This window comes from Mobula birostris, chromosome 4 (assembly GCF_030028105.1).
Source record: "Mobula birostris isolate sMobBir1 chromosome 4, sMobBir1.hap1, whole genome shotgun sequence".
Lineage (NCBI taxonomy): Eukaryota > Metazoa > Chordata > Chondrichthyes > Myliobatiformes > Myliobatidae > Mobula > Mobula birostris.
In genome coordinates, this window is record NC_092373.1 from 127138998 (window position 1) to 127427355 (window position 288358).

Sequence of the window (288358 nt, forward strand, 5' to 3'; positions counted from 1 at the left end):
TGAAAAGAGCCAGATGTACAGAGCCCTTTTCAAACCTCATGCTGCGTCACCAACAAACGACCTCTAATGCTGATTGAAGCCTGCCAAAAAAAAAAAGCTGAAAGCACTGACTGCAATATTAATGCCAATGACATAGGTAGGATAAGGGAGGAGGTCCTGATGAGAGAAAATAGGGAGTTAGGCTGAAAACTGAAAAACAGGACCTCCAAGGTGGTAAACTCTGGTTTGTTGTTTGTTATGTTACAGAGAAGCTCAACTTGCTACTGCAGAAAGACAAGTTGAAGAGCTAATGATGCAGTCACAGGAAAATGTTCTTATCTCATTTCAAATTGGCCGCCTAAGAAGGAGAAGTTTCGATATTAAGTTGCCACTTGAAGGGGAATAAATGGAATGGCTGATTTTGTTCAGTTGGTTTCAAGATAACCATAGACTTAGGCAATCCCAAGAACTCCCCAGATCTTCCACAAATGATCTCCACCAGCCCTGCAGACACCAAGTCCTCAAAGTTCAACATTCAAGGTATATTTCTTGTCAATGTATGTCTGCATTGTTCAACCTGGAGATTCATCTCTGATCAGGCAGCCATGAAACAAAGAAACTCAAAAAGAAGCCATTAAAAAAAATTGTCAAACACCCAATGTGCAGAGGGAAAAAAAAGTCATGCAAACAATAAATGCAAGCAAAAAATGTTCTGAATTGGTCCTACTTGTTCAAGGATTGTAAATCATTAAGATTTTCTGAATGATAAAAATATTCCTGTTGATCCCTACCAATAAAAGTCGATAGAAAATTACCTATAGAACACAAACCCTTTCGTGGAAAAAGAAACTTGTGGGATCAGTAGTTTTAATTTTCCTGAACTTGTCCACCTAATGTATGGAATTTAAACCTGTCCTACCTTCCACTACTATTCAAGATTCTTCCTTGATGGAGAATGAGCAATATTAAATATCAGTTCAGTCAAAAACACAACACACACAGCCCAAAGCCCAGATGAACATAGGTTTATAAAATTTGTTGAGGGTCATTGAAAAAGACAAGGCATTCAGCTGTGACCCCATGGCACAATGTGCAAGGTATTGTTTAAACAAATTCCTATCAATTAAAAAATCCCTAACCTGGGCTTGGCCGAATGAAATCACTTGTGTGCATGTGTGCAGTCTATACAGAGGGACTTGTCTAAAGCCACATTAAATCTTACGTTACAGCTTTGCAGCATGTGACAGCACACTATCCTGCTCATCAAGATTCTTCGGGAATTATGGTTGTTCTTCCATTTTAAAGAGGTTACATAGAAACATAGAAATATAGAAAATAGGTGCAGGAGTAGGCCATTCGGCCCTTCGAACCTGCACCGCCATTCAGTACGATCATGGCTGATCATCCAACTCAGAACCCTGTACCTGCCTTCTCTTCATACCCACTGATCCCTTTAGCCACAAGGGCCATATCTAACTCCCTCTTAAATATAGCCAAAGTACTGGCCTGAACTGTTTCCTGTGGCAGAGAATTCCACAGATTCACCACTCTCTGAGTGAAGAAGTTTTTCCTCATCTTGGTCCTAAAAGGCTTCCCCTTTATCCTTAAACTGTGACCCCTCATTCTGGACTTCCCCAACATCGGGAACAATCTTCCTGCATCTAGCCTGTCCAATCCCTTTAGGATTTTATATGTTTCAATCAGATCCCCCCTCAATCTTCTAAATTCCAACGAGTACAAGCCCAGTTCATCCAGTCTTTCTTCATATGAAAGTCCTGCCATCCCAGGAATTAATCTGGTGAACCTTCTTTGTACTCCCTCTATACCATTCGCCTTTTTTACCGCCTACTGTACCTGTATGCCCACTTTCAATGACTGGTCTCGTTGCACCTCCCCTTTTCCTAATCGGCCACCATTCAGATAATAATCTGTTTTCCTGTTTTTGCCACCAAAGTGGATAACCTCACATTTGTCCACATTAAATTGCATCTGCCATGAATTTGCCCACTCACCTAACCTATCCAAGTCACCCTGCATCCTCTCAGCATCCTCCTCACAGCTAACACTGCCGCCCAGCTTTGTGTCATCCGCAAACTTGGAGATGCTGCATTTAATTCCCTCGTCTAAGTCATTAATATATATTGTAAACAACTGGGGTCCCAGCACTGAGCCTTGTGGTACCCCACTAGTCACTGCCTGCCATTCTGAAAAGGTTCCGTTTATTCCCACTCTTTGCTTCCTGTCTGCCAACCAATTCTCTATCCACATCAATACCATACCCCCAATACAGTATGCTTTAAGTTTGCAAACTAATCTCCTGTGTGGGACCTTGTCAAAAGCCTTTTGAAAATCCAAATATACCACATCCACTGGTTCTCCCCTATCCATTCTACTAGTTACATCCTCAAAAAATTCTATGAGATTTGTCAGACATGACTTTCCTTTCACAAATCCATGCTGACTTTGTCCAATGATTTCACCGCTTTCCAAATGTGCTGTTATCACATCTTTGATAACTGACTCTAGCATTTTCCCCACCACCGATGTTAGGCTAACTGGTCTATAATTCTCTGGTTTCTCTCTCCCTCCTTTTTTTAAAAAGCGGGGTTACATTAGCCACCCTCCAATCCTCATTGTAAGTTATGTACAACTTGTCACTCTTTGCTTCCTACATATAGAAATTGATTGTCATTTATTTTTTGCTGAATTTGCCATTAAAAATGATCCTCACATTTCTTTTCCACCATCATAAACATACCTTCTCTAAAGTTGTCAACAACACATGCTGAGTGGCATTTTTTACAATAAAAGTATGGACTAGAAACTTGACTATCTAACTATTTTATTGATGGCAGTATGGGCACGTGGCCAAGTGGTTAAGGCATTGGACTAGCGACCTGAAGGTCATGAGTTCGAGCCCCAGCCGAGGAAATGTGTTGTGTCCTTGAGCAAGGCACTTAATCACACATTGCTCTGCGATGACACTGGTGCCAAGCTATATGGGTCCTAATGCCATTATTGGTGTCGTGGAGAGGGCAGACTTGCAGCTTGGGCAACTGCTGGTCTTCCATACAACCTTGCCCAGGCCAGGTTGTATTACTATTGATGGCAATACATTCGATGCCTCTCCTATATTCCTATATGACTTCAACTGAATTTCAGGATTGTGTTTAACACAGAGGTGAGCTAGTAGTCATTTAACACTTTCAATGTTAAAATTACCCACATTAGCAAATCAGAATGGTCCTTTCCCCAGCATCTTCCTCTTACTCCGGTCTTCCCTCCAGCTTGCGAAAGCAAGTCCAGATGCAACTGACTGCTTTTCCCTGATTTATCTTCTGTTTTCTTTCGTTCACTCTTTGTGGTATCTCTTACAATGGTAATTGGCACTTCAACATTTAAAAAATAATGCAATTATCAAGTAAAATTGGTTATAAGATTATGATGGCATTTTATTTATTTAAAGTGAAAAAAATGGATTGTTGCAAAAGCATGAAAAATACTTGAGTTTTATAAACAAAATATTTTTATACTAAGTATAGCAACCAAAAACAACAATAACACTCATTATCTGACATTTCCATTATCATTGTAAATCTATCGTATAATCTAACAGTTAGTCGATTGCTTATCTAAAATACCTTATTCCATATAAATGAATATTTGCTTTGTATAAATGCTGATTTTACCTCTTTAGGGAAAATATCATTGCAAATTTAGCCCATTTTCTCTTCCTGTAGCTGTATAGGTTTCCTCTGGTAGCTTAGCTAGCCCACTGCAAATTATCTCAAGCATGTAGCTGAATGGTATGGTTTGAGGGAAGATGATGGGAATATGAGGAGAACAAAATCGGACTGGTATAAAATATGTGTATATGTGGGGAAAGAAACAGAGCTAAGGTTTCAACCTAATTACTTTTTCTCGGAAATATTCTGTCTGCTTCTCTGTCCACAGATACTGCCTGATTCACTGAGTAACTCCAGTGTTCCTGTTTTTATTTCAGCATAATAGCAATTGCAGCTTTTTTTTCTTGTTTTTTTAAAATTAGAGATCCTTTGATTGGACTGTTAATGCAGATCACATTTAATTGCACCCTTGGGCAAAGTTTGCCAAAGATAGTATAGAAATTCAGAGGTACTGCCAAGTACAACCAACTGAACCAGACTAGGAAGATCGAGGACAATATAAATATACCTGCTTCTAGATTTGGATCTAATTCATGGTAGGTGAGTACCTGAACAGAGCTTAGAGTAAAGAGAACACATGTGAATCCTGATGAATGGTTTTGACCTGAAATATCAACTCTTTATACATTTCCATAGATGCTGCCTGACTTGCTGAGTTCCTCCAGCATTTTGTGTGTGTTGCTCTGGATTTCCAGCATCTGTAGAATCTCGTGTATACATGTGAATCTGTGACAAGTTTAAAACAATGGCAGTGTTGGTTTGGATAAAAGTAATTCATTTGAATATTGATGAAGGGTCTTGATCCGAAACAACAACTGTTTATTTCCCTCCATTGAAGCTGCCTGACATGCTGAGTTCCTTCACTATTTTGTGTGTGTTGCTCAAGATTTTTAGCATCTGAAGGATGTTTTCTGTCATTAAAATACTGCTGTTATTATTGCATATTTATATTGGTGGTCAAATGCACTCATGCACAGAAAGTGGAAAATCTGCTCTCAGCCAGTACCTAGGGATTTTGACAAAAAAAAGCCTCTTGAATATCTTAATTTTCTGCTACATGATGTCTTTCAACATTTCTCAGACATCCTTTACCTTATTATTTTATCCTCCTTTTTAGAATTACGTTATACCCTGAGACAACATAATTAATTATGTGTTGAATCTTCTATCTTAAATGCAATACATGTCCACAGTAAAATAAAACAAGAAACCAGCAGAAGAGTCAAAGATTGATTCTTGTCAGTCTCTGGAAGAGATAGCACAAGAGGAACAAGAGCTCATCAATCTGAATGGAAGTATCCAAATCACTCAGTGGTGACACAGTCCATCAGGTTAATGTCAGTGAACGAAGCGTATTCAGACTTGAAGTTCCAGTCATCTAGGGTGTCGGTACCTTCCTGGGCAGGTGTTTCTGCAAAACAACGAATATGTTAAAACAAAGCGCATGAAGAGAAACACACAGCTTGTCTTCTGTTTCTTTTACTATCAAGTTAACAACATGAGGCAGTTCTGTGACGGAGGCTGGAGGAAAGAAAAGGGTATGTCTGTCCCTTCCAGTTTGGACAGAAAGGAGCAGCCTCACTGCTAGCATCCTGCTGCACCCACTCCACTTGTTTATCCAAGTGGAATGCAAGCCCGAATATACTTTGATAATAAATTTACTTTGAACTTTGAATCATTGACTTGCAGGAGTGCAGTTCATTTCAGCTTGGTCCTTGTTCAGACTCCACCAGAACGTCTCTTGATTTGTTTGATACTTTCTACGTCAAATTTTATTGCCTTAAATATTTGACAACCACGCACCATATACAGAACAAGGAAGAGCACCATATAGAAACAGCCACTTCAGCCTTGATGTCTATGCTGACCATGATATCTATTTAATCTAATCCCGTTTCAGGATATATATTGTATACATTTCTCTGAAAGTAAATTGGACCTTTGAACCTTTGATCTAGCTGCACATGATCCATATCCCTCAATCCCATGCCTGTTTATGCAACTGTCTAATTTCTTCTTAAATGTTGCTGTTGCGTCTGATTACACCACTTCCCTGTCAACACTTTCTAGCCATCTACCACTCTGTGTAAAACTCTCGCCTAGCAAATCTCCTTAAACTTCCCCTCTCTCACCTTAACTCTATGCCCCCTCATATTTGACATTCCCACCCCAGGAAAAAGACCATGACTATCAAATTTGTCTTTACCTCTCACAATGTTACTTATGACTTTCCCAGTGTCCTGAGCTTCCAGCGTTTCAGAGAAAGCACCCCAGGTTTATCAAAAAATCTCTTTATGCTTAATTGTGTTCACTACATCTGGAATTTTGTAACCTTGCTAATGATGATGCCACTCTAAACTTAAACTGAGAACACATAGCTACCTGCAGATATGTACCTGGGCACATTGGCTTCAGAACCAGAAACAACGAATATTAAAGAAAACTGCAGGCTATTTAGATCATATCGTTTTGATCATTGGGCAAGGCCTAGTGTGGACCGCTATCAGGTGTTCCCCATCTGCAGACCACGATTCTCAACGATTTTGATCCATAAGGTTTTGATGTCCTAAGTCAGCTTGAAATCTCTAATTTTCCGTTTCCTGACTCTTGAGACTTCCAGGTGGATCTTTGTTTTTCTTCCAACTTCTGATGTAATTTCTCATTGCCCGGTCAGTCCTTAGGGCAATCCCTATTTCCCCAACACTCGGACTTAATATACATTCCCCTGAAACCTCCAAGTCTCTCACCACCTCTGACTCAAACACACATTATTGTGAACATAGTACGGCAGTATGGATCCCACAAAAAGTCTGCCCTTCCACAGCAACAAAAGCAATGAGAATACAGGCTTTTATGCTTCCTGTCAGCACTCCTCTGCCCCTTCCCTGAATAGAGTACAGCCTCTAGTGCATTCCCTCACCACCTTCCCCACCTCCTCCACCATAACACGGGCACTAATATCTTCCATCACCACCTTCTTCCTCCCCCCACCATAGTACTGGTACTGAATCACTCCCTCACCACCCTTCTCCTGACTCTGATGCTTCTCTTACGGTCACCCACACCATGTAATGAGCTCTTCAGACTTGTGCGGGGAACTGGATAGTGTCGGGCTCTGAGGTTGTTTAGAGCACTTGCCTCGGTTAATTGTTGTTCAACGAGAGTCATTAATCGCTTACAATTCCTCCTGTTTTTTTCGCAAGTGACTTGTTCCTTGTAATGCGGTCTCTAGGCGCTTGTGATTTAAACTTGTTAAATGTACTTTGATAGTCTCGAGGATTCTATGTCACTTGTATAATTTAAGTGGATGCCTGATTAGCAGTAATCGTGGGGTCCTAGTTTTGAAAATGTTACATCTCGGGCTGCTTTTTTCTGATGGAATTCTTACGAATAAACCCTGGTCGCCGTCTCGACATTGGAGTCGATCTTCCCTCCACACTTGGGTTTCAACATTGCCAGCACTCATCATGGCAGAAGGGCCCCGCCAAGTAATGCATCCAGTTGAGGTTGAACAGCGGGGGTTTGACATCGGTCAGCTTTAGTTGAGAATTTCATCTATTCTCAAGTCCACATACTGCGTTTCTCAAATTTACATATTGAATGTGTCTATTCTACGCTCAGACCAGGGATGCGACATGCCTGAAATACCTGTGCATTGCCTCAGACAAAACAATGGAATATCTTTCAGCAAACTAAGAGACTGCAACACTATTTCACTCAGAGTATGAAGATATATGCAGACTTGTAAAGAAGTCCCCAATATCATATTGTTCGCAACAGCATGCGATGCATATCTCTGGCGTACAAAATGACTACTTTTAATTGCTTTCTACATGCACCAATTGTCAGCAAATTTCAAACAAACCTTGTTACCCTGGGGCAAGCGGTGCTTCTCAGGTTTACCTGACCTCATCTGCTTTTGCACTACATAACCATAAACACGATCCCCAGTCCTGGAATCGTAACTCCCATTTGAGATGGAACCAGATTTGGAACGTTGCCTATGTTTAGAAATTGCTCTATTCCAGTCTGCTCACGCATTTAACCAGCACTGTGTTTGCCCAAACCTGTTTTTAAAGTGATAAAATGAATGCGAATTTCATCTGCCTTTTTTGTAAACAGTGCTCTTGGTTCCCTTGAGTAGCGATGTGTAGTTGTAGTTTCGGTGATATTACACGAAGCTCTGTTTAAATGCCTGCAGCTTTCAACACTAGACCATAAGGGATACACACAACATAAGCAGCACTCTTCCATTTGTTTTTGCCCGATTACATCTTTGGGTGAAGCAGTATTTCTGAAATATACCCCACCCACCCCCACCCCCTCCCCACCCCAATTTAGTGAAAAGGAGCAGGAAAGCCTGGTGGTTAATTGCCCACAAAGGAAGTGTTTTATGTAGCTGGTCACACTATTTTATGCAGTATTTTATGTCGCTTGAGGCCAACCTATAGAATGATAACAGCAGCTGGGTGCAAGGAGATGTCTGTTAAAAGCAGAGTATCCCCACAGTGCAGACCAGTGTCACAGGAAGTATCATGACCTCATAAGATTTGTCAAGGTGAGTCCTCAGTACTGACTATTTCATTTTATCCTCACTCTTTACTTTCTCTGAATCACGTACATGGTCCCTGTTTCCTTTGCATCCTCTCTCCCTCACCTTCTATCTTTCACCCTTTCTTCCACTTTACCTCCCGATTCCTTCTCTTTTCTCATACTATTTGGTCCCTTCCCTCTCTGCCGCTCCCCATTTTCTACTTCCCCTTTTCAACACTTATGATTCTGTCCATCTCTGTCCCTTTCCCAATCCCCACTGCTCTCTCTATACCTCCCTCCCTTGTTTCACTGCTTTCCACGTGCTTTTCTCTATCAACCCTCTTCCTCTTTCTCCGTGTGTTTCTCCCCCCTTCTAAAAGTCTTCCCCCTTCTATATTGACTTCACTCTGCGGTATGCTTTCAACAAATGGCTGTAAATATCTTAGGCAAAAGGCAGGTCGCAAAGGAAACAAAACGATACTAGTTTGAAATTAAATGGAAGTCTGTCTGGAAAACCCTGACTTTCATTTAAATTCATAAGATTCAAGGAGTTATTTTAAAACAATAAATTTTTACAATTACATAACAGCTAAAATGTTCATTGACCTGAAATGTTAACTCTGTTGTTACCTGACAGAGTATTTTTCATCACTTTCTGTATCTTATTTATTCAGATTTCTACACTTTTCATGCTGTTTTCGTTTCCAGTTGCATCTCACATTCAATGAATCACTGCATTTCTTTAACCCTGGGAAAGTGGGATTCTCACCCATCTGCTTTTGAGCTTATTAAGTATTAATCATTCACTTTCGGGATAAATTCTTGGCGCTTGCAAGCGACACAATTGCCAGTTGCTTTGTGATCCATCAGAAACTCCTGATTCTCTGATTTTCAGTATGTGGTTGAACAGATGCAATCCCATCTTTTTTGTAGGGTAGATTGAACATTTCACTTGAATGAAAAACAGAACTCTCTGTTAACTCTTAAACAAAACTGATTTTCTTGTGGAGCCAGAGTTTTTAGACTGAAAGGCAAACCTTAGCATTTGTTTAATCAACATGCCTTTAAAACGTTGGCTAAGATGATTGGTGCAAATACAGATGAGTCAGTAACTTCCTCAACTCTCCTTCAATAATATAGTACATTGTGGAAATATGTCGATCTTAATGTTGTGCAGTGTGGCTAAATGATTAATGCACTTTAATCTAATTTCTGGTGCTTATTCCTGTAGTGGTAGTTAATAGTGTTATTCCTGTGCCACCTAATTAGCTGTTCCTACTTGGGAGGAGTTCACATACTGTACAAGCAGGGTTTTTCAATGAAGGTCAGTTGAGCATCCTGCCTGGCATCCTGGTGTGCACTATCCCTCAATAACAAACTCAATTCCTAACTTTTCAATTTATGTTGATAAAACAACTAAGCATGAGGGGAATGATTCTCAAGATACCACTAAAGTAAAGATCCAGCATGTAATCAAAGACACTGACAACTTCTAGAGATGTTTGTGAGAGAGTACAAGAGAGTCTCTCTTCTCTCCTCTCCCATCAGTCAGGTGATACAAAAGCCTGAAAGCTCCTACCACCAGGCTGAAGGACAGATTCTATGCCACTATTATCAGACTCTTCAATGGACCTCTTGTATGATAAGATGAATTCTTGGTGTTACAGTTTATCTTCTTATTATTTTGCTTTTTTTTTTGTTTACTTGCACTGCACTTTTCCAATAGCTTTTACACAATATTCTGCATTATTATTCTTTTTTTACCTTATTCTAGCTCAATGTACTAGCTACTAATGATTTGATCTGCATGAACAGTATGCAAGACAAACTTTTCACTGTACATGTGACAGTAATAAACCAATATCAACATCATGAAGCACTGCAGCACTGAATCTAAAAATCTAAATGCTGTGATGTTTTCTATTGCAAATGGTGATCAAGCAAATCTGTAAAGACTTGGGCAACCCTGAAGCGGGTGTTCAGTGTGGGAAATGAATGGACCTAGCTATTAAAGCTCAGAAGTTAATAGGTGCAGGGCACCTCACGTTACAGGCATGTTCCGAAAGTCAGGTCAGATGTACCTGTCTAGCTGCAGGCTTCAAATCAACTGTCAGGGTCTATCAGAACCCTCAATTACACTCATTCAATCATTTTTGCTTTATAACTGAAAACCCCATGCTAACTTTCTAAACTACGATTAGGGTTAATGAAGCAATCAGCCTTTTCATACCAGATTAATTGCTAAAATACAGTTCAAAAGCAGAAACACGGATTTGTTTAAAGATAAGTGGCTGGTGCCTATGGGGAATTTACACTGGAACCCCTGGCTATAATCGGGCCAAAGTTTAAATCACAAAAGGAATTTCTTTTTAACCCTCCCCTCTTCCAAGATTTTCAAACAACGATACCTGTAGGTGCTTGGACAGAGTAGCTTCAGATTGCCACAAGTACAGACAATTCCCACAGCTCCTAATGTACAAAGGAGTTATTGACCACACTTCATCAAGGGTAATAAACCACTTTAACCTAAACTTCGTTATAGAGGTCAGAAGCCCTGGGCAGCTGCTGCGTGCACTAACTCTGGTAATTCAAAAGAAGGCTACGCTTCAAAGGAATGGACATACATTATATCAGTTCTTTCGAGAAACCGGATTTCATGGACATGTAGTCACATCCAGAGAAAAAAAATTCTAACTGGTTGTCAGTAGAAACCTTTTCAGGTGTTGGCAATTCCCAGTGAATATTAATTACATGGAGGTTGCCCTACAGAATTAGGTTAGCGCCAAAATTTAGGTTCCATGCAAGCCTCCTTCCTTCTTCTTAGGCTGCATTCATCTAAATAAAATAAAATTATTTCACAGTTCTAACCACTAGAATAATATTCATAGAAGATATTTGAACACGACAAGTAACTCTAAAATTACTTTCAGCCGATGCCAAATAACCTGATCTACTATAGACGGCAGAGGGAATGGAGTGGGTAAGGTAAGAATTTGGAGAACTGTTGGAGATTTTGCAGGAGGAAAGCAGAACTGCTGTTTGAGGGTGAGGTCATCTATGGGGGGTGGTCAGTTGTGAGGATCATGAGACGGGTGAGTGGGGGATTTGTGCTTGGAAGTTGTATTCAGAATGGAGTGGAGGGGTGCTGGTCTCAGGAACCAGCAAAGTGCTGATTGTAGTAAAGACATGTAAGTATCAAGGAAAAACAATATGGAATCTGAATCTTAAAGTTATTTTTAAAGTTTTTGGTCAGTTACTTAATTACACTATCCTGTTGTTCCAGGAGCCATGTTCAAATTAAAACTCCTAAGGAATAGATTGAAAACAACGTCAGAAACAAAATATGCTGTAAATCGGCAGAGCTCCCAAAGTAATAAACTCCACAGTGTAATAAAACCTTGTATTTCAGTGACCTTATAAGACAGACATTCAAAAGTGCATATGCCTAGAATTTTAATAATATCTCTCCTTAAATGTTTAAAGAGTTTCAGCATGTAGTTGAAGACCCTGACTAACTTTTACAGCTGTACAGTATACATTCTGACTGGTGTGGAAACTCCAAAACACAGGAATTCAAGAGGCTATTGAGTGTAGTTGGCCACATCATGGTTACAACTCTCTACACCTACAATAGGTAATATCTCAAGTAGGTGACATCCATGTTGACACCAGAATGTATGGCAAGAATTTCAGAATGCCCGCAGCACATCCTTGGGTGTGTTAGTTGTTAACGCAAATGACTCATTTCACTGTATGCTTTGATGTATATATGATAAATAAATCTGAGTCTACATCAGGAATGTCATCTGTACCGGAAGGATCTGACTGTGAGGGTCCCTCTCACTGCCAGCCATGTGCAATCTTGGTGCTTGTTTGCCAGATCTGGCAATGAAGCATTCCACCAGGTGACTTGAACAGTTTTCTCAGCGAACCACACCACAGTATCCATAGCATCTCTGTTCCACAGTATCTGCAGGATCTTCTGTGCTGATCACTGCCTAACTCCAGACTTGATATGGAAGCTATCTCTCTCCCACTCATTAATTTGTACTGCACTATGGATATCTGTGAAGAACTGAAGGATCCAATTTCTGAATTGTTCTGCAAAATCCATTTTGGAGAGTGAATCCATTACCTATGTGAAGGCCTTCTCCTGATCCTAGCTAACTAGATAGGTGTCCAACTCTCTATCCTGCACATAGGTGACTGTATCCCAGAACACACAAGGCTGTCAGAGATATGTACAAACATTGGTTTGGACTGGGTGGATCACCTGTCCCAGAGCAGATGTGACCCAGCTGGCAGTAGCCTTTGACAAAATTTTGTTATCCGCATTCAACAGTGAAAAGGGTCTATAATTCATGATGACCTCTCTCTTCCCCTTCTGCTTGTTGATGAGGTTGATGATGCCTTTCCTCATGGAGTCTGATATGCTGCCAGAAGAACAGCTCTGTACCTTTCTAGCTGGTCTGGGGCCATCCAGTCCCACAGAGCCAAGTACAACTCTGCCCATGTCGTCATTTCCGGGAGTTTCATTCATGTCGAAGGAATGGATGGAGCCAGTCAGCATCTCCCATGTCAATAGCTGATTTAGACTTCCCTGCTTGCTATCGCCTAACACCTCTTTAATGGAGGGCAGGAGGTTCTGGGAGGCTGTGATCTCTGTGGTCTTACTGTCATATAGACTGGAATAGAAGGATTGACAGATCCTAAATATGTCAGTCTGTGAGAGTGTTACTGAGCCGTCCTCCTCTTTAAGGCTATGGATCACGGAGCTCCTACTGTGAAACTTGTGGAAGGAGTGTAAGCGTATCTCGTCCTACTCCAAAAATTAGTTTATGGATCTAAAGATGCTCTTAGAGGATTAAAAGGCAAGGAGCCCAACTTGCAAATCATAAGATATACAAGTAGAATTAGCCCAGTTTGCCCATTGAGTCTGCTCCACCAATTCATCATGGCTGATCCATTTTCCTCTCAGCCCCAGTCTCCTGCCTTCTCCCTGTATCCCTTCATTCCCTGGCTAACAAAGAATCTATCAAACTCTGTCTTAAATATATCCAGTGACATGGCCTCTACAGCCACCCGTGTCAATGAATTTCACAGATTTACCACTTTCTGGCTAAGGAAATTCCTCCTCATCTCTGTTCTAAATGGACTTCCCTCTATTCTGAGACTGTGGTCTCAGACTCTTCCAGCACAGGAAAGATCTTGTCCAAATCTACTCTACTGAGGCCTTTCAACATTTGATAGGTTTCAATGAGATCTCTTCTCATTCTTCTGAATTCCAGTGAGTACAGGCCCAGAACCACCAAATGCTCTTCATATGATAAGCCTTTCAATCCCGGAATCATCTCCGTAAACCTCCTTTGCACCCTCTCCCACGTCAGCCAACATTTCACTTCTTGGAGTTCCTCTCTCATATCCATTGACTACAGAAGAAGTTTCTGCAAGTCTGTCTGGAGTTAACACAATTCCCTTCGGCTCTGTTTTACTTCTGAATACCTTTGGGGAAGAAGAACCTTTTGATATTCCCCTTGATGGCTTCCCGCCAGTGAAGTGGAACGTTAAAGAGGGGCTTCACAATCTTCAAACCTGTGTAATCCCTCTTTAGTTCCTTCTGCTCTGAATTGTCAGACAATCAGAGAATGAACCATTGATATCTTAATGAGGACATTTTAATTTACAAGTGGTTGACATATTGGGATTTCTTTCTTTTCTTGTATTATAAATGCAAATTACAAAGTTCAGAATAAATATAGTATTAAAGTACATATATATTACCATGTACTGCCTTGAGATTCATTTTCTTGCAGTAAAAAAAACAAAATACAATATAATTTACGAAAAAACTATACTTCAACAAAGACAGACAAACAACTAATGTGCAAATAAAAAAATACAGAGACCACACATTCTAAAAGAGTCCTTAAAAGTGAGTCTGTACATTGTAGAATCAATTTGGAGTTGTTATCAGCGAAGTTATCCACACCAGTTCAGGTCTGATAGTTGTAGGGTAATAATCGTTCCTGAACCTGGTGGTGTTGGACCTGAGGCTTCAGAATCTCTTGCCTGAGAAGAGACCATGGCATAGATGGTGGAGGTCTCTGAAGATGGATGCTACTTTCTTGTGGCAGTGTGGCATGTGAATGTGCTCAGTGGTGAGGAGGACTTTGCCCGTGATGGACTGGGATATGCAGATCATTGGTTCTACTTTGTTGGTCCAATTTTTGCCACTAATGAGTGTAATGCACATTTGCTTTGTCATCATCTGTGCAAGTAACACTGTGTGGGGGGGGGTTTAGGGGACACTAAGGTGCATGCTGTTGATTCACTTCCTTGATGGGTGGGTATTCTACCTGAAACAGTGGAATTAAAAGGTGCACAAAACAGGGTTTCTGCTTGTCTCGCACTGCGAAAGTCAAGGATGTCCATAGGTTTGTACATTTGACTGATTTGCATACCATGCTAGCGATATTAAGAATCCCAAATGAAAAATAATGTTGAAGTAAAACTATTAATTGTTACAAATGATTAGCAGGAAGGGCAGCATCTGTGAAAAAAAGCAAAACAACTAATGTTTCAGGTTGAAGATCCTAGGAGTTGATCATGTTGAATTTGTCCAGCTTCTTGTTGGGCTCTAAGTCTGTTTTTATTTGAATAGTGTAGGAGAGAATATACTTGCTGTCCCGTGGTGATTTAAGAACACTGCCCCTTGAACCGTAGTCAGCAAAAGTGCCAGCATTCTCCACCATTAGAGTGGCTCACAGCTCCACTGACAACCTGCACAGCAACACTACGAGTGCCCAGGTATTACAAGCAACATTTTTGCAACTACTGGTTGGTCTCCCTCCTATGCAAAAACTCACTTAACAGATGTGAAAAGCTGGAATGGCTGTGTAGACACACGCAGATACCCACAGAGTGAGGAGCCATCCAACCTTCTACCTTCATTCATACTCTTTAACCAGGTGTTCTACATAACATAGGCCTTCCAAGTGAACTCCATCACAAACACCCACTCTGTCTCTGTCTTCAGCATCAAATGTGGTCCCATGGGCAACAGTGAACCAACACCACAAATATCATTTTTATTACGTTTTCTGATTCCTTTTTGACTTGTTGCCTATAACTGAGTAGTGGATTTGGTATGTCTAGAACTGACTAATCTAACACACCTATACCCTCTGAACCTGAGAGCATCTAATACCCTATTGCTTGTGTCTTACTTGCACCTACCTGTTTGTATCTCATCTCTTGTAGCTATTGACCTGAACTTACTTTCAGCGAAACCAGGCAGCATCGATAGGAAGAAGTACAGTCAACAGTGTCCTGACGAAGGGTCTCGGCCCGAAACGTCGACTGTACTTCTTCCTATAGATGCTGCCTGGCCTGCTGCATTCCACCAGCATTTTGTGTGTGTTGCTTGAATTTCCAGCATCTGTAGATTTCCTCATGTTCAGCGAAACCACCTCAGTTTAAAAATCCTGACCCCTGTTTTACAAGCTGTCAACCTGGTTGTCCATTGGTCTATAATTTTCTCCCTGAATCTTTCAACCCCACTTTCTAATCTAGTTCTTTGACAAATGATCGGTCATCTATGTAATTCAATTTCAAAACATTGATTGACAACACTGCTTCAAAAGAGTTTCTTGTATTCTGAATTGCTGCTTTAAGCATGTGGAATTAATTGGTTACTAAAATATGTCCCAAAGAAGTTAGATTTATGGGTTTTTATACACTTGAAACAGAAAAGAGAAAAGAACAAAGAATATTAATTTTAGTGTTTTGATCACTCAGATAAATCACAAGTGCCATTATTTGTTGTACATGCCATTTGAAAAAAGCAGAAAAAAATAATGGAAATGTGATTTTCCTTTTTTCACATTTGGAAACAAATATATATTTTCTATTATTGGAAAGCTGCTACTGGAATTGGAGAGCAGTAATCAGTGGGGAAACTTTCACAAAGGTAAGTACCGTACAAATTGGGATTGCTGAAGTTTGTGCCTAATTTATTTTTCTCCATAAACTTTGAAGTGTATTGCTTAAACTTCATTTTGCATTGACATCTCAACTGTCATCAGTGTTTAAAGGGAACTGCCAATATGAATTATGTGGTAAATTAAATCTGACTTGAATAATGTACAATTAATTCTAAGTTACCTCTGAAGAAAACAATAGCCAAAGATTGATGGGTTGTTGGTTTGCCTGGGTATGCATGTAAGCACTGTCAGCTATGCAGTAAATGGACAGGCACTCTATACTTCCTCCATCAGACTGATGTTGGACTACTCACATATTCAGACATTCGACACTTATAATTGCATATTTTTGCATGAAAGGAGGCCTTTCCTGTGCTTGCTCAAGGTCGATGTTGCCTGCTCTAATTTCAAGTTTCTTCTCATTCTCTAAAAGTACATTCTTTAATGTATTTTCTTTCCCAGGCACTAAAAATCAGTTAAGGGACAGGTAATACAAATCTAGAGTTGAGCCCTACAGAGATGTGTGCTGCCAGCTTGGGCATAGAGAGGTGGACAAGGCAAATTTGTTCTGTAACACCCTCCTGGGTATGACTTCTCCAGTGATGGATTGCACCTCTATTCCAACAAAGACTTTATGAAAACTGGTGGGTCATGTTAACTATTATCCTACCAGTTGTCTGTGCAAAGTGTAGGAAGAGATATGGATTCTCAGCCAGCAGTACCATATCCAATTCCAGCTTAAATAATGGAATTGGCTTGATCTTGGTCTCATGAGAATTGGGTCTTTGTGGGTTGGGTTGGGCTCCAGAGAGGGTTTTCATCTTCACCTCGCAGGAGACTTGTGTCTGCATTTGATTGCTCCCTTAAAAGCTCTTAGTGGAGGTGAGACAGGAGGAGGTTTAGGTGGGGTGAGTCCTTCTGGACAGCCTACCACCTTGATAAAATTTTCTTTTGATTTGCTGGGTATCAGTTAGAGGAACATAGATCAGCATAGTAGTGCAACAGTAATTCTATTACAGTGTCAGTGACCCAGGTTCGATTCCTGTCACTGTCCATCAGGAGATTGTATGTTCTCCCTGTAACCATGTGGGTTTCCTCCAGATGCTCCAGTTTCCTCCCATATTCCAAAGACATGTGGGTGTAGCCCCTGGTAAGCCTCAGGCTCACCTAGCTCGCTTTCGTCTAGGGGGAGCAGCCTTCCACCCCGCCAAACTGGGTAATCAAGTTTGTGTAGATGCTGTGGGATGTACCCCACCATGCCCAATAACAGACAGTACACCATATGCAATTAAATGATTACACTTTATAGATCTTACTGAAACGATGTAATTAATAGACATAAAATATAAAAAGAAAGGTAAAAGGCGCCAAACTTATCAAAGTTCAACCACTTCGTGCACAATAGTTGGAGCTCAATTAACGGAGTTTTCTTTCCACCATTCGAACCCTCCGACTTCCTTGATGCGCTGGCTGGGACCAACCATTGTGGTCGACCAGATGCTCCACATGAGTCTGTCTTCGTCTCCTCTCCTCGCCGAAGACCCTGGGCCTTGGACTCCCACTCGGGGTCCATTCTGTCAGCCAGCGTACAGCATCGCATCTCCTCTCTCTGTCCCCACCGTGCCTTCTGCCCCAAAGCCCGCAAAAACAATAGCTTACAGACACACAAGAAAGAATAACATCTATCCCAATTGGTTAGCAAATGAATACAATTCTCTTTATCAGTAACATAACCCAAATGAGCTGCGAGAGAGAAGCACTTTCTCAGCAGTTAACATAAAAGAAGCCATTTTTATTTTAACATAACAAAGAAGTCATTTTATTAGCCTTAGCAGTAACATAAAAGAAGAAATCCCCTGCATGGGTTACCAGTTTAATTTCTCATCACCACCATTATGTGCTATATCATATTACGTGGACAATCATGGTCCATGATCATAATTATTCTTGGCAAATTTTTCACAGAAGTGGTTTGCCATTGCCTTCTTCTGGGCAGTGTCTTTATGGATGGGTGATCCCAGCAAAAATCAATAATCTTCAGAGATTGTCCGCCTGGTGTTTGTGGTCACATAACCAGGAACTGTGATATGCACCAGCTGCTCATACGACCATCCGCCACCTGCTCCCATGCCTTCATGTGACCCTGACTGGGGGATGAGGGGCTAAGCAGGTGGAACACCTTGCCCAAGGGTGACCTGCAGGCTAGCAGAGGGAAGGAGCACCTTACAGCTCCTTTGATAGAGTCGTATCTCCTTCCTGCCACCCAAAATTGGTCATATGGGTTTAATTAGGCAATGTGGGCTCGTTGAGCTAGAAGGATTTATTAACCTGCTGTATCTTTAAATAAACATCATTTGGAGGCAGGGTAACAGAAGAATGAGGATCAATCTATTCTCCACTGTGGAATGTCTCTCCTGGTCTGACCACTTCTAGCATGAACTACAGTTTTTCATTTAGGAATCTTAGTTCATTCCTGAGCATTCTGTGTGTGTCAATGAATTTAACTTAATCATTAGAAGTGGCTGAGTGGAGCCACTCTATATTGCTACATGGACCTTGTGCCTTATCAATGTTACAGTAGTAAATCTGTAGACATGTCTGACTGGCAACTTCAATTACAGCTAACTGCAATTGGGGCTAAGATTGCAGTTTATTACTAAACAGGACCTTCTTGAAACATTGCACCCATTTAATGGCTATCTTTAGCCTGTCATCCAAATGTCCCTTCAATTCCTCCCAGGCCGCACTTTCACACTAAAGCTGTTGTCTTAACGCAAAATTGCAGTGTTTTAAGAAGTTCCTGTTTGGAAATAACCGTATTGTAATATTAGCAGGTACATGATGGCATTTGCATTTACCAGCTGAGAAAATAATTTGCAGTTAATACTGTTTGCGTTGCTTGAGATGATAAGCTACTAATGTCAATTTTTTGGCCATCGAATCACAGAGTCATGGAGAAGTACAGTGTAGCAGCAGGCCCTTTGGCCCATCTAGTCCATGCCAAAACCATTTAAACAGCCTACTCCCATTGACCTGCACTCAGACCACAGACCTCCATATCCTTAGGATCCAATGTATCTATCCAAACTTCTCTTAAGTGTTGAAATCAAGCTCACTTGTGCTGGCAGCTCATTCCACACTCTCACAACCCTCTAAGTGAAGAAGTTTCCCCTCATGTTCCTCTTAAACTTTTCACCTTTCACCCTTAATGTTTGACAACCCAACCTCAGTGGAAAAAGCCTACTTGCACTTATGCTATCCATACCCCTCATAATTTTGTATACCTCTATCAAATCTCCTCTCAGTCTTCTACTTTCTAAGGAATACTGTCCTAACCTATTCAATCTTTCCTTATAACTCAGGTCCTCCAGACCCGGCAACGTCCTTGTAAATTTTTTCTGTCCTCTTTTAACCTCTTTTAATCATTCCTGTAGGTAGATGACAAAAACTGCATTCAATAGTCCAAATTAGGCCTCATGAATGTCTTGTACAACTTCAACATAACATCCCATCTCCTGTGCTCAATACATTCATTGCCAAAAGCTTTCTTTATTGTCCTATCTACCTGTGATGCCACTCCTCAGTGCCCTACCATTCACTGTGTAAGACCTACCCTAGTTGGTTGTATCGATGTTTTATTCCTCAAACTTGTCTGCATTAAATTCCATTTGCCATTTTTCACCCCATATTTCCAGCTAATGCAGATCTCTCTGCACCCATGCTAGACTTCCTCACTGTCCTCTACTGCCCCAAAGTTGGTGTAATCTGCAATTTGCTGATCCGGTTAATCACTCATTATCATCCAGATCATTGATTTAGATCACAAACAGCAAAGGACCTAGCACCGATCCCTATGGCACACATGAGTTACAAGCCTCCAGTCAAAGAGGCAACCTTCTACTAACACTCTCTGGCTTTCCCCACAAAGCCAATATCTAATCCGATTTATTATCTCATCCTTAATGTCGAGTGACTGAACCTTCTTGACCAACCTCCCATGCGGGACCTTGTCAAATGCCTAGCTAAATTTCATGTAAGCAACATCCACTGCCTTGCCTTCATCCACTTTCCTGGTAACTTCTTTGAAAATCTCTCTAAGTTTAGATAGCTATGCTGACTATCCCTAATCAGTCAATGTCCATCCAAATACATCTAGTCCCAATGACTTTCCCACAACTGATGTCTGGTGTATGGCACTGAACCAAGTTATTGTAGCAGTTTTATTAATTATTGTAGCAGTTTTCTAACAAACCAATGCTACTGCTGGTGACCCCCATGGATCATTATGCTTGTATGGTGTGCCTTCCAATCATGCTAGCAATGATACTCCAAAAGTCAAAGGATTGCATTCGATCCTTTATTAGCAACTAGCAAAACCTACAACCTTAAAGCGATGTAATTTAGGAAACGAAGACTAGTGATATTAAACATACTGAAGCAGACTTGAACAAATTTAAACTTAAGTTAAGCGTAAGTAGGTGCTCAATAAATGTATGACATCCATCGGTCCCCAACTCCAAACCGTCCAGAACAAAGCAGGAATATGTAATTTACTCCCTTCACTATTACCACGCCCTACTCACGTAACTAGTTACCATAATACACATAATAAACACGCAATGCAGAATACAATGCAGACAGAAACAGATGCATGGCTCCTAGAAGGATGAAGACAATAAAAACCTCTAATGTCAAAGTTGCACATTTATAAACATTATCCATGTTATTCTTGGACTGTTTAACTAAGGATTTTTGTTCTTCTGAGGATAAGTCTAAGAGTAATATGACACTCACATTTACTAACTCATAGCCCTCACATACTGTATGCAGTTTCTTCTTAAGTCCTACAATTACTTCAATCGCTTTGTTTTAAATATGGACCTTCGACCATGACTGAGGGCTGTACTCCTTGTATAAGGGACCTTAGGGGGAGTATCTTTATTACCATTGGTTTGATATATCCTGATGATTTTATAAAGAATAAAACTTGTTGGCATCAACTCACCCATTGAAATATCATCAAAGTTGATAGTGTGTGGGACTTTCCAACCATACTTCCCTTGATACAGGAATGTAATTATTTATCCTCATGATCTGTGATCCAACTACCAGGAATGTAGTACTTGACCTCTGCTGCCATGATATGTGCAAGGTACAGCAAAGCGTAACATTGCCCAAGACAGAAAGTAATATGAGTGATCTATCCAAATTCCACACAAGATATACAGCATATCATCAATAGGTGAGAAGGGTCAGGGTTAAAAAAACTCCTACAGGAAAATAATAAGTCCCATTGTATTTGCATACAACTCAACAAGTTTGTCAGCAGTAATGCCGGTCATTAGTATGTCATTCAGTAATGATGTCAGGCTTGACCACCCGCATCTATTGCCTTTAGGTCTGAGGAATGTTAGAACAGACAGTCGTATTCCTTCCATTTTAATAGTTTAAATACCAGTTGGGAACTTTGATTGTAAGTGATAGAGTTAATATGCAACACAATGGCTTTAGACAAGGAAAAAGTTGATAAAAAGTCGGTCTTTGTTACAAACATACATTACTGTGTCGTGTATTTTGCCCACTCAAGTCGAAGAATGTATTATTGAATAAATCTGTTCCATATGAATTAATTTATTAAAAAGCAAGAAATTTCTAATTTGCTTGTTGGTCTAATTTAGTGCTTTACTTAGTTAAAATGAAAATTGACAAGCTAGATACATGTATGCACCAGTGATATTGAATTGTGTTGATGTTGGGGATTCAGTGAAGAGAATATGATTGAATGAGACCAGATGGTTAGACTCTCCATGTGGAAGTCACAGTTGCCTGGTGGCTGTGTGGAACCCACACTCAGTGGCCACTTTATTAGGTACACCTGTACGCCTGCTCATTAGTACAAATATCTAATCAGCCAATCATTTGGCAGCAACTCAATGCATAATAGCATGTAGACATGGTCAAGAGGTTCAGTTGCTGTACAAACCAAACATCAGAATGGGGAAGAAATGTGATCTAAATGTCTTTGACCATGGAATGATAGTTGGTGCCAGACAGGGTGGTTTGATTATTTCAGAAACTGCCGATCTCCTGGGATTGCCACGCAAATAGTTTCTAGAGTTTACAGCGTATGGTGTGAAAAAACAAAAAAGCAGCCAGAGAGCGGCAGTTCTGTGGGTGAAAACACCTTGCTAATGAGAGAGGTCAGAAGAGAATGGCCACATTAGTTCAAGCTCACAGGAAGGCCACAGTAACTCGAAGAATCGTGCAGTGGTGTGCAGAAGAGCAACTTTGAATGCACAACCGTTGAACCTTCACCTGAATGGGCTACTGCAGCAGAAGACCACAAACATACATCAGAGGCCATTTTATTTAGTACCTTATTCAGTGACTACTGCTTGTGTATACTTGCCACTTAACTGCTGATGACAAAATGTTGATCCTACTGCCTATGGATGTGAACAACTTAATTGTTGAAGGAATTGTGAATAACACTAAATTTTGTGCAATTTTCAGGAAACTTTTGTTCGTATGGAAGATGGACAACACTGACAACACTGGGTCTTGGACATGCTGTTCCGAGATGCCTCTACAGAAGGGATAGGATGACTGATCTCGATCAACAAAAATTAATTTTTATGTAAACTATGACCAGCCGTAGAATAATCTCTCCTCAGTGTCCACTGACCTCAGGGTTTGTTTGCCAATGCCACATTTGATCAAATATTACTCTGGTATCAAGGACAATCACCCTTGCATTTTTAGAATTCGGCTCCCTCAGTAGTTTTGAATCTCTTTGAAGTTACCTTCAAAGCTTGAAATGCAACCTTTTAAAGTGGAGTAGAGGGTAAATTTCTCAACAATACACACAGTTTGCTTTAAGTCCTGGATGTATTAATAAAAGTTTTATAAAGCATGGAAGAATGAATCTTAAACACAAACTGTCTCTACAAACCCTATAGTTTCCAGTTTGTGTACTCTGATTAATACTTATTTTAATTGACGTGGCTAAGAACAAAAAAAACTTTAAGTGTCCCCATTTCTTTTATTAAGGGTAATAGGAAATATGACATCGGAACAGAATCAGGCCATCGGCCCATCATGCCTGCTCTGCTATTTGATAATGGTCGGTTTATTATCCCTGTCAAACCCATTCTTTTGCCTTCTCCCTGTAACTTTTGATGCCCTTATGAATTAAGACCCTATCAATCTCTGATGTAAATACACTCAATGGCTTGGCCTCTTCAGCTGTCTGTGGCAATGAATTCCACGGTTTCACTACGCTTTGGCTAAAGAAATTCCTCTTCATCTCTGTTCTAAATGTACATCCTTTTATTTGGAGGCTGTGCCCTCTGTTCCTAGCTTCCTCCACTAGTGAAACATTCTCTCAACTTCTACTCTATCTAGGCCTTTCAATATTAAATAGATTTCATTACCTGGGTGATGTGCATGGCAAGACTTCACCAGTAGCTAATGTGGTAAATAGCAGAGATGTGGAATGGTTAAAGCACAGATAGAGACATAAAGTTACTTGAAGCAGTAATCTGTATCATCAGATGCACTTCAGACTCTGCAGTGACAAATAACCTCAGATAGTCCTGACAAGACAGATTGCTTGTGGAACATGTGTGATTCATGCAGACAGAGGAAGGCAGTTGTCTCTGCTGAATTCATAATAGCACTTCAGACCTGTGGGGAGCTGGAGGAGATAAGAGCTATCCGCTAAACCTTGGCTTCCCCTACATCAGTGGTCCCCAACCACCGGGCCGCAAAGCATGTGATACCGGGCAGCGAGGAAACAATATGAGTCAGCTGCACCTTTCCTCATTCCCTGTCACGCTCTGTTGAACTTGAACACATGCGAGGTCATTACCCACGCGTCATCCATGTCAGCGCGGGAAGAAGATCAACTCCTCGAGCTTGCAACTGAGGGTGGGCTGAGAAGTATGTTTGACATTACATCTCTGCCAGCATTCTGGATCAAGGTCAAGGCTAAATATCCTGAGATAGCCACGAAAGCACTGAAAACGTTGCTTCCATTTCCAACATCATATCGCTGCGAAGCGGGGTTTTCTGCAATGAATGCAACGAAAACTAGATTGCGGAATAGACGGGACATAAGGAATCCCCTTCGAGTATTGCTGTCTCCCATCACCCCTCGATCGGACCGTCTTGTTGCAGGGAAACAAGCCCAGGGCTCCCACTGATTCAGCGATATTGGTGTGTTGCAATGATTTTATATGTTCATACGGGGAAAATATGTGCTGTGTGTTTAATATCCAAACGTTACTTAAAATGTTATGATGCTATTGACTTATAAGTGACTAATAATTGACATCATTATATTCATGCAAGGAAAATATGCACTGTGTTTAATATTAAATTTGTTAGATAAACCCTTTTAGAAATGAAATTGAGTGTATTAGCCACTTATAAGTGACTTATAGTTGACTTATCACCTATGTTCCGGTCGTGATTAATACCCCTGCCCCAGGGTTGCCAACTGTCCCGTATTAGCTGGGACGTCCTGTATATTGGGCTAAATTGGTTTGTCCCATACTGGATCGCCCTTGTCCCATATTTTCCCCGCTAAGATAGAGTGTTCCTATGACACCTTTCATGTTGAAATGGTATAAAGCGAAGAAGCAATTACCATTAATTTATATGGGAAAAACTTTTGAGCATTCCCAGACCCAAAAAATAACCCACCAAATCACACTGACATATAGTAAAAGCAGGAATGACATGATAAATACACAGCCTATATAAAGTAGAAATAACGTAAGTACAGTGTAGTTTCATTGAGCAGAATCGCCAAAAACGATTTGTAGAAAAAAATCGGCACATACACGCATGTGCACGTAATATATGCGCGCATGCGCACACAGGTGCCCGCGCAAGGCTTCATGGTCATGGTAGTCTTTCTCGGGGTAAACAGAAAGTTGGAAACCCTACCCCCCCCCCCCACTACCCTCCCTGGTCGGCCTGGTCCTCAAGAATATTGTCAATATTAAACTGGTCTGCGGTGCAAAAAAGTTTGGGGACCCCTGCCCTACATGATCTATGCATTGTCTGAGAGTGAAGCAACCATCAAAGCATAAAGGATTCTACCACTCTTTGCTTAAGCAAAGTCTTAGATACCAAACTTAAGGTGAACTCCAAAACACTCCACTGAGGGACTCCAGTTTATGGATTATATGCTACATCCAGCACATTGGTTCAACTGTACCCACACACCCTGCTGCATTCCAAACCCTATCCATTTGCAGTGTAAAAATTCTTTTTGTACAATTTATTTGCCATTAGTGACAACTGTTGATGGAATGACAGTGTTTTCTGGTAATGCCCCTCTCCTTCACCATTCCCTATCCCCTTTTCCCTCTCTCACCTTATCTCCTTGCCTGCCCATTGCCTCCCTCTGGTGCTGCTCCCCCCTTTTCTTTCTTCCATGGCCTTCTGTCCTCTCCTGTTGGACCCCCGCCCCCCCCCCCTTCTTCAGCTCTATGTCTCTTTCACCAATCAAGTTCCCAGCTCTTAACTTCATACCTCCTCCTCCCGGTTTCACTTAGCAGCTTGTGCTTCTCTCTCTATCCCCCACCTTTTAAATCTACTCCTCATATTTTTTTCTCCAGTCCTGCCGAAGGGTCTCGGCTCGAAAAGTCAGCTATACGCTTTTCCATAGATGCTGCCTGGCTGGCTCAGTTCCTCCACCATTTTGTGTGTGTTGTTTCTTGACAACGTTGTGTTTTATGATCATTTACATCAATAAGGAGGCAGATAAGGATTTAAACTGCCTTGCAAATGAAGTTTTAAGTTAGAATTCAAATATTAAGTAATTTGCACTTGATGAGAAAGAGTGAGGAAGAAATTATGTCCATTTTTTGTGTGCTCTCTTTGTGCTGGAGCAACGTACATTAACATCTTTCACAAGATCCAGAACGGCAGTACAAATTGAGTTGGGTAGAAGGAACGGTTCTAAGTTCCACACCAATACATATGGCTTGCCTCGTGTCCTTGATATGTTAAGTATCTCTACATTGCTTCAGACAGTCAGGTTTAAATATTATCAGAGTTGTTCCAGCAGGTCATGATGGTATCTACAACAAAGCACAGGCCCTTCAGCCCAGAATGTTGTGTCAAACTAATTGAACTGATAACTCTTAATTCATCTAATCTCTTTTCCCCACACATTGACCGTATCCCTCTCTTCTGTGCATATTCATCTGTGCATTAACATCTGCCGGACGATGCTGAGGATGTTCTATGAGTCTGTGGTGGCCAGTGCTATCCTGTTTGCTGTTGTTTGCTGGGGCAGCAGGCTGAGGGTAGCAGACACCAACAGAATCAACAAACTTATTCGTAAGGCCAGTGATGTTGTGGGGATGGAACTGGACTCTCTCACGGTGGTGCCTGAAAAGAGGATGCTGTCTAAGTTGCATGCCATCTTGGACAATGTCTCCCATCCACTACATAATGGACTGGTTGGGCACAGGAGTACATTCAGCCAGAGACTCATTCCACCGAGATGCAGCACAGAGCATCATAGGAAGTCATTCCTGCCTGTGGCCACCAAACTTTACAACTCCTCCCTTGGAGGGTCAGACACCCTGAGCCAATAGGCTGATCCTGGACTTATTTTCCTGGTGTAATTTACATATTACTATTTAACTATTTATGGTTTTATTACTATTTATTATATATGGTGCAGCTGTAACAAAAACCAATTTCCCCCGGGATCAATAAAGTATGACTATGACTATGACTATGAGAGTCTCTTGAATGCTTCTGTGCAATCTACCTCTACCACCATCTCTGGCAGTGAATTCCAACCCCACCACTCTCTGTGGGTAAAAAAATACAACACACAATTTGTTTATGCCGTCCCCCTCTCATCCTAAATATTTGCCCTCTGGTACAAGACATTTACATCTGGAGAAAAAGATCCTGACTCTGTACTCTATCTATGCCCCATATAATTTTATAAATTTCTATCTAAGCTCACCTCAGCTCTAGGGAAAACATTGTCAGCTTGTCCAACCTCTTCTCATCCTCCAAACCAGCCGGCATCCTTGTAAACCTCTTCTGCACCCTCGCCAAAGCCTCCACATCTTTCTATCATGAGGTGAGCAGAATAGGACGCAACACTCTAAATGATGCCTAGCTAGAGTTTTAAAAAGGAGTGACATACTTCCTGGCTCTTGACTCAGTGACTCATCTAATGAACACAAGTACACCATATGCCTTCTTTACCTCCCTATCAGCATGTATGCTAATTTCTGTGTCATCTTCAGTTTGAGTATTCCCATTAATCCTTGTATGAAGTAATGTGGCAAAGTACAACATCATTATTTAACAACAGGGAAATGTCTTTATGCAGAGAGGCAGCAGCCAACTTGCATATAGCACAGTCCCCTGAAAGGCAAATAAGATAAATCAGAGATAAGCTACAGCACAAATGGAAACCATTCACCTCATTAAGTTCACAGTATTTTAATGTAACAGCAGTCTAAATCATCCCATTCTCCCGCTCTCTTACCATGCTACTATTAGTTCTTTCTTGGACTCCGTTGTGTACTCATGCATATTTTGACCCTTACTGTTTCCCTGCATGTTACACATTGAATGTAATGTGAGAGGGCATTCTGGGTAAGTGACTTACATGTGAAATAAACGTCTGTGCGTTTAGTCCACACATCTCCGCCTCTCTTGTGTGTTATTCATAGCCACCCTGCTTCCCAGTACCACAAACATACCAAACACCAATCCAGCTCGCTTTGTATGCAGTCAAGGTATACTATCTCTTCATGTTTGCCAAAGATTACATCTGTGTATTGGAGCAGCTCTGTAGAATACATTAATTTTATGACTTATAATAAAACTAGTTTTATTTTAATCATTGCAATGCATGATATGTAAATTATAGTCAATATGACTATAATATTTATTGGATTGTAGTTTCAGGATGATTTGAGGGCCAGAGTTAAGATCAACAAAATCAGAACACTAATGTTCCAACCGTGTCTTAAATAAGAGGATGGAACTGATTCTAAATGCAGTCTGCTATACGCAATGTGTGCTCATTCTGAAAATCCAGCTGATTTCAGAAAAATATCCTGAAGTCTAACTTCTTTTTTTAATTTTATTTCCAAAATTTCTACAGAAAAGGTTAATAAGAAAACACTGAAGCATTTTAACTGTAGTTGAACAAAGGGACTAAAAGATTGGACAGTGACTAGACATTTGTTGTGAGACTGTACCTGGTGCCTGAATGTCATCAGTTTCTTCAGAGTGTTGAAAGAGATAGAAGCACTACTCACCTCTCATCTGAAGTTGTATAAAACCCTTCTTACACAGGTTATAATGTTCACTCAACAGAAGAAACCTCATTACTAAAGGAAAGTGTAACAGCTCAAGCAGAACCCAGAATTTTCCCAAACAGACCCAATCATTATGCTTTTGTATTCTTTTAGACCTCTACAAAGTCCTATCACAGGCATGCAAGGAGCAGACAAGTGAAGTTTTTCTACTCAAGTCAATTGCTATTTCATAAAATCTGTCATTTACAGATGCTCTCAACCCTTCCACACAATTTTCTCATATCTTAATGCCGCACTCTACCAGCCTTGCAAGAGGATCCTGTCATCAATAATAACAGGGCTGGGCCTCTTGCTTTGATCTCTACTTGGATGGCTTTTGAAAGAGTAACTTCACAAAACTCTGTAAGGCAATTGTTTTCTGGACTTTAAGTTGCCATTTGTTTGCACTTGTAAAATCAGGCTGTAAGTGTCAAGGCAGTGACAATTTCATTACTGAATCATGATTTTCCATTCCTATTAGGCCATTTAAAAAAATTGTTCTGTTATTTATATTCTTCAAAGCCAATAGAACATCACTGTGATTCACCGGCAGCATCTTAGTCTCTCTAGCCTTGAGCATTATATCATCTTGCCTAACCTGACAGACCTGAATCCGGGTCTATGATTCACCCAACTTCTTGAAATACCAGCTAACAGCACCAGAGTCTCATACATAAATTCTCAGCATCACATCTTACCCAAAGTGAAGCATCTTTTCCATCTGGTATTTCTATGCTACAGATTGCTCAACATAAGCATAACAATGAATACCATTCCAATCCAAGCAGGGAATTTAGTTACCAAGTGCTAATGAATAACTGGGATTGGCGTCAAAATTAGGAGTACCATCCCACAAATGAATCATGCAAAAGTATGACAAAATATCATCAAAAATCACATCTTACAGATAATGTGCCAGAATTCTCCATCGTAATCTCCGAGTACGTCCTGTTCTACTGGTAGGGTAGATCCACTACAGGAGGTAGCGAGAAGTGGCAAAGATGGATCCCAGCTCAAGCTAAAAAGTTGTGGCCTATCTGAGTCATACCCTCCATTCTACCGTTGTGATTGCGACAGAAGGGGTGTTAAAAGCTGTTGAAGGGGTGACAGAAACAATATCAGGTGCCTGAGGAGACTGAGGTCCTTTGGAGTATACAGGCCTCTCCTTCACATGTTCGACCAGTCTGTGCTGCCAGTACAATCTTCTATGTGGTGGTGTGCTGGGGCAATGGTATCAACATGGGTGATGCCAAACAGGCTCAATAAACTGATCAGAAAGGCTGGTTCTGTTATAGGAGTCAAACTGAACACACTGGAGGCTGTGGTAGAACAAAGGACCCTACGGAAAATCCTGGCAACTCTGGATAGTGTTTCTCACCCTCTACATGCCACCTTGGCTGAACAGAGGAGCACTTTTAGTAATAGACTAAGGCAACTGCACTGCTCCAAAAAGCATTATATGAGGTCATTCTTGCCCTCGGCCATTAGTCATAGTCATAGTCATAGTCATACTTTATTGATCCTGGGGGAAATTGGTTTTTGTTACAGTTGCACCTTAAATAATAAATAGTAATAAAACCATAAATAGTTAAATAGTAATATGTAACTTATTCCAGGAAATAAGTCCACAACCAGCCTATTGGCTCAGGGTGTCTGACCCTCCAGGGGAGGAGTTGTAAAGTTTGATGGCCACAGGCAGGAATGACTTCCTATGACGCTCTGTGTTGCATCTCAGTGGAATGAGTCTCTGGCTGAATGTACTCCTGTGCCCACCCAGTACATTATGTAGTGGATGGGAGACATTGTCCAAGATGGCATGCGACTTGGACAGCATCCTCTTTTCAGACACCACCGTCAGAAAGTCCAGTTCCATCCCCACAACATCACTGGCCTATAGCTGGGGAAGTGATGACCCCCCCCCCACCCCGTTAGACTGTTCAAGGTAACTTATTTTTAATTCTTTTTTACTTCTCTTCTAATATTTGTATATTTGTATATCTGTGTACTTTTGATGCTACTGTGACACTGTAATTTCTTTTGCGATCAATAATTTTGCAATCGATCTATCTAAGTATAACTTGCTAACCGGGTAAAGCAACAATACAGGGCAATGTGCATAATAAACAGATAGGCAGTGGTTGTGGCTGCTTCAACCTCCTTAAGAATATTATTTTGGAAGGCACTTAGAAAACATAACAATGAAGTCCCAGATGGGGAAAAGAAGTGTCTGCAGAGAAGGACAAATATAAGTTATGGTTGTTTGTATATTCCACAGTTGATTGATTCAAATCTGCACATGGCACAATATTAACCTAGTTTTTATGACTGGAGCAGGAAAATTTTCATTTAAAGAATTGTGGAAGAATTGGATCAGCCCATGATTGAAAGACGGAGCAGACTCAATGGGCCGAATGGCCTACTTCTGTTCCTATATCTTATGGTCTTTCTATTCCTCAATTTCTCTTCATGATTATGGAATTGACTTTAGACTGTTAAGAGTCATTGGACTTGCAAACACAACCAACCGGTCTTTTCCAAGCAAATGACAGCGTTGACCAATTTTCAGTCTCTCATACCTGACTTTTCAATAGATGAGAAATTGCAAGGATTTTTTTCATGGTTGCAGGTGCATTTCGAGTGCTGAATAGTTACACACCACCCCCAAAGTAACTCATCGATGACATCGAGAAAACACACTTGCATCTGCAGCAAGAATAATTCTCTTACATGAAGGTTGAGAATTTGTGAAAGGCATTACTGGTATTAGTTTATGAAGATCACATTCATTTAGCTTGTAAGAATAAATTAGGTAGACAGGTGAAGTAAAGGGGATGAGGGAAGAGGAAGTGAGTCAATTTTATGCGAATTCTACGAAGAATGATTGGATTAAAAGCATTCCTTCATGTTGAATTTTCAATTGAAACATGGATTTAGCCAGACTTTGTAATGTACTCAATGTAAAAGAACAGAAACAACCTACAAGGAAAACACATTCCTGCTTTCAACCAAGAAGGCATTGAGAAACTGAGTAGTAGTAATGTGTCTGTAAAAATGCTACTCCTTCCTTGTCAGAAACATTCTGAGACTAAATAAATTACACAAAGTGTAGCCATTCTAGGTCCCATTGTTCAATATTGCTCATATTTGCTGCTTTCTAAGTTAACTTCAGATTTCCCAGTGTTTGTAGGTTTCTTTCTCCAAAATCAATCTGATTCAGACCGGTGTCACTGTGCGACTTCAACTGCCAGTCAGTGTATGTTTATGTAGGAAGATTTCTTTACAAATTACAAATCAAATGATGCTGCTTCCAACTTCTGTCAAACTCTTAAGTAAGATAAATCCATTCCTCCGCAGTCCAAGTACAAGGCTTCCAGGAGGAGCACATCATTCAGCCACAAAATGGATTGCCCCTTTAAACTTGTCCATGTTATTTTACAGCTGTATATAATTGATAACTATCAGTATTGCATACTTCAGGTTAAATCATTTTACATTCTAGTCTCAGCTTATCACATGTATATGTGTATGATCACAGACATATGTGCATGATCACAGACATATGTGTATGATCACAGATATATGTATATGACCAGAGATATACATGTATGACCACAGATATTCATGTATGATCACAGATATACATGCATGGCTGCACTTAAAGTGATTAGCTTTTTATTATATCCAATGCTTATTAAAGAAAACATTAATGTGCAAGTGGAAGATAATGCAACACCTCTTCCCAGAAATGCAGACACAAACTGCAGGCACTTAAGTAGCTGGAAGGGTAGAGGGGCAAGTGTCTAAGCTTGTGATGTCACCAAGTCCCATCAAACTGAAGGCCAAAAGAGGTAATGAGGAAAGTCTGTTCCAGGGCCTTCAGTTACTGGAATAACCCAATGCTGGAAATCCGGTTTAAATATTGGCAGACACTGCTTTCGTAGCTAAAATTATCAGAGTCAGGCAGGTCATAAAGGCATTGCACTTCACCAAGGAATATGCATAGTTATCATTTATGTATTTCATCATCCGCATTGCCATTGCGGGCTGAGTTTTATAATTAGTGATTAAACGCTAATGGAAACTATTTTAAGAAAAGATGTATTACAAGAAATATGTCCTCACTGCCATGAAAAGCAAGGTTAAAAAGCTTCAGGCAACACACATCAAAGTTGCTGGTAAACTCAGCAGGCCGGGCAGCATCTCTAGGAAGAGGTACAATCGACGTTTCGGGCCGAGACCCTTCGTCAGGACTAACTGAAAGAAGAGCTAGTAAGAGATTTGAAAGTGGGAGGGGGAGGGGGAGATCTGAAATGACAGCAGAAGACAGGAGGGGGAGGGATGGAGCCAAGAGCTGGACAGGTGATTGGCGAAGGGGATATGAGAGGATCATGGGACAGGAGGCCCAGGGAGAAGGAAAAGGGGGAGTGGGGGAAAAACCCAGAGATTGGGCAAGGGGTATAGTGAGAGGGACAGAGGGAGAAAAAGGAGGGAGAAGAAAAGAATGTGTGTATGTTCAATGTTCAAGTCAATGTTTAAGTCGATGTCCGTGCCATCAGGTTGGAGGCTACCCAGACGGAATATGAGGTGTTGTTCCTCCAACCTGAGTGTGGCTTCATCTTTACAGTAGAGGAGGCCATGGATAGACATATCAGAATGGGAATGGGATGTGGAATTAAAATGTGTGGCCACTGGGAGATCCTGCTTTCTCTGGCGGACAGAGCGTAGATGTTCAGCAAAGCGGTCTCCCAGTCTGCGTCGGGTCTCACCAATATATAGAAGGCCACAATGGGAGCACCGGACACAGTATATCACCCCAGCTGACTCACAGGTGAAGTGTTGCCTCACCTGGAAGGACTGTCTGGGTCCCTGAATGGTGGTAAGGGAGGAAGTGTAGGGGTATGTATAGCACTTGTTCCACTTACAGGGATAAGTGCCAGGAGGGAGATTGGTGGGGAGGGATGGGGGGGACGAATCGACAAGGGAGTCACTTACAGAGCAATCCCTGCGGAAAGCAGAGGGGAGGAGGGAAAGGTGTGCTTAGTGGTGGGGTCCCGCTGGAGGTGGCGGAAGTTACGGAGAATAATATGTTGGACCCAGAGGCTGGTGGGGTGGTAGGTGAGGACAAGGGAAACCCTATTTCTAGTGGGGTGGCAGGAGGATGGAGTGAGAGCAGATGTACGTGAAATGGGGGAGATGCGTTTAAGAGCAGAGTTGATGGTGGAGGAAGGGAAGCCCCTTTCTTTAAAAAAGGAGAATATCTCCCTCATCCTGGAATGAAAAGCCTCATCCTGAGAGCAGATGCAGCGGAGATGGAGGAATTGCGAGAAGGGGATGGCATTTTTGCAAGAGACAGGGTGAGAAGAGGAATAGTCCACGTAGCTGTGAGAGTCAGTAGGCTTATAGTAGACATCAGTAGATAAGCTGTCTCCAGAGATAGAGACAGAAAGATCTGGAAAGGGGAGGGAGGTGTCGGAAATAGACTAGGTAAACTTGAGGGCAGGCTGAAAGTTGGAGGCAAAGTTAATGAAGTCAACGAGCTCAGCATGCGTGCAGGAAGCAGCGCCAATGTAACAAAGGAAAAGTGGGGGACAGATACCAGAATAGGTTTGGAACATAGATTGTTCCACAAAGCCAACAAAAAGGCAGGCATAGCTAGTACCCATACGGGTGCCCATAGCTACACCTTTAGTTTGGAGGAGGTGGGAGGAGCCAAAGGAGGAATTATTAAGAGTAATGAAAGTGGTGTCATTTACATTTTAAATGTCACCACATGGGTGAAGTCTTGTGGCAGGACAGCTCTGTGGCAAGATGTTTCTTATTCACCGCAGAGTACTATCCAATCCCCTTATCACTTCAATGTATTTTGATCTAGATCCATGTTGATAAGCAACTTTTAAATAAACTAAAATTTCCATGGAGATTCTTCTGATTATCATTAACTTCAGGTGTACTAAATTAATGGAAAAAATGCAGGACGTTTCCAGGAGAGAGTAATTATTACTGTATGCAGAGCTAGTGACAGGTAATACTTCAAACAAAAAAGAATTACAAACAGCACAACAAAAATTCATCACATTCCCGCCGTGTCTCTTGTTTCATGATGCATACCTGGAGATTGGTTTATTTCAGGCTCATGGTTGCTTTGCTTCCCATTAATTTCCTCTGGAGCGTTGAGGGTTGGTGCTGAATCTTTCTTGTGGTTGGTCTTGTCTTCATTCACCTTCTCCACTTTGTTGTTTTCTTTGTCTATAACGATAGATTTGAAAAGAAATTGAGGTAAGGACCTGATGCTTTGGCTCTTGGGCTCTCTAGTTTGCTGTTTCTTGCCAAAGAAGGACTTGTGCAGCAGCAAAGAGCTGATTAGTCAGTGTACTGAAGGAGGTTGCCTGGAAACTTGTGGGACCATTTACTGGTAAAAACACAGTGGGATTGAAAGCCGAGGATGGATTAAACAAATTAGACAATTGCAATTATTTCTTGGTCCTAGAGTGAGACACTACCCGGTGCTTGGACAATCTAAACACTGGCCCAGATAGACTGGAAAGCCCAAGGGTTGGGCTGATTCCACTTGCTCCCCCGTGATGCTCATTCCTCTATGCAGTGATGAGGCAGTGAACTGATCCAGCAGCTGTTGTCTCTGCGAGTCTCGCAGTGTTTCGCCCTGCTAACATGATGAACTGAGATCGAGGCTTGGGCCTACTTCTGGCCACTCCAGGGAGCAGATCCTATGATTCGACCTGATTCAGAACACTTTTGTTTGCTTCTATTGTTTGCATGGTGTGCATGTGTGCGTGCATGTTACCTCTTTCTCTGCAGAGTGTTTATGGCTTTTCTATTTTTTAACTGGGTCATTTGGGTTTCTTGCTTTGTGGTTCCCTGTAAGCAGACAAATATCAAGGTGTATAATTTATACATTCTTTGATAATAAATGTACTTTGAATTGAAATTGAATGATTTTCCCCCCCTTGCAGGAGGAGAGAGCAGAGAATGCTAAGGAGAGGCAAATAATCAGAGGTGGTCTTCCAGCCATCTCTCAACTAACAGTTGCAACGCTGGAGATAGATGCTGAACGCCAACAAAACTCTGCTGTAGTTGATGATCATTTGGAACCCACTGACAGAATCAAACACATGGCATACATAAATCATTCATATTTATCAGATGTCAGGAATATATAAAATATAACCACATGGATACTAGCTACTAACACCTTTATGTTTTGTTAGCTTTATTTCACATCTTAGCCTTCAATGTGGTCTTCAAGTACCCCACAAGAGGTGGGCCAGGACGATGAGTCACCTCCTCAGTGAAGTCACGTATCCTGAGAGAGTGTGTTCACTGATACATGGAAACCCTTTGCTGGTTCAGAAGTTAACACTTCTGACAGACCACTTAGGTGCTTGGCATTAGACAAAATATCAGAGGAGCAGCTGATGAAGACGGAGTCATTTGTGGAAAGTCTATGTTAGACTACATGAAGCTCCAGCTTCACTTAATTGGTTACAGATACTGCAGCTTCAAGACGGTCTAAAACAAGTTACAAGCAGAGAGGCAGCAAAAACAAAAATTAAGGTACTGGTAGGTGTCTCCTCCGGGTCTCACTGAGAAAACAGAAAGCTTTATCACAAGCATAAAGCACATAGTATTGTAGATCTTTGTAATAATGTCCTTGTCCGTGGGAGAAAAAACAAAGGCCACCTGCATGGATCATTAAAAGAGTTTGCATGGCTTAAGTGCCAATTTAAATAGTGTAATACCTTGAAGATGACAGCAAGAGTTATTGTGATCGTATCGTCTGACTTGTTCTAAAGTCAGATTAAGATATAATATGCAAAATGTGTTCACTCTGTGTGCACTCACACATACATTCACGTCTTGTTTTTACTTGATGTTTGCATAATTTGAACAATGCCATTTAATTATCAGTGATGAGGATAAAAGAAGATTATTCAAGGTGGTATTTTTTGCCTGTCCTGAGATTTTGGGGGATTATCTTCTCTGGAGCTGTGGAGCTGTATGATTTACAAAGACTGAGTTGGATTTTGCTGGTGCAGCTTTTGTGCTTGAATTGTACAAGATTACTGCAGATGGTACGTTGGACCCCTCATGAGTCTGATCAAATAGGGAAAAAAAGGAACATTTTTCACTAAAAAATGACATCAGGATCAGAATTGGCTTTAGTATCACCAACACATGTCATGAAGTTTGTTGTTATGCAGCAATGTACATTGCAATACATAATAATAAAAACTATGAATTTCAGTAAATATATATATATATAGGATCAAATGCTTTCCCGGCATATATGGTAAATAAACTCCTCTTGGGCTTCCAGCCGAGTACAGATACTGATTATAACCGACGTCTCGATGACAAACTCTGCCATCTTCATCAGAGATGATGTGCTTGGGCATGTCTAGTTCAGTGGTAGTTACACCCATGTAGCTTATGCCTCCTAATTGGTTAGTCCTCATCCAATCAGGAGGGACGGAGTGCGGGGGTATAAATACCGCCAGACTGGACATGCCTACGTGTCAGACCTGATCAAGATGGTAGTTTGTCATTGAATTGTTGGAAGCCCAAAAAAGAGTGTATAGAAGTTAAATTAATATACGATTGTTAAGTTAAATAAGTAGTGCAAAAAAATCTGTGATGTAGTGTTCATGGGTTCAATATCCATTCAGAATCCTGATGGCAGAGGGGAAGGAGCTGTTCCTGAATCATTAGGTGTGTACCTTCAGGCTCCTGCACCTCATCCCTGATAGTAACAATGAGGAGAGGGCATGTCCTGGGTGATGGGGGTCCTTAACGATGGGTACCGCCTTTTTGAGGCAACACTCCTTGAAGATGTCCTGGATGCTAGTGCCCGTGATGGAGCTGACTGAGTTCATAACTTTCTACAGCTTCTTTTGATTCTGTGCAGTAGCCCCACCCTACCTGACAGTGATACAGTCAGTTAGAATGCTCTCCACGGTACATCTGTAGAAATTTGCAAGTGTCTTTGCTGACGTACCAAATCTCCCCAAACTCCCAATGAAGAGTAGATAAATCCTTATCTGACTTACATGTAGGTGCTAAGACAAATGATGGCAGAAGAATATCACCTTAGTGCAACAGTGCAAGCTTAACAGACAGCACAATCATCAGCGCCCAGCCTATGATTTTTGATTATTCGCTTGGAACAATTCGAGAAGAGAGCACCCTGTCATGTGGTACAGGTACAAATGACTTCAGTTTTAACATATCTCCTGGCCAACCTCACTGGCATCTGCCGATACTCTAATATTGATGTCAGATTCCACTCATGTTCTATCCTTCTGTCCTTGTTGATGAAGGGAAAGAATAATCAGAATGTTGATTAATCTGTGCAGACCCCCTTGCTCTTGAGTACAGTGCTCTTTACAATTCTTTCCAAATGGCTTCACATTCTGCTTGCTTGATTTTGCCGGGGCTTCATTCTGCTTTAATGCCAACTGTTTATGAGTGTCTCTTGTTCTGCAGTAAAGGTAGGCTAGCCTGCCCAGAAATCCAGTGTTCCCTACTTCAACACAAATTGATTCTTCCCTGTATCTTGAAAATGAAAGAGCTGGGCCCTATTTTGATAACTTTCTGGGTCGTTGCTGTGATGGAATGGGGCCTAAATTGCTATTTTTCTCGTAATTTAACTTTTAATGCTTGCTTATATGTTTGTATAATCATCTGCTTGTCCATAAAAGTTCAGTGGATCATCAATCACTTGTAGTATATCTGGTTCTGTACTTCTGTAGATTCTTTGTCTAAGATGTCACGGCAATGAAAATCAAGACAGTCTTTATTGTCTCACAGGCTGTTCTTATGAGAGAAGATTCCCTTACCTGTTCATCTTGAACCAGCTTTCAGTCCAGGAGGCAGGTTAGTAGTTTGTATGAGTTAATTACAGTCAGAGATGGTTACCTGCTGCTCTGTTACTTGCTCAGAATACTTTCCTGTTATTTCTTTATTATGAACATCTAATAAAATGTCTGGAACAAGATTTGTGGCTCATTCTTGACATCTGAAGAACCTTCTGGACAATATCGTTTTCAGGTCCAGCAGCTGGGAAGTGGTGCTTGACTGCTGTCTCCATTGCTTGTTTCTGTGGTGCAATTCTATGACTCCGATAACAAATGCTTGCTGGGAATTCACTGCTTTCTCACTGAGCAGTCTCCTCTTACTACATGATTGTACCAGCAGGCTCCTGATTAAAAGGGGATAACTCCACTCACTTGCCCCATCATTGAGATGTTTCCCACACCCAATGATCTCACTTGAAGGACTCTTTATCTCATTATCTCAAGTTCACATCCTTTAAACACTTATTGTACTTGAAGTCTGCAGCCGTTTTACCTCGGTGCTGATGCTGGCTGTTCAACTTGTACTGCTGCACAGAGGTGGACCACTGCTGTCACTAACATTGTGATGGAACTATGAATATTTAACCAAATTCTAATATCCACTAAAGACCTCTCAGCCATTGAGCACATCTAAATGAAATGCTGTTGTAGGAAAGCCGTACCCATTTTCAGAGATCCCCACCACCCAGGCCATGCTCTCTTCTTGCTGCTGCCATCAGGTAGAAGGTACAAGAGCCTCAGGACTCACACCACCAGGTTCAAGAACACTTACTACCCCCCAACCATCAGACTCTTGAATAAAAGGGGATAACTACACTCACTTGCCCCGTTTGATTGGACAGCGGCGCAGACGCAGTAGAAGCGATCCTGTGCAGGACCGGAGCAGAGCTTGAAAAAGCAGACAGATTTCAGCGGGAGTCTTTCCACAGTGACACAGACTCAGTAGAAACGTTCCCACACAGGTCCGGAGCAGATGTTGGAAGTGCCGCCAGCGTTCAGCGGGAGAGTTTGATTGGACAGTGGTGCAGACACAATAGAAGTGTTCCCACACGGGTCCAGAGTGGAGATTGAAAAAGACAGTCTCCCTAAAAGAGAGGTACCGTCTAGCGGAACAGTCATCATGGGAGTGGGTTGAGTCAGAGAGGTAAGGTTTCAGCGAGAACAGACAGAGGCGACATAAGTAGGCAAGTTTAATTCTTAGTTCTTTTTCTTAGTTAACCCTTGAAAGAATAGGGGGCATGTCAGCAAGGCCAGTGTTCTGTTCTGGGTGTCAGATGTGGAATTTCCAGGAGACTTCCAGCCTCCCCAGTGGCCACATCTGTACCAAGTGCATTGAGATGCAGCTCTTTAGAGACCATGTTAGGGAAGACACTAGTAGTGTGCCAGAGGTCTGTGAGTGTCAGGGAGCAGGAGTGAGTACCACTGCTATCACAAATGAAAAAGTGACATGCAAACTGAAAGGTCTTAAGGTGGATAAGTCACCTGGACCAGATGGACTACATTTCAGAGTCCTGAGAGAGGTTGCTGAAGAGATAGAAGGTGCATAAGCTCTGATCTTTCAAGAATGATTTGATTCTGGTGTGGTTCCGGAGGACAGGAAGATAGCAAATGTCACTTCACTCTTTAAGAAGTGAGGAAGACAAAAGAAAGGAAATTATAGCCCATTCTGATATGTCCATCCATGGCCTCCTCTGTTGTCAAGATGAAGCCACACGCAGGTTAGAGGAACAACACCGTCTGGGTAGCCTCCAACCTGATGGCATGAACATTACCTTCTCTAACTTCCATTAATGCCCCTTCTCCCCTTCTTACCCATCCCTTATTTATTTATTATTTTTTATTTTTTCCCCTCTCTTTATCTCATACTGCAGAAACTATCTGATGTTATTTCTCATACTCTGGAAATAAATCTCTGAAAAGAGACGGCAAATTCATGTTATTACAGAGAATATACCTGCTGTTAGTTCGAAGCCTCCTGGTAGAATTGGGCAACTCAAGGGGATGTTAGCATCTTCAGCAGTTTTTTGGGAGAGATCAAAGGAATACCTCTGAAAAATAGAAAAAAAAACATACAGTCATACCCATGGTGTTATTGTTATCCAGTACACCACCTACCAAAATAAGACAAGGTCACTGAAGTTTCAGAAAAGTTAGGATGTCCAGATAAATGCTCCCATTGGTGGTAATGTCTAACTGGTTTTGTTTTAATAACTACCAGAATACCCCTGTATTACAAATGTAATTTGTTACAGAGTGCTTAACCTTATCTATTATGAACTAAGTAGTGTTAAGCCATATCCATATATCATTCGCAGTTTAGAACCACCTTGGAAGTTCAGGTATTTCAGATTTGTAATTAGACAATGTGTTATGTTTAAGAATGGAGTGTTTATGTTGGTAATATGAAAATTCACTAAACTGGTGCTTAGAGAATCATAAATGATATCACATTTCCCCTTCTATCCAAACCGGTGCTGCTAAAGAGCTATCCAATAATACACTTGCACAGGAAATCTCTTTTTCCAAGTACGTATCCGACTCTCTTCTGAGATTTAATATTGCATGAGCCGTCAAACCAATTTTAAGCAATATGTTCCACAACATCTTTATGTGAGGAATATTTTTTTTAACCTGACATCTCTGGTTAACAACCATTCATCCCTGCAAACAGTTCTTACTTTTTCTAGGAAAATCCTTCATCATTTTGAGCATCTCTGTCAAACCTTCCCTTAATCTTCTCTGCTCCAAGGAAAACATTACTAATTTCTCTAGTTGCCCCAACTAACCTTTAATTTTTTAATTCCCTGCACCAACTTTGTAAATCTTCTCTAAATGAATTCACTGCTTTTGGTACATTAATGCTACATATGATTTTACATTTAAGTCATCTCTCTAAGCTCTTGACAGTTTTCTTAAGGCGTAATGAAAAAAAATCTGTTGGCAGTGTGACACTTGGAAGTCCAATATTCTATTATTGCTAAGAATAGTTCCTTTACATTTTGTACCGTTAGCATTAGCACAACCAAGGTAACATAGCCTTCTTAAATTTCCCTCTCACTATTAAAGACATGCATTTCTGATTCTATCTTCCACTCTCTATCCTTCTGGTTTTGATACTCCTATCAAAATCAACCAATATCTGTTGCTTAAATTTCAGTTGCCATACACTTGTCACATATGATAATATGCTTATGTCTGCATGAAGCCTATTGTTATTCATTCCACCATTTGCCACGATCTGTGTTTTATTTTAGCTGAAAGCTCTGATAATGTATACAATTCAAGAGCAGGGTATTCAACATGGACCTCAGCGGAAGAATACTATAATCTTCGCTCCAATCGGAAAAGCATACTTCCACCATTACTGTCTGTACACTATCCGTCAGAGAACTTTTGTGTATACAATCACTGGCATGTTAACCCATAAATTTACCATTATTTATAGACAGGGCTTTGTCAAACACTTTCTAAATATTCATAGCAGCATCACCAATTTGTTATACTCTCATGAATCATCTCTTTAACTTGCTAAAAAACTCAACTCATTGGTCAAATGCAAATTAGTTTAGCAAAGCCATGCTTCTAAAATCCTCTTTACCTTGTTTTCTCCTTTTTTTCCCCCCTTATCCACTTTAAATGGAACATGAGAAACATGGGTGCAAGTACTTAAAGGCATTGGACACTTTTAAAGCACATTCACCTCTTTTTCTTTGATGAATATACTTAAATATACACATTTAGCATCTGAGCCATGCCTCCAAAAAGAAATCTTTTTATTGGTTCCTACATGGCCACATCCCTGAATGGATTATATTTGTATTTGTTAGTGGTGACTTTGGGGGACAATATACATATTGGTATGTTATGTGTGTGACCATGTGCATATAATAAATGTCAAATTTGACTCACAGGTTGCATTCTAATCTCAAGTACAATATCTTTATGATGTTGTCTTTCAGATGGAGAACTAGACTAATACTCAGTCCAAAGGGCCAGGAGTGTGAATGTTCTTCAAGGAATTCTAATGACAATCAGCCAATACGTTTAAAGGAGAATCACCTAAAATTTTAGTGATAGCAAATGGATGCATTAGATAGGCCCACCAATGGGTCTAAAATATAATCTCTAGTACTGTTCTCTGAGGAGTTTGAGAAAGCAGCAGCCATGCATTACCAATACAATTCTACAAAACCGTGTCTTAGGTTGAAGACAGCAGTTCTGAGGAGTGTTGATGTAACAGTCAGGAATGATAATACATTGAGGTGGTAGGGTGAGGATTGACATTACGGAGTGTGCACAGGAAAAGGGAAAGATTCTGTTGTAGGGAGCTGGATCTCTGGGAAATGCAACTCCCCATGACATAATGGCAGCTTCATGCCAACACAAGAAAATCTGCAGATGCTGGAAATCCAGACCAACACATACAAAATGCTGGAGGAACTTCAGCAGGCCGAGCAGCATTTATGGAAAAGAGTAAACAGTTAACGTTTCAGGCCGAGATCCTTCATCAGGACTCAAAGTCAAAGACTTTCCCCCAATGTCCATAATCTACAGTTTTACCAGGAAATGGCAAATCCTATCTAAATTGGTCAGCAGGTTACTGTTGGATAAGTGCTTCTTGATAGAACTGTCAGAGACACTTCCATTACCTGATGATGACTGAGAGTGGACTGACCACGCAATGATTAGTTGGACTGGATTTGCTCTGCATTTTGTGAACAATCATTTCTGAACAATTTCCCACCTTGTTGGGAAGTTGCTAGGCTTGAGATTGTATTGGAATGGTTTGGATAGGGAAGCAGACCTTCAGAACAATAGTGGGATGTTGTTTGGTTTCATATTCACACTGAGAATAGTTTTCATATTTTCATGCATTGAGAATGATTTACGGATTGATGTTGTGTTGTGGGTAAGTTGGGTTTACATTGAAGAAGCCATGGAATTGGGAACTGGCATTTAGTGATATGCCCAAACTGCAGCTAACTACTGTGACCACAGTGTGTCGCCTGAGAGCTGAAATAAACGAGAAGAAACTCAAGCAGACATTGAACTGTTTCAAAGTTTCTCTCCCGACTTCACCAACAGAGAAATTTCGTAAACTATTTCCTTGGACAACAAGTCTGATTTGCACTTTGTCTGATTTTCCCTGGACCCCGAATTCATTAAAATGATGCTACACAGGGATCCTGTTCTAGAGAAACACACACAACATGCTGTAGCAACTCAGCAAGTCAGGCCATATCTGTGGAGGGGAATAAACAGCTGGCATTTCAGGCCCTGAGTATTGGTGAGCAGGTTACTGGGGATAAGTGCCCTCTCGAGACACTGTTCTGGATGTGGGTGACTCTGCCGTGTTTTATAACCCTGACGACAAATGCTGGATGATAATGCAGCTAGTGAACAGTTCATTTCATTTCACAACATGTTTGATGAGGCCAAAGCACAGTTTATCATGATACAAGGCAGTCTATTCATACCTCTCTATAGTCTAAACCTTAAGAGCATTCGCACAATAGATTATGAAAAAGCTCAAAGATTCACTCTTCACATTCCAGTTTAGATAATTTTGTCTTTTTAACAATACCCGTAATAATTTTCGTCTGGATTTTAATGACGTGCCTTCAATGATCTTATTGATCTCTGAAGCACGGGTTTCTCTTTGACCTATAGCTGTGATAGCATCAAGAAATGTGAGTGGCCAATTATATTCAAGTATTTTCCCGGGCCACAGAGATGGCTATCTTAAAGCTAGAAGATGAAATCTGATTCTGTGCTCTGCACTTTGGGAGGTATATCTTTCTGAGGGGCAGAAAAGACTTATTCAAATAATTCCAAAGTAAGGGAACTTGTTACATGGATAGATATGAGAAACAGTTTCTCTTTTTTTATCTTAGTGTAAAGCAAGTTGAGCCGAAATTTGGTAAGTGTGTTCAGAAACAATAATGTTCTAGACTTCTCTAGGAAAGAAACATTTTGCCTTGAGAGAATCAGCATTAAAATTCAAAGCGGGTGTCTGTGATCTGGAATGCTTTTTGTTAATCTAAGGGTTGACGATAATTTGCTCCCATTCTAGTTCTGCAGGTGCTGAGATGGCTGATGAAGTCAGTGTGGGATCTTTAGATGATGACATGTGTTCCTTAATGATACAGGAAGGTTTGGGAGATGGAATACTTATCCAGAATTTTCACAGAGCTTCTGCGTGCCACAGACAAATGCATTTGAAATTCCCAAAACCTTCCCAAGAGATGTATCTCCACTTTTAGCGGTCATGGACCAGAAGTTCCCAGGAGTCCCTTCAGATGTTGTATATTTTCAGGGACTCTTACGAGAACATCTTTGAAGCATTTTCTCTCCCCTCCTGGAAATCTCAGCCAACAGTGTTCAAGGTAGAATTTCTGCTTCAACAATCTGGCATCAGATGTCCAGACAATCTGGCCCAGATTCAGCGCTGGTTGAGTATGCTCACAGCCTCTATTCTATAGCCATAGCCTTGAAAAAGGACACTGCCACTGATGGCTTTATCCTACCCTTAGATTTAGATGGCTTTGGAGAAATACCACCAACATCGTCTCAGCAATGAGTTGAGGTGCCTACTGTAGTATGTGGCTATCTTTAAAGCATGCAAGAAGACAGGGTCACCTTTTCTTGGTAGCTGATAAGCCAGGTATCAGGTTTACAGGCTTGGTCTCTAAATCTCCTACAACAGTCGGTTGCAGGCTGCACTGGCTATGTCAGGAAACGGTCAGTGTTGTCCTTGATACTGTCTGAAACTACATGCCTATAAGGCTGTTGTCAACAAGTTTCATTGTTCCTGTACCTCACCTCATTTATGCAAATGACTTAACTGATGAATGTCTTTACCATGAGGTGGCTGCCGAGATACGGAAAATGGTCCAGGTTTTTTAGCAAACAATGCCGCAGCGTTTCAATGCTGCACAATGACAGAGGGTATCTGTTTTCAAAATATTTAGTGTGAAACCCAACCTTTCATAACATTGATGGCATGTAGTTCAGCCTTTGATATTCACACACAGTAACTAAATTTTATCTGAGTTCTCTAAACTGCTGACTGAGATTTGAATGATCTTGGGTCAGGAGTGAAGATGAAGAAGATTCCTTCCATGCTGTGGATTAACTCCAATCAGTGGCAAACTCATTGGTGGTTCAGTACAACACCGAAGAAAGGGAGATTATTGGTGTCATGACCTAGCATGATTTGACCTGACTGCGCTGGGAACGGCTTTGCAGTTCACATAGCTAGAATGCTATTATTTGGCAGATGTAATTTGGTTAGCAACTTCAGGGACTACTCAAATTTACATGGATTCTTCATTTTTTTAAATTTGTTGTTGAAAGAGATAACAGTCTTTGAGGTCAATACAGGTGACAGAGTGGTTTGTATTGCTCCTATGTGAGGTGACATGAGTGCACCGCCTGAAAGATTAGCAGATGCAGATTCCACTGTGGGGGAAGTATGTGAAGGAAAATAAAACTGAGGAATGTAAAGAAAGAGCTGGGGACCTGGATTGACTAGATTGCTATTACAAAAGGACAGTGGAACCTCTATGGACTGAAAGAGTCTCATTCTGTTCCATCTTTACACCTGAACTACAAGGGGGCCAATATCCTTTCAGGGAGGTTTGTTAGTGTTATTGGGGAGGGTTTAAACTAGATTTGCAGGGGGATGGGAACCAGAGTGCCAGAGCAGATAGTGGAGCAGGGGTGAAAATAAATGATGTTAAAAGTTCATGCAAAGTCACAAATAGAAGTGTTGTGTGGTGGTAATAAAGTTCTGAGGTGTGTCTTTTTCAATGCAAGGAGTATGGTGGGGAAGGCTGACGAGCTGAGGGCGTGGATTGACACGTGGAATTATGACATTATAGCCATTAGTGAAACTTGGCTGCAAGAGGGGCAGGACTGGCAGCTTAATGTTCCAGGGTTCTGATGTTTCAGACGTGATAGAGGCAGAGGGATGAAGGGTGGGGGGGGGGGGCTGGCATTGCTAATCAGGGAAAATGTTACAGCAGTGCTCAGGCAGGACAGATTAGAGGGCTTGTCTACTGGGGCCATATGGGTGGAACTGAGAAACAGGAAAGATATGACCACATTAATGGGGTTGTATTATAGACCACCCAATAGTCAGCAAAAATTGGAGGAGCAAATCTGCAGAGAGGTAGCAGACAACTGCAGGAAACATAAAGTAGTGATAGTTGGGGATTTTAATTTTCCACATATTGATTGGGATTCCCATACTGTTAAGGGTCTAGATGGTTTAGAGTTTGTAAAATGTGTTCAGGAAAGTTTTCTAAATCAATATATAGAGTACCAACTAGAGAGGATGCAATATTAGATCTCCTATTAGGAAACGAGTTAGGACAGGTGATAAGGACAAGTATGTGTTGGGGAACACTTTGGTTCCAGTGATCATAACACCATTAGTTTCAACTTGATCATGGATAAAGATAGATCTGGTCCTTGGATTGAGGTTCTAAACTGGAAAAAGGCCAAATTTTAAGAAATGAGAAAGGATCTAAAAAGCATGGATTGAGACAGGTTGTTCTCTGGCAAGGATGTGATTGGTAAGTGGGAGGCCTCCAAAGGAGAAATTTTGAGAGTGCAGAGTTTGTATGTTCCTGTCAGGATTAAAAGCAAAGTGAATAAGAATAAGGAACCTTGGTTCTCAAGGGATATTGGAACCCTGATAAAGAAGAAGAGAGAGATGTATGACATGTATAGGAAACAGGGAGCAAATAAGGTGCTTGAGGAGTATAAAAAGTGCAAAAAAAAAACTTAAGAAAGAAATCAGGAGGGCTAAAAGAAGAGATGAGGTTGCCTTGGCAGTCAAGGTGAAGGATAAGTCAAAGAGCTTCTACAGGTATATTAAGAGCAAAAGGACAGTAAGGGATAAAATTGATCCTCTTGAAGATCAGAGTGGTCGGCTATGTATGGAACCAAAAGAAATGGGGGAGATCTTAAATGGGTTTTTTTAGCGTCTGTATTTACTAAGGAAACTGGCATGAAGTCAATGGAAATAAGGCAAACAAGTAGTGAGGTCATGGAACCTGTACAGATTGAGGAGGAGGAGGTGCTTGCTATCTTGAGGTAAATCAGAGTAGATAAATCCCCAGGACCTGACAGGGTATTCCCACGGACCTTGAAGGAGACTAGTGTTGAAATTGCAGGGGCCCTGGCAGATATATTTAAAATGTCGGTATCTAGGGGTGAGGTGCCAGAGGATTGGAGGATAGCTCATGTTGTTCCATTATTTTAAAAAAGCTCTAAAATTAATCCAGGAAATTATAGGTCGGTAAATTTGACGTTGGTAGTAGGTAAATTACTGAAAGGAGTACTGTGAGATAGGATCTACAAGTATTTGGATAGACAGGGACTTATTAGGGAGAGTCAACTTGGCTTTGTGCGTGGTAGGTCATGTTGAACAAATCTATTGGAGTTTTTCGAGGAGGTTACCAGGAAAGTGGATGAAAGGAAGGCAGTGGATATTGTCTACATGGACTCCAGTGAGGCCTTTCACAAGGTCCCGCATGGAAAGTTAGTTAGGAAGATTCGGTTGCTAGGTATACATAGAGAGGTAGTAAATTGGATTAGACATTGGCTGAATGGGAGAAGCCAGAGAGTGGTAGTAGAGAATTGCTTCTCAGAGTGGAGGCCTGTGACTAGTGGTGTGCCACAGGGATCAGTGCTGGGTCCATTGTTATTCGTCATCTATATCAATGACCTGGATGATAATGTGGTAAATTGGATCGGAAAATTTGCTGATGATACAAAGATTGGAGATGTAGTGGACAGTGAGGAAGGTTTTGAAAGCTTGCAGAGGGATTTGGACCAGCTGGAAAAATGGGCTGAAAAATGGCAGATGGAGTTTAATACAGACAAGTGTAAGGTATTGCACTTTGGAAGGACAAACCAAGGTAGAACATACAGGGTTAATGGTAAGGCACTGAGGAGTGCAGTAGAACAGAGGGATCTGGGAATACAGATACAAAATTCCCTAAAAGTGGCGTCACAGGTAGATAGGGTCGTAAAGAGAGCTTTTGGTACATTGGCCTTTATTAATCAAAGTATTGAGTATAAGAGCTGGAATGTTGTGGTGAGGTTGTATAAGGCATTGTTGAGGCCAAATTTGGAGTATTGTGTACAGTTTTGGTCACCAAATTACAGGAAGGATATAAATAAGGTTGAAAGAGTGCAGAGAAGGTTTACAAGGATGTTGCCGGGACTTGAGAAACTGAGTTACAGAGAAAGGTTGAATAGGTTAGGACTTTATTCCCTGGAGCGTAGAAGAATGAGGGGAGATTTGATAGAGGTATATAAAATTATGATGGGTATAGATAGAGTGAATGCAAGCAGGCTTTTTCCACTGAGGCTAGGGGAGAAAAAAACCCAGAGGACATGGGTTTAGGGTGAGGGGGAAAAGTTTAAAGGGAACATTAGTGGAGGCTTCTTCACACAGAGAGTGGTGGGAGTGTGGAATGAGCTGCCAGATGAGGTGGTAAATGTGGGCTCACTTTTAACATTTAAGAAAAACTTGGACAGATACATGGATGAAAGATGAATGGAAGGATATGGTCCAGGTGCAGGTCAGTGGGTCTAGGCAGAAAAATGGTTTGGCACAGCCAAGAAGGGCCAAAAGGCCTGTTTCTGTGATGTAATGTTCTAGGGTATGGTTCTACCTTTCTTTAAATAATTTAAAAATTCCCGATGTTGCGATAGCACCACTGATTTCTGAAGCCATAGTGGGCTGCAGACACCATCCTACTCTGTGAAGGGCATGGAGGGACAGGAAACCCCTGACAGTCGCTTCTGGATTGCTGCACATGACAGCATGAGTTTGCCTTCCAGATGTTGCTGGCTGCTTCGAGGTGTAATGACAACAACCAGTGGCAGATTTCTTTGGCAAAATTCAGGCCATTGTTTTTCACCAGCATGATTGTTTTTATTTGAAAAATGTCTACCTTTTTTGTGAGGAGACCTGTTCTTTATCAAGGTGGTAGCACTGAGTAATGCAAATGCAGAAAACGGATAACTAACTGTGTGAAATTTCCATCACATCCTGCTCTTCTTTGAGTTACAGCTCATCGTTTTGAGTTTTGAAGTTAACGTACTGTAATGACAATAATAAATCTATTCTCACACCCACTGCTGAGAATGGATTAGCCACAGGATGGTTTTAATTTCCTGGTTTGTGTTGATATAGTTAATCTCTCATGAGCAGAGGTATCAATACCTGGGTGGTTGGAATGGGGTTTTTATCGCAGCTTCCAATCTTCCCCATTGACCTTTACTACCTTTGCTGAAAGTATAAGTGGGTGAGGACCCAACTGACCTCAGCTCATCTTACTAGTAGCTAACCAGCCAACAAACATTCACTGTAAAGACATGGGCATGAAACAATGCACAGGAACAAGGTGTTATATATTTACCTGGTTATCCTCCCACTATTCTCAGCTGACTCAAACAAATAACAAATGCAGTACAGTCGATATGACATGCTAACAATGCTTACAAGCATCTTACTGAACGAGGTGTTTGAACACAAAGCCAATTTTCTGGCTCAGAGCTAGTAAGCAGAGGATGGTGCTGAAGGGTGTCTCTCATTATGGGCGAGAGGTGTGTCACAGGCTGTGTCGAAACCCTAGTTATTCATTATTTATATAAAGGATTTGGATGCAAATGCACAATGTTTGATCAGTAAATTGGTGGATAACACAAAATTAGGAGATGTTGGTGGTGGTGAAGAAGGTTATTGTAGATTACAGGGGAAATCTCGATCAGTTAAGAAAGTGGGCTGAGAAATGGCAGATGACTTCAGTACAAGTAAATGTGACGTGTTGCATTTTGGAAAGTCAAACCAGCATAGGACTTATGCTAGCAACGAGAGAGTGTAATGCAACAGGTAGACATAGGAGTACAAGTGCATAGTTCAATGAAAGTGGCGTCGTAGGGTGGTAAAAAGGTATTTAGCATGCTGGCCTTCAGTCAGGACTTTGAACATTGGAGTTAAGATATCATGTTGCTGTTATACCTGTATAAGCCATTGGTTAAAACACACGGAGTACTATGTTTAGTTTTGGTCTTTCATAGCAGACCTTATTATAACAAAGTTGTGGTTAAAGTGGAAAGAGTTCAGAAAAGATTTACAAGGACGTTGACAAGACGAGAGGGCTTGGGTTATAGGGAGAGGTTGGTCAGGTTAAGTCCATATTTCTTGGAATGTAAGAGAATGAAGGGCGACTTTATAGAAATATTTAAAATAATGGGAGGCAGAGATAGGTTGGATGGTAAGTTTTTTCCCCATGATAGAGGAGACTAAAGTTAGGGGCATAGATTTAGGGGTGGGGAAGAAGGTTGAAAAGGAGACTGAGGGGGGCAACATTTTCATGCAGAGGGTGGTGAGTATATGGAATGAGCTGCTGGAGGAAGTGATTGGGGCAGATGCAGGTTGGGCCAAAGAGTCTGTATTCATGCTGTATTGCTCTACGACTCTATAACACAAAAGAATTTGTTATTTAAATCGCAAATTTACTTACTCGTTTCCTTCTGTACAGGAAATAGCTCAGCAGGCAAATTATGGAAATAATCAGGGTAATGAGCACTACTAAAATTAGCATGGTATCCTCTGAAACAAAAGAAAAACAAAGTTATTAATGATATATCAGAAATAATGGACACAAAACCTGAAAGTTGAATTGATCTCAGTTCAGCACAGAGCAACAATCTTAATCACAAATTTTTAAAAAAGGATGGTTGTTGTGGACATTTGGGACCTTGACACAGAGGAGAGTATGAATCAGAGACTGAACATTATGCAGATCGTTGGAGTAAGCCCCAAGAAGCTTGTTTTCATGGTTAGTAGTATCAAGTACAACTCTGGTTAAAGCACAGTAAAGGTGACTGAGATGTTCTCAGGAATCACAAATGCAACAGCATAAATCAAAATAAGTATTTGAAAGTGAGAAGGACAAGTAGAATTTCCTCAGCTTCACACTGGGGAGCTGATTCTGGGATCCTTCACCAAGGCAAAGCTGGTGCCTGATCTGAAACTTAATTTCAATGGAAGTTGCAGATTTGGAAGTGAAATGTAAGATTACTTTCTTTTCGTACAATTATTTCACTTGAGATTTATATTCATTCATTAACGCTATTATTCTGGCCGGTGGTGTAGTGGCATCAGTACCGGACTTCAGGGCGAGTTGTCCCAAGTTCAAATCCATCTGTGCTGGGTGGAACAGCTAAACGCTAAAGAAATGGCAAGGTTGCCTCCCAATGTGCCACAAGGCATGGAGAGGAATCGATGTTATTACATAGTTCAGTTAATTTTAGTTCTTTTAACTTAAAAAAAGATTGTTTTAATTATTAACTTTATTTTAATTGGTATTGAGTATCGCTGGGGAAAAAATAGTTTAAAGTCTATTAAACAGCTATGACAACCTTTGCAGGAGGAAGAACGCCACTCACAGCTTTTCATGCAGTCAAGGCTTTGACCTTGGGGGATGGGACTTCTCACTATCCCACTAGTGACTCTACTCATGTCACTAGGATCTAGGCCAACTTGGACCTGCCAGGTGAGAAGTCAGCATTCAGATCAGGTGACATATTGGAGTGGGGATAAATGCTTGATAACATCTCCAGGCAATAGTGTGGGCCAACCTGTTTTAAAGGTTTCCCTTCTCTACATTTTTTACCTGAGAAAAAGCTTGCCTGTTTAAAACAACTTGAATAAGTCTGTGTTAAAACTGTGGAGAGTGGAATATTGTTCACTTTATTTAATGCTTGATTACTATACACAGTGTAATGGACCAGGAATCTGCAAGTCCAAAGAAGGTAATTCAAAAATTTCAATTACAACTAAGGAGATTTAAAAAAATGGCAATTGACCCAATGTACGATCCTTAAAGCTATTATTTCTTAAGGATGGGTACTATATGTTCACTTCCACTTTAGCATACTTTCATAAAATACATAGGTATAGATCACGCACAATCTAAGGAATTCCTGAAATTATTTCTTCCTCTTTCACTCCCATTTGACTAAGAGTGCCCTCTGGTGGAAGAGTGTAGGGGTTTCTGCATGTTCTTCACAGAAGGATTTGTCTGTCTTTTGCCTAAATTTTATTCTGCTTTTATTACGAGAATTTTTTAAAAATCCACAAAACAAATTCACACTTGGCCTCAGAAGATTCATTTCAATAAAGTTTACAAGCAGTAAGATGGCAGGTTATGAACGATGATTCAACGTTTCCACATGAGCAAGTATTTTCCCTGCTTGTGGTTGATTTCTCATCAGCTTAGCATCATTCCAAACAAAATTCTTCTGTTATATTGGTGGGAACCAGTAATACCAATGAGAAGGAAAGGTTATTATATATCGAAATTGTGTGGGTGGACAATGAGCTGGTGAGAAGGCCCTTCATCCTCTGCCAAAGGAGAGGAAGACTAATCTCCTGACCTCTGCTGTATAAGCAAAATCTGTCTCCTCCTAGAGTCCAGGTCCAAGTGTTAAAACTGTTTAATTTATGCTTGTTTTTGTACTTGGTCCATGGCACGGTCAACATTTATTGGTCTACCTGCCTTTCAGAGGGTGATGATACCCTCTGCTGATGATGGAATCCTCACCAGGCTAATGGGTAGAGAGATCTAGAATTTGTACTGGCCAACAATGAAAGAAAAGCAGTATTGTTTGGAGTCTGGACAGTGAGGAATGTGCAGCTGCTAGCATTAAACTGAATCTTCTGTCTTTAGCCCTCCAGATTGTTGAGTTTACAGGCGTAGGAGATCCTGTCGAAGAAGCCTTTGGCTGGAAAGTGCAGTACATATTCAAAATGCTGGTGAACGCAGCAGGCCAGGCAGCATCTATTGGAAGAGGTACAGTTGACGCTTTGGGCCGAGACCCTCCATCAGGACTAACTGAAAGAAGAGCCAGTAAGAGATTTGAAACTGGATGGGTGAGGGGGAGATCCAAAATGATAGAAGAGGACAGGAGGGGGAGGGATGGAGCTAAGAGCTGGAAAGTAGATTAGCAAGAAGATACAAGGCTGGAGAAGGGAGAGGATCATGGGACGGGAGGTCTTGAGAGAAAGAAAGGGGGAGGGGAGCCCAGAGGAAGATGAAAAGCAGACAAGGGGTTATAGTGGGAGGGACTGAGGGAGAAAAAAGAGAGAGAGAAAAAGGGAATAAAAAATAAATAAAGGAGATCCTGCTTTCTCTGGTAGACAGAGCGTAGGTGTTCAGCGAAACAGTCTCCCAGTCTGTGTCGGGTCTCGCCAATATATAGAAGGCCACATCGGGAGCACCGGATGCAGTATATCACACCAGCCGACTCACAGGTGAAGTGTCACCTCACCTGGAAGAACTGTCTGGGGCCCTGAATGGTGGTGAGGGAGGAAGTGTAAGGGCATGTGTAGCACTTGTTCGGCTTACAAGGATAAGTGCCGGGAGGGAGATCGGTGGGAAGGGATGGGGAATGAATGGACAAGGGAGTCGCATAGGGAGCGAAAGAGAAAGCAGAAAGAGGGGGGAGGGGAAGATATGCTTGGTGGTGGGATCCCGGTGGAGGTGGTGGAAGTTATGGAGAATTATATGTTGGAATCAGAGGCTGGTGGAGTGGTAGGTAAGGACAAAGGGAACCCTATCCCTAGTGGGATGGAGGGAGAATGGACTGAGAGCAAATTCCCTCAAAAAATGACCCTCAATCACTTTTAAACTTTCCCTCCCAACCTTAAAAGCATGTCTTGTAGAGTTCAACATTTCTATACTGTTGTAAAGAATCTGACTTTCTATCCTATGAACACGTGTCATGATTTAAAACCTCTATCAGGTGTCTTCAGTTTCCAATATGCTAGGGAGAGCAACCCATGTTTGTCCAAACATGTTCCTTATTGCTCTTACCCTTGAATCCAGGTAAACCTCCTCTGCACACTCTCAGGTTTCCACATCTTTCCTACAATAGAACAAATAGAATTGCACACAATATTCCAAATCCAGTCTAAATGAAGTTTTATTTAGCTACATCTTGACTTCCTTACTCTTATATTCAACAGCCCTACCAGTGAAGGAAAGAAAATATGCTATCTGCCTTCTTCACTACTTTATCCAGTTGCATATCCACCTTCAGTGAACTGTATATCTGGAGCCCAACATCCCTCTGTATCTCAGGGCTGCTAAGGAGTCTACCATTAACTGCATACTTTTTCCTTTTATTTGATCTCCTCACTCTTGCCCAGATAAAACCTTACCCATCCCTTCTCTGCCCATATCTATAACTGATATAGTACCCCTCTATATTCGTTGATAGTGTTTTATACTGTCCAAAACTCCACCAGTCTTGGAGCATACACAAACTTGTTAATAATCCCATCTACAATTTCATCCAAATCATTGATATATATCACAAATGGCATAGATCTCAGCACCAATCCTTGTAGGACACCACTTTTCACAGACCTTCAGGAAAAATAACATCTTTCCAGTCTTCTATGGGCAAGCCAGTTCTGAAATCAAACTTGCAATTCACCTTCAACCCCATGTATCTTTATCTTCTGAATCAATCTACCTTGAGGGATCTTATCAAATGTTTTACATCAATGTAGATAACATCCCACATGAATCTTTAGGTCCATGAAGATAACATCCCTCATGAAGCTTTATGTCCATGAAGATAACATCCCTCATGAAGCTTCTTTGTCACCTCCTCAAAAATCTCAATGAAGTTTGTCAGGCATGAACTGCCATGCTGATTGTTGCTATGCAGGGAATGCCTTTACAAACGCACACAAATCCTATCTTTCATTATACACTCCAATAGCTTCTCTCCCATTAATATGAGGCTCAACAGGTCTTTAGAAAATGGCTGAGCTTAGGAAGAAGTCTGAAGCAGTTTTCACACCCGAAGCATGAAATGCTAAGCAGGAAAACCTCAAGAAGGAAGTTAAATAAGTACAAATCAGGGGAAGAAAAGTACCTTTTAATAAGACTTTTAAAATTGAAGTGCCTTGCCACTTTCTAATGAAAACATCTTTTAACTTTTTTCTCCATTTTTTAGTTTGATTTGTATGTGGCTTTTTGTTTTACTTTTTAAAAAATTACAATGACGAGCAGTCTCGTGTGAACACGAATGCTGGATTTCCTGTTTCTGATGATTGGTTAAAACAATTAAAACCACAAGCTTGTCTATTCAAGTTATTAAGATTTGTTCATCTCACCTTTGTCCACTACCTAGATGTAAATAACAACTCTATTGCTGAATTTCCAGAGTGCAGCTGTTCACAGGAGTTGATCAAAGGTTTGCATGAGTGGTTTTCTCAGATTCTTCGAAAATATTACTAAAGGGAGAAAAATGGAATTCCTTTTCCCATGACAGACTTGAGGTCAGGACATGAAGGGATATGGGGAGAAGGCAGGAGATTGGGACTGAGAGGGAAATTGGATCAGCCTTGATGGAATGGTGGACCAGGGTTGATGGGATAAATGGCCTAATTATGTTTCTACACCTTATGGTCTATTCATGAGTAATCTTGCTGCATGCAGCTTATAAATCAGAAGAGAAAGTTTAGGGGGGTGGGGAAATGCCATATTTTAAAAGATGCACTAATTTGAGGATCTTCTTTTATATCAGCCGCATCACCCACCATGAACTCAGTAAAGAGAGAATCATTCTCATGATGCTGAGTGCCACTCCCACCATCAGAGTAATGCTACCATGGGTTTCTGCTACCATTAGTCATGAATACCTTGTCCTGAGGCGTGTTAGTGGAAGTCATACAATTGATACCTGGAACAGCAGGCAGTGTGCTTTGGCCACAGTGTTTGCAGAAGTGCTGGCAGCTGAAGATGAGATGAGCAATAAAGAAGATATATAGTAAACCGTGATTGGGGGAAATTAATAGTCAGTGAGGAGCAAATATCAACTGCATGTAGCAAAGAATCAGAGAGTTTATTACACAGAGGGTGGTCATTCAACTCACTGTGTTTCAACAGACCAATAAAAAGAATTCAGAATCAGAATCAGGTTTAATATCACCAGCATAAGTAGTGCAAAAAGAGAGCAAAAGAATAGCGATGTAATATACTTGGGATCATTGTCCATTCAGAAATTTGGTGGAAGAGGGTAAGACGCTGTTCCTTAAATGTTGAGTGTGTGTCTTCAGTCTCCTTTACCTCCCCCCTAATGGTAACAACAAGAAGAGGGCATGTCCTGTGTGATGGGGGTCCTTATTGATGGATGCCGCCTTTTTGAGGCATCTCCTTCTGAAGCTGCCCTCGACGATGGAACCGGCTGAGTTTGCAACTTGCTGCAACTTTTTTCAATCCTGTGCAGTGGTCCCTCTATATCAGATGGTGATGGAACCAGTTAGAAAGCTCTCCGCAGTATACCTCTGGAAATTTGCTCGGGTCTTCTGGTGACATACCAAATCTCCTCAAACTCCTAATGAAATATAGCGGCTTTTATACCTTCTTTGTAATTGTATTAATATTTTGGGCCCAGGATAGATATTTAGAGATATTGACAGCCAGGAACTTGAAACTGCTCACCCTTTCCACTGCTGATGACTAGATGAGGACCAGTGCATGTTCCCTCGTTTTTCCACTCCTGAAGTTGACAATCAATTCCTTGGTCATACTGATGTTGAGTTCGAGGCTGTTGTTGCGACACCACTCAACCAGCTGATCTATCTAGCTTCTGAATACCTTCATGTCACCATCTGAAATTCTGCCAACAAAAGTTGTGTCATCAGAACAATTATAGGAGGCATTTGAGCTCTGCCTAGCCATATAGTCATGGGTGTAGAGAGAGGGTTGAGGTGTGCCAGGGTTGATTATCAGTGAGGAGGGGATGTTATTTCCAATCTGTACTCACTGTGGTCTCCCAATGAGGTAGACAAGTATCCAGTTGCAGAGAGAAGTGCAGAAGCCCAGCTTTTGGAGCTTGTTGATTAGAACTGAGGGTATGAGGGTCATGAATGCCGAGCTATTGACCTTTTGTGGTGATAGACAAACTGCAGCAAGTCCAGGTCCTTGCTTAGGCAGGAGATGATTCTGCTCTGCCCACGACCAGCCTCTCACAGCACCTCATCATAGTAGATGTCAGTAAACTGGGTGATAGTTGTTGAGTTAGCTCACCCTGCTCTTCTTAGGCACTGGAATGATCATCGCCCTTTTGAAGCAAGTTCAGAGGTTCAAGATGTCCTTGAACACCCCTGCCAGTTGATTGACACAGGTTTTCAGTGCCCTGTCGGGTACAACATTAAGGCCTGACGCCTGTGAGGTTTCACCCCCTTGAAAGATGTTCTGACATCGGTGTCTGAGGCACAGATCACTGGGCTGCAAGATGCTGCAGGGATTCGCATAGGTATAGTTTTATTCTCCCTTTCAAAGTGAGGATAAAAGGCATTGAGCTCATCTGGGAGTGAAGCATCACAGACATTCATGATGTCAGGTTTTGCTTTGTAGGAAGTAATGGAGTGCAAACCCTGCCAGAGCTGATGTGCATCCGATTCCTTCCTTAACTTCAACCGCAATTGCTTTTTCTCTCTTAAAATAGCCTTCCGTAGGTCATACCTGGACTTCTTGTATAGTTCTGGATTACTGATCTTGAATGCTATAGATCTAGCACTCAGCAGACTACAAATCTCCTGGTTCATCCATGGCTTTTGTATTGGGCATTTCCAGTATGTTGTCAAAGACACACACTCATCTTCATAGCTCTTAATAAATTCGGTGACAACTGTAGCGTACTCATTCAGATTCAAGGATGAATCTCTGAATATTTTCCAGTCCACTGACTCAAAGCAGTCCTGTAAGTGCCCCTCCACCTCCCTTGACCATTCTTTCCTGGTTCTCTCCACTGCTGCTGAGGTCTTTAGTTTCTGGCTGTTTGCTGGGAGTAGAAGTGCAGCCAAGTGATTGGACTTTTCACAGTGTGGGCATGGGATGGCGTAGTAAGCATTCTAGATGGTGCTGTAAGAGGGGTCAAGTGTGTTGGCTCCTCTGGTTCCACAGGCAATAAATTGGTCAGAGACTTCTTCAAGCCAGCCTGGTTGAAATCCCCCTCAACAATAAGGAAAGTATCAGGGTGGATTGTTTCGTGACTGCTGAGTATGGTGTTCTGCTTCTCCAGTGCCTGCTAGATATTGGCCAGTTGTGGAATGTACACTGCTACTAGGATGATGATGGAAAACTCACGTGGCAGATAAAATGGGCAACATTTGACCGCTATATTTTCCAGGTCAGGTGAGCAGGACTGAGACGGAACTACCATGTCTGTGGACCACCTTGAGTTAATCATGCAGCATATTCCATATCCTCTACCTTTAAAAAACTCAACTGTCCTGCCTCTGCAGTGGATGGTGAAGCCCTCAGGCAGCAGCAGCTATGGTGGGGGTGAGCCATGTTTCCATGAAGCAAAGTACACAGCAGTCCCTGATGTCCCTCTGGTACTGCAATCTTGCTCTGAAGTCTTCATTTTTATTTTCCAGAGACTATATGTTCACCAGCAGGAGAGTCAGGAGTCGTTGTCTCAGGGCTGTATTTCAATTGTATTTACAGACCAGTACGTGTTCCGCATTTCCTTTTCCTCAAAGGGGAAACCGCAGCCATGACCAGAGAGTGCAGTCTGGAATCTACCGATTTTGAGGATCAATAGATATTTTTAATGTTTTAAATGTTGTTGCCTAATGAAATACCCATGGATTTCAGCTGTAATATTCCTAGCTAGGAATATTTGATGACTCCCTTTAGAGCTACACACAAAGAGTCACCATTAATTGGCGCTATCTTATTCCGTGTAGCCTAAACTCATCTTTTAAATTGAAACCTTCCAAGCTACAGCACATTAAGAATGGATGGAAGTGTAATAGGTTTCTGCTTCCTTCACCTCCACCTCCCAACCTCTTATCGTTTCCAATGTTTTATTGTCCTTCCTTAACTCCTCTCTAAACCTTTTAACAATTGTTGTAAATTCATACCCACAGGTTACTGACCTTCCATGAAGAGATTTCCTTATGCTTTACTCTTTTCAGGCCTCTCATAATTTTATACACTTAAATTAAATATTTTCTCAGTCCTGAATAATCAGAAGAAAAAAAAATCCCAGCGGTGGCACGGTAATGTAGTGGTTAGCACAACGCTTTGCAGAACCTGTAAGGAGTTTGTACATTTTCCCTGTGACCATGTGGGTTTCCTCTGGGTGCTCTGGTTTCCTACCGCAGTCCAAAGGTATGCCAGTTGGCAAGCTAATTACTCTTTGTAAACTGTCCCATGATTAGTCTAGGATTAAATCAGGAGATATCCAGAAGGGTGTGGCTCAAAGAGCTGGAAGGGCCTATTCCACACTGTATCTCAATAAAATGAATAAATCACAGGTAAAATTCTCCATTCCCAATGAAGTCAGGGCCACACACTGGCAATTGGAGGTAGCTTAGATGGGAATCTTCATTAGCATGGTCTAATCGGAGTGAAGGACCGTTTCTGTGCTGTGACTCTATGACTCCATGACTTTGAAAGTCCGTAAACTGTCTAGAGAGGCGGCACAGTGGTGTAGTGGCTAGCACAACGCTTTACAGGTGACCCAGGTTCAATTCCTGCTGCGGCCTATAAGGAGTTTGTATACTCTCCCCATGAATACATGCATTTCCTCCAGGTGCTCCAGTTACTAATCACAGTCCTGGTTGGTAGATGAATCAGTCACTGTAAATTGCCCTGTGATTAGGCTCAGATTTAACTGGAAGGTTGCTGGGCAGCATGGCTTGAAGGACCAGAATGTCCTATTCTGCGCTCTATCTCAGTAAACAAATAAATAGTGTTGTCACTGTACTCTGTCTAATAAGTTTCTATAAAGCTCAAGAATATTCTTGCTTCTACATTCAATGTCTTAGATAATTCAGAAACAAAGGTTCTGAACTTAAAGAGGGGTAACTTTGAAGGTATGAGACGTGAATTAGCTAAGATAGACTGGCAAATGACACTTAAAGGATTGACGGTGGATATGCAATGGCAAGCATTTAAAGGTTGCATGGATGAACTACAACAATTGTTCATCCCAGTTTGGCAAAAGCATAAATCAAGGGAGGTAGTGCACCCGTGGCTGACAAAAGAAATTAGGGATAGTATCAATTCCAATGAAGAAACATACAAATTAGCCAGAGAAAGTGGCTCACCTGGGGACTGGGAGAAATTCAGAGCTCAGCAGAGGAGGACAAAGGGCTTAATTAGGAAGGGGAAAAAAGATTATGAGAGAAAACTGGCAGGGAACATAAAAACAGACTGTAAAAGCTTTTATAGATATGTAAAAAGGAAAAGACTGGTAAAGACAAATGTAGGTCCCCTGCAGACAGAAACAGGTGAATTGATTATGGGAGCAAGGACATGGCAGACCAATTGAATAATTACTTTGGTTCTGTCTTCACTAAGGAGGACATAAATAATCTTCCAGAAATAGTAGGGGACAGAGGGTCCAGTGAGATGGAGGAACTGAGTGAAATACATGTTAGTAGGGAAGTGGTATTAGGTAAATTGAAGGGATTGAAGGCAGATAAATCCCCAGGGCCAGATGGTCTGCATCCCAGGGTGCTTAAGGAAGTAGCCCAAGAAATAGTGGATGCATTAGTGATAATTTTTCAAAACTCGTTAGATTCTGGACTAGTTCCTGAGGATTGGAAGGTGGCTAATGTAACTCCACTTTTTAAAAAAGGAGGGAGAGAGAAACCGGGGAATTATAGACCGGTTAGCCTAACGTCGGTGGTGGGGAAACTGCTGGAGTCAGTTATCAAGGATGTGATAACAGCACATTTGGAAAGCGGTGAAATGATCGGACAAAGTCAGCATGGATTTGTGAAAGGAAAATCATGTCTGACGAATCTCATAGAATTTTTTGAGGATGTAACTAGTAGAGTGGATAGGGGAGAACCAGTGGATGTGGTATATTTGGATTTTCAGAAGGCTTTTGACGAGGTCCCACACAGGAGATTAGTGTGCAAACTTAAAGCACACGGTATTGGGGGTAAGGTATTGGTGTGGGTGGAGAGTTGGTTAGCAGACTGGAAGCAAAGAGTGGGAATAAACGGGACCTTTTCAGAATGGCAGGCGGTGACTAGTGGGGTACCGCAAGGCTCAGTGCTGGGACCCCAGTTGTTTACAATATATATTAATGACTTGGATGAGGGAATTAAATGCAGCATCTCCAAGTTTGCAGATGACACGAAGCTGGGTGGCAGTGTTAGCTGTGAGGAGGATGCTAAGAGGATGCAGGGTGACTTGGATAGGTTGGGTGAGTGGGCAAATTCATGGCAGATGCAATTTAATGTGGATAAATGTGAAGTTATCCACTTTGGTGGCAAAAATAGGAAAACAGATTATTATCTGAATGGTGGCCAATTAGGAAAAGGGGAGGTGCAACGAGACCTGGGTGTCATTATACACCAGTCATTGAAAGTGGGCATGCAGGTACAGCAGGCGGTGAAAAAGGCGAATGGTATGCTGGCATTTATAGCGAGAGGATTCGAGTACAGGAGCAGGGAGGTACTACTGCAGTTGTACAAGGCCTTGGTGAGACCACACCTGGAGTATTGTGTGCAGTTTTGGTCCCCTAATCTGAGGAAAGACATCCTTGCCATAGAGGGAGTACAAAGAAGGTTCACCAGATTGATTCCTGGGATGGCAGGACTTTCATATGAAGAAAGACTGGATGAACTGGGCTTGTACTCGTTGGAATTTAGAAGATTGAGGGGGGATCAGATTGAAACGTATAAGATCCTGAAGGGATTGGACAGGCTAGATGCAGGAAGATTGTTCCCGATGTTGGGGAAGTCCAGAACGAGGGGTCACAGTTTGAGGATAGAGGGGAAGCCTTTTAGGACCGAGATTAGGAAAAACTTCTTCACACAGAGAGTGGTGAATCTGTGGAATTCTCTGCCACAGGAAACAGTTGAGGCCAGTTCATTGGCTATATTTAAGAGGGAGTTAGATATGGCCCTTGTGGCTACGGGGGTCAGGGGGTATGGAGGGAAGGCTGGTACAGGGTTCTGAGTTGGATGATCAGCCATGATCATAATAAATGGCGGTGCAGGCTCGAAGGGCCGAATGGCCTACTCCTGCACCTATTTTCTATGTTTTTCTATGTTTTCTATAATAAAGAAAATTATTCCATTTGCCAATTGAATCATTTTACTTACCCTATTGTATTATATTTAGGAATTTGTGGGCATACATTCCAAGGTTCTTCTATATATCTAGAGTTACCAGGATCCTACCTTGCTTTGTTTGACTTCCCCAAATGTATTGCCTTGCATTTCTCCAAATTGAATTCAATCGAGCACTTTTTAGCCTATTAGACCACTTCATTGATACTCTCCTGCTGTGCACAGCTTCCTTCCTCAACGATGTGTTTCAGCCTAGTAGTGCAATAAACACTGCACCCAGTCCTTCTTTCACTGCTCCTTGTTCTGGTCTGTCAGGAGTCTATGCTGACGGACAGTTGTCTGGAGGGTTTCTAGAGATCATGTAGATAGAAAAATGTTTCATGGAAAGTGGGAAATCTGAGAATCATAGAGCTAAGTGTCAGAATTCAGTTGCATTCGCCTGAACAATTTCCTCTTCTACCTCCTATATTCAAGATGCATCTTTCTATTAGGGATGTTAAGGATTGAGCGATGCTAGCCGCTCACTGGAGCAGGAAAGCCCAATGAGGCTTGAACCATTCAGTAGTGTGGTTAATGCTGAATCCAAATTATGATCATTTAAATTTGAAAGTAATACGAAGTTTGTTTGTTGCTTATATTGTAATCAACAAGCACATTATTAAACCTGTCTATAAGCAAAAACATGGCAGTTGATGGAAACCTTAGATAAAAATAGAAAAGCCTGGTAATCCATGACGGGTTAGACAGCATCTAGAACATCAAACATCGAACATAGAATTTGGAACATTGAACACTATAGCACAGGACAGGTCTTCTGGCTCATGAGGTTGCACCAACCATTTAACCTGCTCCAAGATCAATCTAACCCTTCCCTCCTACATAGTCCTCCATTTTTCTATCATCCATATGCCTTTTTAAGAGTGGAGTATTTAAGTGCCCCAATGTATCTGCCTGTACCACCACTCATGACAGCACATTCCATACACTCACCACTAAATGTGTAAAGAAAACTTATCCCTTACATCCTCCTATACTTTCCTCCATTCACCTTAAAATTATGCCCCCTGGTATTAGTCATTTCCGCCCCGGGATAAAGTCCCTGGCTACGCACTTGATCTATGCCGCCGATGTTCTTGTACACCTCTATCAAGTCACCTCTCATCCTCCTTCACTCCAAAAAGCAAAGGCCTAGCACATTCAACCTGTCCTCATAAGACCATCTTTATAGTCCAACCAGCATCTCTGCACACTCTCTAAAGCTTCAACATCCTTCCTATAATGAGGCAACCAGAAATGAACACAGTATTCCAAGTGTGGTCTAACCAGGGTTTTGTGGAGCCGCAATGTTACCTTGAAGCTCTTAAAATCAATCCCCCAACTAATAAGGTCCCACACTCCTTGCGCCTCCTTAACCATCCTTTCAACTGTAAGGTCACTTTGAGGGTTCATCGGATGTGGGCTCCAAGATCCCTCCGTTCCTGCACACTGCTAAGAATCTTGACATTAACTCTACATTCTCCCTTCAAATTTGATCTTCAAGGTGAATCACTACATGCTTCTTTAGGTTCTTGATAGTCTGAAAGGAGAAAGACATGAAAAGACTTCATTGAGAGAGTGGAAGAGATGGATACACTTGCTGCATACATCTGCCACTTCCTTGCCCAACTCTGCATCCTATCAATGTCCTGTTGTAAAATACAGCTACCTTCTACACTCACCACAACTCCATTAACCTTCGCGTCATCTGCAAACTTAATAATCCAGCCTTTTACTTCCTGGTCCAACTCATTTATAAAAAGCACAAAAGCAGAGTTCCAGAACAGATTCCTGCAGAACACCACTGGTCACCAACTTCCAGGCAGAATACACTTCACCTACAACCAGTCGCAAGCCAATTCTCAATCCACACAGACAACTTTGCCTGGATCCCATGCCTCTTGATTTTCTGAATAAGCCAACCATGGGGAAACTTATAAAATACCTTATTAAAATCCATATATACACTATCTATTGCTCTACCTTCATCAATATGCCACATCCTTAAAGAATTTAATCAGGTTCATCATGTATGATCTGCCCATCACAAAGTCACATTGACTATCTCTAATCAGACTATGCTTCTCCAAATGCCCGTATAATATATCATGTCTCTAAGAATCTTCTCCAATAATTCTCCCACTACTGAAGAAAGACTCACCAGTCTATAATTTCCAGTGTTATCCCTATTACCATTCTTAAACAAAGGAATAGAATTTGCCACCCTACAGTCTTCTAGTATTACTCATGTAGCTAGAGAGGATGCAAAGATCATCACCAAAGGTGCAGCAACCCCTGCTTCATTTCCCGTAGTAAGCTGGTATATATTCTGTCTGGCTCCAAGTACTTATCTATCTTCAGATTTTTTCAAAAGTTCTGACACATCATCTTTCTTAATGTCAACATGTTCTAGCATAACAGCCTGTTTTACACTGTGCTCACAAACGTTTAGGTCTCTTCCTCTGGTAAATACTGAAGAAAAATATTCAGTAAGGACCTCCCCTTCCTCCTCTGATTCCAGGCACATGCTTCCTCTTCTGATTGAACCTACTCTCACATTGGTCATCCTCATGGTCTTTATATATGTGCAGAATGTCTTGGAGTTTTCCTTAACCCTACTTGTCGAGGCCTTCTAATGCCCCCTTTGAGCTCTCCTAAATCCATTCTTCAGCTCCTTCTTGCATACTTTGTAATTCTCTAGAGCCTTGTCTGATCCTTACCTCCTATACCTTCTTCCTCTTGACAAGATGTTCTACATCTCCTGTCACCCCTGGTTCCTTCACCCTACCACCCTTTCCCTGCCTCAAAAGGACAAACCTATCCAGAACATGCATGCAAATATTCCCTAAACAGTATTTTATTGGTTCATATTTCCAGTGAGCATTTCCCTAAGTATATTTGTCCCCAATTTATGCTCCCAAATTCTTGCCTAATAGCATCATAATTCCTTATCTCCCCTGCAGCCCACCCCCCCCACCCCAAATTACATACAGAGAGAGAAACAGTTAAGTTTCCACATGGTTGAGTTTAACTCTCATTAAGGACCAGCCAGTGAAAGACTCTGCTTCTCTGACCCGATGATGATTCCTAAAATTCCTGCCTTTTATATCACAAGCCAGCAGTCTTTCTACAGTTTTTTTCTGAGTATTCCTCCTTCTAGTACAGTTTGTTTTCTCTGTTTCTGTTGGTATGAACATTTAGAAATAACTTAGCTAATTTAGCTATTGCTGTAGGAAGTAACAAAAAAAAATGGTAGATCTCAGCCTTCATTCTGGCAAATCAAATCATATAATCACTTGTCCTTCATCACCTCAATCATTCTGGTTGTTCTCTTCAGCTTTTACGAAACAACTGTAGAATCATTTTATACAATGTTCAGAGTTTCAGCCCGAAACATCGCTTGTACTTTTTTTTCATAGATGCTACCTGGCCTGCTGAGTTCCTCCAGCATTTTGTGTGTGTTGATACAATGTTCCGGTTTAATTTTTGATTTTGGCTAAATCTTGACTGTTTAGCTCATCTCATTGACTGATTAATTTTACTCATAACCATCAAGCAGAACTTTGTTTTATTGTGAAATATCAATCAGGATCCTCAGATCTCTTTTCCTTTTGAGGTAACTGGCACTTTCTGGATTCAGTAATAGGAATGAATGAGTGGAGACAAAGTTCTGTCTCCACACCGAGGAGTTCCTCTATCGTGCTGTCTGGAAACATAACTGTGCTAAAGGAGAAATGTCCAGAAATGAAACTGTTGATTGATTCAAAACTGGCAACTGTGATATAAGACCATAAGATGCAGGAGCAGGATTAGGCTATTGAGCATGCTCCACCATCTCATCATGGCTGATCCAATTTTCCCTCTCAGTCCCAATCTCCTGCCTTCTCTCCGTATTCTTTCATGCCCTGACTGATCAAGAAGTTATCAGCCTCTGCCTTAAATATACCTAAAGACATGGCCTCTACGGCTGCCTGTGATAACAAATTCCACAGATTAGCCACTCTCTGGCTAATGAAATTCCACCTCATCTCCATTCTAAGCGGACACCCTTCTATTCTGTGGCTGTGTCCTCTGGTCTTAGACATTCCTACTGCTGGTAACATTCTATCCACACCCACTCTATTGAGGCCTTTCAACATTCAATAGGTTTCAATGTGGTCATCCCTCATTCTTCTGAATTCCATTGAGTACAGACCCAAAGCCATCAAATGCTCCTCACCAGTGCCTTTTAAAGCTTTAGCTTTAAATCCTTGCTTTTATTTTCTAGTCCTCCTGAAATGAATACTAACATTGCATTTGCCTTGCTCACCACGGACTCAACCTGCAAATTAAACTTTAGAAATCTTGCATGAGGACTCCAAGTCCCATTTCACCTCCAATTATTATTATTAATATTATTATTATTATTGTATTTTTATTTTTCCCAGTTTAAGCTGGTAAAGCCTGAGGTACAGGCATAGCTAAGCACACTCATTTGTCAAATACTAGGAACTTTCCGACTATTCTAGTGTTGTTTAGTATTGTGGCTTCCTATAGATTTACAGAGATATTACTGTGAAGCCCAAATTGTTTAATGCTATTGTGTAGAGACACCAGTTGTAGATTTTACTGTCAGGACAATGTATACCTTGTTCATGTTCCATAGTCTTTCAATTTCCTCTTATAATTCAATGTATTTCTGGTGTTTTTCACTTATTGATTTCTGTAAGTTGTATGTGTTTGGAATGGCTATATCTATTAAATAAGTTGTTCTTGCTTGTTTGTCCTGTATTATTATATCCAGATGGTTATTTCGGATTGTCCTATCTGTAATAACTGATCATTCATAATATAATATTAATAATAATTATTATTATTAATTGCCTGCAATAACAGGATTGTATTCTACCACAGTCTACAATCTACTGTCTTATTGGAAATGATGGAAGGAAACTATGATAGGCTAAGTAATGAATTCTGGCTCCAGGAAGCATGGAGAATGTGAACAACGTTAGGGTTACCAAAGGAAGAATCGCCTAACCAGATGTAAAGCTCTTCTGTATTCAGATCTGTCTAACTAAACAGATAAGAAAGGAGACAAGGAGGATCAGATGCTCAGTGACTTTATTTATTTACTCTTCGTCTCCCTCAGTTATTGCCCATAGTTACCATGAAACCAGCTTCCACTAACTCAGCCCTATTCTAGGCAAGCACCTAAGCATTAACCCCTCTTCCTGGCGGTATCAAAGGGATTTTGCCTAACATTGTACATCTCCCCTTTCAAACCTGCTTTCTGTAGTCCTCTCCTCAAAATACACTACCTGCAGATTTGACAACTGCAAAGCTCTATCAGACTGGTACCATCTCTCACCTTCTATAAACCTTAAGCCATTCAAATATTCACCTACCTTAACGTGCTAAGTCCTGATTTCTCATCAATGATTTTAAATACAATGGCTTTTTATTGGTTTAAATCCTCTACTCTGGAGTGTCCTTCACAAACCTCCTCCCTTCACCACCTTTCTCTGCTCCTCGAAGATACTCCTCAAAACCCACTAGTCTGATCATATTTTGGTTCAACTGTACAAGCACCTCTTTATGTGCCTTGGTATCAAATTTAGTTTTTAATGCTCTAATGGAGAGCTTAAAATGCCATCACGTAATCAACGTTTATGTGTGCTATGCAATAGAATTTTATTATAAATCCTATCTGATTTGGCCAGTTGGCCATTTGATTACTAGTTTATTTGGTTCAGCACAACAGTGTGGACTGAAGGGCCAGTTCCTCTGCTGTACTGTTCTATGTTCCATCCTTAAAAGGGAATGAGTACTTCCTGTACAGTCTCAAAATGACAGCCAATAGATTCTAGATCTTTCATGCAAACAGTAGGTGAACGCACAAAGGTGCCCGGATAGGGCCTGTGAAAGGCATGACATGCCCGTTTGAATGGTACATTCGCAAAGCACAGTAGTGCATGTGAGAACAGCAAATGGTGCAGGTCACTCATCCAAATGCAGGTCTCCATAATCAATGTGAGCCTCAGAGGCCGGTGATCATGAAACTTAACATTAATCAATACTACAATCGAAGAGTCCCTTTACAGAGAAAGTTAACTCCCCTCTCTCCACCACCAGTTTCTTAGCCCTAAGAAATCCACCCTAGCGATTCCCAGTCCAATACCCATCCGGATTCCTCCAGAATCAGAGAGAAAAAAAATCTTTCTGCTCAGAAACTGTGCAATGGCTGCCTCTTTATACATGTGCCTTGGGCCCTGTGCACAGCAGAAAATTTGCTAATGTAGCCCTGGTGGAAAATAATCTCAGCCTACTGCTCATCCCCTTTATAGGTGCAGAAGGATCTCTAGACCAAGATGTTTTATTGCATTAAAGCCACAATGTAAACTTTTGTTGCTGTTAATAAAGGATTTCATCACTTGAACCAGAATGGATGCCAAACCCTTTGGCATATCAGGTCTTTATGGTGTCTCTTTAAAAACAAGAGTAACATCTGCCTTTCCCAGTCTCCAGGCATCTCTCCAGCTGCCAGTGCTCCCTGGAAGATTTATGTTAGTGTTTTTGTGCAGTTTCCTTCCTTATTTTTTATAAATCCTTTTATAGATTTTATCCGGCCCTTGAGGTTAATTCACCTTAAGTTTGCACAGCTGTTCAACAACTATGCTGGCCTAAATGTGAATAGTGTCATAACATATCTCTGCAACACCCACTAGTTCCTTTTTAAAATCACATAACTTACCTGTCTTCTCTTTGATTAAAAACCGAGGCAATAAACGTGTGAAGCAATTTCACAGACTGCGAAACATCGGCTATCATGCCTTCTCACAACTTTTCTTTCAATGGCTCCCTTCTAACTCCCTTATCTTATTTTTCACTTGGAAAAATAAAACTTTATTTCTCTTGTATTATTTAACTAAGGGAGCCAGTGGCTTCAGTTGCAAATTCTAAAACTTACTGATAGATTCATAGGTCCAAATCCATTATTTTGCTCTGTCATTAGAGTGAGCATGGATCTAGGAAATGATTCATGGATCCTTTTCAAGGTGACCCTATAGATTACCATGGGATTGGAGGGCAAAGTTAAAGCTACTTATTTTAATTGTGGCTGTTTTAAATTATTCATCTTTTAAATGGTTTAAATGAATTAAGTATTAAGAATTAGGGGTAGGTCATTTAGAACGGAGTTGAGGAAAAACTTTTTCACCCAGAAAGTGGTGGATACATGGAATGCTCTGCCCCAGAAGGCTGTGGAGGCCAAGTCTCTGGATGCTTTCAAGAAAGAGATGGATAGAGCTCTTAAAGATAGCGGAATCAAATGTTATGGGGATAAGGCAGGAACTGGATACTGATAGTGGATGATCAGCCATGATCACAGTGAATGGCGGTGCTGGCTCGAAGGGCCAAATGGCCTACTCCTGCACCTATTGTCTATTAATTACTTTTTAACATTTTTAATCATCACATTTTGGTAACATTTATCAAGATTTATCATTTCTAAATATGAGAGAACTTAAAGCAGATAAAATCATTTAAAACTTCTACAGCTGGCAAAACCTTCCCCCAACAATGCCTGATGTCAAAGGTTATCAAGGGCATATTGTGGGAGGAGCCTTCTCTCTGTGCTTTTAGAAGCACTGTTGCAATAAATTGGGCAACTTACTTCCTGAATTCAGCCAACCAACATGTTTGGCTTGGGAAGGGTAAATGTCACTACCTAGGGAACGGAGGTTGAGATCCAGGTTGTCCGACCAATCCAGTGTAAGCTAGGCCAATATTTTTACTTTACAATTTTAATTCCTCTCCTACAAGATCTTGATTTTGATACAACCTCCATATTAATGTTGCATCGTTTTCCTATAAGATGACAAATACATTTTACACCTTTATATGAGAGGCTTTGAAGCTCTATTCAACCGATAGGAACACCTTTAAATTTGGTATCTTTCCTTCGCGTTGGCCTAAATAGGTCCATTAGATTTAGAGTAATTTCCATAGTTATTCTGTTTCTTCTTTTCAGGTATTCCACAATTTGGCCATTTTGTTTGGTCTGAGTTTCTTTGTATATCAGTAATTAAAAAAGAAATATATTTATACAATCTTTCTTTTCATAAATATTTCTTATAATTCAGAAAAGCAGCCAGTGATGTTGCAGAAAAAGATGTCCAACAAATAGCATTGAATTAAAGGCCAAATAATGCACTTTAGTCATGTGGTAAGTGTTATCTTAGATCCAGCAGTAATCTCCCTGTTCTTTTTCAACACGATACCATGCCATCCTATCTACTCAGATAAAAGGTCATTGGCTTAATATCTCACATGAAGATGGCACTACCATATCGTTCAACATTGCACTATCCTGCACTGAGAAAGACAGCACAGATTTAATATTCTTGGACAAATCCTGTAGGGTATGACTGTAACTGCTGAGCCACAGCCACAACACAAAGAGTGACTGAACAATGATCACTGATGCATAAAGCCTTACCTAACTCTATGTTGGTGATTTAATCATCCCTATTACTCATATTCGAACACTGGGTGTCTTTCTGTCTATTGATTCGGTTACAACCTGAGTCATAAATCAGTTTTCCATTAACGAGAAATCCCTTACTGGCTTGCCAGCAGTGACATTACTCTCCAGCCAGTTTCTGGTAACTTGGAATTTCCAGTACTAAAGTTGATCCTTTACCAGTCATCATCCTCATCCCACCCACAAACAAAAATAAAGTGTTTTACATTGGCTCGCTATTCCTCCAGTAGTAGCTTACACTTACAGGTATGTGGTTCACTTGATACCACTCTCACCTCTGGCTCAAAGCTCTGGGTCCTGCTCTAATGCCCAAGCACAGAAATGTATATTCTGCACCGATGCACAACCTGACAGAAATGTTCTATGATCAGGAGTTTTGTCCCTTGAATAAGATGTTGCTGAGTACTTATGGAATTTTGCATACTCTCTACCTTCTTCAGTAATCCTATACATTGGGTTGACAAGAAGCAGTGAGTTTTACCATGGTATGCTGGCCAATATTTTCGCATCTGCAATATCATAAAGTAGGTTATATAGTAATCATTCAATGCCTGTGCATGGGAGCTTATTGTGCATAAAATAGCAGCTGTGTTCTCAACATTATAATGGTGACAACACTCCAAAAGTATCTTATTGGCAATAAAATGGCTTGGAATGATCTGTAACGGTAAAGTGTATTACATTAAAGCAAACCCATCTTGTTTTCAGTCGCATTTATTAATTGTCTCAGACTGCCTGCATCTCTGCCCTTTTTCTGTAATATCTCCCTCACCTTAAGTTGAATATTAAATGTATATTTACTTGCATATTTGCTCCTGGGTGCTTGCTTTTCATATATGCATTCCATTTATTTGATTCAGTTTACCAAGCATTTGCAATTGTGACGATTTCTAATTGCAAACTTGCCGAGCTTACAAGTCTAACATCTTATTAATAAATTATATTCAATTCAAATCACTCCAGTAGATTTACCTTGTGCTGATTTTGGGATAATTCTGTCCATAAGTTAACTGTTGCGTTTTATTTCATTTGCACTGTAATTACAAACAATAACTAATACAGGATCAAATAAATTTTAGTATGGGCAGAATCATAAAATGTGAATGTTGTGTATTTAATATTTCGGTATTATTTGAGAAATATTGTAAGTATATTGTTTGATGAAACATCCTTTGTTTGTTTAAATACTTCATTATGGGTTTTATGTAAAAATACGTGAATGACATACATCATTAGGGCACCACGTCATATGTGAGTGCCTCACTAAAGTAACACGAAGTAGACACATTTTCTTTCAATTGGTTTCTGAAGTTACAAAACATAACAGTACCAACATGGTAATTTTAAAACAAATCCTGATTGACTATCTACCCGCGCTGCATGTTTTTTCTTTGGAAAGGTGACAGAAGCTTTTGAGTTTTTAAAAAAGTGTAGCATGTCCATCTTCAGAAGGGGACAGAAATGGTCAAGTTAAAAGAAAGGCAGAAAATGGATGAAATTCAAGGATTCATAAACTGTGAATACCGGGCGATAATAATCATAAATTTTAAAAAAGAAGAAATGGCTGGCTACATCAGAAAGATAGATGTTTTGATTGCACTACAGATAACTGAGTGATATATACTGAACCAATTGAACAATGTTTTGAAGCAAATGAAGTAGCCAATGAAAAGCAAGTGCCGATTTGCTGAGTGCTATAAGCGGAAAAGCATACAGTTTGCTTAGAAGTTTAACGGCTCCAACCAAACCACCAGAATGAGCTTTGCTGAATATTTAGAAACAAAAGCATTGTTGATTGCAGAACACTTTAGGTATCATAAGCGGAATCAAAAGGAAGGGGAGTCCATTTTAACTTGCAAAGCCGAAATGAAGAGATTCTACGTGCATTGTCAGTTCAGTAATGGACTTAATGATGCACTGAGAGATCATATAGTTTGTGGAATCTTACAAGAAAGCTTTCAAAAATGGCTCTTAACCAAAGCACACTTTCATTTAAAAGACCAATTGAATTTGTTGTATCAATGGAAACAGCAGCCAGCGTCGCAATTGAGTTGCAGTCAGGAATGACAGTAAACATAAACAAAATTGTAACGTCTAAACAGAAACCAGCATGGCCAAACAAATCGTGTTGCCGTTGTGGCAGAAGTTCAGATACACACTAATGAGAGTTTAAAGGCAAAACTTGCAGAAAATGCAACAAAGTAGGCCGCATACGAAGAACATGTTGGGCAAACAAAAATAAATGGACTGCACAGGGAAGAGAAAAAGATTTTAAAGAAGTCAAGTTGTGGTTTTAAAAAAGCACTGATCTGCATGCTGTTGATAAAAAATCTGATGATAATGAGAACAACACAGGACTCTGGTTCTTAAGATCTACAATGTGAAAACTAACAGGAGACAAGCTATATGGCTTGCACCAGACGTGAATGACAAATTAATTAAAATGGAATTGGACACCGCAGCAGCTGTTTCAGTAATTCTACAAAGTAAGTTTGAATGGCATTTCAAAAATACTAAACAAACCTGCAGATACAGGATCTAACTAAAGGCTTACACTGGAGAAAAGATAACTCCTGGGGAATGACATTTCTAACAGTGAAATACAGCAGCTAACAAGCACACTGGGATTGTATGTGGTAAAAACAGGAGGGCCAGCATTATAGGGCCGTTATTGGATAAGACAACTACAACTTGATTGGAGATCCATCCACCATTTGCATGCCAAATCCTCTGCAATAGAGTCAACTGAAAGTTAACTAAAAAGGTACTATATAATGCCACTGAAGTTCACAAAGGTGGCACTGGAAAACTCAAACATATTAAGGATAATATCATGTTAAATAAAAATGCCACACCCAAGTTTTACAAAGTCCGTCCATTTACTTGTAAACTAACCAGTGAGCTAGATCGTGTGGAGGCTGAAGAAATTCTTTTCAAATTTAAATTGAGCCCATGGGCAACACCAGTGGTCCCAATACCCAAGAAGGATGGGTCTGTCAGGAACTGTGGTGATTTTAATGTCACCATCAGTCCAGTACTGAAAGTAAAGGTACGGTGGTGAAGAAGGTGAATGCAATGTTGGCATTCATTTCTAGAGGAATAGAGTATAGGAGCAGGGATGTGATGTTGAGGCTCTATAAGGTGCTGTTGAGACCTCACTTGGAGTACTGTGGGCAGTTTTGGTCTCCTTATTTAAGAAATGATGTGCTGACATTGGAGACGGTACAGAGAAGATTCACTAGAATGATTCCGGGAATGAGAGGATTAACATATGAGGAACGTTTGTCTGCTCTTGGACTGTATTCCTTGGAGTTTAGAAGAATGAGGGGGGACCTCATGGAAACATTTCGAATGTTGAAAGCCATGGACAGAGTGGATGTGGCAAAGTTGTTTCCCATGATAGCGGAGTCTAGTACGAGAGGGCATGACTTAAGGATTGAAGGGCGCCCTTTCAGAACAGAGATGCGAAGGAATTTTTTTAGTCAGAGGGTGGTGAATCTATGGAATTTGTTGCCACGGGCGGCAGTGGAGACCAAGTCATTAGGTGTATTTAAGGCAGAGATTGTTAGGTATCTGAGTAGCCAGGGCATCAAAGGTTATGGTGAGAAGGCAGCAGAGTGGGACTAAATGGGAGAATGGATCAGCTCATGATAAAATGGCAGAGCAGACTCAATGGGCTGAATGGCCGATTTCTGCTCCTTTGTCTTATGGTCTTATGGTCTAGATTAATATCATCTGCCCAGGATAAAGTATATTTTTGCAAACCTTTCTGGAGGAAAATCTTTCAGCAACGTGGATTTAGCTGAAGCCTACTACAGATGGAGATAGAAGAAGAGTCCAAAGTGTTTCTCACTATAAGCACTGACAAAGGACTTTATTATTATAATAGGGTTATTTTTGGAGTAGCATCTGTACCTGCACTCTGGCAGAAAACTTTGGACCAGGTGCTGCAAGGATGTCCAGGCTCTCAGTGTTACCTGGATGACATCATTGTTCAGTGAGCATGATAAGAAACATCTTCCAAATCTAAAGACAGTGTTAAAAACATCAGAAGAGTGTGGGCTCAGAGCAAAATATGGTAAGTGTGAGTTCTTAAAGCCAAGCATTACTTACTGTGGTCACACCATTGACACACGATTATTACACAAGTGTTCTGAGAAAATTTAAGCAGTGGCAGTTATTTTTAGGTTTCGTCAATTAATATAATAAGTTCCTGCCAAACCTGGCTACCTTGTTCAACCCTTGAATTCATTACAACAAATCGGGAAGAAACAGCAATAGACAAAGCAATGTCAGTTGGCTTTCCAAAAGGCAAAAAAAAAAGATAACTATTCTCACACATTATAATCCACATCATCCAGTGAAGCTTGCTTATGATGCCTCGACTTATGATATAGGTGCAGTCATGTCACATGTTCTGAATAATGCAAGTAGACGCCCATAGCCTTTCCATCATGTTCCCATACCACTGCAGTGAAAAATTATCCATAGATTGACAAACAGGCCTTGTGTCTGCTTTGGGGTGCAAAATGTTTCAACCAGTACTTGCATGGGAGATAGTTTATTCTCAATACTGATCATCAATCACTAGTGTCCATTTTCAATCCACAGAAGGGTGTTCCCTGACAGCAGCAGCACACATTAGAGATGGGCTCTGCTTCTTTGGCGATTACAAGATTGAATTCAAGAGGTCAACTAATCATGGAAATACTGAGGGATTATCCCATTCACCCTTGGAAAAGGAAATACCTGAAGAATCTGCAAAAGAGTGCACTCCTCTTGGTGTATTCTCCGAAATGCAAATCTAAAGTCTCCCTATTACGGCAGTGATTATCCAAATGGAAACCAGAAAAAATCCCTCACTGTCTCGGGTCTACATGGCAATCCAAAATGTCTGGAAGAAGCAGCAGAAATTCCAGTTCCCCTGTAGTATCCAGTACCAGGATGAACTTGCACTTGACAGGGTTTGCCTTATGTGGGGACTGAGAGTTGTTGTACCATCCAACCTGAGAGCTGAAGTGTTGGAGGCATGGTCAAAATAAAAGCATTGGCTTGAAGCGTTGTCTGGGATAGATCAGCAGGTTGAGCAGCTTCCGTGCACAGTTCAGGATGCCAACACATCCAGAAGATGCCAGGAGCAGCACCTCTCCATCTCTGGGAATGGCCTTCATTGCCGTGGCAGAGGATTCATGTGGATTTTGAGAGACCATTCATGGGCACAAATTTCTTGGTAGTAGTGGATGTAACTACAAAGTGGCCAGAAGTGTTCCCAGTGGCCTCCGCTACAGCGTCGCACGCGGTTGATGTGTTGAGAAACCTTTTCTCAAGGACTGGTGTTCCAAAACACTTAGTCACTAACAATGGGCCACAGTTTGTTGCAGAACAGTCTCAGTCATTCCTGAAAATGAATGGAATAATTCATACTATATCTACACTGAACCACCCAGCTACAAATGGCTTGGTGGAAAGGTTTGTCCAGAGTCTAAAAAACACACTGTGGGCAATGTCAGCAGAGCAAATTAAACAGATATTAAATCCGAAGTTTGACAATTTCCTCCTTGCCTATGGCAATGTAGCACACTCCACAACCAACAACACACCAGCCATCCTGTTCTTGGGTTATCCCTTGCACTCATGATTGGATTGCGCTTATGCCTGGATCTGCTCAAACCCAATCTCAGCAAGAGTAGGCAGGACAAACAACTGAGACAAATTGAACGCTCCTGAACAAGGAGGTTCAATGTCTCACTCTTGGATAAGCCGTCCTGGCAAGGGATTACAGAGGTGATCAAAAGTAGGTACTTGGAAAGATTAAGGACAGAAATGGACCACTCTCCTACATAGTGGAGATTGTGTCTGATGTCCTCTGGAGACAACATGCTGATCAGTTGAGAACAACCAACAACTGCTAAAGAAGAAAAGTGCTCAGAACTATCAGAACCACTTCCTGTAGTCCCAGAGTCAACTCCTACAGCCACTAGAGTGGAGGCCCCAGAACCTAAGATTCTTACACAGCAACAAGTCTCATCTGCAAAGCAGGGTGACCTCCCTGGTTGGGAAAGACATTATCCCAGAAGAGTAAGAAATCTTCCACAGCAATTAAATCTTTAGGCTTGAGTGGCGCCATTTAAAATTTGCTGTGCTATGGATGTCTATATAATGGTTGTATTATATAGTAAAAAGACTGGAGAGCAATATGCTGTGATGCATTTTGTATTGAGCTGGACTTTGAGCTAAGCAGGGAGGAGTGTTGTGTATTTAATATATCAGTAATCTTCGAGTAATATTGTAAATATGTTGTTTGATTAAGCATTCTTTGTTGTTTACATAATTCATTACAGGTTGTATGTAAAAGTACGTAAATGGCTTACGACATTATGCCACCATATCATATGTGAGCGCCTCACAAAAGTAATACATAGAGTGTTACAAAACATAACAGTGAATACATTTTTCAAAATTTATATTCAGCTGTAAGAATTTACTGTTGTCCTCATCTTGTCTGCTTTTCAAAACTGTAGAAATATTTAAATGAATATTTCTATCTATTGATGTGAAATATGTTATTATTTTTCAAATACATTGAGGTTCTAACAGTGGTCCAGCAGGCCTCTCAGTCTTTGGCTTCTTACGCTGTTAACTGTCAACTTGAAATATTAACTCTTCTTCACCTTCCCCAAGTGTTGCCTAATGAGTCAAGTATCTCCAGTACTCCTGATTTTATTTCAGATCTTCAACATCTGCAGATCTGTTTCTCCAGTTTGTCCCTTCAGAGTCTAGTACCTTTTCATGAGCCATCACCACCCTCTCTCAGCTGAGACTGCATCACTTATGCCTTATTATCATCCTGTTACAGCCGTTTTCATTCCTCTCTTCCACTGCAACTTGAAACATGATGGTTCTTTTAACATTTCTCGGCATGGATAAAATGGCATCAATGTTAACTGTTGCATTTGAAATCTGGCAGAACCTCCCTAATAAAGAAAGGAAACAACTTCTTCTGTGTCTTTGATTCAGGAAACTTGCTTATAGATTTATGCAAATTGCAGACTTTCCAAAGCCCCAGGAGTGAAAGACTGTCTGGGCATGATGCTCAGGCCTGAATTCTGAGACCTTTGCCAATAGGAAAGGCTATTACTGTCTGAATATGTAGATGGTATGTAACCACAGCCTACACTGTACACCAAACAAGCTGACATGAATCTGTCATGCTTGCTGAATATCAGCTACTGTTTTTCATGGATTGACTGCTCATTGGAGCATTAAGATTTCAGAAGCTGTTGTCTGCATAGCGGCAAAGTAGAGAAGAGGGGCAAGAGGACAAGGAGGATGCACTACCAAGATAGATCTCAGCATCCTGTGGTTAAGGAGGGGGTTCATGCATTAAAGTGGATAAGAAGGTAATACATGCTTAAATACATTAAGGGCTTGCAGCCACTCACTGGCAATTAGGTTATGAATAAATATTGCATGCAAGATTTTCAAATACACATCTCTGCAAGGATTTGTGCACTGAAGCAAAACCAATTACAATAACTTTTCAATGCTGTCAATGCAAATAATTCCAGGAGCCTTCCCCGTCTGGAACTGACTTGTGCCAATAAATATCAAACTTGCACCGCTTAAATGAGAGATAGTCACTGCTGAAGTCTTTGTGCATCCTGGGCTGACTGAGGACTGTGGACTGATGGACATGAATAGTAGTACTCTTCTACAAATCTTACTGTAACATTTTGGTAGAAGGAATGCAAAGCCTTAAAAAAGTCCTTTTCACTGGAGGAGATTTGCCAGAAAGATCAGTATGTTCAACAAAGCCCTGTAGAACGTGGCACCAAGTTTCCTTAAGTTATACTTGTGGTTAAGGTCAACGTGACCACCAACAAAGCAGTAGTTGCAAAACTGCACTCACACTTGCCGTCTAACTCAGCCACTAATAATGTCTGTCAATCTACCTCAGAACCTAACGTGACAAAAGATGCCACAGAAATTCACGTCGTAACTTTAAATGTTACAAAATGCACTTACCAATTTACCAACTCCCATACTTGCACAGTTTGCCAATGATTCAGCATTCAGGCACTTCACTCAATTATACTACAGCACTTACATCCAACCCTAATGTCTACCTTACAGGTTACGCTGGTGGAACACAGCAGCACACATCTGCCCGATTCTAATGTATATGCAGTTTACAATGGATGAGAGATACCTGAGGGGCACCTTGGGTTGGCAACCATTCAGCCATTATACAACAGAAACTTGGAGTTGGTTGAGCTTATCGGTAAGCTCAGACCTGATCTTATTTCTATGTTACATGATTCAGATGGTTTACACATGATCCTCTTCCCTGCCCTATCCCCTCATCATAGATATACAATTATGCTACCATTATTTCACAAGTCAAAAATAACAATAAGCTGTGGCTGATGGGACTTCACTGTTTTTTAACGAGGAAAAGAGATCAGTTGAAAATCATATCCACCGGTTCGAGTCCTGGCATAGCTGAAGACAGCAAAGGAACTTCTGAGTGGCGATAAGTTGTTACTCACGTTGGGGTATGGCGAAGGGTTGTTTAAAGTGTGATTGCTCAGAGGGGCACTAATGGGCTACCACCCAGGTCACTGAGAAAATATAGTCAGTCTGTACTTGTGAGCATATTAATCTCCCTGGCTATCTCTTCGACTCTGTTGCAGAGGGCTTTCTGGGTTCCCAGATGAGCAGGACCTCTATTTGCATCCCTGCCTCCTTCACCGGCTATGTGTCGGCAGAACTGTCGATCCACTTCTGTGTTGCTAGCATTGTTAGCAGAAGATTTCAAACTGCACAACGACGTGATCTTTGCAAGGTTAATATCAGCTGGTAAACAAGACTCTTAAAATCCTGATGAAGGGACTCAGCCCAAAACATTGACTGTTTATTCCTTTGCACAGATGCTGCCTGACCTGCTGAGTTTCTCCAAAATCTTGTGCATGTTATTTGTGAAGTTAACCATGCTTATTCCATGCAAAACCTATTATGATCAGGACTGCTTCAACACACAAATCCGCAAGAGATGCGTGGTGAAAACTCTTGTGCAATCTGCACTGGGCCTGCATGGCATTGGTCTTACACAGGGCTACTTTCATGCATTCATGTACAAAGGAAGTTTGAAGTCAAAAATACTTTTCACTTCACTAAAACTGTGCATGGCATTGATATCCTTTAATATCATTGTTTTTAATGGCCACTATACTCAGATTTTTTTTTACTCGGGGGAGCACGTTCATATTGGGAGTTAAACTGTGTGTAATTTTAAGAGAAGGGAAAAAGTGTTATTGAAGAAAGGTAGTTTCTGGATGAGGTTTCCAGGATATTACTCTCCCTCCAAAGAATTTACGAGTGATGTGAAACGAATGAAGAATTCAGTAATACATGTGAAGTTGTTATACTTAAGTTAAACGTTGGTTGCCACGATAGTACAGCGGTTAGCGCCACTCTGTCACAGCTCAGGGCGTCGGAGGTCGGAGTGGAATTCCGACGTTACCTATAAGGAGTCTGTACATCCTCCCCGTAGGTTTTCTCTGGGCGCTCCAGATTCCTGCCAGAATCCTAAGCTGTACGGTTAGCAGTTCAATTAGTCATTGTAAATTGTCTCATGATCAGGCTAGGGTTGCTCGAGGGGCTAGGAAGGTTTATAACATGCTACTTCTCTGTGAATTTGTGCTCCATCAAAGGGGCAATGAGGGAGCTGTGCCAGCTGCCTGATGTGCCACCATGCAGACGGCTCTGCTTGCGGCTCTTTCAGTGCTACTGAGACTTGTACGGTATAAAAGCATCCAGTGTGTTAGCTGGGCATTCATTCATCAGGTTGCTGACATTTGTAAAAATTGGGGAAAGTGTCCAGCTACCCACAGGGCAGCAAGGCAGCAATTTGATAAGGTCATTAATAGTACCAAAATGCAGGCAGCAATAAATTTAAAACTTCTTACCACCATCTGTGTTTAAAAACTTAACCCTGTTAGAAACATAATATGCTTTAAATAAATTGCAAGCCCTCAATCTATTACCTATGACAGGACATCATTAATACATAAAATGATGTCTGACTTCTTAAAAATCCAGATTACTGGTGATCTAATGTTGAAAATCTTTCACTTGGATACCAGATTTACTGAAATTTGGCATGACATACTGAGGAAATCTGACCTCCCAGAGTTTCTACTGAAAGTTAGTTAACTAAACAGAAGGCTTGCGAGTAAAGAACAAACTGCAACTCATCTGGTATAGGAGCAACTAAACATCGGACCTGAAATCCCTACAAAGGACTGTGAAACGACTGGGACGATCATAAGGGTCTCCCTACCATCCGTTGGGGACATTTGTCATGAGCACTGTGCATGCAGGTCCCTTAGTATTATCAAGGATCCCACCCATACATCCAGCATCCTCTTTGTCTTTCTACCATCAGGCAGGAGACCCCGTGGCATAAAAGTAAGAACGGTCAGGATGGAAAACCTTTAGACCATTAGGGCTCGTGGTACTCTTGCTCTTCCTATATCAGATAGTTAGGGATTCTGCAATAAGTCTTGTGTACATTACACATGCGCGAACCTTACTTAAATTTACCATTCAAAAGGCCTTAACATGAAAATTTTGTTTAAGATGGTTTCGGACATGCTTTTTTGGGAATAAAGTGAAAAGAATGGCCTATTAAGAAAACCATCTCAGGAACAGTTACATAGAAACATAGAAACATAGAAAACCTACAGCACAATACAGGCCCTTCAGCCCACAAAGTTGTGCTGAACATGTCCTTACCTTAGAAATTACTGGGGTTACCCATAGCCCTCTATTTTTCTAAGCTCCATGTACCTATCCAAAAGTCTCTTAAAAGACCCTACCGTATCCGCCTCCACCACCGTTGCCGGCAGCCCATTCCATGCACTCACTACTCTCTGAGTAAGATACTTACCCCTAACATCACCTCTGTACCTACTCCCCAGCACCTTAAACCTGTGTCCTCTTGTGGCAACGATTTCAGCCCTGGGATAAAGCTTCTGACTATCCACATGATCAATGCCTCTCATCATCTTATACACCTCTATCAGGTCACCTCTCATCCTCCGTCGCTCCAAGGAGAAAAGGCCGAGTTCACAAAGTTGTCAATGAACTTTATACGTGTCATCAATACTTCACCTTAACAAATTTCATTTCATTTTAACAAAGCAACACACACAAAATGCTGGAGGAGCTTGGAAGGTCAGGTAGTGAACAGTAGACATTTCAGGGTGAGACCCTTCATCAGGACTTTTTTATCACCCTAGCTTTCTCAGATTTGTCTTAAATCTTTCTCCCACTTTATATAAACTGTAAACCCTTAATCTAGTGCCCATCTCAGAACATCACTCATTTGGACTGATTTTACTGACAGATGGTATCAGTATACCTTATGATAAATTCAATTTTAGTTGCATCCATCAAATAATGCCAGGTTATAACTCCTTAATATAGCAAGGGGTTTCTTCATGAATAAAAGAACATCTCTATTCAATTATCTTGCCCACTGAACCATAGAAGATTTTACCTTGCTGATAATTCAATGACTTTGAATGGACTATAATTTCACTGATACTGTAATACAAATATAATTTCGTGTCCAGTTTGTGGTTATTGGATTCATGTTAGAAACTGTAATTCTACAGAACTACCCAATTCTTTGCAATTCAATAATTACAAAGCTTTGCATGTGTCTTCAGTTTCCCTGAATTAACTAGGAGGACCTGTCCTGGACCCAGCACGTAAATGCAATTGTGAAGAAAACACGGCAGTGCCTCTGTTTCCTTAGGAGTCTGTGGAGATTTGGCAAGTTATCAGAAACTTTGTCATGCTTCTATAGATGCGTACAGGAGAGTGTATTGACTGGTGATTCATGGCCTGGTATGGAAACATCAATGCCTTTGAATGGAAAATCCTGCAAAAGGTAGTGGATTTGACCCAGTACATCACAGGTAAAGCTCTCCCAACCATTAAGTACATCTACATGAAACACTGTCATAGGAAAGCAGCATCCATTATCAGAGATCCTCACCCCTCAAGCCATGCTCTTTTCTCAATGCTACCATCAGGTAGAAGGTAGAAGAGCTTCACACCACTAGGTTCACGAACAGCTACTACCCCTGAACCATCAGGCTCTTGAACAAAAGGGGATAACTACACTCACTTGCCCATCCATTGAGATACTCCCATAACCAATGATCTCACAACCAAAGGAACCTTTATCTTGTTATTTTATGATCTTATTTTTTATTACTATTTATTTATATTTGCATTTGCACAGTTTGTTGTCTTCTGTACTCTGAGTGATCTTTCATTGATCTTGTTATAATTACTATTCTATGGATTTGCTGAGTATGCCCACAGGAAAATGAATCGCAGAGTTTTTTATGGTGACATATATGTACTCCAATAATAAAATTTACTTTGAACTTTGAGATTGTGAGTTGAGTTGCAGTTAATAGATGACGTATGAGAGAGAACTCTGGCTACACTGGGACAAAGGAAGCCATAGTTATAGGCTTTTTCCATTGATAGTGGGGGAGATTCAAACAAGAGGACATGAATTGAGAGTTAAAGGGCAAAATTTTAGGGGTAACATGAGGGGGAACTTCTTTACTCAGAGAGTGGTAGCTGTGTGGAACGAGCTTCCAGCAGAAGTGGTTGAGGCAGGTTCGATGTTGTCATTTAAAGTTAAATTGGACAGCTACGTGGACAGGAAAGGAATGGAGGGTTATAGGCTGAGTGCAGGCCGGTGGGACTAGGTGAGAGTAAGAGTTCGGCACCGACTAGAAGGGCCGAGATGGCCTGTTTCCGTGCTGTAATTGTTATATGGTTATATGGTTATAGTTCAGAAAGAAGAAAGTCATATCAAAGGCACCTGCACAACAAATCCATTTCTGGAGCAAACTCAGGGGAAAGTGTGGAAGTAGGTTGAATAAGTGAAGGTAGAATGCAAGAAATAATAGTCAGAATGGCTATGGGAGTCTGTAGGCTTGCAATAATCATTTGTCACTAGGCAATGCCTAAAATGAAGGAGAAGAGATCCCAAAAGGGCAGAGGCAAATCAAGTTGAGAGTGGGTTTGACATTATCGGCAAAAATACGTGGAGTTTTGAACTCTCTCTGAATGCTGAAAGCAGCACCGATACAGTCATCCACATACCAGACAAAAAATGAGTGAGTTGACCCACATAGGGCTGTAACAAAGACTGTCCCACAGATCCCATGAAGAGACAGGTGTAGGTTGGGCTCAAGTAAGCGGCCACAGTTACATCTTAGATGTGGAGAAAGTGAGTGGAACTGAAGTTGCTTGGTTTGAGGATGTGTTCAGCCAATTGAATGTTGGTGGAGGAAGTCCAGTTGGGCCTATGTTGAATGAAATGGAAAACCTTCAGACCTTGCTGATGTGTATAGAAGCACTTTAGGTCATGAAGGATGGTCTATTACTGACGATGTTAAGAGGATATTGTCAGTAACTGCAATGAAAAACAGATAGCAAGAAGATAATGATGAAGCTCCAGTTTTATTTGTCTTTGAGAAAGAATCTAATACCTATAGACAAGTCAAATGCTAAGTATTGTTGGCAGAATTTCAGACAGTGATGAGGAGGTTTACAGGAGTGAGATAGATCAGCTGGTTGACTGGTGTTACAGCAACAACCTTGCACTCAACGTCAACAAGACCAAAGAACTGATTACAAATTCCAGGAAGGGGAAATCAAGGGAACATGCACAGTCCTCATCGAGGAAAGGGTGAGCAGTTCCTGGATGTCAGCATCCCTGAAGAGCTATCCTATACCCAAAATATTGATTACAAAGAAGGCACAACAGTGGCTATACTTCATCAGGAGTTTGAGGAGACCAAAGACACTCACAGATTTCTACACATGCACTGTGGAGAGCATTCTCTTAGTTACATCACCATCTGGTGTGGAGCGGCCACTGCACAGGACTGGAAAAAGCTGCGGGAAGTTGTAAACTCAGCCAGGTCCATAATGGCCACTAGCCTCCAGGACACCTTCAAAAGGTAATGCCTCAAAAAGGCGACATCCATCATTAAGAACCAGCATCACCTAGGACATGTCCTCTTCTCATTGCTACCATCAAGGAGGAGGTACAGGAGCCTGAAAACATGTACTCAACATTTCAGGAACAGCTTCTTCACCTCTGCCATCATTTCTCTGAATGGACAGTAAACCCTTGAAAGTGCCTCACTATTTTTTGGAAGAGGTACAGTCGACGTTTCAGGCCTAATGGGAAGGAGTTGGAGTTGGTGTGTTCCACTGGGATGTCAGGTAGTATGGGTCCTGACGAAGGGTCTCGGCCTGAAACGTCGACTGTACCTCTTCCTAGAGATGCTACCTGGCCTGCTGCGTTCACCAGCAACTTTGATGTGTGTTGCTTGAATTTCCAGCATCTGCAGAATTCCTCGTGTTTACTATTTTTTGCTCTCTTTTTACTTATTTAATTATATATAGAGTAATTTTTGTTTTTATTATTATGTATTTTAATGTACTGTCACCACAAAACAACAAATTTCACAACTTATGCCAGCGATAGTAAACCTGATAACCTGATTCTGATTCTGACAATTGTGTGTGACAATTAGAAGAACTTAATCTAAATTTGATAGTAAAAGTGCAATATTTATTGAAGGAAAAATATATGGAAGCTATTCTATATTTTTCAAGTTAGAGAAATCCGATCAATGGTGTAGGCCCCTTTTTTTCCTTAATCTAAGTAGATTCTCAAGGTGGTAAATTTATTTTTTTCTTTTTTCTCTCATTTTTAATACTTTACATCTTATTTTAGGCAGAGGTCCAGTAGTCTGCAGTATCATCCCCTTAACAGATATAAATCCACAAACAAGTTTTATTTTCTCTGTGAGTCAGATCAGACTGTGGTTTATCTGTGGCAGATCTGTATGTCAACAGTTTGAATAAATATAGCAGTGTCTGACTATGGCCATTATTTTCAGCTGAGAGTGAGCCGTGCAGGCTATCGAGCTACAGTCTATGGATTGTCAAATGTGAATCACGGAGTGTACAATTACTGTAGCGTTGTAACAAGAGAACACCACCATCTTCATGACCATCATCAGTGTCAAATAAAAATCCATAACCAAGAATAAATATGGCCTCATTGCTGAGATTTATGTTTACACACAGGCATATTTTAAATAACTCACACAACATTTGAAAAATGAGCAAGAGGCAAGAGACTATCCCAAAGGAAATGATGTTGTGTCAAAAGTATTTCATTCATTGGCAGCAGGCACAAGCCAAATCAGGTACCATCTTATTTCTTTATTAAAAATAACAGAAAAAGAACAGGACTCATTTAATTCCAATTCTTATAATAACCTACTAAGGATAAAAATATGAAGTGACTATATCTTATCTCTCTGAATACCAGTTTTGCTCTAGTAGCTTACAAAGCCTAGCTGATTGTAACAGCTCTTCTTTATATCTTCCTGAAGGACAGGCCTCATAGCATTGATCCTAGCTGACACTCATAATGTAACCCTTCCTATATTCGCTCAGTGAGCTGTCCTCAGATGATCTCATTGGCATGCAATGGGTTAAACTTAATGGTCTTTTGATAAAATGTTGGCGTGCTTGTACGCAGCAGCTTCTATAGGACCAACCAAAGCTGTTATTGTCTTCTTTAAGCGCATATTTTACATTCGCAAGACCCTGCTGGGCATAAAGAACTTAAAGTACTGTAGGTCTACCCTGTCAGCGAGTCGCTTGTTGGCAGAGAAACCGAAAGAACTAGACTTGATTCAGATCATAATGCTGCCTGGTTTAAAAAGGCGTGGGTGCGCAAAGGTGGTGTGTAGTCTTATCAGCAAGTGATTGCCTTGTTTGCTTTTCTTGTGATCACAAGAACCCTGTAGGCATTGTTAATGTGGAATATGGCCAGTCCAAATCATTGATGTGTTAGTGAATGGTGGGGGAACTGCTTGGCTTTGGTTGTCACAAGGACTGACGAGGCCTCAAGCTGTGGTGTCACCTGTTTTCAGGCAACACCACCTGATGGGAAAGCATTGGAGTTGGTGTGTTCCACCGGGGTGTCAGGTGGTATGGCACATATGTAGGAGTTGGTCCTGCACCCCACCCCTCCCAGAGCTGTCTCAGCAAAAGACAAGATGTATTGTGTTCGACTGCAGACTGCTACAATATTCATAGATTCAGGAACTTGGACTTTATTGTTGTGTGTGTTTTACTGCTGTCTTATAGCTGCTAGGTATGCCTTGTACTGTGTATGACTGTTGGTCCTGTGCTTTGTAGCTTGGCCCCAGAGTAATGCTGTTTCATTTGGCTGTATTCATACTTGGTTGAATGACAATTAAATTTGAACTTGAAGATGAAATCCAGCCTCTACTTCTGCCTATTTCTTTTCTATTGCTTTTCCTTTTTATAGACCTGGTGTTCCACTGAAATGTTTTATTCTTCAAAACTGGAAGTAATGTTTCCTGGCTTTTACCAGTTTTTTTTTAATCTTGCTGACTCTCTGGAACAATGCATGTATCTTCTCTAGAGCTTTCTTCTAATCTCCCACTTAGGCAAATCTGCCAATGCTTTCCTTTAATGAAGCATTAGATGTAAATTCTTCAAGTACCATAACAGAAAGGAGCAACCACAATACTTACTGCATTTAAATATGTAAATTGCATCATGATAATCATGTGTATTTTGAAATCAGAATCTTCCTTTTTACTTGGCGAAATTAATCATCCCACAGTACCCATGTGTTCTGAAGATCATAATTATATCATAATCAAAGGTTGTTCTGAGAGCAACTTTTGATTATAAGATAATTGATTATCCTTTTTCTGAACTGAGGCTTTGGCCTGCAACAAACGGGCTGTTGGACCAGCTGAAGTGATGACTGGTTTCATGGCCAGTGGACTCACTTTCATGAGCTTCTGGGTGTTATTTGCACAATATGTCTTCTTCCTGCACATCGGGTCTTTTTTAATGGGCCCTATCGTGTTTCTTTGTTTTGTGGCTGCCTGTAAGGAGACAAATCTCAAGGTTGCATATGGTATACATACTTTGGTAATAAATGTACTTTGAACCTTGATGTTTCTATTGGCTCACTCATTTTCCTTTATTACTCTTTGGAATTTTCAATCATAGAAGCCAAACATTGACTTTCAGACACATCCTCAGACCTGCCTCTGGACATCAAGCCATTGCCTACCACCAGGTCAAAGACCTCACTTCTTCAAAATATATTCCTCCACTGCTTCCACCCTTATAGTTCCCCAACACCCCACTCTATTTTTACCTCCTGCCCAAGATCCAATCCATTAGCAGGACTCACTGGGAAGACCCATTGTTCCACTTGCTTTTGCCCCTTTGAACTCATTATCCCCACTATTCTAACAAATATATGGTAGTGTCATAGTTGTGTCACAATGCTTTACAGTTCCAGCAACCCGTGTTCAGTTCCCCCCACTGCCTGTAAGGAGTTTTGACCACTTTCCCTGTGAGTACGTGGGTTTTCTCCAGGCACTCTGATTTCCTCCCACGGTCCAAAGACATACCGCTTAGTAGGTTAATTGTTCAGTGTAAATTGTCCCGTAATTAGGCTGGGGTTAAACTGGGCATTCCAGAGCAGCGTGGGTCAAGGGGCCAGAAGGTCCTGTTCTGAGCTGCATCTCAATAAACAAATAGATAGATAGAATGTTACCTTTGATTATCTATTCACTGATGATGCCAGACCTGCTGAGTGTTTCCAGCATTTTCTGTTTCTGTTTCATACTTCCAATATTTGCAATCATTTTGACTTTTACTGGAAATGAGAACTTGGGTATGACTCAGTTTAATTCAGCACAAAGTTCAATGAATAATGTCAACCTTCTGTTTCTTTTGGATTAATTCACAGGACCAAAGTCATTTTAATAAGCCATGCTTAAAATGACCTATTTAGTGAAATAATAACAGAAAATGCTGAAAATATCCAGGATGTCAGCTGGCATCTGTGGGTACCAAAAACAATTATATAGTTAATGATCTATCATCAAGTTGATGACAATCCACTGGTCTCCGTTTCCCTGCTCACAGGCTCTGCCAGCCATTCTGTTATTCAATTCCAAGCATCTACACTTTCAAGAGTAAATATTTTTGCTATCTCCTTATTACCAAGCAGAATATACAGAAACTAACTTTAACTCTTATATAATGTTAAGCTTGGGCAATGCTTAAGGATACTTGAATATATTTATTCACGAAGTATGTAATTCAACTGCAGGGTAATATGATTGTTCCCTCAACACATTCATTATTTTGGTCTAGCCTGTGGAAAAATGTATTAACGAAAACATAAATTGGTAGACATTAATCATGACTTCTCTATTTTGTTTATTTTGCCTTTAATTTTACCAGCATCTGGAACATTTCCACCATCAGAGGCAGTAGAGGGGATTGTAATTTAGTTTTGTAAAGGAAGTAAAAAATTGTAGGCTAAGATAGTGGCGGAAGATGGTTCATGCACAATTTGTCAAATACAATTAAAGATATGAGCCGTGGTATGATACTGTGATGCCTCTGCTGAAACACATCATGGTCTGTGGTTACTATGAGATCACAACAGAAAGAATGCAAAGCCCAGGTTTCCAGAGAGAAGCAGAAAGTAGATGAGATCATACTGGGCAGCAGTCTGGCAACTGACTGTGAGATCAGTATTTAAGCATGTGCATATCATACTGCAGGTAGTATAGTACATTTTAATGCTGGGTGGAACTGGAGTCAATTAGAACGAGTGAGAAATTTCTGCCAATCCGAATGTCATCCCACTGATGATGTGGTACTGATGAGGTACTGGATACTAAATCAAAACAAATATCAAGTATTCAAGACGCAGCATAGGGAATTCTTTTCATTTAAGTCATATTTCTTCTGTTTGTATTTTTGTTCAAAATTTAACTCAATAAAATTGAGATTGTGCTTTGCTCTGTGTATTTGGTGTTTGCCCTTTTCTCTGTACTTTATATTGTTCTTGTATTTCAGTCCCTAAACGATCATCAACTGACACAGAATAAGACGTGATTAGAAATCACACTGCATAATACAAATGTGTTGATGTATTCATATGGTAATCGTTTCCTTGCTACTATAATGAGATATTATCGGCTATACTTGATCACATTACATGAATGTGTCCAGTGAATCATGCTGTATATTGTGTTCAATACTTTAAAACAATGAAAAACAAAATTGAATTAGCTCCTAGCATATTGAGCAAAACTGTGCCCACCTATACTCATTCATTACATTCTGATTTCCTAAACATTATAGTACAATTGCAACTTTTAATAAAAGTTTTAGTAGGAAATTGTCATTGCACGAGTGTTGAATGAGAGAAAGCAGAGCAGCATACATGTGTATTCAGTCTCCACAGACAATACTGGTTTCAACTGTGAGCTGCCGATGAAACTTATAAAAGCTGATGAGCTGACAGAAAAACCGCCTCTGTTCAGTCATCTGAAACCTGTTTCTAAAACTATTGGAGTTTAAAATCATACTGAAATGGCAAAGGTCATAATGCAAAAGAGACACATTAGCCTGTGAATTCTTTGCCAGTGACAAACATTTTTTTAAAAATTAATTGTGGTATGCCATTGCACTCATTGCCCACCCGTAAATGCCCTTGAACTTAAATACTTCAGAAGACAGGTAACACATTGCCAAGATTCTGCATTCACATATGGTCCAGACCAGATTTGAATTGCATGCTTCCTTCCCTAAAGGATGTTAGCTTTTACAGTGATCCAGTTCTTCATGGTCACTGAGATGATACTATCTTTTGTTTTAAACCAATTTGTTTAAAATATTTGGATGTAAATTCCCCAGTTGCTACAATGGAATTTAAGTGCATATGTTCAAGTCATTAGTATAAACCCACAGATTATTGATCCAGTAATGAGACTATGTTAGGATACTGTATATTTTCCTTATTAAATAGTGTAATATTTATATTCAGTGCCAGGTTTTCACAAAAGATCTTCCTGCACTTCTATTAAATCATCAGAGCAACTGTGACATTATACACACAATAAAAAACACTGGAGGAACTCGGTAAATCAGGCAGAATCTATGGAGAGGAATAAACAGTCATAATTTCGGGCTGAGACCCTTCATCAGCACTGGAAGAGAAGAGGTCAGAAGTCAGAATAAGAAGGTCGGGGGGGAGAGGGGTGTAGAAGCTGGCAAGTGATGGGTGAAACCAGGTGAGGGGGAAGATGGGTGGCCATGGGAGGGGGATGAAGTAAGATCTGGGAGGTCATAGGTGGAAGAGGTAAAAAGGCTAAAGAAGAAGGAATTTCATTGGAGAGGAGAGTGAATCATGGAAGAATGTTGATGGATTCTTGATTGGTCAGAGTATGAAGGGATACGGGGAGAAGCCAGGAAGCTTGGATTGAGAGGTAAATTGGATCAACCATGATGAAATGGTGGAGCATACTCAATGGGCCAAATGGTCAAATTCTGCTCCAATATCTTATAGTCTTATAGTCTAAAGTGAAGGATGAGAAGAACAAGAGTGAGGTGATGGGCAGGTGAGGGCAAAAGAAGGGGTAACCAGAATGGGGAATGGAAAAAGAGAGGGGAGTGGGGAGAAATAACTGGAATTTAGAGAAATCAATGTTCATGCCATCATGTTGGAGTCTACCCAGACAGAGTACGACGTGTTGCTCCTTCTACTCCAACCTGAATTTGGCCTCATCGTATCTTGCTTCCTGGTAAACAATTACAATCCTAGAGTCATTCAGCATGCAAACAGGTTCATTGCCCTATTGAATCTGTACCAAATGTCAAACATCCATTTCTACAAGTCCTACATTTATCCCATTGCATTCTCCACAGATTCTCATCAATTTATCCTCGATTTTAGCATGCTCCAACACATTGGTGAGATTTATACCGTTGAATTAGCCCACCAACCTGCATGACTTTAGAATATGGGCAGAAACCCGAGCACAGGGAGAACATGAAAATTTCACCCAAAGTCAGGATTGAATCTGAGTCACTAACTGAGTAACAGCTCTGTTAACGACACCACAGCGCTGCCCACCCAAAGATCTGATATCAGATTGTTACCACTTAAAATAAGGTCACACTACTCTATGGCTCTTTTCCTGCAGCCCAATTGGGGGGGGGGGGGGAGGTGATTGAATTGACTAACAGTGCAAAAGAGATTTGCTGCCGGATGGTTTTTTTAACAATGCACAAGCAGAAGAGTTTGAACGAGATGGCAGTTAGAGCATACACTGTTTGAAGAATGTGCGAGACAGATGACTCTCTGACAGGATGTGCTTTTGATCTGAGTCATACATGAGGCAAGCTGCAGGCAGAAAAGTTGAGGTGGCCATCCAGCTTCGCCGGAAACAGGCAGAAAGTTTTGATGGTTGGTACTCAGTCTGACAGATTCCACTGATCTAGAGTGCTCAGTGTTCTCCTGAGATCCCACTGAAACACATTGGGTCTGGCTAGATTCAGCAGCATTTTAGTAGGCAGAATGTAGGCAAACCCTGTAACATTAGTCCACAGATTCAATATGTACCTCCTACACGCTCTACAATGCTGGACTTGCATGTGCGCACTCATTTGCTTTCCTCGCTGCCTGGGTCTCAAGCATCAGCAGTGAATGAGAACGATGGGATTGGAGCGGTGAGGCTTGAGCAAGCAGAGGATCAGTCTAGGGGTATCATGGCAAAGAAAAACTGGAATCTGAATCAGGAATTAAAATTGGTTAGGGCAGAGATTTCAGCTTGAAGGCCAATTGGGGGAGAGGGAGTAGGTGGAGACTAGGATCACCTAATTGGTTTGGCCATGCCCGGGATAAAAGATACTAGGAGTTACTTTAGATGGGTCCCAATCTAATAGAGCAATATTGAAGCAACACACAAAAACCTGGATGAACTCAATGGGTCTTGCAGCAACTTCGGAGTGAAATACAAACGTTTGTAGATAGTCATTGTCCTGTTAAGGCGTTTCAGCCTGCAACGTCGATTGAACTCTTTTCCATAGATGCTGCCTGGCCTTCTGAGTTCCTCCAGCATTTTGTGTGCAGATTTTCTCCTGTTTAGGTAGTCGCTGTTATAGGTTGAGACTCTTCATCTGGACTAAAAGGTGGGTAACTGCTAGAGTGAAAAGGTGGAGGGAAGGGTGGAGCAAAAGCTGGCATATGATATGTGGAGCCAGGTGAGGGGGGTAATGATGAGCAGATGGAGAAAGGGAGAATGGGAATAGCACCAGAAGTTGACAGGTGATCATTGGAAGTGATAAGGATCTGGAGATGGTGGAATCTGACAGGAGAGCAAGGTGGAGAATGGAAAAACAGGAGGGAGGTGAGAAGGGCAGAGGGGAGTAGTGGGGGAGGGGAACCAGTGGGAAGAGTATGTGGGTGATGTCAAATGGAGAGAAAAGAAACATGGAGATGGAATCAGGAGGGGACGGAAAGAGAAAGGTGATGGGCGGGTGGGGTCTGCAGAAACTATATTAAATCCCAGCCATCCCAAGAACGAGCAATGATGGTCACCCCTCAGAACAAGGTGGTAAAGTTTCCCCCCCAATGCTCCAGAGGGGACTGGGGTCACTTCCTTTGCATTTGGCACAGAGACTACTTCAGGTATATCTGCTGAGTATTGATCACGGAATATCTACAGCAGCTCAAAATGAGTTGGAAATGGTTATTATCAATTTTACACAAGAAATACCCTGTTTCAGTTGTATATCACTGAATGAATAAAGCTGTACAATCAGTTTGAGGCATATTTGGCTGAACAGCATTCAGTCTTATCGAGCCAAAAACCAGATAGCTAACACAATTTCTCTAACATCACGATACAAAATATCTTTCATGGACACACTTGTTATTATTTAGTTTCATTTTCCTTCTGATTCTTCGCGGAACTCTATGAGTTGGACAAGATGTTTGCTGAGAAACAGTGTGAGAATGCCTTACCAATGGAGGAATCTGTATTAGATGCTGAAGTGGTGATAAGTTCATGAGAATCGTCCACTGTAGAAGTTGAGACCTCAATAAAACTCGTTGACGTAGGGGCAGCTGACGATTTCTGTGTGTATGGTGTCTGACTTTTCAATACCTCTGGCTCGGTAGAGGTTATTTCATCTGTGATGTTGGAGCTGGGGATATTATCTGAAATGCTCTGATTATCCTGATTTACACTAACAAATGAAATGTCCATTGGAGTAGTACTGACGTTACTGTATATATCGGTGGCTACAGAACTGTAGTTCTCAGGCAACTGGTAAAGGCTGGCAGTTTGACCATTTGTTATTGGAGATTGATTCTCCTCAGTAGTTGAGCTGGTATTGAATGTATCCTCAGGTGTTGACAGTAAAGTAGAAATCTCTGTGCTTGATTGATAAGTACGTGTAATTTCACTGTGGGTCACTGCCAAGATACCTACAATAAGAAGAAAAGTGATTAGTTTGGCATCTGCTGAGATTATGCTTCACATTTCATATTCAGAATGGGATAACTTTTGATAGTGAGTTGCCTCAGTTGCTCAGTGCTTGCCTCTACCTTGGGACAATGATACTAAACCTCACAGCCCAGCATCTCTCACTAGTCCATACTACAAAAGCAGCTTTCTGGTGGGACCTGAATTGGGTCACCAGAACTGAGCATGCATGAGGAAGATGGAGTATTAGAATGAGCTGACGATTGCGTGATCTGTGGCATAATACATATGTACATTGACATGGGTGAAGACTGACTCCACTAGCTTAGGTTGCCTCCTGTGGTGGAACAGCTTGCCAATATTCACTCTCACATTTCAGAAATGAATGAACGCTGCTGGGAGGAATAAACAAATAGTCCTCACCATTTCTGATTCCTGTTAGTGTTGTTTTTTTTTCAGAGAGTCAGCCATAAGATGGTAGACCACAGGAACAGACTCTTTGACCCACTGAGACCAGAACAACTATCAACCACCCATTCAAGCTCCATCAATCCTATTTTTGCCTCCCCACATGCTCTTCAACTCCTACAAATTCTACCACTCACCTACACAGTAAGGACGGCTTACAGTGTTCAAACAGCCCAGACATTTCTGGGTTGTGAAAAGAAACCAGGATACCCAGAGGAATTCCACATGGCCACAGGGACAGCACACAAACTCCCGCAGACAACTCCCAAGGTCAGGACTGAACCCTGGTCACTGGTGCTTAATGTTATTTTCAGATAAGTAACTCTGCATCCGGATGGATATTTGGATAAAAATACTGCTGAACAATTCAGCATATTTTTGCTGCTTTTAAATTTAAAAATCTCAACTACATTTTAATTTTTTCTTTGCTCACCCTCATTCCTATCGTTGTAACCCAATCCAGCTCTAAAATGCTCTGGGGCATTTGCAATCTTCCAGTTCTCAATTCTTGTGGATCCTTAACCGTTCCGTAACGGATGGTTATTCTGTTAGCTGCTCAGGCATTGAACTGTGGAATTCCAGTTTTAACCTTTCTACCCTCACTTCCTTAAATGTACCTCTTTAACTTCCTCCAGTAGGTTGTTTGTTGAACCCCTTTAACTTGTCCTTACATCTTCTATGTCTCATTCTCAATTATGTTTTAAAACATTCCTGTGAGATGGTTTGATGTTAAAGATACTACAGAATTTGTTTTTCATTATTCGCAGTGGTCTATTCAATGTAATAGATTACCCTCCCTTTTAACCGGTTTCACTTTTACTCTCCTTCCCTCCCCTCTACTCCTGAAGGTGCTACGTTATTTTGCAATTTTGTGCTCTCACCAGTCTGTCAGTGATTTGCCCGTGAAGCTAGTACAGCATGTAATATTGAACATCATTCCAGCATTGACCAGATCCACAGCACAGCCTGATTCTACCTTCCCTATGAGGAAGAAATGGATTGTTTGATGGACCAGTAATATTTGCTTATTCATTTCCCTTCTTAGAACCGAAGCACCACAATTAATTGCAGAATTTAAAAATGCAAACACAAGGAAATCTGCAGATGCTGGAATTTCAAGCAACACACATCAAAGTTGCTGGTGAATGCAGCAGGCCAGGCAGCATCTCTAGGAAGAGGTACAGTTGACATTTCGGGCCGAGACCCTTCGTCAGGACTAACTGAAGGAAGAGCTAGTAAGAGATTTGAAAGTGGGAGGGGGAGGGGGAGATCCAAAATGATAGGAGAAGACAGGAGGGGGAGGGATGGAGCCAAGAGCTGGACAGGTGATTGGCAAAAGGGATATGAGAGGATCATAGGATGGGAGGCCTAGGGAGAAAGAAAGGGGGAGGGGGGAAGCCTAAAGGATGGGCAAGGGGTATAGTGAGAAGGACAGAGGGAGAAAAAGGAGAGAGAGAAAAATATATATAATAATAAAAGATAAATAAATAACAGATGGGTTATGAAGGGAAGGTGAGGCATTAACGAAAGTTGGAGAAGTCAGTGTTCATGCCATCAGGTTGGAGGCTATCCAGACGGAATATAAAGTGTGTCCTCCTTTTTTAAAGAAAGGGGCTTCCCTTCCTCCACCATCAACTCTGCTCTCAAGCACATCTCTCCCATTTCACGCACATCTGCTCTCACCCTATCCTCCTGCCACCCTACTAAGAATAGGGTTCCCTTTGTCCTCACCTACCACCCCACCAGCCTCCGGGTCCAATATATAATTTTCCGTAACTTCCGCCACCTCCAACGGGACCCCACCACTAAGCACATCTTTCCCTCCACCCCCCTCTGCTTTCCGCAGGGATCGCTCCCTACGTGACTCTCTTGTCCATTCGTCCCCCCATCCTTTCCCACTGATCTCCCTCCCAGCACCTATCCTTGTACGCAGAACAAGTGCTACACATGCCCTTACACTTCCTCCCTCACCACCATTCAGGGCCTCAGACAATCCTTCCAGGTGAGGCAACACTTCACCTGTGAGTTGGCTGGGGTGATATACTGCGTCCGGTGCTCCCGATGTGGCCTTCTATATATTGGTGAGACCCGACGCAGACTGGGAGACCGCTTTGCTGAACATCCACGCTCTGTCCGCCAGAGAAAGCAGGATCTCCCAGTGGCCACACATTTTAATTCCACATCCCATTCCCATTCTGACATGTCTATCCACGGCCTCCTCTACTGTAAAGATGAAGCCACACTCAGGTTGGAGGAGCAACATAGAAACATAAAAACATAGAAAATAGGTGCAGGAGTAGGCCATTCGGCCCTTCGAGCCTGCACCGCCATTCATTATGATCATGGCTGATCATCCAACTCAGAACCCCGCCCCAGCCTTCCCTCCATACCCCCTGACCCCCGTAGCCACAAGGGCCATATCTAACTCATATCTAACACCTTATATTCCGTCTGGGTAGCCTCCAACCTGATGGCATGAACATTGACTTCTCAAACTTCTGCTAATGCCCCACCTCCCCCTCGTACCCCATCCGTTATTTATTTATCTTATATTATTATATATTTTTTTCTCTCTCTCCTTTGTCCCTCTCACTATACCCCTTGCTCATCCTCTGGGCTTCCCCCCTCCCCCTTTTCCTTCTCCCTAGGCCTCCCATCCATCCCATGATCCTCTCATATCCCTTTTGCCTATCACCTGTCCAGCTCTTGGCTCCATCCCTCCCCCTCCTGTCTTCTCCTATCATTTTGGATCTCCCCCTCCCCCTCCCACTTTCAAATCTCTTACTATCTCTTCTTTCAGTTAGCCCTGATGAAGGGCCTTGGCTCGAAACATTGACTGTACCTCTTCCTAGAGATGCTGCCTGGCCTGCTGCGTTCACCAGCAGTTTTTTATGTGTGTTAATTGCAGATTTTGTCTGCTTCCTCAGGCGTTAGGTCTTCAGCCTTCGTTTCTGCGACAGTTCAGTACTTTATCACACAGTGCAGCTGCACACTGTTGAGTTGGCCATCAAAACTGATCATTGATAAAAACACATTACTTCCACTCTAGCTCATATATCAGCAATCAAACGTACGACTATAGGCCTGAACAGATGTGTGCCAGATCTCTCTGAATCTTTGTAATCAGCAGATGTAGACTGCATATTGAAGCTGAGTTACTGATCTATTGCTCAACGAAGAATAAATGCAAATAGACGTTTAGTAAAGAAGTATATAGCAAGTAGCAAAATAGAAGGCAAGAAGTGAGATATTTTTCAGCCTCACCATGTCATCAGATAGACTTTACTGTTAATGGATTTCGTTGAAATGCCATGTCTGTCAAACTTTAGTGATATGCAGCATCTAATTTACATACAGCAAGCACTTAATCTTTGAAAAATTAATAATTTGTCATTGGCAATTGATACCTTACTGTCACATGTACTAAGAAAAGCCTCTCTTTGCATGCTATCCACAGCAATCATTCCATATGTAAGTACATCAAGGTAGTACAAAGGGAACAAAAGCACAAATGAAGAATATTGTGTAACAGTTACAGAGAAAGTACAGTGCAGGCAGACAAATCAAGGATAAGGGCCAAGGCAAGGTAGAGTGAGAAATCAAGAATTCATCTTTATTGTGCAAGTGGTCCTTTCAGAAATCTTATAGCAATAGGATAGAATCTGACCTTTTACCTCTCCTCACCTGCCTATTACTTCCCTTGGATCCCTTCCTCCTTTTCTTTCTCTGATGGTCCATTCTCCTCTCCCATCAGATTCCTTCTTCTCCAGCACTTTACCTCCCTCACCTACCTGGCTTCACCTATCACCTTCCAGCTAGCCTCTTGCCCCTCCCCCCACCTTTTTATTCTGCCGTCTTCCCCCTTTCTTCTCAGTCCTGAAGGAGGGCCTTGGCCTGAAACATTGACTGTTCATTCATTTCCATTGATGCTGAGTACCTCCAGCACTTTGTGTGTGTTGTTTCGCATCGAACCTGTCCTTGAACCTGGTGGTATACCTTTTCAAGTTTTTAATGTTCTGCCTGATGGGAGGAGGAACGACTTCATTATGTGGGCTGCTTTTCCAAGGCAACGGGAAGTGTAGGCTGAGTACGTGGAAGGGATGTTGGTTTGTGTGAGAGGGAGTCTGTAGTATGAATGTTTAGACAGGACACTGCAACAGGCTACTTCTTTTCAGATAGTTAATGGAATCTTGCATGCCTCATTTGAAAGACATCTTACTGCCTGGTACGCCACTGGTGCTTAGGGCAGCAATGAAGGTCCTCCATTTCTGGTGGCATCCATTGGTTCCTTCATCATGTAAGTTGCTTCCTCTGGGTTTTCACTACTGTTAGTCATGCAAATCCCGAGTGGAGACTCAGGAATACCATTGCACTCAGATGTAGAAGGATTCTTCATTGCTGTTTCTGCAACAATACTGTTTTGCCAGTCAGGGTTGTTAGCCCTGAGGTGAAATCCCCCCCGCCCACCAAACCTGGAGGGCCAGTGAACCACTCTTAGTCTATCCCCTACCCTTTGACCTGGTTGGCATGGGTGACGCTACCAAGAGCCAAAGCATAAAGCCTTGACTTCAGCCAACATAGCTCTTCTAGTTATTGAGGCACTCGAGCCTCCAAACCATGACAAGGTTGGAGTCCTCTTGGAGGGTTTGAAAGACAGCACTTCCAATACAGTAGTGTATCCTTTGAACTGTAATTAAATGTTGTATTCACCTATATTCTCCAATCACCCAATAGGTTTCCAAGGGCCTATGGAAATACATATCAATGAGGCGATACAGATTCACAAGCTGAGACACTTTGTTGTTATCAATCATCTCAACGTTGCTATGTCAGAAGTGTGCAAATTACGTGATTAAGAATGACTCACAATCTGTTTAAGGGAAGGAAACTAATTACCTTTACCCAGTCTGACCTACATGTAGGACAAAGCAATATCCTTTATGGATTTAGTGCATGCTAGTGACTGAAATTTCCTATCGGAAGGATTCTCTCTGGATGAACAAAGAGCTAAGAGGACTAGATACAGGAGAACAATTGGTAATGATAATGCAGCCACTGTATGTCTAAACATTTGTGTCCAGGAAAACACTGAATCCAATTCAACCTTCTGTTCAGGGTTCATGCGAAAGACTCTCGAGGCAAACACTTTTTTTCTGTTAACTCTTGTCCTGCTGAACTTAGTTCTTCCACCTTAACTCCATCCTTTCACCCGTTTTAGTCTCTTGCCTTTTACATCTGTGACACTTCAGACATCGGTCACCACTTCAACGGTTTCCAATTTCCTGGTTGCAGCCAATTCATCCTTAACATGGTCATTTACTTGCTTTACACTTCCATCTCACATCAGGAGGGTCTGAGACCCCTCACGTAGGAAAACAGCATCCATCATCAGAAATCCTCACCACTCTGGCCATGCTCTTTTCTCGCTGCTGTCATTAAGTAGAGGGTACAAGAGCCTCAGGACTCAGATCATCAGGTTCAAGAACAGTTACTATCCCACAACCATCAGGTTCTTAAACAAAGGGGACAATTATACTCACTTGCTCATCCATTGAGATGTTCCCACAACTAATGATCTCAATTTAAAGACTCCTTATCTTATTATCTCAAGTTCTCATTATTTATTACTATTTATATATATTTGTATTTGCATAGTTTGTTGTCTTCCACGCTCTAGTTGATCTTTCGTTGATCCTGTTACAGCTACTATTCTATATGTTTGCTGAGTACGACCACGGGAAAATGAATCTCAGAGTTGAAGTGATGGCATAAATGCACTTTGATAATAACATTTACTTTGAACTTTGAACTTTCTCTCTTAAACAGGGACCTAACCATCCCATATAAATCAAAACATTCATTTGCCATGTTGAACTCATCCTCACATAAAACAACTTCTCCTCAACTCCACTCACTTCTTCCAGATCAACGGTGTAGCTACAGGCAACCACTTGGGCCCAGTCTTTCTTTCAGCCCCATCCAGAACCACACTATCGACTATTATTCTGCAACATCGATGACTGCCTTTATTCTGGCTTCATGCACATAAAGGACTCCAAAATTACTTTACATTTGCTGCCAAACTCCACCCTGCACTTACCTCAACACAGTGCATTTTCTAACTCTTCCCTTCCCTTTCTAGATCACTCTGTTTCCATTTCATGGGATCGGCTACCCACAAACATCTATTAGAAGCTCACAGAGTCCCACTGCTCTCTTGACTCTATTTCCCCCAAACCATGCCCTCTGCTAGGGCTCCACTTCATTCTCTCAGTTCACCTATCCCTGGTGCATTTGCTCTGATGATGAGACATTTGCCTCTTAAAACATAAAGGATATACATTAAATGAATGAATTCTGCAATATGAACGTATGGACCAGTCCATGCCAAATCAACACACGCTGCGATGACACATTTGCCTCTGAAATGTCTTCCTTCCTGTTGAGCCTTAGGATCCTTTCTACTATTGTGGATGGAGCTCTTGGTTGCATCTTATCTATTCTCCACACCTACTTTCTCACCACCTCACATTCTGGATTGAGCAAGAACAAAATTCTTTTGGTCCTCACTTCCCACCCCAAAAGCCTTCACATTCAATGCCATCCTTCCTAATTTTCATTAGCTCCAACAGGATCATCCCACCAGACATATATTCCCAACTCTTTTGAACGTTCAAATAGACTGTTCACTTTGCAATAGTCTAGTCTGCTCATTCACCTCCCATCCTATGATAATTTCTCATGCAACCACAGAAAGTGCAGCAGCTTCTCTTTCCAACATCCATGTTCCAAACAGTCTTTCTAGTGTCCTGTATTCAGTGTACACAATGTGCTCTCCTCTATATTGGATGAGCCAAATACAACTGCTCAGTCTGCAAGAATGAATCTGGTGCTCACCATGCAATTCCCACTTTGTCTGTGGTCTGCTTCACTGTTACTATGAGGTCCATTGCAATTGGAGAAGCAACATCTCATTATCTGTTTGGGCACATGGCAGCCCTCTAGGCTCAATACTAAATTCTCCAGCTTCATGCAAAATTTTCTCTATCTGTATCAAAAAGGCCCATTTCTGCTGTATATCATCTAATTGTGGTATCGTTCTCAGTTAATATGAGCTAATCTGCTTGGCATACCACAAAGCCTCACATAATATTGACATCGAAGCATAATCACCCTCCAACTGCTCCATTAACAGTTTTGACATGGACTCACCAAATCACAGATTTCCCTTTGTCTTATCCAGCACTCCCACCTATTTCTATACAACTTAAAATTGCAATTTTAGTCTCTCTTTCCCAGTGCTGATGAAGGCTTTCCAACCAGAAACATTATCTTAGTTACGTTTTCCAAAGACGCTGCTTGACCTGAACAGTTTTCCAGCATTTCCCATTTTGGTTTCTGATATGCACAATCTGCAAGTCAGTTTGGTTCTTCACCCACTTCCTGCTGTCTTCCTGTTTTTTTTTTACCATATTTTCTCAGATCTCTAATTTTTTTTTGGAGATGTATAGTGGTTCTTTCATTGTTCCAGAACTTACATTGTGAGATTAGTTTCATGTAAACCATACCATTTTTTCAGGGTCCATGAGTGATGTCCAATAAAGCAATGGACTACTGTCTAAATGATGAGAAAATTCGGAAATCAGAGGTGCAAAGACTTGGGAGTCCTTGTGCAGGATTCCCTAAGTGTTAACCTTGAGTTGGTGGTGAGGAAGGCAAATGGAATATTTGCATTCATTTCAAGAGGTGAGAATATGAAAGCAAAGATGTAATGCTGAGGCTTTATAAGGCATTGGCCAGAACACACTTGGGGTATTGTGAGCAGTTTTGAGCTCCTTATCTAAGAGAAAATGTGCTGATATTGGAGAGGCTACAGAGGACGTTCACAAGAATATTCCCGGGAATGAAAAGGTTAATGTAAGAGGAGTGTTTGATGGCTCTGGGACTATACTTGCTGGAGTTTCGACGAATGAGGGGGAATTCATTGAAACCTATCAAATATTGTAAGGCCCAGATGTGGAGAGAATGTTTCTTGTAGTGGGTGAGCCCAGGACCAGAGAGCTCAGTGGCAGACTGGAAAGGTGTCCCATTAGAACAAAGATGAGGAGGAATTTCTTTGGTCAGAGGGAGGAGATTTCTGGAATTCATGAACGCACACATGGATGAGGATGCCAAGTCTTCAAGTATATTTAAAGTGGAGGTTGATAGCTTTTTGCTTAGTCAGGGTGTCAAAGGTTACAAAGAGAAGGCAGGAGAGTGAGGTTGAGAGAACCATAGAACCATAGAACCAAAGAACACTACAGCACTGAAAGCAGGCCATTCAGCCCTTCTAGTCTGTGCCAAAACTTTATTCCGCTAGTCCCTTTGACCTGCATCCAGTCCATAACCCTTCAGACCTCTCCCATCCGTACCTATCCAACTTATTCTTAAATCTTAAGAGTGAGCCTGCATTTACCATGTCAGATGGCAGCTTGTTTCACACTCCCACCACTCTCTGAGTGAAGCTCCCCCTGATGTTCCTCCTAAACCTTTCCCCTTTCACCCTAAAGCCATGTCCTCTCGTATTTATCTCTCCTAATCTAAGTGGAAAGAGCCTATTCACATTTACTCTGTCTATACCCCTCATAATTTTGTAAATCTCTATCAAATCTCCACTCATTCTTCTACACTCCAAGGAATAATGTCCTAACCTGTTCAATCTTTCCCTGTAACTCAACTCCTAAAGACCCAGCAACATCCTAGTAAATCTTCTCTGCACTCTTTCAATCTTACTGATATCCTTCCTATAGTTAGGTGACCAAAACTGTACACAATACTTCAAATTTGGTCTCACCAATGTCTTATACAACCTCCCCATAACATCCCAACTCCTATACTCAATACTTTGATTTACGAATGCCAGGTTGCCAAAAACCTTCTTTACAACCCTGTCTACCTGTGATGCCACTTTCAGGGAAATATGTATCTGAACTCCCAGATCTCTTTGTTCCTCTGCCTCCTCAGTGCCCTACCATTTACTGTGTATGTCCAACTTTGATTTGTCCTTCTAAAATGCAACACCTCACACTTGTCTGCATTAAATTCCATCTTACATTTTCAGGCCCATTTTTCCAGTTGGTCCAGATCCCTCTGCAAGCTTTGAAAGCCTTCCTCGCTGTCCACAACGCCTCCAATCTTAGTGTCATCAGCAAACTTGCTGATCCAACTTACCACATTATTATCCAGATCATTGATATAGACAACAAACAACAATGGTCCCAGCACAGATCCCTGAGGCACACCACTAGTCACAGGCCTCCAGTCTGATAAGCAATCACCCATTACCACTCTCTGTCTTCTCTCACACAGTCAATTTCGAATCCACTTCACAACCTCTCCATGATACCTAGTGTCTAAAACTTCTGAACTAACCTCCCATGTGGGACCTTGTCAAAGGCCTTACTAAAGTCCATGTAGACAACATCCACAGCCTTTCCTTCGTCTACTTTCTTGGTAACCTCCTCGAAAAGCTCTACAAGATTCATTAAACACGATCTACCACACAGAAAGCCATGCTGACTATCCTTAATCAGCCCTTGGCTGTCCAAATACTTGTATATCCGATCTCTCAGAACACCTTCCAATAATTTACCTACTACTGATATCAGGCTCACTAGCCTGTAATTACTTGGTTTACTTTTGGAGCCTTCTTTAAACAACGGAACAACATGAGCTACCCTCCAATCCTCCGGCACCATACCCGTGGCTAAGGACATTTTAAATATTTCTGCCAGGGCCCCTGCAATTTCTACACTAGTCTCTCTCGAGGTCCGAGGAAATATCATGTCAGGCCCGGGGGATTGATCTACCTTTATTCGCTGTAAGGCAGCAAGAACCTCCTCCTCTTTAATCTCTATATGTTCCATGACACTGCTGCTTGTTTCCCTTCCTTCCATGTATGCTATGCCAGTTTCCTGAGTAAATACTGATGAAAAAGAAATTGTTTAAGATCTCCCCTATCTCGTGAAGCTTCACACATAGATGACCACTTTGATCTTCTATGTAGGGGACCAATTTTGTCACTTACTATCCTTTTACTCTTAATATACTTGTACAAGCGTAGAAACCCTTCGGTTTACCTTCACATTATCTGCCAAAGCAACCTCATGTCTTCTTTTTGCCTTCCTGATTTCCTTCTTTAGGATTTTCTTACATATTCTATACTCTTCAAGTACCTCATTTGTTCCTTGTTGCCTATACCTGCTATACACCTCTCTCTTTTTCTTAACCAGATCGCCAATATCCCTTGAAAACCAAAGTTCCCTATGCCTGTTAACTTTGTCTTTAATCCTGGCAGAAACATGCAAACTCTGCACTCTCAAAACTTCAATTTTGAATGCCTTCCACATACTGAATATCCCAATCCACTCTTCCTAGATCCTATCTAATTTCTTCAAAATTGGCCCTTCTCCAATTTAGAACCTTAACTCGAGGACCAGACCTATCTTTATGTATAATTAACTTGAAACTCATGACATTATGGTCACTGGACCCAAAATGTTCGCCTACACATACTTCCGTCACCTGACCTGTCTGGTTCCCTAATAGGAGATCAAGTATTGCATCCTCTCTCATTGGTACCTCTATATATTGATCTAGAAAACTTTCCTGAACACATTTGACAGACTCCACGCCATCTAACTCTTTCACAGTGTGGGAGTCCCAGTCAATAGGTGGAAAGTTAAAATCCCCTACTATTACAACTTTCTGTTTCTTACATCGGTCTGCTATCTCTCTACAGATTTGCTCCTACAGATAATAAATCCGCCATGGTGGAGCAGACTCAATGAAGCGATGGTCTGATTTTGCATGAAATAAATAACCCAATAAATGATGATTTTGCAGGTGATGCTACATTCAGCGAATAGATGAAAGAATAGAACGATCAAAGCACACATCATAAAGAGCAAATGAAGCATAATCGCCTCAGTTTAGTGCATTCATCCATAAGCACCCTAAAATATCGAAAGCCCTTTATGCATTAATAACAATGGTTTGTACTGCCTTTCTTGTGGAGTGAATAAGGGAGCTCTTAGAGTTTTCCTAAAGTAAGGAAGAAGCATAGCAAAACAGTGTACATATATTAGCCCCTCTCAGTGGACCAGAGGCAGAAAGTGATCTCTCTGGAGAATGAAAAAGATCAAAGGTAGCATCAAAAACTAGAATGAGAGTCTTTAAATTGAATTGCTGGGACTTGGGGAGCCAGTGTTTCTTAGAGAGACCGAGTGTGAGGAAGAGTGGGTACTATGCGATTTTATAAGGAGAGATTGTACTGTAGAAGGCAGTAACTGTGTAGACAATTTGTGTAGATGGCTGATGCCCAGAAATGAATGATGAAAAGTTCATATCCATAAAGTCCCAATTTTACTATAATGATTCTGGTGTGTTGTACTACTGTCTTCCTCAGTATTTTCTCATAATAATTTGCATAAAGAACTTAAAAATATCAGGACAACTGAACCTTTGTGTCAACTCTTCAAATCCTACAATGTGAATACTACCTGTCATTCTCTTGCTTACATTGTTGATGAACATAATTTTATGTGATAAGTTAGTCTCTCAATTTTTCTGGTTCCATTCCTTTTTTACCTTTTGGACTTTTGACTTTAGGGATATGAACATAGAACATACAGCACATTACAGGCCCTTGGGCCCACTATGTTGTGCTGACCAGGTAACCTAATCCAGAAACTGTCTAGAAATTCCCTTAACGCATAGCCCCTTAGTTTTTTAAACTCCATGCACCTATCTAAGAGTCTCTTAAAAGAGATATCCACCTCTACCAGTGTAGTTGGCAGCCCATTCACATACCCACCACTCCCTGTGTAAAAAACTTACCTCCGACGTCCCCCCTTGTATCTACTCCCAAGCACCTTAAAACTATGCCCCTCATGTTAGCCATTTCAGCCCTGAGAAAAAGCCTCTGGCTATCCACATGATCAATGCCTCTCATCATCTGATACACCTCTTTCAGGTTGCCTCTCATCCTCTGGCGCCCCAAGGAGAAAAGGCCAAGTTCGCTTAACCTATTCTCATAAGGCATGCTCTCTAATCTTTTGGAGAAGCATGCTTCCAATTTCTCCACTCTGCTTTGAAAGATTTCCATAAATCAGGCTTGTAAGTTAGATATGGATGTGATATTGATGGTACAGTATCATTAAAAGCCATATGTCAATAACCTAAGCAATGCTTCCAATAGATTATCTCCGGTAGAAAAAATCCTCTCCGTCTACTTTATACAGGCTTTTAAGTATTTGGAAGGTTTCAATATTAACAAAGTTAAACCTTACTGTTGTAATGCACATTAAAGTAATGATTATTGTAAGGAATAAGTTGTAAAGAAAAGGGGGCAGTGCACAACTCCTGTCTATATCAATGGTGTCAAAGTTGAGAGGATTGAAAGAGTCAAGTTTCTTGGTGTGAAACTCACCATTGGCCTGTCCGGGTCCAACTATGTTGATGTCGTAGACCAGATAGCTCAGCAACACCTCTACTTATTCAGGAAGCTAAAGAAATTTAACATGTCCCCATAGAACTTTACAAATGTTTATCAGTGCACCATAGAAACTATTCTGTCTGGATGCATAATGGCTGGATGGTACCGTAAGGCAACTGCTCTGCATGAACGGCAAGAAGCTACACAGCTCAGCACATCACAGGAAATAGCCTCTCCTCTACGGAATTTGCCTGTACTTGCTGTCTCAGTAAAGCACCCAGCACAATCAAATACTCCACCCAGCCCAGATATTCTCTCCTCTCCCCTCCCCCATCAAAAGCACATAACCACTAGGATCTAAAAAGCGTGGATTGGGACAGGTTGTTCTCTGGCAAGGATGTGATTGGTAGGTGGGAAGCCTTCAAAGGAGAAATTTTGAGAATCCAGAGTTTGTATGTTCCTGTCAGGATTAAAGGCAAAGTGAATAAGAATAAGGAACTTTGGTTCTGAAGGGATATTGGAACTCTGATAAAGAAGAAGAGAGAGATATATGACATGTATAGGAAACAGGAAGCAAATAAGGTGCTTGAGGAGTATAAGAAGTGCAAAAGAAACCTTAAGAAATCAGGACGGCTAAAAGAAGACATAAGGTTGCTTTGGCAGTCAAGGTGAAGGATAATCCAAAGAGCTTCTACAGGTATATTTAAAGCAAAATGATAGTAAGGGATAAAATTCGTTCTCTTGAGGATCAGAGTTGTTGGCTATGCATGGAACCAAAAGAAATGGGGGAGATCTTAAATGGGTTTTTTGTGTCTGTATTTATTAAGGAAACTGGCATGAAGTCAATGGAAATAAGGCAAACAAGTAGTGAGGTCATGGAACCTATACAAATTGAGGAGGAGGAGGTGCTTGCTATCTTTAGGCAAATCAGAGTAGATAAATCCCCAGGACCTGACAGGGTATTCCCTCGGACCTTGAAGGAGACTAGTGTTGAAATTGCAGGGGCCCTGGCAGATAGATTTAAAATATCAGTATCTACTTTTTCTACTGAGGCAAGGGGAGGAAAAAACCAGAGCACATGGGTTAAGGGTGAAGGGGGAAAAGTTTAAAGGGAACATTAGTGGGGGGGCTTCTTCACACAGAGACTAGTGGGAGTGTGGAATGAGCTGCCAGATGAAGTGGTGAATGCGGGCTCACTTTTAACATTTAAGAAAAACTTGGACAGGTACATGGATGAGAGGTGTATGGAGGGATATGGTCCAGGTGCAGGACAGTGGGAATAGGCAGAAAAATGGTTCGGCACAGCCAAGAAGGGCCAAGAGGCCTGTTTCTGTGCTGTAATGTTCTATGGTTATATGAATATACAGTTCTAGGATAGCATCTATCCCCTTGTTATCAGACCTCTTGCATGCTTGGACCTCACAGTCTACCTCACTATGATCTTGCACATTATTGTTTACCTGCATTTTTTTTTAAAGTATCTTTTACAATTTATTCAGAATTGTTACTGTTTTATCTTATTCTGCCTCAGTGCACTTTGAAGATTTGATCGTATGAACAGTATGAAAGACAATTTTCACTGTATGTTGGTACACGTGACAACAATATACCAGTATCAATACCAATACCAGTACCAAACTGCTATCATACCTAACACCATTTATTAGGAGGAGGAGTGTGGAAAGATGGTGCCAGTGGTTTTTGCAGACCCAGGCAACTTCTTTAGTTTGTCCACAAAACAGCTTATTCTTCTTCTCTTATGTCTTTCCTTTCATTTCAAGGTGGTTGGTGTTCAAACTATGGTTCTTCAGAAGCAGTGGGTTTTCAGAGTGGCTGTGCAGCCTATGCTTCGCTGTCTCCAGAAATGGCCTAGAAGACGTATGCCCTCGGGGAGCGCCCCCGTAGACGACCCAGTTCCTTGCCAATTTCACCGACTGAGGCGACGTGGGAGAATGAAACGTCAAGATAGCAGGTGGTCTCTTTGCTGGTCGCTGGCTGCTGTCAGAAGAAGGTCCCTGTACTCGAGCGACGTCTCTCCCTCTCAATGGAGAATGAGGGCCACTCAGTCCTCAACACAGGGAGCTTGGAGAAGCGATGCGGAAGATTGTAACATTGGAGCAGCGAGCTGCTGGTCTTCATTCTTGACCTCTCACCCTCGCTGGAGAGAGAGATCCTCTCTGAGATACCAAAGTGCTGTGTCATCGATTGTAGTTTTGATAGACTATGATTCATGGTCTATTTGGGGACCTTTGCTGCTGCTTCAGTGGTGGGGGGGAGGAATGTTCCATGCTTCAGGGCTTTGATGCTCTGTCATTCATCCTCTGGGGTCTCTTGTTTCGTAGATGTCTGTGAAGAGTACGAATTTCAGGTTGTATACAGGGTGCATTCTCTGATATTAAAGGAACATAAATCTAATATTATTTGTCCACTGAAGTGATAATTTTATCTAACATAATCAACAGAATAGTCAACAGCAAGTGCTGAGAATGAATTTATGTGTATCATAGACTAGCGATCCAGAGGCCAGAGCTAACAATCCAGGCTGTAGTTCAAAGCTTGCCACACATTCTATCTCACAATAAGGGGCATAGATAGGGTAAATGTGAGCAGGTTTTTTTCCACTGATATTTGGTGAGACTACAGCTGAAAGTCATAGGCTAAGAGTGAAAGGTGAAATGTTTAAGGGAAACATGAACAGGGATGTTGAGAGTATGGACTAAGCTGCCAGCAGAAGAGGTGGATATGGGTTTGATTTCAACATTTAAGAGAAATTGGGACAGGTAAATGGATGGGAGGGGAATGTAGGACTAGGCAGATTAATAGTTTGGTTCAGACTAGAAGGGCCAAAGGGCCTGTTTCTGTGCTGTATGACTCTAAATAGAAGCTGCATCCCCTTTATCTGAAATCCTTGGGGCCAGAAGTAATTTTGATTCTGGATTTTTTTTCAGATTTTGGAATCTGCATTATGAGCTTGGGATTGCCATCATTTCTGATTCTGAATTTACTGCTGTGCTACTGGTAAGCAGTCTTTGGTTTGGACTTGTTCAGCGTTGATAGGTACTTAACAGTAATAATTAATACATACTGTTCATATAGTAAAATATAATGTGAGCAGGGTGACAAAAGCAACCTCGGGAGAATACCTGAATCTGCTGCTGAACAACAACAAACAACAGTAGGCTTTCAGCCTCCACCTACATTGCTGTGTTTTGATTAGAAGTTCACTGTATTTGTATTTTACCTTTTTTCTGAGGTTTTATGTAAGGTATAAAGACAATCAGTATTGGAGATTTTTTTTAAAAACGCAAACAACAGGAATTCTGCAGATGCTGGAAATTCAAGCAACACACATCAAAGTTGCTGGTGAATGCAGCAGGCCAGGCAGCATCTCTAGGAAGAGGTGCAGTCGGCGTTTCAGGCCAAGAATTTAGTCTGGTGTTAGATTTTCATGATCAGCAGCCATCCTGTCAGCATTCTACAAACTCCCTCTCCCAAGATCCATTACCTTCCTGACTTTCCCAATTCACTTTCATATTAAAATCCCCCATAATTATCTTGACATTTTCCTTCTGACACGCATGTTCTATTTCCAGCTGCAACTTGTAGTCCACATCCCGGCTGCTGTTTGGAGGCCTGTATATAACTGCTATTAGTGTCTTTTTACCCTTGACATTTCTTAATTCTACCCATAAGGATTCTACCTCTTCTGATCCTATGTCCCTTTTTACTATTGATTTGATATCGTTACTTACCATCAGGGCCACGCCACCCCCTTTACCTACCTTCCTATCTTTCCTATACACTGTGTATCCTTGGATATTCAGCTCCAAATCACATCCATCATTTAGCCATGACTCGGTGATGGCCACAATGTCATATCTTTTAACCTGCAGCTGTGCAGCAAGGTCATCCACTTTATTTTTAATGCTGCGTGCAGTTAAGTACAGTACATTTAGATCAGTAGCTGTTGCCGATTTTGCTATATTTCTAACGCACTGCAAATTGTCCTGTATATTCACTGGCCTGTCTTTCTTGCCATCTTTGCTGCACAGTATTTTTGACTTATTTCTATTTTCCTCTTCCTCAACCCTAATACCTTGGTTTCCTTCCCCTTGCCAACTTAGTTTAAACCCTCCCTAATGGCTATATTAAACAATCCCGCCAGGATACTAGTACCTTTTGAGTTCAGGTGTAATCCATCTTTTTTGTATAAGTCATACCTTCCCCAAAATAGATCCCAATGATTCAAGAATTTGAAGCCCTGCCCCCTGCACCAGTTACTTAGCTACACATTCATCTACTTAATTCTGCTATTCTTACCATCATTAGCGCGCAGCTCAGGCAGCAATCCTGATATTATCTCTGATGTTGCCTAACAGCTTATTCAGTTCAAGAGCAATAAAACTTAAAGCCTGAAAAATGAATAAAATATTATCTTCTAAAAGTCTTGGTTACTTCTCCCTCCCAATGTTATATTTCTGCAGGAAACCATTTGTGAGACCTTCTGTGACTTCTACAAACATGTATATCCAATTGTGAATGGTGTCATGTGTGAACCACTGAAATACAGAGAGATGTTATCTATAAAGGCACAGGTAGAGTAATTGTCAGAGTTTTTATTCCCAGTGAGCTGTCTGGTTACTATGGATATAAGATTATAAGACCATAAAACATAGGAGTAGAAATAGGCCATTCAGCCCATCGAGTCTACTTTGCCATTTCATGATAAATGATTTAATATCGCTCTCAACTCCATTCTCCTGCCTTCTCCCTGTAACCTTTGATGCCCTGAATGATCAAGGACCTATAAAACTCTGTCTTAAATATACGCAATGACTTGGCCTCAACAGCCATTAATGGCAATGAATTCCATAGATCCACCACCTTCTGGCTAAAGAAGTGCCTCCTCATTTCAGTTCTGAAGGAACGTTCTTATATTCTGAGGCTGTGCCCTCTGAGCCTAGACTCCCCTGTTATAGGAAACATTGTCTCCACCTCCATTCCAGCTATGGCTTTCAATATTCAATAGGTTTCAATGAGGTCCCTCCTCATTCTTCTAAACTCCAGTGCTTAGAAGCCCAGTGCCATCAAACACTCCTGATACATTAACCCTTTCATTTCTAGGATTCTTCTCATAATCCTCCGCTGGACCCTCTTCAATGCAAGCATATCCTTTCTCATATAAAGGACCCAAAACTGCTCACAATACCCATGTGTGTTCTGCCGAATGTCTTATTAAACCTCACCATTACATCAACAAACAACAGGAATTCTGCAGATGCTGGAATTTCAAGCAACACACATCAAAGTTGCTGGTGAACGCAGTAGGCCAGGCAGCATCTCTAGGAAGAGGTACAGTCGACGTTTCAGGCCGAGACCCTTCGTCAGGACTAATTGAAGGAAAAGTTAGTAAGAGATTTGAAAGTGGGAGGGGGAGGGGGAGATCCAAAATGATAGGAGAAGACAGGAGGGGGAGGGATGGAGCCAAGAGCTGGACAGGTGATTGGCAAAGGTGATATGAGAGGATCATGGGACAGGAGGCCCGGGGAGAAAGATGGGGTGGGGGGGAATCCAGAGGATGGGCAAGGGGTATAGTCAGAGGGACGGAGGGAGAAAAAGGAGAGTGAGAGAAAGAATGTGTGTATAAAAATAAATAACGACTGGGGTACGAGGGGGAGGTGGGGCATTAGCGGAAGTTAGAGAAGTCGATGTTCATGCCATCAGGTTGGAGGCTACCCAGACGGAATATAAGGTGTTGTTCCTCCAGCCTGAGTGTGGCTTCATCTTTACAGCAGAGGAGGCTGTGGATAGACATATCAGAATGGGAATGGGATGTGGAATTAAAATGTGTGGCCACTGGGAGATCCTGCTTTCTTTGGCGGACACAGCGTAGTTGTTCAGCTTTGCTTTGCTTTTTTGCTTTGATTTGTTTTGATTACATCTTTGCTTTTATATTCTACTCCTCTCAAAATGAATGCTAACATTGCATTTGTCTTCTTTACCACTGACTCAACCTGCAAGTTAACCTTTAGGGAATGTTGCTTGAGGGCTGTCTTTGCACCTCTGAATTCTGAATTTGCTCCATGTTTAGAAAATAGTTTATACCTCTACTAAAGTTGATGACCATACACTTCCCTGCACTGTATTCCATCTTCTACTTCTTTGTCCTTTCTCCTAATCTCCTAACTTATCCAAGTCCTTCTGCAGATTCTCTGCTTCCTCAACACAACCTGCCCCTCTACCTATCTTTGTATCATCCACAAAAATCTTGCCCACAAGGCCATCAATTCTATCATCCAAGGCTGGAGAAACTCAGCAGGTCAGGCAGCATCAATGGAAATGAATAGACGATTGACATTTTGGGACAAGATCCTTCTTCAGGACTGAGAAGGAAGGGGAAATTTGTCCGAATAAAAAAAGTGAGGGAGGGGAAGGAGGCTAGCTGAAAGATGATAGGTGAAGCCAGTTAGGTAGGAAAGGTCAAGGGCTTGAGAAAGAGGAATCTGATAGAAGAGGATAGCGGACCATGGGAGAAAGGGAAGGAGGAGGGGATCCAGAGGAAGTAATAGGCAGGATAGAAAAGGTAAAATATCAGAGTGGGGAACAGAGGAAGAAGTGGGGGGGGGTAAGAATTTGTTTACTGGAAAGAGAAATCGATATTCATGCCAACAGGTTGGAGACTACCCAGACGGGATATAAGGTATTGCTCCTCCACTCTGAGGATGGTCACATCTTGGCACAATAGGAAGCCATGGACCGACATGTCAGAATGGGAATAGAAATTGGAACTACAACGTTTGGCCTCCCAGAGTCCCTCTTGTGGCGGGAGGTGCAGAGATGCTCGATGATGCGGTCCCACAATTTACGACGGGTCTCACCAATGTAGAGGAGGCGACACAATAGACCAACCCAGCAGATACGCAGGTGAAGTGCTGCCTCATTCCATCAATCAGATCATCGACATATAACATTAAAAGAAGTGGTCCCAATACCACTAGTCACTGACAGCCAACCAAAAAAGGCCCCTTTTATTCCTACCCTTTGTTTCCTGCTAGTCCACTAATCTTCTACCCATGCAGGTATCTCTCCTGTAATACAATGGGCTTTTACCATGTTTAGCAGCCTCGGGTGTGGCACCTCGTCAAAAGCATTCTGGAAATCCAAATAAACAACTTCCACTGATTATCCTTTGTCTATCCTTTCTGTTATTTCCTCAAGGAATTCCGACAGATTTGTCAGGCAGGATCTCCCCTTAAGGAAACCACAATGACCTCGTCCTATTTTATCCTTTGCCTCCAAGTACCATGAAATCACATCTTTAATAATGAACTCTTGCCAACTTCTAAGGTTAGGCTAACTGGCCTAACTTGTCTTTTGTCTCTTTCCCTTCTTAAAGAATGGAGTGACATTTACAATTTTCCAGACCTCCAGAACCATTCTGGAACCTAGCAATTCTTAAAAGACCATAACTAATGCCTCCACAATCTCTTCAGCTACCTCTTTCAGAACCCTGGGGTGCATTGCATCTGGTCCAGCAAGACCTATATACTTTCAGACTTTTCAGCTTCTCCTTACTAATAGCGACTATTCTCACTTCTGCTCCTCGGCACTCTCCAATTACTCACAGACTGCTGGTGTGTTCACTGTGAAAACTGGCACAAAATATTTGTAAATGTCAAATTGCCATTCCTTTGTCCAGTGTCATTTTCCAGTGATCTGATATCCATTCTTGCCTCTCTTTTGCTCTTTATATGTTTGCCCGATAAAACTTTTGGGTATCTTCTTTTTTATCATTGGCTAGCTTACCTTCATATCTCACCTTTTCTCTCCTTATGGCTTTTTTAGATGCTATCTGTTGGTTTTTAAAGCTTTCCATTCCCCTAGCTCATGCACATACACAGTGCAAGTTTCTTCACTCTTTCTCTCGCGCGCACACACACACACACACACACACACACACACACAGGCACACTCAGTGCAGCTACCTTACTGCTTTGACTTGGTGCACTTGACTGTATTCAGGAAGTCATCTTTGAGTCTGGATGAGTATCCACAGCTGTCAGCAACTCCATTAAAACCTGCATGGATTAGTGATTGCCTATGAAAGCTTACTGTACATTCCCAAACCAAAGGCCGTGAATGAACCAGGAGGTTTGCACTCTAGTGAGGGCTAGATTTTAAGTCTGGCAACCCAGATCTGTATAAGAAAACCAGATATGACTTGTGGAGAGCTATTTAAAGAGCCAAGAAACAATTCCGAGAGAGGTTAGAGGCGTCATTGGAATCATGTCAATGTGGACAGGGTTTGCAGGACATTACTTCCTATGAAGCAAAACCCAACATCATGAATGGCAATGATGGTTCACTACCAGATGAGCTCAACACTTCTTATGCTTGTTTTAAAAGGGAGAATAAAACCACAGCTATAAGGATCCCTGCAGTGTCCATTGACTCTGTGATCTGTCTTGGAGGCTGATGTCAGACTGCTTTTTAAGAGGGTGAATTTTTGCAAGGCAGCAAGGCCAAATGGAGTACTTGTAAGGATCTGAAAACCTGTGCCAACCAACTGGCAAGGGTATTCAAGAACATTTCTAATCTCTCACTGGTACAGTGGGAAGTTCCCATTAGCTTCAGAAGGGAGCAATTATACCAGTGCCTAAGAAAAGCCAATGATGGATCATGCACTTTGGTAGAAGAAATGAAAGGGTTGGCTATTTTCAAAATGGAGAGAATTTTTTTTTAATGAGGAACAAAAGGACTTGGGAGCCTTTGTGCCGGATTTCCTAAAGGTTAATTTGCAAGTTAAGTAGTGGTGAGGAAGGCAAATGCAATGTTAGCATTCATTTCAAGAGGACTAGAATATAAAAGCAAGGACGTAATGTTGAGACTTTATAAAGCATTGGTGTGGCCTCACATGGAGTATTGTGAACAGTTTTGGGCCCCTAATTTAGAAAGGATGTGCTGAAACTGGGGAGGGTTCAAAGATGATTCACAAAAATCATTCCAGGATTGAATGGCTTGTCATATGAAGAGAGTTTCATGGCTTTGCGGCCTGTATTCACTAGGATTCAGAATAATGAGGGGTGACCTCATTGAAACCTACTGAATGATGAAAGGCCTTGACAGAGTGCATATGGAGAGTTTATTTCATATGATGGGAGAGTCTAAGACTAGAGGGCACAGCTTCTTAATAGAGGGGCATCCTTTTAGAATTCGGATGAGGAGGAATTTCTTTAGCCAGAGAGTAGTGAATCTGTGAAATTCATTGCCACAGGCAGCTGTGGAGGCCAAGTCTTTATGTACAGTATACTTAAGGCAGAGGCTGATAGATATTAGATTGGTCAGAGCGCGATGGGATACGAGGAGAAGGCAGAAGACTGGGCCTGAGAGGAAAATTGAATCAGCCATGATAAAATAGAGCAGACTCAATGGGCCAAATGGCCTAATTCTGTTCCTGTATCTTATGGTCTTCTGGTCTATGTGCAGCATGAGCTGCCTCAATGACTATTGCCCAACAGCACTCACATGTACAGTGATGAAATGCTTTGAGAGGTTGGTCATGGCTGGCATCAACTCCTGTCTCAGGAAGGAACTGGACCCACCGCTATTTGACTAATGCCACAATGGGTCTACAGCAGACGCGATCTCAATGGCTCTCTACACAGCCTTGGATTACCTGGACAACACAAATACCTATGTCAGCATGCTGTTCATTGACTACAGCTCAGCATTTAACACCATCATTCCTACGGTCCTGATTGAAAAGCTAGAGTACCAAGGCCTCTGTACCTCCTTCTGCAACTGGACCCTCCACTTCCTAACCAGAAGACCACAATGTATGTCGATTTAAAAATAACATCTCCACTTTGCTGACAATCAACGCTGGTGCATCACAGGGATGAGTGCTTAGCCCTCTGCTCTACTCTCTCTACAGCCATGACTGTATGGCTAGGCATAGCTCAAATGTCATCTATAAGTTTGCTGATGATACAATCATTGTTGGTAGAATTATAGATGGTGGTGAGAGTGCGTACAGGAGCAAGATATACCAGTTAGCTGAGTGGTGCCACAGCAACAACCTTGCACTCAACGTTAGCAAGGCCAAAGAGCTGATTGCAGACTTCAGAAAGGGTAAAATGAGGGAACACAAACTAATGCTCATAGAGGGGTCAGAAGATGAGAGAGTGAGCAATTTCAAGTTCCTGGGTATCAACATCTCTGAGAACCTAAACTGGATGTAACACATTGATGCAGCTATAAAGAAAGCAAGACAGCGGCTATATTTCCTAAGGAGTTTGAAGAAATTTGGTTTGTCACCTAAAACAATCTGCAAGTGTACTGCAGAGAGCATTCTGAATGGTTGCGTCACAATCTGGTATGGGAGGGGTGGGGGGCTACTGCACAAGATTGAAGTATGTTTGTAAAACTAGTCAGATCCATCATGGGTACTAGCTCCCACAGTATCCAAGACATCTTCAAGGAGTGATGCCTTAGGAAGGCATAGTTCATCATTAAGGATCCCCACCATCCAGGACATGTCCTCTTCTCTTTTTTACTTTCGGGAAGGAGGTACAGAAGCCTGAAGCACATTCTCAGCAATTCAGGAACAGTTAATTTCCCTCTGCCATCCGATTCCTAAATGGATATTGAACCCAAGAACACTACCTCACTACTTTTTTTATTTCTGTTTTATCTTTGTACTACTTATTTAACATAACTATTTAATATATATATATACTTAATGTAACTCAGTTTTTTTCACTATATTGATTTGCCATGTATTTCATTGTACTGCTGCCGTAAATTTAACAAATTTCATGACATATGCCAGTGACATTAAACATGATTCTGAGTCTGGTTCTTTCTCATCCCTACCCCCACCCTCCCCCCCACCCCTACACATCTACACATTCTCTCTCTCTCTCTCATACTCACAGATATAGTAGTTGTACCTCTCTCACACACCCACACCCACATTGCGGTTCTCTCTCTCTCTCTCCTCTCTCTCTCTCTCTCCCCAAAACATTTACTGTTCATTCATTTCCATAGATGCTGCTGAGTTCATTTTGTGTGTGTATCACTCTCACACTCTCTCGCTCACAGATACAGTAGTGGTACCTCTCTCACACACCCACACATACATTGCAGTTTTCTCTCTCTCTCTCTCTCTCATTTACAGACAATACAGCTCTCTCTCACACACATTCGTGCACATGCACACACACCCACAACCGCGCACACAAACACACACACACACACACACACACACACACACACACACACAATCACCTTTTGCTGTAAATGGAGCAAAACGGCTCGATGAAACAGTTCCCCATTCTGTGTCGAGTCTCGCCGATGTAGAGGAAGTTGCACTGGGAGCACTGGATACATTAGATGACCCCCACAAGCTCACAGGTGAAGTGCTGCCTCACATGGAAGGTCTGGTTTGGGGCCCTGAATAGTGGTGAGGGAGGAGGTATAAGGGCACATCTAGCACAGTGGGGAGGGAGGTGTGGACAATTGGGTCATGGAGAGTGCAATCCCTGTGGAAAGTGGAGAGAGGGAGGTGGGGGAAGATTATTTAATAGTGGTAAGATCCCATTTGAGATGACAGAAGTTACAGAGAGTGATGTGCTGGATATGGAGGCTCATGAGGTGATAGGTGAGGACAACAGGAGATCTACTCCTGTCATGACGGTTGGAGGATTAGATTCCTTCTTCTTCAGCCCTTTACCTTTCCCACTGATCATATCCAACATCATCCCTCCTCTTCCTCGAGCATGTACCTTCTCTGTTACCTGTTTTCACCTGGCACCTGTGAGCTTGTGCTCCTCCCCTCCCCCACCTTCTTATTCTGACATGCCCCCTTCCTTTCCAGACCAGAAGGAATGTCGACTGTTTATTCCTCTCCCGTGGATGCTGCCTGATTTGTTGAGTTCCTTCAGCATTTCACATGTGTTGCTCAAGATTTGCAAAATCAGCAGCTTCAAGTTCCAGGACATCACATCTCTGAGGACCTATCCAGGGCCCAACAAATTGATACAGTTATGAGGAAGGCTCTACACCTTTGGGAGTTTAAGGAGATTTGAAATGTACAAATTTGGAGAGGCATATGTCAGAGAGCATTCTGGCTGGTTGCATCACCACCTGATATGGAGGCTCCAATGTAGAGGGTCACAAAAGGCTTCGTAGGTTGGAGATTCCACCAGCAACACCACAGGCACAACCCTCCCCACCACTGAGGACCCCTTCAAAAGGAGGTGCAGCAAGAAAGCAGTATACATCACCAAGGACCCGCACCATTCAGTGCATGACCTCTTTTCGTTGCTACGATCAGTGAGGATATGAAGTAGAAACTTGTGCAGGTGGTGCTCATGATGTTCTGCCTTCACTGAGCAGTCACGACACCACTCCTTACAAGAAGCTTCAGGTTAGAAGATTCCCCTCAGGTCTGAAACTTACTTTGCGATGAAGAATTTTATGTAAAGGTGTTAATGGTCAAGGCTATTTCTGGCCAAGCATAAAACATACACATTAAGTAATGTATTACCTTATAGCAATGCCTACAATGCAAATTCAGTATGTCCAACTCTTTGCTAGGAAAAGAAGACATTCTGATTGTTGTAGTTTATCATATCTTTCCCATCTTTTGTTGCCATATGACATACGCCGTCTGCAAGGTCTTATATCTCCATATCCTTCACTGTTGCTGCCATCTGTATTAGGATGTACGAACAGGTAATACTGTACCCATGCACAGTCCTCTAGTGATGACCATCATAGCTGTTTGGATTAAAAGGCCTCTGCCTTGCTCCATTGCAGGTGATCTCCTTTCCTGACCATGGTACAGATCACTGAATCTATATGCCATCAGTGGGAACACATTCCATTGGGTGTCCAGTTGGGAAAGAATCCTATGCCTGTCCACTTATGACAAAGCTGCAGATCGAAAAACAAAATCAACTTCATTGACCTCTCTTTTAAGACTGAAGAAATGATTTACTTGACTTTGCTTGTAGAAGTGTTTCTTAGCTTCACCTCAAAAAGACCCGCTTAACATTAGGAACCTCATATTAAATTTCACAAGAAGCAGAAATAATGATTTCTCAATACAATGTATCTAAAGTTTGAATCAAATCAACCCTGAAATTTCTATATTCCAGGAAATGCAATACTAATGTACCTGATTCCAACATAATCATCTCTTGGCAGAACACAATTAACAAAACAATATTTGAATCTTGTTGACTTTCTACTCTCATCATGGAAACAATGGTTACTTCATACTCTCAGCTAATACAAACTACTTAAGGCCCTACTTCAACCACTGGATGCTGCTGGAGAGACCCAACCATTTACATTAGCCTCACACAATGTTCCTCTTGCATCACTATTATTAATATTCACTGTTTCTCCTTCCCCTACACCAACCCCCCTCTTCCTACATGCTGGGTCTAAATAGGTTTCTCTTTTTAATAAAGAAAATAAACAGGATGTGTAACTCAAAAGAAACCTCAACCTCCGCACATGCCACTCCGACATGTCACAGAAGAATAATTTCTACAATAGCTTGCAGTTCTGTCTAATGATGAACATTTGTTATGATTTTGTTTGGAGCTCCTCTTAGCTCTCTTAATACAATTCTTGTAAACCCTTCCTTTAAGTTCAAACAGTTCCAATTTAATTACATTTCAATAACATTTTAAGTGTATCTAAAGATCAAATATTTGCTCATATAGATGTCAATCTGATGCTGTGTAAATCTGAAATTTGTACTTGAAATATTTCAAGAGAGGTATGTTTTCAAATATCTATATTATGTTCCATTTCAAATGTTTTAAATAATTAAGAATTTTAATTTTAAATTTTGCCTAATACAAAATTAGTTTTGAAACTGAGCTTTCTAGTTCCTAATTTATATTAATCTTAATTTGAAAACAACTGAAATTAAATTATAGATTTTGGTTACTATAATTTTAGTATTTTATAAATGGACAAACATTATTCAGTGGTGTTAATGTTTAATTTTTTTGTATTAATTTCAAGTTCATATCGACAAGCATTTTGGATGTTAATATAGCTAAAATGTTAAAAACGTTTTCATCCAGCTTGTTATTGCAAAAATAAATATAACTTTCTGTAAAATAAGTATTTCCACAACAAGATCAGAATGATGCTCTTTCCAGTTTTGTTTTTAAGTAGAGGTATTTTTTGTCCATCTAAGGCCTCTGCTTACCTATTCGTAGTCTTGCCTATAAAAGATCAATTTCTATAATAGCATTGTACACATTGACAATTGAAAAATAACCAGTGATTTTCACCAAACTCTTTTCAGTACTAGCTGCATCTAAGAATGAACTCCTTTCATAACAAGTAAAAAGGATCATTAATTATTCTGAAATGGTCACAGATGTGCAGATATGCAATGCAATATTGTATTGTTATCGTGTGGCACCAGCCACCCACCCTCATTGACCAGTGAGAATGCAATGGGTGCTGTTGATTATTCAAGAGAAAATTAGTAATTATTGATTTAAATTCAGAGAGGTATAAAAATCACCGTCTGCCACTAAGTCACTCCATCATTCTTCTGAAGATGCTCTGAGTATGTTCATCACAAAGCAAGTTTAACTTAAGTGACACACACATAGATTGCCTGCAAACTGGCCAAAGTATTGGATAGATTAGCCCAGGGAAGTATTATTATTCTTGTTTCATAACATAATTTTCTCTGGACTTGCATGTGCTACTGAATTACGTGCTTGGTCTTCATTGTCTTAAATCAGGGCATTAAAAATGAACAAAATGATTACAATCCAGCCACCATTCAAGTTCTTTTAATGGGTTCAATGAGCCGACTACATGCTTTTTTCACATGCTAGCTAAGAACTCATGGATGTAAGAAGTCCAAGGTTGTGAATCATAACGAATTCTATTCAGACCCTGTATAATGCTTGATAACATTATCAGATTCTGAAAGGGGAGTCAAAGTCACTCCAGTGCTAGAAGAGACTATGTGATAGAAATCACGTATGTATGGAGTCATGGAAACTTTGGAATCTAAAGTTAGTACAGAACATGCAAATAGCAAAGAATACACATTAATACAAGTACAATATGCTTTATGGAACATTAAAGAAAAAAAGTTACATAAAAATAAAATAAAGGGCAAAGTCTTAAGCTTACCAATGATGAGCAGTTTGTAAGTAACAGCCAAATATGCCATTGTTATTTTCTCCAGTGGTTTCTAGCCCAAGTCATAGGACAAGAACTGTGGCTTTCAAGAACACCTAATACTCCTCAAATAAAGTAACTTTATCCAACCCTCTATTCCTGCTGACATCACATCCTTCTTTTTTAAAATAGCCAACCAGTGCATTGCTGTAAGTTAGAGTGATGCAACAACAAAAATGATGACATTAATTTTGAGCTGTTTTTGCTGAAAACCACAACAGGATGTTAAATGCCTTGTCGACACAGGTTTTTAACACAAAATCCTTCCAGTCAGAAAATTATTCAGTACCTTAGTTTCTAAAGTATTAAGTGAACATCTCGGTCAGTGAGCAATTTTAATAATTACAGAGTTCCCAAAACATCAATTTGAGGTGTCACCCTGAGTATTATACATTAGCAAGACACCAATTTATTGCATCCTGCTTGTAACGTAGATATAAATCATTCTGGCAGCCTATTCAGAAACTGCAAAGTTTCAGAATTAGACAATAAGATCATACACTTAACAACAAGAACTTCTTCCATTAATATAGCATCCTTAAAGTAACAAAGCATACTAATGTGACAACTGAAAAAGGTTGATGCCATCTTGGGAGAATTTAAGATATATAACCAATAAATTAGGTTGTAAAGAACATCAAAGAGAGATAGAGAGGATGAAAGGTTTGAGATGAATACCCAGGCTGAAGGCTTGCCCACCATTGTGGAGCTACTAAATTCAGAAATAATCAAGAAGGCAAAGCTGGATGAGTGTAGATATTTTAGACAGGTGTAGAACTAGAAGGACTAGAAATGAGGGGAGGGGAGAGGAGGAGAGGGGAAACCCATGGAAGAATTTATAAACAATTTCAAACTGAAGCCTTTCTTAACCAATACATGTCAAGTGCAGGGATACATGAGTGGAATGGAAGTGCTTTGGAACTCAGACAACAGTTCTGCAAAGTCTTGAATTTATTGGAACTTGACGTGCACGTGTTGAACCTTGAGTAAGAAAATGAGATAAAGCAGCCATTAGAGAGAGAAACGTCCAGTCTTGGGTACATGTGAGGTTGGCACCATGTTTGCAAATGGTTTTATTTTAGAGTTAAAGGAGACTGCCAGAATCAAAAACATTCTCTGGGGGAATGCAATGGCTGGACAGCATCTGTGGAGGAAAATGGGCAGGCAATGATTGGGCTGAGGCACTTCAACTAGACTGAAACTGTTTTGGTATTGGAATTGGAACTGATATTGCTTTATTATTGTCATATGTACCATGACACAGTGAAAGGCTTGTTCTGCACATTTCATACACATCAGATAATTACATGGTACATTGAGGTAGAATGAGTTAAAACAATAAAAATGAAGAAGAAAGTGTTACTGCTAGTAAACAATCAGCTACAAGATCATGCTGAGGTTTATAGTGAGGCAAAGAGACAAGTAGAGGAGATATGGACAGTTTGAAGGAGAGAGGGACGAGAGGTTGGGTAATACCTGTCAGCTGAATCCAAGTGAGGAATGGTAGACTGTCAGATGGAGTCAGGCGGAGGAGTGGAAAGTGGAGATAGTGACACAGACTGCAAGGCGAGAGGTGGAGGCAACAAAGGGCAGTGGATGATGGAATCTGATGAGAAGGGAAGGTGATGAGTGAAACGACACAAGGGGAGGACATTGAGCAGATAGTAAAAGTAGGATGAGCGGACAGAGGACCCAGTAGGGGGAGTATGTAGGTGTTGATGATGAAGTTGATGGTGGAGGAGAAAGAGACTTGGTGATGGGGGCTAGGGAGGATGTCTTTTGAAAGAAGGGTGTGTGGGCACCCTGGTAGAAAATGAGGTCAGTGTGGTAATGGAATGGGAAATTAAAATGACTAGCAACTGGGAGATCTAGACAGAGAGATTGCAGGTGTCCTATGAACCAGCCACCTAGCCTGCTCCTGGTCTGAACAATGTAGGGGAAGTGACATTTAGAGTACTGAATGCAGTAGACTGGGTAAGAGGAAGTACATGTGAATCTCTGTCTCACCTGGAAGGGCTGTTTAAGACCTTGGTCTCTGTTCTGTCTAAGGGTAGGCAGAAGAAGTACAGAAGTCTGGGCAATGGAAATGTGGATGAGGGTTCCATCAATCACAGTATGGGAAGTCATGGTTTCTGAAAAAGTAGGACATCTCAGATAACCAGGAGTGGAAAACCTCATCTCAAGAATAGCTGAGGCAGAGATGACAAAAAATGAGAAAAGGCGATGGTGTCCTTATAAAAGGGTGTGAGAAGATAAGGCCTAGACAACTGTGGGAGTCAGTGGTTTTGCAGTAAATGTCAGTGGATAGTTTGTCTCCTGATATGGAATCAGATGAATCATGAAAGGACAGAAAGGTATCAGAAATAGTCCAAGTGAATTTGAGAGTAGGATGGAAATCTGTAGTGTAGTTAATGAAATTGAGAAGTGCAGGAAGCAGCTTCAATGCAGTTGTCAATATATTGGAAGAGGTCCTGAGATTGGTGCCAGAGTGGGTTTTGAAGAAAGTCTGTTCGATGTAGCCAATGAAAAGGGAATTGTCAATGATTTGCATCAGGACTGAAAGAGGAGCGGGGAAAGAACCAGTATAAAGGAGAGAGGAGGAGTAGTGGGACAGGAGCCAAAAGTGATTGGTGGACTGAGGAGGGACATCACCTATCACTTCTCCTCAGTCCAGCAATCACATTGTGGGAATGATTGCAGAAAGCGGGTAAGACTTGACTGGAGAAATTTTGCTGGTGCTGTCGGGGAGCCTTTAAACTAATATGGCAGGGGGATGGGAACCCACACAGAAAAAAGGGAAGTGATGCAGAGACCAAAGCTAGAGTTAGTGAAGAAAAAAGTAAGAGTAGAGTGCATAAAAGTAAACAGCAAAAATCACATAGATTACTAGATTCTAAAAGGACAATGAGTATAAAGGCACTTTATCTAAATGCCCGTAGTATTAGAAACAAGTTTAGTGAACTTGTGGCACAGATCAGTACCAAGGCATATGATTTAGTGGCCATTGCAGAAACCTGGTTGCAAGGTGGAGATGACTGGGAATTAAATAACCAAGGGTATCAGGTAATACTGAAAGATAGGCAGGAAGGCAGAGGAGGTAGGGTGGCGCTCTTGATTAGGGATGAGATCAGGGTGATTGTGAGAGATGATATAAGATCTATGGAGCATAATGTTGAGTCCATCTGGGTAGAGATTAAGAACAGTAAAGGAGAAAAAAATCACAGGTGGGTGTTGTCTATAGGCCACCTAATAAAAATATTGCAGTGGCAGAGGCGATTAAGCAAGAAATAACTGAGGCTCGTAAGAACGGAACGGCAGTTGTCATGGGGGATTTTCACTTCCACATAGATTGGGTGAAGGAAGTCTTGAGGAGGACTTCACAGAATGCATCTGTGATGGCTTTCTTGAGCAGCATGTTAATGAACCTACAAGGGAAAATATTATCTTAGATCTAGTCCTGTGCAATGAGACAGGTAAGATTAACGATCTTGTAGTTAGGGATCCTCATGGAAAGAGTAATCATAGTATGATTGAATTTCGCATTCAGATGGAGGATGAAATAGTTAGATCTAAAACTAATGTATTATGCTTGAACAAGGGAGACTACAATGGCATGAGGGAGGAGTTGGCTAATGTGGATTGGGAGCACAGGCTATTTGGTAGGACAGTTGAGGAACAGTGGAATACTTTCAAAGAGATTTTTCACATTGCTCAACAAAAGTATATTCCAGTCAAAAGTAAGGACAGTAAATGTGGGGAGAGCCAGCTAACTAACTAACTAACAGCTAACTAAGGAAATAAAAGATAGTATCAAATTAAAAGCTCATGTGTACAAAGTTGCAAAGAGTAGTGAGAGACTGGAGGATTGGGAAAACTTTAAAAAGCAACAGAGAACAACGAAACAAGTAATAAGGAAACGGAAGATAGAATAAATTAGCACAAAATATAAAAACAGATAACAAAAGTTTTTATAAATATATAAAGTGGAAGAGGATGGCTAAAGTCAATGTAGGTCCCTTGGAAGACGGTAAGGGGAAATTGATATTGGGGGTGATAAGGAAATGGCTGAGGCATTGAACGACTATCTTGTGCCGGTCTTCACAGTGGAGGACACGTCTAATATGCCAAAGAAGGATGTTATGGACAAAATGGGAGGTGAGGATCTTGATACAATCACTGTCACTAAAGAGATAGAGTTAGAGGACCTGAAGGTAGAAAAGTCCCCTGGTCCTGATGGGATGCAACCCAGGGTGCTGAAGGAATTGGCGGAGGCTAAGGTAGACACATTGGTAATCATTTATCAAAACTCTTTAGACTCTGGGCAGGTCCCGGCAGATTGGAAGACAGCAAATGTCACGCCACTTTTTAAAAAAGGATGTAGGCAAAAGACGGGCAACTATAGGCCAGTTAGCTTAACATCTGTAGTCAGGAAAATGCTTGAAGCTGTCATTAAGGAAAAAATAATGAAACATTTAGAAAGGAGTGGTTCCATTAGATGGATGCAGCATGGATTCAGAAAGGGCTTGTTTGACAAACTTACTGGAGTTCTTTGAGGATATAATGAGTGCAGTGGATAGAGGGGAACAGATGGATGTCGTATACTTGGATTTCCAGAAGGCGTTCGAAAAGGTGCCACACAAGAAACTTATAAATAAGATACGGATGCATGGAGTTGGAGGAAGTGTATTGGCGTGGATAGTGGATTGGTTAACCAATAGAAGGCAGAGAATTGGTATAAATGGGTGTTTCTCTGGTTGGCAGTCGGTGGTGAGTGGGGTACCGCGGGGGTCGGTGCTGGGCCCGCAGCTGTTTACCATTTACTTTGATGATTTGGAAGAGGAGACTGAGTGTAGCGTAGCAAAATTTGCTTATGACACTAAACTGAGTGGAAAAGCAAATTGTACAGAGGATGTGGAGATTCTGCAGAGGGATATAGATAGGTAAAGTGAGTGGGCCAAGGTCTGGCAGATGGGATACACTGTTGGTAAATGCGAGATCATCCACTTTGGAAGGAATAATAGAAGAGCAGATTATTATTTAAATGGTGAAAGATTGCAGCATGCTGTTGTGCAGAGGGACTTGGGAGTGCTTGTTCATGAATCGCAAGAAGTTGGCTTGCAGGTACAACAGATTATTAAGAAGGCAAATGGAATGTTGGCCTTCATTGCTAGAGGAATTGAATTGAAGAGCAGGGAGGTCATGCTGCAACTATACAGGGTACTAGTGAGGCCGCACCTGGAGTACTGTGTGCAGATCTGGTCTCCATACTTGAGGAAGGATGTACTGGCTTTGGAGGCAGTGCAGAGGAGGTTCACCAGGTTGATTCCAGAGATGAAGGAGTTAACCTATGAGGAGAGATTGAGTCACCTGGGCCTATACTCTCTGGTGTTCAGAAGAATGAGAGGGGATCTTATAGAAACAAACAAAATTTTGAAAGGGATGGATAAGATAGAAGTAGGAAAGTTGTTTCCATTGGTAGGTGAGACTAGAACTAGGGGACATTGCCTCAAGGTTCAGGGGAGAAGATTTAGGATGGAGATGAGGAGAAACTGTTTTTCCCAGAGAGAGATGAATCTGTGGAATTCTCTGCCCAGGGAAGCAGTTGAGGCTTCCTCACTAAATATATTTAAGAAACAGTTAGATAGGTTTTTACATAATAAGGGAATTAAGGATTATGGGAAAAAGGCAGGTAGATGGAGCTGAGTTTACAGACAGATCAGCCATGATCTTATTGAATGGTGGGGCAGGCTTGATGGGCCAGATGACCTACTCCTGCTCCTATTTCTTATGTTCTTGTGTTAAACACAGATAACCAAGTGAGCTAAGTATGAGGATGAGAGATGCAAAAAAATTCAGAAACGGGGCAGGATTTGAAGAGATGGGGTTCGAAGGGTTTCGGCTTGAAACGTCGACTGTACTTTTTTCCATAGATGCTGCCTGGCCTGCTGAGTTCCTCCAGCATTTTGTATGTGTTGCTTGGATTCTCAGCATCTGCAGATTTTCTCCTATAAGTCAAAAGTTTTTTTGGTTTCCAGCAGAGGAATAATGACAACAGATTTTAGGGGGGGACAGACATTAGGGAATGATAATCATTGACAATCCCAATTAACAAGAGTCCAGGAAGCAAGAATGGATGGTCTACATTTGTATGGCAATAGAAGATAGAATAAAACAATTCTCATCAGAGTACACCAATAGGAACAGCAACCTTGGGGGCGGGGGGGGGGGGCATGGAACAGATTGCAAATATCTAGCCGTTCCCTCACCCATGTTTAAGCAAGATAACCAGGGCCCTCAATTCAAAGAGAACTGATGCCATTTCATTCTCTTTTGCCTGAAACCAGGTAAACTGAGTGTGAAACATTTTTTGGAATTGGGTCTTCTGCATGGAGCACGTTGCCACACATTTCCAGTGTAGTGACTTGGTTTTAATCCACTATGTCAAAACCAACTTGTATGCAGACAATTATATAGATAAAGACCTGGTAGCAGACATGGAACCTTCATTCTGTGGTGGTCTACTCTGGCAGCAACAATTGAGCCACTTTGGCAACTTTTAAGGTAGCTGTTGGGAAATATAAGCCACTCACTGACGGCATAGCTGATGACTCCATAGCTAGGCACACATCTGCTACATGTTGCTGCCTTGCAAAAGGTTATAGAGCAGGCTACATATGTTCACACAATGCTCCCATTGCCTCATTCACACCGGAGAACCCTATTGTCTTTAGATCATTATCAAGATTCAGTTGGCCTGCTGCATATCAAGCTTGCTACATATCACAGAAACTACAATCGCAGAGAGAACGGCCCCAGCCCTAGCCCCACCACAAGCTAGAAAAGAAGCTGCAGAGCAGGTGCGTAAGCAGCATTAAGGAAGGAGGAAGACTAAACACCCGTGTGCTCAGGCTGTGCACTGGGGATTCAATAACCATATTCCTTTACCTTCTTCCACTGCAAAAGTGAAAACCACCATGAAAAAAAATAAACATTCCCGGAACAGGTCTATCATTAATCTCGTTCCATTTTGCAGTCAAAGGAAATCATCCTTATGCATTCTTTTGGTGGTTAGTTCCCCTGTCCCTTTCTCAATGACAATGCTCCCAGACAGAAATAATCATGGGTAGTAGTAGGACTGGTGGAACGCTGAGGGCTTGCAGTGGAGGGGCCGGGAGCATCTTTAGAGAATGACATCCCTTAGTCCAAACCATGTTATTGTGTAAATAATGGGATTTTAACAGAATCCAGGGTCGCATGCCCTTTGAGTGAGTTGTAGGGCAGCTCTCCAATTTTACACATCTTCCAGCATATCATATTTACCTACTGGTATGACAGTCACACACTAGTTACCTGTTCTAAATGTCTCTGACAAAGACATTTAAAATAATTCTGATTAATTTAAATGATTAGCAGCAAATAAAAAAGATTTATATATTTACTTTATAAATTAGTAACATAAGCCATGACTTGTGGTAAGCAGTTCAAGATTTAGATGAGAGTGGGGCCTGTCAGAAATTTCTGTTGAGCTTGAGATCATTTGGGCTATTAGGCAATTGGCAATGGCCTATAAAAAGAAGTTAGGTTTGGTGGGAGCAGCCATTGTGGAAGTGGTCTAGAGTTAGAATGGAGAACTGAGGATTTGACTCAAGAGGCTCAAGAGATGAGGTTGAGGCCAAGTTGAGGTTTCTATCAATTTCAACCTGAGCAGTTAGAATGGATCCCAAGGTAAATGTGTGCTCCACTTGCATGATGTGGGAAACTTGGGAGACCTCTAGTGCCCCTGATAGTTACGCCTACAAGAAGCACATCTGGGTGCAGCTCCTTACGGACTGTGGCACGGACCTATGGCTCATTGGGAGTCAGTCACAGCTAAGGTGTATGAAGCAAGCAGGTGGGTGACTGTCAGGAGAAGGAAAGGTGTAAGTAGACAGTGCAGACTACCTCTGTGAGTGTTACCTTCAAAAACAGGTACACCACTTCAGATACTGTACAACACACCAGAGGAAGGCAGCAGTTCTCAAGTCTCTGGCATTGAGTCTAGCTTTGTGGCTCAGAAGGAAAAGGAGGTGGAGAGGAGACAGGTGATGATAAGAGATTTAATAGGTAGGGGAATAGACAGCAGATCCTGTGGATGTAAAAGAACCCCCTGAATGGTGAGCAGCCAGAAGTCATGGCACACATTGATACCAATGACAGAGGCAGGAAAAGAGATGAGGTCCTATAAAGTGAATATAGAGAGCTAGGTAAGAAGTGAAAAGCAGAACATCAAGGGTAGTAATCTGTGGATTACTTCTTGTGCTACGTGCCAGTGAGGGTAATAATAGGATGATTTGGTAGTTGAATGTGTGCATGAAGAATTGCAGGGGCGAGGTTTTGGATTTGCAGATCATCAAGCGTCTTCTGGAGAAGTTATGGCCCATACAAAGCCGACAACTTATAGCTGAATGCAAGGGGGGGAACCAAGATCCTTGCGGGCTGGTTTGCTCGAGCTGTTGTGGAGGATTTAAAGTAGATTGGCCGGGTGATGGGAACAAGATCGACATGTCACAGGGTGGAGCAGTTGGTGTAAAAGTTGGTACAGTCTGTAGAGCAGGGGTTCCCAGTAGTTTTTTATGCCATGGACCGCTACTATTAACTGAGGGGTCAGTGGACTCCACTTTAGGAACCTTTGCTGTAGAGAGACTGTGAGGAAGACTAGGAAGTGAATTGGACATAAATACAATCAGTTGGATGGGTGGAGATGTCTCTATTTTAATGTAAAAAGCATCAGGAACAAGGGTGATGAACTTAGATCACGGATCAGTACAGCGAACTGTGAAGTTGTGACCATTACAACAACTTGGCTGTCACAAGTACAGGAATGGCTGCTGGATAATCCGGGGTTTAGATGTTTCGAAAGGGACAGGGTGGGAGGTAAATGAGGTGGGGGAGTGGCATTGTAAATCAGGGACAGTATCACAGCTGCAGAAACGGAGGATGATGAGAAGTTATTGTCTACCATTTCAGTATGACTGTAAGTCAGAAACAGGAAAGAAGCAATTTCTCTACTGCGAGTATTCTATAGACCATCCACCCCACCCCCCAGTAGCAGCAGTGTCACTAAGGAGCAGATCCAGAGGCAGATTTTGAAAAGATTTGAAAATAACAGGGCTATTGTCATGGGTGACTTCTACTTCCTCAATATTGATTGATACCTCCTTAGTCAATAGATGTGGCAGAAATTGTTAGGTGTGTCCAAGGTGGATTTCTGACATGATATGTGGACAAGCCAACTAGAGGAAAGTCTATACTAGATCTACCACTGGTCAGGTGACAAATCTCTCGTGGGTGAGCATTTTGGAAACAGTGACAACAACTTCCTTACCATAGCCTTGGACAGGGATAGGAGCAGACAGTAAGGAAACGTAATTAATTGGGGGAGGGTGAATTATGAAGCTATTAGGCAGGAACCTGTGAGTGAAAATTGGAAAAGATGTACTCAGGGAAATGCACAACAGGATGGGGAGGTTGTTTAGGGAGCACATACATGGGGTTCTGGATAGGTTTGTCCGATTGAGATAGGGAAAGGATGGGACAGTGAAGTAACCATGGTTGACAGCAGATGTGGAATTCCTAGTCAAGAGAAAGAAGGAAGCATACGTACTTAATGTTTAGGAAGCAAGGGCCATACAGTGTCCTTTAGAGTTATAAAGTAGCAAGGAAGGAGCTTAAGAAGAGACTTAGAAGAACTAGAAGGGGACATGAGAAGGCCTTTGTGAGTAAGATTAAGGAAAACCTGAAAGCATTCTACATGTAGGGTATGTGAAGAATGGGAGGATGACTAGAGTGAGGGAGGGGAAGTCCATAATGACTACTTTGCTTCAGTATTTAGCAGCAAGAGGGACCTTGACAAATGTGAAGACAATTTAGAACAGTCTGATATGCCGCAATATGTCAACCATAAGAGGCTGTGCTGGAACTTTTGAAAAACGGATGGGATATACCTTAGATTACCATGGGAAGCGAGGGAAGAGATTGCTGCACCTTAGACAATGATCTTTGCATTCTTAGTCACCACAGGAGAAGTGCCAGATGATTGGAGGGTGGCAAATGTTATTCATTTATTCAAGAAAGATAAGAAGGATAATCCTGGAATTATAGACCAGTGAGTCTTACATCAGTGGTGTGCAAAGAACTGCAGAGGAATTTTTAGATGCAAACACGAGGAAATCTGCAGATGCTGGAATTTCAAGCAACATGCATAAAAGTTGCTGGTGAACACAGCAGGCCAGGCAGCATCTCTAGGACCCTTGGGTCTCGGCCAGAAACGTTGACTGTACCTCTTCTTAGAGATGCTGCCTGGCCTGCTGCATTCACCAGCAACTTTTATGCATGTTGCTTGAGGACTTTTTAGAGACAGGATTTACAAGCATTTGGAGAAGAAGAATCTGATAGCTAGCATTGCTTTGTAAAGGGAAGGGAAGGACAGGCCTCATGAGTCTGATTGAATTCTTCAAGGAAGTGGCAAAACAAGTTGATGAAGGAAGAGCAGAGAATGTGGTGTGCATGGGGCTTAGTAGGGCTTTCAACAAGGTTCCTCATGATAGGATCATTTAGAAAGTCAGGAGGCATGGGATTCAGGGAAACTTGGCTGCATGGATTCAGAATTGGATTGCCCACAGAAAGCAGAGGGTGGTAGTAGATGGAACATATCATAGAAACATAGAAAACGTACAGCACAATACAGGCCCTTCGGCCCACAAAGCTGTGCTAAACATGTCCCTACCTTAGAACTACCTAGGCTTTACCTATTGCCCTCTATTTTTCTAAGCTCCATGTAGCCATCGAGGAGTCTCTTAAAAGACCCTGTTATTTCTGCCTCCACTGCCACCGCCGGCAGCCCATTCCACGCACTCACCACTCTCTGTGTAAAAAACTTACCCCTGACATCTCCTCTGTACCTACTTCCAAGCACTTTAAAACTATGCCCTCTTGTGCTAGCCATTTCAGCCCTGGGGAAAAGCCTCTGACTATCCACACGATCAATACCTCACATCATCTTGTACACCTCTATCAAGTCACCTCTCATCCCCTGTCGCTCCAAAGAGAAAAGGCCGAGTTCACTCAAGTTATTCCTGCCTAGAGATTGGTGACTGGAGGTGTCCTGTGGGCATGACCTGTGCCATTACTACTGCCATTCTGTAGGCATCTGTTGTGGGGTACCTACTCTGTGATTTTTATAAATAACTTGGACGAGGAAGTAGAAGTGGAAGGTGGGCTCATAAGTTTGTAGATGACATGAAGGTTGGTGGCGTTGTGGTTAGACCAGAAGGTTGTCATAGTTGACAACGGGGCATGGATTGGATGCAGAGCTGGAGTTGCATCGGGGAAAGTGTGAAGTGATACACTTTGGAAGGTCGAAATAAAAGTCAGAGTACAGGGTTCCCAAGATGCAGCTTTCTTTCCCAAGACATCAGAAATGTCATTCTTCTTCATAGAACAGGGTTTCCCTTCTGCCACTATTGGTGTTGCCCTCACCCGCATCCCCTCCATTTGCCTAATATCTACGCTTACCCCATCTTCCAGCCACCTTAACAGTAATAGAATTCCTCTTGTCCTTACCTACCACCACATGAAATTCCATATCCAACACATCACTGTCCGCAGCCTCCGCCACCTCCTACCACTAAACATATCTTTACCTCTCCAGCTCTCCATTTTCCACAGGGATCACTCCCTCCATGATTTTACTTGTCCATTCTTTTCTCCCTCCCAGCACTTATCCCTGAAAGCAGCCGAAGTGCTATACCTTCTCATTCACCTCCTCCCTCATCTCCATTCACGGCCCCAAACAGTCCACTTCACCTGTGAATCTGTTCAAGTCATCTATTGCGTCCGGTGCTCCTGATGTGGCCTCATCTGCACAGGTGAGACCCTTCGTAAATTGGAGGACCACTTCATCGAGCGCCTCTGCTCCAACTGCTAAAAGCGGAACTTCCTGGTGGCCAAACATTTTAATTCCAATTCCCATTCCTGTTCCAATGTTGGTCCATGACTTCCTCTTGTGACACGATGAGGCCACCTTGGGGTTGGAGGAGCAACACCTTATATTCCATCTGGGTAGACTCCAACCTGATGGCATCTCCTTTTGGTAAAAAAAAAATTCCCTTCCCCTCCCTTCTTCTTCTATTCCTCATTCTGACTTCTTATCTCTTCTCACTACCTATCACCTCCCTTCCTCCTTCCCTTTCTCCTATCAGATTCCTTCCTCTCCAGCCCTTTATCTTTCCTGCCCTCCTGGATTCACCTATCATTTTCTAGCTATCCTCCTTCCCCTTCTCCCTACCTTTTTATTCTGGTGTCCTCCCCCTTTCTTTCCAGTTCTGAAGCAGGGTTTCAGCCTGAAATATCGACTGTATGTTCATTTCCATAGATGCTGCCCAACCTGTGAGTTCCTCCAGTATTTAGTGTCTGTTGCTTTGGATTTTCAGCATCTGCAGACTTTCTCGTGTTTATATAGAGGGATAATAGCAGGATTCTTAGCAGTGTGGAGAAACAGAGGGAATTTGGTGTCCACGACCGTGGATCCTTCAAAGTCACCATGCAAGTTGATAGGGTGGTTAAGAATGTTAGTGGCGTACTGGCCTTCAGTAGTCAGGGAATTGAGTCAAGAGCCATGAGGTAATGTTGCAGCTCTATGAAACTCTGCTTTGACCACGCTTGGAGTAATGTGTTCCGATTTGCATGTGGAAGGTTTAGAAAGGGTGTAGTGGAGTTTTGCCAGGATACTGCCTAGATTAGAGGAAAGGTTGAGCGAGCTAGGGCTTTACTCTACGGAGCAAAGGAGGATGAGAAGTGAATTAGTAGGGATGTATAAGATGATATGAGGCATTGATAGAATGGCATCTAGAACCTTTTCCCAGGGCTTGAAATGGCTAACGTGATGGGGCATCATTTGAAGGTGATTGGAGGAAAGTATAGGGGAATGTCAAAGGTAGTTTTTTTACACGGAGAGTGGTGGGGGTAGAATATGCAGCCAGTGCTGGTGGTAGTGACAGATATGTTAGTGACAGTTAAGAGACTGTTAGATAGACACATATCTGAATGCAAAATGGAGGGCAATGCAAGAGGAAATCATTAGATTGATCTTGGAGTAGATTCGAAGGTCAGCATAACATTATGGGCCTAATGGTTTGTACTGTGCTGTACTGTTCTAAATTCTTTGTTCTAAGTTAATTAAAATCTGTAAGTGGTAATAAATTATTTGAAATATTAGTACAAAGTAAAATGCTCAAATATTTTCCTGCAGATTTATTTTCCCAGAGGGTCAATGATGCCATTAATATGAAGGGGGATGGTATCTAGTTGTCTGTGCTCCCAGCATAAAGCTGAGAGTCAGATGCTGCTACACTGAAATCATTAAGTATGAATTCATCTTCTGTTGTAATCCCTCTGCCTTGTTCTGGAGGCAATCTGATTTATCTCCAAATACATTTTCTCTTAGGGGTCTGAGGAGAATGGGGGATAAAGTTCAGGGATGTAATCCAGAATGTTCTCGCCGTGACTATGTGGTTTTCCTCCAGGTGCTCTGGTTTCCTCCCACAGTCTAAAGACATACTGGTAGGAAGGTTAATTGGTTATTTCAAATTGTCCTGTAATTAGGCTGGAATTAAATCGAGGGTTTGCTGGGCAGCACGGTTCAAAGTGCCAAAAGTGCCTATGCCGCATCATATCGCAATAAATAAATTAATAAATAATCTTAAAGGAAAACACTTTTTTCAAACAAAAGTGGAATTCTTTCCTGAAAAGATAAGGTGACTGGGATACATGAATGTTTTGCATTGAATGTTGATGGATTCTTGTTCTGCTTGATATTAATCATTACACTTTTCTTGCCTTTTGATTAGCAACTGCAGGTGCTGGATATGCTAGAAATGCCCAACAGGTCAGATAGCATCTCTGGAATTAAAGACCCAGAATATTGACCTGAAATTAGAGCATTCCTGATGAAAGGTTGTTGACCTGAAACTTTAACATTAATTTTCTCTATGCAAATGCTGCTTTGGGGTATTTCCAAAATTTTTGATTCTTATCACAGACAATCAACTTTGCTCTGTGTTTTGATTAGTTAATCAATTTATATTATATATATATTAAGATCAACAGAATATTATAATCACCTTAAATGCCAGAAACTTAAACTTAATAATAAGCAACACACATCAAAGTTGCTGGTGAACGCAGCAGGCCAAGCAGCATCTGTAGGAAGAGGTGCAGTCGACGACTGCACCTCTTCCTACAGATGCTGCTTGGCCTGCTGCGTTCACCAGCAACTTTGATGTGTGTTGCTTGAATTTCCAGCATCTGCAGAATTCCTGTTGTTTGAACTTAATAATAATTTAGTTTTCATAAATTAGCTCTATAAGTTATACTCTAAACTAAAGGAGTATAATTGTTTCAAAAGTTGTAAATATCAAATAATAATCTGGATCAGTAAACAACTGAATCATTATGTTGACTCAAAATTCGGACTTAAATTACAACCTATTTCCAGGGCTTTGGGAATATAACAGTTTCCTGTTTGTGTGAAGTTAACGGCGGAAGATAGAAATTCTTCCTCTGCGTACTGTGATTGACGCACATTTGCACACATTGAATTCAGCATCTGAAATTCCATTATGCTGATTTCAGAATCAGAGTTCAACATACATATGTTACTGTGCCACATAAATAATAGCATGCAAATCTCAACACCAAGTAATTGCACTAAACTAATATTACTTCAGTTATTTCAGGCAAAATGGTTGATATTTGCAAATTAAAACATGATGCTTGTTGACATCAAAGGACAGTTTGCGTTTCAACAATGAACATGCTCCCATCAAAAAAAAAATTAAATCTTTTGTATTTCTCAGTTCTGGCACTCTTGTAAATGTGGCATCTACATTTGACTAAAGCTTCTTGACCTTGAACTCTTTCTGTCTAGATGAACATATGATAACATTTTGCATGTCAACTACAGCTTGATAGCACTCTGGAGGATTTTCTTGAGCCCAAAACAAAGGTCCACTTCCACAGCCTAGCATACACTGCATGTAAAGCAAAACATCTGTACACATGAAACACAGGTCATAGGGCAATAACGAACTGACCAGTCTTTGACATGCATGCTGAAAATAATATGCTGTAAGATGGCAACCTCCAGGGCTAAGTTTTTGTTTTTGAGCAGGATCATGATGGGACAGATGTTCCAGGATCAAAGTCAATTCCTTGTGCAAGCTAGAAGTACTCCCCTCTTTCTGGTCATAGGAACCTAAAGTTGTTGTGCAGGAACACTATGGTTTATGTATATAGATCACAAAATTCAATTGATATGAGCTGACTGCTCAAATCCTCTTTGATGTTGACAAGGCCCATATTGTCAAATTGAGCTTGTACTATTGCTATGATTGGTAACAGAAAACTGATTTGCCAGCACATCTTTAGAAGGACTCTTCTAAATCTACTTATCTGCTTGAAATTAAATGTCTCCCCTACTGTGATGCCCTGTCCACTCAAATTGTTTTGCAAATTAAACTAGGATGTTCTATGTTCCAAGGTGGAATCCAAATTCTCGACAGTCATGGTCTTAATCAGTCACTAGGAAAAGAATGCATCTGGTAAATATTATATTTCTCATGAACCTGGCAAAAACAACTTCATTGTTTCATGTTAAACATTCCAAGATCCATTCATTTAGCATTGTGATGTCATTATGAGAATATACAAGCATAGAAACATGGAACTTAAATTGACAAGTACGCATTTTTTTGATCAATTCATGCATAAATACAATTCTAAAGTGGTTAGGAAACTTTAGTGGAACTCAGCAGGCCAGGCAGCATCTATGGAAACGAGTATACAGTCGACATTTCGGCATCTTGATGAAGGGTCTCTGCCCGAAACATCAGCTGTTTGGTCTTTTCCATAGATGCTGCCTGACCTGCTGAGTTCCTCCAGCGTTTTGTGTGCGTTGCTTTGGATTTTCAGCCTTTCTCATGTTAAGAAGCTTTAACAATTACTTCCAGGTGAAGTCATGTTCAGCAGGAAACTGACCTGGTGATGCTTTCCTGTCATGTGCACTTAACGACATCAGCTGTCCTGCAACATGGGAGTCCCCCACTGATGGCAGAGAATTGCATCATTTAGGTTTAACCTAGGGACTTCATATAAAATAACTAGTCAGACATTGATTTACTCTTTTGGCCTTTGTATCTATTTAAAGAGAAGCTGCAGAAATCAGACTGTGCTGTTGAGAACCCATTGCCTGCTCCTTAAACACCTTCCAAAGGTCACAGTGTGTGCTCCAACAGGAGAAATTTTCTTTAACTCTATATTTTCTTTAACTCTGGCCTACCTGAGTTATAGGTGAATCAATGGTTACTGTGCTTGCAATACTCTATCAGTTAACCTCTCCTAGCTGGGGTTTTGCAGAACCTGCAGCAACATAAGTATCAGTCTTCTCTGCATACTGATGGCTCTTATTATTCTTAACTTGGGAGGCACTTGGCATGCTCAGAATTATTTAAAATGGGAAAAACATTAAATAATATACAAATGGTAAATCATATCATTTTTCAGAAAAAAATACACACATTTCATTAAATCAAGTTTTACAAAAGCATATTGCTGCATTGCAATGTTCTCTGCGTGATTAACTGTTGTGAGGTTGCTCCTTTTCACAGATGCTGATGATCCACGGTGGTTTCTTCCCTTGGATACATTGGCTACAGACAACAACCCAGGTCCAATTGTGGCAGCAGAGAGTTTCACCTGAATACAGGGAACTTGGACATGCTGCCTGGCGTGGAGCATTTAAGAAGATAAGATTCAGCAATTAGAACATGGATGGCAGGCAATTTCTCAAGAGACTGAGCAGACAAGAACTCTACAAATCTGAGGGCACACTGACTTTAACTTCCAGGCCTGGAAATTAGGCAGATGGAAAATGTTGGTTCACTGATGTCCAGTCACTGCTGCCTTAATTTATCTCCATGGAGTCACAATCTGAGTATGATTCTTCTGAAGATGGAAAAGTGCATGTACTAGGAGATGTTGCCTTGCTGTGTATGTGGGAGATCAAGCCCCATGTTCCATATCATCACTTGCGTAGGAGTAATCTGTTCTCATGGAATATCTTTCTGCTTGAGCAGGATAACAATCAGTTCAACTATAGCATTGTTTAGTCTGTGGGGAATAGTGACTTGTTGATAGACAGCCTCCTTTGGCTTTTGGAGAACAGTAAGATTCTTTCTGTCCATTGAGGGGAAAAATCTACTTACAAGTGCTTAATCTCTTCACTGAAGGCAACAAGTTGCTCTCTGGTGGAATATTGCTCTTCCGATGCAAAGAACAGATCTCTTAATGGGACTGTATAGAAGTAACTGTCACCTGATCCAATGGGTACTGTGTAGAAACAAAGAAACATAGAAAACCTACAGCACAATACAGGCCCTTCAGCCACAATGCTGTACCGAACATGTACTTATTTTAGAAATTACCTAGGATTACCCATAACCCTCTATTATTCTAAGCTCCATGTACCTATCCAGGAGTCTCTTAATAGAGCCTATCGTATCCATCTCCACCACTGTCGCCAGCAGCCCATTCCACGCACTCACCACTCTCTGCATAAAAAAAACATTCCCCTATCATCTCCTCTGTATCTACTTCCAAACACCTTGAAACTGTGCTCTCTTGTGTTAGCCATTTCAACCCTGGGAAAAAAGTCTCTGACTATCCACACGATCAATGCATCTCATCATCTTATACACCTCTATCAGGTCACCTCTCATCCTCCGTCGCTCCAAGGAGAAAAGGCCAAGTTCACTCAACTTATTATCAAAGGGCATGCTCCCCAATCCAGGCAACATCCTTGTAATCTCCTCTGCACCCTTTCTATGGCTTCCACCTCCTTCCTGTGGTGAGGTGACCAGAACTGAGCACAGTACTCCAAGTGGGGTCTGACCAGGGTCCTATAAAGCTATAATATTATCTCTCGGCTCTTAAACTGAATCCCATGGTTGATGAAGGCCAATACACTGTATGCCTTCTTAACCATACAGTCAACCTGCGCAGCAGCTTTGAGTGTGCTATGGACTCGGACCCCAAGATCCCTCTGATCCTCCACACTGCCGAGAGTCTTACCAAAATGAACCACTTCACATTTATTTGAGTTGAACTCCATCTGCCACTTCTCAGTCCAGTTTTGCATCCTATCAATGTCCCACTGTGACCTCTGACAGCCCTCCACACTATCCACAACACCCTCAACCTTTGTGTCATCAGCAAATTTACTAACCCATCCCTCCACTTCCTCATCCAGGTCATTTATAAAAATCACAAAGAGAAGGGGTCCCAGAACAGATCCCTGAGGCACTCCACTGGTCACCAACCTCCATGCAGAATATGACTCTTTGCCTTCTGTGGGCAAGCCAGTTCTGGATCCACAAAGCAATGTCCCCTTGGATCCCATACCTCCTTACTTTCTCAATAAGCCTTGCATGGGGTACCTTATCAAATGCCTGCTGAAATCCATATACACTACATCTACTGCTCTTCCTTCATCAATGTGTTTAGTCACATCCTCAAAAATTCAGTCAGGCGCGTAAAACACAACTTGCCTTTGACAAAGCCATGCTGACTATTCCTAATCATACTATGCCTCTCCAAGTGTTCATAAATCCTGCTTCTCAGGATCTCCTCCATCAACTTACCAACCACTGAAGTATGCCTCACTGTTCTATAATTTCCTGGGCTATCTCTACTCCCTTCCTTGAATAAGGGAACAACACCTGCAACCCTCCAATCCTCTGGACCCTCTCCCGTCCCTATTGATGATGCAAAGATCATTGCCAGAGGCTCAGCAATCTCCTCCCTCGCCTCCCACAGTAGCCTAGGGTATATCTCATCTGGTCCCAGAGATTTATCCAACTTGATACTTTCCAAAAGCTCCAGCACATCCTCTTTCTAAATGTCTATATGCTCAAACTTTTCAGTCCGCTGTAAATCATCCCTACAATTGCCAAGGTCCTTTTCCATAGTGAATACTGAAGCAAAGTATTCATTAAGTGCCTCCACTATCTTCTCCATTCCCATTCACACTTTTCCACTGTCTCACTTGATTGGTCCTATTCTCTCACGTCTTATCCTCTTGTGTGATGGGACTGCTGCTGATAACTCACAAAGAATTTAGCATTGCTTCCAAAATGTAGGTCAAATTCTCCGGTCCCCACATAGCCTCCAGTAAGATGCATTCCATCATGTTTCTTTCCATCCCTTGCATTTGCAGAGGCAAACTTCACATTTCAGCAGCATTCAACTGACACTTGTCATGAAAGCATCACAATAGTTGTCCTTGTCTAAATCATCAAGGGCAACTCACCTGCATGAACCCTCCCTTCAGTGAATGCCACACCACTTCCCAATACCCAGTAGCAGGCAATAGAATCTAGTCCTTGATATCTCTGTCATATGCACCCACTGAACTTTTTTTGCTTCGCCGGTATGAAGTCAATCATACCATTGAGCTACCAAGGCCAATGGTGGATAGTGTTGTCATCATCGTCAATACCATTGCCATCAGTCCTACAAAGCAACTCTTTAAACATCCTCATAGCCCAAAGATTCACCACAATAATGGGAGATATGTCTAGGTGGCCATGTTCAAAATCATCATCGTTGCCATTGCTGTCAACAGCAGCAACCATGTTTCTTTCTAATCTCACTTCATACCTTTTTCTGTCCCATCTCCTCATCTGAAGAGCACGTTGAGAACCTTGAAAGGCAAAAGAGAAGATGGTTGAGTTGTAAATTGCAGAGAACATACTCTAAGAGTGATACAGCAGTAGAGAAGATATGAAGGTGTGTACTGTTCCTTAAATGAAAGGAGATGTGTGATTGCCATGAAATAAAGACTGAATGAATATCACTGGCAGATGGTGTATTGCATTAGTAGATTGGAGCTTGATAGTTGATCTGACTATGAGGTAATACATTGTCTCCATCAAATGGATGAGGCATTGTGCTCTGGAGGACCTTCTTCAGTGAAGAACTTAGTGTTTTTTTTTTGCTATCATGGCTTCAATAAGGCACACTTAATGATAATTATTTCAATATCCTGGTGGTGATCGCTATGCAATGGGGGTATTGGGTCAAATATTAACAGTGGTATGAGGGGAGGAATTGGTAAAAGGAACAGTAATGACATGTGGAGGTAGCCATATATTATGTTCATGTGTACAGGCATCAGACCAAAAGAAGAGTGTTTCTTATTGTTCTTTGTCCTTGTCTCTGTCTCTTTGTTTTAAAAATTAAAAACAGAATTAGGGAAAAACATTGGAAATACTACATTCAGCAAGTCTCAGAAGAGAAAAATAGGAACAATATTTCAGAGAAACAATGTTAATATTTCAGTTCAATGGCCTCTCACCACAACTGAATTCTACCAAAAAGTTGCTAACCTGAAGCATTAACTATGATGAAACATTATTGGGCTGATGGCACAGGTGACATTTGAGGACATTTAAGGGAAGATGTCGGAGTCAATTGTTAAGGATGAGATTATGGAGTACTTGGAGACACAGGACAAGATAGGACAAAGTCAGCATGGTTTCTCTAAGAGGAAATCTTGGCTGATGAACCTGAGGAAATTACAAGTTGGATAGATAAAGGGGATGCAGTCAATGTTGCATATTTGGAATTTCAGAAGGCCTTTGACAAGGTGCCACACATAAGGCTGCTTACCAAGTTAAGAACCCATGGTATTACGGGAAACTTACTGGCAAGGTTAGAGCATTGGCTGATTGTTTGGAGACAGTGAGCGGGAATAAAAGGATTCTTGTCTGGTTGGCTGCCAGTGACTAGTGGTGTTCCGCAGAGGCTGGTGTTGGGACCACTTCTTTTTATGCTGTATATCAATGATTTAGATGATGGAATAGATGGCTTTGTTGCCAAGTTTGCAGATATGAAGACTGGGGGAGGATCAGTAGTGTTGAGGAAACAGGGAGGCTGCAGAAGGATTTAGACAGATTAGGGGAATGGGCAAGAGAGTGGCAAATGAAATATAATGCTGGAAAATGCTTGGTCATGCACGCAAGCCTCCAAACCCAATGACAAAGTTGTGGTCCTCTTAGGGGATGTCACAAATAAAGCTGATCTTTTTTATTCTTAAATATTACTCTGTTTCTCCATTGCTGTCTGATCTACTGTGTTTCCCTAGAACATTCTGCTTCTACTTCAAGTTTCTATCACCTGCAGACTTCTTTCCCCTTTTCAACTTGATTTTTGTATTGCATTTGGTTTGCAGCTAGGAAGAAAGTAAAGGAATTTCACACAGCTATATACACTTCTGTGGCAATGCATGTGTTGATACATCATTCATGGGAACCTCATTGAGGAGCCTTACATTTTGAAAAGCATCTTCCAAATTTCCACTTTTCAAAGTTCAAGATAAATTTATTATGGAAGTATATATGTCACCATATCTAACCCTGAGATTCATTTGCTTGCTGGCACACTCAATAAATCCAATAACTATAACAGAATCAATGAAAGTCTATGTAGAGTAATGTAATGCACGAGAGATGACGCATATAGTTCAGAATAGAAACTGGTCTACATAGTTCACAAACACCGTCATTGAGTTGTTGTGTTCACTTTAAGAGCCGGTGTCTGATGCAATGGCATCAGTGTAAGGTGACCGCTTTTGGTTTATTCGTAATGGAAATAAAGAGTGGTAGCTTTTGTTAAATACCTGTACATAAAATGGCTCTTGCATGCTTTATTCACAAAATCCTACGTTTGCGACCTTGAAACTCTCAGACAATTCCAGCATTACTCAATGACATATCACCCAACACCCAACACCAAACACTTTGAAGCTGTTGGAATTTTGGGAGTTGCCGCTACTGCATGGTTTTCACAGGCAGAAGCCCAGTTTGCACTGCAAGATATCACCATTCACAAAGCCAAGTTTTACTATATCATCTCTAAGTAGTTCCACTGCTGCTAGAGTGGCGAGTTTACTAGAAGACCCACCTGCATGTGATAGCTACATCACTTTGAGAACTCACCTATTACAGACTTTTGGACTGTGTAAGTCTGAGCAATCCAAACAGTTTCTCTCCTTGCCCAGCCTGGGTGGCACTAGGCCTTAAAAACTAATGGACCACAAGTTATCTCTCCTGGATAATCACCATCCATGTTTTATTTTTAAAAACCTCTTTATACAAAAAATGCCTGATCAAATTTGCACAGCCCTTGCTAATACACTTGTGAAGGACTGTAGGAAGCTTGCTAAAATAACCGATAGTCTACACTCAGCAAGGCAGACCTACATCAATCCTCCTCCTTTTCCTGTCTCAATAAGCCCTATCAGCAGAGCCTCCAGCAGACTCACACCCACAGCTCCAAGCCAGACAATACCGGGTCAAAGTTTTTAGCATGTTTGCTTCAGCTCGAACGTCAAAAAGTGCCGACTGCCCTGCAGCTTTAGCAGTGCCAGTGCATCGGGACATCAGAGGTCTGTGAACTCTGTAGGTTCCAGCTGCCAGGATCATCTATTGTTCATTACAGACACTTTCTCAGTACGACGCTTCCTGTGTGACATGGGTGCTCAAGCGATTGTGCTGCCATTGATTATAAGGCAGAGCATGATGGGCCCTTGCTGAGGGCACCAGTGGCACAGGATCTGGACTTATGGGACACAACGCATGATGCCCTGCTTCAGTGGATGATGCTACACATGGGACTTTGTCTTGGCTAAAGTTGTTAGACCTTGGCACAGGTTCCTGTGCCCCAAAGAACTGTTAGTAGACCTTAAGAACTGTCAGCTTGTGGACGCAAAGGACTTTGGGTTGTAAATTTCCCTGTATAGCACATGCACCACCAGATGTGAATAGACTCGCCCACTGGGCAAATTGTCAAACCTCACCAAGCCCACAATTTCTATTACAGTCACAAAGCATGGGGGCAGGCACCACATTTTCACAAGTGGCTCACTGGTCCATGCCCGTGTGTAAACACTGGACTCGGAAGAAGCTGGCCAGTGAGAAGACTGAGTTTGCAAACATGGAAAAGCTTGGCATTTTGCGCAGGTCGAAAAGCCCTTGGGCCTCATCCCTCCACGTGGTTCTTAATCTCGATAGTAGTTGCTGTCCATGAAGTGATTACCACCACCTTAACAAGGCCTCCACCCCCAATCGTTACCCATCCCACATACTCAAGACTTTTTGGCACATTTAGCCAGAAGGATAATGTTTTCTAAAGTGGACTTAGTCAGAGGCTACCAGCAGGTGCTTATGTGTGCTGAGGACATCCCCAAAACTGCTGTTATAGCCCTGTTTGGCTTTATTGAGTTTCTGTGCATGCCATCGGGGTTAAAAATGTAGCATAGGCTTTCCAGCAACTAATGGTCTCTGTGTTAAAAGACTTACATTTTCTCTTTGTTTACCTGAATGACATATTTGTCACAGTGCATCACCAAACCATATCTCCACATACTTAAGTTAACATGGGCTGATTATCAGCCCTACTAAGTGCCTGTTCAGGTGCTTATTATTAACTTTTGCAGCCACTGCATCTCTGCAGAAGGTGTGACAACCCTGCTGTCAAAAGTCACCACTGTTATGGATTTTCCACTGCCCCGCACTACCAAAGTATTGCAAGAGTTTTTGGGTGTGGTGAATTTCTATCACCATATTGTTCCACGAGCTGCTGAATTTAGCTCCCCTTGTATAGTGCTCTTAAAGTCAGGACCCCTAATCGTGTGCTTGAGTGGTCAGTAGACATGACCAGAGCATTTGATGACACCAAACAATCTCTTTGGAAAATGATCCCACTTGCTCATTTGTTCCCCATGCACCTACAGACCTACAGCCATCAGTACTGACACTTCAGACTATGCTGTGGGTGTCATGCATGAACAGTTGTTTGGAGGTATGTGTCAGCCACTCGCCTTCTTCAGCCAGCAGCTCCACCACCACCACCAACCTCTCCACCCCCGAGGGGAAGTACAGCATTTTTGACTGCAAGAATTCTCGGCCTCTATCTGGCTATCCACCACTTCATTTTCTACTAGAGGGTTGGCATTTCACAGCATTTGCTGACTACAAACCCCTCGTGCATGCGATGGCTAAGGTGACTGACCCATAGTCGGCAGGGCAGCAATGCCACCTGGGCTACGTTTTGGAATTCACGGCTGACATACAGGAAAATAATGCTGTGGCTGACTGCCTCTCACAGCCCACCAACTAAGCCAAACATATCAAGGTTGACTCTACTAGCTTGCAGCCGACAAGTGTCAGGTCCAGAGGTCCAGGCTTACAGGACTACAGTCACGGGCTTGTATTTGGCCGAGGTCAAGTTTGGGGTAGTAGGAGTTTTTGTTCTATGTGATCTGTCAGCCAGTTGCCCTCGCCCCTTTGTGGCCTGCGCAAGTGGTTTCGCCATTTCCTAAATGCTACTCTAAGGGTCATCCTGATGGACAAATGTTGGCAGGATCAACTCTCATGGGTCCTGCTGGAGCTCAGAATGGCTCCTGCAGTCCTCCATAGCTGAGGAGTACGAGCAGCCACTACGGGTGCCAGGTGATATTTTTTCCAGACGCCACGACTGTCTGGTCAGTGTCTCAGCAGCATTCTGTCCTCCTCAGTAGACTCAATTCTTTTACACCAATTCTTCCCTCCCATCATGGGCTACAGCAATCTTGGGTTTCACTTGACTCACATTCTATCCCATTTGTTTTTGTCCGCCATGATGAACATCAACACCCCCTTAAGCCCCCTTTAGATGGCCTGCTCCACATTTTGGAACAGGGTTAAAAGACTTTTATTGTAGATAGGAAAGTTAAAGCTGAAGGTATTTCTGTAGATCGCATTAAACTGGCTCACCAAGACCTGAATGGTACCACGACCATACCCCCTGCATTGTGACATGACCATGTCCATGTCAGCACACAACTGGACAAGCCAGTGACACCAACCAAGGCACCTAGGATCCGAGCCAGGCGGCTTTATGAGCTTCCGACAGACTCACAATATCAGTTTTGGTGAATTCTGTGGGATGCGTGTGTGGGGTAATATAATGGGTGACAGATGACATATATTGTTCAAAATAGAAACAGTTCTACACAGCTCACAAGCACTGTCATTGAGTTGTTGTTCTGGTTTAAAATGACGCTGGTGAATCTCAGTGACTTCTGGCCGGTGGCTCAGCAAACAAGGAAAATTACTAAATGCTTTACTAATCACGCTTTTTCTGGCAAACAATCATCGCAAGTAATAGTCTGTAACTTCCCTTTGGACTTGGAGTCAATTCGATGTGGCAGAATCAAGGCAAGGCAAGGTGGCAAGCCCATTGTCTAGAACGAGGAAAACCCAAGGTTCTATCATTTTAAGCACTGTGCCAAAGTGGAAAGGTCGGTTACAGGCCGAATCAAGGCAGTAAGGTCTGGGTACCAGAGTGTACCGATTCGATTGGACTCGATGTCTGGATGGAGACTTAAATGCTTTGCCGAATCAAAAAGGTCAGTTACAGGCCGAATCGAGGCGGTGAGATCCTGGCCTCAGAGTGTATTGAGGCAAGTGAACAATGTTTGGACGGAGACTTACGAGACGTGCCAATTTGGAAAGGAAGGGTACAGGCTGAATTGAGGCAGTGGGGTTGTGGCCACAGAGTGTACTGAGGCAAATAAACTCGATGCTTGGGTGGAGATTTACGCCAGGCCAGTATTTCTTTGATTTGTGGCTGCCTGTTTGGAGACGAATCTCGAGGTTGTATAATATATACTTACGTTGATAATAAATGTGCTTTAAACTTTGAACTTTGTGTTTATTTAAGAGTTGGTATCTGATGTAATGACATCAGTCTGAGGTGACTACTTTTGATTGTTCATAATGGAAGTAAAGGGCTGTGGCTTTTGTTGAGCACATAAAATGAATCTTACATGTTTTATTCACAAAATCGTACAAATGCACCAATGGGTGTACAACCAGTGTGCAAAAGAAAACAAATTGTGCAAATACAAAAAAAAAGAAATAATAATACTAAATAAGTAAGCAATATATATCTAGTACATGAGATGAAGAGGCCTTAAAAGTGAGTCCATAGGACATGGGAACATTCCCATGATAGTCGAACAATTCTGTAAACAAACACATCGACCTTGATCATATTTCTGAGCCAATACGGGCAAAATTCCTGACCACAATGCCCAAAGATTTCTACCCAGCCAGTCAGCGCCAATATTTCCTCCCCACATCACAAATAAGTTTCCGAAATGATGTCCAATCAGTTGACTCAAAAGTAGATAAAGGCCAAGCATTCAGAGGACATGCCACGATCAACAGCGCACTGACAATATCTCCTCGCATGGTGATGAAACGTTTGCAAATAAATTGCCAAGACTGGAGAACAACTCAACTCAACTATCAACCACCTGAGCTACACATCTACCAAATTATTTCCAAATGATAAACTGCTCCATAGATGTATTCTGTGAGCAAAGCACAGAAGCCAACCTCCAATCACTTGTTGATTTCTCGAAGGCAAAATTTCCACTTTCCTTTATTTAATATTCATTTGAATTTTTTGAAAAAATGCAAAACACACAATTTCCCATCTTTTAATTTTAACACAATGGATGGAAATACACAATTTTTGGTGTGTGCTTCCAGTGTGCATTCAGGTTGTGGATCATAATTTCTTGTACTCAACTGCAGTGGATTCTGGTTAACTGGGACACACCAGGACCAATACATTTTGGTCCAATTAAATGGCTGCCCCAGTTAGCATGTTTCTGGGAAATAGGTCATCGGCTGGTGGTCTAGTGATATCAGCACCAAATGGTCCTGAGTTCAAATCTGGCTGGTTCTTTGCACGCTGGGACGAGCGTTGAGCTAGCAACTCAGCTCATAAAAAGTAGTCAAATGCTACAGAAACAGCAAAAATGTTACCCGATGCGCCAGAGTTGCATAAAGGAACAAAAAGGTCCAAACGAGTCCAGAACCAGAGGCCACAGTTTAAGAATAAGGGGTAGGCCATTTAGAATGGAGTTGAGGAAAAACTTTTTCACCCAGAGAGTGGTGGATATATGAAATGCTCTGCCCCAGAAGACTGTGGAGGCCACGTCTCTGGATGTTTTCAAGAAAGAGATGGTTAGAGCTCTAAAAGATAGCGGAATCAAAGGTTATGGGGATAAGGCAGGAACTGGATACCGATTGTGGGTGATCAGCCATGATCACAGTGAATGGCAGTGCTGGCTTGAAGGGCCAAATGGCCTACTCCTGCACCTATTGTCTATTGTCTATAAAAAATGGAAATAGTTAAAAAGGTATTAAAAAAGATAAACTAATATTTATGAGTAACAAATGATGTATTTAAATGAAATACAGAAAATATTAGAACACTAGCAATCATTCTACATTGCTATAAAACTGTGTATTAGTTCCTGAAACTTGTCACTGGAGGAACTCATCCAGTGTGTACGCTGCAGTGTTCTTTTGACTGATTGTAAATGAACAGGTTCAGCACAGGCACCTAGAGCAGATAATCAATCCATTGCTTTCTTTGAACCTGATAGTGTTGCGTGGTTGTAGCCAATGAAACCGCTCAGCGTGGCACGATAATAAAAGGCCTGTTTCGTTGGCATTGTAGATATCATCAGCACAAAACTTCTGAAGCAAGTTGTGGAGATTTGTAGATACCCATGTTTCAGCACTATCTTTCTCACCGTGTGCTTTCTTGAATTTAATGTGGAGCCGACATTTTTTTTCATTTTTAAATCTTTTTATTAATTATTATTGAAAATCAACAAAAAATACATTAAAGTAATCAAATCAACATATCAATATGTACAATAAAAGTTAAGCTATCAAATAACTGATTAACCAAACTAAACAGTATACCAATAAGAAGAAGAAAAAACAAAATGTTAAAACTATTTTTTTGGTTGGAAAAAAGAATCCCTGCTAACTAAAACAAAAAAAAAAAATTCTACTAACCAAAAAAAAGAGAAAAAAGAACATTGGGAGCACAGCCCTGGAGCTATACGCCATACAAGCTTCCATAAAAGAAAAACATCAATCCACCAACCAAATCCAATTACACACGAATCAGAAGGGGACCATCTTAATTAACTCAAATCAAATGATAGTAGCTGGCAAAAGAACCCCACCTTTCCTCAAAGTCACCAACATTTCTATCAAGACAACCAACCATATTTGTGACCTGCTTCTTAGCTAGCTTATCTGACTTTTTTTTAAACTTTGGTCCACTGACAAGCACAGCTTATCGAGTTAAAAAGGAAAACCTTTGACTGAGGTCCTCTTCAACATTTGGATCCTTACCCTCACACTTTCATTTTTGGGATGTTCCCTGTTGTCCTTTTGTAATGCTCGATCTTATTACAGTTAGTATTGCTGATATTTCAAACATGCAATCGTAGATTTCAGCACCCCAGTTACCTCTGCCAGTTGACAATGAGTTGTGTTAAGTATATAGTTTTTAATTTGGTACAGTAGGGTGACTTTTTTGACTAGAGTCAAATCTTTTCATGGTATCTTGACAAGGGTCTGAAAGTTTTTAAGTCAAAATAAAAAGAACTAAATGATCAAAAATCACTGTGTTTTGAATTGGCACCCATCAGCCCAAATGGATAACACAACACAAGTACATGCAACTGGCGCTATTTAAAATTGTTCTCTCTAAGCATGGCGTAGTGTCTAATGGCCACACAAGTGCGGGTGACTAATGCTAGTTAGAAACTGTTCAGCAACAGTCTCCTGTCCCAATCGAGTAGCATGGTGTCCCAAATAAACAAAGAGAATCCCAGCTATCTTATTGATTCGTTTTTGTTCTTTAAGAGTTGTCCCAAAGAAGCAGCAGCCTCGATGAGCCAATGGCCCAATTAACTGGAATCCACTGTATTTATAAAGAGGAGATAAAATCTGCTATGCCATTAGACTATCATCATAACATGATCAAAGTGTTCTTCAGCTAACTGACTGAATGCTTTACTGAGCAAATAGTGCATTGTCTTCTGGACTTAACTAGTGGCACAAAAACATATAGACAGCCTTAAAAGTATCCTTTCTTTTGCCCAACAATTGTTGAGATTGAGAGCACAACAATTTTCAGTTTTCAAATTTGTTGACAGAATATGGTGAAATAGTTTCCAGGTTTTGCCCCATCTTAATCGTAATTGAAAAAAAAGACCTCCCATTAATCTTCACTTTGATGAGTTAAGGGCAAGTCACATTTTCCATCATTAGGTTAACCCAGCTGTGAGCACTTACTGCCAATGGTCTAAAAATCATAAATTGAGCCAATTATTTTGGAGAACTACAGTCAATGAAAGCAATGTTCCTACTCTAGTTACAAGATAATGAGGTGAATTGTACTTACAGCTAGCCAACAGTTCCACAAAGAACTGTCAGCTATCTCTTCCTCATGGATCAGATGATCACAGACTTCAATACCTGTCCTTTGGAAAAATGAACATGAGAGACCAATTATAGGTACCTACAACCTTCTACCCTAGCACTGGATTTACCATTGACTCCAGCGTGTTGACCTAAGAAACTAGATTCAATTCCAAGCCAGATCTTCAACTTCATACCAGTCTTGGCTGTATTCATTTGAATGGAATCACCACCCTTGAATAAAAGGATAACTGGAAGCAAGTGGATTAAGTACAATGTTTTATGTTACCTTTATATTTCTATTTTATTTTGGTAATCTAAGATATGTTTTATTTTTTTCCAATGATTTAACTCTTAATGATCTATTTTTTACATGATTTTTACCAATAAAGATATTTAATAATTACTCAAAGGCCTTTGAAACCAGTATGCTTGCTGCCAACAGGCCAAGGTCTTGGAACAGGGCCCCAGGTTCTGTCATCTGAAACCTAGTTGTTTCTCAGAATCACTCAGCCTCGTGGGATAGCAGCAATCTCCACCTCTTCAAGCCAGTTAAGCCCCTGAGAGCAGCTAAAGGTAAATGAAGCTACAGGGAAACTGGGAGCGGGAATGGGTGGAGTGCCAGGGGGTGGAAGCTTAGGCCTCATTGAGCACTGTTCAGCCTGGAGTAACCGAGCCACTGCTCCAATGTATGCAAAGAGCAGAGACTGGAGAAATGGCACAAGGCTTCAGATCTGATTCTCCATTATCACCCCATTGGAGCATAGACATCTGCTCAGAGTATGAACTTAGGGACTTTATACTTGAGATTGACACCAACTCCAGTCTTACTTACAAACTTCCAAATATAACATTATAAGGGGACTTCTGCAAGCTAACACTTATAAGTGAGGAATCTCACCTAACAAACTAAAAACTGAAGCAACAAACAATCTGCTGGAGAAATTCACCAGGCCAAGCAGCCTCCATGGGAGGAAAGTAGTTGTCAACATTTCAGGTCAAACCTCTTCATCAGGACTACGGGTGGAGATGGCAAGTAGCTAGAAAAAGAGGAGAGGGGCAGTGGTGAAGAGGTGAGTAGGGGTGTACAGGTGAATGGCAGACCGAGAAGGGGAGAAGGGCAATAGGCAGATTGAGCCGTGTCAGGGAGGAGGAAAGGGAAGTGTGGAGTTGTAAAATAGAATAGAAGAGATAAACAGAAACACAAAGGCTGCCAGGTCTGATATCTGTTAAGTAAAAGTGATCATGGGAACCATAGCACTGGAAGCCTTCTGACATGTCGGTTCATGGCCTCCTCTTGTGCCAAGATGAGGCCATCCTCAGGGTGGAGGAGCTACACCTTATACGCCATCTGGGTAGCCCCCAACCGGAATATCAATTTCTCCTTCCCATAAACAAATTTCACACCACCCATCCTCTATTTCCCATTCTGACCTTCTCACCCTGCCAACTCTTCCCCCAGATCCCTTCCTCCCTTCCTTTTTCCTATAGTCCATTCTCCTCTCCTACCAGATTCTTTCTTCTCCAGTCCTTAACCTTTCCCACCCTATCACATTCCACCTAGCCTCCTTCCTCTCCCCACAACTTTTTATTCTGGCAACTTCCTCCTTCCTTCTCAATTCTGAAGAAGGGTTTCGACCCAAAATGATGACTGTCTATTCACTTCCATAGATGCTGCCTGACCTGCTGAGTTCCTCTGGCATTTTGTGTGCGTATGCCTGTGCTTTTGATTTCCAGCATAGTCTTAGTATTCCTGCTTATCACTCTCATGGTAGTATTCACCTTCACTGTTCTGTTCCCCCACCTCATTCCAGCTACCTTTTTTAATGTCTGTCTCCATCCATCATCCACCTGCCGCTCTCTCTAAACTCCACCCTTCTCTCTTACCTACCTAGCTGAATCTGCCCATTGTCCTTCACACCTCCTTCACCACCAACCACTTACTAATTCCTCTCCTAGCATTCCAGCTGTCCTCTTTAGGCTGGCTAGCTTCGTTCTCCTTTCTTAGTCCTGATGCATATTTTCAATCCAAAACAGCAACAATTCCTTCTCTCCTCCAACGCTGAGTTTGTTTACTACTCCAGATTCCAGCACCTGCAGATCAGAACCTGACTCTGGAGCTCTCTGTACTAAGGAGGAACTCTCTTAGTTTTCCAACAGCTAAGATTAATTAAACATGGAAATGCTTGATTTAATCTCCAATCAAATGACACCTGCAACAGGTATTTTGCCTTAAACAAGTTATGCTTAAAATTACCAGCATATTTGTAACAGCTATTTCCATTAGCCAAGGTGAGTATTTCCTTATCACATGGCTTATAGGTCAAACAACTTTGGTTCTAATTATCCCAAAAATCAAGTAAATGCCTTATTGATCACAGAGGTCTTAGGTGTTCCACAGGAAATGATTATATTTCAAAATAATTTTCACATTTCATGGGTATAAAATGAAATACAACAGTTGTCAGTGCAGATGTTAAACCAGATGCTGGTATTCATTAAGACTTTTTATCATAGAATATACTGTATTTGCTAACATTTGACAACTTTTCTGGCTTTAATTTTTTGTTAATCCCTGGATAAGTCCTTTCTTAACTTCTAAAATTCTCCCAATCTTTGTGTTTACTACAGTTATACCCAAGACTATTATTATTTTTCCTTTCAGTTTGATACCACTATTAACTTCATTAATTAGGCACATGTTCCATTTACACTGGCCATATTAGGCTCCATTCACACTGGAGTCTTTATTCCTTAATGGTGGATATCATTGTTGAGAATAACAAAGCATTTCTTTAAATATTAGCTATTACTGTCATATTTTCGTGATGTTTGTAATTGTGCTTCCTTCATTTGGAACTTCTAATTTTGGGCCGACATTTGTCACTCTCAAATGAAATACTATATATCATTCAATCTTGTCCTGACCATTGTCTGCCAAAGGATATTTTGTTATGAGGTTGCTAATTAACTCTGCCTCAAGCACACAATCAGATCAAAAGTATTCTGTTCCTTTGTGCGGTCCACATTGTACTGCAATGCAATATTTCAAGCGCATTCCAATTGGCTTTGGCATTATTCCGGAGGATTGGAAAATTGCCAATGTCACTCCACTAATCAAGAAGGGAGAAAAGCAGAAAAAAGAAAATTACAGGCCAGTTTGTCTGAACTCAGTGGTTGGGAAGATGTTGGAGTCGATTTTATTAAGGATTTGGTCTTGGGGTTCTTAGAGGCACATCATAAAATAGGCTGTAGTCAGCATGGTTTCCTTAAGGAAAAATCTTGCCTGACAAACCTGTTGGCATTCTTTGAAGAAATAACAAGCAGAATAGATAAAGGAGAATCAATGGATGTTGTGTACTTGGATTTTCAGAAGACTTTTGACAAAGTGCCACACATAAGGCTGCTTAACAAGTTAAGAATCCATGGTATTACTGAAAAGATTCTAGCACAGATAAGGCATTAGCTGACTGGCAGGAGGCATAGAACGGGAATAAAGGGAGACTTTTCTGGTTGACTGCTAGTGATGTGGTGTTCCACAAGGATATGTTTTGGGACCACTTCTTTTAATGTTATATATCAATGATTTGGATGATGGTATTGATGGCTTTGTGGCAAGTTTGTGTACAGTACAAAGATAGGTAGAGTAGCAGGTAGTTTCGAAGAAGCAGAGAAGCTACAGAAGAACTTAGACAGATTAGTATAATGGGCAAAAAGTGGCAAATGGAATATAGTGTTGGGAAGTGTATGGCCATTCACTTTGGTAGAAGAAATAAAAGAGTAAACTATTTTATAAATAGAGAGAAAATTCAAAAGACGGAGGCACAAAGAGACTTGGAAGTCTTTGTTCCAGATTCCCTAAAGGTTATTTTGCAGTCTGAGTTGGTAGTAAGGAAGGTAAATGCAAGTCTCATTCATTTCGAGAGGACTAGAATATAAAAGGAAGGATGTAATTTTGAGGTTTTATAAAGCACTGGCGAGGCCTCATTTGGACTATTGTGAGCAGTTTTGGGGCCCCTTATCCAAGAAAGGATGTGCTGAATTGAAGAGGATTCAAAGGAGGTTCAAGAAATTTATTCTGGGATTGAAAGGCTTCCCATGTTAGGGGCATTTGATGGCTTTAGGCTTCTATTCAATGGAATTGAGAAGAATGAAAAGTGACCTCATTGAAACCTATTGAATGTTGGAAGTCCTCAATAGGGTGGACGTGGAGAGGATGTTTCCTATAATGGAGGAGTCTAAGATCGGAGGGCACGGCCTCAAAATAGAGGGACTGCCATTTAGAACTGAGATGAGGAGGAATCCCTTGAGCCAGAGAGTGGTGAATCTGTGGAATTCAATGCCACAGTCAGCTGTGGAGGCCAAGTCAGTGGGTATATTTAGAACATAGAACATAGAACATAGAATAGTACAGCACAGTACAGGCCCTTTGGCCCACAATGTTGTGCTGACCCTCAAGCCCTGCTTCCCATATAAACCCCCACCTTAAATTCCTCCATATACCTGTCTAGTAGTCTCTTAAACTTCACGAGTGTACCTGCCTCCACCACTGACTCAGGCAGTGCATTCCACGCACCAACCACTCTCTGAGTAAAGAACCTTCCTCTAATATCCCCCTTGAAATTCCCACCCCTTACCTTAAAGCCATGTCCTCTTGTATTGAGCAGTGGTGCCCTGGGGAAGAGGCACTGGCTATCCACTCAATCTATTCCTCCTGATATCTTGTACACCTCTATCATGTCTCCTCTCATCCTCCTTCTCTCCAAAGAGTAAAACCCTAGCTCCCTTAATCTCTGATCATAATGCATACCCTCTAAACCAGGCACATCCTGGTGAATCTCCTCTGTACCCTTTCCAATGCTTCCACATCCTTCCTATAGTGAGGCGACCAGAACTGGACACAGTACTCCAAGTGTGGCTTAACCAGAGTTTTATAGAGCTGCATCATTACCCCACGACTCTTAAACTCTATCCCTCGATTTATGAAAGCTAACACCCCATATGCTTCCTTAACTACCCTATCTACCTGTGAGGAAACTTTCAGGGATCTGTGGACATGTACCCCCAGATCTCTCTGCTCTTCCACACTACCAAGTATCCTGCCATTTACTTTGTACTCTGCCTTGGAGTTTGTCCTTCCAAAGTGTACCACCTCACACTTCTCCAGGTTGAACTCCATCTGACACATGTCAGCCCACCTCTGCATCCTATCAATGTCTCTCTGCAATCTTCAGCAATCCTCTATACTATCTACAACACCACCAACCTTTGTCTCATCTGCAAACTTGCCAACCCACCCCTCTACCCCAACATCCAGGTTGTTAATAAAAATCACAAAAAGTAGAGGTCAAAGAACAGATCCTTGTGGGACACCACTAGTCACAATCCTCCAATCTGAATGTACTCCCTCCACCACGACCCTCTGCCTTCTGCAGGCAAGCCAATTCTGAATCCACCTGGCCAAACTTCCCTGGATCCCATGTCTTCTGACTTTCTGAATAAGCCTACCATGTGGAACCTTGTCAAATGCCTTACTAAAATCCATATAGATCACATCCATTGCACTACCCTCATCTATATGCCTGGTCACCTCCTCAAAGAACTCTATCAGGCTTGTTAGACACGATCTGCCCTTCACAAAGCCACACTGACTGTCCCTGATCAGACCATGATTCTCTAAATGCCCATAGATCCTATCTCTAAGAATCTTTTCCAACAGCTTTCCCACCACAGACGTAAGGCTCATTGGTCAGAGTCAGAGGTTGATAGATTCTTGATTAGTCAGGGCATGAAGGGATATGGAGAGAAGGCAGGAGATTGAGAGTGAGAGGGAAAGTGGATTAGCCATGATGAAATGGTTGAGCTGACTTGATGGGCCAAGTGGCTTAATTCTGTTCCTATATCTTATGGTCTCATGATCTAAATCAGGGGTCCCCAACCTTTTGCACACCGCAGACCAGTTTAATATTGACAATATTCTTGCAGACCTCGCGTGCATTCAAGTTCAACAGTGGGCGTGACAGGAAAGGTGCAGCTGACTCATATCAGTTCATATCACCAAATCATACTGTTTCCTCACGGCCCAGTAGCACATGCTCGCAGCCCGGTACCGGTCCGTGGCCCAGTGGTTGGGAACTACTGATCTAAATTATCCTCAATGCTACCTTTTAACAATTAGTTTGCTAAATCTATGTGAAGATTAAAGTTATTCACAATATAAATTTACTTTTGTTACAAACTTTTCATATTTCTCACATCTGGTCTTTATCTGTACAATTATACACAGTAGCCACTGTTAGGGATCTATGCCCTACTTATGCCAATAATGTATTCATTATTCTTTAGATTCATCCAGTCTGATTCTACTCTGATTTTCTGAACCAGGATCATTCCTCACTACAGCACTGACACTATTCTTTATGATCAGATCTCCTTTGCCATTCCGTCTATCCATCTAAAATGTCAAGTAACTTAGAATATTCGATTTCTTAACTGGGTCTTCCTTAGTCACAACACTCTGATGCAGTGGAGCACAATATTTTTGCAATGGGGACCGAAATTACAGTTCAAGCCACCGCTAACGGCCATTCATAGGAAATACATTTTATTTTGTCACCATTATTTTAAGCATAGTATGGTTCCTTCCTTCCTTACCCAGGTTAACAAAAGGTCAAGCTGAACAAGAGTCAGTGGTGCAATGGTTGACCCAGGGATTTAATAAGTAATGCATCTTTATTTAATATGGGAGCTGATCCTCTCTGCTCTGTGTTACAAGCTGAATCCTGTAACCCTGTAACTACCTCTTTGGTCAGTCCACTACAATCCAATATGGCCTGACTTCTCTTGACTGAACAGGTGTCCATCCTGGCTGCAATCTCTGTCACGGTGGCTGCCAGCATTCATAGGTGGCTTACCAGGCCATCTTTCCCCGACATCAGTTCCTTGTGTCAGAGACATCTTACTTTTAAAATAACATCTGGTGAATTATTATCTACAGGAACTGGAGTTTCCCCTTTAATCTCACGTTGTTCAAACCACCCCTCCGTCGGCATGAGCATGTCGAAATTCAACTTGATCTACCTGCACCTTATCTTTAGTCTACCTTGATATCTTGTTTTAGGCCTATATTGCACTTGATCTAAATGTAATATCTTAAAACGTTAAATTAATTCAAAGAAAATGCGGGATGTCCAAAATACAGGTGTAACTTCATGTTTTAGTTTAAGTGAAGAGCGCACATATCATGTGACATCATGATGACGTATGCAACTAATGCATTTTTACATATAACACATAATTAATTATTTAAAGAGCAAAAATGTTTAATTAAATAACAGATATACAAGATTACTCAAATATTATTGAAATATCAAATATGTGAAACTCCTCCCCGCTTGGCTAAAAACTCCAACTCAACAGAGAATTCATTGCAACACAATATACTATATAATGCAATAACTATAGATTACAGCACAGTAAACTTCAAATTGTCCCATTCAGGGCAAAAGATTTAATCACTCTGAAGGATTTCTTACTCTTGTGGGATAACGTCTTTCCTAACAAAAAAGGTCAATATGCTTGACAAGTGTGAATAGTGACTGTGAAACAATCTCAGGTTCTGGGGCCTCCTCTGTGCTGGTTGTAGGAGTTGACCCTGATGCCGCAGGAAGTAGTTCTGATCATGGTAGCCACCTTTCTTCGTCTTCTAGTTTGTACATCTTGATCTTGGGAAGGTGATTTAGTTCACTGGGGGAGTATTATCTTATTAATTCTTCTATTGCTCCCTTTACGACCTGATCTCTCCTCTTAGTTTCCTGATACACAAACTCATCTGATGAATCCTCTGCTTTTGTAACTCCATTGACTCCTTTCTTCTTGGCCTTCCATTCATCCAGCTGGGCTTTGATTTTTGCATCTACTTTTACTATCAACTTTTTGCTTCCCACTTGAAGTTCATTCAATAACTTCAATGCACACAGAGTAGATTTTGGTTCTTTATACTCACAAAAGTCGAATACTTGCAACTTTCCTGATCCTCCTTGAACTCTCTTCCAGCTTAAAACCGCCATATTTCACAAGAAACTGCCTGATTACCCTGTCAGAAGCTTTCTCAGATACGTCGCCTACACAAACTGTTGAACCACAATGGAGGAGGCCCCTGAACTTGAGATTATTTCACAGTCAGACTACGATGCTTTCACACTTCCTCTGACCAGCATGGTCCTTCCTTGATCCAACATGTTTTCTAACCGGAGGAACAGAGGTTGACACCAATGCCCATTTCCCTTTGTAGGGCAACAGTAGGTGGTGAGACAGTTGTGGCATCATCCAGTACCTTTCTTAATTCACTTTCATGTGGTTTCATTGCAGGGTTATGTAGCATGCAAATAGTGGATGGATCTCCAGTGAGGTTGTAGTAGTCACAGCCACTCACATCCCCACAAAGCTGGCCCTCATGTTTTTACTATATGCAAGCTCAAAGTGGCTTGTTGGTTTTGTATTTCACTATCACGATTGTCAATCCCACATTAATTATCTTTTCTCCAGTATAAGTTCTTACTTAGATATCTGTAGGCTTCAGTTTGGTATCTTTGAAATGCCTCTCAAATTCATTATGTAGAATGGCAGAAACACCTAAGCCTGTGTTCAATTCCATTTTATTGTTTGTCTATTGTTAATTTTCACACTGTAGATCTCAAGGCTGGCCAGTCCTGTATCACTCGAATCATTATCAGAATTTTCATTAACAGAATGCAGTTTAGTGCTCTTTTTGAAACTGCAACATGTCTTTTTATCTTTTTCTCTTCTCTGCACAATTTGTTTATTTTTCTCTCCTCGATATGCTCTTTGTATGTGTCTGACTTTGTTGCATTATTCTGCAAGTTTCACCTTTAAATCTGCATTTGTTTGGTGTATGTGAGCGCCTGCCACAACAGTAACACAATTATTCCTTAGATCCTGATTCCTGTTTAGATTATGCAATTTTGTTCACTTTCACTTTCTTTCCTGACTGCGACTCAATTGCGTCTCTGTCTTCAGTTTCCATTGAAATAGCGATTTCCAATGCTTGCTTGAATGTAAGCTCTGCTTCAGTTAGGAACCAATTTTCAATGTTTTCTTTTAAGATTACACATACTAAGCAATCTCTCAGTGCATTATTAAGCCCATCACTGAACTGACCATATCTTCAATTCAGTCACATACACTGAAATGGTCTCCGCTTCCTTCTGATTTCTCTTATGAAACCTAAACCATTCTGCGATTAGCAAAAGCTTTAGTTTTAAACGTCCCTGCTGCATTACTTTTATAATTGTAGGAAAGCTCATTTCTACAGGTTTGATTGGAGCAATCAAATTTCAAAGTAAACTGTGCCTTTAAACCCAATGAACTCAGCAAAATTGGCACTCGCTTCTCTTTGGCTATTTCATTTCCTTCAAAATGCTGTTTCAATAGCTCAGTATACATGAGCCAATTGCCTGTTATGTAATCAAACCCGTCAATCTTTCTGATATAGCCAGCCACTTCTGATTTGTTTTAATGATAAGTATCACCCATTACTCACAGTTTATGAACCTAAATTCTTCTGTTAACAGCCTTTAAATAAACTTGACTGTACCTTCCCCTCTGAATACTGTCTCTTTGTGTGCTGGGGTGCCTTTCTTGACTTGCCAATGTTCTCACTGCATTTTATTTTAGTTTGAACATCTCACTGCGTTTACCAAATCAGTAGCTGTCTTGGGTTCATTTTAAAATACCTCGTCGCGAATGTTATATTTTGTAACTTCAAAACATTAAGCTAATTCAAAAGAAGACACAAGTGTCTGGGAAAACAGGTGTAGCTCAAGTTTACTTTGAGCGAGGCACCCAGAATTCCTACAATAACGTGATGACATATGCAATTAACATATTCTTACATATAACTCATAATTAATTATTTAAATGAACAAAAATGCTTAAACTATATATAGTATATATACATTATTACTAAAATATTATTGAAATATCAAATATACAACACTCACAAATAGAATTATAATTATATAATAATCTGGAAGGAGCTGGCATCAGCAAACAATGCAGACAAGGCACATCCACCAGACAGTTCACAAAACTACTTCTCTCACTTCTTTTACATTTTTTCATTCGTGTAGTTCTGCTACTTTTGAAGCCTCATTTTGGTGATGCGTTTTCAGGCTGACTAAGCAATCTGGCGCTCTGCTGTCTCCAAGATTGTTCCGTACAACCTCAAGCGAAGTATGCTGCCTTGAGGCTAAGAGGCCTGGGTACGGAGCACGAGCCCATGGTCGATTCCATTTTTTGCCGATTAAAGTGCCGAGCAGATTGAAATCATTGAGGTGAGTGTGGAAGGCGAGTGGATGTTCAGCAGCTTCTACCACCCTCTCACTTGCTGCTGCCAGAGGAAAGTGTTTTTTCATAGAGAAACATAGGAACAAAGAAATCTACAGCACATTACAGGCCCTTTGACCCACAATGTTGTGCCGACCGTGTAACCTCCTCTAGAAACTGCCTAGAGTTACTCCACCACATAGACCCCTATGTTTCTGAGTTCCATGTACCGATAATGGTCTCTCTCTCTCTACCCCCTCTCTCTCCCCCTCTCCTCTCTCTCTCTCTCACTCCCTCTCGCTTGAAAGACCTTGTGGAAAAACCTTGCCTCGGAAGATGGTGCTGGATTTCTGGCTTTTGGGCAAGGTTTGATGGTGATGGTTTGTGGATTGGACTCTCTAGTTCACATTATGATGTGCTTCTGGTTTCTGATTACTCCTTTTTTTAGTTGCTATTTTGGGCGACTTTGAATCAGGACAGCCTGCAGATAGTGAACGCTGAGCAGAACTGAATATGACTGGACTTTTTTGGTTTTGTGTTTTATGTTCCGTGTTTTTCACTCACCTTTTTGTTGCTGTTTTTTGCTATTTTTTTTTGCATGTGGGATGTTTTGATGTTTTTCTGTGAATGGGTTCGATGGTTCATCTTTGTTTTGTGACTGTCTGTAGGGAAGACAAATCCTGAGGTTGTATACTGCATACATACTTTAATAATAAATGTGCTTTGAATCTGAATTCAGTTAGGAAATTGTAATCTCAATACATCATATGGTTGTAACTGAGTTCCATCACAAACAGAAAAATAAACTTTCCATACTGCTACCTCTTCACTGCACCTTTTGAATGCACTGTTTTTATTCAATTATCATAATAATCTGAGTTTACTATTCTAGTATTGCTGACAAAATGTCAATTAACAAACTTTAAATACCAGAGATTCTACAAATTCTGGAAATCCAGAGCATCACACATAATGCTGGAGGAACTCAACAGGTCAGGCAACATCTATGGAGAGGAATACGCAGTCAACATTTCAGCCCAAAACCCTTCATGAGGAAGGGGGAGAAACCAGAATAAGAAGCCAGCAGGGGCAGAGGAAGGAGGAAAGCTGGTACGTGATAGGTGAAACCAGGTGAGAGGAAGGGGAAAATGAAGTGAGAAGCTGGGATGCGACAGGTGGAAGAAGTAAAGGGCTGAAGACGAATCTAATAGGTGAGGAGAATAGACCAGTGCGACCTTCTCTACATCAATGAGACTCGACGTAGATTGGGGAAGCTCTTTGATGAGCACCTTTGCTTCACCAACCATGAAAGTGGGCTTTCCCATTGGCCACCCACTTTAGTTCAACTTTCCATTCCCATTCTAGCATGTCAGTCCATGGCCTCCTGTACTGCCACAATGATGCCACTCTCAGGGTGGAGGAGCAACACCTCATATTCCATCTGTTTAGCCTCCAACCTGACCTCATCAACGTCAATTTCTCTAGCTTTCAGTAATACTCCTCCCCCTCCTCCTCTTTCCATTCCCCATTCTAGTTCCCTTTTTATTCCTTCACCTCCCACTGGTGCCCCTCCTCATTTCCTTTCTCCCATGGTCTGTTATCCTCTCCTATCAGATTCTTTCTTCTTCAGCCTTTACCTCTTCTGCCTACCACCTCCCAAGCTTCCTACTTTATTCCCTGAACTTCATTCCAACGTGTTTTTGAACAACAGGGAAATATTATCAGAACTGGAGTGTAGCCAACAACATTCAGTGGTGCCAATACATCAACAGAATCACTGCTTATTACCTTATTCCTTGATAAAAGTACAATAGTTCACTGCACCTTAAAATTAGAAACACTTTCACCAATGGAACACCTGAACATATGTCACTTTAAGTTTCTTATATTTAATGTGCAAGACAGGAAGGTAGTGGGTTTTTGTCCCGCACCGGAGACTTGAGCGCGTAATCTAGGCCAACATTCCAGTGTAGGTCTACAGAAGAAACGTGTGCTTAAAGATATTGTACTCAGAAAAAACATGCACATGTCATGCCAGTAGGTTTCATTTCTGGTCACTTATGATTTTTTGCAAGCGCCTCGCGCAGGTAACAGTGCCTTTTGGAAGTGTGAATCGCAATGTTTTCTCTATATTCAGCATTATATAATGTGAGTCACACTACCCACTGAAAGTAACCAATCACACATAAAGTGCCTATAAAAAGTATTCACCCCCTTTTACAATATTGAATCGCAGTGGATTTAATATGGCTCTTTTTGACACTGACAACAGAAAAAGACTCTTTGGTGTCAAAGTGAAAACAAATCTCTACAAAGTGATCTAAATTAATTACAAATATAAAACACAAAATAATTGAGTGCATGAATATTCACCCCCTTCAAGTCAGTATTTAGAAGATGCACCTTTGGCATCAAATACAGTCTTGAGTCTGTGTGGATAGGTCTCCATCAGATTTGCACATCTGGACACTGCAATTTTTCCCCATTCTTCTTTACAAAACTGCTCAAGCTCTGTCAGACTGCATGGAGATTGCGAGTAAACAGCCCTTTTCAAGTTCGGCCATAAATCCTCAATTGGATTGAGGACTGGACTCTGACTTGGCACTCCAGGACATTAATTTTGTTCTTTTTAAGACATTCCTGTGTAGCTTTGGCTTTATGCTTGGGGTCATTGTCTTGCTGGAAAACAGATTTTCTCCCAAGTCACAGTTCTCTTCCAGACTGCATCAGGTTTTTTTTCCTCCAGGACTTCTTTGTATTTTTTGCCACATTAATTTTATCCTCTACCTTCTCAACCCTTCCATGGGCTGCTGCAGTGAAGCATCCCCACAGCATGATACAGCCACCACCATGCTTCATGGTAAGAATGGTATGTTTTTGATGATGTACAGTGTTTGGCTTATGTCAAACATAATGTGTAGTCTGATGGCCAAAAAGCTCAATTTTGATTTTATTAGGCAATAGAACCTTGTTCCAGCTGACTTCAGAGTCTCCCATATACCTTCTGGAAAACTCTAGCAAAGATTTCATGTGGGTTTTTTTCAACAGTAGCGTTCTCTTTGCCACTCTCCCATAAAGCTGTGACGGGCGAAACACCTGGGTAACAGTTATTGTATGCACAGTCTCTCCCACCTCAACCACTAAAACTTGTAACTCCTCCAGAGTTGTCATAGGTCTCTGGGTGGCCATCCTCACTAGTCCCCTTCTTACATGGTCACCCAGTTTTTGAGGGCAGCCTGCTTGAGGCAGATCTACAGCTGTGCCATATTCTTTCCATTTCCTGATGATTGACTTAACTACTGCAAGGGATATTCAGTGACATAGACATTTTCTTGTATCCATCTCCTGACTTGTGCTTTTCAACAACATTTTCACGGAGTTACTTAAAATATTCTTTTGTCTTTATGATGTGGTTTTTGCCAGTATACTGACTCAGCAGAAGTTGGACCTTCCAGATACAGGTGTATTTTTACTACAATCAGTTGAAACACCCTTGACTGCACACAGGTCTCCAAAAACAGATCTCCATTTAATTAATTATGTGACTTCAAAAACCAATTGGCAGCATCCAGTAATGATCAGGTGTGTCATATTAGGGGTATAGGGGGCTCTGGATAGAGGTAGTACCTTTGATGTCTGGCATGCTGCTCCCTACCAGACAGGGTGGACGGGCATCACCAGTTCTCATCCATCTCCTAAATTTCTCACGTGTTGGCTCCAAGCGCCATACCCCAGTAAACCGCTTCAGCTGGCGGGCTAAACCACGTGAGGGGGTGGTGTTAACACGGCACCACTGGGTGAATGACTTCCATGATGAAGTCATCGGCCGGGGCGGCAAGGTTCTCAGATGAACTATAACGGCCACGTGTTCACGACCAAGACGAGCCACCTAGTTGGAGGAAATTGGCTGTGGTCAAACCTGGAGAGGGATGGGCTGTGCCAGGTTTCAGATGCCCAAGACACGCCGCATGGTGAGCACACCAAAAAGCAACTTCATACCGGATCGATCGCAGCCCGGGTTACCAATGACCGCACTATCTGTCTCACACCAGGGCGGACGCGATAAGTGTGCTACAAGTGATTCAACACAGAAGATCCGTGGCAGAGAGAACATCACAATCACCACATGGAATGTAAGAACGCTGAACCAAGCAGGGAAACTCAAGGAACTCACACATGAGATGGAAAGATACAATTGGCCCCTCCTCTGGCTCCGTGAAGCCAGATGGAAGAACGCTGGAGAAGTGCATACTGAGGAAGGACATCTACTCTATTATAGCAGAGAAGAGAACAGACATGAAAATAGTGTAGGGTTCCTAGTCAACAAATCCATCAAGAACGCTGTCCTAGGATGCGAACCAACGTCAAGCAGGCTCATAACCATCCACCTGCGAGTAAAGCCATTCAACATCACAGTGCCCCAACAACGGACTATGACATAGAAACATAGAAACATAGAAAATAGGTGCAGGAGTAGGCCATTCGGCCTTTCGAGCCTGCACCGCCATTTATTATGATCATGGCTGATCATCCAACTCAGAACCCCGCCCCAGCCTTCCCTCCATACCCCCTGATCCCCGTAGCCACAAGGGCCATATCTAACTCCCTCTTAAATATAGCCAATGAACTGGCCTCAACTGTTTCCTGTGGCAGAGAAGTCCACAGATTCACCACTCTCTGTGTGAAGAAGTTTTTCCTAATCTTGGTCCTAAAAGGCTTCCCCTTTATCCTCAAACTGTGGCCCCTTGTTCTGGACTTCCCCAACATCGGGAACAATCTTCCTGCATCTAGCCTGTCCAATCCCTTTAGGATTTTATACGTTTCAATCAGATCCCCCCTCAATCTTCTAAATTCCAACGAGTACAAGCCCAGTTCATCCAGTCTTTCTTCATATGAAAGTCCTGCCATCCCAGGAATCAATCTGGTGAACCTTCTTTGTACTCCCTCTATGGCAAGGATGTCTTTCCTCAGATTAGGGGACCAAAACTGCACACAATACTCCAGGTGTGGTCTCACCAAGGCCTTGTACAACTGCAGTAGTACCTCCCTGTTCCTGTACTCGAATCCTCTCGCTATAAATGCCAGCATACCATTCGCCTTTTTCACTGCCTGCTGTACCTGCATGCCCACTTTCAATGACTGGTGTATAATGACACCCAGGTCTTGTTGCACCTCCCCTTTTCCTAATCGGCCACCATTCAGATAATAATCTGTTTTCCTATTTTTGCCACCAAAGTGGATAACTTCACATTTATCCACATTAAATTGCATCTGCCATGAATTTGCCCACTCACCCAACCTATCCAAGTCACCCTGCATCCTCTTAGCATCCTCCTCACAGCTAACACTGCCACCCAGCTTCGTGTCATCTGCAAACTTGGAGATGCTGCATTTAATTCCCTCATCCAAGTCATTAATATATATTGTAAATAACTGGGGTCCCAGCACTGAGCCTTGCGGTACCCCACTAGTCACCGCCTGTCATTCTGAAAAGGTCCCGTTTATTCCCACTATTTGCTTCCTGTCTGCTAACCAGTTCTCCATCCACATTAATACCTTACCCCCAATACCGTGTGCTTTAAGTTTGCACACTAATCTCCTGTGTGGGACCTGGTCAAAAGCCTTCTGAAAATCCAAATATACCACATCCACTGGTTCTCCCCTATCCACTCTACTAGTTACATCCTCAAAAAATTCTATGAGATTCGTCAGACACGATTTTCCTTTCACAAATCCATGCTGACTTTGTCCGATGATTTCACCGCTTTCCAAATGTGCTGTTATCACATCTTTGATAACTGACTCCAGCAGTTTCCCCACCACCGACGTTAGGCTAACCGGTCTATAATTCCCCGGTTTCTCTCCCTCCTTTTTTAAAAAGTGGGGTTACATTAGCCACCCCCCAATCCTCAGGAACTAGTCCAGAATCTAACGAGTTTTGAAAAATTATCACTAATGCATACACTATTTCTTGGGCTACTTCCTTAAGCACTCTAGGATGCAGACCATCTGGCCCTGGGGATTTATCTGCCTTCAATCCCTTCAATTTACCTAACACCACTTCCCTACTAACATGTATTTCGCTCAGTTCCTCCATCTCACTGGACCCTCTGTCCCCTACTATTTCTGGAAGATTATTTATGTCCTCCTTAGTGAAGACAGAACCAAAGTAATTATTCAATTGGTCTGTCATGTCCTTGCTCCCCATAATCAATTCACCTGTTTCTGTCTGTAGGGGACCTACATTTGTCTTTACCAGTCTTTTCCTTTTTACATATCTATAAAAGCTTTTACAGTCAGTTTTTATGTTCCCTGCCAGTTTTCTCTCATAATCTTTTTTCCCCTTCCTAATTAAGCCCTTTGTCCTCCTCTGCTGAGCTCTGAATTTCTCCCAGTCCTCAGGTGAGCCACTTTCTCTGGTTAATTTGTATGCTTCTTCTTTGGAATTGATACTATCCCTAATTTCTCTTGTCAGCCACGGGTGCACTACCTTCCTTGATTTATTCTTTTGCCAAACTGGGATGAACAATTGTTGTAGTTCATCCATGCAACCTTTACATGCTTGCCATTGCATATCCACCGTCAATCCTTTAAGTGTCATTTGCCAGTCTATCTTAGCTAATTCACGTCTCATACCTTCAAAGTTACCCCTCTTTAAGTTCAGAACCTTTGTTTCTGAATTAACTATGTCACTCTCCATCTTAATGAAGAATTCCACCATATTATGGTCACTCTTACCCAAGGGGCCTCTCACGACAAGATTGCTAATTAACCCTTCCTCATTGCTCAAAACCCAGTCCAGAATAGCCTGCTGTCTAGTTGGTTCAAAAAACCATCCCGCATACATTCCAAGAAATCCTCTTCCTCAGCACCTTTACCAATTTGGTTCACCCAATCTACATGTAGATTGAAGTCACCCATTATAACTGCTGTTCCTTTATTGCACACATTTCTAATTTCCCGTTCAATACCATCTCCGACCTCACTACTACTGTTAGGTGGCCTGTACACAACTCCCACCAGCGTCTTCTGCCCCTTAGTGTTACGCAGCTCTACCCATATCGATTCCACATCTTCCCGGCTTATGTCCTTCCTTTCTATTGCGTTAATCTCTTCTTTAACCAGCAACGCCACCCCACCTCCCCTTCCTTCATGTCTATCCCTCCTGAATATGGAATATGACGAAGAACACATGAAGAATTCTATAAGAAACTACAAGATGTTATCGACAAGGTGGCATCCGTTAGTCTTGCGAGACCATGGATCTGCACCTGGAAAGTCTTCACTGTCCAGGGCGCAGGCCTGGGCAAGGTTGTATGAAAGACCAGCAGTTGCCCATGCTGCAAGTCTCCCCTCTCCACGACACCAGTATTATCCAAGGGAAGGGCATTAGGTCCCATACAGCTTGGCACCAGTGTCGTTGCAGAGCAATGTGTGATTAAGTGCCTTGCTCAAGGACACAACACATTGCCTTGGCTGGGGCTCGAACTCACTACCTTCACGTAGCTAGTCCAATGCCTTAACCACCTGGCCACGTGCCCACATCTGACATGATGGACAAAAATGATATTTTGATCATTCAGGGTGACTGGAATGCCAAGGTGGGCAGAGACACACAAGATGAGTGGGGGGATCTCATCGACCCCTCATGCAATGATACGTCCAATGAGAGGGAACTATGCCTGCTAGAATTTGCCAGTTATAACAACATGGTGCTGTCAAACTCACTTGGAGAGCACAAAGCATCCCAAAGATGGACCTGGCTGCCCCCAGTGGTCAACATCACCAGATTGACTACATCCTGGTGCAAAGGCGGCACAAATCTGGTGTGAACAGACCGAAGACCAGAACATTCCCAGGAGCAGACGTGGGCAGTGACCATGACTTTGTCATGATGAACACCAGAGTGCGCTTCAGGAGAATCAACAAGCCAAAAAACAGCCGGCTGAGATTCGACCTTGAAAAACTGAAAGACCCCGCCATCTCTGAAGAATTTCAGGCAGCAATTGGGGGGAAGTTTGCACCAATACTCCTCTTTGACGAAGACCTCGAGACCACCATGAATAACTTTAACACAGTGATGACGGAAACAACAAGCAAGATTCTAGGGGAAAGCTGCCGCAGGTCAAAACCATGGGTCACTAACAAGATACTGGATATGTGCGACAGAAGAAGGAAATTAAAGAAAGAAAAACACAGCAGAGGGAAGAACAGAATATAGGAAAATCAACAAGGAAATCAGAAGGGAAATGAAGGAAGCAAAGCAAAGATGGATAGCTGAGCAATGTGCGGACATTGAACACAGCCTTTCCAACAACAACACAAAGAAGGCATTTCAACTGGTGATTACCAAAGAAAAACAAGCAAAAGTGAACAGCATCTAAGACAAAAATGGCAAAAGTCTCACAGAAGGAAATGAAATAATGGAAAGGTGGACAGAGTACTGTTCAGAACTGTACAACTACCAGAGCAAAGGGGATCCAAGCATGCGGAATGTACAGGAATCTTCCAGTGAGGATGACTATCCAATCATGTGTGAAGAAGTTGAAGACACAATTAAATCCACTGTGATTCAATGTTGTAAAACAGTAACACATGAAAACTTCCAAGAGGTGTGAAATCTTTTTATGGGCACTGTACATCTCTTAAAGAAGGGGAAGTAGTGGAAGTGTAAGCTTCCAATCCAACCCAGAGCATTATCCAGCTATGGGTGCACTCGGAGCCACTCGAGCAATGTAGCACAGCTGCAGGTTCACTGATGTAGATTCTCTGGAAGAGGTGATTTAAGTCATCAACCTTAAATATCAGCCCTGTCACTTTCAAATGAAGTACTGTATGTGGACAGATGTACCAGCCCTGGAGAGTGCAAGAAGATGAAAAATACTGCAGGTAGTCCTCATGTTACGACAAGGTGAACAGTTCCTGGGAACTGTTCATAACCCGAACTTTTTGTAAGTCAAGAAAAGAACATAAACAGAGCATGGGATGGGAGAGGTTTAAAGAAGCAGCTGTGATAGGAGACTAAGCTGCTGCCAATCGCCTCACTTATTCACTGAGCAAATGAGTGAGTCTGTTCCCAGTTCTGCTCGGCTCAAACCACCCTCCGGTGGTTGTGGTTGCAGGTGTGGGGAGAGAAGGCATGCTGAAATGCACTCATCCCACCCAGCAGAAGATGCCTGCAGCCCCACAGCATCAAGCAAAACCATTCCATCCATCTCCCAAACACTCATGTGTATGTATGGGGTGTCCTTAAGGCACACATGTGTCTGGAACCCAGGGAAGACCAGTACTGCACCTACCCTTTCCATCTGAATAGGTTGTACATGTGCTGACGGGCGGACTGCAGGCTGGTCAAGAGGAAGGGGTTGCTCATTACCAGTCACAGTTTTAACCCTGGGTTACAAAAGACAATAGAACTGCAACATGAGCAGGAATTTCTTCAGCCAGAGAGTGGAGAATCTTTCGAATGTGTTCCCACAGGTGGCTGTGGAGGCCAGGTTAGTGGGAATACTTAAGACAGAGGTTGATAAGATTTTTGATTAGTCAGGGCATGAACGGATATGGGGAGAGGGCAGGAGACTGGGCTGAGAGTGAAAATGGATTACCATGATGAAATGGCAGAGCAAACTGATATGCCAACTGGCCTATTCTGCTCCTATATCTTATGGCCTATTTATGAATGAACCAGTATAAATTGCTGCCATTTTTTCCACAATGATACAAGTTAAAATTATCATCTTGTTCAAATTCCTGCTGCAAATCTTAGGCTTCAGATGGATAGGTAGAAGAGTGGTGCAGCTAATGTACTCATTGTCTCATGGTGCTGCTTCAATGTAGCAACATTATGACCACTTTGCTCTCCAATTGATAATTATTTGTTTTAATTGTGATTCTTTCTTGGATAATTTTGTTATGACTCACTTTTAACATATCTTATTTGTGAGTATGGTACCTGACTCAGTGGGCACGTGGCCAAGTGGTTAAGGCGTTCGTCTAGTGATCTGAAGGTCGCTATTTCGAGCCTCAGCTGTGGCAGCATGTTTGTGTCCTTGAGCAAGGCACTTAATCACACATTGCTGTAGTGTCTGTGCGAGGAGTGGCGCCCCACACAGACTTCCAATCTGTGCCTTGTAAGGCTTGAAAATGCCCTCTCATGGTCTGAGTCGACGTTCCCCTCCTTCCTATGTGTCACTGCTGATGCTACTTCTGTTTTTTGCTGCACCTGCACATACATGTACTGTGCATATGACAATAAACGTGACCTCGAAACTCTGCAACTTTTAACTCAATTCAATCCTGATTTCATATGCTATCTGCATGGAGCTTGCTCGTTCTCCCTGTGATCAGAATGGCTTACTTTGAGTGCTCCGGTGTCCTCCCCGAAGCTCAAAGGCATGCAGGTAGAGGGGAAAACGGCCCTATGTGTGAAGTCTGAAGGCAGCTGATGAGAATGTATGGAGAAAAATATGGGATTAATGTAGTATTAGGATTGATAGGTTTTGGACAGCTAGAATGAAAAATCGTGTGCTTCTGGGCCTGGTTTACTGTTCTATGCTCTAAGATGCCATTTTGAGCACATCTTGAGTGTCGTAGCACTACAATGGCTCCTTCTCCCCCTCTCTCCCCTCCTCTTTCTCTCCTTCTCCCTCCCTCCCTCTCTCTCTCTGCCTTCTTTTCTAATTTTTTTCTATCTAGTTAGCTTGCATAATACACACTTTTATAACAGGAACTTGAACTCAGTGCTCATTGAGACTTTGGACGTGACTTCTAAATAAGCCTTGTGTTAATCTTTGATCCTCTGAAATAGCACAAATGTAAGTTCCAACTGATTAATCAATTATATTATGCAAATTTAGTGAGGAGCATGAATAACATTTAAGAGATTCACTTTCACAGATTAGCCAGTAGTTCAGTTATGTACATGGAAAGACCTCAGGTCTGCGAGGTCTGCATGCCCTTCCAAATTTATGCTGGAGATACAGTGCTGAAATTTTGATTGCGGTTAATCCTTATTTTGCACTCGGGAAAATTGCTACACAGCTGAAGATCAGAAGTTTGAGTGCATCAGTAAATCTTTCACTGTGTGCTAGAAAGCTAAAATCTAGTTTACGAGGGGTGATTGATACGTTTGTGGTCTAAGATAGAAGGAGTCAATTTTAGAAAACCTAGCACATTTATTTTTCAACATAGTTCCCTCCTACATTTACACACTTAGTCCAGCGGTCGTGGAGCATACGGATCTTGGGCCTCCAGAAAGTGTTCACGGCAGGGGTGATTGATAAGTTTGTGGCTTAAGGTAGAAGGAGATGAGTTATACAGCTCTCGTTACATTGAGGACTATGTTGAAAAACTAAATGTGCTAGGTTTTCTAAAATTGAATCCTTCTACCTTAGGCCATGAACTTATCAATCATCCCTCATATATTGATGTAAAAATCCCACTGGGCTAGGCAAACCTAGTTCACAGCTGACGTATGGTTAAAAATGGGGAGAAAAGCTTTGCTAATTATAATAGTATCACATTTGGAATGAGAGAAAGTGGAATAATGGTGACTGAATAAAGTCTGTACCAAAAAATCTGAGAGCCTCATTAACATCCAGTTAATCAATGGTCCAGATTTTGCTGGCTCTCAGATTTGCGAAGGAATGTATATACTAATGCCTTGGGTTTTCAGAAACATTACAAAATGATTAAAGAATCATTTAAACATTGAAAATAATTATTGCTCGTTAAAAGTTAAATCACTTAAAAGTCACATATACAAGTTAATACAGAAAAATAGGTTAATTAATTCAAAAAATTTAAATTGCAAGCTAACACTTCTCCGATTGAACCATTGCTTTCCATTTAAATAAGTGAACTCACTGTTGTTACATCAGATCCAGGGTGAGATGGCTCAGTGGGCAGGGTGCCCAGATTAACTGGGAATTTGCCGTGCCCCAGCTCTGCTGCTATGTTCTATGAGGAGTCCAGTTTCAGAGCATAGTCAGGACATTGCTGGAGAAGCTCAGCCAGCAAGTTCAGGACTCCTGCATTATTACAGGAGTTTTGAATTTCCTGACATTCATGAAAAAAAATTGATGCTGGTAGGCCAATGCACACAACTGAATACACATTCCAGCCCATTGTAATGATCTCCGGATTTGATTTAAATTATTGTCAGTGCCCTTATAGCATCTGAATAGTTCCACAAATATTTGTCAAACACAGCAGAATACTTTCCCATCTCCATCTTTAAGTCAGACCTGCACTGTTACTCACGTGCTTCCACAATTCCTACTGTAACATGTCAATGTGCACTTAATAAATTTCTTGGACAGACTTCCTGCCTTTCCTCCACAAAGTCACCAAACAACAAAAAGGGAATATTGAGGGAACATATGTAAAGCGTCTACTAAAGAGGGGGTTTCTCATGAATTAGTAAACTTTTCCATGTTAAATGGTAATTGCTGTTACTTAGCTTGTCTATAATTTGGCTTCATTCATTTCAATGGCTTGATTTTCTTATGCACTGTCCTTCAGTGCAGAGAAATGGTAATATTAAGTACATGGCAATCTTCTAGGTCATAGAGAAGTACAGCACAGAAACAGGCCCTTCAGCCCATCTAGTCCATGCCAAAACCATTTAAACTGCTTACTCCAATTGAACTGCACTGGGATCATAGCCTTCCATATCCCTACCATCCGTGTACCTATCCAAACTTCTCTTAAATGTTGATATCAAGCTTGCATGTACCACTTGTGCTGGCAGTTCATTCCACACTCTCACAACCCTCAGAGTGAAGAAGTTTCCCCTCATGTCCTCCTTAAACTTCACACCTTTCACCCTTAACCCATGACCTCTGGTTGTAGTCATCACCCAACCTCAGTGGAAAAAGCCTGCTTGCATTTACCCTATCTATATCCCTCATAATTTTGTACACCTCTATCAAATCTCCTCTCAATCTTCTACTTTCTAAGGAATACTGTCCTAACCTATTCAACTTTCCCTTATAACTCAGCTCCTCCAGACCCGGCAACATCCTTGTAAATTTTCTCTGCACTGATTCAGCTTTGTTTACATCTTTCCTACAAGTAGGTGACCAAAACTGCATGCAATACTCCAAATCAGGCCTCACCAAACTCTTATACAAATTCAACATAACATCCCATCTTTTGTACTCAATACATTGATTTATGAAGACCAGTGTGCCAAAAGTTTTCTTTATGATCCTGTCTACCTGTGACACCACTTTCAATGAATTATGGACCTGTATTCCCAGATCCCTTTGTTCTACCACACTCCGCATGCCCTACCATTCACTGTGTAAGGCCTAACCTGGTTAGTCCTACAAAAGTGCAAAACCTTGCACTTCTCTGCATTAAATTCCATCTGTCATTTTTCATCCCATTTTTCCAGCTGATACAGATCCCTCTGCAAGCCAGGATAATCTTCCTCGCTATCCACTACACCCCCAATCTTGGATTTATCCACATATTTGCTGATCCAGTTAATCACGTTATCATCCAGATTATTGATATCTATGACAAACAACGAGGAACCCTGCACCGATCCCTGAGGCACGCCACATGTTACAGGTCTCCACCACTCTCTGGCTTCTCCCATAAAGCCAATGTCTAATCCAATTTGCCATCACATCTTGAATGCTGAGCGACTGAACCTTCTTGACCAGGCTCCCATGTGGGACCTTGCAAAATGCCTTACTGAAGTCGATGTAGACAATATCCTCTGCCTCGTCTTCCCTTCATCCACTTTCCAGGTAAGTTCCTCAAAAAACTGTGCTGCATACTATTGCAAAACATGCAAAAGAATTCAATAAGTTCAGGCCCAGCCACAGTCTGGGCTTCGTGGGAACTGTGTCTGAGTAGGAGGAGATTCGATAACGGCAGAGCAGGAGGAGATTCTTGTAAGTAGCAGAGTTGAGGGGTTGATGCGGGGGTGGGACAGGGTTGAGGATGTATGTTGAGTGCTGAGGTCAAAGGGAGAATATTATAAGTGGCCATCACAAGTGACCAGTAGTTAGTACTGTAGGGATTATCTGATTCAGGTTGATTTGCATAGTATCTAATAATGTGATGCCTCACATTAAATTGATGGACACATGCTTTCTTGAAGCATTATAGAAGTTCAAATAGATCTCCATAGATCTCATTGGACAGAGGTTTGTCCATTTATCTTTCTTCTTTTGTCAATTTTGAATTCTAGATTTTTAAAATGATGTTCAAAGGCTATTTAGTTGACCGATGTGAAATGATCTCTACAGTCTGGAAGTGTCGAAGTATACCTGATTCAGAATGTAGGACGAACTGCATTGCAAATTGTGTGTTTGTCCATCCTGTACTCCATGTGCAGGTCAGTCCCAAAGGTATTAAAAGATGAAAGTTAACATCGCCATACAGTACAGACAGTATTGCTGTTTAGATTTAAATTTCAAGCTTTTTCACAATCACATCTCAGGGGAGATTATCATTTCTGGAGTGGGTGGAGAATGGACTGTGTAGTATTTCAACAAACCCTTTAAAAGAAGTCTACAAAGAGGTATTTCTCACAGGTCAGCGGCAGTTATTTAAAAAGAGAGCTTCATGGGCGTTTGTCCATTGTACGGGGCCTGTCAGCGGTGTCAACAAAGCTCTACAAACTAAATAAAAGTACAGGAGGGATAAGCAGGGCGGCAATTGTCGGGAGTAGATCAGTGGAGAGAGTAGAAGCGACAGGCTTCGGCTCAAAAGAGGCGCTGGTTCTGTGTAAAGAGTCTGTTAAGGTTTCCGTTTTGTTTTTTTTCTCTCTTACTGTACCACTTAGGTGGCTGTGGTGTGTTCTTTGTGCTGGATGTTGGAGAACTGGGAGACCCAGAGTCTCCCAGGGAACTACATCTGTGTGAAGTGCATCTGGCTGCAGCTCCTTGAAGACCGTGTTAGGGATCCAGAGCAGCAACTGGTTGACCTTCAGCCTGTCCAGGAGTGTGAGGAGATAATTAGCTCTACTGGTAAAGAATGGCTCAAATCAGTAGAAGGATGTGACATAGGATCGGAAGATGTTGAATCCTTGTGGGTTGAGTTAAGAAACTGCAAGGGTAAAACAACATTGATGGCAGTTATACACAGGCCTCCCAACAGTGGCTGGGAGGTGGACCACTGGTTACAACAGGTAATAGAAAAGGCAAGTCAAGAGGGGAATGTTATGGTAGTCATGGGAGATTTTAACATGCAGGTTGATTGGGAGAATCAGGTTGGTAATGGATCTCAAGAGAGTGAGCTGTTGAATGCCTAAGAGATAGCTTTTTAGAGCACTTAGACCATAAGACCATAAGATATAGGAGCAGACGTAGGCCATTCAGCCCATAGAGTCTGCTCTGCCATTCAATCGTGGGCTGATCCAATTCTTCCAGTTATCTCCACTCCCCTGCCTTCACCCCATACCCTTTGATACCCTGGCTAATCAAGAACCTATCTATCTCTGCCTTAAATACACCCAATGTCTTGGCCTCCACAGCTGCTCATGGCAACAAATTCCACAGATTTACCACCCTCTGACTAAAGTAATTTCTCCGCATCTCAGTTTTAAATGGACATCCTTCAATCCTGAAGTCATGACCTCTTGTCCTACAATCCCCTACCATGGGAAATAACTTTGCCATATCTAATCCGTTCAGGCCTTTTAACATTCGGTATGTTAATGAGATCCCCCCTCATTCTCCTGAACTCCAGGGAAAACAGCCCAAGAGCTGCCAGACTTCCCTCATATGGTAACCCTTTCATTCCTGGAATCATTGTTGCGAATCTTCTCTGAATCTTCTCCAATGTCAGTATATCCTTTCTAAAATAAAGAGCCCAAAACTACACACAATACTCCACGTGCGGTCTCACAAGTGCCTTATAGAACCTCAGCATCACATCCCTGCTCTTATATTCTATAACTCTAGAAATGAATGCCAATATTGCAGTCGCATTCTTCACAACCAACTCAACCTGGAGGTTAACCTTTAGGGTATCTTGCACAAGGACTACCAAGCCCCTTTGCATCTCTGCATTTTGAATTATCTCCCCATCTTAATAATAGTCTGCCTGTTTATTTCTTCCACCGAAGTGCATGACCATATACTTTCCAACATTGTATTTCATTTGCCACTTCCTTGCCCATTCCCCTGAACTATCTAAGTCTCCCTGCAGGCTCTCTGTTTCCTCAACACTACCCGCTTCTCCACCTATCTTTGTATCATCGGTAAATTTAGCCACAAATCCATTAATACTATAGTCCAAATCATTGACATACATTGTAAAAACAGCGATCCCAACACCGACCCCTGTGGAACTCCACTGATAACAGGCAACCAACCAGGATAGGATCCCTTTAATCCTACTCTCTTTTTTCTGCCAACCAGCCAATGCTCCAGCCATGTGAGTAACTTTCCTGTAATTCCATGGGCTCTTATCTTGCTAAGCAGCCTCATGTGTGGCACCTTGTCAAAGGCCTTCTGAAAATCCAAGTACAACCACGTCTACTGCATCCCCTTTGTCTACCCTGCTTGTAATTTCCTCAAAGAATTGTAGTAGGTTTGCCAGGCAGGATTTTCCTTTCAAGAAACCATGCTGGCTTTAGCCTATGTTGACATGTGCCTCCAGGTACTCTATAATCTCATCCCTAACAATCGATTCCAACAGCTTCCCAACCATTGATGTCAGGCTGACAGGTCTATAGTTTCCTATCTGCTGCCTCCCACCGTTCTTAAATAGCAGAGTAACATTTGCAATTCTCCAGTCATCCGGTACAATGCCAGAATCTATCAATTCTTGAAAGATCATCATTAATGCCTCCGCAATCTCTCCAGCTACTTCCTTCAGAATCCGAGGATGCATTCCATCAGGTCCAGGAGATTTATCCACCCTCAGACCATTAAGCTTCCTGAGCACCTCCTCAATTGTAATTTTCACTGCACAAAATTCACTTCCTTGACATTCTTGAAAGTCCGGTATACCGCAGACATCTTTCACTGTGAAGATTGATGCAAAATACTCATTCAGATCCTCTGCCATCTCTGCATCTCTCATTACAATATCTCCAGCGTCATTTTGTATTGGTCCTATATCTACCCTCGACTCTCTTTTACCCTTTATATACCTAAAAAAGCTTTTAGTATCTTCTTTGACATTAGTCGCCAGCTTCTTTTCATAATTCATCTTTTCCTTCCTAACGACCTTCTTAGTTCCTTCTGCAAGTTTTTAAAAGCTTCCCATTCCTCTATCTTCCCACTAGCTCTGGCTTCCTTGTATGCCCTATCTTTTGCTTTCACTTTGGCTCTGACTTTACTTGTCTGCCACTGTAGTGTCCTTCTTCTCTTTGAAAATTTCTTCTTATTTGGAATATATCTGTCTTGCACTTCCCTCATTTTTCACAGAAACTCCAGCCATTGCTGCTCTGCTGTCCTTCCTGCAAATGTCCCTTTCCAGTCAATATCAACCAGTTCCCCTCTCATGCCATTGTAATTTCCTTTATTCCACTGAAATACCAACACATTGGATTTTATTTTCTCCCTCTCAAATTTGAATGTGAACTGGATCATATTGTGATCACTGTTCCCTAAGGGTTCCTTAATATTAAATTCTCTTATTACCTCTGGATCATTGCACAGCACCTAATCCAGCACAGTCAATCCCCTAGTGGGCTCAACAACAAGCTGTTCTAAAAAACCATCCCTTAGACATTGTACAAATTCTCTCTCGAGGTCCAGTACTGACTTGGTTTTTCCAATCCACTTTCATGTTAAAATCCCCAACGATTATCATGACATTGCCTTTCTGACACGCCTTTTCTCTCTCCTGCTGTAATTTGTAATTCACATCCTGGCTGCTGTTTGGAGGCCTGTATACAACTGCCATTAGGGTCCTTTTACCCTTGCCATTTCTTAACTCAACCCATAGAGACTCTACACCTTCTAATCCTATGTCATCTCTTTCTAATGATTTAATATTATTTCTTATACACAGAGCCACACCACCCCCTCTGCCTACTAACCTATCTTCCTGATACACCATATATCCTTGGATGTTCAGCTGCCAATGGCAGCCATCCTTTAGCCAAATTTCAGAGATTGTCACAATGTCATATTTGCCAATCTGTAGCTGAGTTTCAAGATCATCTATTTTATTCCTTATGCTGTGTGTGTTCAGATATAACACTCTCAGTCCAGTATTTGTTGCTTTCTGTTTTAACTGTACCATGTATTGCCCTGTAACTCATGCCACTGGCTGTGATTAAGCCTCATCTCCTGCCTGTTCTTTCTACAATCTCTATTGCAAGCTATCTTTGATTTATTTCTGTTTTCCCCTTCCTCAGCCCTATCACTCCACTTCCCATCCCCCTGCCAAATTAGCTTAAACCCTCCCGAACAGCTTTGTTAAATGTGCCTGCTTGGATATTGGACCCCTTTGAGTTCAGGTCTAACTCGTTCTTTTTGTACAGGTCGTACCTCCCCCAGAAGATACCCCAATGATCCAGGAACCCGAAGCCCTGCCCCCTACACCAGTCTCTCAGCCACACATTAATATGCCTGATCCTGCTATTCTTGCACTCGTTAGCATCTGGCACAGGCAGCAATCCTGAGATTACTACCCTGGAGGTCCTGCTTTTAAGCTTCCTACATAACTCCCTGAATTCTCTCTTCAGGACCTCCTCCCTTTTTCTACCTATGTCATTGGTACCAACGTGGACCAAGACTTCTGGCTGTTCACCCTCTCTCTTCAGAATACTCTGCACCCACTCAGAGACATCCCGTACCCTGGCACCCGGGAGGCAACACACCATGTGGGTATCTTTATCAGGCTGACAGAACATCCTCTCTGCTTTCCTCACTATGGAATCCCCTATGACTACTGCATTCCTCATCTCCCTCTTTCCCTTCTGCACCACGGAACCAGGCTCAGTGCCAGAGACCTGATCGCTGTGGTTGTCCTCTGTCAGGTCACCCCCCTCAACTGCATCCAAAACGAGACAATGATTACTAAGGGTGATAGCCACAGGAGTGCTTTCTACTATCTGAGTTCCCTTTGCTTCCCTGACAGTCACCCACTTATCTAACTCCTGCAGCCTCGGGGTGACTAACTCCCTGTAGCTCCTCTCTATCTCCTGCTCACTCTCCCTAATAAGCTGTAGGTCATTCAGCCGCAGCTCCAGATCCCTAACACGGTCTCTCAGGAGCTGCATCTCGGTGTACCTAGCACAGATGTAGCCATCTGGAAGACTGGAAGATTCCCAGTATTCCCACATCCAACACTCAGAGCAAAACACTAACCCTACCAACATGCTCCCTATTCTTCAAAAAATGCAAAGAGCATCTACAAAGTAAATGGCAGGATACTTGGTAGTGTGGAGGAGCAGAGGGATCTCGGGGTACATGTCCACAGATCCCTGAAAGTTGCCTCACAGGTGGATAGGGTGGTTAAGAAAGCTTATGGGGTGTTAGCTTTCATAAGTCGTGGGATAGAGTTTAAGCGTCACGAGGTAATGATGCAGCTCTATAAAACTCTGGTTAGGCCACACTTGGAATACTGTGTCCAGTTCTGGTCACCTCACTACAGGAAGAATGTGGAAGCTTTGGAAAGGGTACAGAGGAGATTTACCAGGATGCTGCCTGGTTTAGAGAGTATGGATTATGATCAGAGATCAAGGGAGCTAGGGCTTTACTCTTTGGAGAGAAGGAGGATGAGAGGAGACATGATAGAGGTGTACAAGATAATAAGAGGAATAGATCGAGTGGATAGCCAGCGCCTCTTCCCCAGGGCACCACTGCTCAATACAAGAGGACATGGCTTTAAGGTAAGGGGTGGGAAGTTCAAGGGGGATATTGGAGGAAGGTTTTTTACTCAGAGAGTGGTTGGTGCGTGGAATACACTGCCTGAGTCAGTGGTGGAGGCAGATACACTAGTGAAGTTTAAGAGACTACTAGACAGGTATATGGAGGAATTTAAGGTGGGGGGTTATATGGGAGGCAGGGTTTAAGGGTCGGCACAACATTGTGGGCCGAAGGGCCTGTACTGTGCTGTACTATTCTATGTTCTATGTTCTTGCCAAAGCCTGTCGCGTCTACTCTCGCCACTGGCCTACTCCCAACAATGGCCGCTCCGCTTATCACTTCTGTACTTTTACTTGGTTCATCAAGCTCAGTCGCTGCTGCTGATAGGCCCCGCACAGTTTGCCATTGAGCCTACTAGGGGATCAGCTATACTGGATTGGGTGTTATGTAATGAACCAGAGGCAATCAGGGAGCTTAAGGTAAAAGAACCAGTGATCATAATATGAGTTCAATTTGAAATTTGATAGGGAGAAAGTAAAGTCTGATGTAGCAGTATTTCAGTGGAATAAGGAAAATTACAGTGGTATGAGAGAGGAGTTGGCCAAAGTAAATTGGAAGGAGATGTTGGAAGGGATGTCAGCAGAGCAGCAATGGCGCGCGTTTCTGGGAAAAATGAGGAAGATGCAAGGCGTATGTATTCCAGAAATGAAGAAATACTCAACTGGTAAAATAGTACAACCATGGCTGACAAGGGAAGTCAAAACTATTGTAAAAGCAAAAGAAAGGGCACACAACAAAGCAAAAATTAGTGGGAACATAGAGGATTGGGAAAATTTTAAAAACCTACAGCAAGCAACTAAAAAAAATCATGAGAAGGGAAAAGATGAAATATGAAAGCAGGCTAGCGAATAATATCAAAGTGGATAGTAAAAGTTTTTTCAAATATGTTAAAAATAAAAGAGAAATGAGAGTGGACATAGGATCACTAGAAAATGAGGCAGGAGAAATAATAATAGGACACAAGGAAATGGTTGATGAACTAAATGAGTATTTTGCATCAGTCTTCACTGTAGAAGACATTAACAGCATGCCTGATGTTGTAGTGTGTGAAGGAAGAGAAGTGGGTGCAGTTACTATTACAAGGGAGAAGGTGCTCAAAAAGCTCAAAGACCTAAAGGTACATAAGTCACCCGGACCAGAGGAACTGCACCCTAGGGTTCTGAAACAGGTAGCATTAGAGATTGCAGTGGCATTAGAAATTATCTTTCAAAAATCGTTGGACTCTGGCATGGTGCCAGAGGAATGGAAAATTGCAAATGTCACTCCACTCTTTAAGAAAGGAAGAAGGCAGCAGAAACGAAATTATAGACCAGTTATCCTGACCTCTGGTTGGGAAGATGTTGGAGTCAATTGTTGATGAGACAGGTAGGCTGCAGAAGGACTTAAACAGATTAGGAGAATGGGCAAGAAAGTGGCAAGTGAAATACAATGTTGGAAAATACATGGTCATGCACTTTGGTAGTAGAAATAAATGAGCAGACTACTTTCTAAACGGGGAGAAAATCCAGGAATCTGAGATGCAGAGGGACTTGGGAGTCCTTGTGCAGAACACCCTGAAGGTTAACTTGCAAGTTGAATCGGTGGTGAGGAAGGCAAATGCCATGTTAGCATTCATTTCAAGAGGTCTAAAATACAAGAGCAAGGATGTGATGCTGAGGCTTTATAAGGCACTGGTGAGTCCTCATCTTGAGTATTGTGAACAGTTTTGGGCCCCTCATCTTAGAAGAGATGTTCTGGCATTGGAGAGGGTCCAGAGGAGGTTCACAAGGATGATTCCAGGAATAAAAGGGTTGTTATACGAGAAATGTTTGATGGCTCTGGGTCTGTACTCGCTGGAATTCAGAAAGATAAGGGGAGATCTCATTGAAACCTTTTGAATCTTGAAAGGCCTAGACAGAGTAGATGTGGAAAGGATATTTCCCATGGTGGGAGAGTCTAGGACAAGAGGGCACAGTCTCAGGATAGAGGGGCACCCTTTCAAAAGAGAGATGCAGAGAAACATCTTTAGCCAAAGGGTGGTTAATTTGCGGAATTTGTTGTCACATGCAGCTGTGGAGGCCAGGTCATTGGGTGTATTTAAGGCAGATATTGATAGGTTCTTGATTGGACGTGGCATCAAAGGTTACGGGGAGAAGGCCGGGAACTGGGGTTGAGGAGGAACAAAAAGGGATCAGCCATGATTGATTGGCGGTGCAGGATCAATGGGCCAGATGGCCTAATTCTGCTCCTATGTCTTATGGTCTTATGATCTAAACACTGTGTCCAGTTTACTATTCCAGTATGCTTCCCAATCTGATACAATAATTCTAAAAGGGGAGGGCGAACAGCTGGAAGTCATGGTACATATTGGCATCACTGACATGGGTAGGAAAAGCATGGAGGTCCTGAAGTGAGAATTTAGTGAGCCAGGTAGAAAGCTGAAAAGCAAACACCACTCCCCCCCCCCACACCTTGTTAGCCATCTCTAGATTGCCAGCTGCTCCATGTGCCAGTGAAGGTAAAAATAGCTTGCTATGGTAATTGAATGCATGGCTGAGAAAATGGTGTAGGGGACAGGGTTTCATATTTCTGGATCATTAGGATCTCTTCTGGGGAAATGTGAACTGTACAACAGGGATGAGTTACAACTGAACCCGAGGGAGATGAATATCTTTATGAGCAGGTTAGCTAGAGCTGTTGAGGAGGGTTTAAAATAATTTGGCAAGGGACGGGAATCGGAATGATAGGGCTGAGGATTAAGGCTACTAGTTTACATGGACAGACAGTGCATAGTGAAACTGTCTGGAGGACAGGCGGCTGTTTGTACAAAATTTCGGTCAGTGGGATGAGTTGAAGTGGAAAAGAGGGTAAAAATTGAAAAAGGTGATAAATACAGGACTGAAGGTGTACTTGAATGCATGCAGTATATGGAATAAAGTAAATGATATTGTAGCGCAGTTAGAGATCGGCAGGTATGATGTTGTGGACATCACCGAGTCATAACTGAAAGAAGATTATAGTTGGGAGCTTAACATCCAGAAAACACATTATATTAAAATAACAGGCAGGTATGCAGAGGGGGTGGCATGGCTCTGTTGGGAAAGGATGAAATCAAATCCTCAGAAATAAGTGACCTAGGATTAGAAGATATGTAATCCTTGTGGAAAAGTCAAGAACCTTCAAGAGTAAAGTGACCCTGATGGGAGTTATACGCAGACCCCCAAATATTAGCCAGGATGTGGACTACAAATTACAATGTGAGATAGAAAAGGCATGTGAAAAGGGGAATGTTATAGAAGTCATGGGGGATTTTAATACATTGGGAAAATCAGGTTGGTTCTGGATCCTGAGAGAGTCTGTAGAATGTCTACAAAATGGCTTTTTAGAGCAGCTTGTGGTTGAATCTACTGGAGGATCAGCTATTCTGAATTGGGTGTTGTGTAATGAATTGGATTTGATTAGGGAGTTTAAGGTACAGGTACTCTTAGGAGACAGTGAAAATAATATGATAGAATTCACCATACAATTTCAGCGGGATAACCAAAAGTCAGATGTATCAGTATTACAGTGTACTAAAGGGAATTACAGAGGCATGAAAGAGGATTTAGCCAAAGTTGATTGGAAGTGGAAACTAGCAGAGATGACAACAGAGCAGCAATCTGTATAGTCTGGGAGCAATTTGGAAGGCACATGATAAGTAGATACATCCATCCCAAAGAAGAAGTATTCTAACATCAGTATGATATAACTGTAGGTGACAAGGGAAGTCAACGCCAACATGAATTAAAAGGAAGGGCATATAGCAGAGCAAAATTTGGTGGAAAGTTAGAGAATAGGAAAACTTTTAAAAAACCAGCAAGTGTAACTAAAAAACCATAAGGGGAGGGAACAATGAAATATGAAGGCAAGTTAGCCAAGAACATCAAAGAGTATACCAAAAGTTTTTAAGAGACATATAAAGAGTAAAAGAGAGGTGAGATTAAATATTGGACCACTGGAAAATGACGCTGGTGAGGCAGTAATGAGGGACAAGAAAAAGGCTGAATAAGTATTTTGCATTAGCCTTCTTTGTGGAAGACACTAGCAGAATGTTGGAAGTTCGAAAGATTTAGGGGGCAGAAGTGAGTGCAGTTGCTATTTATAGGGAAAAGGTGCTTAGGAACCTGAAAAGTCTGAAGGTAGACAGTCACATGGACCAGATGGACTACACCCTAGGGTTCTGAAAGAGATAGCTGAAGCGATTGTGAAGGCATTAGTAATGATCTTTCAAAAATCATTGGACTTTCAAAAATCATTAGCATGGTGCTATAGGACTGGAAAATTGTAAATGTCGCTCCACTCTTCAAGAAAGGAAATTGTAGACCAGTTAGCCTGTCCTCAGTGGTTGGGAAGATGTTGGAGTCAATTGTTAAGGATAAGGTTATGGAGTACTTGGTGACACAGAACAAGATAGTACAAAGTCAGCATGACAAACCTGTTAGAATTTTTTGAGGAGTTTACAAGTGGTATAGATAAAAGGGTTGAAATGGATGTTGTATATTTGGATTTTCAAGTGCCACACATGAGGCTGCTTACCAAGTTAAGAACCCATGGTATTATAGGAAAGTTACTAGTATGGTTAAAGCATTGGTTGATTGCTAGGAGGCAGCAAGTGGGAATAAAAGGGTCCTTTTCTGGTTGGCTGCCAGTGAATGGTGGTGTTCCGCAGGGGTTTGTGTTGGGATTGCTTCTTTTGTGCTGTATATCAATTATTTAGATGATGGAATGGATGGCTTTGTTACCAAGTTTGCAAATGATACAAAGGTTGGTGGAGATGCAGGTAGTGTTGAGGAGGTAGGCTGCAGAAGGACTTAGGTTAGGAGAATGGGCAAGAAAGTGGCATATGAAATACAATATTGGAAAATGCATGGTTATGCACTTTGAAAGATGAAATAAGTGTGCAGACTATTTTCTAAATGGGGAGACATTCCAAATATCTGAGATGCAAAGAGATTTGGGAGTTCTTGTGTAGAAGAACCTAAGAGTTAACTTGCAGGTAGAGTCGGTGGTAAGGAAGGCAAATGCAACATTAGCATTCATTTCAAGAGGTCTAGAATACAAGAACAGGAATGTGATGCTGAGGCTTAATAAGGCACTGACGAGTTCTTACCTTGTGTATTGTGAACAGTTTTGGGCTCCTCATCTAAGGAAAGATATGCTAGTATTGGAGAGGATTCAGAGGAAGTTCACAAGGATGATTCTGGCAATGAAGTGGTTATCATATGAGGAACGTTTGACAGCTCTGGGTCTGTACTCACTGGAATATAGAAGGATGAGAGGTGAAATCCTTGAAATCTTTTGAATGTTGAAAGGCCTAGACAAAGTAGATTTGGAAAGGATGTTTCCCATGGTGGAGGAGTCCAGGACAAGAGGACACAGCCTCAGGATAGAGGGGCATCCATTTAAAACAGAGATGCAGAGAAATTTCTTTAGCCAGTGGGTGGTGAACTTGTGGAATTTATTACCACAGGCAGCTGTGGAGACCAGGTCCTGACTGGACATGGCTACAAAGGTTATGGGGAAAAGGCCGGGGAGTGGAGTTGAGGAGGGGTAAAAAGGATCAGCCATGATTGAATGGGGAAGCAGACTCAAGGGCCAAATGGCCTAATTCTGCTCCTATGTCTTATGATCTGGAAGTGGAAAATAGAATACAGAGTCGGGAAGTGTAGGGTTGTGTACTTTAGTAGAAGGAATAAAAGCATAGACAATTTTCTAAACGGGGAGAAAATTCAGAAATCCAAGGTACAAGGAGACTTGGGAGTTCTCTTGCAAGATTGCCTGAAGGTTAATTTGCAGGTGAATCGATAGTGAGGAAGACAAATGCAATGTTAGTCTTCATTTTAAGAGGACTAGAATATGAAGTCAAGGATGTAAGGCTAGACTCACAACACGCTGGAGGAACTCAGCAGGTCAGACAGCATCCGTGGAAAAGATCGGTCAACGTTTCGGGCCAGAACCCTTCGTCAGGACCGTAGAGGGAAGGGGCAGAAGCCCTGTAAAGAAGGTGGGGGGAGGGTGGGAAGGAGAAGGCTGGTAGGTTCCAGGTGAAACCTACCAGCCTTGACGATTACATTGATGCTGTTTCCTGCACCCATGCTGAGCTCGTCAACTTCATCGACTTTACTTCTAACTTCCACCCAGCCCTCAAATTCACTTGGTCTATCTCGGACACTTCTCTCCCCTTTATCAATCTCTCGGTCTCCATCTCTGGAGACAGACTGTCCACTGACATCTTCTACAAGCCCACTGACTCTCATAGCTACCTCAACTATATCTCTTCCCATCCCGCCACATGCAAAAATGCCATTCCCTATTCCCAGTTCCTCCGTCTCCGCCGTATCTGCTCCAAGGATGAGGTTTTCCGTTACAGGACATCTCAAATGTCGTCCTTCTTTAAGGATCATGGTTTCCCTTCTGCCGTCATCAATGATGCCCTCACCCGCATCTCCTCCATTTCCCGCACTTTGGCCCTCACCCCATCCTCCCGCCACCACAACAGGGACAGAGTTCCCCTTGTCCTCACCTACCACCCCACCAGCCTCCGGATCCAGCACATTATCCTCCGCAACTTCCACCACCTTCAACAGGACCCCACCACTAAGCACACCTTTCCCTCTCCACCCCTCTCCGCTCTCCACAGGGATCAGTCCCTCTGCGACTCCCTGGTCCACACGTCCCTCCCCACGGATCTCCCACCTGGCACTTATCCCTGTAAGCGCAAGTGCTACACCTGTCCCTACACCTCCTCTCTTGCCACCATTCAGGGCCCCAAACAGTCCTTCCAAGTGAGGCAACACTTTACTTGTGAGTCTGTTGGGGTCATCTATTGCATCTGGTGCTCCCAGTGCGGCCTCCTCTACATCCATGAAACCCGACGCAGGTTGGGGGACCACTTCATCGAACGCCTCCGCTCCGTCTGCCACAACAGACAGGATCTCCCAGTAGCCACCCACTTCAACTCTGCTTCCCACTCCCATTCAGATATGTCCATACATGGTCTCCTCTACTGCCATGATGAGGCTAAACTCAGGTTGGAGGAGCAACACCTCATATACCGTCTAGGTATTCTCCAGACCCTTGGTATGAACATAGAATTCTCCAACCTCTGGTAATTCCCTCCCCCTCCCTTCCTCTATCCCTATGTCACTCTGCCCCCTCCCCCAGCTGCCTATCACCTCCCTCATGGTTCCGCCTCCTTCTACTACCCATTGTGTTATCCCCTATTCCTTCTTCACCTCACTGCATCCCCTCCCCCACCTCTTTATCTTTCCCCTTACTGGTTTTTCACCTGAAACCAACCAGCCTTCTCCTTCCTACCCTCCCCCCACCTTCTTTATAGGGCCTCTGACCCTTCCCTCTACAGGACACAGTCCTGATGAAGGGTTCCGGCCCGAAACATCGACCGATGTTTTCCACGGATGCTGCCTGACCTGCTGAGTTCCTCTAGTGCGTTGTGAGTGTTGCTTTGACCCCAGCATCTGCAGATTATTTTGTGTTAAGGACGTAAGTCTGAGGCTTTATAAGGTACTGGTGAGGCCTCACTTGGAATATAAAGAGCCAAGTGATACGCACTGGGTCTTTTATTTAAGAAAGAATGTGCTGACATTGGAGATGGTTCAGAGAAGGTTCATGAGAATAATTCCAGGAACAAAAGGCTTAATGTTTGAGGAGTGATTGATGGGCATTTACTCACTGGAATTTAGAAGAATGAGGAGGGAATCTCATTGAAACCTATTGAATGTTGAAAGGCCTTGATAGAGTGGATGTGAATAGAGTATTTCCTACAGTGGCAGAGTCTAGGACCAGAGGAACCTACATCAGAATAGAGGGATGTCCATTTAAAATAGAGATGAGGCGGCTGTGAACAATTGGCCTATGGATGTATTGAATACAGAGGTTGATAGGTTCTTGATTAGTCAGAGTGTCAAATGTTAATAGGATAAGGCAGGAGAATAGGTTTGAGAGGGAAATGGATTAGCCATGATGAAATGAAGGAGCAGACTGGATGGGCTGAATGGCTGGGTTCTGCTCCCATGTCTATAGTCTCATAATAAGAGTTGCACACCAATGCTTATATTTAAATACATTCCATCTGATGTGAGTCTGGAATGCAAGTCATTCAATTAATGCCAAAGAGTGACTGTAGAACAACATATACAAAAGGCTATGGGAACTCATGAGATCAGGCAGCATCTATAAACTCAAGGATGGCAAAGACCCTCCTTGAGTTCCACCAGCATTTTGTGTCTGTCATTCAGTTCATGCACCTGTGTTTAACTGACCCAAAACAATTCAGGCTAAAGGTGGCAAGTTTAGTCCCTTTGTCAGGAGTGCACGAGACTGGTAAATGGACTGGTCTGCCCGCAGTAGTTCAGAATTCATCTGAGAGACTATAGTCTCAATAATTATCATAAATTACCAAAGATACTGTACGCTTCTAGGCATCCCAACAAATGATATGCCTTAGGATGGAATTAGGTTAGAAGCCGGGGTGGAGGCGAGTGTGGTAGGGGTGGTAGAGGGTTCCTCAATAAGTGTGTACATGTTTTACTAGTAGCCAAAATTTTTAATAGCAGTTGGAAATCCTGGGTGCTTTGAATTATGTTTATTACTATGAATCAATGGTGCTGTTTAACAAGCAAACAATGTTGGAACGTTGAGCCAGTTGTACCTCCTCCAACTCACTCCACCGTTAAGACATGCAGCACACACTCCAAAACCAGGCGTCATTGTTGACCTTAGAATCAGCCTTCTGCTGTATGACTGAGACCGTTAATCATCCGGGAGAAGACCAATTAGCTTCACGACTTCTCCTTTGTTTGCCAGCAACATTCTGCAGAACCTTCACATGAAAAACGTTTCCAAATATCCTTACTGCTGTACAAATAGGTCACGGAAGTGGAGTCAGTTTCCTATCGCTCGAACTACTAAGTTATTTAGAGGTAATTTGATTGGCATTTGCTTTGTCCTTTGTTTTCACAGTGACTCTGTCCACTTGAGTGATTATCTGTGTGACAGACTCGAGGCTCGGCACCTTAACATTGTAGTTACTTTGTCCAACGAATTTCAGCAGCAAGTTGAAGGCATGTAGCCTTCTTACTTCCTAAGTATTCCTAATTTTCTAATCCAGTTCTCTCTTCCAGTGTTGCCATGAGAACTTAGTTCTTAAAGTAAATAAATCCAACATATAGCTGGTGTATTGTCTTAATATTCAAATTATTGGTCTAGAAATGCAGAAACTGAAATTAATGATCAAGAAACATTTGTTTAAATTGCACCACAACAATTAGGATTTTAAATTCAGTTCATCTCTAGACACAGTAATTAAACTACAGGGTTGTTAAGAAAAAGACCTATTGATTCATGAAAGGCCAGTACAGAAAATGTTCTCCATTCATACCTGATCTAGTCGTTATGTCACTCTGGACCCATGATAATTTTTGTTCTAATTCATTTTTTTTTGTGAGCTAGTCATTGATGACAAGGCCAGGATCAAATTAATTCTTTTTGCACGCTGCCCTGTGACTTTTACCCCGCTCTTTGTTGCACTGAGGCTGTGGGCCTGCTCGGGCTGCTCTCGGCTTTGTGGCTGAGGACTCGCCTTTCGTTCTAAATGCTATTTGCTTACTTTCATTGTTTGCACGATTAAATTTTTTTCATTCTCTCTGCACGTTGCGTGTTTGATGGTCTTCTTCTTTCAGTGGGTTATTTGGGTTTCTTGTTTTGCGGCTGCCTGTAAAGAGATGAATCTCGAGGTTGTATAATGTATGCATACTTTGAGAATAAGTGTACTTTGAACTTTGAATTGATGATAAGGTCAGGATTAATTGCCCATGTTTAACTGTCCTTGAGAAATTGGGAGTGAGACACCTTTTTGAAAAGTTGTTCTTCTGGTGAAGGTACTTCCACGGAGTTTTCAGGCGAGGGAGAGCCTTGATGTAGAACCAGGGGATCTGCAGGTACTGGTGTTCCCGTGTGTCTGAAGCCCTTGTCCTTTTTGGTGGTAGAGGTCGCAGTTTCAGTCTCGCTCGTCTGAAGGTGTAAGTGAGCAATCTAAATACTGTGCATTTTGTAGCTGATAAGCACTACAGTCACTGTGAATGCTTAAGGTGCATAGATGAGGAACAAGTATTAGAAAGGTCATAACGATTAACTTTATTTCACACATGCACATCGAAATATCAAAACATAGAGTGAAATGCATCATTTGCATCAAATCAAATCAGCAAGGATTGTGTTGGACAGCCTGCAAGTGTTGGCACATTTCTGGCGCCCACATAGCATGACTACAACTCACTAGCTCAAACCAGAAGTTTTTTGGAAGGCTGGATGAAACCAGAGCACCTGAAAGAAACCCGTGCAGTCACGGGAGAGTGCACGAATTCCTTACAGGCAGCAGAAGGAATTGAATCCCAATCAGTGATTTCTGGCGCTGCAATAGCATTACATCAACCACAAACGAGCTACCTTTTTTGGATGGTGTCAAGGTTCTGGAGAGTTGTTAGCTCATCCAGGCAAATGGCTGATTTTGCCTGGTAAATGACAGATGGGCTTTGAGGTTTCAGGAGATGAGCGATGTGCTTGAGGATACCCAACCTGTTCTTGCAACCACTGTCTTTCTTTGGCCAGTGCAGATGAATCTATGATCAATGTTGACTCCCAAGGTATTTGATGATAACATTACTGAATATTAAGGGAAGATGGTGAGACCCTGTTGCTTTTTGTCACCTCTGTGTTGTGGTGTGTATCTATTCACCACATATCAGCCCATGGTTGAATATTGTCTGGGTCTTATATATGTAAATAAGGGCTTCCTCATTTGCTGAGAAGGTCCAAATGGGATTCAATATTCCCATTATGATAGGGGGAGATCATTAATGAAGCAGATGAAGATGGCTAAACCTAGGACACTGCCCTGAGAAACTCACACAGTGATGTCTGAGATGGGGATGATTGACATCAAATGATTACAACCACCTTCCTTTGTATGAGATACAGCTGCAATCATTAGAATATTTTTCCATTTATAGCCACTTTCTTCAGTTTTAGCAGGGTTCTTTGGTGTCATATTCAATCAAGTCATGCTCTTCTTTTTGGGTGATCCCTGGGATCGAGGGTCGTTTGCATACTCTCAATTTTGTGGGTTCTGTGGTGATATACGATGCCAAGATAGGAACCTCAAGCTCTCCTGCAGATGGACTAACGGGGTGAGATAGGGTCTAATGAGTTTGTGAGGTGATGCAGATGGGCTGCACTTCATTCTATTTTCTCTGCAGAGTTTCTGTGAAGTCCCGATGTCTCAAGACTCATTATACCATCCTGAATGCTTTCATGTCAATTTACTTGGTCATGTGCCTGAGGTTTGCAAGAGTTATTGGAGCAGGTGCACTTCTTCAAGGAAGCTTTGAGCACATGCTTGAATCTTTTTTTTCCTGTTTTCTTGGTGATCTCTTCACATGACAAAGCTTGGAATAGAATAGTACTCCAATGATTTGGGAGCCTGGTATATGGCATGTGAAGGGCAGGTTTTGCTCAACACAGCTGACTGAGTGCACCTGGGGCCTTAGTGCTAGGGATATAGCCTTGGCAGAGATACTAATATCGGTTCAATTATCTTCCCAATAAGGAGTTTGCAGAGACAGCATTGGTGGCATTATTCCAGTATCTTGAGATGTCTACTGTAGTGGTCCAGTCTTAGAAACAAATAGGAGACTAGAGATCATTCCATCCAATAGACAAATGAGTCTTGTGCCAAGTTTGAGGTCTTGAGTTTTAAACACCCTTTTTCTCAATTAGCTGAAGGCTGTTCTAGCACACTAAAGGTGGTGGTGAGTTATATCATCAATACCTGTCTTCACTGAGGGATGGATTCGGGAATAGGAAAAGCAGTGCATGTTACATAAGGTCAGGTTCCATTTGTGCTTCAGGAGTTTTGCAAGGTAAGAATACCTGTGTAAGGCTATTTAGAACGGGGCAATGGGAGGAGTCAAAGAGTTGCACTGGTAGAGAGCTCACACAGATATGTTAGGCCAAATTTCTGCCTTCATGCTGTAAACAATCTATCATTTTATTCTGTTGACAACTTTTACTGGTACACATGGATGGTTCTCTGAAGTGCCTGGCAAACCATCTAGTTCAGGAATTATCGGTATAGGAAATTAATATTCTCCTTCCCAAAGATGCAAACATCCAATAGTCTGTCCTCCCAAAAGGCCTCATACAGCAATGAAGAATAATTGCGGGTACCTTTTAAATTAAATTTTTTGAAAGAAATATATTAAATTCAACTTAATGACGTGTAGGTGTTTTCCCAATTTGAACTATTTCATTGCCAGAATAAACAATTTAACTCCCAGAATGGGTGCTATGGTAGTGTAGTGATTGGTGCGATACCATTACAGCACAGGGCTTTCCAGAGCTTGGAGTTCAGTTCTGGGTAGGTTAATTGGTCATTGTAAATTGCCACGCGATTAAGTTAGGATTAATTTAGTTTGACAGGGGTGGTAGGGGCTTGAAGGGCTGGAAGGGCCTCCTCCACACTGTATCACTAAATAACTAAAATAAAATATTACTTTATTCATTTGTTTATTCATTTCCATTGACGCTGCCTGACCTGCTGAGTTCCTCCAGCATTTTGTGTGTTGCAATAAAATATTATAATTGGTTTGCACTTTGCAGGGTGAGCTATGTAACATGAAATTTTGAACTAAATAGGCAGTCATGTAAAATGCAGCTGTGCCTAATGTAATACAATCATCACCACTGTAGCAGATTCTGCAATCAGTGGGCGAAAGAGTTAAAATAAAAGTGTGTAGCTCTATGTCAACAGCACTATAAATCACCAAGCCACAAAGAGGCATGCACATTGAAATCTAGCACCACTGATGACTCTGTGGACCACCGTGTGTGTGGCTTTCCATTGAAAACTAGCTTGAGTTGTGCCATAACCACAAACCGTCATGTGTGTGAAACAGTAGAGTTTCAATTCAGCATGAGTAGAGTTCATGAAGCAGCATCCAGTGACTGATTGGCTGACAAACAAATCCTAACACGCTTTTCCACTAAACATACGACATATCATAATAAATAAGGTTTATTTAATGCAATGAATGCTTTGCGAGGCTTACAGCTCTCATGTGTTGTAAATGGAATGGATCAAACCAATCACGGAACCCATACGTTGGTGTGCCAAATGAATTAACCATCAATGATGAGATAAGATTCAGACTGAAACAAATTCTCTGCAGCTTTGGAATTCAATATAGCCTAAAATACCAAAGAAATTGCTTCCAAAGCACTGTCTTCTTTTTCATCTGTGCATTCTGCTTAACACTAAGTCAGGCAACAAAACCTAATCTGTCTTTCATGGAGAGGATTTGTTTTAAATAAGCACTAATTTAATTTTTAACCTAGCTCTGACATCATACAACTTACTTACATCTGATTAACTCATATATTCCAATCTGTATATTACAATACTGTTAATGTATGACCACCAACTTTCAACAGCTTTTCTTCAAATCCTTCAACCTCTACGTGCCCCACTATGTTCAATTCCTTTCACACTGGTGTTCCCTCAAGATTAGAAAATCCCAGGAAACATCCCACAAGATGCTTTCTGTTTTCTACCATCTGTCTTGCACTGCGAGGTGCACAAAAACATGGAGATATTTATCTTTATACACTAAACTCCTTCTCCAACAAGAGCATATAAGCATGATTTTATGATAAGTGGGTATGGTATGGTACAATGCCAGTCTCAACATTTTGGTTACAAGACCTTTCTCTGAAAGACCATCCACCCAGAATATTAGCTCTACTTCTCTTTGCACTCATGCTGCCTGACCTGCTGAGTATTTCAGGCATCATCCGCTATGTTTCAAATTGGCAGCACCCGCTGCATTTTTGTTACTTGGAATTGAGAATGAAACAGCTAAAATTTGCTACTTTGGAATACAAAGTAGTCAATTCAGTCAATGAATAATTGTTCAGTATTTCAGATAGAACTGACATCTTCCCGTCATCTTTTAATAACTGTTTAAATTCTGCAGGATGTTACATTTATTTCCAGTAGAATTAGGATCTTTTCTTGCATTATTACATAGTTATTGCAACTGGAACCTTATTTTATATTAGATTAGATTATTAGATTATGAGGACACTCAGTCCTCGTTTATTGTCATTTAGAAATGCATGCATTAAAAAATGATACAATGTTCCTCCAGTATGATATCACAGCAACACAAGACAGACCAAGATTAAAATTAACAAAAACCACATAATTATAACATATAGTTACAACAGTGCAAAGCAATACCGTAATTTGATAAGAGCAGACCATGGGCACGGTAAAAAAAAGTCTCAAAGTCCCGATAGCCCCAACAACTCACGCAGACGGTAGAAGGGAGAAACCCTCCCTGCCATGAGCTTCCAGCGCCGCAAACTTGCCGATGCAGCATCCTGGAAGTACCCGACCACAGTCTGACTCTGAGTTCTTCCAAAAACTTCGTGACTCCGACCAGCCCTCCGACACCGAGCACCGAGCACCATCTCTGCCGAGCGCATCGACCCCACCCCGGACGCCGAGCAATAAGCAAAGCCAAGGATTCGGGGCCTTCCCCTCCGGAGATTTCGGATCACACAGTAGCAGCGGCAGCAAAACAGGCATTTCAGAAGTTTCACCAGATGTTCCTCCATGCTCTCACGTCCGTCTCCATCAAATCAGAATTGTGCACGGCATCCTACTTGACAGATAACAGATATTCATCACCGGAGAGGCAGTGCACGCTGTGTCGTGCCGCCATCTTCTCCTCCTCCTAATTTTGTATTAGCTTACAAAATTAGTGTAACTTTGATAACATTAAGGCAAATCTGTGTTGCAAGCCACACAAAACGCTAGAGGAATTCAGCAGGTCAGGTAGCGTCTCTGGAAATGAATAAACAGTCAACATTTCTCGCCGTGACCCTTCTTCAGGTTTGTGTGTTGTTACTCTGGATTCCAGCATCTACAGAATCTCTTGTGTTTATGTACTTACAATATCATTGAGTGTCTAACCAGCTTCCCCTGACATTTAACACTGTATCTCCCACCATCAGTATCATAGGGAGAGTGGGGTACTCTGGAGGAGGTTAAAATTCAGTGCTGATCAAAAACATAACAAAATTGACCAGATAAATAACATAACTAAAAGAGAAGTTCAAAGCTAAATACTTTGTGACGAGTGACTCGCCTCCCTTTTTCACAATGAGTTTCAACACCTCTAATACATTTTGGAGCATAATGAAATAGACTTGACTCCCCTAGTTAATTATAGCCCCAACACACGAAACATGTCATTATCTAGATGAAGCATCATCCTACATCAGTAGGATGTGTCACTAGCAACCCACCTAAAGCTGTAAATATTAATTTCCCCCATCACCTGCTGTGGGCTGTGCCAGTTACAAAATGCACTGCAGCACATTGGTAAAGCTATGTGATAGCACTTGCCACCTCAAAAGAAATAGGCCGGGGGATGCTACAAATATTCCATCAGGTTGTATTTCTTCCTGAGTTATACATATCCCTATATCATGCAAGTAAATGAAAGAAAGTGAAATAAGTTTGAACCAAGAGTCTGAAATCTGAATTTAATGTGCTGCTGTGTTTTCTGGCGGGCATTTAAGGGAATTTCCAGAACTTCATAAACTGTGCATTTCCAAGCCAACAGATGTGGGAGACTGTTTTGTTGCTCACTGCTTATCTCGTTGAGAGCTCCCTAGCCTCTTGGCTGCAATCGGTGGTCTGATCCCACAGTGTGCCCTCTGCAGGGCATTAGTGGCACCTGAGCCCTCTACAGGGCACTAGTGGCACCTGTGCCAAGATTCTCTCAGATTCTTGAACTGAGTTTGAACAATCCTGAGGGAAACATGGGAGAAATTTGTCTCTGGTCACTGAAGCTCACATGTGCACAAATATCCCCTGCTGGTTGTCCTCACCACATAGCTGACTCCGGACATGCAAAGGTGAATACACTCGTGTCCAATGACTGTGCATGCCTGAGCTGTGAGAGCAAGCCAACTGTTTAACCCCACTGATTCTGTTGCAGCGAGTACAAAACAAAACACAAACATTCAATTTTAACTTCTTACAATAAGCAAAATAAAGGCTCTAAAATTAAAATGCATTAATAGGCATAAAACAAAGAGAAAAGAAGTAATTTTTTTCCAAAAAGTTCCAACCCTGATTAAATTCTAAAGAATAAGACTTTTTTCACGTAAAATCACATTTTTGAAACTAGTGAAATCGTTTGCTAACATTTACATAGAACAGTACAGCACAGGAACATGCCCTTCAGCCCGCAATGTTGTACCAAACAGCTAAAATGTAATTTGAAAAAACTAATCCCTTCTACCTGCACAATGTCCATATCCCTGCATCTTCCTCATATTCATGTGCCTTCTAAACATCTTTTAGAAGTCTCTAATGTATTTGCCTCCACCACCATACCAGGCAGCACATTCCAGGAATCCAACACTCCCTGAGTAGAAATCTTACCCCTCATATCCTCCATGAACCTACCCCCCCCCACCTGCTATTAGACATTTCAACCCTGGGAAACAGATACTCCCTATCTAGTCTATTTATGCCTCTCTCATAATCTTCTCTGTCAGGTCTCCTCTCAGCCTCTGCTGTTCCAGAGAAAACAACCCAATTTTGCTCAGCCTCTCATGATAACACATGCCCTCTAATCCATGCAGCGTCATGGTAAGCCTCTTCTGCACACTCTCCAAAGCCACAACTTTCTTCCTATAGTGGGGCAGCCATTGATCAGTTACTATTGAAGATTCACTCACTCTTGAAAACAGCAGCTTTACTCTTCCTTGCATACTTAGTGTGTAGCCATTAGGTAAGGACATCAACTTCACATCATGGTATTGATTTGTCAGGACTGAGGAGAAGCAGGGTATATCCAAATCATCCAAATTTTATGGATAATCACATTTACCTATATACACTATATATGTATAAACTCTGTGGTCACTTCATTAGATGCACTTGTACACCTGCTGTAGAGTAACTTCATAAAACAGTGACCACCTTATTGTTGTTACCTGAACGAAATCCAGGCCATAATATAACAAGAAACAAATTATATAACTTAGTCATCTTCTATAGTTGGGCATTTGGAGGTCATCAGGTAGGAAAAGGAACGTTCACTTCTCTGTCTATTTTTTGAAGATTATTCAAGCTGCAGCACTATTCTAAGATATTGAAATACCAAATTTAATTATGTTTAAATATGACGGTAAAAAAACAGCACATGTATTACACATTCATAAAAATATATAGCACAGAAGGAGGGTATTTCACCATCATTCCTGTACCCACTTTGAAAGTGCTTTGAGAGTTAATCTCTTCTGCTTCCATAAGACCATAAGACATAGGAGCAGAATTAGGCCATTCAGCCCATCAACGCTGCTCTGTCACTAACATTGCTGAATTATTATCCCTCTCAACCCCATTCTCCTGCAATCCCTTTGTCTTGATGCCCTAATCAATCAAGAATCTATCAACCTCCACCCAATTACTTGGTCTGCACAGTCATATGTGGCAAAGAATTTCACAGATTCACCGCCCTCTGGCTAAAGAAGTGTTTCCTCATCTCTGTTCTAAATGGATGTCCCTCTATTCTGAGGCTGTGCTTCTGGTCCTAGACTCCCCTGCTATAGGAAACATACTTTCCACATCCCTCTATCTAGGTCTTTCAATATTCAATAGGTTTCAAAGAGATCCCCCCACATTCTTCTAAAATCCAGCTAGTACAGGCCCAGAGCCATTAAACACTCCTCATATGTTAACTCTTTCTTTCCTGAGATCGTTCTTGAGAACCTTCTTTGGATCCTCTCCAATGCCAACAAATCTCTTCTTAGATAAGGGGTCCAAAAGAGATCACAGTACTCCAAGTGTGATCTGACCTATGCCTTTATAAAGCCTCAGCATTACATCCTTACTTTTGTATTCTAGTCCTCTTAAAGTGAATGCTAAGATTGCAATTGCTTTCCTTACCATCGACTCAACCTGCAGGAGGACTCCAAAGCTCACTTGCACCTTCAATTTTTGAATTTCCTCCCCATTTAGAAAATAGTCTATGCCTTTATATCTTCTAGCAAAATGCATGACTGTAACTTCCTTAAGTCCATCTGCCACTTCTTTGCCAATTCTCCCAATCTGTTTTAGTCCTTTTGCAGACCCCCTGCTTCCTCAACACTGCCTGCTCCTCTACCTATCCTTACATCGTCTGCAAAATTGGCCACAAAACTATTAATTCCTTCAACCCAATCATTGGCACTTAATGTGAAAAGAAGTGGTCCCAGCACCGACCCCTGTTGCACATCACTATTCACCAGCAGCCAATGGGAAAAGGCCCTCTTTGTTCCACTCTTTGCCTCCTGCCAATCAGCCAATGCTCTATCCATGCTAGTATCTTTCCATTAATACCGTGGGCTCTTTATCTTGCTAAACAGCCTCGTGTGCGACACCTCGTCAAAGGCCTTCTGAAAATCCAAATAAACAACTTACACTGACTCTCCTTTGTCTGTTCTGCCTGATAATTCCTCTAAGTATTCCAACAGATCCCCTTAAGGAAACCATGTTGACTTCAGTCTATTTTGTCATATGCCTCCAAGTACCCCAAAACCTCATCCTTAATAATAGACTCAAACATTTTCCCAACCAGTGAAGTCAGGCCAACTGGGCTATAATTTCCTTTCTTCTGTCCCTCTAACTGACAGAGGAGTGGTTAGAGAAGAGAAAAGACTGTTAGCCAAGAATAGTTGTAAATCAGAGTTTTCAGGTTGCTGGGCTATTACATTGGGTGCCACAGAGATCAGTTTTAAACCCTCATCTCTTTATAACTTAATACAATGATGTGAAGGACAGTTGAGAACATACACAAGTGAGAAAGAGCTATGAGGCGGACTAAGGAGCTTGCAAAGGAAAGTAAACAGGAGGCTAGGGTGGAAGGTGATGTGGGTAAATGTGAGGTTCTGCAGTAGGGAACAGAAGTACAAAAAAGATTAATTTTTATAAAGACACTGATAAGTTGGTAAATATAGTTGTGCCTTGGTGGGCGGGGAAGGAAGTGGTGGAAGGGGAGGGTAATCTTGGTGTGCTGTTCCTTAAAAATGCATATGTAGATATGGCGTGATTAGGAAGGCAAATAGCATGTTGCAAGAATGCTGGAAGGTAAGAGTTTTCGTTGTATGTATACAGACCTATGCTGGTACCCCAACTGATCACTCAGGCCATGAATAAGAGTGACAGTCTCACTTCAACCCAAGGTTGTGATTGTGGGAGACTTTAGTTTTCCACACATAGACTGGGAAACCCATTCTGTAAAAGGGCTGGATGGTTTGGAGTTTGTAAAATGTGTGCAGGGTAGTTTTTTGAAGCAATACATAGAGATACCAACTAGAGAAGGGGCAGTGTTGGATCTCCTGTTAGGGAATGAGACAGGGCAGGTGACAGAGGTATTTGTTGGGAAGCACTTCAGGTCCAGTGATCACAATACATTTAGTTTCAGTGTAATTATGGAGAAGGATAGGATTGGACCTAGGATTGAGATTTTTGATTGGAGAAAGGCTAACTTTGAGGAGATGCGAAAGGATTTAGAAGGAGTGGATTGGAAAAATTTGTTTTATGGGATGGATGTAACAGAGAAATGGAGGTCATTTAAAGGTGAAATTTTGAGGGTTCAGAATCTTTATGTTCCTGTTAGGTTGAAAGGAAAGGTTAAAAGTTTGAGAGAGACATGGTTTTCAAGAGATAATAGAAACTTGGTTCAGAAAAAGAGAGAGATCTTCAATAAATATAGGCAGCTGGAAGTTAATGAGGTACTCGAGGAATATAAAGAATGTAAAAAGAATCTTACGAAAGAAATTAGAAAAGCTAAAAGAAGATACGAGGCTGCTTTGGCAAGTAAGGTGAAAATAAATCCAAAGGGTTTCTACAGTTATGTTAGTTGCAAAAGGATAGTGAGGGATAAAATTGGTCCCTTGGAGAATCAGAGTGGACGGCTATGTACGGAGCCAAAAGAGATGGGGGAGATTTTGAACAATTTCTTTTCTTCGGTATTCACTAAGGAGAAGGATATTGAATTGTGTAAGGTAAAGGAAACAAGTAGGGTAGTTATGAAAAGTATGACAATTAAAGAAGAGGAAGTACTGACACTGTTAAGGAATATAAAAGTGGATAAGTCTCCGGGTCCGGACAAGATATTCCCTAGGACTTTGAGGGAAGTTAGTGCAGAAATAATAGGGGCTCTGACAGAAATATTTCAAATGTCATTAGAAACGGGAATGGTGCCGGAGGATTGGTGTATTGCTAATGTGGTTCCATTGTTTAAAAAGGGTTCTAAGAGTAAACCTGGCAATTATTGGCCTGTGAGTTTGACGTCAGTGGTGGGTAAATTGATGGAAAGTATTCTTAGAGATGGTATATATAATTTTCTCGATAGACAGGGTCTGATTAGGAACGGTCAACATGGATTTGTGCGTGGAAGGTCATGTTTGACAAATCTTATTGAATTTTTTGATGAGGTTACTAAGAAAGTTGACGAGGGTAAAACGGTGGATGTTGTCTATATGGACTTCAGTAAGGCCCTTGACAAGGTTCCACATGGAAGGTTAGTTAGGAAGGTTCAATCGTTAGGCATTAATATGGAAGTAGTAAAATGGATTCAGCAGTGGCTAGATGGGAGACGCTAGAAAGTAGTGGTGGATAACTGTGAGTCAGATTGGAGGGCAATATGTAGCAGTGTACCTCAAGGATCTGTACTGGGTCCAATGTTGTTTGTAATACATATTAATCTGGATGATAGGGTGGTAAATTGGATTAATAAGTATGCAGATGATACTAAGATAGGTGGTGTTGTGGATGATGAGGTAGGTTTTCAAAACATGCAGAGAGATTTAGGACAGTTAGAAAAGTGGGCTGAAAGATGGCAGATGGAGTTTAATGCTGAAAAATGTGAGGTGCTACATTTTCGTAGAACTAATCAAAATAGGACATACATGGTAAATGGCAGGGCATTAAAGAATGCTTTAGAACAGAGAGATCTAGGAATAATGGTGCATAGTTCCCTGAAGATGGAATCTCATGTGGATAGGGTGGTGAAGAAAACTTTTGGTTTGCTGGTCGTTATTAATCAGAGCATTGAGTATAGGAGTTGGGATGTAATGTTGAATTTGTATAAGGTATTGGTAAGGCCAAATCTGGAGTATTGTGTACAGTTCTGGTCACTGAATTATAGGAAAGATGTTAATAAAATTGAGAGAGTACAGAGGAGGTTTACTAAAATATTGCCTGGGTTTCATCTCCTAAGTTACAGAGAAAGGTTGAACAAGTTAGGTCTTTATCCTTTGGAGCGTAGAAGGTTGAGGGGAGGCTTGATAGAGGTGTTTAAAATTATGAGGGGGATTGATAGAGTTGATGTGGTTAGGCTTTTTCCATTGAGCGTGGGGAAGATTCAAACAAGAGGGTATGGGTTGAGAATTAGAGGACAAAAGTTTAGGGGTAACATGAGGGGGAACTTCTTTACTCAGAGAGTGGTAGCTGTGTGGAATGAGCTTCCAGCAGAAGTGGTTGAGGCAGGTTCTATGTTGTCATTTAAAGTTAAATTGGATAGCTATATGGATAGGAAAGGTATGGAGGGTTATGGGCTGCGTGCAGGTCGGTGGGATTAGGATAGGGTAAGAGTTCGGCACAGACTAGAAGGGCTGAGGTGGCCTGTTTCCGTGCTGTAGTTGTTATATGGTTATATGGTTATATAAGACACTACTTCCAATCAGAAAATAAATCATTCTCCACAACTCTTTGCCTTCTGTCCTGTGCTGATTTTGCATCCACGTAGTCATTGACCCTTTAATTTTGCAAATAAATTTAATTTGCACTACTTAAACAGCTTTTGAACATCTACCTACAATGTCAGCCTTATCAAATTTTTGAATCAAAAAAATATCGATCAAGCCAGTCAAACATGGTTAGCCTGTCAGAAATCATCTAAGTGTTTATTTACTGAGTCATTTTTTCCAATGCTCCATTAATTTTATCCTTAATGGTTTATCATGAGAAACATGAGTGTTTTTCCCAATATATTCATTTCCTTGTTTGAACAGAAGTTGTCATAGCTGCAACATTTTTTTTCTGGCATTCCCCTACTTAAAAAGAATTGATAAATTATGATCTGAAATTCTGTCCTCTATACTCAGTTTCCCAGCACTCATGTGCATAATCTTTTTGATCTAAGCACAATCTGCCTTAATCATCTCCTATTTAGCTAATTATAATCTATACAACTTCTCTTTACTTCTTCATTCCCTACCCCACCCCGCTTAACAATTGGTAGCAGTGCCTTGGTGAAAGAAGCCAAGAAGCGTTCAGTATCTTAGCTTTCTCTCTGCCTCTACAACAGGATTTCCTTTTGGCTTTATCAGCCCAATTATTCCTTTATTTTTCTTCCATTTATATTTTGTAAAGTTCTTTTACATGGCCTTCCAGTCACCAAAGATAACTGGGGCCTTCATTCTGTGCTGGTCAAATGGTCTGACTCAACACCAAAGACCTTCCTTTGTGGTCTGAGTCTTAGAAACAGGCATCACAGATCCCCGTTGGATCAATCCAGTTGCCACACACCATGCATATCAACCCCAACTTCCATGTCTCCCATCCAAAGTCCCTTCTGTGCAGTCTGCTGGCCCTAGTGACGAGACCACCCCGGAATCCTCTCATCATCGATGGTCGGCTAATAGACACCATCCGTTGGTATCTGGTTCATGGCTGACTCCATTACTTGGTGGACTGGAGGGTTACGGCCCAGAGAAAAGGCCATGGGTTCCATCCCAGACATCCTGGACTGGACCTGATCAAAGACCTCCACTGTCACCACCTGGATCACCCTGGATGTCAGGTGCTGGCCATGGTGTTGGGGCGGGGGGGGTTCCTGTCATGCTTTGGTCTGATCACCAGGTTACGACTGAGTCCTGCAGGCTCTGCCCCTTACTATTAGTTGATTACGTTCACCTGTATGATGCTTCAGTTATCAGTGCACCTGTACCTTGTTTTGTTTCTATTTAAGTTCCAACTATTTTGTTCATCTTGTCTCAGTCTTAAGTTTACCTACCTTGTGTGTAGTGTCCTTGAAGCTTTGTCTGGCTTCTCTACTAACCAACCTTCAAGTAAAGTTTCTTCATTCAGCTCCCACCTTATTTCTGATCTCTTCTGCACTTTGGTCCACTGGGTCTCTGTCTCTCCTAGCAGTCTGCTGTTTACAGATACGGAATTTCACCATAACAACTACAGTTCACACAGCCTGACAACCACTCCTGTTATAATGTTAGTGTATGCATCAATATTACCTGCCATCCTTTCTCTTAGAAACATAGAAAATGGGAGGAGGGACAGGTGTTTTGGCCCTTAGAGACTATTTTGATCTTGGCTGACTATCCAAATTTAGTGCCTTGGTCTTACTTTTTTTCCATGTCCCTTGATCCCTTTGCCCATAAAGACAAGATCTAAAACCTTCATGAATGTATTTAGTGTTTTATCATCAACTGTGCTCTATGATAGGGAATTCTATAAGTTCATCTCTCTTGAGGTGAAGAAACCTCTCTTCATCTCGGTCCTAATTGGCTTCCTTATTTTTCTGTGTTTGCAGTCCAAGATTCTGAACTCTTCTGTGGGAGACAATCTTCCCACATGCAGTCTGTCCAGTCACATTGGAATTTTACGTTTTAATAAGATCCCCCTTCATTCTTCTGAAATCTAGCAAATACTGGCTCAATCATCCCATCATCAATCAGCATTCCTATGAATCAATCTAATGAATCTTTGTTATATTGCTATCATTACACCCTTTTTCAGAATAGGAAGACCAAAACTGCGCACAATACTCAAGGTGGGTCTCACTGAAGTCCTATAATTGCAATGAGCATTTCTACTCAAAACTTCTCAGTATGATGGTCAGCGTACCATTTGCCTTTTCTGCATGCTGCACCTGAATACTTGTGTTCATCCATATTGTGAAATGATGCTTGGGTCTTGTTTTATCTCTCATTTTCCAAGTCTCAAACTGAATACAAGAATATGAAAGGAGGATTAGGACTTTGCTACTAAGTCTTCAATAATGAACTCTAGCATTTTTTCACCATTGACATCAGGTTAACCAGTCACTAATTCTGTTTTCCCACTCTCTCTTGTTTTTAACTATTGTGGTTAAGTGAGTAGCTCTCCATTCAACTGCAACACATACGAAGCTGGAGGAGCTCAGCAGGGCAGGCAGTATCTACGAATGGGAGTAAACAGTCAACATTTCAGGCCGACATCCTTCATCAGGATTCTAGATTTCCAGTATCTGCAGTACCTCCTGCCTTCAATCAATTGAGCTGATTCAGGGTTCATAAAATGTTGAAAAATAACTACCACTGCACAACTGCTTCAAGGGCCACTTTCTTCAATAGTCCGAGATGCAGATTACTGAGCAGCTAGGGGTTTACTGGTTTTTAATCCAGTTAGACTACTACCCTACTTGCACTGATTTGCTTCAGTACTTCAACACTAAACACTTGGTTTTCTAGCACTTCTGCAGAATTATATGTACCTTCCTTTCTGAAGTAGACTACAAGTTTTTGTCCAGTTGGCCTGCTACTTCTTTGCTCTCGTTATAAATTCCAGTCTCCAATAGTTATGGGCCTGCATTTGTCTTCAGGAATCTAGAGAAACTTTTATTTCAGTTTTTATGTTTCCTGCAAAATTACTTTCAGAAGCCAATTTTCCCTTCTTAAGTAATCTTTTGGTCCTCCTTTTCTGAGTTCTAATCTGTCCCCAATCTCCAGGTACACAGATTTTCTGTCTAATTGATATATTTGAAAACAGGGAAAAAATATAAGTGCAAAGAACATTTAATTTACCGCATGTAATTTCTCTGACAACATAAATACAAACCTACCCAGTCAAGGGGAATATATTTGTTATGAGTTTGTTGCTGTTAAATAAATCAATATGTTTAGCTTTACTGGAGCCACTACATGTTTGGTTAAGAATTGTTTCTGGACATAAAGTGGAAAAATGTCTGCTCAAAAAATTGTAATCAATGGAGTTCAATGAATACATTAAAAAATCACAAATTCAACTTACTGTTTGTTTACAAATTTAAGTACCATGTTAAGTTTTGATCAGTCTATTTTGTCAACGTGAAATGTCACAGTATTTATTGTTCCAACTTTATTTAGTAAGCTCTTAAAACCGTTTGGAATGACTTGGCATTAGTTTAATAAAATTAAATAGTTTTAATTGAATATTCAAGCTTTTCAATGCTAATGAGCATGCAGTTACAGCAAAACAATATTTTAGATCTGTTTTGCAACATAATTATTTACAGTAAAGAGAGAATCCATTATAAATATTGATAACTGTAAGTAACAAACATTGATTTAACTCAAACAGATTTATTTTTCTGTTTATGACCTTCTTAAATGTGAAAGTTCAGTGTTTAAACAGAATGCAATTTATAAACACAATTTGCAGAACACTGTCTTTGGTCTTTGAACTAAATCAAAGCCTGATAGGATGTTATTAGCAAAACCAGATGCTCTTTTCTGTTTTTAGCATTGCAACAATGACGCTTCTGATATATGACAGGCCATGTCATGCAAATCCTTTCCCTTTTCTATTATGGAAACGGCAATGTGTGAAGAGGCAAAGCGTTGTATGCAAGTGATCAGAAACCAGTGGGAATGGGTAGACTGGGACCTAAGGCACTGGAGGAGAGTCACACATTTGCTAAATATGCAAATGCCATCACCTCTTTACAGAATCAAAGTAATGGCAATATTTTGAGTAATGTAAATTCTAATGTAAAAATTCAAAGAGTACAAAGCAAATTTATTTTCAAAGTTCGTACATGTCACCATATATTACCCTGAGATTCATTTTCCTGTGGGCATTTATAGTAGATACAAAGAAACACAATATGATACACACAAACAAAGATAGACAAACAAACAATGCACGTCAGAGGACAAACTGTGCATTTCCAAAAAATATTAATAATAGTTAAATAACAAATAATATTGAGAACTAACTTGGCAAATAACAACTTAAACTAGTTAGACAGGGGGTGGGAATAGGAGTGAAAGTACTAAGGATGAGGTAGCTGATTTACAAACAGAGACAGTGTGTAGTGAGCAAGGAGAGGCTGATGAGAGGACAAAATTGCAGTCAACGAGATGAGTTTCAATGTAAAAAGTGAACCAAACCAAAAAGGGTTAATACAGGTCTGAAGTTGTTGTGCTTGAATGCGCGCATATATGGAATAAGGTAAACTTGTAGCACAGTTACAGATTGGCATGCATGATGTTGAGAGCATCACTGATTGTGGCTGAAAAAAGATTATAGCTGGGAGCTTAAGATCCAAGGGTACACATTATATAGAAAGGACAGGCAGGTAGACAGATGAAGTGGTATGGCTCTGTTGGTAAAAAGTAAAAAAACATGAGAAAGAGATGGCACACAATCGGAAGTTGTAGAATCTTTGTGGGTAGAGCTAAGAAACTGCAAAGGTAAAAAGACCCTGATGTGAGTTATATATGGACCTCCAAACAGTAGCAAAGATGTGGCCTACAAATTACAATGCGAGATAGAAAGTGCATGCCAAAAGGGCAATGTTACAAGTTCAACATGCAGGTAGATTGGATCTCAAGAGGGGGATTTTCTACAATTCCTGCAAGATGGCTTTTTAGAGCAGTTTGTGGTTGAGCCCACTAGGGGATGAGCTATTCTGGATTGGGTGTTGTGCAATGAACCGGAATTGATTCGAGAGCTTAAGGTAAAGGAACCCTTAGTGAAAGTAATCATAATATGATAGAATTCACCCTGCAATTTGAGAAGGAGAGGCTAAAGTCAGATGTATCAGTATTACAATGGAATAAAGGGAATTACAGAGGCACGAGAGAGGAGCTGTCCAAAATTGATTGGGAAAGAACGCTGGCAGGAATGACTAATTTCTTAGAAATTTGCACAGTTTCGGCATGTCATCTAGAAGTTTGACAACCTTCCATAGCTACACAGTGGAGAAAGTTCTTACTGTTTGCATCTCAGCCTGGTATGGAAATACTAATACCCATGAACAGAAAAGCTTACAAACATTAGTGAATACAGCCCAGTCCATCACAGGAATAGTGCTCATCTCCACTGAGCACTACAAAGGAGCACTGCCACAAGAAAGCGGCATTTATCATCAAGGGTCCCTACCATCCAGGGGCCAAGCTCTCTGCTCATCATTGGGAAGGAGGTACAGGAGACTTAGGTCACAGCCTGCCAGGTTCAGGAATAGTTATTGCCCTTCAACCATAAGGCTCCTGAACCGACATGGATAACATCACTCACATCAACTCTGAACTGATTCCACAAACTATGGACTCACATCCAATGAAAAAGACTCACATTAGACACTATATGATGGCAGATCAAATACGATTGCAGAATATAGCATTAAGGGCAAGACTCTTGGCAGTGTGGAGGATCCAAGGGATCTTGGGGTCCGAGTCCATCGGATACACATAGCTGCTGCGCAGGTTGACTGTGTGGTTAAGAAGGCATATGGTGCATTAGCCTTCATCAACCATGGGATTGAGTTTAAGAGCCGAGAGGTAATGTTGCAGCTATATAGGACCCTGGTCAGACCCCACTTGGAGTACTGTGCTCAACTCTACTCGCCTCGTTACAGGAAGGACGTGGAAACCAGAGAAAGGGTGGAGAGGAGATTTACAAGGGTGTTGCCTAGATTGGGGAGCATGCCTTATGAAAACAGGTTGAGTGAACTTTGCCTTTTCTCCTTGCAGCGACGGAGGATGAGAGGTGAGCTGATAGAGGTGTACAAGATGGTGAGAGGCATTGATTGTGTTCCCCAGGGCTGAAATTGCTAGCACAAGAGGGCATAGTTTTAATGTGCTTGGAAGCAGGTACAGAGGAGATGTCAGGGGCAAGTTTTTTTTACACAGAGAGTGGTGAGTGTGTGGAATGGGCTGCCGGCAATGGTGGTGAATGCGGAAACAATAGGGTCTTTTAAGAGACTCCTGGATAGGTACACGGAGCTTAGAAAAAAAGAGGGCTATGGGTAAGCCTAGGTAGTTCTAAGGTAAGGACATGTTCGGCACAGCTTTGTGGGCTGAAGGGCCTGTATTGTGCTGTAGGTTTTCTATGTTTCTATTTTTCCAGACCATAAGACCATAGGATATAGGAGCAGAATTAGACATTTGGCCCATCAAGTCTGCTCAGCTATTTCATCATGGCTAATCTATTTTCCCTCTCAGCCCCACTCTCCTGCCTTCTCCCAGTATCCCCTCATACCCTGAATAATTAAGAGAATATCAACCTCTGTCTTAAACATACACCCAATAACTTGGCCTCCAATGATTTCCACAGATTCACTACTCTCTGGGTAAGGAAATTCCTTATCATCTCCATTCTAAAAGGATGCCCCTCTATTCTGAGGCTGTGTCCTCTGATCATCGACTCCTGAGCCACAGGAAACATCCTTTCCACATCCACTCTGTTGAAGCCTTTCAACATTCAATATGTTTCAATATGGTCACCACTCATTCTTCTCAATTCCAGTGAATAGAGGCCCAGAACCATCAAACACTCCTCATATGACAAACTTCTCAATTCCAGAATCATTTTGGGGAACCTCCACTGAACCATCTCCAATGCCAATATGTTCTTTCTTAGACAAGGGGCCTAAAACTGCTCACAATATTTTAAATGAGGCCTCTCAAAATGAATGCTAACATTACATTTGCATTCCTCACCACCAACTCAACCTGCAAATTAACCTTTAGGGAATCCTACACAATGACTCCCAACTCCCTTTGCACCTCAGATTTTTTAATTTTCTCTCCATTTAGAAAATAGCCCACACTTGTATTTCTTCTATCTAAGTGCATGACCATACACTTCCCAACACTGCATTCCATCTCTCACTTCTTTGCCCATTCTCCTAATCTTTCTAAATCCTTCTGTAGCCTCTCTACTTCCTCAAAACTACCTGTCTTTCCACTTATCTTTGTATCATCCTCAAACCTGGCCATAAAGCCATCCATTCTGTCATACAAATCATTGACATATAACTTAAAAAGAAGTGGTCCCAACACAGATCCCTGCGAAACACCACTAGCCACCAGCAGCCAACCAGATAAGGCTTTCTCAATTCCCACCCTTTGGCTCCTGCCTATCAGCCTCTGCTGTATCCATGCTAGACTTTTACTAGTACTACCATGGGCTCGTAGCTTGTTAAGCAGCCTCATCTGTGGCACCTTGTCAAGGCCTTCTGAAAATCCAAGTATACAACATCCACCAATTCTCCTTTGACTATCCTATTTGATATTTCCTCAAATAATTCCAACAGATTTGTCAGGCAAGATTTTCCTTTAAGGAAGCCATGCTGACATTAGCTTATTTTATTATGTGCCTCCAACTACCCCGAAACCACATCCTTACCAATTGTCTCCAACATCTCCCCAAACACTGAGGTCAGACTAACTGGTCTATGACTTTCTTTCTTCTGCCTCCCTATCTTCTTGAAGAGTGATGTGACATTTGCAATTTTCCAGTCCTCAGGAACCATGCCAGAATCAATTGACTCTTGAAAGATCATTACTAATGTCTCCACAATCTCTTCAGCCACGTCTTTCTGAACACTGGGATATACATCATCTGGTCCAGATGACTTACCTACCTGCAGACCTTTCAGTTTCCCAAGAACCTTCTCCCTATTAGTGGCAACTTCACACACTTCTGCACCTCCTCGACACTCTTGAACTTCCAGCACACTGCTCGTGTCTTCCACTGTGAAGACTGATGTAAAATACTTATTCAGTTCGTCCACTATTTCCTTGACATCCACTACTATCTCTCCAGCATAACTTTCCACAGACCGATATCCACTCCAGCCTCTCTTTTACACTTTATGTACCTGAAGAAACTTTTAATATCCTCTTTAATATTATTGGCTAGCTTATCTTCATATTCTATAATTTCCTTCTTCATGACTTTTTAGTTGTCTTCTATTGGTTTTTAAAAGATTCCTAATCCTGTAACCTCAGTAATTTTTGGTCTATTATATACCCTCTCTGCAACTTTTATGTTGGCTTTAACTTTTCTTGTCAGCCATGGTTGTGTTATCCTGCCTTTAGAATACTTCTAGCTCTTTGGGATGTATATATCCTACGCATTCCGAATTGCTGCAAGAACTTCCAGCCATTGCTGTTCAGCGGTCATCCCTGCCACTGTTCTTTTCCAATTAATTTTGCCCTGCTTCTCTCTCATGCCCTTTACTCCACTGTAATAGTGATACATCTGATGTTAGCTTCTCCTTCTCAAAATGCAGGGTGAATTTGATGATATTACGATCACTGGCCTCTAAGGGTTCCTTTACCTTAAGATCTCTAATCAATCCTGGTTCTTTGCACAACACCAAATCCAGTATAGCTGATTCCCTAGTGGGCTCAAGCATGAGCTGCTCTAAAAAGCCATAACATAGGTATTCTCTCAAGTCCCCCTGTTGGGATCCAGTTCTAACCTGATTTTCCCAATCTACCTGCACATTAAAATCCACCATGACTTTTGTAACATTACCTTTTGACATGCATTTTCTATCTCCTGTTGTGACTTGTGGACCACATCGTTAATACTGTTTGGGGTTCTGTACATAACACCCATCAGGGTCTTTTTACCCTTGCAGTTTTTTACGCGATCCACATTGATTGAACACCTTCCGATCCTATATCACCTCTTTTTAATGATTTTATTTCATTTTTTTACCAGCAGAGCCATACCACCCCCTCTGCCTACCTGTCTGTCCTTCCAATACAATGTGTATCCTTGGATATTAAACTCCCAGCTATAATCTTCTTTCAGCCATGATTCAGTGATGCCCACAATATCATACATGGCAATCTCTAACTCACGACAAGATCATCTCCCTTATTCTGCACTACTTCACATATAACACCTTCAGTCCTGTATTCACCCTTTTTGATTTTGTCTGTCTTTTACATTGTGACTCATCCTGTTGACTGCAATTCTGCCCTATCATCAGTCTCTGCTTGCGAGCAGTCTCACTGAGCACTACTACTGTTAGTAAACCAACTACCTCATTCAGCACTAACACTCTGGTTCCCAAACCCCTGCCAAATCAGTTTAAACCCTCCAAAACAGCTCTAACAAACCAGCCAGCAAAGATATTGGTCCCTCTCGGATTCAGGTGTAACTCAACCCTTTTGTACAGGTCGTACCTCCCCCAGAAGAGATCCCAGTCTGAAATCTGAACCTCTGTCCCCTGCACCAGTTCCTCAGCCATGCATTCATCTGCCAAATCATCCCTCACTGGCACCTGGCACAGGCAGCAAACCAGAGATTACTACCCTGAAGGTCCTGTGTCTCAGCTTTCTACTAACTCCCTAAAATCTCTCTTCAGGAGCTCCTCACCTGTCCTACTAATGCTGTTGGTGCCAATACGTCTCAAGACTTCTGGGTGCTCACCCTCTCCCTTTAGACTGCACCATGCAGGTGTCTCTATCGAGCTGACAGAATCTCATCTCGGTTCCTCTGAATATGGAATCTCCAATCACCACTGCAGTCTTCTTCACCTCTCTTCTCTTCTGAGCCACAGCACCTGACTCAGTGCCAGAGACCCAGTCACTGTAGCTCCCCCTTTTAAGTCATACCCAAAGCGGTATACTTATTATTGAGGGGAACAACCACAAGAGTACTCTACACTGGCTGCCCATTTCCCTTCCTTCTCCTGACAGTCACCCTGTTACCTTCCACTTGCAACCTGGGGGTGACTACCTCCCTGTAGCTCCTAACTATCACCTCCTCATTCTCTCGTATGAGCTGAAGGTCATCCAGCTGCAGCTCCAGTTCCTTAATACGTTCTCTGAGGAGCTGCAGTTTGGTGCACCTCAAGCAGATGTGGTTATCTGGGAGGCTGGAGGTTTCCCAGAGTCCTCGCATCTCACACACAGAACAAAACTCTTCCCACTGGAGCCGTTCTCACTGCACTAACTGTGGCCAAACAGGCCAGGAATAAGGAATAAAGAAGAAGGAAAAAATGAAACTTACCAGACATTTACTCACTCAAGCCTGATCTCACCGAAGCCAGATAAGCCAAAGCCACTCCCACACTGGACCGCTCACAACAATTGCTGCTGCTTTGCTTTTATTTGCCCTTTGTAATGAATCCCGCTCAGTGATCGGTCACAGTCCAACTCCGCAGAACTGTCGCGAATCGCTGCCTTTTTAATCTTGAGTGCAAACTGAAGTGAAAAGGTAGCTCTCTTCACGTACTCCCGCTCAAGGATTGGTCACAGTCTAACTCTGAAAACCTGTCACAAATTGCTGCCTTTTCAACCTTGAGTGTGAACTTAAGTGAAAAGATTGCCAAGTGAAATGACAGCTCACAATCATTTACACTTATTCTATCTCAGGCATCAAAACAGTACACAGATTCACCACAACAGTACAGTGAGAAATGTACAAATATCATTAACTTCAAGAAACACAGGGTGATTTAGCATCCACAGATCAATGTTTGTGTTTGGCATTTCAGTGGGTGATAGCAAATCTCGAAGAGCAATGTGGAGAGCAGCAGGATAGTGGGTATGGGTCTAAGGCTTGAACTTCAGGCAATGTCCATGGGGATGAAAATGAAGATCTTTATACATCATTTGAAATTGACCCAAAGGGTAAATTCCCAAACATTTTTACTATTGAGTTGAACCATTTCTCAGGCTAATGCTGGCCTTTCTTGGGTACCTTACATTGCAGGACTTGATGAAATGAGTAGATGATTACTTCTGCTCTGCTCAGAATTTTTTTTTAGAGACTGCTCCAACCACCAATCGCAGTTTAGGTTGCTTTGTAATTTCTTTCCCCCAGAAGGAGGTTGTTTGTGCAGCCAGGAGGTGCAGGTCTACTTGCGTCTGCATCCTTCACCAGTCCTCAACCCAATACCTACTGCACTGCATTGCAGTCAGCTCCTCTAGGACTGACTCCAGAACAGACCTTAACACTGTTAGCAGTGTAATGGGACAACTATTTATCTATATAAAGTGAATGACGTACTGTGGCGACTCATGCATATCATCAAAGCTAGACCCAGTTTTACAGTTACAAATTCTTGATTTTGGCTTATTTTAGGACATTTTTATATACTAGGCTAAAATTAGTTGAGGTTAGTTTTGGAATATAACGGTACCCACCCTAGCCTTACCCAACGGGGCACTGAATTGTTATAATGTTCTTGTCCTCCAGTGTGAGCACTGACAGATAAGCTTTTTTCCTCATCTTTTTCAGTTCCGAGCTTTTGTGGAACCTGTGGTAATCGCCTACTGTTTTTATTCACACTCTTGTTCCAAGGATCATACCCTGAGCAGTCAGCAAAGTACCGGTGAACATAATATTGATTGTATATAATAATTATTGCTCTGCTGTTCTCACCCCTTTTTAATTATGTCATAGGTGCTGTTTGGGCTGAAACAATTAACATGGTAAGTTCCAGAGAAGTCCTTAATTAAACCACTGACACCTTGTTCAAAGTCCTCATTTTCTTACTTCTGGTAAGATGGCTGTATGCTCAGAAGCAGCAGCCACTCAGGGACCAACCAATTGCTAGACAATGCTGGACTCCATAAACTTCAGATACTGCAGGACTACCCTCATTCGTGAGCTACTCATTGGCAGAGGTACACGCTGGAGGAACTCAGCAGGTCAGGCAGCATCCGTGGAAACATTGACTGTTCATTTCCATGGATGCTGCCCAACCTGCTGAGTTCCTCCAGCATGTTGTGCATATTGCTTTGACCCCAGCATCTGCAGAGTATTTTGTGTTTATCATTGGCAGAGGAGTTGGACTTGGTGCAAACTGTGTTGCTGCCTAATACAGGAAAACATCAAAGGCACCAGAGATGGTGCGCAAAGCAGCCATGCAGTGCAAACGCGGGTGATTGCCTTGGCTGTTTAACTTGCAATTGAAATACTCTGTTGGACAATGCCGCAGGCCTGTTTCCCTTGTTTGTTGATGCAGCAGATAGCAGAGGAGCTGTGTGGCCCCAGTTTTAGCAAGGACTAGGCCTCAAGGCATGGACTTGCCTGCTGCTGTAGTCCAGGAGAGGAGACGCCAGAGGTGGTATAGCATGTCATCCATGCTCAGTTAGAGGCTGGCCTCACCCATTGGTGCTGCCCTCAAGTGTTTGATCGATGGAAGGACAAGCTGGATTGTGTGCATGTTTTGGCTGCGGACTGCTGGGAACTGCCCCATCAATTTGTGGGACATGTCACTCAGGGACATGACTACATATATATTTATTTATATATTTTCGTGACTTTATGTCTGCTCATTATCTTGAATGTGCTGTGTGGATTGAGCTGTGTATGTTTTGCTCATGTATGGTTGAATGATAATTAAACTTGAATTTGATTTGATTTGATCAGTCTGTAGACCTACTAATTGACTGCATTAGAAATTGAGAAGTCATTGAAACACACATACTTTACCCCCATTTGGGACATAATCAATGTACAGAGAAAACAATGTCAAAAATCGACTACAGTCCATGTTGCCATTGATTATAACTGTATGAATGTTGCAGATGCATTTTTCCACCATACTGTTGGTAGAAATGCCTACTGTACAAATACATTTATAGTTTCAATAATGGCAGATCCCAGTATTAATTACCTAAAACTAGACTGGATTATTTGCAGCCAACATCAGTTGGCAGTCCCAAGAGGAAGCAACATCTCAGTTTCTTCCTGGTGTCCTTGCCATTACAGAAATCATTCTACACACTGCTCATGACATCAGGAAATGACAGCAAACACAAGATTAAGCCAAGTCACGCAAATTGAATACACACAAACATGCTTCCTGTCTAATGCAGGAGATAATCTGCAAATGAATGTGTTGGAAGCTAACAACTGAAAGCAAATAACACCAACCATATTGGAAAGGATCTTTACTCGGGCCATTGTGATTGGTGAGGGTAAAGCCACTAATGACATGGGTGTAATCTTTACAACACACACTGGAAGGGTCCTGATGAGAGGTCTCAGCCTGAAATGTTGACTGTGCTCTTTTCCGTAGATGCTGCCTGGCCTGCTGAGTTCCTTCAGCATTTTGCGTGTGTTGATTGGATTTCCAGCAGCTGCAGATTTTCTCCTGTTGATGTAATCTTTAGTTTTTTTCCTTCTTCTTCACCCCTTCCAGCTTCTTACTTCATCTCCCCCCTTACCCACCCACTCACCTATCACCTGCCAGGCTGTAGTCATTTGTGTTGCCCCCTCCCCACCTTCTTCTACTGCCTTCCCTTCCAGTCCTGATGAAGGTTCTCAGCCTGAAACATCGACTGTTTATTCCCCTCCATACACATTCCCTAACTTTCCTCCAGCATTTCTAGTGTGTGCTTGCTCAAAATTTCCAGCAGTTGCAGAATCTCTTGTGCATATGTCATCGTCATTTGCCTTTTCTTATACTGTACCAACCCTTTCTTGCCTTTAATCTGGTCTAACAGAGGGTGAGCAAATATTTCTTACTTTTACCTCCCTTCTCAGCATATCTAATAATTGTTTGTTTTTTCCTTTCAAATATCCAAAAGAAAAGACACACGAGAAATACGTAACAAAAAGGCAGTGAGAAGTATAGTACATTGCCCTGGATTTTACAAGAGCAACTCCCACTGATGCTGGTACAGCCAATCATGGAAAGGACAAAGTAAAAGATGGGTACACCTGTGACAAGGAACTGAGCAAGAGTAGTTTGCACTGGGAGAGGACAGCACAGATGGCACAGCTCTCCTGAGGGTAGAGTTGCAAATTCTGCTGCAGAGGGCTCAGATGAGGTCTTTAAATGAGACATTAGAGCGGATTGTTAAGAAAACGCTCAAGGCGTTCAACATGTGAACAAAGATGTCATGCTAAACTGTACACAGCACCAGTGCAACCACAGCTAGAGAGAGTGCTATCTATAGCTCTGGTCACCACCCTACAGGAAGGAAGTGATAACATTTGAGGGAGTTTAGAGAAGATCTATAAAGATATTGCCACAACTAAATAATCATTAATATCTACAAAGATTAACTGGGCTGGAGTTCTTTCTTTTGAAACAAAGGAGCCCAAATGAAAATTTCTTTGAGATGTACAAAAATTGTGAGAGGGAGGGTGAATGAAAGGGACCAATATCGCTTGGCAGGGAGGCTGATAACTAAAGGGACGGCATGGTAGTGTAGTGGTTATCACAATGCTTTACAGTACAGATGATCCGGGTTCAATTCCCACCACTGCCTGTAAGGAGTTTGTACGTTCTCCCCTTGACCACGTGGATTTCCTTCGGGTACTCTGGCCTCCAAAGGCTAATTGGTCATTGTAAATTGTCCTGTGATTAGGCTAGAGTTAAACCAAGGGATTGCTGGGTGGTGTGGCTCAAAGGGCCAGAAGGGCCTATTCCAACTGAATAATAATAATGATGATGACCAATGGAAGAGCATGACCCTCCATGGAAGACATCCCCACAATCTGAGCAGACTAGATGTCGACAAGGATTGTCGAACGCCTAGCTTAGTGTTGGAAACTGCTTCCCAAAAACAGAAGGGTTCCTTGTGGCAATACAGGACCAGATGGTTAACACAAAAATGATCAAAAATACGTAATGATAGACTAACAAATTCAAGATGAAAAATGTAGAAAATGCTAAGGAAAACCAGAAACAACCCAACATATTACAACACGGACCAAGAAGTCTAACACGTCCATCACCTGAGTAGTTTAACACAATCTGATTACTTACACAGGCATAATCAAGTGGCAAACAGCATTCACCAAAATCTTGCTTTAAATTACAAACTCATAAAATAAATCATACCTTACTATAAATACAAGCCTGATCAAGTTTTAGAGTCAGAATATCACAAATTATGCTACAACCAATCTGTTATTACAAATTCATAATAACCATTTGGATATAATAATAGAGGATAAACAAGCTAGAACAAGCAAATTCCTCGATATACACATCACTGAGGGCCTCACTTGCTCTGTACATACAGGCTGTGTGGTGAAGAAAGCACAGCAGCGCCTCTTTCACCTCAGACAGTTGAAGAAGTTTGCACGAGTCCCCAAATCCTAAGAAGTTGCTACAGGGGCACAATTGAGAGCATCCTGACTGGTATGGGAACTGTACTTCCCTCAATCACAGGACTCTACAGACAGCCCAGCGCATCTGTAGATGTGAACTTCCCACTATTCAGGACATTTACAGTGACAGGTGCATAAAAAGGGCCTGAAGGATCATTGGGGTCTCAAGTCACCCCAACCACAACTGTTCCAGCTGCTATCATCCAGGAAATGGTACCGCAGCATTGAAGCCAGGACCAACAGGCTCTGGAACAGCTTCTTCCACCAGGCCGTCAGACTGATTAATTGACACTGACACAATTGTATTTCTAAGCTATATTGACTGTTCTGTTGTATATCTTACTGTACATACTATTTATTACAAATTACTATAATTTTCACATTGCACATTCAGATGAAGATGTAATGTAAAGATTTTTACTCCTCATATATGCGAAGGATGTAAGAAATAAAGTCAATTCAATTCAATTCAATACTTAACAGATTTAGCCATTCCAAATACACATAACTTAAAGAAATAAGTAAGTGAAAAATGCCAGAAATATGCGGAATTAAAAGAGGAAATTGAAAGACTTTCAAACATGTACAGGATATACATTGTCCCAATTGTATTTTTTTTTATTTATTCATTTACGGAATGTATGTGTCACCAGCTCAGCCAGCATTTATTGCCCATCCCTAGTTGCCCTTGAGAAGGTGGTGTTGAGCTGCCTTCTTGAACCGCTGTAGTCCCTGAGGCGCAGGTACACCCACAGTGTTGTTAGGGAGGGAATTCCATGATTTTGACCCAGCAGCAATGAAGGTATGGCGATATATTTCCAAGTCAGGATGGTGAGTGGCTTGGAGGGTGATCTCCAAGTGGCAGTGTCCCAGGTTTCTGTTGTCCTCGTTCTTCTAGATAGTAGTGGTCGTGGGTCTGGAAAGTGCTGCCTTAGCAGCTTTGATGTGTTGTTGCAGTGCACCTTGCAGGACTATAATTAACTGATTTCATAAATGCTAAGAATAAGAAAATCATGTGTTTCTATAATCCTAAGTTTATAACTTCCAAAAATATTGATAGAAATATCTACACTGGTATCATTCCAAAGTCACTACACAATAGCATTAAACAATTAGGGCTACATAGTAATATTTATGTAAATCTTCAGAAAGCCACAATACTAAACATCACTAGAATAGTCCAAAAGTTCTTAGTAGTTGAGAAATGAATGTGCTTGGCTATGCCTGTACTTCACGTTTCACCAGCTCCAGCTGAGAAAAATTAAATAATAATAATAATAATAATAATAAAGGGCATTCATAAGGGTATTAAGAATTGATTTCACCCAAAGAGCAATGGGGATCTGGAGCTCACTCTGTGAAAGCGTAAAGTGGAGGCAGATATCTTCATCAATTTGAAAGACATCTGCTTGAGCACTTGTAAAACATTACATGACATGGAAAGGGTCAACAATAAGAAGGGAGAACTCCCTAAAGGGCTCAGCTTTTAACTAGCATGTGCATGTTCAGTCAAACAGCCCTTTTCTGTGCCTTAATTTCTGACGTTATGATCTTATGCTCAGAAAGTGTTTTATAGGAATCAGTAACAAGTTATCTAAAGTCATCCTTATACTTATCAGAGAACAGCCTTGTCAGGCTGGGTAACAGCTACTTCCCCCAGGCCATTAGACTTCTTAACAGTCTGCGGCATGCAGCACACATGTCGACCCTGCCTGATTTCCCTGTCCCCACCACCCCAACTACCCTACTCACAGACTCACTCACTTCCTGCAGTGGTCATCTTTCATCCTTTATTGCTGCTGGTCCACATATCCGTACAATTGCTTGTTTTATTATAATAATACCAGTAACATTATACAGTCTTACATAAACATGCACCTCGCACTTTGTGTCAACCTGTCAATCTTCAGGCCATCCACTTGGGAACTTGTGCTAATATTATTTTGTGACTGTATGCACTGTGTGTGACTATATGTACTGTGATTCGCACTTTGACTCCAGAGGAATGATATTTTGTTTCACTGTATACATGTGTATGGTTGAATGACTGTCACACAATCAGGTTTCGGTGAAGGTCGCATGCACTTATGAAGGTGTGGACTTTAAAAACTCAGACAACAGCACGTTCAGTGCAAAGATGTTTATTATGTGCCAAAAGGTGGAAAACTTTTTGAAAAAGGGTCAAAAATATTTACAGTGGGAAAAAAATGACAAAATAGCAAAAACGCCAAAACAGAAAAATACAGATATTTATTTAAAATCAGACCTTTAGGATTAGCTCTCCAGAATTTCAACATGAAAGTAATACATCTTACCACACTCTTATTCTCTCTTCACTTCACAAAAATAACTGCCATCAGCAACCTTCTCGTGCTAGGCGAAAAGGGATGGACCATTCTTCAGAATGTGGGGTTGCGGGGAAGCTGTTACCATGAGCCTAAACGATTAAACAAAACCAAAACACAGGAAATGGCATCCCTCTTCAGAATCACAAATGTCCACAAATACATTCATCACAATAACATCGCAATGACATTGTGCAACAAAATCAAACAGGTCTGCCACAAGTAATATCTTCCTTCTGCACCCACTCCCTGTAATCGTGTAATTTCCTACCTGGCAACGCTGATGCTGATCTCATGCTTATTGCGCGCACATGCTCAGTGGAAGAGTTCATTTTGGGGGACGGAGCAGAGTGCGGGCTCCTGGTCCCAGTTTCGCTTTGTAGATGTAGATGTCACAATGCTTGAGGAGGAGAGTTACCTGGAGAATTTGATACAAGCAGCCATCATGGCCCACAGCTTAGCCCAGTGCTTCCCAACCATTTTTAGCCTAACGCTTCTCCAAGTACCTGGAAACTTGCCAACTCCCCTCTAAAGTGCCTTCATACTTGCCAACACCCCCCTTAGGCACAATATGCTTTCTGGTGCCCCAGTGGAATAAAAACATGTCTACCATATGCTAACATGAGAAAAATGATTCTGTTTTACATTTTTATTTGTCTTTAAACCTAGCTCATGCAGTATCTGTGTGCTGTACAGCATTTTTGATATCAATGTAATCCTTGAGCTTGATGGTTTTTAGCTAAAGTTGAAATATCTGGTTCAAGTTGTGACAGCAGAAGCCTTAAGTCCCCATGCATAACAATATCCAAGTGGTTTCTGTTTTTTGTGAGTGTGTAGTTCACTGCACTGAAGCCTCTTTTGACAAGGTAGGAGGATGCAAATGCAATGAAGGGCAGTTTGACTCTTCTCTAAAGACTTGGAAACTTTGTATGACAGCGTAGCCATGTACCACAAAAGCCGACATTTTTGAAAAGCATTTTTGCTTCTTCATCATTCTGAATTTTGATAATTTCTTCTTGCAAGCTCCCTTCCTGTTTTTCTACCTTGCAAATAAATGGGCTAATTACAATGTCTGGAATTTCCAGATCATTTAATCGATTCTGAGCATCCTTCTTCAGTGACTGCAGGTGTAAGCAGTACTCTTACAAATCACCATCTGTCGGAGTGACATGCTTTCGATGCAGGGAAACCATGAGAACATTTTTCTCCCAATGTTTTGCTTATACATTTCCCAATTTCCAATAAAAGTGGACACTACACTTTTTGCCTGGATTAAACTGAAATTATCGCCCTGCAGTTTCATATTTAGAATGGTCATTTTGTCATACAGATCAGCAAGGTATGTCACATTTCCTTGTAGAAGTTCAATCTTGTTTCCCAAGCTCTTGTTAACTTTGAGCAAAAATTCAGCCACGGTGTCAAAAAGATCAAAGAAGCGTTTTAAACAGCAGCCTTTTGACAGCCAATGCACTTCAGTGTGAAGAAGCAAGCATTCAAACTCTTCATCATTATCTTGGCACGACTGGCAAATATTCTGCAATTTAATAGAAGAGCTTAATTTTGTTGATAGTAGATATTTTAAGAGTTATGTTTTTAAAAAAGTCGCTGACTGAGGTTTTTGGCTGTGAAACATTGATGATGATTTACACAATGAATTGCAGACTTGGAATTTCTTTTTTCACAGATATCACTAAACCAGCATGGTGACCTGTCATATATGGTGCTCCACCTGTGGCACAAGAAATCATGTTCCTAATCCAAATACTTTTATCCTCAATGTATATTTTGAGCGTGTTGTAGATGGATTCTCCGTTGATATTTGTTTTTTTAACTTTTTACAAAAGAGAATCTCTTCATAAACTTTTTCCTTTTTGATAAACGTCATTAGCAATGCCTCATTACCTCACACAGTTGACTCATCCAGTTGTATCCCAAAACTTTTGTAGCTCTGTGCATAGTTGATACTCAATGTCTTCATTCATTTTGTCAATATGAATTACAGAGTTATTACTCAGAGGAATTGATTTTAAAATACTGGTATCCATTTTGAGAACAGTGGTGAGCACTTCTGATACAGCAGGCATTATTAATCTCTCACCAATTGTATGAAATGTTTCACACTTTGCTATCATTTTGGAATTTTTTAAGAAGCAATGAGCATTATCAAGGTCATTCTTAGCTTTCTCAGCAAATGACTTGAGTGTGCAACGCTTTTCTTCTGGAACTGAATAATACCATAAGTAGCCTTTACAGGGTATCTTTACAGAAGTGTTCCTGCAATCTTTATGGTTTCATGGTTTCATTAGACAGAAAAGTATTACAAATAAGACACACGGGACATCGCTGATGTGATGGGAATGGAATAAAACCATACTCCAAGTATGTAACATTGTATTGACACATTTCCTGTAATTTCTGTTTCTTAGCAGGCTTGGAATGCAAGGCTTCACCGCCTTCAGCCATACATACTTATCCATCATTAATGGGGCTAAATTAAAATAAAAAATTAACACAAACTGGGAATGCCTCTCGTTTGTTAACAGCGGCAGCAAGATGACACAGTCAGTCAGGTCTTATACCTCAAGTTAGGGTGCCACTTACTGCCCCCACAAGAATCTTGAATGTTCCCTCGATAACTATTTTCCCTAACACCCCCTTAGGACACATAACTGCCCCACAGGGAATCGCTAGCTTAATCAATACCTGGATGTGAATAGTGGTATGGCACATGATGATGTGCATGTCAGTCAGACATGTATGGAGACCCACAATGTAGTGATGCAGAATCCGCAGCCTTTGAACTCGTTACTTGCTGTGGGCAGTCCCAGTAGTGGAGATAGGTGCACTGAGTATGGCACTGTGGCCTAGAGAACATTCAAGACAGCAAATTCATAGGAAATCCAAAATCAGTGGAATCTGCATAGTCACACTGTCACCATCTTTTCCTGCAACCTTGACTGGGTATTCCAAAAGCCATATCTACCCCTGTGCAAGAGCCATGGATCACTCTTTGGGATTGGGTTTGGGACTGAATAGGAACTAGGAGTGGGTATGAGAAGGATCCAGTATTTGTTGTCTACATAAGAACAAACCACATAAGTATGTTCAACTGTGAATGAGATTCTACTGAGACAAGCTAGGAATCTAATTAAAATGCAAAACTTCAAGGATGATCATTACTTAGTTGTTACTTGAGTCAAGCATGAGTTGAATAATTTTTTTCTACCCCTCAACCACACCACCAACCCAATTAGGATGTCCCTCACCATTGAATTTCTTTTCACTTCTCCAATTTGAATAATCTTTTGCACTGTAGTTCCATTGTCAAATCATCTGTCATCAGCACAGTCATTGTTCACCTCCTTAACTTTTGGGCAAGTTCAGAGGCTGAGGATTGCGCTTCACCAAACCCTGGGTCCCCATACCTGTCTGACTCATAGACCACTAATTACATAATTTTAAACAGACTGAAGAGATAAATGCAGGAATGATGTGGAACGAGGTAAGTTCAATACATGTTATTGTCATACCAAAGGAAAGAGACAGCTAATAGTTTTGGACAGGCCATATTTAAACCTCGCTGAGATTCTAACAAATCATAACTGAATATACTGACTGGTAGCACAAACAGGTAAAAAATTTAGCTATGTGATACGGAGATATGAGTACATAATGGCTGATGTTTAGAATTAATTATTTCAAGCTAAACAATGCTTAAGAAGAATGCAAAAATGGCAAGTATTGGTGTGGAAGTAATGGGGTGAAGTAACAGTAATATAAGGACAGAAGTGAAGAATTACCTGGAGTAATATCAATATTGATGGAGATAAAGAATTACAAGGCTAAAAAGCAATGGGTAATGCCACCTATTGGCAACAACACAGTGAGTGAGAGAGAGAATCAAATGCGAAATAAGGAAGGTTTGCACGTGGAACTTTAACGTTTTTCTAATAATAGGCAAGTCAAATTGGAGAATGAGTTCATAAGATGAACTGATGACAATTTCCTAAAAAAAATTCATCCAGAAACTATCTAGGGTATATTAGATATTATCCAAAAGTAAAATAGTTTGTAGTTAACTGAAATGTTTTGCCAGCAGGTAAACAATGGTAAGTAGTAAGGAAAGTGATCTACCCACAGCTAGCAATGCAGCACCGACCTTTACATGGCGACCCAGTAACACAGCTACGGCCACGTGGGTTCAATCCTGATCTCTGTGGAATTTGCATGTACTGTGTTTCCTCCAGTTTCCTTCCACATCTCAAAGACAGGTGGGATAATTGGTTAATTGGTAAATGGTTGATGGTAAAAGAAAATTTCCCCTATTGCATAAGTGCGTGGTAGAGCCTAGGGGAAGTTGATGACAATGTGGGGGTGAATAAACTTAGATTAGTGTCTGATCATTGTAATTGAGTAGTTGATAGTTGGTATTGGTATTAGTTTCTTATTGGTATTGATTTATTATTGTTACATGCACGTACCTTAAGGTGGTTATAGCCAGGAGTGGTAATGGGGACAAGCTCCCACTACCTGTTAAATGCACCCAATGACGTGTGCCTCAAGTAGCCTCTGACAACCAAGCTCAGCTTCTGGCCTTCACATGTGGTTTAACCTCTAAGCATGGCAGAAACAGTTTCTATTGGCAGGTAAAGGAGCAAAGGCAGGTTACTGGCACATTAAAATAGTTGCTTCAGGCAGATGGGGCTCGTCAGCTGTGGTTGGCAGCTCCTCTGGGAGAAGGAAAACTGGTCTCAAACCTCTGCTGCCTCATGGCTATACCTGCTCATGGGGAAGGCTTCAGGAGTAAACCCAGAGGGAAAAGTCTGGAGCTAGAGCCCCTAAGGCAGTCCAACATTGAGTTCATTGCTGACTAGCAGCTGCTGCAATGCTGCCGGTGCCAAACTGTGTTGGTCTCTGCCATTCCTTTGGGTTCATCAGATGTGTGGAGAGGGGAGGGCTGCTACATGGCAACAGCTTGCTCTCCATTTCGTACTGCCCTGGCTTTGTGTGTCTAGACATCTAGGATGTAGCATCCATGGTTGACCCTGATCAATGGAGGCCTCACACATGTACCCCAATACAGCAAAAAGCTTATCTTCAACGCTACTAATACAGATCCAGTCATTACATTCTGCTTTGGAGTACAGCAAGGTAAAACAATAAATAATGTGTGAAAGCCACAGAGAAAGTGCAGGTAAACAATAAAGCGCAAAATTATAAAATGGTAAATTGTGCGGTCAAGAGTCCATCTTATCATACAAGAGATCTGTTCAAGAGTCTAGTAACAATGGGGTCGAAGCTGTCCTTGAGCCTGGTGTTATATGCTTTCAGGCTTTTGTATCTTCTGCCCATCGGGAAAGGGAAGAAGACAGAACGTCTGAGGTGGATTGGGTCTTTGATTGTGCTCGCTACTTTACTGAGGCAGTGAGCCGCGTCCACAACTCTCTGCAGTTTCTAGTGGTCCTGTGCAGAGCAGTTACCAGAACATGCAGTCAGGATGCTTTCTATGGAGCATCAACAAAAATTGGGAAAGGTCAATAGGAACATGCCAAATTTCTTTAGCCTCCTGAGGAAATAGATCAGATTAGATTAGATTATGAGGACACTCAGTCCTCGTTTATTGTCATTTAGAAATGCATGCTTTAAACAATGATACAATGTTCCTCCAGAGAGATATCACAAAAACACAGGACAAACCAAGAGTAAAACTGGCAAAACCACATAATTATAACATATAGTTACAACAGTGCAAAACAATACCACAATTTGATGAATAGCAGACCACGGGCATGGTAAAAAAAAAGTCTCAAGTCCGGATAGCCCCATCATCTCATGCAGACGGTAGAAGGGAGAAACTCTCCCTGCCATGAACTCCAAGCGCTGCAAACTTGCCAGTGTATTGGAAGCACCCAACCACAGCCAACTCTGAGTCCATCCGAAAACTTTGAGCCTCCAACCAGCCCTCCGGCACCGAGCACCGAGCACCATCTCTGCCAAGCACTTGGACCCCGCCCTGGCCGCTGAGCAACAAGCAAAGCCGAAGACTCGAGGCACTCTCCTCCGGAGATTCTGGATCACACAGTAGCAGTGTCAGCGAAGCAGGCATTTCAGAAGTTTCACCAGATGTTCCTCCGTGCTCTCACGTCTGTCTCTATCAAATCAGGATTGTGCACGGCACCCTACTTGACTGATAACAGATAGAGGTGAGAAAGTGAACTCTCTTTGTTGTGACATCAACATGGCTGGGCCAGGACAGGCTATCGGTGATGTTCACCCCTAGGAGCCTAAAGCTTGAAGCTGTCACCCCTCTCAACCTCAACACTGTTGACGTAGACAGGAGCATGTGCACCTCCCTCCTTCCTGAAGTCAGTGGCCAGCTCTGTTGTTTTGTTGACATCAAAGAAAAGGCCGTTGACATGACATCATGTCACTAACCTCTCTGTACTCTGACTCCTCAAAATTTGAGACACATCCCACTATGGTGGTGTCATCTGCAAACTTGTAGAAGGAGCTAGAGTATAATCTAGCCAAACTGTCATAAGTGTAGAGAGAGTAGAATAGGGGATCGAGGATACAGTTTTGTGGGGATGGACTCACTGCGTCAAAGGATCTGTTTCCATTTCTCTAATGAGTTCCAAGATAGAATAAGATTACAATTAAAAAAATCAAAAATGCTGAAGACAGGCTAGGATAGTGAAAAGGAAAAATAACTTCAGATGCTGGAAATCTGAAATAATATAGAAAATGGTTAAAAATATTACAAAAGTCTAGCAGCAACTATAGGAAGTTAAATCAGAGCTAATATTTCAAGTCAAAGGTCCTTTGTCAGACTCATCTGATGAAAGATCTTCAACATGACATGTTGACACTGTTTCTTCTGCTTCCTTTTCTTCTCCATCTTGTTTTACGGCAGTTGGCACCCAGCTTAATGGTGCATTACCACCACCTTCTGCTCTGGAGTGTGCAATAGATTTACATTCCAAATTCCTTCACCCAATCATACACACACACATACCCTAACCTACACTTTATCCTCCCATCTTTGGCCATCCTAGTACCCTCTTCCTGCTTATCCACCATATCCTATAAAAAACCCCTGTACCCCTTAAGAAAGCTAAAAATACCCTGACCTGTGCTCTCTCACCCATGCCCAGCAACCCTTTTAATGTGAATTCCTGCACCACCAGTTCCCTTAGTTTAATTCTCATCATCTCTCTCTGTATCCCATACTTCCTGCAATTCAGAACTACATGTTCTACTGACTCCTCTTCCTGACATTCCTCACACAATCCTGTCTGACGTTTCTCTATCATTTTCACTATTTCGTTTAATGCACAGTGCCCCAGCCTTAACCCAGTCCACAGTCTCCTCTCTTCTGTATCCACTACCTACCCTAGTACCCACAACACTCTTTTGTATTTGATATAAATGCCTCCCTTTCCCTTTCCTGTCCCATCTTTCTTGCCACATTTGGTTGATTTTTCCCCAGATTACACACTTAACCTCTGCTTTACTGATACTAATGTGCATGTCCACATTTTCTTTCTTTAATGCCCTCTTTGCCAACTCATCCACCCTCTCATTCCCCTTCACCCCTACATGTGCTGGAACCCATAGAAATTTTACCTGACCTCCCTGATTTGCAATTCTTGTGACTGACTGAAGGACTTCATAAAGTACATCTTGTACTGTTTCTCTTCTCACTTTAATATTTCTTGCACTTTCTGTTTCATTTTTCAACAGTCAGGGTGTATTTGTGCAAAGTGGAACAAAATTTGCATTTCAAGTCTCCATTGAGAAAGGACTTTTGAGCTGAAACGTTTTCCCTTGTAGAAGTTGTTTTTCTGATTTCCAGGACCTGCTGTTTTGTTGATTTAAGGTGAGACTGATTTATCAAGATGAGCAGTAAGGGAAGAACTTTAACAAGCAATAAATGCTCAAAAAGTTTATCAAGAGGGTGATAGAATTTTGGGGTTAATTAGAAAATTAACTGGGAGTTCTTTTGCAACTGTCAAAAAAAAGGTTTAAAAAAGGATACATAAAAGAATTTAGATTTAGATTTCCCTAAATCTAGGAACTCTCTCCCTCTCTCCTCTGTCTCTGATATGATACACTGCTCTTACTAATCTAGACTACTTCGATGACACCTCCCAAGCCAGACATACAGTATCAGTTAGTGTACACTGTTACAGCACCAGCAATCAGTGATCAGGCAACGCATGGAAAACGTGGAGGAACTCAACAGGCCAGGCATCAGTGATCCGGGTTCAATTCCTGCCACAGGAGTTGCCTCCCATATTCCAAAAACATAAGGGTTAGTGTTAGTAAGTTGTGCGTGTGCGATGTTAGTACTGGAAGCATGGAGACACCAGTGGGCTGGCCCCAGTTCACCCTTGGGCTGTGTTGGCAGTTCTTGGAGAATGAACAAGTAAATATATTTGATGAGATATGATATTGTTGGAAAGGGCCAAGCTGCTCTCAACAGCAATACAACAGATGAGCATATTTGGTAACACTTGGCTCTTCATATTATAATCGAATCAAGGCATCATAAATCTATAATGATTTGAATTTGTGAAAGTTTGCAAAGACAGTGAGAAATAGCCGGGTTGCTCAAAGTTCCTGAAAAATATCCTTCCTAAGAACCTTATTATTCAGTACTCCATGACATTTGCTCTGCTCTTTGCTGTATTGAGGGTGAGGATGTGAGCCTGCTCCTGTTGCTCTGGACATTGTGTCTGCAGGCTCCATGGCATTTTGCGCCGTTATGTGATGAAATGAGGCCAAGGCTGTCGACCTACTCCTGCTGCTCTGGGCTTCATGACTATGGACTCACTTTCGTTCTGAATGTTGTTGCTTGCTTTTATTGTTTTTTTTTCTCTCTCTCTCTGTGCATCAGGTGTTTGTTGGTCTTTCTTTTAAATGGGTACTTTTGAGCTTCTTGTTTTGTGGCTGTCTGTAAGGAAACAAATTTCAAGGCTGTATAATGCATAGTAGTAGTAGTAGGCAGCCGTTGATCCCAGGGGATCACGGTTTGCACCTCTGGTGGACTGTGTCCTCTCCAGGGCACAAGCCTGAGTGAGAAGATTTGAATTACCAGCTGTTGCCCAAGCAGCGGATTCCCTCTCTCCACGACACTAATGTAGTCCAAGGGAAGGGCAAGCGCTGATACAGCTTAGCACCAGTGTCATCACAGAGACTGCCAGAGTAGAAACGTAGAAAAACCTGCAGCACAATAAAGGCTCTTCAGCCCACAATGCTGTGCCGAACATATACTTTCTTTAGAAATTACCTAGCGTTACCCATAGCCCTCTACTTTTCTAAGCATGTACCTAAGTGAAGTTGTAAACAAGATCAAACTGCCTTAGGGAGCCCGGCTCCAGATTCCTTCCTCGGGGTTTACTCCCAAAGCCTTTCCAATGGGTGGGTACGGCCGCAAAACAGCGGAGATTTAAAATCAGAGTTTTCCATCTCATGAGCTGGCTGCCGTTCAGTAATGTATACATACTTTAATAATAAGTGTACTTTGAAATTTATTGGTTAAGAGGGAATGACTCAATAAGGAACTGAACACTGGGGAGTCAATTTCATCGCCTGTACTACCCCTCTTCAATTTATGGTGTCCTGATTTCCAAGGTAGAACTTTCTTCCTCTTTCTATGGAAACGTATAAGTATTGATGTTCTCACTATTCAGATTCAAACTTATTTCTCACATGTATGTTGAAACATAGACAAATATGTCATTTGTGTTAACAACCAACACAACCTAAGGATGTGTGAGCACCACCACACATTCTGGCACCAACATAGCACGCCCATATTACTCAGCAGAACAGCACAGACTACAACAAATAGAACAGAACACAACAAGCAACAAGACAACAGCAGCAAAACAAGCCCCTTTCCTCCCTCCCAACATGCACATGTGCAGAGAGTCCTCATTAGACCATAAGATAATAAGGCATTTGAACAGAATTAAGCCATTCAGCCCACCATGTTTGCTCCCCTATCCCATCATGGCTCCTGCCTTTGCCCCATGACCTTTGATACCCTTATTAATCAAGAACCTATCACCTTCTGCTTTAAATGTACACAATGACATGGCCTTCACAGCATTTTGTGGCGAAGTATTCCATATATTCATCATCTGCCAATCCCAGACCAGACCTCTGGTCCTCCAGTTTCCGGACTTTCAAATGACCTTCAGGCTTTGATCTTTGGTATCAACCCTGATAATGGCCAATGATAGGATCCCAAACTCACCATTCATTTTGCATCCCACTCATGTGAATACCCAGTCACAAGACCCACTGACCTGGGATTAATGGCCATGGATGTCCTTGGTCATGCATCCACCTGGCTTGCCTTTTCAGGTGGGGAGGTATCCTGGATCCGGGTACCCTTCATTACCTCTCCACGTCACTGCCCTTCAAATGCGTAGCTCTGAGCGTTGGCCTAGACTCTGGCCTGACCTCTAACCCCTCTATATCTTGTCCCTAAGCCCTACTCTAACCCCAGACTCCCATTCCCTAAACCAGATCTGATCACTAACTTCTTTCTCTGTTCCCAAGACCATCCCTATGACTTAAAAAACAACCAAGTCTGAGCCATGACCCCGACAGAGACTGCATCTTGGTACCATCTTGACCAGAGTATGTTTGAGCAGTATGTTTATGCAAGACAAGTGTTTCTCAGTATCTTGGTTCATGTGACAATAATAGACCAATTCCACTTCCAATTGCTATTTGTAAATCTTGCCCAAGCCTCAAAAGCAATGTTCAACCTTCAATAAAATAGAGCTATTTCACAGAGTGATACACAGCCAAATGATGAGAGCTGAGTGTAAAGTTTGGTCAAAGTGGATGGGGTATTTAGAACAACAGAGAATGAGAGACTGTCAGGCCAGCTCCCACCCAGTTTCCCAGTCTCCACCCGGCTAATGGATTCACACCTCCCAGTCTAATAGGATTCACCTGCTGCTCATTTCAGGTTCATTGCCTGTCGCCTGCTTAACCCCAGTTCTCATCCATATTCCTTGTTCACGCATTGAACCAGCCACTCTTCCAGTTTACCTTGTTTGTGTTGTTTCTGTTCTCGCTTGTACTGTGGTCCTTTGTAGCTTGTAATTTTGCAGCCTACTATTAAATTTATTGTTTGGTCCTGATTCATTTCCGTTGCCCTGCTTTTGGATCAAGGCACCTCTACATTTCCTGACAGGATGTGTAAACCAACAATTGACTGAGCAGAGGATGCTCACTTCAAGGGAATTGTCTGCCAACATGAGCACGTGATCCAGCGGCGGCAGGAATCCACTGTCCATCTCTCTGAACTTTTCATCCAACTCTCTGCCTTGGTGCAGCAACTCCATGTCAGTCAACCTTTGAGCCTCGGATTTCTATGCCCAAATCCTTTGATGGATCTGCAATCCAATGCCACAACTCTTGTCCCAGTGTCCTTTCCTATCCTGAAGTGTCTTACTCTTTGATTTCCAGCTGTCTCTGTATTCTACAGACTGGGCCAAGACTGCCTTCCTCATTTCTCTCTTGATGTGGCGAGCTCTGACCTGGGCCACTGCTAACTGGGACAATAAAGCCACCAGTTACAACAAATGATGTTTTCACTGCTGAGGTGTGATGGATTTTCAACAATCCAGGAAGTGTGGGGGGGGGTGGGGGTGGGGGTGGTGAGTTTGCAACAGATCTGATAACTTGCCTATGTTAATGTTCATGCTCTGTGCTGGGTTACACTGTAGAATTCAGGACACTCACAGTGGTATGCAGCTGAAACGCAGAAGCCCTGCTGGCCCAATACCATCACGGCCTCTCACAGCGCTTGAAAGACAAGCTGTCTACCTGGGAGAAGAGCACCGACCTCAAACGCCCCATCACTCTGGCTCTCTGTATTGCGAGTGTCTTGTGGAGCAGCCCTGCAGATCATCACCAGAGCCTCCAGAAACCAGGCAGCTAGGGAGGGCTTGCTTAACCAGCCCCCCTCCCCACCCACCCACCCCGCCCCCCCAGAGCAAGAGTGCTGCTGGAGAAACAACTTTTCCGCCTATTGTGGCAAAGCCCAGTCACATACCAAGTGCCCACTGTGTCTGGGAAACCGGTTCCTCCAGGTGGAGACAAGGGCTTCCAGTCTGGCAAGCACTCCCCAGCCCCTTGTTCCAGCACCCTTGCCTGTCTCACCCTCTCTGTCCTCCTCCACACAATGTCAGCCCTATGCACACAGGAAACTCTGGTGGATTCTGGTGCAGCAGGCAACATTCTGAATCAGACTCTGTGTGTGCATCTTGAACACCCTACCATACCTGTCTCTCACCCCTTCAACATGACGGCCATTGACAGATGTCCCATAAGGTCTGCGACAGCCAGAACGTGCACACAGCCTATACACACAAGTTGGACAGTACTACAAGTCCATCCAATTATTCCTGATCAACTCAACTAACACTCCCCTCATCCTGGGTTACTCCTGGTCCTCCACTCACAACCCCCACTTCACCTGGTCATCTAGTGGTCTACGGAGTTGGGGACTCACCTGCCTGCACCCTCGGTTGACTTTGACCCATAAATCCATGGAGATGGAGGCAACCTGTGACCTCACCAAACTCCCAAAGAACTGCCATGACTTGACCATCACCTTCAGTAAAAGGGAAGCTAGCACCCTGAAACCGCAGACCATATGACTGCACAATCAACCTCCTCTTGATCACCACCCCTCCTCAAAGTCCTCTGTTCTCCCTCTCTCCTCCTGAAACCCAAGCCATGAATGACTACGTCACTGAAGCTCTACATAACAGCTTCATTCACCCATCCCAGGCCCCAGTCAGTGCAGGATTCTTCTTTGAAAGATGGATGTCTTTGTCACTTCCACCATCAATGCTGCCCTAAAACACATCCTTCCATTTCTTGTATGTCTGCCCTACCCTATCCTCCCACCAAGGGTAGGGTTCCTCTTGTCCTCACCTACCAGCCGAGCAGCCTCACGTCCAGCACATTATCTCTGTAGCTTCCACCATCTCCAATGGGATCCCACCACAAAGCACATCTTTCCCTCCCACCCCTACTTTCTGCTTTCCACAGAAATCACTCCCTACACAACACCCTTGTCTATTCTCCATTCCCACTGATCTCCCTCCTGGTATTTATCCTTGCAAGTGTAACAAGTGCCACATCTGCCCCGACACCTCCTCCCTCAATTCCATTCAGGGCCCCAAACAGTCCTTCCAGGTGAGGTGACACATCGTCTACTGTATCCAGTGCTCCCGGTGTGGCCTCCTATATATCAGTGATTGGTAGACCACTTCGTTGATTACCTATCAGAAAAATCAGGATCTCCCAGTGGCCATCCATTTTAATTCCACTTCCCATCCCCCATTCTGACATGTCAATCCATGGCCTCCTCTACTGCTGTGATGAGGCCACACTCAGACTGGAGGAGCAACAGCTTATATTCCGTTTGGGTAGCCTCCAACCTGATGGTAGGAATATCGGGATTGGCCACCCCCACTCTCCTCACCATTCCCCATCCCCTTTCCCCTCTCTCACTGTTTCTCCTTGCCTTCACTTTCTGGTGCTCCTCTCCCTTTTCTTTCTTCCATAGCCTTCTGACCTCTCCTGTTCTCCAGCCCTGTATCTCTTTCACCAATCCACTTTACAGCTTTTTACTTCACCCCTGCCCCCTCCCGGTTTCACCTATCACCTTGTGTTTCTTCCTCCCCTCTCTCTACCTTCTAACTAACTCTGACTCTTCATCTTTTTCTCTACAGTCCTGAAGAAGGATCTCGGCCTGAAATGTCAACTGTATTCTTTTCCATAGATCTTGCCCAGCCTACTGAGCTCCCCCAGTATTTTCTGTATAAGAAACTTCCTTTCATTTAAACAATTTGTTTATGATGTACACTCAATGGCCAGTTTATTAGCTACTTCCTGTACCTAATGAAGTAGTCAATGAGTGTATGTTCATTATCTTCTGTTGCTGTAGCCCAACCACTTTGAGAATTGATGTGTTGTGTATTTAGAAATGCTCTTCTGCACACCACTGTTGTAATGTGTGGTCATTTGAGTTACTAACAAGAGAAAATCTGCAGCTACTGGAAGTTCCGAGCAACACACACAAAATGCTGGAGAAACTCAGCAGGAAAGGCTGCATATATGGGAAAAAAGTACGGTTGACGTTTCAGGCCAAGACCCTTCGGCAGGACTGGCTATTAAATGAGTCCTGGAGGATTGGAGATGTTGGCAAATGGGAAACACTGAACCCTTCCTGATCTGAAATGACCACCAGAACCTCATATCCATACAACAGACCCGCCAACTCAACCCATGTTATCTGTTGCCAAGGTTCTGTTATTATCGCTCCTCTTGGCTTGTTGATAACTGCCATGCAATTGTGCCCAAATCACATCTCTGGTGGTTTTGACTTGTAACTGTCTGGGAATTAGGTCTGATGTCCTCATATACATAAATTCGGTCCTCCCGAAGGGTTTCGACCCTAAATGTCAACTGTACTTTTTTCACAGATGCTGCCTGGCCTGCAAAGTTCCTCCAGCATTTTGTGTATGTCATTTGAGTTACTGTCACCTTCCTGTCAGCTTGAACAAGACTGGCCATTCTTCTCTGACCCTTCTCATGAACAGGGTGTTTTTGCCCACAGAGCTGCCACTTCACTGAAAGTTATTTTATTTTTGCATATTTCTCTGTAAATTCTAGAGACTGTTATAACCATATAAACCATATAACAATTGCAGCACAGAAACAGGCCATCTCAGCCCTTCTAGTCCGTGCCGAACACTTACCCTATCCTAATCCCACCGACCTGCACTCAGCCCATAACCCTCCATTCCTTTCCTATCCATATATCTATCCAATTTAACTTTAAATGACAACATAGAACCTGCCTCAACCATTTCTGCTGGAAGCTCGTTCCACACAGCTACCACTCTCTGAGTAAAGAAGTTCCCCCTCATGTTACCCCTAAACTTTTGCCCTTTAACTCTCAACTCATGTCCTCTTGTTTGAATCTCCCCCATTCGCAAATGAAAAAGCCTATCCACGTCAACTCTATCAATCCCCCTCATAATTTTAAACACCTCTATCAAGTCCCCCCTCAACCTTCTACGCTCCAAAGAATAAAGACCTAACTTGTTCAACTTTTCTCTGTAACTTAGGAGATGAAACCCAGGCAACATTTTAGTAAATCTCCCCTGTACTCTCTCAATTTTACTGACATCATTCCTATAATTCAGTGACCAGAACTATACATAATACTCCAGATTTGGCCTTACCAATGCCTTATACAATTTCAGCATTATATCCCAACTCCTATACTCAATGCTCTGATTAATAAAGGCCAGCATACCAAAAGCTTTCTTCATCACCCTATCCACATGAGATTCCACCTTCAGGGAACTATGCACCATTACTTCTAGATCCCTCTGTTCTACAGCATTCTTCAATGCCCTACCATTTACCATGTATGTCCTATTTTGATTAGTCCTGCCAAAATGTAGCACCTCACATTTTTCAACATTAAACTCCATCTGCCATCTTTCAGCCCACTTTTCTAACTGGGCTAAATCTCTCTGCAAGCTTTGAAAACCTACTTCATTGTCCACAACGTCACCTATCTTAGTATCATCTTCATACTTACTAATCCAATTTACCACCCCATCATCCAGATCATTAATATATATTACAAACAACATTGGACCCAGTACAGATCACTGAGGCGCACTGCTACACACCGTCCTCCAATCTGACACACAGTTATCCACCACTACTCTCTGGCGTCTCCCATCCAGCCATTGCTGAATCCATTTTACTACTTCAATATTAATGCCTAATGATTGAACCTTCCTACCTAACCTTCTATGTGGAGCCTTGTCTAAGGCCTTACTGAAGTCCATATAGACAACATCCACCGCTTTACCCTCGTCAACTTTCCTAGTAACCTCATCAAAAAATTCAATAAGATTTGTCAAACATGACCTTCCACGTACAAATCCATGTTGACTGCTCCTAATCAGACCCTGTCTATCCAGATATAAAAATATGCCATCTCTAAGAATACTTTCCATCAATTTACCCACCACTGACGTCAAACTCACAGACCAATAATTGCCAGGTTTACTCTTAGAGCCCTTTTTAGACAATGGAACCACATGAGCAATACGTCAATCCTCCGGCACCATCCCCGTTTCTAATGACATTTCAAATATTTCTGTCAGAGCCCCTGCTATTTCCATACTAACTTCCCTCAAGGTCCTAGGGAATATCTTGTCCGGACCCGCAGACTTATCCACTTTTATATTCCTTAAAGGCGCCAGTACTTCTCCTTCTTTAATCGTCATACTTTCCATAACTACCCTTCTTGTTTCCTTTACCTTACACAATTCAATATCCTTCTCCTTGGTGAATACCGAAGAAAAGAAATTGTTCAAAATCTCCCCCACCTCTTTTGGCTCCGCACATAGCTGTCCACTCTGATTCTCCAAGGGACCAATTTTATCCCTCACTATCCTTTTGCCACTAACATAACAGTAGAAACCCTTGGGATTTATTTTCACCTTACTTGCTAAAGCAGCCTCGTATCTTCTTTTAGCTTTTCTAATTTCTTTCTTAAGATTCTTTTTACGTTCTTTATATTCTTCGAGCACCTCATTAACTCCAAGCTGCCTATATTTATTGTAAATCCCTCTCTTTTTCCGAACCAAGTTTCTAATATCTCTTGAAAACCATGGCTCTCTCAAACTTTTAACCTTTCCTTTCAACCTAACAGGAACATAAAGGTCCTCTACCCTCAAAATTTCACCTTTAAATGACCTCCATTTCTCTGTTACATCCTTCCCATAAAACAAATTGTCCCAATCCACTCATTCTAAATCCTTTCGCATTTCCTCAAAGTTAGCCTTTCTCCAATCAAAAATCTCAACCCTGGGTCCAGTCCTATCCTTCTCCATAATTATATTGAAACTAATGGTATTATGGTCACTGGACCCGAAGTGCTCCCCAACACATACCTCCGTCACCTGCCCTATCAGGAGATCCAACACTGCCCCTTCTCCAGTTGGTACCTCTATGTATTGCTGCAAAAAACTATCTTGCGCACATTTGACAAACTCCAAACCATCCAGCCCTTTTACAGAATGGGCTTCCCTGTCTATGTGTGGAAAATTAAAATCTCCCACAATCACAACCTTATGCTTACTACAAGTATCTGCTATCTCCTTACAAATGTGCTCCTCCAGTTCTCGGTCCCCATTAGGTAGTCTATAATACACCCCTATAAGCGTCACTACACCTTTCCTATTCCTCAATTCCACCCAAATAGCCTCCCTGGATGAGTCCACTAATCTATCCTGCCAGAGCACCGCTTTTATGTTTTCTCTGACAAGCAATGCAACACCTCCCCCTCTTGCTGTTGTAAGTGAAAATCCCAGGAGATCAGCAGTTTCGGAGATTCTGAAACTTCCAGTCTGGCACCAACAATCATTCAACAGCAGAGTCACTTACATCACTTTTTTTCTCCATTCTGATGCTTACTCTGAGCAACAACTGAACCTCTTGACCATGCCTGCACACTTTTATGCAATGAGTTGCTGCCACATGATTGGCTGATTAGATACTTGCATTAACAGCCAGGTGTACAGCAGTACCTCATAAATTCACCTGTGAGTGTATATTAATGGCTTGGATGAATATATTTGTAAGCTTATTCGTAAGATGACACAGAGGTTGGCAGGCTTGTAGATGGTGAGGATGTTTACTAAAGGATATAGCAAGTTATAGATCAGTTGAAAATATGGAGAGAGAAATGGCAGTTGTTGTTTAATCTGAACAGGTGCAAGTTGTTGTACTTTGGGCTATCAAATTCAAGAAGAAAGTATACAGTAAATGGCAGGGCAATTGGGAGCACTCAGGTGCAGGGAAATATTGAGGTGCTCATTCCTATCTCCCTGAGAATTCCAACGCAAGTTGATAGTCTAGTAAAGAAAGCATGTGGCATACTTGTCTTCATAGGTGAGGGCATTAATTGTAAAAGTTGGAAAATCATTTTTCAGGCATGGCATGTGCATTTCTGGTTGCAGCATTACAGGAAGGACATGGAAGCTTCAGAGTGGATACAGAATCAGCTTTCTGGATTAGAGAGTATTGGATCTAAGGAGAGTTTGGACAGACTTGGAATGTTTTCCCCTGAAGGTGCAGAGGCAGAGGGGTGATCTGATAGAAATACAATATTTGAGAGGTATATGTCAAGTGATAGAGGGCATAGCTTTAAGGTGAGAGGTGGAAGTGAAGATGAGGCTTACGAGGCAAGTTGTTATGTAGTAGGGTGCCTGAAGCACACTGCCAAGGAAGGTGCTTAAAGCAGAAATGACGGCAGTGTTTAAGAGGCACTTAAGACAGGCAGGAAAATGGGGAGATGTCGTTCATGTGCAGGCAGGTGGAACTGGTTTAAATTTGCACCATCTCGGTACAGTTATTGTGGGCTGAAGGGCCTATTCCTGCACTGTACTCTTTGTACTAACATGAATACCACAAGGATTAAGCCATTTTTTCAATGTGTCTGTAGAAACCAGATGTTCCTGTAGGCAGTTTGAGTAGCTGCCTTTTCATGCAGCTGAGGAAATCCGTTGCCAACGGTTCTATTATTACCATTCAACTTGCTCCCTTTTTACCTTCTTGATAACTGCCATGCAATTGTGCCCAAATTACATATCTGGTGACTTTGACTTGAAACTGTCTGGGAATGAGGTCTGGTGTCAATTGCGTGCACCAGGCAGATGGTCTAGTGTGGCTTTGTGTTCAGGACTTGACAGATTCTGTCCGGTCTCAAAGCCAAGCCATCCCACAGCTATTCGTGGGAGAGGGTGGGGTGAATAGGAAGGTCCAGGCCAACAGAAAGCAGGGGGTCAGAGTTCCTGAATTATTTTAGACATCATTAGATAGGTTCTTGAGAAAAGAAGAGGCCAAAAATTATTTGGTGCAGGTGGAAATGTAAGATTGAAATTACATTCAAATGATGTGTGATTTTTGAATAGTAGAACAGGTTTGAGTAACTAAATAGCTTTTCCTGTTTATGAAAGCCTGAAGATGTCATTGTGCAATTTTTAGTTGTACAGAAAATGGGTAACAGAATTTGGAAAAGAAAATAGGAATTAGCAAGTTAATGATCAGCAAAATGAAAACACAAGGTGAAGTTTTAGCAGAGGAAGTTGTGTTCCACAAACTCTTGCAACAATACCTGTATTGCTAATAAAGTCATCACATAGGTATTGTCCTCTTTGAAGTTGTAAGTAGACTCATCTAACAGTCTCAACACACAAATATGATAAATTAAAGATAGTTTGCCCAAGAATGGGCAAAATGTTGCAGAACAATTTTCCACTCTGAAAAAGAGATATTTTGAGATTTAGGTATAATTTTCTTCAGAATTTCTTTACCTTTGGGGAGAAATTTAGTTACTTGGACATGTGTGAGTTTCTAGAATCCAGTAGTGAAAGGCCTGTAAGAACTCTTAAGGAATTAAGTGAGTGGATGATTGGCAAAAAGCTGGAAACCATGTGAGTTCTGGTGATACTCAGTGTATGGAGAATTGGGAAATTTTGTTTCCAGCTGTTGATGGGAATTTCCCATAACCTTAAAGGCACAATTGCAAGAACATTATTAGCAAAACCTGTTCCTGAAGCCATAGCAGAATTTACAAACAAGCTGACTATAAATAGTCCCTAATTAGAGAACATAACAGCAGATTTATCAAAAGAGAGGCAATGTCCCCAGACATCTTAATCGACTGTATTTATTATAATTAAACCTCAAAATCAAGAATGCTACAATAGAGCTTCCAAATTCATGTGGTTTGCTTCATTGTGGTACGTTTATATTCAGGCTTTGAATTTTCTTGATACATTGTTTATCACTTCAGGTGATCTTTCTCAGTTACATTTTGCAATTTGAGTTCACTTACTTTTGCAAGTTTGACACTTTCTCTTTATGGACCCGATAAGAAATACCTGCATAATATAAGTAAACATAGATAAAAAAGAAATGAAGAGTGGGGCGAAAAGTGGAATAAAGAATCATGAAAAAGGAACAAAATAATCCCATTATTATCCTGTAGGAAGCAGTGTTGGTTTTACTTTTCATCCTAAAGGCAATGAGCAGGATTTCCATTGTAAGTTTTCGGAGGTCTAAGCTGTGTCAACGTAATTCCACATGCACTCACAGGGCACAGCTTCCTGGCATCCCAGCTCAATAATGCTACTACTTACTGATGCAAGTTATCTGATTTTAACAACTTAAAAATTAAAACAGGCACCAGAGTTTGTCAATAATATCATCTGTACTGATGCTATTTCTCCAAGTTTCCTGCTGACAGGCAAGTAGGAGAAGCCCAGTAGAAATTTGCCCCTTCGGCTTTGTAATGTTGGTTCTACTCATTTTATAAGATCATAAAATATAGAAGCAGAATTAGGCTGTTCGGCCTATCAAATCTGATCTGTATTCCATCCTGGCTAATTTATTATCCCTCTCAACCCCATTCCCCTTTCTTCTCCCCATAACCTTTGATGTGCTTACTAATCAAGAACCTATCAACCTTTGCTTTAAATATACTCAATGACTTGGCCTCCAAAGCCATCTGTAGTGATAAATTCCACAGATTCATCACCCTATGGCTAAAGAAATTGTTCCTTATCTCTATTCTAATGGGCACCCTCTATTCTGAGGCTGTGCCTTCTAGTGAGACCCACCAAAAATAGGAAATATCCTCTCCATACCCACTCTAACTAGGACTTTCAATATTAGATTGGATTCAATGAGATCCCCACGATTCTTCGAAACTCTGGAGAGTACAGGCCCAGAGCCATCCAATGCTCCTCATACATTAAACCTATCATTCCCAGAGTCATTCATGTGAATCTCCTCTTGACCCTCTCCAATGTCAGCATATCTTTCCTTAGATAAGGGGCCCAAAATTGATCACAATACTCCGTGAGGTCTGACCAATGTCTTACAAAGCCTCAGCATTACATTATTTCTTGTATATTCTAGTCCTCTCAAAATGTATGTTTTCCTTACCACTGACTCAATCTGCAAGTTAATCTTTAGGGAATCTTGCATGAGGACTCCCAAATCCCCTTGCATCTGTTTTTGAGTTTTCTCCTAGTTTAGAAAATACTCTATGCCTTTATTTCTTCTACCAAAAATGCGTGACCGTACACTTACTGCACTAATTTCCATCTGTCACTCCCTGGTCCATTCACTCAATCTGTCCAAGTCCTTCTGCAAACTCTCTACTTCCTCAACGTTACACACCCCTCCACCTATCTTCATATAATTCACAAACATGGCCACAAAGCTATCAATTCCATTATCCCAATCATCGAATACAACAAAAAAACAAGTGGACCCAACACCGATCCCTGCAGAACACCACTAGTCACTGGCAGTCAATCAGAAAAGGTCCAACTCTTTGCCTCCTGCCAATCTGCCAATCTTCTATCCATGCTAGTATATTTCCTGTAGCTCCATGGGCTCTTATCTTGTTAAGCCAGCTCATGTGTGGCACCTTGTCAAAGGCTTCTGAAAATCCTAGTAAACAATATCCACTGCCTATTCTGCCTGTAATTTCCTCAAAGAATTCCAACAGATTTGTCAGGCAAGGTTTCATCTTAATGAAACTATACATCTCCTCAACTATTGAAATCAGGCTAACTGGCCTTCCGTCTGCTTCCCTCCCTCCTTAAAAAGTGGAGTGATATTTGCAATTTTCCAGTCTTCTGATCCATTTTGCCAATATTGCTGATCCTCTGGCTCTGATAGATAAAAGCAAAGAGAAGGTAAAGAGTTAAAGATGGATGCTTGTGATAAGATGGCGACGTGTTTGGTTGCAGCAACCTCTCCCGGTCCAACCAATGGTGTAATTATTTGTCTTTTATGTCCCTCTTATGAGCACAAGACACTGCTGGACATTAAGAACACTAAGTACTGTACTGCAGGTTTAACTCGCTAGCGAGTTGCTGGATTGCGGTGGACCTGTGCAGCATAGGCTTGTTGAGTACCGTTACGCCATCTGCTACCACCACCCAGGGAAGAAGGCATCAGAGGCAGTGCGTGGTCTAACAAATGATTGTCCTGAAAGTTTTTCTTGTGACCCTATTGGACATTGGTAATGTAGAATACTGCAAGTCTGGTTCATTGGTAAGACTGATGACAGTGGAACTGTGTGACCTCGGTTGCTGTGCAGGAGCCATCCAGGAGAGGAAACGTCGGAGATGGTGTATGAGCGAACAGAGGCATACTGGGCATGCTAGAGTCCATGTTGAGTCAGGGGCTGGCCCCTCCCATTGGGGCTGCTGTACAGTATTTGTTCAGTGGAAAGCAAGCTGAATTGTGCTCCTCAGCAGCTGCACTGGGCATGAGAAACTGCTGCACGCTTGTTCTTGCAGAAACATGGCTCCAGTAAAACATCCCAATCTTCAGACTGTGCCACTCAGGGACTTGGTCTAACATTACTTCTTGTGACAGTATGTGCTATCGTAACTTTAGGTGCTGTGTGTGACTGGATGTACTGTGTTTTGCACCTTGGCCCTGGAAGGACATTGTTTCACTCAGCTGTACGTGCTGGAAACTGGAAGAACAAACAACCTGATGCAGGAACCCAGAGGCTGGAATGGCATCGGTCAAGAAAAGGAATTGTCAACACTTTGGGTTGAAACTTTGCATCAGGGCTGCTCAATTTTCACCTTCTCCATGCCTTGTTCTTGTGCAAATATGTGGCATAAGTTATCGTTTAACTGGCCATAAAGGCTGAGCCCTCACAATTAAGAAACTATAAATACGGCCGACTTCCAAAAGACTTGAGACTTGCCCTGCTGAGTACTGTAAGTATCCTCCAAAGCCATCTATGTGAATCCTCGTCCATGAGGAGTGGTGGTAGAACAAATCTACATGCTCATTGGCCCGTGGCTCCTGCTGTTCAGTAGATGGCGGCAGTGAGAGAGGGAACAAAAGCAATAAATGGTGCAAGTTGGGTGTCGAGGAATGTGAAGGTAGGTGACAGAGCTGGAGGGAGATAAGCAGGAACATAAAGTGCTACCAGAGCTGGATTTAGATAGGTAAAGGAGGTGGGAATGGGAACAATTAAAGGAGAGGTGAACAATAGTTGGAACCGGGGTGAGGAGTGAGGAACCTATGTGTGTAGTAGGTGAATCAAACCAGGGTGGGGAGGATGATGAAAATTGTTGAAGAGAGGCTGAGGTGTACATAGGAAAGGAGACAGAAATGGGAGGACTGTAGGATTAGAAGGAGAAGAAGAGGGAGGAGAAATGGTCTGCAACAGAGATCGTAGGTGTAGGTATTCTGTGAAACAGTCTCTGAGTCTGCGCTTGATCTCACCAGTGCAGAGGAGGCCACGTTGGGAGCACCAAATGCAGTAGTCGAGTTTGGAGAAGATGCAACGTGATCCTTTGCCTTACATGGAAGGGCCGTTTAGGTCCATGTGGTGAGGGAGGAGGTATACGTGTTGCATCAACTGCAAGGGCAGAGGAAAATGCCAAGGATAAGGGAGAGATGACCAGGCCAGGGAGTCACAGAGAGAGTTGTCCTGGATTAAGATAGAAAGGAGTGGGGAGGAAAAGATGCAGCTGGTGGTGTGAACAATGACAAAGGCTGACATGCTGGATGTAAGGGCTCATGGGGGAATTTTACCTCAGTTCTGTCTGGGAGGAGGCAGAGTGAGAGCAGAAACATGAGGAGATGTAAGATAGGGCTCCATCAAACTCAACAGTAGGGAAGGCCTCCTTCCTGAAAAAGGAGGACTTCTTAGGTGTCCTGGAACAGAAAGCCTCAAAGCAGGTGAGGTGCAGACAGAGAAACTGGGAGACAGGAATTACCATTCCAAGAGATTCCTTACATGAGATAGGATGGGAAGAGGTGTAAACTATGCAGCTGGGGAGAACTGGTGGGTTTATAGCAAATATCAGTGAATAGTTTGTCTCCTAAGTTGGAGACAGAGTGATCTAGAAAGGGGAGAGCAGTGTCACAAGTGGTCCACGTGGGACAGGTATCCTTTCAGATTAGGGACATCTTTGAACCGAAAGGTGATGCTCCTAATGCATTGCGTGCAATCAACGACATGCTGCACTGTATCCTTGCAAGGCCACTTGCTCTCTACAGTGATAGAGGATAAACTGCATTCAACTTTCTTAGAATATTGAATGAATGCAATTTCCTTTATGTGACCATGTTGCAAATTTCTCTAAGTACCATCCCGGATGAAATGATGGGAAAGGTTCTGGCTCACTTCTCAGAATAATGCAAAAATCCGCATAGTTTTGTTCTAAAAAGGAGCATCGAGTCTCCCCAAAGTCCTGGCCAGCATTAACCCATCTCTCAGCATCACTGAGAAAGATCATCTGGTCTTTGTCACATCACATATTGTAAGCTATTCGACTGTTACCTTGCATGCATTGCAACATTGACTACAGAGCCAGAGTGCCTTATTGACTGGAAACACACCAGAGGCCATGAAACGTACTTCATAAATGCAATTCTTTCTTTCATTCTTCCCTGGTGGATGAAATTCTCACAGCATCTCTTCACCTAAACCAGCATGTAAACCTACTCATTGAACTACACTTCATCTGGGGGTAGAAACCTAGTTGATCTGCCAACATTGCAGAATAAAATGTTGCACTGGTGTAGTCAAGAATGGTATTAAATACCATTTGGTACAGAAATGCCATTGAAAGGATAAGACTGGTCAGAGAGAACAATGTTACATTGCAAAATGAATTTGGTCAAATATTTGTGAGGAATGAGGAAAAGGCAGAGGTGATGAGCAAGCATTTTGTATCATTTTCCACTGCAGAAGATGTTACAAACACCCTAGTGCAGGTAGGATTGGGATAATAGTACAGATGAATGAGTGGCTGAGGAGTTGGTGCAGGGGGTAAGGTTTCAAGTTCTTGGATCAATGGAACCTTTTCTGGGGATAGAGTGCACCTGAACTGGAGGGGAACCGATATCCTGCCCAGGAGGTTTGTTAATGCTACTTGGAGCGGTTTAAATTAGCTTTGCAGGGGACTGGGAACCAGAGCACCAGGTCGGTAACTGAAGGATAGAACAGGAAGGTAGATGTCAGGGAAAGTATTGAAAGGCAAATCTGAAATAACAGGTATGGAGTGTGTCAGATAGTGTGAAGTGTGTGAATTTTAATGTCAAGAGTATTATGGTTAAAGGTGATGAACTTAGAGCAGGGATCAGTACATGAAATTACGATGTTGTGGCCGTTACAGGAACTTTGTTGAGAGAGAGCAGGAATGATTGATTAATGTACCATGTTTTCAAAGCTTTACAAAAGATAGAGAAGGAGGTAAAGGGGAGTCAGATGGTGTACTACTAATCAGGGACAGTGTCACGGCTGCATTCAGGGGAGACGTACTGCAGGGTTGAGACATTGAGTCCATTTGGGTAGAATTCAGGAACAGGAAGGGTCTAATCACACTGATGGAATTGTACTGCAGACCCCCTCGGTAGTCACCGGGACACTGAGGAACAGATATGTAAACAGATTAAGGAAATGTGTAAAAATAATGGGGCTGTTGTCATGGAGGATTTCAACTTCCCTAACATAAACTGGGCCCTTCTTAGTGCAAGGGGTTTAGATAGAGCAGGATTTGTTAAGTGTATCCAGGAGGGTTTCTTAAATAAATATGTAGACAGTCCAATGAGAAGGAGCTGTACTGGACCTGGTGTTGGGTAAGGAGCCTGGCCAGGTGACTGACCTTTCAGAAGGTAAGCAGTTAGGAATAGTGATCACAACTCCTTAACTTTCAGGAGTTATAGATAAGGATAGGTATGGTCTTTGCAGGAGAGTTTTAAATTGTGTAGGGCAAATTCTGAGGGCATTAGGCAGGAACTAAGCAGAGTTAATTGAGAACACCTTTTCTCTGGCAAATCCACATCAGACATGTGGAATGTGTTTGAAGATCAATTACACAGGGTACAGGTATGTGGCTGTTAGAAGGAAGGATAGGATGGAAAGATAAGACAACCTTGGATATCCAGAGAAGTGATGAATTTAGTCAAGAAGACAAAAGAAAAGTATGTAAAGCTTCAGAGCATAGGATCAAATGGAGCACATGAAGATTATAAGGAAATCAGAAAAGAACTAAAGAAGGGAATTAGAAAAGCCTGAAGGGACCATGAAAAGTCCTTGGCAAGTAGGATTAAGGTGCATCTCAAGTTGTTCTATACAGACATCAAGAACAAGAGGATAGCTAGAGAGAGGGTTGGACCACTCAAGGGCAAAGAGGGGAACTTATGTCTGGATGCGGGAAGTGTGACTGAGGTGCTTAATGAGTACTTTGCTTCAGTATTTACCAAGGAAAAGGATAAGGAGGACAAGGAGATCAGTGCTGAGTGTATAAATATGTTAGGGCAGTTAAAGATCAAGGAGGAGGAGGTACTAGGTCTCCTAATCAGTATTCCAGCAGAGATGAGTTCAAATACTTTGATTATAGTAAAAACCAGATGGGCAAGGCTATTTGCCAGCATTGCATGCTTCCCACATTGACAGCATTATGTGCTCCTAACGGCTCCCATCAAAACAGCTCGTATCTTTTCCTCAGCAAGAACAGTTCCCAGTCCCTTAATAATCAGACTGATTTGGAAAGGTCGGGTACAGGCCAAATAAGTGGCAGCGGGGTCTAAGCCCAGAGCATATTGAAGCGACAGGGCCCAGGTACAGAGAGGGAGAACCCGTTGTTTGAACGGTTTAAACATAAGGCCAGGAGTGAGTGTTGGGACAAGAAGCGGGTGTCAGGCTGGTTCTGCTCACTGCGCTGCATGTTTACTCGGCTCTACACTGAACTGAGGATGAGGCTGTGGCCTGCTCCGGGCTCCGTGTCTAAGGGCTCTGTCACATTAGTCAACTCTGGGCTGCTGTGTGCTTAATTTTATTGTTTGAATTTGATTTTTTCTTCCCACACATTGGGTGTTTTAATGGTCTTTTTTTATGGATTCCCTTGGGATTCTCTGTTTTCTGCCTACCTGTAAGGAGACGAATCTCAAGGTTGTATAATGTATACATACTTTGATAAGAAATGTACTTTGAACTTTGGATTAGCAGTGGATTTTATGGATCACACTATAAATACACATGGTACACTCACCCACAGTGAAACCAAACCACCGGACATTTCCTATGGTCAGCACAACTTGGAGAAGTGGGTCCTGAGGGGCAAGGGTTCACCCGAATCACACTGCTAGCACAGCAGCTGAGTGCAGATACAATGACCTATGCAGCTCTTGGACCTGTCAGTGAAAATGACACAAGAGTGGTGAAAATGGGGCCCATCATTCTGAGGGAAGCCTGCAGTATACACCAGTAGCTACAGAGGCAGAGGCTTCATCATTATATGTTGTATTCTGCATATCTGAGTGATCTGGTCACAGCAGCTTGTGCCTGGGGTGGGGCTGGAGAGAGAGAGGGGACGGAGGTGAGTTGCATTATGCACTCTGGAAACTGAGGGACATAAGATAAAGGTTGATGAGTAGAGGAGAAAGAGGATGAGTAGGCTACTGGGAAAAAGCCCCAGCAGGACACCACAGCTTCATTTTCCAGCAACGTGGAGAAAAATGAAATTAAGACTAAATGCAATAAGGGACTAAATCTATTGGGTCTTGCCCTCACCCCCATAACCTGTCTCCTCTCAGGCACCGTCAATGTGCCTGATTTCTATGGTGGGTGCCCCTCTAAAGATTGATGCTATTCTTGGAAAGAAGAGCAAGAAAAGATCACAACTTGCATTCATAGAAACATCGAAACATAGAAAATATGTGCAGGAGTAGGCCATTCGGCCCTTTGAGCCTGCACTGCCATTCAGTACGATCATGGCTGATCATCCAACTCAGAACCATGTACCTGCCTTCTCTCCATACCCCCGATCCCTTTAGCCACAAAAATCTTGGTCCGCTAGGGAATGGTGCAAGTCCTGCTTTTGCTCTCATTTAGACCATTAGACCGTAAGATATGGAAGCTGAGTCTGCTCTGCCATTTCATCATGGCTGATCCATTTTCTCTCTCAACCCTAAAATTTTACCTTCCCCCACCCCATACCTCTTCATGCCCTGACCAGTTAAGAATCTATCACCATCTACCTTAAATACACATAAAGACTTGGCCTCCACAGCTGTCTGTGGCAATGAATTCAACAGATTCACCACTCTCTGGCTAAAGAAATTCCTCATCATCTCCTTTCTAAAAGGATGCCCTCTATTCTGAGGCTGTGTCCTCTGGTCTTAGACACTCCCACCATAGGAAACATCCTCTCCACACCCACTCTATCAAGGCCTTTCCTATCCGATAGGTTTCAATTGGGGCACCCCTCATTCTTCTGAATTCCAGTGAAAACAAGCCCAAAGCCATCAACCAATCTTCATATGACAAGCCATTCATTCCTGCAAACATTTTCATGAATCTCCTCTGAATCCTTGCCAGTTTCAGCACATCCTTTTTAAGATAAGGGGCCTAAAACTGCTCACAATACTCTGGGTGAGGCCTCACCAATGCTACATAAAGTTCCAACATTACATCCCTTTGGGCCTCAGACTTCTATATTTTGTCTCTATTTAGAAAATAGTCAACCCTTTCATTTCTTCTACTAAAGTGCATGATCATACTCTTCCCCAATACAATATTCCATCTGCCACTTCTTTGCCCACTCTCCGAGTCTGTCTAAGACCTTCTGTAGCTTCTCTACTTCCTCAAGACTGCCTGCCCCCCACCTATCTTTGTATTGTCTACAAACTTTTCTACAAAAGCATCGATTCCATCATCCAAATCATTGACATATAACGTAAAAGGAATTGGTCCCAACACAGACCCCTGTGGAACACCACTAGTCACTGGCAGCCAACCAGAAAAAGTGTCATTTACTCCCGCTCTTTGCCTCCTGCCAATCAGCCAAAGCTTTATCCATGCTAGAATCTTTCCTGTAATACCACGGACTCATAGCTTGTTAATCAGCCTCATGTGTGGCACCTTGTCAAAGGCTTTTTGAAAATCCAAGTACACACATTAATTGATTCTTCTCTGTCTATCCTGCTTGTTATTTCTTCAAAGAATTCCAACAGATTTATCAGGCAAGATTTTCCCTTGAGGAAAGCATGTTGGCTACAGCCTATTTTATCATGTGTCTCCAAGTAACCCAAACCCTCATCCTTAACAATTGAGTTCAACATCTTCTCAACCACTGAGATCTGACTAACTGGCCAATGATTTCCTTTCTTCTGCCTCTCTCACTGTGTATATATACTATTGTAATATCATTTGGAATTTTTTTTGGACAATATCAGGCTGTCGTATTTGATATCTGAATTGGCACTGGTGCTACACTCAGTGGCCACTTTATTAGGTACACCCGAACACCTGTTCATTAGTACAAATATCTAATCAGCCAATCATGTGGATGCAACCTAATGTATAAAAGCATGCAGGCAGGGGTAAGAGGTTCAGTTGCTGATCAAACCAAACATCATAATGGGGAAGAAGTGTGATCAAAGTGACTTTGACATGGAAAATATTATTGGTGCCAGATGGGGTGGTTTGAGTATCTAAGACACTGCTGATCTCCTAGGATTTTCACATACAACATTCTCTAGAGTTTACAGAGAACGGTGTGAGAAACAAAAAATCATCTAGTGAGCAGCAGTTCTATGAATGAAAACACCTTGTTAATGAGAGAGGTCAGAGGAGAATGGCCAGATTGGTTCAAGATGACAGGAAGGCGACAGTAACTCAAATTACCATTATAACAGTGTTGTGCAAAAAAGCATCTCTGAATACACAACATGTTGGGCCTTGAAATTGTTGGGCCACAACAGAAGAAGGCCACAAACATACACCATACACTCAGTGGCATCATAATTAGGTACAGGAACACAAATTAAACAAAGACTGACATCCAATCACTGTGCCTTGGATTCACAAATGCAGATTCTCCATCCAAGCCATGTGGCAATGTTGCTTTTGACAAGAAGTTTTTAAACTATACAATTAGTGGTTGAGGCTTAAAGATTGATTATGTATGAAATAATTTTTTTTTCATGTTGTCAGCTATACCATCATCTAGCTACAGACTGAAAACCAAAAGCACCATGGAGGTAGAGATGCTGGTGTTTTGTTTTGCGGGGGGGAGGGATGGGCATAGTCAAATCATAGGTTTAGTGACTTGCCATCCCAGGGATGCTTGTAATGGGTTTATATGATTCTGAAGCCTACAAACTAGTTTCATGCATCAAATGAAACAAAAATGTTTGTCAATTTAGTATGTATGGGATAGGTATTAAAGCTGTTTATATTGTTGCTTGCTAGAGAGCCTGACTGTGATTAGCTGAGTTTGGCAGCTAAATGATTACATACCATATTTACTCCACTGCGGTAGACCAAGTCCTTTCTGCTTGGTTGTTTCTTGCCCTCTGGGTCCTTTTTCCAACTGCTTCCAAACATATGATGCTGCTGATTATTTTGGACGCTGTATCTTTGACACACACATGGTTAAGTATACAGTAGTCTGTGCTGAGGAAAAGAGCATACAGCACTTGTAGATAAAAGAATAACAGATTTTGTTACTGTCACTACAAATGAGGTATTTACATTACGTAATATATATCACTCTCCAAAAAGTATCAGTTACCTCAGACATTTTGTCTTTATTTATTTCAACTGGAAAGGTGAATGTAATATAAACCATGAAATTGTGTGGTGTCGTTAGTACATGGACATTTAGCGACTTTTGATATATCGTTTTCTCCACCATCTTATTGCAGCAATAATACATTTGTGTTTTTCCTAGACGTTAAGAGTGACTTTGCCAATTTCACACAGTCATCCCTGGCTTCAAAGTCAATGAGGCCACAGTGCTTTTTTATGAGGCAACACACAAACTTTCAGATTGGTTTCCATCTCATGTGGTTCCTTACTTTTTTGCCATGACTCCGACAGCAGGCAAAGAAAATAACTTGTTCTTCAGCTGTTGACAAAGCCACTGTGAGCCACCACGAGCTGTGCATGACCAATCCACCAGAAGTAGCTTCCAATTTTTCTGCTCCTTTGCTGCAAGATGCCCAGACCTCTTCTTTGCCTTTCCAGGCCAAGGGTGGCAGAGATTGAGAGTGCAGTACAAAGGCCAATTCAGTTGTTATTTACCTTCCAACACTGCCAGTTTGTGCTCCAACATAAGTACCACAGTGACACTTTGCAAACAAAGTCTACATTATTCAGATATGGTTTTCCTTTGGCTCTGTCAAATCACTGAGCCGTGGAGAGGAAAGCTGAGTTGACTGTCTTGTACCAACCTTGAATGCTCACTTTGTATCTTGTTAGCCCATTGTGACCACATGAGCAGTCAACACCCCATGCTCCTTAAACCCTCGCAATTCTTCCTGTGAAGGACTGAAGTCCTGAATCCTGTGGTTCTTGCTTCATGTGCTTTGGGTCTTCTTTCCACCAAGCTGATTACTCCATGTACAAGTGACTCTAGGTCTTACACCTAACCTGAACTCCATATCCCCCCAGCACTGACTCTGCCCAAGACCTAAAATTTATCTTTAATAAAACTTAATTCAATTGACTGGATCGAGGTCTCTATTTTCATTCAAATTATAATACATGCTAACCTGCCTCATGCCTGGTGGGAGTTAGAAGGCCACTTAAAAGTGTAGAAAACCCAACTGTGAATTCAAAACTGGAACTACAAATTTACAATGGTCTGGAACTCTAGAAAAATGCTCGGCTGGTGAATTGTAAGTGTGGAATTAAGTATTCAGTTATCTGTGAAGAACTTTAAGAATGGTATAAACAATTATAAGACCATAAGACCATAAAGGAGCAGAATTAGGCCATTTAGCCCATCGAGACTGGTCTGTCATTTCATCATGGCTGATCCAATTTTCCTCTCAGCCCCAATCTCCTGCTTTCTCCCTGTATCCCTTCAAGCCCTGACTTATCAAGAACTTATCAGCCTCTGCCTTCAATATACATAAAGACTTGCCCTCCACAGCTGCCTGTGGCAAAGAATCCACAGATTCATCACTCTCTGGCAAAAAAAAATTCTCCTCATCTCTGTTCTAAAAGGACATTCCCCTGTTCTGAGGCTGTGCGGTCTGGTCTTAGAACTCTCTCACCACAGGAACGTCCTCTCCACATCCACTTTATCGAAGCCTTTCACCATTTGATAGGTTTCAATTACATCACCCCTCATTCTTCTGAATTCTAGTGAATACAGGCCCAGAGCCATCAAATGCTCTTCATATGACAAGCTATTCAATCCTGGAATCATTTCATGAACCTCCTTTGAACCCTCACCAGTTTCAGCACATCTTTTCTAAGACAAGGGGCCCAAAACTGCTCACAATACTCCAAGTGAGGTCTGACCAGTACTTTATAAAGTCTCAGCATTACGTCCTTACTTTTATATTCCAGTCCTATTGAAATGAATGCTAACATTGCATTTGCCTTCCTCACCACAGACTCGACCTGCAAATTAACCTTTAGGGAATCCTACACAGGCACTCCCAAGCCCCTTTGTGCCTCACTTTTTTGTATTTTCTCTCTGTTTAGAAAATAATCTATCCTTTCATTTCTTCTACCAAAGTACATGATCATACACTTTCTATTTCTTCAGCCATTTCTTTGCCTATTCTCCTGATCTGTCTATCCTTCTGTAGCCTCTCTACTTTCTCAAAACTACCTGTCCCTCCACTTAGCTTCATGTCTTCTGCAAAATTTTCAACGAAGCCATCAATTTCATCATCCAAATCATTGACATATAACATAAAAAGTATCTGTCCCAACACAGACCCGTGTGGAACATCACTAGTCACCCGCAGACAACCAGAAAAGGCTCCCTTTATTCCCACTCTTTGCCTCCTGCCAATCAGCCACTGCTTTATCCATGCTAAAATCTTTCCTGTAATACCATGGGTTCTTAGCTTGTTAAGTAGCCTTATGTGTGACACCTTGTCAAAGACCTTCTGAAAATCCAAGTGCTCTATATCAAGCAATTCTGCTTTGTCTATCCTGCTTCTTTTTTCCTCAAAGAATTCCAATAGGTTTGTCAGGCAATATTTTCCCTTGAGGAAACCATGCTGACTACAGTCTATTTTATCATGTGACTGTAAGTACCCTGTGACCTCATCCTTAATAATTGACTCCAACTTCTTCCCAACCACTGAGGTCAAACTAACTGGCCTATAGTTTCCTTCCCTCTGTCTCTCTTCCCCTTCTTGTAAGACTGGAGTGACATTTGCAATTTTCCAGTCTCCCAGAAACATCCCAGAATCTAGTGATTCTTGAAGGATCATTCCTAATGCCTCCACAACCTCTTCAGCTACCTCTTTAAGAACCCTGGGGTGTACACCATCTCCTTCAGGTGACTTATCTATCTTCAGAACTTTACCTTTCAGTTTTCCAGGAATGTTCTCTCTAGTAATGGTAACTTCATACATTTCATGACCCCTAACACCTGGAACTTCCACCATACTGCTACTGTCTTCCACAGTGAAGGCACCTTATAGGCATTCTAGAAAACCCCCTCCTGGAATCCAGCACCAACCTGATTTTCCCAACCTACCTGCATATTGGACTCCCCATGACTATTGTAACATTGCTCTTTTGGCATATATTTTCTATCTCGCATTGTAATTTGTAGACCACATCCTTACTACCGTTTGGGGGTCTATATACAATTCCCATCAGGGTCCTTTTACCTAAGACAGAAATAATAGCAGGACTAACGAAGTCTATAAGTGACTACACATACATTATAAAATACTAGTGACCCTCCATGCCTACATGCCACTTTGCATTCTGGTCATTAGAGTTACAAACTTCACCCTATGAAACTCATAAATTATCCAATATCTGGGATTGTGGAATAAAATGTCCTGTTGCAAAAACAACAGATTTGGTCCATACTTATTTTTTTCAATCAGCATTTCTTGACACATACACACATAAATAATGCTTTTTCACATGTTTGGTTCATATTGCTGTCCAGCAATGTTTTTCCTCCCCGCAAGAGCTCTCCGTTTTATTTACTCTCAAGAAGCCTGAACCATGGCCAGCAGGTTTAAGTGTGTTGTAAATCTAAATAACCATTGTTATTCATTGTTAGTTACATTATTGAACTATCCGACCTATAAAGATAAGCAGTATAAATCACCATGCAAACTGGAAGTTGAAAGGTGATAAGCATCTGTAGTCACTTTGGTCTCCCAACACTGCTGCTAGCCACTTAAGAGATTCACTTTGGAAACTGGCAAGGAAATCTCTTACGTGCCCACTGCCATGAACCAGCAGTTGCATTGCTATCATTATTGTTGAGAGAAAAACATCCCATAGAACTACATACGTCTTCACTTACTAAAAGGGTAATCAAAGGGAAATAGGTTTTTGTGTTTACGGAAAATTATGAGACAGAGGGCTTTCTAAAAATGTAGCTCCCCCCCCCCAACCATTATGCAGGGGTTTCCTGTAGTGTGTGGGGTATACTGTTCAGGTGGCATCCTAAAAGAAATAGACAAATGGGATGCACTAGAGCGGAATAGAGTTTACAGGGCTTATAAAGCAGTGGACTTTTAACCATAAGCTAAACTGCTCCAGTGAAACCCATTCAGCTATAGCAAATAATTTGGGCAAATGTTATCAGTAAATATCAGTGAATAGTATAACGATAAATATCAGTCTGTAGCCTGGATGCATTATGCACATTCTGGAAATGTTTAAAACAATGCTCTTAGAAGAAAGAAAAAGAGATTCTTAGAAAGGAAAATAGGAAGCATGAAACGAAATCACAAGCATTTCACAATGTTAGTAAATACAAGTTATGATGGCGCCGATCTACAATGTCTGTCAGTGTTGTAACTCAGACTTAGTTAAGTTATTTTTGGGTTCATAGGGAAGGTTTTGGGGACAGTGTAGGTAGTTAGGGATCATGCTCAGGTTCAGGGGCAGGGGTGAAGGAGAGGTAGAGGTCAGGGGCAGTAAAAGGAGAATTGAATTTAAATCTTACATCGATCCGACAACATGAGGGACTAAAAATCTTTGAGTTATGACTCTGTCACAATGTACAGTCATCTGAATTCATAAGTCTAATGGCTTGTAGAAAGAAGCTGTCCCATAGCCTGTTGGTCCTGGCTTTAATGCTGCAGTACCAAATGCCAGACGGAAGCAGCTGAAATAGTTTATATTTGGGGTGACTGGTGTCCCCAACGATCTTCCAGGCCTTCTTTCTGCACCTGCTGCTGTAAACATCCTCAAGGGAGGGAAGTTCACGTCTGCAGATGTGCTGGGCTGCCCGAACCACTCTCTACAGTGCCCAGCAGTCAAGGTTGGTGCTGTTCCTATGCCAGGCGGTGATACAGCCAGTCAGGATGCTCTCAATGGTGCCCCTGCAGAAGGTCTTGGGGACACATGCCGAACTTCTTCAGTCACCTGAGGTGGAAGAGACACTGTTGTGCTTTTTCTGGCCACACAACAGTGTGTACAATCCAGGTGAGATCTTCGGTAAGAGTCAAAAGGCATGAGATGGTGTTCAGGTCAAGATTTCACTGAGCTGTAATGTCTGTACGTAGCCCCCCGGTAAGCGTCAGGCTCGCTCAACTCGCTGTTGTCTAGGGGAACAGCCCTCGGCCCCGCCAAACTGGGCAATGAAGTTTGTGTGGATGCTGTGTGATGTACCCCACCCCGACAAATAACAGACAGTACACCAAATACGATTAAATGAATTACAATTTATAGATATTACTGGAACTATGTAATTAATAGAGATAAGATATAAAAGGCACCAAACTCATCAAAGTCGAATCTCTTCATGCACAAACAGTTGGAGCTCTAGTAACGATCCTCTCTTCACCATTCGATCCCTACTGACCACCTCAACCCGCCGCCTGGGACCAACCACGGTGGTCGACCAGACGCTCCACACGAGTCTGTCTTCGTCTCCTCTCCTCGCCGAATATCCTGGGCCTCGGACTCCGACTCGTGGTCCTTCATGTCGGCCAGCTCACAGCATCACGTCCACTCTCTCTCTCTCTCCATCGCGCCTTCTGCCCCAAAACCCGCACATCACAATAGCTTACAAAAAAAACCAAAAAAGAATAACATCTATCCCAATTGGTTAGCAACTGAATACAACTCCCTCTATAACCCAAACAAGCCGCTAGTGAGAGGATTTTCTCAGCAGTTAACATAACAAAGAAGCCATTTTGATTAGCCTATGCAGTAACATAAAAGAAGAAACCCCTTACACGTAGTTGTCATGGCTCAGACAGAGCTGTTTTCTTTTAGGTTTGTAAGAATGGTTTGGGGGACAGAGTGGGAAGTTAGGGGTCAGATTAGGGTTTAGGGACAGGGGTGAGCACGAATGAAGAATTAGGGACAGAAACCAATTTTTGGGGTTCAAGTTGGAGTGCTCAGCAGTGAAAGTGCTGCAAACCTGGAGGATGGTTCAGCAGGCACGAAAGAGAGCAACAACCCTCAGGTTAGTGAGTATTGAGTAGAAAGTCCAAACAGGCAGGAGTCACAAAAGCCGATGACACCCCAGGTCAAGGAATCAGAGGTAAGAGCGAGTCTGTAAGTCACTCTGTGGTCAAAGGTCAGCCACCCTGGATGTCGGGTCGGCAGGTGCTGAGGAGATGAGCCATCACTAGGTCTTTGAGTCCCAGGTCAGAGATCCATGTGGGTGGGAGTTACAAAAGCTGTTGATCCTCCAGGTCACCAGAGTCGGAAGTCCATACGAGTCTGAAAGTCATGGCCCAAAGGTCAAACTTGTGATTGGCGAGTCCTATGGTTGTGGCCAGAAGGTCAAATCTGTGATCAGCACATCATGGAGTCGATACCTAGAGGTTGACAAAAGTCTGGAGGGAAAAGCCAGAGGTTGAAGTCCAGAGTGTGGCGACTCTGGAGCTAGAAAGCCTGAAGATTGAAGTTGGTGTGGCTAGAGGTTGAGGCTGAAGGTCAAGTCTGTGATTCTGGGCCAGGACTACAACTGAAGGGTTTGAGTCTGATGCCTTGAGTGCCTGGGTCCAAGGGCTGTTTGCCCAGAAGCAGCCTGTCATGGGGCTAGAGTCCTGCCTGTATGTGTGAGGGGTTGGGATGGTGGGATTGGTCTTGCTTTCCTGTCTTGTTTTATTCTGTTGTCTTTATTCCTGCTGCTTGCATTAGTCACCTGAAGATCCAGGACATTCTACATCCAAGCCATACTCTCTTCTCACTGCTGCCATCAGGAAGGAAGTACAGGAGCCTCAGGACTCAGACCACCAGGTTCAAGAACAGTTACCACCCCTCAACTGTCAGGCTTTTTAACCAAAGAGGAAAACTTTACTCAACTTCACTCAGCTGCCCCATCATTAAAATGTTCCCACAAATAATGGGCTCACTTTCAAATATTCTTCATCTCATGTTCTCGATATTTATTGTTTATTTATTTATTATTATTATTTCTTTTTCTCCATTTGCACAGTTTGTTGTCTCCTGCACTCCGGTTGAACACTCTAGTTAGGTGGTCTCTCGTTGTTTCTATTATGGCTATTATTCTTTAGATTTATTGAGTATGCCCAGAAGAAAATGAATCTCAAGGTTGTGTATGGTGAGATATGTACTTGGATAGTAAATTTCCTTTGAACTTTGAAACTAAATGTGAAATTGTGAGATCTGTATGCAGAGAGTGACACAAAAGGGAGAAAAAGAGTTGGGACTTATAGATGGAAAAACTTGAGATGTTGAGCAAACCACAGACTTACTGTGATCATTGGTATTTAAGTAAGGAGGCTAACAAAATAAAGAGAAGGGTGGATGGAATAAAGCAGTTGACTTATAAACAAGAGGGTCAACTTGTGTTTAATTTATTGTCTGTTCTGCAGGATGTCTACACATTAGCAGTCTGCAAATATTAAACTGCGTTTGTTGTATATCAAGTATCCTTTATTATAAAGCTTGATAGCTGAATGTCATCATATTAAAGTATCTCTTTCTGATTAAGCTACAGAATGTAAAATTAACACACCGATACTCTTACTTTTGGGCAGATGACACAATGATGGAAAAGACTTAACATGGAATGAAAGAAAAATACCAAGAAATTTGTGAATGGCTGAGAATGGTACAATCCCATTATCAAAATCAATTGCATTTTATGATACATACTCAAACAATTTTGCCTCAGGTTGATCTCATAATCATAAACAATATAAATATATTGCAGATTCAAGGAGGAAACTGGCTACTAACCATTCTGACAAAAAAAATTTATGGAAGTAAAAATCAAAAGTGTTTTGTTTGTTAATTTGAATGTTGTTCCTGCTCGCTTATCAAATGATTGCCTAAACACACAAAAGTCAAAATTTCATGTAGCCATTTTTTACTTTACATTTTCAAACTCTTACAAGTTTGATGCTAAGGCTTCCATCAAACTACTACTCTCCAAGGGCTAAGGCTGTTGAGTGTTACTTCATTATATTGTTTATTCATATGGCTAGGAAATGATCCACGGGGAAGAAGAAAAATACACAGATTTACTCTGCAATACATACTAAGATAATCCAAAAGTAAGCATATTAACACATACCATATTTCACATGTTGCTTACATTTTCAGAAAATCTGAGATAATGGCAAAGAGAGACCTTTGGGACAGGAATCTAGAGCCATGGGGTTACTGGCAATCTATTGCTTGCAAGTAACAACAACTCAGGTACTAATATTTGGACCATGCAAGCTTTTGTTTTATACTCTCTCCCTTTCTGCTTCAAGTTTTTAACCATGCAGGCACACTCAACAGAAGGAGACATCTGTCTAGGTGGCTGCTGATCTTAGTCTATCAGCTTCTGTTGGAGGATGGCAGGAGTATCCTAAGGTAACATACCCCTAAGATCTTCCTTCCTGTGGGATGCACTTGACCTGCACTCAATTCCTTTTCAAAGGAAATTGATCAATTGTAGAAAAGTTTCAGCAACCTTCCCTCCTACCCATCCATTACAGAGCATGTGTAAGATCCAGAAACTACTTCCCTGCATGGCAGAAAGATTCTAGCATTCAGCTTTGTCCAAACATTTTACAATGAATCTCATTTGTACCATCTATAGAGGCAAGGTATCATTTGTTTTCTTATTTAATCACTGGAATACTGTGTTAAAAACAAAAAGAAGGAGGGATAATAATATCTGAGGAAGACTGGACAATAATATGGAGGTATCAATGGAAGTGTACCAGTTCACAGAAATGGAGGGAGTTTGGATGGAAAAACTTGATAAGATATTTCATTACACCCCCTCAGAAATCCCATTATGATAGTAACCTCCCTGTTTGCTGGAGAAATTGTGGAAATCAAAATGCAAACCATTATAATATTTTCTGGAATTGCCCCGTTATCAAGGACTATTGGAGTGGGATACACAATGCCCTACAACACATCTTTATATGTGAAATACCCTTAGGGAGTAAGACCATATAGTTTGGGCATATACCTCAAGAATGGTTGAAAAGAGATAAATATTTAACGACTGTACTGCTTGGGCTGGTAAAAAGACCCTTACCAGGAAATGGTTATCTCAGGAGAGCCCAAATTTAAACGTATGGATGGAAATTACAATGGACATTTACAAAATGGAGAAGACAACAGCATCTGTTAATCATAAGTTGGAACAATTTTATTCATACTGGAAAAAAATGGTTTAACTACATAACACCTCATAGGCCTGATTTTATTCTCACAAGTCAATGAATATGTTGTAAAAAAAAATCACTCCCTACTCTGTACATAGTTTTCTTCTTTTGATTGTTTTTTCTTTCCTCTCCTTTCTATAAGTGTATACCTCAGACAAATACTATGTGGAGATTTGTGACAACTATAATTATATGATATATAAGTACAGTATCTGAAATACATCTTATAGAAATGTTTCTTTGATGATAAAATTCAATAAAAAATAAATTACAAAAAAAACCCAAAAAGAAACTCATAGACACAACCTCGGTGTGGAATTTGAAATGTTGCTGATTGAGTAGAAGCATATGCCCCATTGTATGGTAGCATAATTGGTAAATAGTTAATTCTGGGAGAGGTTGATGGGGATATGGATAAAAACTGAATCAGTATAAATAGGTGCTCAGTGTTTATCACTGGCTCAATGGGAAGACAGCCCTGTTTATATGTTGCATGTCTCTATGACTCTAATAGACTTCTCTCAGAAGGTACAGAGCAGTGAAGATGAAAGACAGGAGAGCATACAGATAGGTTGAGGTATTTAAGGTGTGGAAGTGGACTCAGCCATCATTAAATATTTGAAAAGTGTGGCATCTTTGCAATCCTATAATAGGATGTTAAATGGCCAGTAAATAATAAAAAGTTATACTACTGCTGGCACCGGAGTTGGAGACATATGAAAAGTTGTTGCGTCTGTTGACAGCACACATTACTGCTGTGGCATCATGAGAGGATATAGTGCAGACCTCGAAGAGACCCTTCAATCCAACACAGAGAGAATATTTTGGGTACCATTGCAGTGTTGGTAATGGTAGGAGGCATGTCTTTCTAGAGCTTAATTCTCGGGCAGGCGGACCCATTCGGTGTGGTTTTGGTAGTGTGCTCTTCTCCATCAAGGCTGGTCATGTAGTCCTTTGTCGTGGGTTTGGCAGAAATCCAACAGGTCACATGAGTAACAAAGGCAAGTGGCTGTGGATTGCATAGGTAGAAGAGGTGAGAAACCTGGCCACAGCTTCTATTGGAGCTGTCCTGTATCAGCACACCCTCATGATTCCACTGAGACCTAGCCATCACCGTCAATGAAACACCTAACAATTCAGAGCTGCCTCAGTTAGTCATCGACTAAAGGTCTTTCTTGTCACACTAATGTCACCCCTTACACACTTAATGATACGAACTTCAAGGAACTGGAGCTCAAAATTTAATATTAAGTTCACTTTGTCTTGTCAATCAAATGGCACCTCAAAGTGGAACGCATCCAAATTAATAAACTCCTTGGTCTAACAAAAGCTAGAGAACAGCATTCAGAAGAATAATATTGTGAGGATATACCGAAGTGGAAAGGCTGGATTTTCCCGCTGTGAAACAGACCGAGGAGCAACCAATGAGATAGCTTTAAAGTTGCAAAGTGATTCCTTGGCTTAGTTCTAAAGGGCGTTTGCCTTTGCAAGGAAAACCATAAGCCATTAATAAAGACAGGGAACAATAAATCAAATAAGAAATTTGGGAGTGTGCCTGAGGAATCTTTAGAAAGAAAATCTTACTATATTGAGTTGCTGAGAACCAATTGCATAGATGCCAAGCTATCAGGAGTTCAAACAAGCAGATGCGACATTGTCAGAAATTTATTGACATCTCATTTATATAATAAACAATGGCATAAGCTGCCTTAGTGACATAGGCAGTGATTGAATCTGGGAGATAATTTGAAATGGAAACTGTCATCCTACTCTTTGAGGCAACAAGAAAGATATTAATCAATTCAGATCACGTTTGTGGTTAAATTTGACAAGAATCTATAATCTGCAAAAGTATTGGAAAGCTGACAGACCTTGCAGTTTTAAGAATGAACACACTGGTTTTAATAATGGAGACTTGGGAATGAGAGATGAAATACTTTGCTCAGCAGTGGAGCAACATAATGCCACCAATGATCACAATGCGAGACATTTTTAAAAAGCCTTGCTTTACTAGATTACAGCTGCTGAGGATGCATGGGGAGTTAAGGGGATTGTTGTTGTGTGCATCTGAGCCATCGGATTTGAACCCTCCCTGGGGGCATGCACACCACATAACCTAGGTTCACAGCCCGACACAAATGATTGATGATGCACAGTGCAGCTCGCACTCCATCACAGGAGGTATGCTTGAAACTGCTTACTTATCCTCTTCAGTTTTCCCTCGTATAGTATAGCATCTCCTGAAATGGACCGATGCTATTTCCGCAGAAATGTTTGCCCTTCTGGCCACCCCTTAGGGCGAAATCGTTTCTCTTGCCTTCTTACTGGACTTATTTATGGCTGTGATGCATTTAAGGGAAACAGGCTGGATCCTATCAAAGGGAATTGTGGAACACATTATATAAAATCTGAGGAAAAGTTCATCATGTTTAAGAGCTGCCTAAACTCCTACACAGTAGGGAGAAGGACAACTGATCTATATGCTTGGAAAATGCCATCCCAACCCATTTTATTCTTAAAACTGGAGGAGCTGTCAACTTACCAATATGTTTGCAGCTTACATATTTCTGTTAAATTTAACTGCAAACCTGATCTGAAATAATGATTTTCTTTGCTGGTGTCTCACAATGTAGGATAACAGATTTGGTTTCAAAATTTCCCCAGGCTCAATCAATGGATGGGGAATTCCATGTTGCCCCTATTGGGTCAGACAGGACGCAGGGACCAAATGATTATCTGAAAGAGGGTACAGATGGAGGAAGGTTGAATGGCACTGAAGATGGCGCAGTGGTGCCAGCTGAAAGGAATGCCATCAGGAGCTGTGAATAAGAAGAGAGGGATGGAAGTTGAAGCAGCAAAGGGTAACAGGGAATACTGGAAATTTGAAACATAAGTTTGGGACAGCTGACATCTGAAATTGATGAATTCACATGCAGAGTGCTGAAGACCGTCCCATGCCAAGCGAGAAGACGGGATGCTTTTCCTTAAAGTTATGTGGAACAGATTTGGAGGCCAGAGAAAGAAAAGTCAGAGTGTGATGGATGGCAAATTAAAGACAAATAGGAGCCCTTTCAGAATGAACAGAGTTGTTCCACAAAACAGTCACAAAATCTGCAATGTAAATATTGTTCTTAAGTTATCCACTTGGAATTTATCATTAGAGACAGCAGAATACATAGCTTAAACCACTCAGGAACTGTTGACCATGTGCAATATCACCCAGGCATTTTGAACTGGTGTGGCAGAGAACGTCATCCAAAATGTTCAGAAATATTGCAAACAGAGGAGAATCTGCAGATGCTGGAAATCCAAAGCAATGCACATAAAATGCTGGAGGAGCTCAGCAAGCCAGTTAGCATCTATGGAAACGAGTGCAGTCGAGGTTTCAGGTCGAGAAATCTATTCCAAAGAAAACAATCCTAGTCTATGCATTTCTTTCTTATATTTGCATTAAACCATGCCTGGTGTCATCTGTAAATCTCATTGCACCTCCTCCACCATACTTACCTTTCCAATAAAGTGGTGACAAAACCCAGAATTAATCCATCTGTAGTCAAGCAACTGTTGCAATCTTCTTTATATTTTCTAGGTTGGTTAACCTCATTTCATCAATTTATCCACCTGCTTTGCTACCTAAAAAGGTCTGTGATGAACATATACTCCTGCTATTTCTTCACACTTCTTAATATCCTACCAGATAGTACAGCACAGTGCAGGCCCTTTGGCCTATGAAGTTGTGCCAAACTTTTAACCTACTCCAAGATCAATCTAACCTGTCCCTCCCACATAGTCCTCAATTTTTCTTTCATCCATATGCTTATATGAGTTTCTTAAATACTTCTAATATATCTGCTTCTAGCACCAGCTGTGCAGATGCATCCCACACCCCTACCACTTTCTTTTTAAAAAAACGACCTTCGATATTCCTCCTGTACTTTTTTTCAAAACGCCTTAAAGTTACGCCCCCTCATATTAGCCATTTCCAAAATGGGAAAAAGTTACTGGTTGTCTGCTCCATCTATGCCTCTTATCACCTTGTACACCTCTATCAAGTCATCACTCATTCTCCCCTTCCAAAAAGAAAAACCCTATCTCACTCAATCTATCTTCCTTTAATCCAGGTAGCAGCTTGGGAAATCTTCACATCCTCTCTAAAGCTTCCACATCTTTCCTATAATGGGGTAACCAGTAATAAACACAATACTCCAAGTGTGATCTAAACAGAGTTTTTCTGAGTTACAACATTACCTCAATCCCCCAACTAATGAAGATCAGCAGATGATACCCCTTTTTAATTATCCTATCAACTTGTGCAGCAACTTTGAAGGACTATGGCCATAACCCCAAGATGCCCCTGTTCCTCCAGAGTGTTGGGAATCCTGAAGTAACCCTGTATTCTGTCTCCCAGTACAATCTTTTAAAGTGAATCGCTTCACATTTTTCCAGACTGAACTCCATTTGCCACTTCTTAGCCGAGTTCTGCACCCTATGTTCCCTCGTAATCTAAAATAACCTTCTTCACTATCCACAATGCCACCAACCTTCACACCATCTACAAGCTTACTAACACACACTTCTACTTCCTCAGCTAAATCACTTATAAAAATTTGCGATCCAAGAACAGATCGCTGCGGGATACCACTGGTCACCAAGCTTCAGGCAGAATACATTCCATCTACTACCACCCTCTGCCTTCAGTGGGTAAGCCAGTTTTGAATGTAAGCAGCCAAGATTCCCCAGATTCCACGCCTGCTGACTTTGGGCCAACTATGAGGAACTGATTTATAATTCCCAAGGTTATCTCTCTTTCCTTCCTGAACAATAGAATAACATCTGTCAATCTCCAATCATCTAGCACTACTCCTATGAACAGTGAGGATGCAAGGATCATCCCCAAAGGCACAGCACGGGGAAATCTGCAGATGCTGGACGTTCAAGCAACACACATCAAAGTTGCTGGTGAACACAGCAGGCCAGACAGCATCGCTAGGAAGAGGTACAGTCGACGTTTCAGGCCGAGACCCTTCATCAGGACTAACTGAAAGAACAGCTAGTAAGAGAAATGGAAGTGGGAGGGGGAGGGGGAGATCTGAAATGATAGGAGAAAACAGGAGGGGCGGGGATGGAGCCAAGATCTGGACAGTTGATTGGCAAAAGCGATATGAGAGGATCATGGGACAGGAGGCCTAGGGAGAAAGAATAGGGAGAGGGAGGAAAAACCCAGAGGATGGGCAAGGGGTATAGTGAGAGGGACAGAGGGAGAAAAAGGAGAGAGAGAGAAAGAATGTGTGTATATAAACAAATAATGGATGAGGTACGAGGGGGAAGTGGGGCATTAGCGGAAGTTTGTGAAGTCAATGTTCATGCCACCAGGTTGGAGGCTACCCAAACAGAATATAAGGTGTTGTTCCTCCAACCTGAGTGTGGCTTCATCTTTACAGTAGAGGAAGCCGTGGATAGACATATCAGAATGGGAATGGGATGTGGAATTTAAATGGGCACCCATATGGGTCCTAGCTATGACTGCCTTTTTGTTGGCTTTGTGGAACAATCTATGTTCCAAACCTATTCTGGTATCTGTCCCCCACTTTTTCTTTGCTACATCGACGACTGCATTGGCACTGCTTCCTGCACGCATGCTGAGCTCATTGACTTCATTAACTTTGCCTCCAACTTTCACCCTGCCCTCAAGTTTACCTGGTCCATTTCCGACACCTCCCTCCCCTTTCTAGATCTTTCTGTCTCTGTCTCTGGAGACAGCTTATCTACTGATGTCCACTATAAGCCTACTGACTCTCACAGTTATCTGAACTATTCCTCTTCTCACCCTGTCCCTTGCAAAAATGCCATCCCCTTCTCGCAATTCCTCCGTCTCCGCCGCATCTGCTCTCAGGATGAGGCTTTTCATTCCAGGATGACGGAGATGTCTTCCTTTTTTAAAGAAAGGGGCTTCCCTTCCTCCACCATCTTTCTCTGCTCTCAAACGCATCTCCCCCATTTCACGCGCATCTGCTCTCACTCCATCCTCCTGCCACCCCACTAGGAATAGGGTTCCCCTTGTCCTCACCTACCACCCCACCAGCCTTTGGGTCCAACATATTATTCTCCGTAACTTCCGCCACCTCCAACAGGATCCCACCACAAAGAACATCTTTCCTTCCCCCCCTCTTTCTGCTTTCCACAGGGATCGCTCCCTACGTGACTCCCTTGTCCATTCGTCCCCCCCATCCCTCCCCACCGATCTCCCTCCTGGCACTTATCCTTGTAAGCGGAACAAGTGCTACACATGCCCTTACACTTCCTCCCTTACCACCATTCAGGGCCCCAGACAGTCCTTCCAGGTGAGACGACACTTCACCTGTGAGTCGGCTGGGTGATACACTGCGTCCGGTGCTCCCGATGTGGCCTTCTATATATTGGCGAGACCCGACGCAGACTGGGAGATCATTTCGCTGAACACCTACGCTCTGTCCGCCAGAGAAAGCAGGATCTCCCAGTGGCCACACATTTTAATTCCACATCCCATTCCCATTCTGACATGTCTATCCACGGCCTCCTCTACTGTAAAGATGAAGCCACACTCAGGTTGGAGGAACAACACCTTATATTCCATCTGGGTAGCCTCCAACCCGATGGCATGAACATTGACTTCTCTAACTTCCGCTAATGCCCCACCTCCCCCTCGTACCCCATCCGTTATTTATTTATATACGCACATTCTTTCTCTCTCTCTCTCCTTTTTCTCCCTCTGTCCCTCTGACTATACCCCTTGCCCATCCTCTGGGTTTTCAACCCCTCCCCCTTTTCCTTCTCCCTGGGCCTCCTGACCCATGATCCTCTCATATCCCCTTTGTCAATCACCTGTCCAGCTCTTGGCTCCATCCCTCCCCCCCTGTCTTCTGCTGTCATTTTGGATCTCCCCCTCCCCCTCCCACTTTCAAATCTCTTACTAGCTCTTCCTTCAGTTAGTCCTGATGAAGGGTCTCGGCCTGAAATGTTGACTGTACCTCTTCCTAGAGATGCTGCCTGGCCTGCTGCGTTCACCAGCAACTTTGATGTGTGTTGCCCAAAGGCACAGCATCAATTCCTGTAGTAACCTAGGGTATATCCTGTGGACATCTATCCTAATGTTTTGTAAAAGTTCCAGCTTATGTTCTTGATTAATGTCAACATGTTCCAGCATATCAGCTTGTTTTAGACAGTCCTCACGTTTGATAAAGTCCTTCTCACTGGTGAACATTAAAGTGAAGGATTCATTCTGGATCTCCCTCTGACTCAGAGTACATGTTTCCTCTTATATCCCTGATCGGTTCAACCCTCACACCAGTCATCCTCCTGTTCTTCCATACATGTCGAACACCTTAATCCTACACACCAAGGTCTTCTTTGTTTCCTTTTAGCTCTCCTACGTCTATTCTTAAACTCCTTCCTGGCTACCTTGTAGCTCTCTAGAGCTTTGATTAATCCTTGCTTTCTAAACCTTAAGTATGCTTCTTTCATCCTCTTGACTAGATGTTCCATATCTCTTGTCAACCATGGTTCCTTCGTCCTACCATCCTTCTCCTGCCTCAAAGGGACAAACCCCTCCAGGACCCCATGCAAGTGCTCTCTAAGCAACATTCACATTTCCATTAGGAATGGATGTACTCAGGGAAACGCACTATTTATGCTCTCAGGTTCTGCAGAGTACCATCATAACTCACCCTCCCCCAATTAAATACTTTCTCATCCTATCTGCTCCTATCCTTGTCCAAGACTACGGTAAAGGTCAGGAGATGTGGTCACCATCTCCAAACTGCTCACTCACCAAGAAATATGTCGCCTGACCAGGTTCATTGCCTGGCACCAGATCCAGTATGACCTCTCCTCCAGTCGGCCTGTCCACATATTCTGTCAGCAACCCTCCCTGGACACACCTAATGAATTACATACCATCTAAACCCTTTTTCACCATGGAGGTACCAAAAAATATTAAGGAAGTTGAAGCCACCTATGATAACAAACCTATAATTTTCACACCTTTCCAAAATCTGTTTCCCAATCTGCTCCTGAGTATCTCTGTTGCTATTGGGGATCTGTAGAATACTCCCAATAAGTCCATAAGACCATAAGATATAGGAGCAGAATTAGGCCATTTGGCCCATCAAGTCTACTCTGCCATTTCATTATGGCTGATCCTTCTTCCCTCTCAGCCCCAGTCTCCTGCCTCCCCCTTCCCCATCCCTTCATGTCCTGACCAATCAAGAAACTATCAACCTCTGCCTTAAATATACATAAAGACTAGGCCACCACAGCTGCCGGTGGCCAAAAATTCCACAGATTCACTTCTCTCTGGCTAAAGAAATTCCTCCTCACCTCCTTTTTAAAAGGACATCCCTCTATTCTGAGGCTGTGTTCTGTGGTCTTAGACTCTCCCACCACAGAAAATACCGTCTCCACATCCAGTATATCAGGGTCTTTCACTATTCGATAGGTTTCAGTGAGGTCACCGCTCATTCTTCTGAATTCCAGTGAATACTTGCCCAGAACCATCAAACTCTCTTCATATGACAAGCCATTCAATCCTGGAATCATTTTCGTGAACCTCCTTTGAACCCTCTCCAGTTTCAACACATCCTTTCTAAGATAAGGGGCCTGGACCTGCTCACAACACTCCAAGTGAGGCCTCACCAATGATTTATGAAGTCTCAACATTACATCCTTGTTGTTATATTCTAGTCCTGTTCAAATGAATGTTACCATCACATTTGCCTTCCTCACCTCAGAATCAAGCTGCAAATTAACCTTTAGGGAATCCTGCTCAAGTTCCTTTGCACCTCAGATTTTTGTATTTTCTCTCCATTTAGAAAATAGTCAACCCTTTAATTTCTTCTATCAAAATACATGATCATACACTTCCTGACACTATATTCCCTCTGCTACTTCTTTGCCCATTCTCCTAATCTGTCTAAGTCCTCCTGTAGCCTTCTTATTTCTTCAAAGCTACCTGCCCCTCCAGCTCTCTTCATATTGTCTGCAAACTTTGCAACAAAGCCATCAATTCCATCATCCAAATCATTGACTATAACATAAAAGGAATGATTGCTCACTTTCTGTTCCTGACTGCCACCCACACTGACCCAGTAGACAATCCTTCAAGGATGTCCTCCCTTTCTGCACCTGTAATCCTATTCCTGATTAGCAATGCTACTGCCCCATCTCTTTTAACCCCCCTCGCTGTCCCTTTTCAAACACCTGAGCCCAGAACATTCAGCAGCTACTACTGCCCTTGTGACAATATGTTATTTTCACTCACCAATACACAGGCTGGAAAATTCATTTTAATTTTCTGAAGCCATTTAGATTCAGCTCCAATGCAACAAAAGAAACACAACAGCACCAGCTACTCGTATGTGTATTTACCTTCCCCACATAAAGATGAAGTTCTCTAGTTGTGTAATTATTTTGCTCAATTATGTGTATCTACTATTTTATCAATTGATGTGAATTATTTAACAAGCCTTGTAAACATTTATCCACACTATGTTTATATATATTTGTGTCTATATTCCATTTCCAAGGCAACAATTTATTTACTTTCCATGATTCCTTATGTGTTCTTTCTTCTTGTGTCTGCTTGTTGCCCTATTACCAATCTCGAAGGCACGATTTGATTCTATTGTTGTTCCTCTCTGTGCCTTGTGGCGCATCGGGTGGTAACCTTGCAGCTTCTTTAGCATTTGTCCATTTTTTTACGAGCTCTGACCACATAATTTTGCAATTCTGTAAGACTGTGAAGTTTCAACTGTGACTCTCTCCATCACAGCTACAGTGGAGGGGCTCCTGAAATCCTCAACCATACCTTTAACACATCTAGACTTGGCTGTTCCTGTACTCTCCTTATCAGCTTTCCTTGGTCTATTTTCTATGGACTTGAGTTACTCAAAGCTCTGCTGTACCCATGCTAACTTGCATTTGGACTTGCTAATCTTCATTAGGCATGATGACCAACATCGGGCTTGCTGACCTCCAATGGCTTCAAGCAAAGTTCAGCAGGCCAGGCAGCATCTACGGGAAAGAATCAACAGTCCTGATGAAGGGTCTCGACCTGAAACTATCACTGTTTACTTTTTTTCCATAGATGCTGCCTGGCCTGCTGCACTTGGCTTGAAGTGTTTGAAGGTCAGCAAGCCTGCTGCAGGTCATCAGGCCTAACAAAGGTTAGCAAGTCCAAATAGAAGTTAGCAGGCGTAGAACTGAGCTTTGAAAGCCTGGCCTGCTGAGTCCCTCCAGCATTTTGTGTGTGTTGCTTTGGATTTCCAGCAACTGCAGATTTTCTCCTGTTTGTGAAGTAAAGTTCTGGTTTTTAAATTCTAATTTCATTGAAATCCTTCCACTCTTGCTCCGCAGCCACTCTACAATCTCCAGATTTATGAACCTCTAGACCTAGAGATCCTCTAGGCTCATTCCATCATGGTCTATTGATCATCCCTGAACATTACCATTCCATCAGTGGTGACTATGCTTCTAACTCCCATGGTCCTAAATCCAGAATTCCCTGCTGAAACCTCTCTAACCCCAATTCCCCTCATCTTTACAATGGTTCAGCTATGCTGATAATCCAAATATAATCATGTGTCAGATATTGTTTAATAACTGTCCTGTGAACTACTTTGAATACTTGGCTCCACCAAAGGAAAGTTGCTGTTGTAGCCTTTGTAGACATTTAACCATGAGCTGATCTCCAAATGCCATATCCTACCTGCCTTATTGTGAGCCTTATTCTCAGCTTGACTCCTTGCATTACAAAAAAAAATTAAAGTCTACCATCCAGGCTTTAAGCCAGCTCATATGTTTTGCATCACCTTCACACACAAGGCATTACTACAGTCTTCAGTCCCACATATTGAAGTGCTCTCTCTCACTCTCTCTCTCATTCACTTACTCTCTCTCTTTCACTTTCTCTCTTTCACTCTCTCTCTCTCTCTCTCTCACTCATTCACTCACTCTCTCTCTTTCTTTCACGTTCTCTCTCTCTCTCTCTCACTCATTCACTCACTCTCTCTCTTTCTTTCACGTTCTCTCTCTCTCTCTCTCACACACACACACACACACATACACAAACTTAATTGCTCAATCAAAGTTGCGATGTCACCCTAATTACCTCATGGAATTCCCACTTTCACATTTTACGACTTGTAGAAGAAGGATGCAACAAGAATGAGCTTGGGGGGGGGGGGAATGTGAGATTTAACCCCCCCTTAGAGGAGACAGTTGTGGCAATAGTAGGAAGCTCCATCACTGAGACTTTAGTCATTGGCTATGCTAGACCATTCACATTTCAAATTTTACCCAAATATAAGGAAGTTCAAAAACACATACAGTGCAACCATACAGCAGACAGAAAAGATAACCCAGCGAAGAATTTGCAGAAGTCACAATGCCATTATTTAGCACTGCTGTGGGTAGTGGGGCAGACTGGCCTTCGTTTCAGTTAAGTGGTTTCACTGAGAGCCTGGCTGAAATACAACATTGATAGGACTAAAGTCAAATCGGAATCATTACGCTGATTAATGACATGACGAGACTGTTTGGTAAACTTCTGGAAGCCATTAGCCATTCTCCAAATTCCTTAATCATGATTCCATCTAGCACATGCTACAAGATATGTAGGTGAATTTTGGACTCTGGTTTTAACATTGAGGAGACCATGAAAGGTTTTAAATAGGCACCACACAGCAACCAATTTCCCTCAAATTGGAACATGTTTAACATGATCAGTTGTGAAATAATTCTGTTCTGGCTGAAACCCACTCTACAAGTTGCCTATAGATAAGTCTGTGGAAGCACCATAACACATTGTTAGCTTACTATCACAGAAGATTGACCAATTCTCTCTTTGTTTTGCAACAAGGCTATGCTATTTTCGTTGTTTCTGGCTTTGTGTTGCTATGGTGATGAGAAACACATTTGTGTGATTCTATTATTTGTTTATCCTGAGCTTTCAGTGGTTGAAAGACTGGCGTCATTGTTTGTGATGACGTGCCAACGTATGCATCTGTCAACTGATTCAGAGCAAAATCTTAGCATTTGGAAAGTCATGCCAATTAAAAAGGAAAGAAGTGCAAATAAACAATTAGTTTAACATCAACCTGTGAGGTATAGGAAAAAATTCTTTCTTCCAATTCACTAACAATGAAATATTTTCTTCAAAACAGATCTTCAGTCAATGTATTCTGTTCCTCAAACCTTCCTCAGTTTATAACTATGTTAAGTCATCATTCCTACTGGACCATAGGCCACCATTAGCAGCTCACCAGAGTCTTCTACTATCCCGGCCAATCTTTCAAGTTGTCCCCAGGTGTATCCTATCATACATGTTCTAGGTGAAGATCTTTCCTCTTCCAGGGATGAGATCTTCGGAGCTTCTGTTGGAGTTCTAGTAGCTCTGGGTTTTTACAGGATGGGGGTTGCTAGCCACAGCCAGACTTCGGACCATCCATGGTAGAATTTAGTTTCTAAGACACTTAGAAAAAGCCAATGATGAGTCTTCTTAAATTCTGCCAATTTAGAAAAGGTTAATTATGTTCCTCTCTGAATTCTCCCAATTTCCCTATGGAGAGATTCTTCAGATCCCCTCTGCAGTTTTTTTCCACCGTGCTTTCTATTGTTGGGAGAATCCTTCATATCACTCTTTAGCCTACTTGATCTCAACATATTCAAGTCAGTACAGGTTGAAGCAACTTTTCACTGCAATCCCCAAAATAATGTCTGTGCCAATACTGAGTATGCAGCACATCCATAATGTTTTAATACACAGTTTGCAACTATTACCTGTTCAAAACCACACAGCACCAACCTGCTCCAGTGATGACTGACGAAAAGGCTCCAACTATTGAAGAAGACTCTTCACTTAGCTACTGTGCCATGATGAAATGGATGTAAGGGAAAGTATCCAGTCTATAGACACAGATTTGCTTATCCTTGTGGACATGCTAGAGTGGAGGAGACATATCTGCCTGGTATGGGAACTGTACCTCCCCTAATCGCAGGACTCTGCAGAATGGTGCGGACCGCCCAGCATATCTGTAGTTGTGAACTTCCTATGATTCAAGACATTTACAAGGACAAGTGTGTAAAGAGGATCATTGGGGACTCGAGCCATCCCAACCACAATCTATTTCATCTGCTACTATCCGGGAAGCGGTGCCACAGTATAAAAGCCAGGACCAACAGGCTCCGGGACAGTTTCTTCCACCAGGCCATCAGACTGATGGACTCACACTGATTTGAGTGTACTCTATATTACATTGACTGTTCTATTTATTATAAATTATTATAAATTACTATGATTGCACATTGCACATTTAGTTGGAGACGTAATGCAAAGATTTTTACTCCTCATGTATGTGAAGGATGTCAGAAATAAAGTCAATTCAATTGAATTGAATTCAATTCAATATCCCTGCAGCAGGGATCAAGGAGAGTCCTCAAAGCTGAAATGCTACAGTGGTACCTGCAGTGATCCAGCCCACGCCTGGGAATAGTGCTGGATGACCTCATGAGGTAAGTCAAAGTTTGTGCTCTGACACTGAGAACTGTATCTCACAAATGGTGAACATATACAGTGTGTACCCATGCATCTCAAATATTAATAGACAAACACACACACATACAGAGACATTAATAAACACACAAAGTAGTGGACATAGCTTTGTCCGCCACAGGAAATGCCCTCCCACCACGAAGCACAGCTACACTGAACGGTGCCACGGAAAAGCATCATCTCTCATCAAGGACACTCACCATTTAGACCATTCTCCCTTCATGCTACTGCCACTGGGAAGGAGGTACAGGAGCCTTAGGTCCCACATCACTAGGTTCAAAGAACAGTTCTTAACCTTCAACCATCAGACTCCTCAACCAGCGTGATAACTCCACTCACCTCAGCACTGAACTGATTTCACAACCTATGGACTCACTCTCAAGGACTTTACAATTCATGTTCTCAGTATTATTTATTTACTTACTGCTCGATTATTATTGATTCTTTTGTATTTTTATTGTATTTCTTTGTTCTGTTGTGAATGCCTGCAAAAAAATGAAACACACAACACACACACACGCACACAACTATGCTCCCTTAACCCTTCTTAGCAAATCACACATCATACTTACATCAAAAACTATCATGACAATTGAGTTATGATAATTATGTCATAACAGCAGTGTTGGCGCATGACCAAGTGGTTAAGGCGTCGGTCTAGTGATCTGAAGTTCACTAGTTTGAGCTTCAGCTCAGGCAGCGTGTTGTGTCCTTGACCAAGGCGCTTAGCCACACATTGCTCTGCGACGACACCGGTGCCAAGCTGTATCAGCCCTACTGCCCTTCCCTTGGAGAACATCGGTGGCATGGAGAGGGGATACTTGCAGCATGGGCAACTGCCGGTCTTCCATACAACCTTGCCCAGGCCTGCGCCCTGGAAACCTTCCAAGGCGCAAATCCATGGTCTCACGAGACTAACAGATGCCGATAAAAAAAAGCGCTTTGGCGCCTTCCCCATGTTCTTGCAGAAAAAGAGTGTTGGCAACTGTTGCCTACCCTAAAGTACAGGAGAGGACACTTTCAGCCCCTTATAGTATAGTGTTCCCTCATTTCACAGAGCTCGTTGGACCTGAGCATGTGACTGGAGCTAACTTGTGTCAATCTCTACAGTAGCTTTAACATTCCTCTTCCCTTACAGTTAAATAGAATCCTCTTTCGCATAAATGCATGTGTGCTGGGCATGCTACCTATCAGAGCCAAGCACTCACTATTGCCATTCTGGTGTAAAATCTGTGGATTTATTGGCAAGCAACAACTCGCCGGTCCCATCACTCCCACACCAGCTCATAGAGAAGCAGGATGAGGGAGGCGAGAAATAGAAGGAGGTAATGAAGGAAGAATGCATTGTATTGCACCAAGTACCACAAAAATACCAGCTCAGGTATTGCCTTTGCAAGTTTTAGGCAGATAGGTGAGAAGCACCTGTTTCATATAGAGAGGCATCTGGGCTATTGCTGGCCAGAGGGATAGAGAGCCACTTATCAGACATACCCTGAATGACTCAGGTAGGGTCTACAAGAGGAAATATACTTGGGATTATACACAAGAAATGCCGGAGGAACTCTGCAAGTCAGGCAGCATCAATGAAGAGAAATACGCTGTTGATGCTTTGGGCCAGGACCATTCATCAGGACTTGATGAGTCCCTCAAGTATTTTGTGTGTGTTGCTCAAGATTTCCAATGAAGCACTTGGCATATTGTCCAGTCTGCCTTACAGTGTACAGGGAATATTAAGGAGCATGAAAAAGTCCCTTTCCAGTCTCATGAAAAACTTTATACATGCTACATCCAGAAATCTTGGTGTCACTCAGAGGAGACATCTAGCTCATCACTTCGTAAGAGCCCAAGGTCTTTCCACTGATGTCGAGGAGCTTGAAGGCTTACCCGTCCTTGTGCTGTCAACATTCCTCTGCCCTCACCAGTGGTTCTCTGACACAGCTCACACATACCTCCAACCAACAGCTTCTCCAGGCTGCAGTCTGCAACACAAGAAGCTGTCTTTACAGTCAGCTCCTACTCACTCATCATTATCCATCACAGGTATAACTGAAAGAAAGCAACCTTCACCAGCTCGGCTGCAGCCACAGAGAGAGCTCACAAAGGGAACACTTTATAGAACTAATACAAAATATTAAGGTATTAGGGATGGTAAACTATGGTGGAAGGTCATTACAAAAGAAAATACTTAAAAATGCAACTCACCTTGAACACGACATTTGAAACTGCCTCCACTGATAACCCTGGTTGTTCATTACAGGCCTTAAGTACTCAAAGAGCAAATAAAAATGCTCATATCACTTCTGATTGTTTGGCTTGTCATATTTATTCTATATTCCTGGTTCCCAAACCCTCCACCAGTGGGAACAGTTTCTCTCTGTTTAATCTGTCCACATGCTTTATAAATGTAAGCAATTTATCACATCCTCTCAAATCCTCCTTTGCTCTGAGGAGAAGAACCCCAGCTTCTCCATTCTGTCCACATAATTAAAGTCCCTCATCTCTGGTACAATTCTAGAACATCTCATCTGAGCCCTGTCTTTAGCCTTTAAATAAATCTTAATATCTACTACATAGAATTGGACACAATACTCCAGCTATGCCTGAACAAGTGTTTTGTAAAGATTTATTATGACTTCTTTGCTCTATAAATAAAACTCTGGATCCTAAGTACCCTATAAACCACATTCTCCACTGCCTTGCTACTTTCAACAAACTATACATGAATATATCAAAACTCTCTTTTATAGTTGTATCCTGTGATTCATATTGCATCTTTTCATACTTTCCACAAAATGTAATATGCTGCAATTCTCTCTTTGCATTAGCTCTCTCAACAGGGTTCCACTTCCTATTTTAACTCAACCGTCCTCATCATCTACATTTTCCTCCTGAATAAAGCCTTTCGAATCATAGAGACATAGAAAAGGCTGCCTATGCCCCTCACATCCGTGCACTTATCCAAATTTCTCTTAAACATTGAAATCAAAATTGCATCCACCACTTACGCTGGTAGCTCATAACCTCTAGTTGTAGTCTCACCCAACTTCAGTAGAAAAAGCCTGCTTGCATTTACCTCTCATAATTTTGCATAGTTCTACCAAGTCTCCCCTTCATCTTCTACATTCTAGAGAATAAAGTACTAACCCATTCAATCTTTCCTTATAACTCAGATCTTCCAGTCCTGGCAACATTCTTGTAAAATTTCTCTGTACTTGTTCAATCTTATTTACATCTTTCCTGTAGGTAGATGACCAAAAACTGCACAAAATACTCCATGAGGCCTCACCAGCATCTTATACAACTTCAACATGACAGCCCAACTCCTGTACTCAGTACTTTGATCTATGAAGACCAACGTTCCAAAAGCTTTCTTTTTGATCCTATCTACCTGTGATCCACTTTCAACGAATTATGGACCTGTATTCCCAGATCCTTTTGTTCTATCACACTGTTCGGTGCTGTACTGCTCACTGTGTAAGACCTACCCTGGTTGGTCCTACTGAAGCGTAACATGTCACACTTGTCAAGAATTAAATTCCATCTGCCATCTTTCAGGCCATTTTTCAAGTTGGTCCAGATCCCACTACAAGCTTTGATAGTCTTCCTTGTTGTTCACTACACCCCCAACCTTGGTGTTATCCCTAAACTTGCTGACCCTGTTAAGCACATTATTATCCAGATCATTAATATAGATGACTAACAACAATGAACCTAGCACTGCCTCACTAATGGCTCAGATATCATAATTCCATGTGTTGATCCAAGCCCTGAGCTCATCTGCCTTTCCTACAATACTTCTCGCATTGAAATATATACGTACAACTCAAAACATTAGTCCTTCCATGCTCTATCTTTTGATTATTGTCTTTGTCTAAGGTCTTAACAACATCTGTCTCCACAACCATTCCACTATCTGTTCTGTCACTCTGATTCCCATCCCCCACAACTCTAGTTTAAACCACCCCCCGCTCCCATGCAATACTATCAAACCTTCCTCCTAGCATATTAGTCCCCCCTCCAGTTTAGGTGCAAGCCATCTCTTCTGTACAGGTCTCACCTTCCTGGAAGAGAGCCCAATGGTCCATAGTTTGGAAGCCTTCCCTCCCTACACCAACTTTTTAGCCACATTTTAAACGGTATGAGCATCCTATTTCTGCATGTGGCACGGGTAGCAGCCCTAAGATCATAACGCTGGAGCTCCTGTCCTTTGACTTAGCACCCTACTCACTTTGCTGAACCTCGTCCCTATCTGAACCACAACCTCTGTCAGCTCACCCTCCCACTTAAGAATGCTGAGGACTAGATCCAAGATGACCTGGACCCTGACACCCAGAAGGCAACATATCATCCAGGAATCTCATTCTTGCCCACAGAACGTCCTTTCTGTTCACATAAATAATGAATCCCCTATCAGCACAGCTTGCCTCTTCTCCCCCTTTTCCCACCTGAACCACGGAGCCAGACTGGACCACTGTGACTTTCCTCTGCTAGGTCATCTTCCCATCAACAGTGGTATACTGTGGTTGAAGGGGTGGTCGCAGGGCTGCTCTGCATTGGCTGGTTAACCCCTTTCACCCAACTGACTGTCACCCAGTTTCCTGTGTCCTGCACCTTGGGTGTAACTAGCTCTCTGTATGCCCTGTCGAACACCCCCTCAGCCTCCCGATTGATCCAGAGTTCAGCCAGTTCCAGCTCCAACTCCATAACATGGAGTGTTAAAAGCTGCAGCTGGATGCAGTTCTTGCAGCTGAAGTAATCAAGGACACTGGAGGTCTCCCTGCCTTCCCATACCCCACGAGAGGAGCCTTCAACTGTCTCCCCGGCATCCCTACTGTTCTAACTGTGCAATTATTAAGAAGGAAACAATAAGTAAATTGGAGAAACATCTGCCTCCAGCCTTTTGCCTTCTCTCATTCAAGCCTCTCCTCGTTGAAAAGCCAAAGCCTCAAAAACCTACTCTCACACTATCCACTCCAACAAAGGCCACTCTACTTGCACTTACCTTATTTTTATTTGCCCTTGCTAATGAATCCCAATCTCTGATTGGCCACTATTTAAACATTAAACACCCTGTGAAACAATGGACACTCGGCGACCTGTGTAAATCACCTCTTCTCTCACTCCTGATCTCTGGTTTTCTGCTCATTGTCAATTTAATCACATCCACTAATATTATTATCAAGATGCTCACACTAAATTCCAACTCATTAATAAACAAAAAGTAAAACGGAAAGAAAGGTGGGGTACTGGATATTGGGTGGGAAAGGTGATCATGTGAGAAGAGGGACCAACAATCAGAAGGGGATCAGTGGTCAAAGGAATCAATAGCCAAGATTTGGATGATCAATAGTTCAAGAAGTTTAGTCCTGTGAGGTTCCAGGTCCTTGGGACCAGAGGATGGTGATGAATCATCAGGGATATGAAACTAGGTCTGCTAATAGATTGCAATTACAAAGACAGACTGGAGCAGAGGAGGCATCTGTTACAAACATATATATAATTAGAAAAATAAATATTTCAAGATAATAATAAAGAAAAAATTATTTTCTGTGGCATTGAATCTGATGGGTATGGTATTCAGGTACAGCAAACTTAGAGAACAGGAAATCATAAACACGAGATTCGGCAGATATTGAAAATCCAGAGTAACACACACAAAATGCTGGAGGAACTCAGCAGGCCAGGCAGCATCTATGGAGAGGAATAAATAAAGTTCAAAGTAAATTTAATTTCAAAATACATATATGTCACCACACACAACCCTGAGATTCATTTTCTTGCAGCATACTCAATCAATCCGGAATAGAGCAACACACGTCATAGAATCAATGAAAGACTACAGCAACTTGGGTGTTCAACCAGCATGCAAAAGACAACAAACTGTGCAAAAAAAATCAAATAATAACAATAAATAAAAAAGCAATAAATATTGAGGACATCAGATGAAAAGTCCTTGAAAATGAGTCCATAGGTTGTGGGAACATTTCAATGATGGCAAAAGTGAAGTTGAGTAAAGTTAGCCTTTTTGGTTCAAGAAGCCCAATGGTTGAGAAGTAATAACTATTCCTGAACATGATGGTGTGAGTCCTGAGGCTCTTGTACCTTCTTCCTGATGATAGCAGTGAGACCTGGGTGGTTGGGGTCCCTGGTGATGGATATTGCATGACAGTAAATGTTTCAGGGCAAGACCCTTCTTCAGGCTGGAAAGGAATGGGGAAGAAGCCAGACTAAGAAGGTGAAGAAAGAAGAATTACTTCAGCTCAAGTAGGCAGACCCCAATGTAAGGCAGTGAGCTTTCTTCTACAGATTATATGAGAAGATAATGTTGCAACCGCAAGTACGTTTAAACAGAAAACTTCACTTTGAGGGGACATGCAGATATTCGAGAACAGCAAATTCCTCCTCAAAAGATCCACAACATTTGTTTTAAAGAGATTATTTGGTAATTTTTCATGTTTCAAATCTGTTGGAACTTCCATTGGAGGCTTTCTACCAGATACTATTTTCACTGAGTTCTTCTCTTTCACTGGATTTATTTATCTTCATGTGAAGATTTATTATTCACAAATTAATGATGTCCAGCAAATAAATTAAATTCTAAATTTATGAGAAAATCCCATAAGCTTGTAAAGCTACATCTATAGACCTTGAACGATATCGAATGTTTTTCACATGTTCTCATTTAAGCTCTACATTCAAAGGATATACACAATGCTTGATAATGTTTAATTTCAGAATTATCAACCTTTCTTAAGTTTAAATGGTTTACTTAAAGAGCAAACCACCTGCCTCATATTACCTAAAGTCACATGGAGGAGTCCAGTGTGTATTCTGAAGGAGTCCAAAAATATTTTTTTAATAAGCACAGGAACTACTTGTGAGAAAAGATAAAGGCACAAGGGAGTAAAACCAGATTTGAAATATTTCAAACTGGGAAACTCTCTCAGCCTTGAAAAGGTTGAAAATGATTTTAAAGAATACGATTTGGTCTCACAGGCCAGAATGGATGGTAATTAAAGCTCAGACAAAGAAACTTTGGTGATATAGCAGGTCATTTCTTATTATCTGATGTCAGGGAGATGCCAGTGTACTCATTAAAACATCTCCAGCAAATCCGCACTTCAATAATGTTCTGCCAAAGTATTGTCTATTACTACCATACGGTCAAAAACAGTACTGCTGTCATTGGAATTCAGCTTGTGAAACTTCTGCTGTTTGGGACTTCGGAGGAATGACAATGTGGTTTGACAGTCTCAAGGAGTCATTCCTAAGTATCTCCGTTTGGACATCACTAAGTATCAGGTGCAATTTACTTCCGAAGGATGGGAAAATTGAAGATGTCAGTGGCAAAATGCAGGGAAAGGCAGTGAAGACCATGCAGATATTAAGAGTTGAAAGGAAAAGCTATGTTCTAATAGGTGGTTTTCCAGGAGAGTGTCGAAGGAGAAGACTAATTCATAGAAGATGGAAAGGTATAGAAAGAAATGTAGAAAATGTGACCTAATTAAAGATGAAAGGGGAGAGAACATTCATGAGTTCAGAATCAGGGAAGAGGAAATGTGGCAGTAGAGAATTGTAAGTTAAGAACATTTCACAAACATAGAAATTAACAAACTTGGAAACAACTGGGAATATAAAATGAAAACACAAAATGCTGTAAATCCTCAATACGTTAGCCAGCATCTGTGAAGAGATAAACCGGGCTAACATTTGAAGTTAATGATTTTTCATCAAAATTGGAAAAGGCTTGAAATGCAATGAGTTTCAAGTGGCAGAGAAAATGAACAGAAGGGAAGATCTATGGTAAAGTGAAACCAAGAGAGAATGAATGACACAGAGTCATGTCAGTTGAGAGTGGATGATGAAGATATATAGAACATAGCAGCATAGTACAGGCCATTTGGCCCACGATGTTGTTCCAATCTTTTAACCTACTCTAAGATGAATCGAACCCATCCCTCCCTCATAGTCCACTCCATCTGCTAACACCCTCTGCCTTCTATGGGCTGCCAATTATGAATCCACACAGCCTAGTTACTTGGATCTCAAGCTTCCTGGCTTTCGGAATAAGCCTACCATGGGAAACCTTATCAAACATCATGCTAAAATCCATATATACCACGTCCACTGCTCTAACTTCATATATGATATTGCAATGCAGGTCAAATAGGAATATATTAATAGGAATAGGTCAAGGACTTGCAAGATATAGACAATAGAGATTTGTAAGAGACATCGTTTATGGAAATAATAGGATGAGAAGAAGACGGATTAGTATAATGAAATAATCATGTCTAGTGACCAGAAAATAATCAGAGATAAAAGGAAAACTAGTTGACATTTGAAAACTGGAAGCAGGAGTTCTCTGTGATATGTTCATCTTAAAGTTCTTCTTTAAGTCAAAGAGTGCAAGATGGACTTTTTGAATTTCTAATTGGCAAATATGATTTTCATCCAAAACTGAATGTTGGGAAATCAGCCTTACGGTGCAAATTCTATGGACATTGTGCTGAGCTCACTCAGCAATGACATGCAGGGATTCTTTTTTTCCCATTTATGTAGCATCTTTCACGAATAATTAGTTGTGAAGTATCATCACTGTGACAGTGAAGGAAACAGAACAAAACAGCACATGCTGATGACACAAAGGTTGGGGGTGTTGTGGATAGTGTGGAGGGCTGTCGGAAGTTGCAGCAGGACATAATGACACAAAGGTTGGAAGTATTGTGGATAGTGTGGAGGGCTGTCAGAGGTTGCAGCCAGACTTTGATAGGATGCAAAACTGGGCTGAGAAGTGGCAGATGGAGTTCAACCCAGGTAGGTGTGAAGTGGTTCATTTTGATAAGTCAAATATGATGGCAGAATATAGTATTAATGGTAAGACTCTTGGCAGTGTCGAGGATCAGAGGGATCCTTGGGTCCGAGTCCATAGGACGCTCAAAGCAGCTGTGCAGGTTGACACTGTGGTTAAGAAAGGATATTCTAATCTAATCTAATCTAATACAATGTATTGGCCTTCATCAATCATGGAACGGAATTTAGGAGCCGAGAGGTAATGTTGCAGCTATATACGACCCTGGTCAGACCCCACTTGGAGTACTGTGCTCAATTCTGGTCACCTCACTACAGGAAGGATGTGGAAACCATCAAAAGGGTGCAGAGGAGATTTACAAGAATGTTGCCTGGATTGGGGAGCATGCCTTATGAAAACAGGTTGAGTGAACCCGGCTTATTTTCCTTGGAGCGACGGAGGATGAGATGTGACCTGATAAAGGTGTATAAGATGATGAGAGGCATTGATTGTGTGGATAATCAGAGGCTTTTTCCCTGGGCTGAAACGGCTGCCACAAGAAGGCACAGGTTTAAGGTGCTTGGGAGTAGGTACAGGGGAGATGTCAGGGGTAAGTTTTTTTACGCAGAGAGTGGTGAATGCGTGGAATGGGCTGCCGGCAACAGTGGTGGAGGCGGATACGATAGGGTCTTTTAAGAGACCTTTAGATAGGTACATGGAGCTTAGAATGGAGGGCTATGGCTAACCCTCGTAATTTCTAAGGTAGGGACATGTTCAGCACAAATTTGTGGGCCAAAGGGCCTTTATTGTGCTGTAGCTTTTCTATGTTTCTATGTTTCTATGCAAGACAAGGTGCCTCAAAATGTTGTGGAGGGATTGTCCACTGAGTCAGTGTGGATGAAGGCAGAAACAGGAAGGAAGCAATCCCTCTACTGGGAGTATTCAAACAACTGCCCAATAGAAACAGAGACATTGAGGAACAGACTGGAAGGCAGATTTTATTAAGGTGCAAAAATAACAGGGCTGTTATCATGCAAGACTTCAACTTTCCTAAAATTGATTGGTACCTCCTCAGTGCAAAAGGTTTAGATGGGGCAGAATTTGTTAGGGGTGTCCAGGAAAGATTCTTGACAGAATATGTAGACAGGTTGACAAGAGGAGAGGCCATACTGGATCTGATACTAGGCAATGGACCAGGCCAGGCATCAGATGTCTCAGTGGGTGAGCACTTCAGGGACTGAGACCACAACTCCCTGAACTTTACTATAGCCTTAGTCAGAGATGCGAGCAGATGGTATGGGAAAGTACTTAATTGGGAGAGGGGGAGTTATGATGTCATTGGCAGCAATTTGGAAGCATTAATTGGGAATGGATGTACTCAGGGAAATGCACAACGGATCTATGGACATTGTTTCATAGCACTTGTACAGGTTTCCGAACAGGAACTATGTTTGACAAGAAATATGAAACATCTTGTCAAGGGGAAGAAGGATGTATACTTAAGGTTTTTGGAAACAAGGATCAAATAGGGCAAGGTAGCCAGGAAGGAGCAGAAGGTAGATTTCAGAGAGCTCGATGGGAACATGAAAAGACCTTGGTAGGTTGGATTAAGGAAAACCCTAAGGCGTTCTACACATATGAGAAGAACAGGAGGATGACTAGCGTGAGGTTAGGATTGATCAGGAATAGAAAAGGAAAGATGTGCCTCAAGTCGAAGGAGGTAGGGGAGGTCCTTAATGAATACATTGTTTCAAAATCCACCAGCAAGAGAAACCTTGACACTTGTCAGGACAGCATAAAACAGGCTGATAGGCTAGAACACGTTAACGTTAAGAAAGAGGAAATCCTGGAACTTTTGAAAAACATTAGGATGGATAGGTCCCCACAGGATATACGTACAACCCCAGGCAAAGTGAGGAAAGAGATTGCTAGCCCTTTGGCAATACTCTTTCTGTAAGCCCCCTGGCAAGCCTCAGGGTCGCTCAACTCGCTGTCATCTAGGGAAACAGCCCTCGGCCCCGCCAAACTGGGCAATGAAGTTTGTGTGGATGCTGTGTGATGTACCCCACCTCTCCCAAATAACAGACAATACACCATATACGACTAAATGAATTACAGTTTATAGATATTACTGGAACTATATAATTAATAGAGATAAAATATAAAAGGAAAATAAAAGGTGCCACGCTTATCAAAGTTCAATCTCTTCGTGCACAAACAGTTGGAGCTCTAGTAACGATCCTCTCTTCACCATTCGATCCCCGCTGACCACCTCAACCTGCTGCCTGGGACCAACCACGGTGGTCAACCAGACGCTCCACACGAGTCTGTCTCCGTCTCCTCTCCTCGCCGGAGACCCTGGACCTCAGACTCCTGCTCGGGGTCTGACCCCATTAGCCAGCTCACCGCACCTTGTTCATTCTCTCTCCGTCCCTCACGCCTTCTGCTCAAAAACCCGTGCATCACAATAGCTTACTGACACACTAGAAGAATAACATGGACACCCATTGGTTCATTTGTTCTATTATCAATAATATAACCCAAACAAACTTCTAGCAAGAGAACTTTCTCAGCATTTAACATAACAAAGAAGCCATTTTAATTAGCCGCCATTTTAATTAGCCTACACAGTAACATAAAAGAAGAATCCCCTTACATTTGCATTCTCACTGGCCACAGGAGTAGTATCAGATGATTGGAGGGTGGCAAATGTTATTCCTTTGTTCAAGAATGATGTAGGAATTACACTGGGAATTTTACACCAGTAAGTCTAACTGCAGTGGTGGGCAAATTATTGGAGAACATTTTCAGAGACAGAACTTACGAGAATTTGGAGGAGCATAGTCTGATTAGGGATAGTTGGCATGGCTTTGTGAAGGACAGATCATGCTTCATAAACTTGATTGAATTCTTCGAGGATGTGACAAAGCACATTGATGAAGTAGAGTGAATGTGGTGTATATGGATTTTGGTAAGACATTTGATAAGGTTCCCCATGGTAGACTCATTCAGAAAGTCAGGAGACATGGGATCCAGTGACACTTGGCTGCATGGATTCAAGATTGGCTTGCCAGTAGAAGGCAGAGGGTGGTAATAGATCAAGCATGTTCTGCCTGGAGGTTGGTGACAACTGATGCTCCACAGGAATCTGTTATGGCACCCGAGTACTTTGTAATTTTTATAAATGACTTGGGTGAGGAAATTGAAGGGTAAGTTTGTAGATGACATGAAGGTCAGTGGAGTTGTTGTTAGTGTAGAAGGTAGCCGTAGGATACAACAGGACATTGATAGGATGCAGAGCTGAACTGAGAAGTGGTAGATGGAGTTCAATCCGGAGAAGTGTGAACTGACTCACTTTGGAAGATTAAATTTGTAGGCAGAATACAGGGTTAATGGCATGATTATTTGCAGTGTGGAGGAACAGAAGGATCTTGGCATTAATGCCTTTAGAGATCTCAACAATGCTGGACAAGTTTATCAGGTGGTTAAGAATGTGTATGGTGTGTTGGCCTTCATTAGGTAGGTGCTTGAGTTCAAGAGCCAAAAAGTAATGGTACAGCTCTATAAACACTGGTTAGACCAACACTGAGAATATTGGGCTCCGTTCAGGTCATCTATTTATAGGAAGGATGTCAAATCTTTCAAGAGGGTGAAGAAGGGATTTATCAGGATGCTGCCTGCATTAGAGAACATATCTTATAAGGTTAGGTTAAGTGAGATAGGGATTTTCTCTTTGGAGTGAAGGAGGATGAGAGGTGACTTGATAGAGGTGCGCAAGATGATAAAAGGCATAGAGGGGACAGCCAAAGACTTTTTCCCAGGGCATAAATCACTAATGCCGGTGGGGATAATGTTAAAGTGATTGGAGAAAAGTATGGGGGAGATATTGGAGATGTACTGTGAACTCTTTACCCAGAGAGTAGGGATTGCATAGAAGGTCCTGCCAGGATGAGTGATGGAGGCAGATACATATATTAGAGGCATAGATGATTGAAAAATGGAGGGCCATGTAGGAGGGAAGGATTAGTTTGATCTTAGAGTAGCCTGAACGGTTGGCAAAAGATTGCGCATCGTAGGGACTGTGCTTTGCAGCCAAAATATATTTGATGTCAGAGGCAGTGTACAATGGTTTGACATAGTTGTATAGTTAGTTTAGTGCTACAGACTAAGGACGAATTTCTAAGCAATACAGTTTCTGTGACACTTGAAAGGCCAGGGTGATAATCCAGACATTTCTGGTTACTATTGATGTAACTA

At 41.8% G+C, this 288358-nt stretch overlaps 1 protein-coding gene across 1 annotated transcript; it reads right to left on the reverse strand.

Moving 5' to 3' along the window:
* Nucleotides 1-3412: 3412 nt before the first annotated feature.
* On the reverse strand, nucleotides 3413-122834 carry LOC140196018 (uncharacterized). Its single transcript, XM_072254717.1, has 6 exons — nucleotides 122717-122834; nucleotides 94125-94589; nucleotides 50954-51042; nucleotides 40360-40453; nucleotides 34642-34779; nucleotides 3413-5076 (listed from the first exon to the last, which is right to left on the reverse strand). Exons 1-6 carry the CDS (start codon nucleotides 122754-122756, stop codon nucleotides 4970-4972), a joined length of 933 nt encoding a protein of 310 aa, XP_072110818.1. The 5' UTR covers nucleotides 122757-122834; the 3' UTR covers nucleotides 3413-4969.
* Between the last annotated feature and the right edge of the window lie 165524 nt (nucleotides 122835-288358).

Excerpts from the sequence above, each read along its gene's own strand:
- LOC140196018 (XM_072254717.1), bottom strand. The coding sequence starts at position 122,756 with ATGGCATATTTGGCTGTTACTTACAAACTGCTCATCATTG. Across the intron at positions 94,590-122,716 it reads TTACAAACTGCTCATCATTG|GTATCTTGGCAGTGACCCAC; the intron begins GTAAGCTTAAGA and ends TTCTTATTGTAG. Across the intron at positions 5,077-34,641 it reads TGAAATAAACCAATCTCCAG|AAACACCTGCCCAGGAAGGT; the intron begins GTATGCATCATG and ends GTTGTTTTGCAG.